The sequence below is a fragment of the Acanthochromis polyacanthus genome, chromosome 2 (assembly GCF_021347895.1).
Source record: "Acanthochromis polyacanthus isolate Apoly-LR-REF ecotype Palm Island chromosome 2, KAUST_Apoly_ChrSc, whole genome shotgun sequence".
Taxonomy (NCBI): domain Eukaryota; kingdom Metazoa; phylum Chordata; class Actinopteri; family Pomacentridae; genus Acanthochromis; species Acanthochromis polyacanthus.
This window is the reverse complement of record NC_067114.1, coordinates 5,696,363-5,984,720: the sequence shown is the minus strand read 5'-3', so window position 1 is coordinate 5,984,720 and position 288,358 is coordinate 5,696,363. Positions and strand designations below refer to the sequence as shown.

The 288,358-nt window shown below is 38.7% G+C and overlaps 1 protein-coding gene across 1 annotated transcript; it reads right to left on the bottom strand.

Moving 5' to 3' along the window:
- Nucleotides 1–74,506: 74,506 nt before the first annotated feature.
- LOC110966859 (protocadherin-9) lies at nucleotides 74,507–285,098 on the bottom strand. Its single transcript, XM_051944662.1, is given in 6 exon segments — nucleotides 74,507–76,642; nucleotides 137,659–137,796; nucleotides 137,799–137,859; nucleotides 228,887–228,988; nucleotides 280,498–283,645; nucleotides 284,244–285,098. Coding segments are annotated over 5 exon segments (3,708 nt in total). The 5' UTR covers nucleotides 283,534–283,645; nucleotides 284,244–285,098; the 3' UTR covers nucleotides 74,507–76,271.
- Nucleotides 285,099–288,358: the final 3,260 nt, after the last annotated feature.

Here is a 288,358-nt window from a genome sequence, read left to right as displayed (position 1 = left end):
GGAAATGCAGCACACTCCATTTCTCTATCAGCTCGTCTGCCCTGCTTGGGAAAACAGGTTTGAGTGTCTGTGATCTCAGGGACTGTCTGTGTAATGCTTGCTAATCTTAACCCCAAGCAAAAATGCATGCCATTTTTGAAATATATGGTTAAATGTGAATAAGTGCTCTGTCTGAAATGGAGCTTTGTGGTAGTTCAGACAGGCACACAGTCACACTACTGACAAGCCCCTTGTCTGTCCAACAAATGGAAGACTTCCATTCAGTCCACCCACTTAGTGCACTTTAACTGAGGCAGTGTTCATTCATTCTGCCTGCTCCGTGCTCACTACATTTCTCCTACACAAAGATCTGATAATCATCCCCCTACGTCCCCAGCCTCTTCCTTTAGAATTTCCATATCATACCCCTTTAACAAGTCAGTGTAATCTGACATATCCCCAGAATGTGTATTTCACCTCAAAATACTTCAGATTGTTCAGTCTACCATGGCAGTAATACCCCTGGTTGAGCTCTGTTCCAAAGGGGCTGTTTCAGTATCCGTAGCTTTATATCCAACTGAGCTGCCACTGCCCAAAGCTCTTTTCAGGAAGAGGGTCTCTCTGCCACTGACTGTTCAGTGAGTGGCAGATCTCAACAGGCTGCACACCTTAACAGCTCATTCAGAAACGCGCCTTCTAATCTATTTTGGAAGGAAAGATTATGGAAATGGTCGTTTGTCTAGTCACTCAGAAAGCTCAGAATCACATTCTAAAACAATGAAAAACTGGATTTTGTATCATGTGGCTCCTCTGAAGTTGGATTCTTTGTTTTCGCTGTTCATACTGTGTTCATTTAAATGTTGTGAATCTCAGGCTCTGCTGGGGGGTTTGTGATCTTAGGGACTGTCTGTGTCATGCTTGCTCGGATTTTTCCAGAGCATCACTTGAGCAGAGTCTCCACCAAACCCAAATGCATGCCATTCTCCAATAAATGGTTAATGGTTAGATTCCTTAGATGTGCATATGCGGTGCACTTTCCAGAAAGTCTGTTATTACTACTTGGCCATCAGTGTCAATGTAAAACTGCAAGAGGCTGTTAAAACATTCACTGCAACCTTATTCATAAGTTGTAGTACTTTCTGAAGGGTGATATAGATCTCGCTATTTATTCAAAATACATGTGTGCAATTTTAAAATGCACATCTTGTTATAAAGTGGTAGTCAGTGACAGTAAGTCCACTCTCCATGGCAACCAGGAACTAAGGTGCTGCAACAGGCATGGCATTTTGTCAAGCTTTCTTCATGCTTTGGTTGCAGCCTGTTTTTACATGCAACAAAATACAGGGTGACACAAAAAAACGGGAACTTTTTAACAATCCAATAAAACCAAAAGTGAAATATTTTATTCATAGTAATTGAAACCTTAAAACATGCCATTTAAGAAACAATGATGGAATTTTCATTTTTTAAAAATGACTTTCTGTAGATGGCGTCCTCCTGTACGAATGCATTCTTGAAATCTGCCTGGGGCTGTCTCAAGAGTAAAGTGTACACGACTTGACCAAGAACTCTGGATGAGTTAAAACAGAGAATTCAGGATGAAATTCACAGTATCCCAGCTGAGACGTTGCAGCAGTCAATGAGGAATCTCAACAGCAGATTTCAAGAATGCATTCGTACAGGAGGACGCCATCTACAGGAAGTCATTTTTAAAAAATGAAAATTCCATCATTGTTTCTTAAATGGCATGTTTTAAGGTTTCAATTACTACGAATAAAATATTTTTCTTCCATCACTCTTGGTTTTATTGGATTTTTAAGTTCCCGTTTTTTTGTGTGTCACCCTGTATTTCAGTCTCCTGAAGCTGTGTTCAATGTTCTTTCCTAAATTTCTGAACAACACTCACTTGTGCATGTGAATATATTAGTAACACCACATGTAAACTTTGTTATTTTAATACAGTCAATTTTATCAAAACTCATGCAGGTGTACTTCACTGGATTTGCATTGCCCCATATCTATGAAGATAAATTAAGCGTCTCTATGTATTCTAGGATATAATGAGGAGGGTGTGATGTTAGGCTGTAAGTAAACCTCATTTCGCAATATGCTCGTGTTATTTACGTTGAGTCCTTCCAAGACTGGTGGTTTTATTACTTGCTTTTGACTCAAAATAGGAAAATGAAAGTCAAGCAGCTTTATGTGTCCAGATATGGTCAACCGTTATCACAAGTCCCATTTTCACAAGAGGCATATAAAAGGTTTATATTCCAGTATTCTTACTTTTCATTGCAGTCAAAAATATCTGTTTGCTGTTTGCCCTGTATTGATTTAGCAGAGGCTGCCTTTACATCTTTGTAACCTTGTACTTACAGACTGTAAACATGGTTTGACTTGCATTGAAGGATTTATAAAACCTGACCGTCATTTTTGGTAGCAGTTTCGCACTGCTTCTGTTCTCCATGGCATAGGAGATGTTTGAACATAGGGAAATAAAGTACTTAATTTCCTTGTCTGCCTTTATTATCATCCCTCTGTAATGTGGTGTGTGAGGGTGTATTTGTGCAGTGAAATATAAATACCATTATAAAACCTACATGTAGTACTTACAGTGTCATAGCGTTCATGACTGTGTTTACACAGACCCATCCCTCCAGTTGAAATTTCCCTCTATCCATACGGGACTTTATGCACATCAAATATTAATGTTGTACCAACAGAAAATGGTCGCTCCAAAAAGGGATGACCTACTTCCCACATTTAGCCCCAAAGGAACTGTCTTTGGAAAAACATGAGAGAGGGATGTTTAGCCAACAGGGCTGCTCTTTTAAGCCTCAGCTGAACATGGTTTTTAATCGCACCCTGGTTCTGTCTCCATTTTTTCCTTAGCAATCCATCCCGACCGACAGAAGTTTCTGTCACTTTAAACACAACCATAACTATAGCCAGAACATGGAGCATCCAAAAACAAACAGGAAGAAAACAAAGCAAAAACAACTACCAAAACTCCTTTCATATTTGTTTTAGTAACCCTAACTGACCAAATTCCAAACATGGTGAGATGAAGAGTAGACATTTGACAATTTGTAAGAAACAGTAGATCTTTCAGTATTAAGGAATGTATGAAAGATGCACTGGTACAGTAAATAAATAAACTATGGAGGATAACAAAACGACAAAAGAGGCCATTTTGAAAATGCTTGTGAGGTTATCCCGCTATTCTGCAAGTGGAACCCATGCACAAGGCATTATGGGATTGGAATGTGACATTTAGCAGTAGTTGCTGTAAGCGCTATAATAAAGAAGGAAATCATAAGAAGAAGGAATTTATAATCCTTCCACATTATGTAGACTACACAGTGCAAAAAAGGGGAAGGCCTGAAATAAATAAATCAAGAGTCCAGAGCAATAATTAAAGTATTTTAAAAAAATACATAAGCATTCTGTTATATAAATTATGGAACCCATTTGTACAATGAAGGCATTAAGTTGCGAAACCACAAAGCAAACAAAGAATTACAAGGTACAGGATTAATCTTTTCATTGGTTAAGAATCATAACACTAAATGGCACGCCTGCATAGTGATTGCAGTCTGCAAAGGCTCTCTACAGTTTTCAGTCATTTATTCATTTCCATGCCAACTAAATCCTCAGTTTTTATGTGAAAACTGCTTTTATTAAATAGGTGTCACAATCAATAATATTTCAAATAACTTTTGACTCTTCGAGGTCCAAAAGAGGACTGCAAACATTGCAGATGTAAGCTACTAGCCTCTAAAAGGATAACTGGCAATGAGAATAGCCTACATTAATATTGCCGAGCACTCCATAATGTTCTCTATTTGTGGTAGTTTTCATTGAGATGCTGTGCAGAACTATGCAGTTTAACCCCTTTCAAAACACAAGACTCTGCTTCGGTCTCTTCAGCTCCACATTCAGCTCTTCTGCAATGTGAGCAAAGCTGAAATTCCACCTGAATTCCTGCAGGCTATGTGTCAGCGCTAAACTCGAGTCTCTGCTTTTGTACTTTTGGGCACTTAGCACTTCCTTCCCTGAGGCAAAGTGGTCATTTGGCCAAAAGAGCCATATCATCCGCAAACCAGTTTAAATTACGTCTGTGTCTTCCAGATCTTGCTCTTCCATTGCTGTCACATGGATGCATTGTGTAAAAAAAATGGACTTTGCCACCATTGGCTAACGATAATAACTTTGTTTAGTTGTTGTCTGACATGACTTGCCTGTGGTGGTTGTGTCATAGTCTGCAAAAATGTTAAGGTTGTTAGACATTAATACATGGTATGTTATAAAGTAAGTGCAGTGAAGATGGACAATATTAGGTTTGATGAGCAAACCTGGCTCAGTCTCAGTGAATTCTCAGGGTAACAATATTTCTCATTTATTCTGTTGTTGATTATCGTTCTATAGAACTGCAAGCATCTCATTTATATGGAATAACTTGATAGTAATGAGGCTCGTAGGAAGAATAATTCCTGTGCAAAAGTGCCTCAGAGTGGATACAGGGCCTCATGTGTTTGTGATCCCCACGTGCGAAAAGAAGCTCAGATGCCAACTGAACACACAGATGCGAATGTGTGAGCAGGCAGTCGTAAGTGTGTGCACACATAAAAAAAGGAACAGTAAACAAGAAGTAATCACCACGCAGTCATTAAAAGATTTTTGTCTGCTGCACATGACAGAAAAGGAATTCATTTGTTTTCCCAGTATCTGTTGTTCGTGCATCCTGTTTTGTATCTGATTGTCTCACCCAAATTACATCCCTATACAACTGAACTGCATTCTCATTTACATTTTGAAGGAAATGTATGCAACAGGAGACTGCAGTTAAGTCCCATATGGGAGCATAATTCTGAAACTTAGGTTTTCCCTCGTTGTTTGGTTTAGTTTAGGCAGCAAAACTACTATGTTAGGTTGAGAAAATATAATTTTAGTTAAAAGAAATACCTTTTTACTTCCTGTTGGAGGCTTCTCCTCCACTTTTTTATTTTAATTTTTTTGGTTTACGAAGGCGACAGGTCTTGCCTCATCTAATACAGAAATGTATGAGCGACAGCAAGGCATGAAAATGAATGGCAAAAACAGATTTTGTTATGTCACAAATAAATCTAATCTGGGAGAAAATATGTTTTCCCTCAAAATGTAATTACGAATGCAGTTCAGTTGTATTGGAATGTCATTTTTGGGAAATGGGGCTGGATTGAGTCATATCTTTGCTTGTTTCCTTCGAGGTCACAAGGTTCCGCGGTTTATCCAGTGAAACTAGATGCTACAGACTTTGCAGTTAACAAAATAACTCATTATCCACACTCACATTCATACCTATAATCGATTTTAAGTTTCCAGTCTTCCTGAGTTGCATGTGTATGGAACAAAACAGCAAAACAAACAGACCAACAGCTATACACACACTCCCACACCAGCCGAAAACACGAATCACAGAAAAGCCAGGGCCAGGAATCAAATGCAATCTCTTGGGCTGTGGGCCAGCAACATGAACACCAAGGCCCAGTGTTGTGCCACAACCAGGAAATTCATTACCCATTCATGACAGCACATAGAGATTACACTTATGGAGAACAGCTTCAATATCACTGTCAGATTTACTCATTCAGTGTGCTGAAGGAATACACATATTCATTTACAAAGCTAAAAAAAAAAGTGAATTCTTACATCAAAAAGAAATGCTGGATTTGGTGCCAACTATGAAAGCTTCTCACAAGGTGAATGATGGCATGCAGAACACGTGCTTAATATAATGCACGGATACAGCTGTGCACTTATGGATGTGCACGACTCTAAATCAACACCCTAATTCACTTAAGTGTGTTTGATGTGAATGCGTATGTGAGTGCTACTAAATTGAAAGCACAGCCTGCAGCAGGAAAATATTAAGGAAACTGTGATGAATGAGCTGACTGCAGTTTACAGCATGTAAACACGCACTGCCCACTTCCCATATCTCCAATCCATTAGCTATCATCTGACTCTGCGTTGAAGCTGTGTGTTTGTTTTGCTCCCCTCTCCCCCCATTTTGTGCCCCCAGTTGCCTGCAACCCTCCAAGAATCACTACCTTTTCCGTTTTCCAATTTCAGCCGCTTCCTCTGGAGCGAGGTTTGATGAATGTCGCTCACATTAGGGTGACCTCTGAGATAACCCCTCCTTTCTTTCCCAAGAAAATTCATCAGGCAGAGTCGGGCAGCCCCAGGGATGTGTGATTCAGCACTCAAGGTGAGTGTTTGTCACAGAGGCCTCAGATGGCCAGATATTGGTGAGGAGCGAGAAGGACAGCGATGTGCTGGCAGTCTCATGGCCTTACCAACTGAGCTGAGACATAAATGCCTTGTATACGTATTGTATACATCAACACGACCCCACAGAGCCGAGAAGCGCTAATCAATATTTTATATTAAAACTCCCCTCCAGTCAAAAACAACCTTTTAACATTGTTAACATGGCCGTATGGTGTTTTTTTTTTTTTTTTTTTTTTCCATATGCTGGAAGACACAACATGAACAAAATAAGCAGTCAAAGCCAGAGCTGAGCACCTCCACCCTGAAACTGCAGCATGCCGATGATCATATCGAAAACACAGATTCACATAGTCAGGATTTTATATGAAAACTCAAAGAAGTAATCCTATTCACTTGCAGGGTAGGGCTTTTTCATATCTGTGTTCTTTTTCTGAATTAATTTGCAGCTCAATAATCTGCACACGAAGTAGAGTTCCACAGACATAAATGGATTTTTTCAATCTAAATATGTAATTTTCATACATGAAAATGAGTTTTTAGTTATTTAATCAATGGGCAGAAAGGTTCCTTAACAATGGGGGAAAAAAGTGACAATATGTATTTTAAAGCGTGTTCTCTTATAGAAACACACCAACAGAGAATTGTCTTTTCTGACTGCAGTTTCCCACAGCTCTGCAGGGCATTGTATCATCTTAACTTCATGGTTTAGTTTTTCTCCTATTTCCACTGTTTTGGTTCAGTGTTGCAGCAGGCAGTTGTTTTCAACAGAAGAGATCTTTATATCCATTTTCATTTCTAACTTTTCAGAAAGTCAACTTTATGCAAACGAGCTGACATACTTGTGGATGGAGTAATTTCTTAATCAGATCCAGTATTTATGACACTTATGAACCTTTGAGAAAAGCGTCGGTTTGACTACATTCAGAGGATTTTTATTTTTTTTCACTCCCTACTGTTAGCACCGTAGGATTATTTTATCATTTGTTTCAGTGTTGCTGTTTGTGTGGGATGGTGTATATGAAGGTGTGAGAGCTGGTGATGATTTGTAGGTTAAATTATTATTCTTGTTTGTTAGCATTTTTACTTGCATGCAAACCTAAAAGAAACACAATTCAAATCCGTAGTCTCTGCTAGGCAGAGGATTTGAGATACGGACTTAAAATCATATTCTATATGTTACCAAAAAGAGCATTAAACCTCTTTTTTTGTTGTTGTTTTTACACGTCATGATGTTATGCATGTACTTGGTGTTTTTTGTAGTTGTTTTAAAGGGAACATAACATTTCAACTCCTTTGTTTTCTAAATTTAAATCCATCCAACTCTACCAAATCCCCCAGGATCTAAGCTTAAGAAGATCAGAAATGTCAGTTGCTTGATGTAATTTCAAAAGTCATAAAGAGCACACATAAGTGGGAACTCAGATCTCACCTCTACAACAGGGGGAATTTGGAATAGCAAAACAACAGGTAAGAGCAATGACAGCACTAACACAAGCACTGACCTGTACGACACACCAGCTATGGGATCAGCAAACCGCCTCAGCACCTTAGTAGGTCAGGCCCTTCCAAACTCCACTGAGTCCATTATTGAACCCAGGGAGCAATCCCACAACTCAACTGGGGTGTCTTTGTGGTGAACCTACAGTGAAAGTGGCCAAACCAGTGTGAAAAAGACAGAAAGGAAATAAGAATGTCTCCCTATAGAGAAATCTGCACCGAATTGAAAGAAACTCATTTCTGATACTTGATATAATTTATGATAATGGCCTCATATCCAACTAGAAATATTATTTAAAACAGACAGTTAACCAACTTTAAAGCAGAAACACACTGAAATATGAGTTTTATCTTGGAAAACAGCATGAGTGTCACATTTTCCTTTCTTGTTCTGTTTTGGTTTGGTAATTTATGGTCCTCCACATTTCCCTCTCATATCAAACACCTGGGCTCGAGTCTGATGTCCTGTGTCTGATGAAGAGGTTATGGAGAATGCAGTATGATTCCCTGCTAACATGACTGAAGCAGATGAATATCCTGGTGAGGAAACCGAATGCAGTACTGGTATGTGACCGTCGGCTGACCTGACTAGCTGTTACTTTTTGTATTATATTGAGTATTAGCTGATTGACACATACCTAGTCGGACACCAAAAACCAATCGGCAGTTCCGATCAGTTTGACTTAATATCTTATTAAATGGAGTAGCATGCTTTAATTGTGAACTCAACATAGAATTTGTTGAGAGGAACTTTGTGTATCTGTTATTTTGCTAGGAGAGAGTCTCCAGTGTGCATAGGACCCACCAAAATGCAAACTGTCTTAGTCCAGCTGATACAGCATCTGCCCAATGAAATTATCCAGATGTGAGATAGAGTAATGTTGCAAAAAATGTTCCTGGGTTGGAATACTAATAAAGCATCAAGGTTATTATCTTACTGCATCCTCAATATTACATTTCTTTACAGACCTCATCATATTTCCACCTGCTGTTTAAAAATAGTTTAAAAAAACAAACAAACAAACAAACATCAACCCTCCACTTAGGATTTTTTCATGCATCTTTTGTCGAGTTATCTTCTAAATATTTCTTTTACAGATAAAGGGCAAATTGTGGTGCACTAAAGATCTTTGAAAGAGCTAAGTGCGCTGCAGTGCATGGATGTTTGAAGCCCAAGAGTCTGCAGCCCTGCTAGTGGGCTGGTGAGGCGTTAGCTAAATGCTAGCATCAGGATACTGGAATGTTCATAATGGTGGTGCTATTTTTCAGATATTAAGAACATATAGGGTTTGCTGTGTTACTTATCATAGATATTCCGCCAAGAAACGTTGTATGTGACGATCGGCGTCTGTCTGTCTGTCTGTCTGTCTGTTTGCAACATTACTCAAAAATGGACTTACAGATTTCGATGACATTTTCAGGGAAGGTCAGAAATGACACAAGGACTAAGTGATTAGATTTTGGCAGTGATGCAGCTTATCTGTCTGAAATAATACAAGGAACAGCTGATTAAATTGTGGGGGCGTTTCCGAGTCCCACCAATTCCCGCTGCGATTGGGTATCCGTACATAATGCACACATGCCTAACACATGCCTGTGCTCAGTGCAATGTTATTTTGTTTTACAGCTGAGGCTGACATTGTTTATGTTCCTACACGTGCAGATATTTCATCATAACTGCAGAACTGGGCCTTGTTTCTACCGTTTTGTACTACTTTAAGTCAATGCATTTTCATAAATGTTTAACGCTGTGCAATTTTACAGGTCTCTCTTGAGAATGAGACCCCGTGTCTCTATGAGATCTCCCGTATAAATAAAGGTTAAATTAAGAAAAAACATATTTAAAAGTGCAACATCAGAGTTCTTTATACAGTAAATACGCTATCTTTACAACAATAAGCTATATCATTCCCAGACATACTTACACCTAGAAATACTATTTTTTTAAATGTATTTTAATATTTTATGTTTTCACATTTCTTGTTGTGGTTTTTCAAAAACACTGTCAGATTATTTAAATGCATTGAAAGGACTGCTGCCTAATTTGGTTGTGCACTGTGCAATGAAAATAAAGTAATTCCATTCCATTGAATTCCGAACAAAAGAATGGAGAATGTTAAAATTTTGTCTAGATGATAACGCCTACTTATAAGCTATTAAAACTCATCTGAATAAGGAATGTTTATACCAGATTTCATGCACATTCGTCTCACAATTGTTGGGACCATTTCTCAAAAACCTCCTTGTAGTGTTTCAGAAAAAAGTCTGCTGATTACCAAAGTTGTTGTAATTCATCCTCCTGACAACGTGGTTATCTGTAATGCATTTCACGAATATCTGTCCAGTTGCTTTTAAAATATTTTAGCCACAAACAAAGTGGATGAATCAACAAACCAAATGTCTGACATCATATGTAGACAACCAGATTTGTGGAGAAGTACCTGAGTGCTGGTATAGAGTGACGTGTGACCTTAAATCTTAATGGTCTTACACACATCTAGTGAACATTTAGTCTCTCTTGTGACTCTCTACTGTAAAATGTGTTGGAAAAAAGTCAAGATATTTACTGAACCTGCATTCTCATGACCTCCTTCTAATTAGAAGAGCTGGCTAAAACAAATAGCCCAAAGCAAAACTGAATGGATCTACTTTAAAATCATTAAATCCCATTTACCTCTTCACATTAAATGAGATACCATCCAAGTCTATTTTTTTACTATTAGTTAAACCCTCCAAAAATCTAGTTTTGTGCTTGTCACCACAGAAATCTTCTTTGTTCTACTGCTGCTTTTCCTCAGCCATAGATGCACACTGTCTTAAAAATTGAAAATAAAATGCTCCTCTTGCCCACACACACTCACACACACCTACAGTGCATGCACAGTTCATTCTTGTGTGTATCATGTAAGATTTGCTCAAAAGAACAGGCCACCTCACTGCACTTTCAGCTTCTCATTTCTGGCCGCAGGATGAGATTTTCCCAGGTGTGCGTCCAATAGTTACAGAGTGAGTTGTTAAATATATTTTTATATGAACTGCCAAGCTGCATTGGTAGGTGGTACTGTGGTAGATTTGAATGTGAAAACACTCATGCAATGGAAATGGGGGCAAAAAACAGTTAAATGAATTAAAGACTTCCTTTTTTCAATGTTTGTAAATTTTAAAGACTGGCATCTTTTCCAGATGACTTTGGACAATTCTATAATCCTGGTAGACACTTGTAGTCTGAGTAAAATTAATTCTAGCAGCATCATTTTTAGTGAAACATTGAGACAAACAAGTCATCTAATCTAAACAGCCATGTATATCATTTTGCTTTCCTCTCTAACGCCGCCTATGGGAAGGTACAAACAACAAGAGCTATACCACAGAAAAACCAAAAATATCACAGTTGAAAAATGGAATAACACTTTTATGATCTGACAATGCTAAGGGAAAGGTTTCGTTCGACTTAGCCACAGAATCCAACTTGGTCAAGTTCGGGAAAGATTCTGGTTTAGGTTAAAGTAATTATGTTACAATGACAAAAACAGTCAAGAAACAAGAATGGCTATCATTTTGAAATGGGACACAAACGGTTGCCCCCTTGCATGAAAATCAGAAGTTTTGTCAACCCATCCATCCACACCACCTATTCCTGCACTTTGTGGCTTTTAAAAACCTGACATCCTCCTTTGTGCCTGTCAGACTTACTACAGCCACTTCAGGATTTGTGACTTGATGGTACAGCACTGGCTTAAACAGCTGGAAGTATTGAAAGTGGAAGTTGCTTAACAAAAAAAAAAAAAAAAAAAAAAAAAAGAACTGTGACTGATAATCTGTTGCCCAAATTGTGTGTAGGGTGTTTTTTCATAAACTGTCTCATACAGATGCATTTAATTTTATAATTTCCCAGTGCAAAAGGAGTTGGACATAAAATGCACAATTTATTAAGAGGTTGCATTTTCTTGTTTTTTGTTTTTAGTACCAGTTTGGTTAATTTTTGTTGTTTTTTTAGTTGAAATATACAGTAAATGACAGTTAAACTCACTGATACTATTATTTAAAGTTTACTATCAACATTTTAAATGTGCTAATGACAGTTTTCTGAATTAATGTGGACAATGCAACAAAATAATGAGAATTGTAAGACTGGAAAAAAGGAAAAGCTCAACTTGTGCCACAAATATGATGAGGACATAGAAATTCAATATATAGAAGGACTAATATAATAGAGTCAAAAATTCTCTTGACTTGAAATATCCAGAATCATCCATTACTGTCAAATAACATCTTACAAGAGATGTTTTCTATTAAAACTCTGCTACAGTCAGGGTGGTTTATAATCACCTCTGTCCTTGTTTAACCTATGCACAGTATGCAACATGACTGAAATCAATTCCTCTAACGGATCTCTTGCACAGTAGTTCAGACTCTCAGACCCCGTTAATCTGTTACATTCATTTGCATTAAAAGTAGTGCAGAGCAACAGTCCTTTCGAATGTGTCAAATGTCAGAGATCTGTATTATAATTCTGTGGTTTACTGGGCTATTAATGCCTCTTCAAACAGCTGCACTGAATACTAAACTTAAATGTACGGTAAGAATTGGACAGCTTTCTTTATTTTATTTGCTAGGGGGCAAGATGCAGCAGTTACCAGTCCCCAAGGTAATAGAAGGGTTTGTGCTCTTATTCAGTGCCAGATTTTTACTTCATGCAGTATGAATGCCGTTTCAAAACTGTTTCTAATCATACAGATTTGATCCCGTGGTGCAGAATCAAGTAAGCCATTGTTATGCATGTGATAGTATGAATTTTAAAAAAGAAAGAGAAAACTTTCACCCACTCCCCATCAGCCGGTAGACACTGGGTCAGTCCAATTGAACATGAAAATTAATAGTCTAAAGCCTTGTTCACATTTAGCATTACCTCGGAACCAATGGTGATTTGTAATGATTGCGGAGAATGTCTGTGATCTGAATCCCATGTGAATGCGCCATGTCTATAATTTGTAAGGAAAAAATTCCACCGCAAATTACTGACTGTATTTTGCCAAACGCCAACATCCTGTGATAAAACTAGTCCCGTGTGAATCTGTATCTCAGTGATTGGGGTGCATGTTAGCTGTTGTTTTTTTTGTTTTTTTTATTGCATGCCTTTTTCTACCTCTTTCCTGGTTGAAATATGGGGGCTGCGGTGAAAATTATTGACAGCATTTTAGGTGCAACTGCATTAGTAATTCCTATGCACAACAGGCGAATGGACCATTCACAAAAACGGCAAAATCAGATCAACAAGAAGAGGGAAATTTTGGAGCTTTCACAAGTTTTCTACAAACCTAACCAAGTGGTTTTTGTGCCTAAACCTAATGAGACTCTAACAATAGCATTGTTCCAATATAGGCTTTCAACAGTGTTGTTTAGGCCTCAAGATTTTGGAAAGCACAAATTATGTTGTCCTGGCGAAACTGTAGGTTCCACATGTTGGACAGAGCAGGTATTCCACCATATTCTGTGGCCCACATGGACGTGACAACAGCGGATGTTGCAACATGCGTAGATTTGACATCATATCTGGGCTGTAATGTCAGTAAATTCAAGTAAAATACAGATATCGCTTATCCCATGCGAATGCAACAAACACAGATGTGTGTGTGTGTGTGGGGGGGGGTACTTCACAAATTACCAGAGATCCCCAGGTAATGATAATCCCGTGTGAATAGTACTGAAAAAGTCAAATCATTACAAAAAATAGCAAAGTCTTTTGTTCAGGACAGAAGCTAATAATAACTGGACTGAAACTTACAGATATGAGGATATGCAGCTGTTGATTATTAATGCGGAAAATATGCTTTGTTTTGTTTTTTTTTCCTCTAAAGGCCTCTGCACACTGTGCGATTTTAACAATCTCACAGGTTCACAGCTTGATACACTGTACGACATGAATCTAATAATCTTTGGGCATGACATGAAGTTTGCTCTGTGCAGATTAGACGATGAAAATGGCGTAGGTCGCAGCAGCAGTCACACTGAGATGATCACCCCAAATTCCTGACACTGTCAGAACTTTATCACAGCTTGTCTTCATTTGCAAGACCTAGACAACGGCCGTCCCTGAACCTGTCTCACAGTGCGATGTAGGGCCACCGATTTAGAGCCAAGAACAAAGATATCACCATGATTCTCACGAAAATCGCACAGTGTGTAGCGGCCTTAACACTTACTGTGTACACTCTTAACATACTTTTGCAAAGGATCCCACTGAGTATGATGATTGATCCACTGACTGATAGGTGTCTCCATTTTCTCCATGTCTGTATCTCACACATCTCTGAAGTTCAAGTTGGTTTATTTTTCCGCCTTGGCAAAGAAGACACCATCCTGCTTTGCATCATGACACTTTCCACCTCACACTCGTCCATCATCATCAGTGCAGATATTGCAGCCTGTCACACATTGCAAAAATAAGTCTAATATTACATTACATTTGATAAATCTAGTAGATTGTTCAACATAATTAACACCCTCCTCGTCTGTTTGGATGGCTTACCTGTGTTGTTTTATTTAGTTATTTACCTGAAAATACACAGGACACTTTGTCTCACCATCCTCTGTGGTGCATGGAGGCTTCGCTGAATTACTGAGCTTTGAAAGTGAATGAATTAACACCTGTTACTGCTGGGCGGACTGTGGGCTGTACTGTGTGGTAGGCGCTCTGCTGGGTCATTTCATTTAATCAGCTGCTTTCTTTATCAGCTCCATGCAATAGAGATGCAAAATGACAGTACACTGCACACCGTGCTCTTGGGTTTTTTGTACCAGTTGTAATACTGAAGAACCACAAAATTATACATTATAAAATATATGAAAATAAGGTAGCATGATTAAAATAAAAACCAAAGTTAAAAAAGCAAAAGCCTCCTTATTTCCCCAGTGCTCTCGTGCTCCTTTTCCCCACTAATAGTGATAGACATGCTACAGACAGAGATCTGCAAATGGAAACTGAAATGAAAAGCTTTCAGCTCATCATAGAAAGCACAAAAAAATTTACATAGCATATTTAATTTCACACAATGGTCTGTGATATTTTGTCTTCTTCTGATATGCTTTTTGAAAAACCAAGTTATTATTATTATTGCTTGTTGATATTATTATTACAGTGTTATATTTGAGAATTACCTAATAACATTGGAAAGATAAATGTGGGACTTGATTACATATAATTTTGTGATCACTTTTATTGGACACACACACACATTAAACAGTTTTTAGAGCCATATATCAAAGTTTACCCACATAAACCATCTTATAACTCCTTTTCAAATTCTGCTATCACACATTTTTTATGATATCCACCCCGACTTAATGTCTGTGCTCTTACTTGCCCCTGGATTATCCCATGTCAGGGGATGTTTTAAAAAGTGCGCATCAATTTCAGTAAGCTGTAGAAACACTATTGTGTGCATCTGACTTCCTGTCAGCACTTTTCATTTTTTTGTAAGTGCAGTGCAGTTAGAAAAAGCTTGTTTCGTGTGTCATTCATCCCGTCCGTGCTGTGCTGTGAATATGTGAAGTTAGCCCTTTTAAGAAAACATTGCTGCTAACAACGCTGAGAGAGAAAGTCTTGTTAGCATTTAGGAATACTCAGTCGCCTTAATATATGCAGTAGTACTGAGAAGGTACTTGATAAAAAGAAGGTCACTGTGGTGCAGTAGTAAGTGCTGTCTTACTGTGCTGTAAATGAGACTTGGAACTGATTGGAACAACTAATCAATAAGAAATCATGGTTTTGGTTGTGCATGCTGGGTTCAGAATGGCAACTACTGGTCAGTTGTCAGCCGGTATGTTGAATATGGGATTGGGACTGAATGTATGTATTTTCTAAACCACTGTTCTTATGGGCAGTACTCTCTCCTTCTGCTCTGAAATGTTTTGATGCAAATATAATGTAGTTATTAGTTATTTTGCAGATTCAGATTGAGTGCTTAGTATAGTATAAATCAAATGTACCTTGCTGTATTATTGTTGCTGTTGTAATATAAGTGATGGACACCTTAATGATGCAATCATTATAATCCGATAATATATTAGATTCTAAATTGTGCCTTTTTGGACAATGTGTACTGTTCCTTTTGGTCTTTTGATGTCAGTAGTTTTGCAGTTTTACTCAAGTAGAATCTTCATAGCAAGACTTGTAAAAAAAAAAATCTTTCCACTGTTCCATAGAGGAGTAGTGATCAGCACTTTCGCCTTGCAGCAAGAAGATCCCCGGTTCAAATCCCGGCCTGGGCCTGGGATCTTTCTGCATGGAGTTTGCATGTTCTCCCTGTGCATGCGTGGGTTTTCTCCGGGTACTCCGGCTTCCTCCCACAGTCCAAAAATATGCTGAGGTTAATTGGTTACTCTAACTTGCCTGGAGGTGTGAATGTGAGTGTGATTGTTTGTCTGTATATGTAGCCCTGCGACAGACTGGCGACCTGTCCAGGGTGTCCCCTGTCTTCACCAGAGTCAGCTGGGATAGGCTCCAGCACCCCCCGCGACCCTAGTGAGGATAAAGCGGTGTATAGAGAATGGATGGATGGATGTTGTATTGCTACTCGAGTGAATAATATTTTTCCGTCAACCGGCTACTTATCACTGTGGTCAAACTGTCAAGCTGTCTACTATAGGCTTGTTAACAAGCTAAGGGGCAACAAACAAATATAGCAGGGAAAAGGTTACTGTTTAAGTCACACTAGAAGGGCAGTTTTTTTCTCATTTGTTTCTTTTTTACTCAGATTAAAAATTATTTGTCTTACCTCCAAATCGAGCATAGCCTTACCAAAGAAGACCAATTGCAGAATTTTTAAAGGGTGCACAAAGGCTACAAGACATATTTTCCCATGAAAACAGCTCTATATACCCTCAGGTACTGAAGTGTCAGTTAACAGCACAGAGGTCAATTTTCACCTGGCCTCATCAAAGGTTAAAGCTGAAATGATAGCATCTTATCGCATAGGTCATGTTCTCGCTAAAAAGAGTAATTTTTTTCAAGGATGGTCAAGCTGTCAAAGAAGCATTTTTCAAAGGTGAAGATGCAGTCTTCTGTTAGTTTTCGGTTAAAATCTATGGTGTGGCTTTCTTTAAGGACGTGCAGTTATCCTGGAATGCCGTTACACAGTGATGTCGATGAGCCGCTGAACACATGATTGCTTTTCTCTCCAGTTGATGAGTCAACTGATATGCTGGATGTGATCTAGTTATGTGTTTTTTGTCAGAAATGTTTTTTTGGAGTGCAGAATGAGAGCTACTCAACATTTTACCATTTAAAGGACATATACAGATATTTCCCATGTTGCCATTGAGTTTGTCCATGAGAGCCAATTGCCCTTCTTTAAGCTCATCTCCATCGCAACTGATGGTGCTCCAGCATTGGTAGGCTGCACTTGTACTTTCAATACATTGTTCAAATGAGGTGAATCTTTATTGGACTTTCTTAATTATTGTTACATAACTCACCGGCAAGGGGTAAATGGAAAGATTTTAAACCTTTGAAAGAAAGGATTGTGTCTACACAATCTCTGTCCACACTCTCTACAGAGAAGGTTGTTCTGTGCTCAATTCGAGGACACAGATACAGTTAATACAGACCCACTGATGTACTGATATGTTAGATGACTAAGTAGAGGTACATTTTTGGTAAGTTGTTGCCTAAACTTGAAGATTTTCTAAAGCTTTCAAAACATGCAGAGTATGCACAGCTAGAGAACTACCAGTGGCTTTGGAGTTAAAGCTCCTGACGGATCTAACTGACCTGCTCAGTGATTTTAATTTAGAACTGCAGGGTAAGGATAAATATGTAATCAGCATGGTCAGTTCAGTGAGCACATTTAAAAGCAAGCTACAGCTTCTGTCGACCTGCGGAACTTTTCCTCGCATACGGGCAGAACTTTAACAGCATAGCAAAGACTTTGTCCGGCTTGATGGTAGCTGTCATGTTGGGTTAGTTCAGTCCGTCTTTTCAGAATTTAGGAAAGGTTTTACTGATTCTCCATGCATCGAGCATGTTGTCAGCTATTCATTCAGTGCAACAACTGCTGTACATGGAGAATTCTGTAGTCTACTGCTGGAACTAAAGTATCCCAACTTCAGGGGATGCACCTTTCCCTAGATTTCACCTTTGGATTTCACTTAAAATGACAAAATCAAACTACACATCCACAGTGATAGATGACCACAACCTGCTCCTAATTACCATGAGAAACTATCTGGTCTCACAGAAGCAGAAAAATACATTTATTTCTACTTTTTCTGCTTGACCTACTTTTTTAATCACTAATCTGTTTATCCTGTGTATTATATGTAGGCAGGATAGCAGTAATGACTACCACTTCCTTTTTGGACTGGTAGATTGTGGCAGACTGACAACTTTAAAATTATATCTTGGTTCAAGAAATTTTATTAGTTTCCCAGTATGTAATGCAAGACAGTAATGGGATAGAATTGTAACACAGTTGACATTTTTGCTGTTTTCATGCCTAAAATGAACATGGCTGCTTATAACCAAACACCACATGGCGTTTTTTTTTTTACAAATTCTTCTAAATATTCAGCCCGATCTCACGAGGATTCGTGAAACTGTCACGTAAATTTTTGTTTCGGCTTCGTGCGCACCAACACGATTTCGTTATGTTTTTCGTGCCGCTCACCACGAAATGCGCACCAATGTATTTTAAACGGCGGACTTTTCGTGCCACTCAGAACGTATTTCAAAAGAATGTGTATATTATATTTTTAATGTAAAACCGCGGCGAATCCAACGCTATATTTTGCATGACATTGTCCCTAAACATAACCCTAACCATAATCCTAACTATAACCTAACCATAACCTAACCATAAGCCGGTGGTACACTTACCAATTTGCATAGGAATTTCAAGAATGTCCGGCGGCCGGCGGCCGCAAACGCGATCACACAAGCAGTATACGCCGATGGACAGCTTAGATCGTCATGAATCCGCCGGTATAAACCACTTTCAGATGTGATTACCACAGCGAAAAACATTTCGTGGTGAGCGGCACGAAAAACATGACGAAATCGTGTTGGTGCGCACGAAACCGAAACTAAAACTTACGTGACAGTTTCACGAATCCCCGTGAGACCGGGTTGAAATATTATGTATACAATTGAGTAAAATTGTCTAAATCTAAACTTGAAATTGAAAATTATTTATAAAGATATTGTAGTAAACCTGTTGACATAAATCCACACTGGCTTTATATTAAATAACTCAGAAAGCCTTGGAGTCTGGCCAGTCTTTTCTTCAGGAGGAAATGACATCGTGTGGAGCAGGTCATGTGATCTGGAATTAACACACTTCCTTGAGAGGTGTTTTTGTAATGGGGAACTTAGCTGAAAGTGATTTAATTTGTTATTTTCCATATAAAATTTGATATATTGCCAAAAAAGAAGTATCTGCCATGATTATCTCAACTTAAAAAGAACACCATCAAGACAACTTTTGAATAAGCTCATTTTATTATTGTTTAGCTGATTAGGTGGTTGTTTTTACATTGTGACGGCTATTTAGTTGACATTTTAGTGATATTCAGTCATTTTTTTGTTAAGTGATTATGGCATTTGAAAAGACATGATCATAATGAACACAAAAAACCACACTTTTTTACTTTTAATAAAAATGTATGTAAGATATATCCCATGGACTAAAAAGTCCCTTAATTATACATTGACCCAAAGCACTTCCAAACTGTAGTGTTACCTAAACATTGAAAAACAGTTTGTTGTTGGCATTATGAGTTGGCCAAAGAGTAACGCAGAGATCGCTAACTGAAGAAAGATAAAGACCGCTTAGTGAAAAATGTACATTATACATGTAGGTTGTCCTGTCTTTTTTTTTGGTCTAATTTTGCAACACAAGAAAATTAACATTCATAAAATGCTTTTAGGAAGGGTGAGAATGATTCACTTGCTAAAACTACAATGACAGAAACCGGATTTTACGTCCATGTGAAGCACAACTCTCCATAAATTAGTAGTTTGCAAATTAATAACATATTTTTAAAACAAGAATGCGCTTCACTGAAAGTGCCATACAACTGAAATTAATCAAATTATCTTTTTTTTTTTCAATCGACAGAAAATTATTAAGCATAATGGCAAGTATTTGGTGAATCTACTTCTCTTGGTAAAATTTTGGTTTGGAATGTTGGCATTAGAACAAAACAAGCAATATGAAGATTTTATTTTGGCCTCAGATTATTTGGAATGTACTTTCTTGTAGTATTTCATTTTTATTCCTTACATAATTGATGATTACTCTTAAAAATTATCAACAAAGTAATCAGTTAGCTGTGACATTCTTCATACTTTCAAATCATGTTGTTTGCAAACATAATAATCATACATTTCAATATGCTAAAGCTGTGAAACATGCTTATGAAACCGTAGAGAGCAGGTGCACCTGAAAGCAAACCAAGAAACACAACTTTAATATCTCACTGGCATGTTCAGGAGCGACTTGGCACAAGATGAAAAAAAATTATCTCTGGATTTTTCTTGTCTACTTGGTGTGGAAGTGTACTCTGGAGTGTTACTACAGGGTGGCATCACTATTTGGTGTGAATTAGAGTGCAACAGAACACACCTCTAACTACAACTTTCCGTGAAACTGGGTGTAATTAGAGCAGAAGCACCCTGCTAAAGTGGCAAACACTTAAATAAAAGTCTATTAATTCCTACTCTCTCGTCAAATGAAGTAACACATCAACGACTGAGTCTGTGACCGACTGGTAAAATTATATGCAAGTTCTTGCATTTACAGCGGGGGTGTCAAACTCATCTACATTCAGCGCAATTTGAACTCAAGTGGGCCAGACTAGTAAAATCACAGTATAATAATCTGTAAATAATGATAACTCCAGAATTTTCCTTCGTTTTCGTGCCAAAGAGTATATTCTGAAAACTTTCACATTTGAGGAACGATCTTTTTTACAGAACTTTATGAACAACCTGAAATGTCTCTAAAAAAATCTGTTCAATTTCAACAACATTATGCCTCAGTTTATCATTTACACGTTACAACTTACAGATGATAGTGTATACAAAGGAAAAAAAACTTTTAGTCACCGGTATCTGGAACCGAATGATACAGTATTTTACTTTATGATCAAAACGGCAACAGTCAGCAAAAACAACAACAAAAACAAGACAACATATTGCAAAAATGAGACACAAAATGATAAAGCTAGAAACAAAATGACAAATGAGAAAAACGGCATGAAATAAAACAAAAAAGAGACAAAAACATTTGACAAAAAGTTACAAAGTGACAAAAACAAGACCAATAATTACACAAATGTCTCAAACGAGACAAAAATGGCAAAAATTACACACAAAACAACGAATAAAGCAAAACACAAAATGAGTAAAATAAGACAAAAGCACAAGCGAATTTAAAAGGAAGGACAAAAAAGAGAAACAAAATGACAAATACATGAGACAAACGACAAAAATTTGACAAAAAAGACAACAAACAACAAAAACAAGACAAAGTGTTACAAAAATGAGACACAAAATGGTAAAAGAACAATGAATAATCTTGTATTTTACTTCATGATCAAAACAATTTGTCATGGTCTACAAATTATTTTAAATTTAAAGTTGTACAAATTTACAATTTACAGTCAATGTCTTTTCAATGATTTTTACATTTTACAAGGATTGGACCCTCTGGCAAACCGGTTTTGGCATTGGTGCGCCCCCTTAAGGCAATTGGCGGGATTTTCAGAAAAGCTTCAATAGATAATTTTTTTTTTTTCAGTTATTTCCAAAATCTTGTACATAGTACAATACTGTATGAGACACAGACCACATTATAGCAGATCACCGTCTTTTCACCGAGTTCATGGGAAAAATAATGTGGCGATACTGACTGACATGGCATCCAGCAGCTAACGTGGCCGAAAACTGACAAACGTTTTCAACAAACGAAAGTCGTTGTGCATGTTTGTCTGTGTGCCAGCGCGTGTCAAGGATTGCGGGTGGGCGCACACATGCAGAGAAGTCATGCTTTCATCTACACGCTAGTGTGAATACATACACTATATTGTCTCCATCTGTGTATTGCTTCTGAAAAAAGGCTCATTAGGTCTCCATCTGGTGGAGCCAGTAAATGCTACAACCCAAGCTGCTGCAAGGCCAATTGAGCAGTAAAATTATGGAGGCTTTTTGGGAATTCGTTATCAACAGATTTTTCCAAAATCAGCTCCTCATTTCCTTTTATCGAGTTGCCTCATTCGCCCCACTTTCAGGCACAAGTGCAAACATATACAGAGAGCAACGGATATTGAAAATGCATGTAAAAGTATAACAAGTAAAATCTGCAAGACACTACTTCAGTGGGGCGTCTGCTCGTTCTTGTGAAAATAAATCCCTTTCATTCAGAACACCTTTGGTTTTCCTCCTTTCTTCCTTTCTTTTACGGGACAGCAGGCAGTCCTCTTATCTGTGGCGGTTTTAATTTACTCAGAGTGTTGTAAAGCAGAGAAGAAGACAGATTAGAGGAGACACAAAAGAGGTACCACTCACAGCTAGCCACTACACTCTCATCTCGTGTTACAGATTGCCATCCGCTGGATACAGTGAGGGCTGAAAAGGTGCAGCTTTCAATCCTCGACTATCATATAGTGCTTAAAATGAAACTGGTGATTCAAGATAGTGGAACATAAATACATTTAAGGGTATGGGTCATAGGCACTCAACACTCTTGTAACTGCGATTGAGCTCGGACATCCCTCACAATGATGCACACAGTTCCTCATTACACGGCTTTAGCGAAAGACCAGATGGGAGGGCAAAAGTTTAATCCATAGTTAACACTAAACAAAGGAAGGCTGTCTAGGGGACATTACTGCAGCTGAGGGTAAGTTTGATGCTAATGTAATGCTAATTTAAACAAGGCTTCATTACAGTATTATCAGTTGTTAAGTTTGGGATTTGAACTGCAAAGAGACACATGCATGTAAAATAAAGAAAAAAATGAATCAAGAAGCACTGAGTTTGCTTATGTTTAGTTCTTTTATCTTCTGCCCCAGATAGCTAAGAGCAACATGTGCACCATACACATGAATATTTTACTTGCATATCTAATAAATTGCACATTACATATAAAAATCCTTCTGACTGGATAGTGATGAGGTCACTGCCTGAATGTGATTTCCTTTTCTGTTCCTAGTCAAATTAGGGGACCATCATTAATTAGATGTATGGAGTTTGAGACTAAATGATTTTTTTTTAAAAATCACGAGCATTACACAGGTGCAAAAAGTATGCTCTATCTATATGCAAAATGTTAATATTATGCATTGATTTCTGTAGATAGCGGCGCAAACTAAGCAAGGTAGCCCAGGTGTTCCCCTCCCCAAACGACACCACCAACTTGTCTATGGAGATCACATTAGCACAGTTGGATAGGCAGCCTCTCCAGCGTTTTGAACCAGTCTGCTTCCTGCTGCATGTTCCCAGAAAATTCAGGTATCCCAGAGGCATCCTTAGATGTCCAAACCAGCTCAACTAGCTCCAGTCAAAGTGAAAAAGCAACTGCTCTACTTGCACTACTACTGCTTTCTGGATGTCTGACCACTTTATCTTCCCTCTGAGTGTAAGCCCAGTCAGCCTGCAAAGCAAACTCAAATGACCCGTTTGTATTTGCATTAACTTTCTCTCAGTTGCTAAACAAAGCTCACAGATATAGAAGAAAGCTTGAATGCAGAACAACCAGTAAATCTCAGTCTGGCACAACACCTACACTACTGCTGGTGCGCGGAAATCTGCCCGTTGATCTTATGTTCCATCTTGCCCTTACTCTTGAAATCTTGTACATACTTGAACTTTTCTACTTGAGGGGCCAACCTGAAGTGAGCGAACCACTGTTCCCCCAGAGTGGCATGGCCTCAGACCAAAAGTTTAACAAGTGACTGCACAGCCATTCATGTGATATGACACAATTCTCAAACTCATTGGCACATGCTCACACATCCAGTGTTGAGTATGTCAGTGGTGCATAGTTCCGGGTTATATTTGGTGAAAAGGCATCTCAAGTGTGTAGAGTGTCTTAGTGAGAAAATGCCAGCTTTTAAACCGACCTTATCAAATAGGATATGTCACATTCCACACTCACAATGAATTCTATCAAGAACCACAATATGAAATCCCACTGCCCCACCAGCAGACCTTAAAAAACACGGATAGTGGATATTTGAATTCTTTGATTTAGCATGAGATCCGACTTTTTAGAAGGTGTTGTAACAAATGGACCAACCAACAGTAACTCATGAGTGTTAAAATTTGGAAATGCAATTTTTATTTGGCCTCAATGCATCTGTGGAAACGTCTGTGTTTGCATTCATTGATTGATTTCTTTATTTTCGTGTCATGCACACAAGCATGCGCAACCCTCATGGGTTTACAAGGCACACATATACTCGCAGCATTGCAGCAATACATCCAAAACACACAATATTCTGCTGCTCGGTCCTTAAACAAAACATGTTGCCTTTTATGCCAGGCCTGCTAAGAAATTCTGCCGTAAAAAAGGTTCCTCTTCTAAAACAAAACTCAATTTTTTCATGGTCATCCAACCAAAAGAAATCAAAATAAACAGAGGACATCTTACTGAAAAGTGCCTCTCTTATATCTTCGTATACAGGACAGTAAAACATAAAATGAACCTCATTCTCAACTTCACGTATTCAGATTTTGAAAAACTCAAATGTAATGCATGCTACAAGTAGCTTGTCCCATTTTATGTTTTCTTTCTTTCTTTCTTTCTTTATTCTTTATTAAACAGGGAAAAATTAAAAACATAATCAAGCCTGACTCAGTTAACTAACTGATTTTCAGCAGGTCCCTGTTCTGCAGTAGACAAAGACATACATTCACTCAAACAACAGAAACAACATCATTATTAACAACAAACGATCAGTCATACAGGAGAGGGCACTCCAACGGTGGCCTTACTCGCTCTACCGATGGTTACAGCGGTAAGTATCAGCTAGATGTTTTGTTATACTCTTTTTAAAGTGACTTATCGAGCTTATTGTCCTTAAGTTCATTGGAAGGAGATTCCAGAACTCCGTAAGTTGATAGAAAAAGGATTGTTTCCCATAATTATTTTTGAATTGTGGTTTGCGAAGAAGTTCGTTTGTGACTGACCTGGTCCTTGGCCCCAAACCAAAGTTGAGCCTTGGAATCAGAGCAGACAGCGCGATTGAAGGACAGCTGTTCTGTAGAAGATGGTAGAACCTGAGTCCAAGGCTCTTAGTGTAGTTCTGAAATGTTAGAGCACCGGACAAAGACAGGGCAGTACAGTGGTGAGTCCAACCAGGGAGTCTGTGATGGATTTTGAAGGCCCTGTTATACAGTCTTGCCACCGGTTCGAGGATTTCTTGAGATGTTAAAGTCCAGATGGGCAGACAGTATGAGAGACTAGAGAGAACCACTGCGTGAAGATAGGTTCTAGAGACACACAAGGTTAAGTGTTTAAAATGTGTTTTCATTTCATTATATTTTGTCAAGAATACCTCCTGTATGCATGTTAGTATGCCAGACCTAGAGGGGACAGCCATTATCTGTTGTACCAAACAGATGTGCAGAAGACATGGATTCTTGATTCACTCCCAGCTGTGTATCAGCGGAGCAGAGCAGCAGAACTGCTGGGATTTTAAAATGTGAAAGATTGCCCAAGGAGTGCTAAATTAGTGATCAAAATAATTAGTCTATTCCCCTTGCAAACCGTGTGCATGTCTCTGTGTGTATTGCAGCCCGCTGTGTGACAGACTATAACAACACTGGTGGGGGTGACTGAGGAACACAAGTAAAAAGCCACTCAAGTTATTTTCACTTGAATGTGTTTCGTGAGCGTACTACTTAAACATCTGAACAACACTCAAAACAATGATTGTAAAGAGATTAAATATTTAAGATACATGCTTTGGGCTTTGCTAAATCTAAATTTGGGGTTCTTAAAGTTCGAATTGTTGCCAATTAAAAAATTCTGAACTGTTGCTCCTTTATTTCATCTTTTTAGATGTAAACACCACAAATGATCAATTGGTCAAAGAATGGTATTATGTGACTATCTTAACAAAATGCAATAATTTAACACGGAATTCTTGAATTAACCAAGTTGGAGTTTTAGAACCACAAAGGCTGCACAGGTATAAGCCTTCATTTTCAGGTTCCACATTCTTTTGTACACCTCACAGCTGGCTTAGAATTTAAGCCAATCATCAAACTCTGCTTCCTTTTTAAATTATCCTTTTTTTTCCTGGGATAACAGAGCAGTTATACTAAATTTAAATTTTTATGTGTCCATCCCTTGATCTCATCTTTATCAATGGCACCTACTGCTTGAGCTCTTTGGCATACCCCCTACAGTGAAAATCAAGTTTAGCTTGTTAACATGTCCGTATAGTGTTTTTTATACGTTAGAAGGCCAAAGACAGCGACGGTGATAGTCTCAGAAACACAGATTCAGACTTCTGAGGTTTCACATGTGGTAAACCGAAGGAAAAAATCCTGTGAACTTGATACACTGATGAGTAGTCAGGGGCTTAATCAATGACAGGAGGGTGATTTTAAGAGCTTTTTGCCAAAATATTGTAAGCTTAATTAACGGCTTTGTGACTGCAATGGAAACCATGATATCACTTTTTTTTTTAACATTTTGCTTTGTAGTACCCCATTTTCAATGCACAACAGTATCACATAATGTTGTCCTTTGCTCCCAATAGAATTTGGCCACTAGAGGGCTTTGCTACTTGAGTGTAAACTAATGATGTTTGAGACACAATCAGTAGAAGCTACCTGATAATAAAATGTAACCATTGTTCACGTTAAGCAGCTTTCACAAACACCAGTGGGGATGCGGGGTTTTTTTGTTTGTTTGTTTTTTATGAGAAAAAAATCTCCATTTTTTTATGTATTGCAGGAGAAAAAAAGCATGTGTTCAGATATACTATGCCTCAAAAAAAAAAATTACTATTCGTGAAACTCTACTGTCTGTAGAAAGACGCATGGAAATTTGCTGGTGTATTTATGCGTGCTGTTGGATTATTGCAACTCCCAGCATGGCTTTCCGCCTCTTTTATCCTTGTGTGGGTGGCCATGCACACTGGGAAGTTAATAGAGCCTTCTTATTGTACCCCAGGAAATGCACACCTTTTGATTGCCCTTCCAGTACCACTGTGAAAGCAGAAACCCCTCAGAAGTCAAACAAACCAGTGCATTGTGTCATGCGGTGAATTATGTTAACATCTATGAACTGATTGGGTTGCATAGATATTGACATATCTAGGTGTTAGCGTACGTGTGCAATGCTGAGTTCAGGAGTAACTCAAACAAGGCCGATGGGAGTGGAAATGAATACACAGCTGTGTTCAGGTTTTAACTAACATTAAATTTGGGGAGAGAACAATGTTATTTGTTCTCACCGACACTTCACTGCACAGACAAGGTACAATATTTGTTGGAAAGGCCAAGTTGAGGAACTTCCTGTGATATGCATCAGACCTCACGACGTTAAAAGCTTTGAGAGCAATTCAACCGAGAAGACAGGATGTGAATTTGGATGCAAAGTGCATCTGTTCACTTCTTTAAATGTAGCTTATAGAACACAGTGGGACTTGCAATTAAATCCCAATCAATCCTGTCTCTGTGTTGCAGATAATTTATCATGTACAGTTCTTTATGCCGAAGACGCATTATGAATTTGGATTCCATACATCCATCTGTCTGATTCACATGAACATGGTAGCCTCAACATTTTCATGGAATTTCTTTAAATGTTCACTTGGACTTGAACTGAAAAGATGTTTTCCCTCCAAGGTGAAATATCTCACATTCATCCATTTCTTGTGAACATGATAAATCAGGAAATCAGGAGTGAATTTTATCAGATTTGTATATAATCTTAATTAGGACTCAGACAATGAAATGATTTGATTTTGGTGGTCAGAGGTCACTGTGCCCACGCAAAATATGTTTAAATCTGCAACTCAAGAATTGATACATTAATTCTGAAAAAAATAAATACAAATGCTTAACTGTCTAATAGGATAAAATGACAGCGTGATAACAGTTTGCATCCAAAAGGTTACTGATAGATTTTAATGTTCTGAAAAAAATATTTTCTGTCAAAACTCCGGAACAGAGTGTGAGATCGTGGCCGTATTTCACATTTGTTCGGATACTGAATTGCTGACACTAATCTTTGGAGCCCACCTGTTAAATTCCTCTGATGTCTTCACTACATATATTATAAAAGCCTGCAGAGACATGGAGGTAAACTGAACCTTCACTGGTTAGTGGAGGTATATCACACGAGGTGGTAATTCCATTTATTTATTTTTTTGATCAATGAAGACTGTCCCTGTTGCATTAAAGAATAGAGGAAATGGAATGAATTAAAGTAAGAGAGCCCTCAGGGGAACAAATATTTTCTCTCACTGAGAATCCTCAGTAAAAAAACAAAACAAAAAAACCCCTAAAATGTTGACTGGCCACAAATTATGCACATGATGTGTTTCTTGGCTGATTTACATCTGCCAGACTGTCACCATCCTTCTCCTCCTCCATGTCTCCCTCCTCTCACATGGGTGCCATTGCCCAGTCAGCAGTGATGCAGAGCATGACCATCACAGTGATGAGTGCACAGAACTTTGATGGAAAGAAGTGAAGGCCTTAACTGGACTGTTATGTCACTGTCACCCCGTCCTTTTAATTTATCCTTATTTGTCAGTGTGCCCTTGAATCGAGTAAAAAAGATCTTTTTTTGCATCTATTTTCCCTGATAGCCTCTCTAATCTGGCAACAAAACCACAGTTTCTTTCTTTCTTTCTTTCTTTCTTTCTTTCTTGCTTTCTCCGCTTGCCTGTTTTGAGTTTCCATCAGCCATGCACCTCACTATCTGATTTCAAAGTGTGCGTACTCTTAACACTCACTTATTGCTCGGCTATTTCTAAATTGATAGCATATGCTGTGAATTCTCTCTGTATATAAGCAGAAAAAAATATATCATAAAGAAAAAAAAAAAAAAAAATATATATATATATATATATATATATATATATATATATATATATATATATAATTTATTATTGACAAAATATCATTATTTTTACAACAACAGTCATGCCTGTGTATTACATTAAGAAAATTGTTAGCAATAAACACTGTTTCTTAAGTCTTCAGAAAAAAGTTAGTTACAATTTATTATTACATTAAGGTATATATTAAGATATATACATATATATATTAAGATATAAGAAATATATATTATTTTACATGTGATATATTTGATATATTATACACTATCCATTAGCATGCATGCCTGCTTTTCTCTTTTTATCCCATCATTTCAAAATAAAAGAGGAAACTTACTTGATTTAAGGCATCCAGTCAGTAAGTTTAAAAACTTCACTCCTTGCTTGGAAATATTGGATTGTATTTGACTTTTTTCCCCAAGTTAGACACTCATACAACATATTCAATTTACTATCACTCTATGTATGATTAATTTTTCAGTGTTATGCATAAATGTCCCTGTATTTTAACAAACATACCCTTTTTTAAAAGCCTGTCCTTCACTTAAGTATTAGAAAACATACACAAAGTCTAATCAGTTTTAATATGATACTGTTAGAATGCAAAATCAGACTCAGAAATACCACATAAAATTGTTTTTTTTTAATCAACTCTGATCTGTATTCATACACTTCCATCTTCAGTTATACACTCACTTGTTTTAGCAGGCTATATAAAACCGCAACAGAGGAATGGCAGTGGCAGATTATGAGTAGGTCACTTTCAGATAAGACTTGCTAGACAGTGAAGAAATTAATGTTTCTCACTCCACTGTAATCTAAAGTTGAAAGAGAGGCATGCTCCACCTTATAAATCTGTTCAGGCCTAATTCTCTTTGGGGAAACTTCAGCTGACCCGTCTATGACCTTTAGGTTTGCAATTATTCTTTGGCTCATATCCGCCGTGCAGACACCTGGATATGTACATGAGCTGACCTTGGAACCTGAAGAAGAATGACTTTCAGTGTGGCTCCCTAATGATACTGCTCTCTGTATAACCATAAAATTGTAATCATCTTTAATGTATTCTTGAAGGGAAAATTATTTCATTGCTGATCATTTAAACAATATAAAGAAGAAAACGTGTCCTTCCCGAACGCAAATTTATGTTTGCCTCCTTTCTCTGACCTGACACACTTTCTCATACAGTCTGTCGCAGTTGTAATCAAAGTCACTTGGGGAAGCGTTAATATCAAAGTGCTCGTAGACGGCAGTCGCAGGACAAAGACGACAGCAGGTGCCGTGGAGAACTCCAAATTAGGGTCTTCTTTCCAATAAATGCTTCTAGATCAATATGTTCCTTGTCACCTTATAAATAGTGTTCACATTTTGCTGCGCAGACTCGCACATCTCATCCTCGAGTTGACAGCAGCTAATCTCAAAGCTTTGTTTTTCAGCGTGATCCACTGCTTATTTGAGGCGGGTGTGTATTGAATCTATCAACCTTTAAAAGTTAACAAGTTGTCTGGGGAAATGCCATTTGTACCAGTTCAATAGGAAATGTCAGACTCTGATAAAATGGTGAAGTCTTATACACATGTCAGTTGTACTTGAGGATTGAATTGGAAAGCTTTGTGCCTTTGTGGCATAGATAGTTCTCTTCTACATTCGCTGGGCTTTCAGTAACAAAAAAAATGGAAAAGGAATATAACAACCCCGGAAAAAAATACACTGGAAATAATCTCTTGTAGCTCCAAATATGTAATTCTAATGGTAACTTAAAGCTTTCCAACTGACTGTTGATGCTGTCTATAGTGGTACTATCGGTGCTAATGTGAAAGGCATTGTTGTGATTGTAGTATTTTGCTTTTTGTTTGGTCTTGTTCTTCAATGATTCGAGGCCCCGGATCCCATTTGTCATCTATAGTCAAAGTGAGCTGCGATAAAGAGCAGCCCGGCTTTCCTGCGAACGACGTGGGAACAGATACAAACACACACACATAAGCAAGCTGTGTATTATGGAGCTCCATTGTGGACTGTTGACAAAATTGTGTTGACAAGATTTTGACCAGAATTGTTCAGTATGAAGGAACAGCATGCACAAACACATCCAATGGCGTGCTGTGCTTTTTTGCTTTTGCAGTTATGGGCGCTACAAATCATTTTTCAGCCTATTGTTTGGATCCTAGGATACTATATTCATATAGAAGTTCAGCTGAGTTCACATCCCTCTTGAAACACTGTGACAGGGCATTATTGCGTTGTTCCGCATGCAGATTGGTAAAGTGATGTTAAGAGCAACAGTGCTGTGATTCTCCCTGTCAACCGGCTGACCTCAAAATAACTCTGGAGGTGTCATAGTGAACTGAAGATTCTGTTTGATTTTGCTTTTTCTTTTTTTTTTCTGTCAAATGAGACACACAGGATCATCTTATTTGTGAATGCTTAGCACCGTGTTTGTTTACAGTAATGATACAATAGATAGCTGAAAGATAACTAAAAGAATGAAGGTCATTGTTTTCTTTCCTGTTCGATGCACTGGTGGGAAGTATAGAAACATCATTATGCTAATGAGCACCTGTTGTAGTAGAATTACAATAACAAGTAAAATGCTGTGATGAAATATACCAGAGCAACCGAATGATGATGCTGTCTGTTTTAAGTTGCTAAACAGCTGTGATTTTAATGCGACTATATAATATCTGCACATATTCGAACTTTGCAAGCAACCATCCCAGGGGGACAGTGTGGGAAATCAAACTACTAAGAAGAAATTTAGCATACCCAAAATCCAAAAACACAGAGACGGGGCACAGTGATACTGGTGAAGGACTGGTGAGGGAGAAAGTTCTGAAAGTTCATTGTCTCGTGTGGCTAAACCGTTCCCTAACACTGACATAGCGCTGTGCAGAATAATCTAGCTACACTTCATTATTCTGCTGTAGGGGGAAAACACCAAACTGTCATTTGCTTGTTGGTTTATGATGTCATTGACCTACGGCATCCGTCGTCCCGTGGAACTAATTGGCGAGCAGAACAGACGAATACATCGTCACGCGGCGCCATAAGACGGCTCTATTTACATTCGCCGGTTGTACGCCACCTTGGATTATGCTACATTCTGTCACGGCCTCAGCCTAGCCACGTCCCCTTTCGGCCATCCTCCCCTCTGCCGGTTTGGCTTGCTCAGAGCGGCTGCTAGGTCCACATACCTGCAGCTCATCACAATTACCACTGCTATAAAGACCGGCGCCGTGTGCAGTACGGTGATTTCTCCTGTCGTTGGTCTCCACTACCGACACATGGTGTGACACCAGAACAGCCTGCCTTTCCCCTCCAGATGATCTTCCAGATAGAGGACCTGGACTCCCCCCATGGAAGCCTCCTGAGAGAGGCCGTGGAAGCCGTCCCCCAGATAGGGGACATGGACGCCCGACTGCTCCCGTAACCTGATCCCGCTTTCCGAGGAGGACTTGGCGTCTCCCCTACATACAATATTCTGTTATCTTCTTGTAAAGTGACTCATACATGCATGAAAGTCGTTGGTTTTCATGAATTTCCTGAAGAACTGATCCATATGGTGATGCACGTAACGGCTTTGTTTACATGTTTGCCGGAGTTCCAACTTATGGCGAAAATCAACTTACGTTGATCCATAGGAATGGAACTCCAACGTAAGTCAGACAGTTTTTTGTCAGTGCTTAGCCCAGGATGCAGCAGTGGTGTCCCCTCAAAATAACCTTGAGGGGAGTTTTTTTGGCAGAATATTTTCATTCAGGTCTTGAGATTTGCTAATTCACTGGAAACGAACAACAGGACTGCCTTACTGCAGGACCCAAGCCTTCTCCAAATGTTAAAATCTTCAGTGTGGTAGGTTGTTAGCCCAGAGGTTGTTTCCTGTGATGAAAGGGATTTGGAAAATGGTAACACATAGACAGCGGAAGTGAAGGAGTAAGCCACATGAAATGCACTGACAATGGATGGTTTATACATGCAGTCTTCTTTCGGTGAGTCAAACTGAACATTCAGAACAGATAGAGGACAAACAGGACACAAAAGGAAATGAGGAACCCAGCAAAAATACACACAACGGGCATCAAACTGATTACACAATGAAATCTTTACTGTCAACAGGCAGTCGATGCTCCATAGGAAATGGCGTGAGAGAACTGTGTTCATGCCAATGCTTTTTACTCACTACTATGAAGCATTTGTAAAACCAATGTATTGTGTGTTGGAGTCAGAAATCTCTCTCATATATACATGCAATACATCAACGGTTTTTGTTACAAATTCTATACAACTTTCGTTAATCTCAAAGTCTGAATCTCCCTGTTTCTATCTAAAAAGATGAAAAAAAAAGGGAATTACCTTCCAGTCTCTCTGTCTCTCACTCACCCACACACAAGCTCACTAACTGTCACACACACCGAGATACCGACCTACCTCCTATTTCCTTTCCTTGCACTCCTCGTCTTCTCTGTTAACCTTGATCCATTGACTCTCCAGGTCACCTAGCCCACAGGTCACCATGACAGAGTCCCAGATGAGCAGATTTGTTACCATTCTGCGGTCGGATCACTGTTGTCCAATGGGATCTGGTTTGGAAGTTGATATGCAACTGGGAGCATTGAGGATCTCTGGCTCCGTGCCACGTCCCTGACTGTCCTTTTCCTCCTCACGCACATGAGACTTTTGTTTTCCTCTCCTCTCTGATAAAGTTTCCTTTTGCGCTTTATTGCACCACCAAATGTTTTGTGATTTGTAATTTGTCATTGTGTGCTATATATAAAAATTAAAAAAAAATGAGCACACCACCACTGAAGCAATTTTTTTTGCTCTCCAGTAGAATCGTCTTAACAGAAACCCACAGAATTGTGAACAAAATTTCAGCACTTTTTTTTTTATGAAGCTGCTTTTCAATATTACAGATAAGCTCTGCAACTTTGGAGAATATTTGAAAACTGAAAAAAAGTTACAAAAGGCGAAATCCTTCAGCCTATAATACATCCATAAACCAAAAAGGACTAACACAAATGAAGAATGTCAGTCTCCATCCTCTGCAGGAGACACATATTCATTTACATAAGTTCATAAGAGGCTTATTTTGTGGGCTCTGGAGATTGTATTCGCTACATTAATTACGTCCCTGTTGTTCACTTTTCACTGAGATATGACTATCTTGATCATTTTTGCTGAAGTTGTGTTATAGCTTTTACAATGACAGCTCCTTGATGATTTATTCTGTAGGGTAAACATTTTTAAGCTCTGACAAACAGCTGATATAAATTACTGTTGGTTTCACCATCTGCCTCTGACATCTGATATTTACCTCTGACAGTCAGTTGAAAAAATATTTTAGTCTGCACTTGTCACTGCGAGACATAGCTTTTAAAAAATATTATAAGGCTCATTGACGTTTAGCTCTGATGTGAAAGCATTGCATTGTCAAACCTAAGATCCTTGTTCTAATGGCAGTAAGTCAGTTAAGCACGGCTACATTATCATGCATGCGGGAAGCCCTTTTTAAGAGACAGAATAAAGCCAGATTGGAGACTGTCACAAAGAAAGTAGGAGATGATAGGTCAAACCGTAAATTGGACCAGAAAATCACAGATTTAGTATTGTGTCACGTTATTATGCTATAGCATGCTACTGTAGTTTCTACAGTATCTCCTGCATAAAGGAACGGCTGCTCTACTAAGTCTCATTAATCACTTATAGCGTAACTTAATTGCGTAACCATATTTGGTCACAGAGATGAATGTTTAAATGACAAATTTCTTGTCTTTTTAAATTTTTATGAGAGCATTATATCTAGTGTTTAACTGCAAAGTACCATTTGATTGAATTTATCATAAAGAACTATATTTGAATCAGAGGAAGACAGCGCTGCCTTGGAAAATAAATTATCTTTAATTGACGAATTACATTGCCTCAATTAGTCTGCTGCTGAATTTGTCTTTATAATGTGTAGCTTTCTACATATAAATGTTCTTGCCTCGGCTATTTCCAGCCCTATCTCAGCTCCGTCTGAGAATATGAACATTTTAATATTCATGTGTTAATAGGAGGCATTACAACTCAAATGAATCATAGCAAGTCAAAATCGCTCAGATCAAATGAGATCAGACACTGCACTGTCAAGGAACTTGACAGTCTGAGTGCTTTACATTTCTCAGAGCCATTTAAGATATCATTCTTACTTGGCATTTTTCTACATTTTATGGTATGAATCAGTGTAAAGTTAATGTAATGAATATTTTCTGCAAGTATCAAAATTACTTATGTTCAGACCACACTTTATGGTTATATATCATGTAGCACTTAAATATATATATCAACAAATCCTGCCATGTGTGTATGGCAAATTTTATACTGATGCTAAAAATGTTTTCTTTATTTTCCTTCTCGAGCAGCACCAACAGGTCTTTTATTTTGCTCTTTGCCTTGTGTGGAGCCCCTCAATGACTCATGTGTCTGGTGCAGAAATAGGAAATCCCACAAGATCAATAACCGATGAAAAACCTAATCTTATGCACACACAAATTCTCACTGAGAGATTTCGTTTCAATCATAATGACACTATGCTCACATTCAAACATCAGTTACTTTGGAAACATGACTCAGTGAAGTGAAACTGCTAAATAACATAAACTCATAATTCTGCCCACAATATATATATATTTTAAAAATCTCCCATTTTCATTATTCTACTGGTCTCTTATGCCTTTATCTTGAGTGAATATGCTCACTTTTACAGAAGCCGAGGCAATCGAAGCCCTAATTAATAGATCAAACGGATACTGTCTGATCTCTGCACATCAGTCAAAGCTCTAAGTTCAGGTATGCTACGAGCTCTGCACATCTAGACGTAGTTGCCTCACAGCCAGAGACTTGACCTGGAGCTACAGCAAAAACAGACATCTAAGACTATAGCATTTGATTTTTCTTAGCATTGATTATTTTATTTTATTTATTTTGTTTTGTCAGAAACTACAACGTCTCCTGTTCCAGGATGGTGAAGGAGTCTGTTCAGGCCTAAACAAGCACAACTTGTATTTTTGTGATAGTAAGATGGAGCAGTATACATATTTTGAAAGCATTTCAGTTGCACAATCACCATTTTTTTTAAATTATGTTTATTATGTTTTAAATCTGGTGATTGTGTTTTTTTAGTATCACATATATGCTAGAATTCAAGATAAATTTCCTTCAGCACCTATAGAGCTTTAGTATTACTAACTGAAGAAAAGTGTTGCCCTTTAGAATATAATTGCCGGTACATCTTAAACAATTTATGGCCCCTAAATCTAGGTCAGGGGCTAAGGAACGGAAAAAGAAAGCTGGATAACAACAATAGAAGCCATAACAATCTCCACAACAAAGTTATGCAAATTTTTGTTCTCTAGCTAATGGACATAACAGACTTTTCAAAGCTTGGAGCTCACATTAAAGTAATGCTCGCTGATGATGCAAAGCTATTGGGTTAATGTTAGCTCATCCGGATGACAGGAGCAGAAGAATGAAGGGACAAAGCTTTGTTCTGTTGTAATATATGCTGATCAGCCACAACAACCAAAACACCTCTGATCTTTTGGGCCGTGGACCTGGGATCTATCGGGATTTTATGTGGTGTCTGGAACTTGGATGTCGGCAGCGAATCCTTTGGGTTCTGTTGGGTGAGGCCCCAAGGATCAGACTTCTTACTTACATCCTGCAAGTGCTAGATCAGATTAGGATTCTGAGAGTTTGAAGGCTGGGTCAAGACCTTGGGCTCCGTATTGTGTTCCTAAAGCCATTCCTGAATGGTGTTTTGAAGCATTGCTCAGTGCATTGTCCTGTCATTGGAGTGTGCCATTACAATGGGGCAGTGTGAAGGTCTGTAACACAGTGTGGGTGGTACACATAGCATCGACATGAATGGAAGGGCCCAAGGTTTCACAGCAGAACATTGCACTGTAACAAGATGATGAATGTCGTTGCCTTCACCTGTCAGTGGTTTTCATGTTGTGGCTGACTGGTGTGGCTGCAGAACACTGAATGTGACCAAATACTGTTACTATTACTACTATGTAATGATGCTGACTCAATTTGGTTATGTCATAAATTATGGCCAGTTTGACTTTCAGAAACTTTGTGCAATGCATTTCCTCTTATTTATTCTAGATAGCACCGTATAATTGCATCACCTACACTAATAGACACAATTATAACACATTTTTTAAAACTACCCTTTACTGGATTGCACATGTACCTCCATCCAGATCAATGGTTACATCAGCCAGTGTAGGTCATAGTTTGCAGCATTAGTCAGCACACCCTGATGAATGTCATGTGCTGAATTCCATCAGTTTTACTAACAAATCAATGTCCTCAGTGCAGCAAATGGGAGAGAGAATGTTCTTTCCCAGTGGTGAACACTGTCAGCCTTGGGTTGTGTTTCTCATTTCTCACACTAATGCAACTCTCCCCCAGAAACAAAAATGGAGGAATTGAAAAAGAACATCCAAAAGAGTATTCGTCTGGAAGCATAAAGTGTTAGGCTATATGATTTTTAAGAATGTATGGATTTATCAAAGAAATAAAACAGTTTGCTGTAAATATTGCACAAACCATTATAGTTTGGGTGTTTATTTCTGTAAAAGCAGAACTGCTTAGTATTGCACACACCTGCCCAACAGACACACACTGTACACATGCAGAATGAACATGAGCTCGCTCTTTAACCCGATAAAATACTCATATAAAGGTAAATGAGCCATTCCCATGTTAAGATTTAGAGCTATTGGGACCAGCAGATACATTCAAACTGCCTGTTATCCATATTTCTTCCAGTATTTTTGGCCACAGTGGAAAAATCTAATGCATCTGTCATCACAGTAAGCGAGAACAAATGTCATAATGATACTAAGGCAAACTTCTGGTGTTGGGAAAATCTCAAAGCTCACATTCTACAGCGAATCTTCTATTTATTCAGGAAACTATTGTTGGTAAAGCATATGGTGATGAGGTTTTTTTTAGGCAGCAGCTGCTTGTTTCTAAATAAATGTACACATATCTTGAAAAAAAAAGATTAACTGCAGAGAGTGTTTTGCTTTGACTTTGCACATGTTTAGAACAATTATACAATTAAGGTGTGAGCATTTGTAAAATAGCTGATTGAGCTTTTGTCTTTATGTTTGTGCTGTATTTTAGGTTCAGCGTTAACAGAACTGATTGAAGCTGTTGACAGCTGTTACACATTGTTCACTAATCTTCACAATATGCGATTCACAAACACATGTAGTTCCCTTCAGATGGAGGATAAAGTCCTGCATTCTTTTTAATTGTAGCCAGGTCGTATCTAGAAAGGGGAAGTGGGTAGAACTGTCCAAAGTTGTGCCCAAGAAAGTGGAAATTCAGAGGGCACCTAAGGAACGGTAGAAAATGTGTCAAATGGTGCATTTTGTCATTTAACCAGCTTCATAATACGAACGGAAATTTCAAGTAGAAAAGTATGTTTAACTGATCAAGTAGATCCAGGTAAAACCCAAGCCGAAGTGATAATCAGGACTTTCCAAATCATGGCCGTTAGGTTACAGTGAAACCTCTTGACTGTTTCAACTGTATTCTTTCCAAAGTGGCGCATCAGATCAAGGATGTTCACAGTTTGCTGCACATCAGCGGGGCTGAGCCGACTGTAAAAAAAAAAAGAAAAAAAAAGAGAGAGACAAAGATGGGCTTTCTATGCTAAGCTCAAGGCTGATTTTGCTACGTGATGTGATATTAAACTTTCATTGATATAAAATGGAAATGTATGGTGATTTTTAGCAGCCTTGACTGTAATGTGACACCATATCTGTGCATGCAACAGGAAAACAGAAAAGACTCAACATGATTTCAATTTATTTCTGGCTTATGATCACATAAGCATGAAGGCAAGAATCTCCATTTAAAATATTCAACATTTCATTGCAGTATATAATCTTCTAAAACTTTGGAGCACAGTATGTGTTTTTTTAGCGTGTAATTATGGAATCCTGTGTGGTGAGAAAGTTCCACCTCCTCCTGGCCCCCCTCTGTCTTTCATCTTTCAGAGTTTGTATTTTCAAGAGGCTTTCATCCACCAAAAGCATCACATTACACAGTAACAAAAGCCTTTTTTATGAAACTATAGAATATAATATATGTGTTTTAGGCTATGTACGGACTATTGACACGTTTTTATAAAAGCTTCCGTGGTGAGAGTACATGAATACTTCTGCATTACACAAACATTTCAGCGCATGTTTATCGTGTGGCGTCTGTCATATCAAAGAGCCCCTGTGGGATCTTGATCCCAAGGTTAGGAAAGCTTGAGCTGCAGTGTGGGTTTAGAGGAGAAATGAAGCGGTATAGCAGATTTCCAAAGGCAAACTAAGCAGTTCTGGTAGATATGTGTGCACCCTCTGTCTTCAGAATGTGAAAGGGGGAGTGCAGTCCGGCTTAGATTGGAAGATGGTACAATTGCCCACAGCAAGTAGCTGCATCAACTCTCCCTTCAAAACTTGAAAGGCCTGCTGGTCCTCTCTCATGTCTCCTGTCATCACAGTAGTCCACACTGGCAGGGGGTCCCCTCTACATCCATGTCATTAGCTCTGCCCTCAGCACGATGCTTTTCTACTCCTGACTCTCCTTTTTCCTTTCTCTCTGACCAGCAGAACAAAGAAAGACAGGGGAAGGGGGTTTGAAAGATGGTGGCTACTCTAGTGTGTGTGTGTGTGTTGTTTTTTTTTTACCTTAACTTTGAAAAGTCATGAATAAGCCAAAGCTATGTTAAACTACATTAAGGAGCTTTTGTTTGAAAGAAAAGCTTTATTGTCCATGAAACTGTTAAATTTTACTCATTTTCTCTCTTGAACAGGCCACATGGTCATTTGGAATTCTCTACGTTTTACTGCATGACTGAAAAATCTGACTGATGCCCGACTGTGTACCTTCATAGATGCGTCTCATTTTAGTTTAATTATGTCAAGAAATATGCTTCACATTTCTTGAAACCAAGAAACATGGTAAGAACAATTTGGTAGTAATCATGTTTAATCGTGTAACAACAAACCAAGTCAATATACAATTAAGGAACTCTTGAAGTCCATTGGATTTATCTTGCATACATTTTTATTAAAAGTAAACAAAAACTAATCATTTTTATGTTCATTATGATCATGTCTTTACAAATTCCATAATTATTTATTATGGAAGCAATGACTTATTCATAAAAATGACTGTATATCATTAAAATGTCAACTAAATAGTCATCCAAATTTAGTAACAACCACCTTCTAATTAGCTAAACAATAATAAAATGAGCTTATTCAAAAAATGTTTTGATTGTGTTCGTTTTATTCAGTTGAGATAATCGTGACAGATATTTCTTTTTTGGCAATATATCAAATTTTATATGAAAAATAACAAATTGAATGTCTGTCTGAGAAATCACTTTCAACTAAGTTACCTATTACAAAAACACCTCTCAAGGAATTGTGTTAATTCCAGATCACATGACCTGCTCCACATGATGTCATTTCCTCCTGAAGAAAAGACTGGCCAGACTCTAAGGCTTTCTGACTTATTTAATATAAAGTAGTATGTGAGTCAAGTGTCAACAGGTTTACTACAATATCTTTATAAATAACTTTCAATTTCATTTTTACTTAATTGTGTATATAATATTTTAGAAGAATCTTTGTGTGAAAATGCCATGCGGTGTTTGGTTATAGGCGGCTATGTTGATTTTAGGCCAGAAAACAGCAAAAAAAAAAAAAATGTTACAAAAAGTCCTGCAGTTATAAATTGACCTAAATAATGGTTCTCTTCACATTCATGAGGAGTGTTTATTGTATCTATTTCCTAATTTAGAATGTTTTGCTTGACTTTATGGAAGCTTATGTAGGAGTTATGTTGCAAAATCAAGTTCAAAAGTTGTCTCCTGGAACTTTGACTTTGGGACACCCTTACACAGTTAACATCACGTGCAACTACAAACACCAGAGCTGTCAAAACCAGAACATTTCCACCCTTTACAGAAGACAAAGGTGTCTGCTTGCTAAATAAATCTCAACCAAAGTAGATTTGAAGGTTTTTAGACAACCGAGTAATAATTTGTTACAATGAATATTGTGTTTGTTAACATTACATAAGTTAACTGCATGCACATACAACTGAACAATGAAAACAAACATAATGTTCACTGAGATGAGTTACTTAATCAAGTTTTAACTGTCTTTCATTGTTCACTGAATTGGAACCACTGGCTCCTTAAAAGTACATAATTTTTTATAAGCAATGTGATGAAGCAAAAATAAGTATGAAACTGTACTTAATTTAGCATATAACTTAGTGTAGTTCAGGTAAATGCAGTGACAGTGTCAGTATGTTTTTGAATCTCCGTCATGTCACTACAGTATTCAAGCAGCTTGACTTAGAAAACAAAAGAAGGTTCATACTTCTGACTATAGCACTAACCATTTAGGTCTATAAGAATTAATTATTTGATTTTAAAAAATGTTAGAATTGATAGTTAATTTCCGAACATTAATGACTTACACTAAAATTAAACCTTTAATTAAGTCTGCACTCAAAATAGAGTGCAGTCTACATTCAGCATAAATGTAGACACCAATATGTCTAACCAGTTCAGTTGTTACTGTAACACATCACAGCATTATCATGAGTCAATGCACTGATGTCATCACAAGACAACATCCAAAATGTCATTTATTTTGGTATCAGGGTAAATAGCTGTAATAAAAAAACACCTTTTGTGTTTACATCTCCTCTTCCTTTCAGATCTCATCCCCATTATCTTCTTACTTCTGTCAGTGCTCTTACAAGACAATCGCAGAGAAAGTCAAAGAGGTAAGAAGAGTTATATAATGTGGCGTTGCGCACGGATTTGTCTCAGATGACTGAGGACAAGACTCTCCGTTCCTTCTTTCAACATTAGCATAATCTCCTGTGATTCATCTGACCCAATGCAGTGCCCTCTCATCTATAGAACAGTTCTGAGAAACGACTGCGTGCTTTGACGCCTCAGATTATTGAGCGTGTCAATTGGTATTCTTCTCGCTTCAATTTGTGGCAGATGTGTTGTAAATTTGTTTTAAACCTGACAATAATGGAGACGTTCACACTGAGCCCGCCACAACCCCCTCCCTCCTCATCTTCCCCACCCCTCCGCTCTGTGATTGTGAAACAAAAATGTCAACATTTTGATAATATTTGACCTCATTTACATATGGTGTACCTTGATACCAGACACAGGCTGCCTTTCGAGCATTTAAATTTCTTAAGTGTACTGGGTGGCACCAGACCTCTGCAAGCTGCTTTGTCTTTCCCACCATATGGCATCTTGACAGTGTTTTCCTCACTAATTAGTCTTTAACACATATGCCAAGTCCAAATGACTGTAATGTCAGGCTGCACTGAGGATCCCTGTTGCATCAGAAATTAGTTACCATTTATTAACAAAGGAAAACATTTCAACTTTTTGTTTTTAGCTCAGGTACTTCACAAATATTTGCTTTTAGCCTTGTTTATCTGAATTAGTGTTTGCTCTGCTGAAGCTGTAATTCTAACTGAACCCATTTAAATGCAGTGATGGATGTAAGCCAGCACTCTCAATGAGGCACCCCACGAGTGGCGAAGATCTTTTAATAAAGATGGTGTTGTTTTGGCACACCCCATAACTCAGTCTCTATGTGGAGATACAGTGTTTTCTTGAGGTATTTTCTGTTATTCCAGGCATATACTGAATGTTAACTCATATTTTTTTGACTGCTATCAATGTACACAAAGCAAGCATGGAGGTAGACCAGGTTTTTTAGTAATTTTCCCACCTCCTTCTGTCCTCATATCCAAATCTCCAGTAAGATACTGAAATGTCCGTTCCATCTGTGTCTGAAATCATCCACTAACTCCCTGGTCACTATTCCCTATCTGGGTCAATATATAATTGCGGGACTTTTTGTAACATAGTTGACAGGTAACATAGTTGACATTTTTGCTGTTTTCAGTCCTAAAATAAACATGGCCGCCTATAACCAAACACCACATGGCATTTTTATACAAAGATTCCTCTAAGTATTATATATACAATTGAGTAAAATTGAAATTGAAGGTTTATTTCTTTATAAAGATATTGTAGTAAGCCTGTTGACATGCCATAAATCCACACTTCACTCACACACTACTTTATATTAAATAAGTCAGAAAGCCTTGGAGTCTTCCAGTCCTTTCTTCAGGAGGAAATGACATCATGTGGAGCAGGTCATGTGATCTGGAATCAACACACTTCCTTGAGAGGTGATTTAGTAATAGGTAACTTCGTTGAAAGTGATTTCCCAGACACAGACACAATTTGTTGTTTTCTACATAAAATTTGATATATTGCCAAAAAGAAATATCTGTCATGATTATCTCAACTTAATAAAAAGAACACAATAAAACGCTCAGTTACTTATCGTTTATCTAATCAGAAGGTGGTTGTTATTAATTTTGGACGGTTATTTAGTTGACATTTTAGTGATATCCAGTCATTTTTTTAATAATAGGTAATTGCTTCCATAATAAATAATTGTGGAATTTTTAAAGACATGATCATAGTGAACATAAAAAAACTTTTTTTTTTTTTTTTTACTTTTAATAAAAATGTATGCAAGATATATCCCATGGACATCAAGAGTCCCTTAATTATATATTGTCCCGTCTACGTAGTGACTATTGTGTAGTGAACTACGAACGGAGCATTTTGGCAAAAATATCATTTCAGACACTACTGGAGCTGTGATTTGTAGTGCAAACACATTAAAATCACACAGTTTATCACATGGCTAAAAAACAGGTAAAATCAGATTCAACAATATAACCTAAATGGGTAATTCTTTCCATTGGTATGACAAGTTTTCATGGCCTCACTTGTCTCCTTCACACAGTACATAATGGTACATATGGCTTGGTTAGTGACCATCCACTGTACACTACTTTTACCTGTGTATTGCGGGATATTTTGAATGCAGTAAATGGGGTGTAACAATTGTAACTTAATGTTCCGACAGCACTATAAAAAGGCGCTATGTAGGGTATAGGGAGTGATTTTGGACACAGCCCGGTTCAGCGCCCCGCACAGCAGCTTGTGTGTGAATGAGAAAACCAGAGACGAGTTGTACATCACTCTGTCTGCTCAGGTAAGAGTTTGAGAGAACCTTCCAAAATGCATTTTAAATGAGAGTTTAAATAATTTAAACATAAGATCTCCCACCACACCAGTTATAGTTTGACTGGACTGCCAGCTACTTGATTAGAGTTATGAATGCGGGCATGCTTTAATGAAACCAGCATTAACTACTGGTGGGAAATGGATTACAGTCTGGTGTATTGGTTGTATTCCTTGTGAGGGCCATCTCATGTAAAATAGTCACTATATTAAAGAATTTTGTCTTGTGGAAATTTCCTTCTAGTATTGGTGCATATTTTTTTTTCAAGTGTTGCTTTATTGTTATTATTCTATAAATACATTTTGGCTTTTAAGTAACTTAAAAGCAGAAAGCAATACATCAGTCCAGCACAGCGGTGCCTGAGTCTCGTATGATACTGTAAGAAATGCCTTCTTCCATATTGAAGTCATTTTATTGCTTTAATAATAACATTTGTGAATATATGTTTCATTTGTGGTGTTTAAACAGAGGGCACACTGTTCTCTTGGATATTTCATGGTCTCTCTGTTTCCTTTCCGTTTCTGGGAGTGAGAATAGGCCTGTGACAGACAAACACGCAGACATGAGAGGACTTTAAAAGAGGAAAAAAATAGACAGTTGAATGCTATCCTTGAGCGGGGTGCTAATGTGAGTTAAAAGCAATGGAAATTAGACACAAATTCGTCCTATTCGTCAAAAGATATTCACCAAACAGTGGTTAGATTGCTTCTCATTTCGAGTCCCATTTTCTCTGCACCACATTGTGCACCGTCGTCTTATTGTTCTCTGTGTTGCACTTTCCACTACTTGAAAATTGTCTGAGCACTCACATGCTCAGCAACAAATTGCTGAAATGGAGATCTTCCTCCTGTCAAAAACAGTCTTTTACACCAAATCCTCTGAATAAAATTAACATAATGGTCATGTTAGAGAAGACCACAGGCTTCCCAGAGTCATGTCACAGTTGGAAAATATCCAGTGTTAACTGATTGGTTGTTAAAGGTGTAGTTTTCTCAGCCTGAGATAAGTGGAGAGATGTCGCATGGTGACTGACCTGGATAAGACAGCTTTCAGTGTGATATCTCACTCTTCACACAGGCAAGAACCCACATTGAGATATTACTCGCTAACTAACAAGCCTATCATTTTGGCTTTTCGTACCATCAGTTATGTGCTATCAAATGACAAAATGAGGGTATTGCTATCTTTGTCGGATCTGTGCAGGAGCTATATCTAAAGCAAAGAATTAAAAATAAATGATAAAGATAGAGATTGGGAGATGCAGATTAAATTGAATTGTCATACCAAATAGTCCCATTTGAAAACAATGCAACCAATATGTTTATACAATGTTTAGCTGCAAAAATACATGTTAAATATAGTCATTATCACATTCACTACTGATTTAATTTGATTTGATTCATTACCAAGGTGGTAATTTCATTTTGCTTTCAGATGAATAGGCAGCGCACCTGAAGGTGTAAATGCATAAAAGTCTATTATTAACATGTCGCTGGGTATTTTCACTGCGTGTGTAAATTGATTCTTCCTGTAACTCCAAAAATAGATCCGATAGCAAATGTTAATATTAGTAAATTAAAAACAATAGTGATGCATTACTGTCACTCTTAATACTCTAAGTTGTGAGTGAAGAACAGACAAAGTTTCAGAGGAAAAAATATAGTGTGGACAGTCTTTACAAAGCTAAAAATACAGATTTAAAAGTAATGCTCTGAAGATCTGTATTTAATATATAAATGTATGTGATTATTTGCTGCTGTACAGTTATGGTTCCAGTTATAGTGTCTTAATATGCATTTTCATTTAGGTTAATCATTTCAACCTCGGGCCATTTTCACCTGTTATTCACTCACTTCACTTGCAGTTCTCCTCAAGCTCACGCCCTCCACTAGAATCCAGGCAGTTTGAGGCTTCCGCACGAAATCAGAGCTGTTCTTAGGAAGGACTGAAGCTCCTCTGAGCAGCAATCACAGATGTTAAAGCTGGAATCTGCTGGAGCTGCTCTTCCCAGTGTGGGGGTCACAACCTCTAATGCTCCTGTTACCACTGTGACTTCACCCTCCACATCTGTTCTAGTTGTTCTTTCAGTCTCTGAAGGTACAACTGGATGGTGCAGTGGTGTGCCGCTGCCTTTCAAACAAGGGGGGTAATCTATGTGTGTATTTTTATCGCTCTTTTTGGGGGTTTGCTGAGACACTCCTCTACCATCCCAACTAAAAGCAGCCTCCATCTTTGCAATTGGCTTGGGCTTGGGAAGTCGGCGTTTATCTTGAGCCCATTGTCTTATACGTTTTCCCTTCCTCCTCCGACTAATTTGCAAGTAATTGTTTTACACAACGTACGTCGAGTAAATTGATAAAACATATCTCAGCTGAGCAGGATGAGAAGTTTGTTTTTTTAAAATTCTGTGCACTGAAAATGTGATGATGTCGATGGCATTTAACTATTCGACGGAGAAGTTTATTTGTCTCCCTAAATGTGTTAAATGACTGGGAAGTAATAGCAGGTCTGTGTGATGCGCCTTCCTGCTGAACCTCCGCTGTAAAGCCTCATTATTGTTGGGCCACTGAGCAGATAAATTAGAAAAGGCAGGCTGCTTACACATGCAACATATCGCTCTGGAACAACAGATCTGTCTCCGGCGACTTGACTAAGTTAATTCTTTGTTCCTGACATACAACACAGCCTCGTGTGTGGTTTTTAGTTTTCAATTTGCATCAGGTAGCTGTAAGTGAACTGAACAAGCAAAGGCAAGAAGTAATTCTACATTAATCAGTGCTGATAATATAGTCAAGGCTTTTTAAGAAGGCAAAAGAAGCCTGTTCCCTTGTGTTTGACCAAGCACACTTATCACCTAGAACTAAAACGTGGTAAGAAGTGCACAATTAAACCAATGGAACCACCGGCTGCTGCTGTTTTGACCGCAACACTTGCCGATAGCAATGCCTGGAAGGACTTATGGACTTAAAACAAGAGAAAACAATCAAAAGAAAAAAGAATAGGAAAAAAAAACCCACATTGAAGAAACACATCCATGTCTGCCATCAGTACGGCTTTACTCATGATGCTTTACCTGTAACAACGCTTATGGCTCCCAGATTTGTACTTTGCAGTAATTTAAAATCTCACTTTGAAGAGAGGCAGGTGGAAGGTTAGGAAGGGAGTGGGAGACAGACATGAGAGTCGCCACCAAAAAGATCAGGAGGAGTCCAAGGGGGAAAATTGTTTTTTTTGACCATACAAGTGAAAAGACAATTTTATGCTTACTCTAAGGTCCACTCAACGATAGTTTAAAAAAAAGAAGAAGAAGAGAAACACTAGTTGCAGTGTTTTATGTGGCATAATGAACAAGACTTTTCTGATCTGTGTAGAGATTGTGATCACAGAAGCTTAATTGTCTTGTGCTGTGTCTAAACTGTGACTCATTTAAAAATGACCTTTATAGAAAGCTGTTGTTTAGTTGTGCCATAGGATTAATATATGCAGCTTTGAAGTTACTAAAAAAACTGGTGCCAGTGAAAAAATCACCTCTGTTTTGTGAATTACGGCTCGCGTGTGTTATGTTGCTCCACCAGAAACCATTTTATCACGTTCTCATTCATATCTGCCATTTATTGTGCTTTAGAAATATGTGTTTGACGATATTTATTAGCTCAAGGCATGAGCATGACGTTTCCAAAACCGTCATGGTTTTGACTCCACAAATATGGATGCTGCTGCCTTAACTACCCATTTTAGATTTCTCCTGAGTTAATACACTTGAGCTGTAGAAAAGTTTTGCTTTTACAAAATCAATTATGTGATTGTTTATATTAACCCGAACGTTAAATTAGCCTTTCTATTGCAACAAAAAGATTTGGACTGAATTTACTGATCAAAATCCTCAATCGAAACTGGGCTCGGATGCCTCTATCTCGCAGTATTTTTTTTTCGTGGTATATCCTGTCATACCTTTCATTTGTGTCACCAAGTATTTCATATTAAAAAGCATATTATATGTTTTGCAGCTACATATGGTTTCGAAAATATGACTAGCTGACTTGTGCATGATCAATATTTTTAGTCAAGGTGTGCTTGAAGATGGGACTTGATGACAGCTTAATGTTTTTTTTCTCTCACATTTCGACTCACCCAAACTCTGAGATGATTTCCTCTACTTGTCCAGTGTTGCTGATTCTGCTTCGATAACATGATCATGAATAACAGTGTACATTTCAAGCTTTTGTCTTTATTAGTTCCTGAGATATTTTCATTCAACCTTAGGCTCAGATTTTAATGTGAGGAAAAAATTTGCTTGCGATAAATGCAGAAGGTATTTGATATATCAAGCATTTTTTTAATATAGATCTTAAATCTTGGATTTTTTTTCATCTATATGTTTTTAATCTATATAATTACCAAATATCAAGATTATATTATTGAAAAGAAAATGAAAAACTATGCAAATCTGAGAAAACTCAGCAGAAATTGCGTTGAGCCTTCGGTGATTTGAGATGGAATGACCTAGTTTGCAATAATTTACCAACAGACATGCTCTCATAGATCTTATGTACACAATTCTATTGAGGTTCATAAGTCATATCTGCACATGTACCACCCACCTAAGCGTTGTTGAACACTATGTGCACTCTACAGTGGCACCAGCTGTCTGAAAGGGCAGTGTCTACCCCTAAACGCACCCATCGACACTTGCAAAAACTACTCAGAAAGACTCTAGGAACATGACAAAGAGCTCCAGGCACTGATCCGACCTCTAAACTCACCAGAGCCCAGTCTAGACCTTATCAAGCCAAACATTATACCTTCCAAGATCTTTGCAAAGATGTGTGTAAATGTATTTCAGGAAACAGCAGTCACAACAAATACTGAGTCAAATTAGATTTCTTTTGCTTGCTGCCCATTATATAAAGAGAGTTGGTAGTTTTAGTGCATAAGACTAACAGAGTTCAGTACCTTTGTAAATAACACTATGAGTAACTGACTGAAAACCGAAGATGATTTCAAACAGCCTCAATATTTAAAAAATAACCCAAAAAGGAGCAGTGTTTCAATTGATAGCCCAATACTGTACATAAGGATGAAGCCTTACATTTATTTGAGTTTAACCTTTAGGATATGGCCATCCTGAATCTGTAATTTGTCCCCTAACACTTCTGGCAAGGTTGCATCCATGTGGTCAGGTGTGCAGGGGCCTGACCGGTCGATGTTGAGCTTCCTTGCACACTAAGGAGTCTGGCACTCAGGTCACTGGTAATGGCCGCAGCCAGATGGTACCTATCCACTGGGGACGAAGGACACAAACATGCTGGTCGCAGTTTAACTTTGGAGGTTGCATATTCTAGCATTATTTAATGCTTGATTACATGCATCATTTATCACAATTATGTCTTGATAAAAGTTTGATGCAAAACACAGCAGAGGCATGCTGAATATTCAAACTTTGCCCTCTCCTGTCTAATCAACCCCAAAGAGGGGAGCGAGGGAAAGGAAGCAGAAAGACAGAAAGAGCAGAAAATTAAGATCAGCGCATAAGACTTTGATGAAATGATAAGGTTTTGTTTCTCGAAATAGAGCAAGATTAAGTACACAGTGAAAATGAGGGGGGAAAAAGCCACGAGGTGAAGAGTAGAAAGATTTAAAGAAAAGCATCTCAATGAAGCTCCTCAAACAGATTTTGTTGGTTATTTCTTTTGTGTTGTAGAATAATGTCATTGCTGTGCTCTAACTAGAACTGCATTACCAGTGGTAGTGATACGGTGAACACGGCTGCTTCCCCAAGCCCCATTGTTCCATTTACAGTAAAACGGCTTGTGGGGGATGTGATCTTGTTATTTTTTGACTGGACAGTTTTGACAGACTGACAACAAACATAGATGGAAGGAGGAGACGTCATGTGACAAAGGTCTCCAGCTGCAGTCAGACAAGAAGCACTGGGATTTTAATGGGATGCATCTGGTGTCACTGGTTCACAAGGTATCCCAGGGAATCTGTTTTAGACTGACAGCGAATTAAACATCTTGATACACAAGTGACAATTTAGGAGAAATAATACATAAGAGGTTAACACTGAGGTCCAGGTTTTTCTGAGCCTCCTGTGCCTCATTTTAGCGTGACAAATGCATGTTATTTCTCCTGCACACCGGCCCAGGAGATCACTTTGCCCGTCCTGTGTACTGTACTGTGTGTGCAATCAGTTAAGTGCTCTTTCTCATGTTTATTACACAGCAGGTGAAAATTAGCACCGGTGCATTAAAAGCTTGTGGATTTCAAGAGTCTCGGTGATAGCCAGAAAAAACGTGTGCACAACATGAGTGACTTCCAAAACTGTATAATACAGATTCGAATATAAGAAAAAAGGCAACGCTTACCCGAATATAATTAGACAAATAATGGGATTATTAAAACAAACTGAGAATATTTAATGAAATCAAGTACTCTGTAATTGATTGCCTTCTGTTGAGGAATCATTTACAGCTGTGCATTAGGCTGCACGTCTCTTGGGAGTTTCGTCAGCTGCAGTAGTACCTGCAGTAATGTAGTAAAACCTCATGCTGGGTTGCTTTATCTGCAGTGGTCATCACTTGTATCAGCTTTTTTTTTTACATGCAGATTGCAGCTTATTTTTTTACCAGGAGATAAGAAATTTATACTGGCCTCTTCTGTCTCTCAAATATGTCATTGTGTGCCGTTACGTCCTTATTTAGATTGTTAGAGTAATTTCAATATTGAGTCTTCACTTAAACTCCTGAGCGTCTCATAAAATTTTGTCACCGTCTGCATTTTTAAGCTCTCACCTGTAATGTGCGATTAGTAAGCAGCACCTGACGCTGACGCTTAAATTAGTCTAGCATTAGCATAGAATGTTAATTTGGATGCAAATTTTAACTCAAATTGTAAGAAACATGCAGTGCAAGCTCCACGGCACCTCTCACATACTGCAAGGGTAATATGTGCTTTAAGCATTGAACATTCCGAGTGACAGCAGCAGTTTTCGCTACACCTTGACCTCCCACTTAAAATAGGGCTAAATCTACTAAAAGGTAAACTGAAATCATGCTCGCCATTAGAAAAACCCTAGATTGAACATTCGTCTCGCCGCTTCTCCTTCAAATATGGTGTTGAGGGTGAGATAATAGGCCTAGTAGATGTCAAACTTTAAGAATACCAGATTTGGCTTTGCGAAGCACCAGGGGACTGATGTGTTTGAGGATGCGTTCACATTTTTGATTGGATTATGTAAAATAAAAATTGAATTCTAAAATCCATTTGACTGAGACTGTGTGAAGGCTATCCAGGGACGGAGACATCATTATGAATATTAATTGTTAATAATTATCCTTCTCCTCAGGGTAACTCGTTTTCAGGACAGTAGAAGTTGATTTAGAGAGCGGGGGAAAAAGAGTGATGGAGGTGGAGAGAGCAGGAGAAATGAGCGAGAGGGGAGAAGTGCATCGGTATCTTCACTGACGCCTGCAGATTTCCGTTAACTTGTCATGAAACTCTCTGTTGTATACGTTGCTTAGTGACTTGAGGCATTAACATGAAATCCAGATTAGCGTCAGACCATCTGCTTTTGAATATTTGTATCCACTCTGAGGATTTCATTTAATACCAACACTATAGAGAAGTGCCACATTCTGTGAGCGCTGCTGTCTATACTGAAAGTCTTTAAAAAAAATTCTTCATTTCTTCGTATAATTCAGTTTGTTTTGCAAGGCTGCTGATCATATCCTCATTTGATAGTCTGCGACTATTGTCTTACTGTGCAGAAGCAACATTTGTCTGCATTAATGAAATGCTTCATTTATAAACTGCATCAAAATTAACAGCAGAGACGGAAAATTTGCTTAAAGACTCTCATCAGTAGTTAGTTTTAGGCCACAAAAGTTTGGAGATAATTTAAGATAAGTAGACAAATAAATAATACAATTGAATAAATACAAAAAATGCATTGTATACATTTCATATTAACATAAGTGTGACATCTCAAATTTGCAAATGAACTACAGTTTGTCATTATGTTATAGAAAACATGATCCATCTGGCATCATGTTTCATTCAAAAACATAGACTATTTGCATTTGTGAATTAGCTGCCAGTTTATCAGTAGCCAATACAAATAAATTATGTGTCAATTATTGTTCTGTGCCCTTAAAATATCACATAATGTCACCGTTTAATTCAACATTATTTCATGATATGAAATAAAGCAATACAAAACCTGTTACCATCGCTGGAACTGCAGTCTCAACAGCTCACAATAGTTTGCATTCCTCAGTTTGAATTTCATGTAATCACCCTCACAATTGAGTCATGATGTTCCAGTAGTGAGAAACTTGAACAATCAACCTCATTTCCTGTTGAACATCGCTGCTAAAGACTCAATAATTCCAAACAGGCAATCCTAACAAGACTGCGGTCTTCTACAAGTCAAATGATCTCACTTGACTGTTTCTAGGAAATTGTCCCCCGCATCGTCTTCAATCACCAGTGAGCAGGGGCAGATGAACATATCGAGGCTCGCGCTGACAGGCAATAGCGGCTCGCTGAGATCTCACTGCGGACTATAAAACAGGCTCAGTAAATTATCTGAGCAGCACTTTTCGGTCAGAGTTGCTGGGATTATGTCAAACACTTCATGATTTCCTCTTTTGGATGTTTTTTTTTTTTTTTTTTGCGTTACTATTTCCTGACATTAACTTAATTATGTGTCATACATTTACCCACACTAATCAAAATGTGTTTTTGTGCCCTTCATCCAGCATATTCTTAATAATGAGCCTGTCAACTCGAGATTATTCTGTCACATTAAAACAGATGTTACATACCTTCAGTACTATTGAGTTAAAGGTTTAAAAATGCAACAATAAATAGAAAAGGATGCTAAATAAACTGACAAAAATATACAAAACAGCCTTCCTTCAGGCGTACGGATAAATACAATGTGCATCCTTGCAGAGAATCTTGGCTCCTATTGGTGAGACAAACTTGCTTTATCTTGCTTCAGAATAAAGTACACAATTGACCTTGCCAAGTTTTCTTTCTTGCACTCTGCACAAATTGACCAAAGCGCTTGATAAGATGTAAATTTTGCAGTGCAGCTCAGTGAAAGAAAGCCTATAGAGTCTGTTAAAGGTCAGGGCAAAACGCAGCCACGGTTTGACTAATCAAAATTCCACACATAATCAGAGACACTTGATTCACCCATAAATATACGTGATAACATAAAGTCTGAGAGCAGGCTGATAAATAAACAAAGAGAATGATAAATATGCAACGTTCTAAATCCAACTGCAGAACAAAGTCTCCTAAAGATATTAAAAGTGTGGAATCTTAGATATGGAAATAAAAAAAAAAAAGGACAAGTGCCAATTTTAAAGGTTAAAATTAATGGAGGGTGGCTAAAGACACAAAGGAGAACACAGCTAAACCATGTCCACTTTGGAGAGAATTTATTATCTTGTAAAGGAGCATTTTAACCTTTAGCAGGTGCTTAATTATTCATAAAAGCTATATAATAGGAACACTATAACAAACTGTCAGCCAGATAGCACCACCTACATAATGTAAATGCCCTTTGTTGCCAAACACCAAAACAGCAAACATATTAGCTGCTGAACAGTATGGCCGTCATGGTGTGTGGGCAAGGAAGAGGTCAGCCGGTCCAGTGGGTATTTGTTCACTTCAGCCTCTAACACAGTTTTACACGAAAAGAACCTGCCATGCTCAAACAATGCAGGATAAAGACTTCTTGTGGCTTTTGAAATGTACTTGCTGCTATCGGAACAACAAAACAGTAAATACATAAATAGAAGTTAATTGGGAATTATTATAGGGCAGAGTGGGTTGCAGTGTGGTGGGCTTTGATAGCAGGGTTTGAGCTCCACCTCCTGCCTACAACTGATTTCTTGCAGCATGATGGTAATGTTCCTTGAATCTTAAATGAGAAATTGCATTTGTGTGGACAAAACCATATTCTAAATGCAGTGACAGGACATTAAGAGGATATTCATTGTGATCCTTTTGAAACATTTATATGGGAATGGAAGACACACATTGTATTTCACATGAGGACTTGTTGATCTTTACACTACATCATCTGCATTTGTCATTTTAGATCTTCAGTCATCCAGGTCATACGAAGTGCTGGAGTTCAACTCAACTGCATTTAGTTCAGTACTTTTTTATTTACACAGCATATACTCACAACATCCATCATCTCTACTGTGCAATATTCTTCTTTTTTTAATCACTGCAATAATCAGTTCATTCAAACCAAGATTCACAATAGTGCACAGCACACTTTACGATCCCTGCTGTTGTCTGTTTGATTCAGTTATGCTTATTTATTACTCTGCCAAGGAACAGAGTGGAGTAAAGTGACGGCCGACGTGTGTTTGTCTGTGCACAACATTACTCAAAAATGAAATGACGGATTTGGATGAAATTTTCAGGAAAGGTCAGAAATGACACAAGGACCAAGTGATTAGAGTTTGGCAGTGATGTGGCTTATAGTCTGGATCCACAAATTTGTTAACAAATGCGAGATAGCGGCACAGCTTCACTGTTACTATGACAACAAGTGATCACTACGACAGCTGCCTTCTGATAATGGCATGATTGCGATCCTGCTTTCACCACGGTGGACTTATCAGAACTTATCCATCAGAAATGATACAAGGAACAATTGATTAAATTATGGGGGTGTTTCCGAGTCTCATCAATTCCCGCCGCCCGCTACATATTTGAATGACGTGATTCGGTATCCGTACATAACATACACATGCAAAACACACGCCTGTGCTCAGTGCAAGGTCATTCTGTTTGTGGGTACATCTGTATTAAATGGACACATTCTATATTGCCGTGCAACTTTTTTCAAGATTTCTGCCGTGATACAACAACTGAGCAGCCTTGGCGTTTACTGTGCCATCTGAATGCTTTTCTTGTTTATGAAGATAACAAATATACGGCCACATTCTATGTTGCCATGATTTCTGATCATCAGTAACTAAAAAAAAAAAAAAGCTGTATTTCTGACAATGTTGTATGGGGAATGAACAGCCTTGGAGGAGTATTGCGCTCTCCGAGTTCTTTTCTTGTTTAGAACAGTTTTTTCTTAGATTGTGTCTATTTGTGTACGGATGATCAGCAAGAATTGTGTTGTGCAGTGTAGCCGACTGGTTTTCTGTGCATATGGAAATAAACATCTTAAATCTTGAATTGAATCCCACTACACTTTAGGGTCAAGACCTCATTATATTATGTTATAGAGAGATATCAAATGAATCTTGCATCTACCTTTGAGCAAGTATTTGAGGTAAAACTCCATTTTAACAGGGAGAAACCTCAGACAGAACCAGACATAGAGACAGCAGCCATCTGCCTTGACCGGATGGGGTAAGAGGGGCGGCAACAACTGCCAACAAAAGTGTGAGTTCTGGGTGACAAAACACAAAATAAGATGACAAACATTCCATTTGTGTGATGTATAACTGTACAAGCCATAAAACACCCCAAAAAACACAGCCTATTTTAAATCAGCTCAGATAAAAGAAATTGTAAAATCGTTAATCTATATGAAAAAAAATACTGTCCAGATACATATGCCTACAAGGTGCAATCTGATTTTTTCATGATCACTTTCATGACATTTGAATTTGCTTCTTTGCTGACGACACATAACCAAAGTAGGATTTCTAGAACAGAGACGGTGCATTTGGGGTTTAAAAATATTTCGATGGACACATGACCCAGACCAAGAAATGCAGATTCTGAGCAAACCATTCACAAGTAAAGGCAAACCCACAATCCTTAGTGTGCACACTGAATAGTCCAAGTGTGAATTGGAACACCTCAAACATGCATATCCACATAAAACCTGCCTGAAATGGGCCACTAGAAATTTCATCATATTCCCCACTGCCTTTTGACAGCTCTTTTTCAACGCCTTCCAGGGACTCCCTCCACAGCCAAGAGATTTCAGTCTCCACCACAGGGGACGGGATGCTTTCCCCCAATAGCAAATTATTAGACCACAACCTCCATCATGGTGTGTGAAGTGGTTGAATGGATAGAAAGTGACTATTTCTGATCAAAGCGCATCTTACTGAAGCCGGCTCTCGATGTTCCCTTGTCTCAGGCCTTTTTCTCTCTCTGAGTAATTTGTTTGTTTGTTTTTCTTTGTGTGTTTTTCAGAGCTGATTCCATGATTAATCCAGAGTGGCATGAGAGCCAGAGCCTCATGCCACACTGGCGTATGAATTATTCATATTATTATCAACTTAGCCATTTCACAATATTTGGAGCCTGTCTTTCATAAAACATGGAGTGAAATTTTTGGTTTTGACATCCCAAAGGATTTTTTACCAAAGTGCAAGATGAGCCTGGAGCAAGTTACAGGTGAGCACAAACAGAGGCTTAAGTGCTGCATTCATTTAGAGAACTGTCCCCAGATATTAGGAGAAAAGAGTGTTTAATTTGAAAAGACCACACTCAGAAGTATCATCTAGTTAGAGACTGTGGATTCCTCACACTAACTGCAACCACAATTAAAATAAAGCTGCATCACAATCCGCTGAATATGTCATGTATTTAATTGGCTGCTTTTCTTTCACATTGTCTCCAAAACAAGAAAACAATGTGGAAAATCACAATCAGAAAAGAATCTCTCCTGCCACAAATATGTGACTTAACCATCACATAGTGAGAGTTTCAACAACTTATACAAAGAGTTTTGCACTTCATCATCTGAATCTATGTCAAATGAGTGGGGCACACAAAAAAAAAAACAGGAGCTGGAGAGAATTATAGACCACAGTAATTAGACTGTGTTGTATCATTTGGAGGATCTTCCACCACCCATGCATCTTCACCTCTACAGCATTTCAGTTCTGACCTTGAACTAGAAACTGTCTGTGTAACAGAAGCTTCCCGAGAAATGGGATTTTGAATCAATACATTTAAACTTTCAACCACTTTACCTAATTATCTTTTTTTAACTGTTTCTCCATCTTTTCAAGCTGTGTATCTTGTCTTTCTCAGCTCTTTCTCAGTATTCTGTGTGTTGTTTATTTACTACAGCGTCGGTCATGACTTAAAGAGCACAAGTTTATATAAAAGTTTTATATAAACTACTACTTTGTCGTATGTATTAACTCAGACAGTTTGCTTATATAAAATTTAGACTGTAGCAAGAATAGAATTATAGGACGGCTTTGGACACTTACTCAAAAACTACTTATGAAATGTCATCATTTGTCATGTAGCTGAGGCTGCGGGCTCATTCCTTTCACCTGAAACTGAAAAAATAATACTACTAATAACTGGCTTGTACGTTGAAATGCTTTTAATCTGTCACTACATAGCATGTACATGGGCCATCAATAATGTAGGATAAACCATTTATTCTTTTATTTATGCTACAAGGGATTCTGAATTGGTTCCAAGGATCAAATCTGTCCACAAATGGTGCAAAACTTGACAAATCTCTAATACTGCTTCATGTCATGACTATTATTTGTTTTTTGCTTCTGATCATAAAAGCTGTTGAGAGTGCAGTATACAAATTTCACATCTGAAAAAATGCAGCTTCCACACCAAAAGCTGCTTCTGTCAACGGATGTCCGATACTGGCTTCTTCTTTTTTTATTTTTTGCCAAAAACCAATATGCCGATATTGTCCAACTTTTAATTTCTGATACCGATATATGTGTGCTGTTGAACTAAATTTAGGTAACATCACACATTAACACATCATGCCTCGTTTTATTGTGAAGCCTCATTGGATGCATTCTCAAATACAACAAGTCTTTCAAAATGTAAACATTGTCTGTGCCAAATAAGAATTGCTTCAACTTAAGTTATTTTAAAAAATGCCATATTTATGTTTTTTTAATTGTCTCAAACAACAGTTCACATTCTCCCTCTCTCTCTCCTTCCCTCCCTCTTTGAGCCAATAAATGCCGGCGAACTCCAGGCATTATTTTATCGGTTCTCATAAAAGGCAAAAAAAAAACCTGATAATGATATTGGCAGATATTACATTTTTATGTCAGTATCGGGCCAGTAATATCGGTGGACCAATATTATCGGACATCCCTACTTCTGTCATATCACTCGTCGCCATGACTACAGCAGTTTCAACGCTGATAATGCCCATCTTTCTATTTAAATGCATGGCCACCACAGTTCAGTCTGCCTTAATCATCTGCTTCACACTGATGTAAACACACTATTTTGCTTCAAGACAATGCTCTGAAATTGAACCATGACCTCTAATACTGTATCACTGCTGCCTAAACTTCACTGAAACTGCCTCCCATCCTCTCACCTCTTCTACCTCCAGTCCACTAGCCCACATAGCCTGACCTTTGAATCATTTAAGCAGATCTTCTCGTTTGAATATGTCCTTCATATAGCCCCTCTGCTCAAACCTACACCCACAACCGGGACTATGTTATGTTCATTTGGCCTCATTTATTTTCATGTATTTCTTTGTTGCTTCTTGTGGCTGGTTTTCTTCCCTTATTATGCATTGCTGTAGCTCTTTCATTTGTCATTCATTGGTATGCTCCCTCCGTGTTTCTCTCTCTCTTTTTTTTTTTTCTCGGCACCTTAATCTTTTAATAGCCATTGGTGTGCTCAGTGGGAAAATCTTGAAATGAACTCAACCTCGACACAAACAAATGTCAGCTGAAATCTTAAACATATGTAAAAAACAAAACAAATAAATAAATAAAAATCCAACTTAAATCAGTTGAGCATAGAGAAGCAGACGTATGTGGAGTTTTGATAAAAAGCTTTTATTCGCTACATGACCCGTTCGTGATAGTTACACAAAAAGACACCCCTAGGATAGACTCTCTGAACTCAAATATGAAATACTGGAGGCACATAACAGCAATTATTGTTTATTAGGAATTGAGGGTTTGGAGCAGCTGGTCCCATTTATTTTGAATGGAAACTGTTTGTGCACACTCCTCCAGAAAGCCAGAGAGAAACTTTTTGTGCATCTCAAGGAAGTAATTTCTGAATTATAGTCATTATCTCCCACCTGTTGCCTCAATTAACCAATTAAGACAGACCCCTGAAAGGATATATGACACCCTGATTAAGACTTCAAAGCAGGTCGAAAGTAGCCTCTTTTTTTAAATGATCATAAACGAGCCATGTGACGAAAAAAAATGGTTTATATCAAAGCCCCTGATACTCATGTTCCTCTGTGTAAGTGCCTGAAGTTTGCTCTTTTTCACATTTGAAAATTAATACCTTGCCATTCGCAGCATAACAAATATCTCCATAGTAACCAAAGGGATTCTTGCTGAGCAGATACAATGCTACTGATATATCTAAAACTTAACGTTGTCTCAGGAATGCATGCAAAAACCGTTCTGACAGGGGATTACCCTTGGGTAGTGAGGCTAATAGAAGTGTCTGAACCAACTGCTCGTTAACATTCTCAGGAGTAGTGTAAACAGCAACTTAAATAGGATTTTAAAATGCTAATTGCATGGATTCATCTAGCAATGAGCTGATACGTTGCTTGATGCTTTACCAGTGTAAATAGCACCTAAGGCTAGACAGTTTGCGCATTTTTCATCAGCACTTGTGGTAGAAAGATATAGAAGGCTGGGTTTAATTATTTCATTTTCTGTGCCTCAAGTTGCCACCTGATAGTATAATAAATCAATAGCATTTCCATGAATACTAATTGTGGTTGCAGGGATGGTTGATGTAGCCGGTAGGTTCGGGAATTTGATCAGGTCTGCACAACCAGTCGGCCGAGGCCTCTGCCTTCCCTGCCATGCCCCACAGAGGCTCGCTGCTATCCCTTTGAAGTTGAGGTGCAAAATCAATTGAACACGTCTGGGAGTAAATGAACTTGTTTGCAGCTTAATTTCCAACAGCTGAAGGCTTTCTACCACGATATTTATGAGTGCAGGTGGACCCTTCTCTTCTTCTTTTAGGGATATGCGTTTCTCGGCTGGGCCTTGGATGAATCGCTTGACGTCCGTCAAATCATGAAATGCTATCATAAATAAGTAATAGTGTGTGTTTGTTTTTTCTTTACTTTAGGCCACATCTTCTGCACTTTGACAAGGATTCAACCAATGTAATGAGAATAGAAAACAGTATTCTAAAGAACAGGCAACTCCTTCGTTGGTAGAACAAGTTTGATATATACATTTTTTTATATAATTTTGTTTTGACTGCTCTCTTAAACACTTAAATACTGAATAATATGTTCTTCTAGTAATGATTGCAATGTCTTAATTTGACATATTATTAGTGTACCTGCTTTTCAGTTTCTATTTATAGTAGGAAAACAGCTTTTAACAATCTTTGGCAGGTTACTAGTCAATTAAGCAAACTACAGATTTATTCTGAAATGATTTAAAACATAAAGTACATATTTGTGTCTCAGAACAAATTTAAAATTGCTTGGAAAAGGCTTAGTTTTCAACAAGCCATCATCTGTGCTTGTTATGTCATTTGTGCTGGTTTTAGTCCTGCTGTGGTTTTTGATCAAAGCAAAATGTCTGCTGGACTGCTGCCCGTTGGACACTCGCAGTGAATTCTCTTTTTAAACATTGATGTGAAAGTACAAAGTAACCTTAACCTTCTTCTTTTTTTCTTAAAAACATTTTTTTAGACACTAAGTGCAATTCTCTGACCAGAAGAAAAATGCACTTGTTGGGCTTTAGAATGCAATAAAAAAAAAAAAAACAAATAAGTACCAGTTAGTCAAAATTAAGATATAATGACACCTTACTTTACTTTTATTATTTATCCCTTCCCGGAGATCTATTACACTGTTTGCCTCAACGCTTATTTCTGCGTTTTTAGATTTCTTTAACATGCCAAGAATTGGGCAGAATTAGGCCATAATTGCTTCCATGCCTCTGGACTTGCTTCTGTTGTGTTCGACCATCTACATTTTTCTCCCATAAAGTCAAAAGAGTTGATAATGGACCATTGCTCTGTTACTAGAAAAAGGCAAAGGAAACAGCAGCCCGAGAAAAGAGAAATAAAAAAGTAACTTGATTAGGGGAAAAGGGAATCAGTAAGACGGAAGAAAGTCTAAGCTCTTTAACTGGTCCTCCTTTGCATATAAATGAGAGATTAGGCAGAAACTATATCTTACTGCCTGTTAGAATACATATGCCTAATTACAATATATTCATAAAGTGAGAGTGTAATTTCCACAAAGGAGATTACAAACGAAGCACAAGGTCAGGAAAAGCCCTTTCTGTTCCCTGCATATCATTAGGATGATGATGCTGATGCTGCACAGAAAATGACTCATGCTCATTGGTTCTCCTGAGAGATTATGTTTTTTAAGACGAAGTATAAAGATGGGATAAATGGAAGAGGAGTAAGTACTAATGAGTTATACGTTAATAATGTTAATGGAAACACCAAAGTAATGACATAGTTCATTTGAACTTTGCAAACCCGCTCCTGTTTCAGCACCCACTGACGGCTAACCTTGACTTTTCAGAATTTTAATGATGCACTCATGCAACTTCCAAAAAAAAAATCAACATTTATGCTAATCTGATTTTGATTCCTCCACTTCTCGAAAAAAAAAAAAACAAAGTATATCCATCTTTAATTCCTTTTAATTCATTCTCTTTTGTCACAGTATGCACAGAAAAATCTCAAGCGTCCTCTGAGAACTTCGAAAAAAAGTAAATGAAGCCAGTGGCTGCAGATGCATGTCTCTGGTGCGTGCATTCTTACATGGATGGTCAGGCACCTAATGAAGCACCACTGAGTTCCACCTTCGCACTGTGTGGCGTATGAAAGGCTGAATGCAGAAAATTTGCAGGAAATTTACAGTCTACAGCACCAGCTTCAGACTGTAAATCTGCGGGTTGTGACCCACCTATGAGTTTAGGGAGACGCTGAATGGGTCACTTAACGGTCACCAATAAAGTCACTGTCAACTTTAGAACATCTATCAGAAAAATAGCTTCTCTGCATTCCTCTCCCTCACTGCCCCTAAATTTAAGTGCTGTTTGCAAAAGGAAGAATCATCTTAATTCTTCAAGCTTTAGTAATCCACACTAAAATATACGCAAAATCAAACATCTATAAAGGTTGCGTCTCTGCAGTCATTCATTTTTTAAGCATAAAGCTATGGAGAAAAGGAATCTTGCACCGATACTGTTCAGAGTGGAGTTGCAAGTCCAGCAGTGTATTTGCTATTCACATGGCTCTTATATTAATTCATATGTAGCACACTTATTAAACATTGGGTCACAGGGGCAGATCTTTACTGATCTGATGCTGTTCACGGAGACAAATCGATAGCTTTGCCTGCGTGGTCAGTGAAATGTAGCAGTGAGATCTCAATGCTCGTCTCAGATCCAACTGATATTTCTCATATTTCACCATTAACTCTTTCCTGCCTCGAATGACTGGATTTTACCAACAAGACGATGCCCCTTACCACACAGCAAGGTCAGTTAAAGCCAGGATGGAGAACCAGAACACTGGAACATGCCTTGGCCTGCTCAATCACCAGATCTAAATCCAATTGAAAACCTGTGGAAAATCATCACACGCAAAATGTAGGACCACAAGCCCAAAAACAAAGCAAATTAGTTTGAATTCGTGCAACAGGATCATTTGACAGCAGAACAATGTCAGAAGCTGATAGCATGCCAAGACGCATGGCTGCAGTCATCAGAAACAATAGCTATGCAATCAGGTACTAACTAAGGGAAAGCAAATTACAATGTATGATGGCACAAGCCATCAAATTCAAACAAGAGCTAATCATAGAGGCACTCAAAAGAAATGTTAAAATCATAAACTTCTAGAGGAAAATATACATAACTTTTCAGATTCATATTCTTACTTTCAAATCAGATAAAACCGCTTTACCGGATCAAAAATATTACAAAACAAATAAAAAAATATCACACAGGACCGAGTTGGTTAATCGACACAAATGTTAGGACCAACACAACAAGCAATTATCATGTATCATGTGACTAAAACAGAAAAGAAAAGATGGAATGCCTAAAAGCTGTTTTCGGCAGTACAATGCCATGGCTATTGGTGGAAGAACTTAAGTGATGTTGGTTATTATCAAGAAAACCATAGAAAGTGGCTAGTTATCAGCTCTTAAATTAAACTCTTATGAGATATTTTAGTTGGTATCATTATATTTGTCCAAAAAATGTACCTTTAGTGTACCAGGCATTAAAATGAACAAGAAATCGAAGAAAACAAGAGTGGTTTTATTAGTTTTTCCATGACTGTAGCTGTGAATTCAGATCCAAGTTCTGAACATTAACAGTGAGACAGCTCTTCTAGCTTTATATGCAAGAAAAAGAGCTGATGTTAGTGGAACTTAGTGTTGTAAATTCCAAATGAGAAGAAGCTGAGCACTTTGTGAGGCATCACTGCAAAGAAGAAACGAATTATATGCTGAAGAACTGGGAAGAAAAACAGTCAAACAAATTTTAAAAAGCAAAAAGTTTCAGTCTATCTTAAGAGATAAATTCTTGTAAGTGAAAAAATAAATGGTTCTGTTTTACAAATAATGAAGCGTGCAATGAGATGTGCACCAATACGAAATAATAATCACATTAATACTTGTCAGCTGAAAAGGAAGACGCATTTTTCCGTTCATTTAACCTTAATGGACCTTTTTCTTAACTGTGCCCTTGAGTTGCATTAGTTAAAAGTAAATGAAAAATATTGTATAACGAATAGATTTGTGTTTAATTCACTTACACATATGCATAAAGTGCCCGCACTAAATACAGCATTGCAATGATGTGCACATATTGATAAATCGAAGGAATATTTTTCAGTAATCAATCCCAAGGTTCAACGCTGTGGCTTCCGCATGTGTTGCATCTTAATTTATCAATCTTTTCCAAATCAAACGTCACAGAGGAAATCGCTGAAAATTCCTTGTCCAATTATTAGCAAGTGAATGACTAAAAGCTCTTATTTCTGGTAATGCTCAACTGCAGTCTTTTCATTACAATTTTAATGGAAATCGCTTATCTCGCTCCTGTCTTTCAGGTGTTCAAAAGACCTTACATTAAGTAAAGTAATCCCCAAAGCCAGCACAATTACAGCTAATTCCATTTTAATTCAGCCAAAAGGTGATGTGACAGGGAGCATTTCAAATGTCGGTAGGTGGTTAAAAAAAAAAGAGGAAAAAAAAGGAAATTTTGGTTTCAATTATGGGCACTGTGTGTGGAAATCTTAATAGGAGCTCTAAAGAACTGCAAGCCATCGTACATATGCAGGAAAATTGTTGACAAATTTCCCCAAAACGTACAGAGAACTATCTGTCTGTATATAAATTATTATGGGGTTGCTATTATTGTACTTTCAAGTTTAGCAAGAAGCAAAGCAAGCTCTCTCTGTACCACTGCAATACATGCAAAATTATGTAACTTTTATGAATGTGTTATGACTACCTTCACTTTCCATCCTTAAAATTTCACCATTCAATTGTAAAGCTAGTTAAGTTTAATGACTCTTTCATCCACATTTAAAAGACTAAATTTGACAATGAAATGTTGGAGCAGCTGTAAGAACAAAACATTTAAAAGAAACAAAACTACTGCTAGAAAGAACAAACTTTGTGAGGCAAGCCTATATAATTATTACTGCGTGAGAAGAAGGGGACATCTGTTATTTATGCTGTCTGTTTCCAAACTTTATTTGTTTAAAGGGTCATTGTAACAGCTGCACCAGGGACATAAGATGAAAATAATCTTTTTTAGCTACATTTGGTCCATTATAATTGAAAATAAATCACAGTTACAGTTTACCCTGCATCTGTGTGATTAGAATTAATCAGTTAAAACTGAAGAAATTTATAGATGGAGGGCAGTTGGCGTGCTGACAAAATTAGCAGACAAAAAAAATAAGAAACAAAATTCTCATTGTGTTACTTTTATTTGGTTGAAACTTTATCAAACAAACGAGCACTGTCAGCAATCAGTTTCCAAATCATCACAACACATAGATTCATGGACTTAAAATGAACATATGATTAACAACAGAACATATGCATTTCTATATCTGGAGGGAGAGGGAGGGATATGAACATATGCCCCTGTGAGCGTACATGCACGTTAAACAGTCCAATAATTTATTCCTTTACTTTCTTTTTATTTATGTTAGTTCAAGGTACAAGCAAAATCACCCATCATATACGTAATTTAGTATATCATACATCACGATCATAATAAAGACCCGCTATCTTGTGCTGCTGCCTTATTAACTTTTTTAGTCAAAATCCCATATTTTTTTTATTTACTGGCTTTAGCTCTTACAAATTAAACTGTTAACAGCAAAACCAAACTGGTCAAATCCAGTTAAGTTTTTAAATAACTACAGGACATTAATTAATTGGGCATAAACAATCTATATTTTTAGTTCAGAACAAGGTTAGCTGTTAGCTTCCTTCCAGTGACATAACGCTGATCAAACCAACAGACAGCTCTTCACTTCATTGTGCTGAGAGTAGGCTCTTGGTCATTACAAGGTACCACAGAAAAGGCAATAACAGGTGAGAAGCAAACTGGTCTACCACCTATTCCAACACACCGTATTTAAAGACAGCTCGTGTTGAATCCTTTTCAGATTGCTCCGGTGGACATGCATGAGTCCCAAGCTTGGCTCTCTCCTTTTCTTGTGTACAGACTTACCAGCAACTACAGAGGTCAATCAACAGTCTCTCTCTGCTTTCTCTCTTTCATCTCGGCCCTCTGTTGAGAGCTCAGGCCTCATCTGGAGAGAATATTGGCAGAGAGTTTGTTCCTTGATTGGCTTTGCGGGAGCAATCCATACAGATGTGTCTGGTGTGCCCATGTGGATCAGATTTCTGGAAGGGCCAAGACAGACTGAAGCCATCAGGTCTCTAGATCCTGGGTCCAGGGAATGGCTCTTCTATAAAGTAGAGTGCCATTGATCCTCACTAAAGCATTAACTCTTAATGAAACAGTCGGTTTCTATCAGGTGGTTCACAAGAAGACTTTTTTAATGTTTTTTTTTCTCTTTCCAGATGATCTTAACAGTGACAGTTGCTCGAAGAGAAGGTAGTAAATCACATTTAGAATGCTGTCCAGATACATAATTTACATTACTAATATTAATATTACGTCAGTATTTTTTTGCAGAAGCAGCATCATATGCAAAAAATAAATAAGTAAACAAAAATCCCACAAAGAAAAAAACAAGAAATATCTGCATGATCAAAAGCCAGAAAGGTTCACTTTACAATAACAACAGTAAAACCAAAGCACATTTAGCCTTTAGCCTGACTCTGGTGTGTAATGACCAAAGGATTTTTTAATGTTTGTGACCCAAGACTCCTGGCAGTCTTTAAGGCGCACAGTAATTCGAAAATACAGTATAGTCTGGATCATGACCGCAGCAATTTGTACACCGTTTGAATAACTTAATCAGTGTTAGAGAGTATACAGAGGCCAATGTCACAGTAGCAGGAAACATATATTTGTTTTTATGAGCAGCATTTTGGACAAACTGGAACTGGGCCACCGAAACTTGGCTGACACAAGTAGACAGAATGTTGCAGTAGTCCAGGTGTAGCAACACGGGGGTGTGAATAATTTTGTCTGTGCCTTGAAATGACAGGGCAGACTTCATTTTGTTCCTCAGATGACAAGAAAAGGAGATGCCAGATCATTACAATCCATAAGCAAACTAATGGCCTAATCAGTCATTTTTGACCAAATCAAACCCAATGCAGATGGTCCGATGATGGGATTAAAGCGGCCACAGACAGGTTTTCAACTTTCTCCCCCTTGTGTTCTTACGTGGCATTACTGTTGGTTTTTGCTTACCACTTTTATCAGAGCCTCTTAACTTCCAGCGACACAGGACAAAACACGATAGACACAATTTACGAGCTCGGACAGAAGAAAGAAGCTCCTGATTTGTCTCTAGTCTCCAAATTACTGTAAAAATCCTAATCTGAAATACAAACCTGAACATCAGTGCTGTTGTAAAGGCAGAGTGAATCAATTGTATTAGTGAGTAACTTAGACAGGTTTTGTTACTTACTGATCTTGTAGAACTTGTACCAAGATTATCGGTTTTGAACCTTCCAAAGTCCTGAAACTTTCTCGACTGAGCGAATGCCTATCTGTGTTTCACTCTTGTCTACCTCTGGTTCTATAGCTTTCCCTCTTTGCCTTCTTTGCATCCAGCTACAACAGAGTTGATATTCGTTTGCCATATCTTGTTTCCACTGTTTTTGGTGCTCTAAAATGAGCTTTTATTTTGTGGTGGACAGATTACTTTCTGGTGACAGACGGAACTGAGTCATGCAATCATAACACGGGTGGTGGCATTTTTGAATTTTGAAATAAGCTCATTTTATTATTGTTTAGCTAATTAGAAGGTTGGTGTTATTAAATTCGGACGGTTATTTAGTTGACATTTTAGTGATATCCACATATTTTTTTCCCCTAAATGATTGGTTCTGTTCTGTCGTGATCATAATAAACATAAAAAAAACTTCTTTTTTTAACTTTTAATAAAAATGTATGCAAGCTATATCCCATGGACTTCAAAAGTCCCTCAATTACATATTGACCCATGTAGTAAAAACAAATAACTGAAATTAAGGAGTGTACATTCCTGAGATAAATACCTTAGTAATTTAAAAGGAAAAGTTAGAAGTAAAATAAGGCAATTAAAAGTTGAGGAAGCCGAGAGAGTCCGAGGCAAAGTAAGAAGGGGATGTCCAGCGCTGCACATGTCTTGCATCCTCTTAGTGGGCGATTTGTCACTGGTCCTTCTCTCCGTTTGTCAGAAGGGCCAAAAATACATAAAAAGAAAAAGGAACATGCAGACTCCAGACAAGCAACATTGCTGACCACTGAGCCACAGTGGTGACCTTATGTAGATTTACAGGCAGCAAGCGAGAGAAGAGAGAATGTTTTCCTGGTGTTCCCAGCCCTGTTACAACTTTTGGAAGTCTTGTCAAATAGCAGCATTTTGAATAAATACATCATAAAAATTGCTTAATGACAGCAAACACTGGTGACTCCCTCATTATCGTGTTACCAGGCAGCTTTTTCTCCGGTGGATCATAGATTCCTGATGGCAACATATTTGTCAGATCATGAATGAACGCCTCCAACATGTGTTCAGGCTAAATGTTATTTTCCTTGTATATGGTTCCCCTTTGGTCACCCTGTACACAAACATGGTGTTGCTTTTCATTGTTACTGAGCTTTATCTCCCCATTTCTTAGCTGCACCTCTCATGTGTCCAGTCTGTTTAAATGTTGAGCAAATGTGAAAAATTGGATGTCCACACATTTTCTTTAGCTAATCTCTGAAAGGGCCTTAGAAAACAGCAACTTAAAGGCAGGAAAAAACAGCACATTAGTTCATTTTCAGCATCAGCAAACTTGCTACCAATTTGCTTTTGAAGGCATTGAAAGATTTTATCGATTACTTTTAAGACTCTTTATAGCGAAGCTCCACATTATATTTTAGAGTTTCTCTCTTCCAAACGGTGCACAGCAGGAAATCGTCAGACAAGAACCTGCTGGTAGCTCCTGTGTGGAGATTTAAGACTTGAGGGCTTTGTGCCTTTGCTGTCAGGGCACCTATAAGCTCAGCAATGATCTGTGTGAGGAGCTCAGGCTGACCAAATCATCATGTTCTTTTCAACCAGCCCATTTTTATCATTTAGCCTTTGAATACGTTAATCATGATCCCATGTCTCTGTGTCCATGGGGCCAAGCAGGAGAGGGCAATGGAAAGTAGCTTGTTTAGTGCATGAGGAGCTTTCAATCAGAACAACTGAAGAGCTTTATAAGAGAAAGGTTGGTAATGGAAACATTTTACTTGCCATCCTAACATGTTAAAATGCAGCAGTACATAAAGAGAGACTATTGCACAGAAGTCTAGAGACTGACCTCCCAGGATGACCTCCCTTTTGACTTCCTTTTTGTGACTGAAAGTCAGTTGTGGCTTCTATGTGATCAAAAGAAACAGAATCAACTTGCTTTTAACCTAAACCTTGATCCTTACATATATCCATCCAACCATTTTGGAACAGTGCCAGTTTTGGAAGACACCCTCAGATGATGTGGTGTAGAAAAATAGGGCCTTTAGATCAGAAAATGATAATGTCCATTACAAATAGCATTCTTTGTTTAATTTATAGTACTCTAACATGACAGTGGACTGGACCTGCTCATACATAATTTCTGATTTGGAAGTAAATAAGCTTTTTGTATTTTGCTTTTTAATCAAAGGGCCTAATTATTTTTTGTTTTCATTTTTGTAAATATAATGAATTTATTGTGCAATTACTATAGCAACAGCCAAACATGGCAAAGCTAACACCGTGCTAATAACTCTGGGAGTGTGTATACAGCCACAGTGATGCTTTGAGCTGGATAATAATAATGTCAACATAATAACATGTTCACAATAAAAATGCTAACATGCTGATGTTTATCTGGTCTGGTGATTGAAACTATTATGAATGAAGAGATCCATCCACTTCATTCCCAGTGAATGGCTTTTTAATCAGACAGTTCATGTAAGGAGACCACAGACTGTGTTTGTGTTGGTTATTTACTTAACATTTAGGATGGCATGCTCATCATTTTGGGGGGAAAAAATGCAGAATTATTGGGGACATTTACTGAACACATGCAGATATTGATCTTTTCAAAAACTGAATAGTCTGTAGCATTTGGTCCCACCCGAAATATTTTAGTTACTAGATGGATTGTTGTGAAATTTTGTACAGATGTACCTTCTCTCGTCTTTTGACATCCTTTGTTTCAGGCCGGGAAGAACATCTTCGTAATCTGTAAGAAAATTATACTGTTGGCAATAATGTCTGCTGTTCTGTTCACTGCCTTGATAATCACACCAATCCTGATGTTAACACATAAATATCAAACATGTTTGATATTAATCGCTGTGCATTCGATGAGCCTGCAAGCTGTTCAGGAAACTGGATCTGTAAACCCCTTGCAATACCAAATAATCGTTGGTTTAGACTGAATTTCCAGACCAGATTTCTCCTCCGTTTGTCAGTGGGAGTGAAAAGTGACGTAAAGCCGCACAAAACACTAAACTAATGCAAGCTTGGCCTTAGTTAACATTATTGGCATTTTATTAAATATCTCCCCAAATATCAGATGGAGGACTTTTCTGTTTGTGCTTAGTTCAAAGCAGCAAATGTTAGCTTGATAACACGTCATTTGGCCCACCATGTGTGATCATAATGATTTTAGCACTTAGCTCAAAGCACCACTGAGCCTATAAGTAAAAGCGTTAGCCTTGAAAGCAGACTTCTCGGCACAGTATCAGCATTTCAAAGCCCGGCAACTTTTTTTTTTTTAATGTCTTACTTCACCATTATGGTATCAGAGAGAGGGTCTGATCTCTTTGAATAAAATATTTTCTTATCAATCTGCCATGCCATTTAAACACAGACCTCTGAACCCTGCTTAAAACTAATCAGCATCTTCATAATGGAGGCTTAAACGTGACATGATAGCAACAATAAAAGCATAACCAGCGAAATATTTCATCTTGGTCTCATATTTGTCCACACAAAGGCAACATGGATGGTTTGTCCAGCCTGTTCCTGACTATATCAAATGCTTCAAACCACGAATCATTTCTGCACAGTTGCTTCGTAGTGATTTGGCACTTCAGGAAGCATTCATTTCCGCCATCCCCACTTATTAGCACAGCCCCATGGCTGGATGGGCTCTTGTTTACTCTCTTTTCTGATACAAATGGTAGGAGTCCAAGCTTTTTTTAAGAAACCCTTAGTATTCTGCTTTGACCTACAATATTTTACAGTGACCTCTGGGAAAGTAATAACTCAAATGATTCAGATTTGTGGTATAAGGTCAGAGTAAGAGGAGTCTGCCAAGGTACAATTTCTCCTGACAGACTCCTAATCTGTCATATTTATTGCGGTGGCTATTGCATGGCAGTTCATGTTCTCTCATTATCTTCTTCACTGACCTTCATGTTTCATTTGGTCAGTCACCTCTTTTTCTGGGTATATAAAATTAATATACTGTCCCACTGTTTATTTAAATGGAGACTGTTAAGGTTAGAGTTTCAGACAAGATGCATAAGTCCTGTCTTTTGGAAGGCTCTCGCACATCTCTGAAGGTTGTGCTGTCAGGCCTGCACAAGACAGCATACCCATGGCTAAAGAACTGTTCTGCAAATCTCATTTCTTTCCCCATGGTACTGAGCATTCGTCTGGTGTTAAAGGCTAGAACAAACCATTCTTGTCTCTTTTTGTTTTTTTCCTCATGAAGCAGCGAAAAACATGCAAAGTTAGTTTATCCAGTACAGGCATAGAAATATGTGCAACTCAGAAAAACGTCACTCTGCTGATCTTTTCCAGCTCCATATGTTTTTTTTTTTTTATCTTTATGAATTTTATGAATTTATAAATGGAATACACTTTTGCACAAATAAGTCCAAGTGTGGTGTACTGTGCATGAATACTTCATCTAAAAGAGTGTTATGAAAGTAGACAAATTCTCAAGGCTTGGCACGAAATTCAAGGCATTAAATATCTAGCTAGTTTTGTAAAAGTCAAGTAAGATTATTGTTACTATTTTGCACAAAAAACTATTACTAAATCCCTTCAAAATGACTAGAATAACTTCAAATCACTACACAATGCTGCATAATTTAAAGCCATGCATAGTGCAGTGAAAGAAGGCAGACAGCGACTGTGTGATGAGGGGACAAAACTATATGGTCAAGGAAGACAGCTTTGGTTCCACAGCTTCAGGACTGCTCAAATCTTACCTTCATTTGACTGCAATCTACAGAGAAACTTGGTCCTTTTAAAGCTCCACTGTAACCAGTTTTAGATCTTGGCCTCCTACAGAGCTCCTCTTCCACTCAATCAAACAGGAATCCCCCCTGGCTCAAGATATTTAGGCTCACAAGGCCACGGGATCTGTTTGACTGGTCGCGATCCAGACTGAATTTTTTCGCAGTCATCAGATGCAATGCAAGTAAGTGAAGTGTGGCAGCAGACTAATATTAATTTGGACTCTTATTATCTTCAAATGCAGCTTCTCATAATGTGTAGATGGTGCTGTTTCTTTCCACTGTATCTTTGTGGAGAGTCCTCTTCTTCTGTCTGATGTGCATGCCTTCTCTGTGACTGATTCCCTGCTGAACATTCACTCTGTTCCACTTTGTGCACAGAGGCTTCCATGTCTGGGAAATATTCTCAAAGCCATATAAAAAGCAAATGCGATTGGGAACCCTTTTTCTTGGTTGTGGCGTGACACTAATTTACTTCCCCTCACACTTCCAAGGCAATTACCTTTGAAGCTTCTCAGAAACTATTCTTGCACCAGTCGATAGCTAGCATAGCAAGTAAGAATTTAAGCAAGTCCATTGGGCGACAGCTGATAAATATATCAAATGAGGTTACAGTGAGAAAGAGAAACCTAAAAGAATAAAGGAAATATAATTACTTCACCAGTCATACTGGGTGCCTGGCCCTTCATTACTGCCCAGTGGAGGCATGCATATTTATGTCTGGTTCCCTGTGCCTTGATGAGCTCGACGCTGCAGCGTTATCCAAACATTTGTGGGAAATGATGCAGAAAACGTTGGGGAACTTTGCATATGAAACCATGTGATGATATATTCACTTTGCTATGTAAAGTACATTTTTGATGCACATGGAGATGACCTTAGCAAAGAATTTCAGTTGCAGAACAAATCAGAAATGGATGCATTTCAGGGCCCTGGGAGCTTATTATAGTAATTAAGTTCTTAATATGACTGATGGGGGTTTCTAAATCAACACAGCAATCAGGATTTACCATGTCTAAATTATGTGATGATAGTAGGTTGTCATTGGGTCGCTGTAAGACGAATGTGTTGAAATCACCAGAGTTTTGAGGTTCATTATGGGTCATAAATGTATAAAGTTACAGGAAGGTCCAACCAGGAATCACTCCATTTCACTGTCCAAACTCTGAGTGACATTTATCCATTATCAAATGCCCTTAAAAATTCTCACAGTAGAATAAAAATAGTGCTTGTACTCACTCCCAACAATCCCCAGAGGGATTTGTATGATTTTTCCACATCTCAGTAATAAAGCAAAATAATGACTCACAAGTGTCTAATTTCGAATTGCTCACCACAAACTGCTACATGTGTGCCATGTAAGATGCAGTGAATGAGTGATCAACGGAGAGGTTTCAGACACAGTTTAGGGGCTTTAAGGAGGAGGATGTTGGTGTAACTACCTCTCCTAAAAAGTTCCTCCAGAGTTATCTACAATAAAAGAGTTATTTTGAAACTTCCCCCCAGGATACCCAGGGTATTGCAGTCTCCACTCAACCAGAGGAGCAGCAGTGGCAGCAGCAGCAGCTCGCCTTCCAGGTCCTGATCTCTGGGCGCCTCATCTTCCACACAGTAAAACTTCATACAGGGATTCTGTTGATTAAACTAAGATTTTGTCATTAACTTCATATAAATACATATGATTAATTTTGCACAAATTAAATGTGATGAGCATATTTACATCAGCATGGTAAGAGACTTTAGACTGCTGATAAAAGAGCAGTATTGAATCGAGTCCTTACCCAGGTAAATGTTTAACATGTCAAGGTTATGCGAGCAAATGATGCCTGCAAGTTGGTCCTACAGCATTGCATCAAATGCAGAGCTGACTCTGAACTGTGTACATAAATGGACGACATATGATTTCTGTCATTTTTGGCACTGTGATGAAACAGTTTTGTCTAAAATTAATATCTAAAACTGATTTAACTTTGTTGATCATGCATTTTCAAAAATCCTGTCCAAATTTTGAACTAATTAAGGAAGCTAAATCAAAACATTTTTAAAGTTGCAATTGAAATATTCTGAACCAAAAATAAGTTCTGAACCAATAAACCGAGTTTTCCTCGGATGGTTTGACTCTTTGCATTTCCATGGCAACCCCCTTGCAGAGATTCCACCTTCCTAAAATTGCCTCCCTCAGGATTTGTTATTGTAGTGGAGGGTTTTTATGCCACAGTGACCCTGACAGGAATGTTTTTAGGGAATGTTGTGTTTTTGGTAAGTGCACAAAATGCTCGGGAAAAAAAAACCCAAACAGCATCTGGAAGAATTTTAACTCAAGAGGACACACATCCTGGTTCACATACTGTACATTTGTTTTGTACTCATCCTCAAGGTAAAAATGTTGAGTGGCGTGAATACGGTCAGATTAAAGAAATCATCTGAAAATTAGTAAAGTCTCAGTGGTATCCCATGAATACACTAAGCTATTAGAATAAATTAGTGTGGTATGTTATGATTTTGTACCAGATTGTTTCGGAAAATTCGCTGATGCTGGCACAGCGTTACCCAAAACAAACGCAGATATCCTGAGGCGATCCATGCTGTACACAAATTAAGCATACACATAATTAAAACATTTATTGCAGTAGCTGTATACCTGTAGAGTAGTAACAAGGATTAACTGTTTCAGTATCTGTGATGTCAAACACCCTCACAACTGACAAACATACTGCGATAAGCAAATCACTCCATCCCACTTAACTTCTTTATATTGTGACATAAATATGAAAGTGCTTTACAAACCGAATGTCTCCTTAAATCACAAATCAACTCTATATTCCAACCAAAAGAAAAGAAATCAAAATGACACAAAAATGATCAAGTTAATTTTAAAAGCTATATCTTTTTAGCATGCGGTTCCATTGTGTAATTTGCCTTCCATGCTGTGGAATAAAACAAACCTTTTCAGACAGTGGAATGACAGGTGATCTTTCATGGTTGACCCATTATCTGCACATGCCTTTGTGTGTGTTTTTTTTCTCCAGTATCGACGACTTGATTTTGTACTTTAACATTTGTGTGATTATGTCTCTAAATTTGGCAAACATTCAATGCATAAGGCGTTTGATTATCAGACTGGATGTTCTTTGTAGCCAACATGTTTTCGTCATTTAAATAAGCACTATTCAGTGTTTGAAGAAACATCATGAAGGCACAGTGATTAAAGTGTTACCTTAACCTGTATTTTCTTATGTATGGAAAATAATAGTCTGCGTGGAAATAATATATATATACTGTATATACATAGGTCAATAAATTGCAGGTACTACTGAGGGATTGCACTCAGTTCAATCACAATTTTGAATAAAATCTATACAGTAATAAGATCAACGTTAGATAAAACATTTAACCATTTACAAATATATTGCTATTTAATTGTACTGAACACTTTCAAAATCGGTTTATAGAGGAGAGCTTTCAGAGCTTTTCATTTTTATAATGCACATATTCAGCACTGACATCCTTCATACAAAATGTTCTTTTTAAAAAAAAAAAGTTTGCCTGTGGTTTTGTAGTACTTGGAGAAAAAAAATATCATTTTATATTACTGGAACATGGGCAACACTGAGTATATTACGGAATGGAAATCTGTTTCAAAATCAACTGTAGGGTTTTTAAAGAATTGGGTAAATGTTTTGTTGTTGTACATAATACCGTATTACAGAGCTTTGTCCAGTTGAAATCCCAAATCCAAGCCATTACGATGACAACAGTCGAGAACTGTCCTATTCACTGTGGATATTACAGATACATGATAGTGGTTAATAAGTCTTATTTACAAACACACAGACAATGACAGAATAAACAAGTGTCCACAAACAGTGTTATTAGAACAACACTTTCTGAAATGTAATTCCATATTCTTTGATTGTGTTGATTAATATAGTCCTGAACAACTCAATAACAACCACACCACAAATAGTTTTATATATTGGTCAGCCATGGTAGTGTTTTTTTCTTTTTTTTTTCTCGGAATTTATTTTCATTTTCTCCATTTTTATGAATGTCCTTCCTCCGCTTGTCCAATTCGCACATGAAGTGGACAGAAAATGTTACAGAAAAAAAAATCCATGGAGGAGCAGAAAAAGTTTCCTCTAGAACCATAGCAAAGTTGAATCGTAGAGAACACAGCAGAAGCGCTATTTTATGGCCTACATAGTACATGTGGCTATTATACTGCAGAAGCATCAACTCAAGTGGGAAGAGATGAAAACAAGAATGGGGGGAAAAAATGCAATAAAACAGGAGAGAAGTTCAGATTAGATGCTCCGCCTGTTTACTGTGTCCAGATGTATGTGCGTCTCACAGCACAGAAGCAAAGTCCCTCTTATAGCTGCTGGTCCTTCGGGCTGTCTGGGCAGGAGGCTGGCTGGCAGGACTTCAGACTCACCAATGGAATATCAGCCATGCCACTGCTGGTGAAGTGTCCCTCTCCGCTCCCAAACTGCTTCCTGTCACCAAAATGCTCTGACCGCCCGCTCTCATTTTTCCAGGTTCTGGTCAGAGTGTGTCCATTGAGGAGTTTGTCCTTGGGACCCCACTCTCTCTGAGACCCAAAGCTGGACACGGGAGACTTAGGCTGCTGGTATGATCCCAATGTTGGGGGCATCCAACAGTTGTCTGAATGTCCTAGGACAAGGCACTCCTGTGTGCACATCTCTGTGGCTTCCACTAGGCCTCGCGGTCCCAGAGGGCCATCTGAAAAAGAAGAAGAAAAAATACAAGACAATCAGGTCAAAACTCAAAATATATTCGTACCAACAATAACAACAACATTATTGCCTATTCCCGTTCACCAGAATACCTTACAATGGTAGCACAAATAATCCATAAAAAGTAATCATTATGTTAGATTATGCCATAATCTATTGTCTGTATTGTGTTGTTATATTATAACCTTGTAGCAGCTGAACAATTTTACTGTTACCTAATGTTAAGTTTTAACATAAATGACAACAATATAACCTTTCACCAGAATACCATATAATGGCAGAGTAAACATAAGCAATAAATAAAAAGTAAATAAATGATCGGTGCAGTGGTCAGATTGCATAGTTGAACACCCACTGTTCTTGTATAGTTATTCTGTTGTACAAAATAAAGTAGCAGTGAATTCAGTAGAATGTAAATAAAGAGGTTTGTTTTATGACAATTACAATAAAATGCTAAATCAAAATAATTAATAAATCTAGCATTTTTTTCCCCCCACAAGTGACACATGCTTTTCTGCACTCAAGAAAAGCTTTTATCCAGTACGCATGAGGTCCAGGTTATGTGAGATGGGAGAAGAGGACTCAGCTGACAAGCCAACAGTGTGTTTGAAACATGACTTTTTTGGAAGCTGGAAAGATGGAGGTTAAAGATCTGGAGAATAATGACAGCGTGTAGGAGTTCTCTTTGTACACTGTCATGAGAGTCCACAGAGAAATTAACACTATGCCTAAAAAATACACTGTAAATAAACAACACAGTAATTAAGTGTGGGCACTACACTATGTTGACACTGCCTAATATTCACCCAGTAACTAAGCATCCCAAACAAACTGTCTCTCTCTTTCTTGTTCTTTCTGCTTCTATCGATGAGCTTCTTTCATTTAAATAGTTAGGATTGTTTGACACAACGGTTATTGTTAGCATTAAAGCCTCACAGATATCAGGTGATTTTCATGTTTTTGACCAAGCTGATGTCGAAATCTGGTCCTGTGTTCAGAAATTGGGAGTCGAGGATTTCTTCAGTATGAATCAAGTTACTGTCTTCGGTAGAAACGGTTTGAAAAAGACTAATCCCCTTCACCAAAACTAATGAAAAAAGAGAATAATGTTGAAGGTCAATTTGCTACACAACACTCATCTTTCCTCTGTAGCTCGCTGCTACCATCTGGCTACTCCTCTGATGAACGTGCATCACGATTCAGACATTAAAAATCAAACAGGCAGTGTTTCAGGTGGTATTTGTTTAAATCTCATTTGATACAAAAACATGCATAATGCATGAAACGTACTGCAGCTCTGCCATTTGAAGAAATCTTCTCCTTTGAGTGTGTTTCATTTTTTCTTCCCTTTTTAAAAGAAGAAACCAGTTGTCTCTGTTTTTTGTATATCAAGCTTCAATAGGTAATGAATTCATCTGTTTTTGTCCTAAAAGAGAAAATGATAACTATTTGTCCTAATTTGTCCCGCTGCTTCACAAACAGTTAATTGGCTGGTGCGTATGTTCTGCAATATTTCAAAGGGTTCTTTTTTTCTTTTTTTAAAACTTCTGCGTGGACCTGTTTTTCTTCTCATTCTTTTAAACGTGAGAGTAAAGTTGCTTATTATAGAGCAACAATACTGAAGAAATCAGGTGGTTTATATGATCTTTCCAATGGGTGTTGCACTGTAAGTTGAGTCGGTTCAGACTTCAGTGAATATTTAAACAATGACCTCAATAAAAGGTGTAATGTGAATGGCAATGTTAACTACATTTTTTCTTTTTTGACACTTAATCAAGAGACTTACAGTGATGTTAAAGGCTTGTTAGTGCAGATCCCACTGAGGATCAATAAACAACTCTGCACCTTTCAACTGCATCAGCTGATTGTTTTAGTTTGATGACCTTTATGGCTGACTCCAAAATGTTCAATCTGCTCCTTTCTGGACCAAAACTGGTTGATAAAGGTTTGAAAGTTCAGCCATAGACCTTGCTTTGAATGATAATAGGGTATATTATTTACTGTTGGGATGGAAGTTTGGACATTTGAACTGACTAACAACATATCCCAACAAATCAGGAATTTTTATAGCAACCCCACTGACTGTGCTATTTTTACTGTTTTTGTTACACTTGACTGCAATTTCTTCATTTGTTGACTCTGTTGTAATATGCAAACGAGGGTTGATTGAGTTGTTATTACTGGAATTGATAGTTTCTGCATTTCTGTCAAACAGGGGTCCCTCAAGGTTCACTTTTGGGTCCTGTCCTGTTCATAATCTCTATCAGCAATATCACATTTAAGATAACAACTGTAATGCACATCTGTACACAAATTATGCACTATTGCTTTTCTAATACTACACAGTCAGCCACTGAATTCCTGCAACAAGCATTCGACAAACTGTAAGATGCACTTTTTAAGTTGGAGTTAGTCCAGAATGCAAACAAGACCAAAATGTGTGCTCGTCTCCAGAGCCAGAAATATTGTAGACGACAGCTTGGATAGCACCACTCTGAGTTCACGGGGTTGAGTGGTGTCGAGAGGGTCTTTCAGTACAAATATCTTGATATCTGGTTAGATCAAACCCTTAGAATTAAATTTCATATTGACAAACTTGTCGGCAGTCTACAGCAACAAATGGTTCATTTGAGCAGAAATGAAGCTAATTCCCCCATATTCAGCTGAAAGGGAATATCTAAAGCCGTCCACTTGTCGTTACTCTATTCTCCTCTGGCGGTCCATCGAAAAAACGTAGTTGTGTCAGCCTCTCTTAATACTCTCGTCTTAAAATATCGTGAGTCTGGCATTCCCACTTAACCTACTTTGCCTTTGCTGAGTTGCTTGATTAGCTGGGGAATAGCATGCATTGTGTGATTGTCTTGTCACCTCGATTTAGCAAATGCAGAGCCGCCAAATGCTTTGCAATTACAGAATTGGACTCATTACAGTGAAGTAGACTAAGTAAACCCTGAAAATAACCAGGAAACTGGAAAAGAGATCACTGTCACTGCGGCTGCAATTAATTTATGTAGTTTTGTATTTCTACTGTTGACACTTGTGCATGGGAGATAATGTTTTACACAACTCTTCTGTGAAGAATGCAGAAGGGATGCTGTAGTAATATTGCATGAACAGGGACTCTTGATTTTTCCTCTGTGACAACAAACACAACACATGGACTTTGAGTGACTCTTATGCTTATTGAGGCACGTTACAGCTGACAAAATTAACTTTGCAACCACGTATCGCAACACTTTACCATGACTGCAGCAATATGCCAGTCCTTCTCTAGTACACTGGAGGAGACTCATTTCCCACAACGAAGCCACTGGTATACATTATTTGCTTCCTTAAAGGGGATGTGGATTCACGCTGTGCATGTGCTCGTCTTACAAAAAGCTCGTCTTACAAAAAAAAATAGTAACTGTTTGTTTCATAGACAGAGACGGACTGTGGCGGATGAAGTTCATACATCCTTCACTGCAGTTAATATACTACTACCACACTGTAAGAGATCTGCATTGAAATTATATTATTATTTGTCTTGCATTTATGTAAAAGCAGAATTTTAATGTTGCAGCAACCCTAAGCAAATGCCCCTCAAAGAACGAGACATGTAAATGATTTAGAACCAGAACTGAGAAGCAGAAGCAGAGGCAGAAATGTTAAAATACCCAATTAAGATACCCAAACCCAGTGCAAACTATAACCTGACCTCAAAATATTTAATGAAGTTTAGTCAACATGCCTCTGATACAGTCTCAACAGAACATAAACAATACAATCACAGAATTTGTATATGTGTCAGGGCTGCATTACATTTATTTGTTATATTGTGGGACCCCCTTACATTTAAAATCTGCAAGCCAAACAGTTCATGTCACTGGGACGATGCAGCTATTATTTATAGATTTTGTTTGTTTGTTAGCATCAATACTTGGTTCATAAGCCTTTGCATGAGCCAAACTGTTCTGATGAGGAGCAAAGGCAAAAGAAAAAAAGAAAAAAAAAGACTTCTTTGCGCTGTTTTTATGACATCGTCTTTGTGGGTCATTCATGTGCAAGACGGTATGAGCTGATGTAAATATAGTTTAATAAGAACATGCTCGTATACTCCACTAAGCCTCACTGCCTGAACACTGGGTTCTGGATTTGAAAGCACAGCCTGATATATGATGTGAAAAAAAGCTGCAACCCGAGGAGGGGAGTCAGTCACACTTCAGCATGAATGTAGAGTCCATCACAATAACAGGCTCCCATAATTGGCATGTGAGGAGTCTAACCAAGACACACATTATCATAGTTGCATGAAGAACCACAGAGCGCAATAATACATGGTGCCTGGGAGACAACAAGATGAATTCCTCAAATGAGATTGTAGACGACTGAGTAGATATCTGGGGAGCTGTTAAGGAAGAGAGATGGCAGAAAAGGGAAAGGACCGTACATGGTGTGCAGTGTAGAGCACAGGAACTGGTTACAGCCTTGCCATTTATGTGACATTTTGCTTCTTTTTTTTTGCATTGTTAGATAAATGATTATATTGAAGGCATGATGATCTCAATGCCACTGATGGCATTTCTTTCAACTTTTGTGATCACAGGTTTCTTGAGAAATAACATAAATATAAGAAACCTTAAGTGCTTAGGGGATCACAATGTACCATATATGCATTCGTCATACAGTTTGTGTATTGATTATAACAGAATTAGATGTCTATAATGTCTGTATTTCATTTTTTTTCTTTAACAAAAGCAGAGCCAGTCATTAATCAAGGACACTTTGTGCTTTGCTATCCCCCTGGTGTAATAAGCATGACCATTTGCATGTAGATTGGTACAATCAGTGGTCCCAGTGGGCAGTATGAGGATAATTTGAATCAGCCATGTTCCCTGCTAATCTGTGCATACCTGCTGTTTGAGGAAAAAGCAGAGACAAAGCCTGATTGAAAGACCACTTGAGAGATTGAGCTGATAGGTTACGGACCTTATACGCATGCAGCGGTGACATAATATTGTCCAGTAAAATCCCAAGCAGGGGTCACAAATGAGCACTGAGATTGGAATACCGTGGATGGCTCAATATAAAGAAATGTCATCCCAAGTAGCAGTAAACTTGACCAAACCTTTCAAACTAAAGCCATCCAAAAAACAATCTATTTTTAAGGGATATCAAAAATAAAACTAATTCCTCATTGGTGCACTGTTTACAATAATACAATATCTTTACACTTTAGCAGCATCTCCACAATCCCTCTGCTTCTTCACCAGAAAAGCAACACACAGGTTTTTTCCTCCCTCTAATAACAGCCCAGAAGCCCAACTCCACACTTAAAAAATACCTTGCGTATTCAGAACTCAGACTCAGCAGATCAAATATTTCCAGCAGAACCGAAATACCACACATTACTCAATCTCCTTTTACTGGCTGCCTATTGATGCACATGTAAATGGAGTGTTACTCTTAAGTGTGCAGAAATGTGTTAGTCCATTTAATTGAAAGGACACTGCAAGAGGTAATGTCATCTCCCAATGGTCCTGGTCCCATTTGAAACGGACTTTTTTTGACATTGCGCAAAAATGAGTCTAGATTCATAATCCATTTATTATGCACAGTCTGCAATCTATCTAAACTTATTATCTGCTGGGTTCTCTCTGTACACTTTTTTTTGCAGTTTGTCATTTTAGTAATCCTCTTGTGGCCTTACCTGCTATTGTCCAGTGTTTTCATAGCCGATACACACAAAGAGACAAATCATTTTTTATCTTCATACGATGCTTCCTTCTTCATGCTAATCTTGCCCAGTAACACAGCTCTGCGATTAAACCGACAAACACTGACCACTGAAACCACCTTCTACTGATCTTCTCATAACCAAGAATAAGCTTGTTTGCCTCATTACGCTGCGACTTCCCACTCCGTAATCAGATTGACATCTCATGTCATGTATCACCATTTTGAATAGGCTGGTGATTGAGCATATTGTCAGTGACACCGAGTTTCATATTTTGATTAGAAACTCCATTCACTCCCTGTGTTATGGGCAGCATTGCAGCTGCACATGCAAATAACGTAATCAAGAATGTGTCACTGCTGAAACCGTTGCGACTTGGAAAAGCCCGGAGGATGTCAAGTGACATCCTGCTACTCCTGCTGAAACCTTAAGGAGCTGTGGACAGATGATAAGCACCAACACACCATGACACTACAGCTGTAGATAAGAGGCCGTTGGGCATGTGCTCCATTGTGCTCCCGTTCGACAAACAAACTCGTAAATCTGAAACGCATTCTGTCTAGCTCAGTGAAATATAGATATTGAAGTGGTTTTTGGGACCTGTGATGTGATTTTAAGAACAAATATCTGAATTTCAGACAGGTCACACCATAGCATTTGGGAGATTTAGATATAATTTTAAATATTATAGATAAGCACTAAAATATTGCTTTGAGCTAATATTTTTAAATAATTTAGTAATGCCTTTAAACAAAGAAACACTGTGTTTATGCATTTATGATGTCCTGAAAGAAAAGACTGACATTTTCTCAATCATGTCATTCTTGATTAATTTAAGAATCCTCTTCTAATACAGTTCTCTTAATGTGAAAGTGAGACATACAGCACTGTTTGAAATACTACCCACTGTCAATGAATCTGCGTACTTCAGTGTAGCAACAACAGCATGCACATTCAGCTGGTTTCACACAGCCCCAGATCTTTGATAAAGAAATGCATGTAAGATCATGTTCTATTCATTCATACAAAATGGTTTCCTCATTGTTTAGTGCTACTTCTTCTGTGCATAGCTCGTTGCTCTTGGTTACTCTATTGGAGAAGTCAAGTTCCTCCATACACACACAAACCACACACAAGCGCACACACCACACACAAGCAAATAGCCGGTGGCTGGTGTTTGGAGCAGAGCCCCTGAGTGCTTTAAATAACATTGAGGCACAGGTGTTGAGGAATGCAAGGGATTCGGAACTGTGTCAGATGGTACTGACTTTTGCTTACAGCACTGTGCAAATGTTGCAGATGTCCACAAAGACAGATACCTTAAAGAGGAAGAAACCATTAGATTGCCTCCTGTCACAGTGTCATTAGGATATGCTGGAGCCTGGCCTGTTTAATTCTGCAGAAGCAGCGGAATGAATGTGAACCACGAGGAATAGCTGTTTAACGATGGACACTTTGACCAAGCAGCATTTACACGCTTCTCTTTCTGTCCTCCTACTCAGCATCAACAGATCACAGAGGTTACAGAGGAGGAGAGAATCATCCTCATTTTTGACCAGAGGTTGTTTGCAACTAGAAGGGAGTATTCTTGTTTTAGTCTTCTGGCTATTACTAATGAGATAACGTTTGGCTAATTAATTGGATGCACACTATCAGCGCTGATGTGCCAGTCCCACACCAACAACATGCAGCCTTCAGAATTGCAAGAGGGAACGAGTGGAGAGGGAGTGAAAGTGATTGAGTGCGGGGGATTTAGTGTCCATAGGGCTTGTTTATTTATCCATGCTGTTAAGCATGCCCAGATGTTGTTATTTGGGGATGAATGAGGCTTTGTTTTGGTCCAGCATGGAGGCTTAAAGTTCCATACCGCTGTCTCCAGCTGCTGCTCAGAAAGCCTCAAGATACATCTGGCAGATTAATTTTGTGTGCTTTAAATCTGCTGGAGGTTTTCTTTCTGACCCTCTCATCCTCCAATTCCAAAACATACATACATATACCCCCTATCTGTCAATGTATACACCAAGGCACATAATAGTATACAGTATTACAAACATAACCTATATTCACAAAGATCGGCCTCACAGCAAATGTATTGTAAATAGCTCGGGGAAATGTGAGAATGGTATGGTGGTCGGTGTCCAACAAGGCATAGAATTACAACGTCCATACAGCTTTGCAGCAAATTCGAAAACAGGCCCTGTGATCTACAGTAAAGGCTATCTAGGGTTGGATAGATATAATAGTGATCGGAGCAGAACAGAGCAACACGCTGGATGCATTCTCCTGAGAGTACCAGTCTGGCTGATGGATCCTTTCTAGTGCTTCCTTTGAGGCCAGCCAGCAGCTTCTCATAAGAAGAGATGAAGGGCAGAAGGGAGTCAAAATAGAAAAAGAAGACAAAGCTTGAGAATGGAAGTGAAGGGTGGTCAGAGAGACAGAGAAGCGGAGTGAGCAAGATGGAAGAAAAGAAAAGGGAAGTGGAAGTGAGGAACGGTAAGAAAAACCTAAAAACTCAAAGCCTGTCAAAAACTGACTGTCATTTACATAATTTTCATGATCACTGATAAATATTATTGGCTTCGACCTCACTTGAAACCATTCTCAGATCAATTTGTAATTCAAATATTGAACTAAAGGCACTCTGTAATGGACTCACACATTTTTAGTGTTAAAAGTACAGTATGGTGTGTGAGAAAGTATGTGTGCGATTGATGTTTGTGGGTTTCTTGGAAATGAAGCTCAAGAAATGTGATTAGCATTTTTCCATCTCTTTCATTTATCAAAAAAGTAAGTACTTTGATTCCTTCAATGCAATGGGAAATTAGCATACTGGTCCTGTTTATTTTCCTAATATTCGGCCTATACTAATAGCTTTCAGGAACAGCGTCATTATTGTACAATAGCATGGCCAGGAGTCTAAATAGCCTAGAGCACTTTAAAATTGCATGTATGCTGACAACTGATGCTATCCTTTGACATTTTTTTTAAATCTTTTGATCAAAACATGTCTTGTCGTTCAATAAATTGTTTTCGTATAAGATGCACTTCGGCTCTATAAAAGTTTTTAGAGATTCAAATTTGTTTCCTCACTGAAGTTCAATTCTGATGAGTATTTCACTTAGGAAAAACAAAACAACATAAAACAGAACAACAACGGATCGAAAATATTTACTGCCTTTTCCCCAAAGCTCTCCTCAGTGTTTTCCTCAAGACTTCACTGTACCACTCCAGGGATCGACTTCACATCCACTGTATGTGGAATATCCCATCAAAGTTGTTGGATTTTAATAAAGTAACATTAAAAATTAAGCATCTGTTTTAGGAATCAGGATATTACTTATTAAATCTAAACTTGAGGTTTCATCTATACAGACTACTAATGATTATTCATTTAGTTTTGGTTGTAGTATATGCATCATTTACATCAAGGCTGATTTCTTCAAAACATCATATTTATATTATAAACTAAACTTCTATACTGCATTTTAATGTAGATGCTAGTAAATAGTTCCTTCAATAGCCTAATAATTGAGTACATACTATGTTTTTGCAGTATGCCATTTGCCTCTATCTGCCCCCACAAATTCCGTCTGTATCTCTGCCACCTCTGAAAAACTTGCCAGTGAATATCATCTGGCCTCTCCTGCTCGGGAATAAGCTTAGGGTTGTAAGAGTAGCAGCACAGGGGCACTCCAAAAGACTCTGACCTTTCCTGCTCATCCACTGTACACCACAAATTTCATTTTCAGTGCTGGGTCGTGCCACCTCCTGACACTCGTAGGTGAGGCCTGCCTTTTAAACTGCAGCAGTGAGGAGGAGTTGAGGACACTGGTGGAGAGTTTTGACAGTTGGAACAAGTAAAACCATTACCTCTATGGGTGAAAGACAAAAGAGCTTCTAATACCAGAGGCACTACTGATGCTTTCTAGATCAGTGTCCTTCACTGTAATGTTTCATATTTGGCTTGATGAAGCTAAAATGGCATTTCTTTAATAAGTGTATACATTTTCTCTACATAATCCTCCTGTCTATCATGTACATGTCCTATTTTTAGACTGAAATGAAAATTACGCCTGAGATAACATTGCATACGTGGACAGTGTTTTTGCAACTTTCTTTTGAAGATCTCAAAATATATTTTGTATAACGTCCTGTTTTATAGAATGTATTACAGATCTGAAGTAGAAGAAAGCCTCTGAACTTGCTCCCACTTGACCACGTTAAACACAAACGCTTAAATGAAGCAGCTTTATACAAGTGTGGAGCACCTAGCAAATGTTACTGAAGTGGAGCACTGCATCACAATGGCATGTTCAACTTACTGAAACTGCAACACATTAAGAAGTGGTCAAGTGTTTCAACTGAGCTCAGCTGTGAGATTTTAACGTCTGGGGGAATGGAAGCAAACAAATAAAAGATCCTAAATTGATCAGATATCACATTAACAATCCACTAAGAATGTTTAGATCAATGTCAATCTCAGTCCCAAGAATACTGGCATACCGTCCTTGTCCTTTCTTTTAATTACTTTTTTTTTTTTGCTTACTGAGGAACAAGCAACCCACACTGGAAATGTGGTGAAGCAGCTGGATTTCCACATTAAAAACAAACTGTGCTGTGCTGATAACATGGAGGAGAGGGGGCAAAGAGGGGCAAATTAGATTGTTGTCATGGAGCTCTCAACCTATAGTGCATGGAACAGAGCACATATTCCCTCACACTGTTCTTTGTGCCGGGGAGCTTGAGATAAAAGGTGCAGAAAGTACGTTCAATTAACAAACTGCTGAAAAACTGCTGTCTGCCCTGGAGGTGCCAGTAAAGGGGCTGATGAGGACTAAATCAAACTCCATTGTGGAAAACACCTTCAACCCCATCTAGGATGAAATACAAAACAACTTCAGTTTTTGCCTCGGTGTCTACACTTGTGCCTACAGCCATTAGACTGTGCAATATTTTGTGACCAGGCAACTGCGATCTGAGCCAAGTAAGAGTGAAGTGGGTATGCGTACTGTTGTGCAGAAGCTAAGCAAACCACCATGGACTCCTTGCTACATTTATATGTACCACAGTCCAAAACATTTTTTCTGTAATATTGTCTTCCCGACAGGTCTCTGCATATCTGTGCAGGATCTCTGCATGCGTCGGCACATACTACAGTTTCTACAGTACCTATCTTGTACACAGTTGGATATTACAGTGGTACTGTGAATAGAATCTTTTTTTCTACAGATAGTAACTCTGTGCTGGAGCACTGAAACAGGGCCTCATGTGGACTTGAACTTTTTATTTGTGTAACAAAATAGAAGCTTTTCAGTTTTAAACATGGATGCTGAAGAGAATGATTGTAGTTGACAGCACCGCCGTCTCTAATACAAGTAACACATCTGACACCCAGACTTTCAGTTTGATATGTATCTATGCTGCCATCCATCCATCCATCCATCCATCCATCCATCCATCCATCCATCCATCCATCCATCCATCCATCCATCCATCCATCCATCGGATTTAACCATCCAAACCAGACACAGCTAAGTGACTCCATAGTGTAGTTTATGTTTAAAGTGCATTGGAGGGTTGCTGTGTAACGATGGTTTCATTTTTCAAACTGTAATTACTGAACATTTCTGCAAAGGAATCATGTGTGTGAATACCCACAACAGCTAAATTAAATCACTGCTGTAACAGATTCTATGTCTGAAAGGGCTATTAGAGTACGCACTGAGGGAAGAATACCACAAATACCTTTACTTGCTGATTCTTTCTTAATTTTCCTTGAATTGGATCAATGGCCCAGTTAGGAGCAAAACTTATTAATCAAAAATAATGTCAAAAATAGAATATTCCAATTATTTTAAATTTTTTGTCAGTAATTACCATTTGTTTGTCTGTTTGGTGTTTGTTATTTGCTGTATGGCAGAGCAAAGATGGAAAGACAGCTTTTCAAACACACATTTAGATGCTATTTGACATGGCTCAGTGCAAGTGTTCAGTCCCCATGACAACAATAGCAATGTAAAAAGAAAAAAAAACAATAATTTCAACTCCCTCTCTAATCTTCTACTACATTAGACTCCACCACTGACCTTGTAATCTCATTTGTGATTTAAGTCAGCAGTGGATCAAATGCGTTTATGCATTATTTTGTCTCTCTCGCGCTCTCTTTTTGTTTTTAGATTATTACAAGAAAATGTGAGAGCAGATTCAGTTTTCACAGTTGCCCCGTTCATCCTCATGGGACGGTCTGCGCTTACGGCAAATTTCATTATAAAGCCTGGCCAAAATGCTGCCCTGACAAGCCATGTCACTAATGTTGCTGAAAATAAATAACTAGTCTACCATCCTTCGCTTAGAACCCACATTCACACACAGTTCAACAGCGCCCAGAGGACAGTCTCTCACAGTCTGTGTTGACATTTTAGATATGACAAATAGATTTAAAATTTAATACAAGGACATAATCTTTTAATTAGTGTGAGCTTGCTGTGGTTGTAATGGTGTAAGTAATGTAACAGATACAGATAATGATCATGTTGACCTCATAAAACAGTAACACTGCACCACCACCGTAGTTCTCTTTTCCCTATGTATACAAGACACCGGGAAATCCAAGCATCTAAATGAGAGAAAATAATGACTGCATCAGTGTTGCTCGGTGGTTGAGTCCAATTGCTTCACGCTGAGCCATTTTACACTGTGTCTTCATGTTTTTATTCGTGATGTGGCTGTTCGGGTTTTGTAGCAAGTATCGATTTTAATCTGGAAGGGATAAGTAGATAAGAAATTGTCACTGGTGCTTTGCTATTAAAGTGCCATGATGAGCATGTATTACATTTCATTGCTGTGAGCAAAAGAATTATTCTCTGCATGGTAACAATGTGGACAACTGGTTGTTAAAGTGGGTTTAAAAAAATAACCAGCATCTTGAATTGTGCGTAGCAAATAAATGTAACATTTAATATATATATATATAATTTAGAATTTCAGTTGAGTTATTTTAAACTGAATTACTGCACTAAATTCCTTTTAATTATCAAACTAAGAGACATATCCGTGCAGTATATTGTGTCATGATGTCATATTTGCACACACAATATTCACATTTTCTTTGCACAAAGTGATGGTATAAGGAAATTTCCTCCCACCTCTTTGTTTAGCATTGTGATAAAATTACTAGTCTGAAGCCATGCTTTTATCTGACACTATCATTATACCCTTTTAGGAATCTTTGTTAAATATAGCCCATAAATGTTATGATATATGGTGATAAACGGTATGGTGTCAACTGCCATCTTCATTCTTGACATTTTTGTTCCATGCAATTTCTTCTGCATTAGCAAAGTACATTTGGAGAGAATGTAGTATATGTTTATAACTATATATGGCAAAAATGGCAGTTCTGAACATATTTTCGAAAAACCTTTGTAAGAATGTATTTGACTACAAGGTTAGCATTGTATCTATATATGTATGTACAGTATGACAAACAACTCAACCTTTAAATGTAGAATAGCACTTTGTCTACCCACCTCTGCAACTTTTACAGTCTTTGTTTACCAAGTGGCACACAGTGTGCTCTCAGTTCTTTCTGTACTAAATGTTCCCTGTAAAAATGACAAAAAATCTCTAAATGAGCAGCATATGAACATAATTTGTTGGTGACAGTTTTGACCCTTGTGGTTTACCACAGCATGCAGCTGCATATATTACAGATTACAGTTGCTTTTTATGGCACAAAAATTGGATTCCAACAGCACTAACCTCCCTTTGTACGACAAAAGCATAAAACATTTTCCAACGTACTGCAAAAAAGAAAAGAATCCTACTTCCAATCATAAATGACTGTCATACTCTGGCTTTTAGCATCAAAAATAAATTATATTTTAACAGACAAATGGCTGTTCTCAAGCAATTACCACTTAAATGAATCCACTATAAAAAATAATAAATTTGAAAAGAATATCTAAATAAAATAAAAATTCAGATTTTTTTTATCCTACATGTAATTTATAGTGTAAGTTTTTTGTCTAAATTGATTCTATAATGTAGGTACAGTGGAAGAAAACTTAGAGATAATAGAGAATGTACACTTTAGTGGAGAAGAGAAAAGAATTCTACTCTTTTTTAATACTAGTTATTTATAGGGTACAGAACTGAGAAGTTTGTGTTAAACACCTCATCCTTCCTCTGTAATTAAAGAGTAAAAAAGACAAGGAGAACAGTTGACAAGTATATTATAGTCCGCATACCTTATACTTACTGTGTAATAAAAAGTATAGGCCTAAATCTTAACTTTTGCTTCATATGTTACCCAACTTGTCATGTGTCCAGATGTTAAAGTGAAGTGAAAGACGTATTAATTAATCCCTCAAGCATGCATGTAGCTTGCTAAGTCTAAAATTTGATCAGCACTCTTTTATATACACTGCATTAACGTCCATTACTAAGAATAAGGTATGTGGGCTGTTAAAGCTGTTAGATTGGTTTTTATCCCCATATCTTATGTTTGTTTGCAGTACTTTACCCCAGAGTTACATGGTATTTGCAAAATTATTTACAGTGTAATTTATTTCTTCCTTCATTTTAAAATGTTGTTACTCTCTTTTTTGGTATTCTATTTTGTTCTTCTTCTGTACCTCCACCTTTCCCCTGTACCTGGATATAAACTGCAAGCTATTATTGATTAGGGGCACCATCACTGCATCATGGGCTCTGCACTGCCCAAAACAGTAGAGATTAGTTAAAAAAGAAAATACAAACATGCCAGAAGGATCTTAGCAGAATGATAATTGTTGTAGTCAGACCAAGTAACATTCAGGACTGATAATTATTTGATTAATGTGGGAAAATTAGATTGTAAATACCTGACTGTATCATAGCATGATATGAGTTATCTCTTTCATAACACAACAGCCTGTAATTAGCTGTTTGTCTATGTCTTTCAATTGATTTTGATCTTTTTCAGAATTACTTAACTGGTGCTTTTGATATGGTTTCATATATAGTTAACATTTTTTGCGCTCTTCTTCCTGAGTCTCTACACAACTCAACAAAAACTCAAGGACGAATAAAAGGCCTGCAGTGAAGAGCAACAACGGCGTTAGAGATGTGGCGCCACGATTTCATAAAATCATTTCCAAACACTTTCTCGGCATGTGCTCTTCTGGTAGAGCCCACACGCTCAGTCATAAGCATAATGTGTTAGCATAAAGAGGAAGGGGACACAGCAGGTACAGTACCTGCTTGCTTGCAGAGGTACAGCAAAAGGGTAATTGGAAGAAAAAATAATAAAATAAAGAGTGAGAAGTGAGAGAGGAAACTGGTGGAAAAAATGAGGCGAAGATAGGCTGTACAGTGAAGTAGTGACTGAAAGACATGTAATTCTCTGTGTTGATCATTACCTTGAGCCTGAAGGAATTTGATAATAAAACAGAACCTTGTTAATCCCCCGAGAGCTCTGTAATTGCAATATTGAGGTACATCTCCTCTCTGTTAATAATTGTAATTTCAGACCACGCGCTGCCTACATATACATTTATTCATAATTACCTCAGGGAAAGGATAGGGCCATACTGTCTATTAAAAGTGCACTGAATTAAATGGATATCAGGTATGCTGAAAAATTAGGGCCAGTAATCTACTGATTTGATACAAAACTTCAGTTTGAAAACAACAGACGAGGGGAGTTCTCATTTTTTTCTTAATTTTTTCTAGATCATTAATATACTTAATGGATTACGCATATCATATTGAATATTATGTTCTTTACATAATGTTTAATGCTAGTCTTGTTTTCTTGAAATGGACTGCAATCTAGTTGCACTCATGCTATTAACAGTTTACTGGTGCTCGTTGGTTAGCCTGCAGCACAGCGTCATTGTGTCATGCAGCTCGCGATGATGTCTTCCCCGTTTAATAAGCGAATGTGTCAAAAATTACAAGTTGTTCAGGCATTAAATTGGCAGAGATGAAGAAGTTACCACCTCCTCTTCAACTGTGAGAACCGTCTGCCTCGGCTGCAGTAGTGTTAAGGTGTTAACAGAAAACGACAGTTACATATTTAAGGCCACATGCAGAGACGTTGTATTCAGCACAGGGGAGACAATGTACAGATCAGAACTGTATAAATTATGCAACATGTAATGGACAAACTGTAAAATTGATGGCTTTAATGCACAATCTACACACCAGTTGTATGAAAATTGAAAAATCTTGCTTGAAAACGTTCAGTTTCCCCTATTTTGATTGATATAGATTTAGTGAGGTACATGAGTAAAGGTTAATGCTTTACACAGTCAGTCACATATTCTACCTTTACTACATGTGTTGGTTTTGAGAGGGGAAAAAACTCACAGAGCAAGAAGAAAACAGGAAATAAAAAGCGGATAATGATAACATGAAATGTGAGTGATAGCCATATGCATAAATCTGCTTTGTGAGCTGGTGGGTGCACGGGGAGGAAGTGGAGGTCAGGGCCTGGCAGAGACCCCTGTTGGGTGCAGGTGGCAAATAACTTCTGTCAGCCAAGTAATTAAGTGTCCATCACAACTTTGCAGGAGGGCTGTGCAACCCAGAAGCCTCTTCCAATCTCCATCTGTGAGAAGGACTGGAGCTACAATATGGCCCTACATATGATCAGTATATCTATACCGGCACATGAGGGCGTGTGTTGATCAAAACACATAGAAAATAATCAGGTATAAATAATAATTTGTATTATTTAATAATGACTCTATAGTCACATTATTCACTATTGCAGAGGAACAACATTTACCCAAGGTTTCCAGTTGTATTTGAACTACGGACTATATGAACTTGTGGTTTAATAATCAATGTCACGAACGCAGTGTTTTCTTCATTCTTCTTATTAAACTTTGACCAGACTGTGTGACTCACAAAGCTGTTTTCATGGAATAGGAACAACATAATCCGCTGATCATTACTTTGTACATGTTCAGAAAATTGCTGTTCCTGATTGTTTTTTCTTTTCTCTTAGATGTGCAAATAGAAAGTGAAAAAGACTGAAAGAAGTGCATTTATAAGGAGCTAGAGGCACTAAGGCATACTCATGTGTTGAACAACCTTCCTACTGTTGCTTTTTGAAGAGATAAATTAATCAAAAGTAATGATTAAGTGTGATCATCACAAACGTGGATTTAATTGACATAGTTTCTGACCTTTGACGGCGTGCCTGAAGGCAAAATGTCAAAAGAAAAACATACTATTACGTGAGGGTGGTTTATTACAATTCAAACAGTAGCCCACCGGCTCTGCAGCCCAAAGCCCATGTAGGCTGTAAAATCTGCATCCCATTGCATTAGAAGCAGATCTCATTTTCGGCTTAAACCACTTTTCCTGTGATTGCTTTGTAGCAGTGAGGAACCCGTGTGACACCCAGCCGTGATGTAGTACAACATTTTTTTGACAGGGTGGATGTTTTTATGTGTGGTTACTCAATCTTAATGTCAGAACATGTGTGAAACTAATTTGTTGTTTTTGAAGATGGCAGCAATTAATCTCTCAAATGACCTGGCTAGATTAAATCAGAAGAAAGAGAGGATGCTAGGAAAATAAATGCCAGCATTAGGGAAGAAATTACAAGATGACCTTACTGAACAATGATTTATGGATTCCCTAGTCAAGCAATTACAGCAGGTGATACCTTTGAAATTTCAAACCATGGAAATTAAATTTGCTCCTTTGCAAACTGTGCACTTGTCAAGGACATTTAAACTGTTACCTACATTGGGAGGCTTCACTGCAGTCACATCCCTCTCCCTTTAGCAAATCACTCAGCTTTTAGAGCAGTAGAGCATATACAAGCACGGACAAATAATGAAAACCTCTAACAACACATGAATATCAAATACATAAAGAGCAACAGAGCTCATAGGTGTATATTTGCAGATGCGCTGGAGACTAAAGAATGGAAAAATGCAATTGCAACTGGTTGATAAACCAACCTTTCAAACATTATTTGAACAAATGACAATGCTTTGCCTTTAGCGAGCACAGCAAGCAAACTGGAGGTATTTTCCCTGATGATTGCCGGAGAAGAAACAGATACGGTGGGTTGTAGTCACTGGTTAGATAGAATGAAACCATCTGGATAAAGTAGAAGATGAAATATTCATCAGAACTCCCACTCATCAAAATTTTTTTGATTTATTTATTTTTTTCATTTCTCAGTAATTTCATGCATCTTACACCGGGTTCTGGATCTTTGTCAGCCAATGAGAAAACTGTCACAAGTGCTATCTTTTGTTATTTTTTGTTTAAGGTTCTTGTGGCAATAAGCAGAGGGCCTGGTAAATGTACATTTGTCTTTTTTTATTACTTAAGCTTTGATATTGAGCAGTACTAAAATACAAGCTTTTGCTTATTTGTCATTGATAAATTCGACTAGAATTGTAATCGTGGAAATTAGCACCCATTTCAAAATGTAAGCCTTATTTTTCCTCTCAATTCTATCATTTGTGTTCTAAAAGCACTCATACAACAACAGTGGGACAGACTATGATTGTGCTTTCAGTGGATGCTCCTTCTTTCATTTCACTTGTTTCGATAAAGAAGATCATAATAACCTTGCTTTCTGAATCCTGTTTGGAAGAAACAAATCAATCAAGCTAATCTTAAGGATTATGCTCCCTCATTGGCTCTCTGAGGGAGTGTTGATAAGAGAATACTTTTATTATGCTGCCTTGTGTAAATGCTAAGCACTGAGGTGCTCGCAAATCCTTACATCTGCGCCTACCATCATGACTCTCCTCTGCTGCTCCTGCTCTAACACCTCTTTCCACCATGCAACTGCAGAACATGAGGCGGGAGGATGAAAGACGAGTTGCACACCACTGAGGCGCATTCTGGAGCACGTCTCAGCCCCACCATATGCCACCGAAACGCGAAATTACAAGACAGATGAATATAATGAGCTTTCATTATTAATGTAGACCCGGATATTGAACCGATATGGGTTAAATTAACCCAATGATGAAGTTTTTACTTTTTAAAATGTTTTTTTTGTTATATCACGTCATATTTCGAAGTTGTATTTTGAAATGAATTTAATTTCTGCCGACTTTCTTCACAATATCTTGTAGCCAAGAGAGAGAGAGAGAGAGAGAGAGAGAAGCAGATATTATGAAGGCAGCTGTTTTGCACCATCAGGTGGGTAATTGTGACAAATGTGCTACTGTACAAACATCCCACATCATAATGTATTCCAACTTCTCCAACATTTTCTGCTTGATTGTATGATTTTGACAGTAAGGTAGCTGGAAGTCCTGTTTACACTGATTTTATTTTGTTTTTCTAATCTTGATATTGTTACTCATGCACCATTTCTACATGTTACACAGCATAGCATAGTTAGAACATTTAGTGAGGAGTCTGTCTGTGTTTCTACCTATGAGGTGTTCAGGTACTGTACCATAGGTCACAATGAATGTATTTAGATTCAAAAAATCTCCAATAGTACCCCTAATAATTATGAAATGCTGTGCTTGTGCGTGTGTGTTGTCAAATTGACGAAGATGTTAATTTGCTTGTGCTTTGTCAATTTACATGTGTTTTCTTAAGTTGCAGTGCATTGAGCTCCCTCGGCCACCCTAAGCTTGTTTACTTGTTTAGTAATTGCTTTTTGATTAAAAAGGGGTGAGGAAAACAGATTGTTTAAGGTGCACCTTAAAAAAAACTGTTAAAAAATATATATGTTTCAACACTGTTATTCTGGCAAAGTAAATGACAGCAAGAACACCTTCAACGCCTGAAGTAGCGAGGAATAGCTAGTAAATTGTAAGCGGCATTCTGTCAAAACCCATTCCTCCTACAGTCCTCTCAGTCATTGGACATTTGATGAGTAGCTTTGTCTGTTACCCTCTCAATGTCAAAAAATCAGCAGGCACTCTGACTCTCTGATGGGGTCACAGACCTCTGCCGCTGTGAGAGGGTGACCATGTTGAGTCGAGGACACGGTCTGTCATCACACACAGACATACAGGCACACATTTCCTGAGACACAATTGAAACAGTGCAAGCCGGCGACTAGCAGATTAAAAAATAAAATAAATGCAATGTACACGGGACAGTAAAATTTCGCTAGCAGCCAGACGTGTGGTGTCATCGCTGCGAACGTCTGCAGTTGTTATTTTTATCCTACATTTGAGTCCTGTGACAGATTAAATAATGCAAATCTGAATTCACTGACAAAGGAGTGGATATGAAAGGAGAGACATGTATGGGGCATGAGCAGAAATGGTGCCAGCGGCCTCATCATTTCATTTCCTTTAGCCCATCTATAAATGGCATGCATTTTAATCCTTTTAATTATGGATCCTCACTACAATTACCTCAAATTAAATTACTTTGCAAACCTCTGAAGGATACATAGCTAACTGAGAAGAAGAGGATCATTCTGCCAGGGATTTAACCTCAGTTTCTCTGTGACACATTGAGCTATCACCCCCACCTCATAAATCCAACTCCATATGGAACTGAAATATTGAGAATGCCTAAAAGCCCATACTGTACCCATTCTAGAACCCAATCAGCCCTCAAACTCCTCCAAATCCCTTCTTTCCCGGTCCTACTCTATTCATGGGGCTATAGAGATTACAGAGAGGAACCCTGCCTGGCAGGCATGCCACACTTAAATAATCTCTGGGTGAAATCCCAGTGTTAATGTGGGGTTTCTGGATCATGGCACTGCAGTGTGTTGCGGCGCTCTGTGGCACGCTGGTCGCAGATGACGGCGTGCACCAGGAGGTAGAGGATGTACAGAGAGATGGCAAGACAATTAGGATGAAAGGATAGAGATGAAGAAGAGTGATGAGAAGAGAGAAGGGGGCTGGGTAAGGGAGGTGTAGAAAAGGAACAGAGTGAAGAAAGAGAATACAACAATGTGGCATGCAGCATTGGAGCAGATGAAAAGAAGAGGCAGGGGAGACATAGAGGGAATAGAGAGGATGAGAGAGATAGCACTGTGGAGGCGAGATAGTCCCCTGAGTGGGACACGAGAAGCTTGCCAAGGTCTAAATGACATTACTCTGCATGTTATATTCTTCATGGCCTTGGGTGGGTGTCCCATGTGCCAAGAGATGCATAAAAGCCTGACTGCTATTCTTACCCTTCTCTACAGCTGACCCATAAACACACTCATCTCACACTTGAAGCGTGGCATCAAACCAAGTATGCTCAACGCAGAAAATGAATTAATTACTTGATGTTTCAATTGCAGCGCAATAATTGCTTTAGTCCACGGGATAACCAAGAAAGTGAGAAGATAACATATGCTAGCGAAGACGACAGCATAATGACGGGATTAGTGTAGGTCTTTAAGACTTCATCTTTCACTGATGCACATGGACGGGGAGGAGGGAGGGGGAGAGGCCGAAGACAGAGTGAAATTTCTCTGAAGGAATACTTGTCTTTAACAACAGCACACTGGCGAATAATTGTAGTTGCAGGAGGGCTCTTTTTTGCAAAACACCCCTACATCATTCTGAATCCTGAAACATTAATATCATAATCAAAAGAACAACCCACAAAAGCCCTTCAGCTCTGCGCTCTGCCTCTTCCAACGATTCTCCGTTCTTGTTGGCAACCTTGTCATTACTTCATCACCTGGCCTTGATTCTTCCCTCTCCTGCCTCTCCAGTGGAATGAACTTCCCACTCAAGTCAGGACAGCAGAGTTACTCATCAAGAGCAGAAGCTTCTCTGTTCAAAAGATGCTCTACACATATGCATATCCTCCTCCTCAACCTGCCTACAGGTGCTCTCAAAACCTTAAAGCAGAAATAATTTAATAAAACGGCGTCTCCCTCTGTAACACATCTGCATTGTAGTGGCAGATGAATATGCCTATTCAAAGTATCGTGGCTGTGACATATCCACAGCTAGATGGTGCTTTAAATGTTTATGATTCAGGAGTAAAAAGGGTGTTCTCTCTGCTTGAAACATAAATGAGAAACTAAAGTATTAGGACGCTCCCTACCTGCCTGCATGCAAGCCTTTAGTGTAGAAAGGTGGACATAAATCACACACTATTTAGATTTCTCTTTTTCTGTTCACCTGTTTAATTCTACAAACCCAGTGGCAACAGACAGATTTGTTCTTCCTCTTAAAGTTGGGATTATTTGTCTGAATAAATCACACAGCTTATTAAAAGGACATTGAGACCGAAAAGTTGTGACCTGTAAGAGTTTGTGCTTAGAGAGAAGCCATTTTGTGTTGAATCTTAAAGGGAAGGCCTCAAAGGCAGCTCTTTCATGTGTTACCTGAGGTCTCCAGTTGGATTGGACAAGAGGTGAGTGATGAAATTCAAAGTAATGGAGGCAAAAACAAGAGGAAGCAGAGGTTTTTTGTTCACTTTAGATGTTTAGTATTGACTATAAATTGAGGGAACGTGGCTGGAAGAAGCAGCACAGCTTAGCACTGTTCTAACTGATATTGCTTAAGTACAAAGTGTTGGAAGCAATTATTTGAAAGTTTTCCCTGATCTTCGTTATTTTCCATTTTGGAGACTGCTGTTTGTTTGGACACTGCCAATGAATGGCTTCCTTGTTCTTCATATGTAGCACCATGCCTGTTACCTCCACCTCTCCTTGCATTATGAAGTTTCTCTCTAAATATAGAACAAAACAATCTTTTTCTTCAACTGAATGATTCTCCGTCTTAAATTGTTTTTTACTATTGTGGATGACGGGTCAAAGGTAGAACAGTTTGAGTCAGGATAAAATGTATCATGGCCTAGATGTCCTGACCAGTTTAAAAGCAAGTAATTAAGAGCAAATAGTGTAACATCAGGTTGTGTTGTGGCCTTTGACACGTCTAATTGTATTTATTTAACGACTTGACCTCTGGGTCCCGGGAAAATTCATTAGAAGGTGAAGCAGCCCGAATATCCAACAATGAATGTCAAGAGTTTGTAAAGAACACAAGGTTTATCGTGCGGTTGCAAAGGGTGCAGGGGCTGCCGTGGACTGTAGTGTTTGGGGAGGCAGTGGGGTGAGGGGAACAATCTGTACCAGTTAATTAGCACACACAAGGGGGCATCGAGAGAGCCCTGTCTAAATCCTCCCCTTCATCTCATGCCACCACAACAAGGCCTGCTAGATTAACCTGCGCGTATCATCGTCTCAGCCAATGGGACCATCAATACACGACTGTGCGGGACAGATTCTCTTGAAGCAGGACAATGCGCATCTAAGGAAGGATTATTAACCTCTGACAACAGCAGGGCAGCTTGATATTTTATATTTCCATATTCAATTCTCACTGGAAGATATACTACATGCAATGGCCTTGACAAATGACATTGGTTCCCTGAGAAAAAAAAATACAGAGCTCGTTTCATTAAATGACACTGACTGGGTAAGAAGAAAAAGCAAAAACTTCAAATTCAGTGAAGAAAAAGTGAAGTTGGATTAAAAGTAGACATCAGATCAAGGTTGTCTCTGCAGATCATGTGAGGAGTGTAAAAGACAGCACAATATGACAATTTTTAATTTACTGCACAGCCAGTTCTTTTTATTTATTTTTAACTTGTGGTTATTATATCCTGAAAAGCGTATTTATAGTAGGTCTAGTCCAAGCCACATGACTCATGAACTCACAGCAGATCTTGATCTTAATGGTTTGCTATTATGAGCCCGTCTACATTATCTCAAAATACATTTTCACACTGTGATTTGCCTAATTACTGTTTTGCGTGCAGTAATTTTTTTCACACCTTTTAATGCTTTAAAGCCACAGTGGTTTCCTAGCATCGGTTTCAAAGACGTGTGGATGTAAAGAACACACGACATATATTCCAAGATGTATACATGAGCTGAATCTATTTCCTCCCTTCGTCTACTTTGACCCTGGACTCTTTCCGCGCTTCTTCATGTAAATCGGCCCAAACACTGCTGCCATTCCATCCCTTTAATTTCAGCTTCAAGACAGTGGACATGGTTTGTTGCCACCATTGCAATAACCTGCTTTCATATCTCAACTGCTTTGCCAGTTTCAAAATCACGCCAGTGTTGTGGAAAAAAAGAAATGTAATTGTGTAAAACCTTCCCATCTCTGCACAGGGGACACATAAATATTCAGTGTTAAGAATGAAAGAGATTTGTCACAGAAAACAAAGACATTTTCTAGGTTTTCCTCCATTTCAACAGCAACAGTTATAGTAGGCTGTGATTTCTGTCCAATTTTCAAGAAAGTATATGATCTGAAATCTATTATACATACAGTAAACAAAGTAGGGATGAAGAAGTACTATTATGTCTTACTGTCCTAATGGGATGTTTCATTTTTCAGGGACATGCAGACAAAATTTCACTCATTTCCATGTCATGACCAAACTATGAGATACATTTAATTAACTTCTCCACAATTTATGCAGCACAACAAATTAATTAATGTGATAATTACCCTAATACCTTGCAATTAAAATGGGCCACTCTACCATATTAGCCCTGGGGGAGGAATCACATCTTCGCTGTTTGTACGTTTCATTAGAGCAACTGCACTGATTTTAACAGGGACCTTTTCATATCTACCTCTTTATTTAGCCTTTGAGCTGAAAACTAAAAATATACTCCTCAGATAATGTAATTTAGGATTCTTTTCACCGTCTTAATGCCCAAATACTGGAGGTAACCACAGCTTGAAGTATGACATACATCAGACACTAAATGCACGATCAAAGTCGCTTCCTTTCATGATATTCCCAGCCCTCTTCTCTACCTCCTTTGCTCAAAGTACTTCTCTTTAAAAGCATACATCATCATGCTGGAGAACGACTCCACTTTTTTTCAATGAAAGATAAAGACCATCTTATTACCTTCCCATTAAGAACATAACATTTTGTTAAATGGACTCCTATTTAAAACACTCCTTCCAGCTCTGAGCCAGATTCAATGAATCTCAGCTGCACTTTAATCAACTCCGGCTCTGCTGTTTCCACATAGCCTTTTCATGATTAAGAAGAATAAAAATTCATAGTATTTGATTATTCCGAGTCCTAATTCAAAGGAGAGTAGAAGTCCCCAAAGGGTAATCTTACATATATCTACATCCACAGTGTGAAATATCAATATAATTTCTATTCTAGGGTAAGTGGAAGTGACACAGGTATCAGATTTAAAATAGCTCTCTCTTTATTCTCGCCTTCTCTCTCAGACTGGCGCACACGTGTACACATGCAATACTAGCCAGGGTGCAGAGAACCAGTCACATGCATTGAGTAACAAAGCACACTGAGTGATGAGGAACAAATTCACTGCACATACACGCACCCACATAGGGTGTAAAAGGGGCTTCGAAGACTGTAAATAATTTACAAGTCACTGTAAGATGCTACATCAATTTGACACCAAGTAGACCCCATTTGTGTAAACTAATAAACCGATTTGTGAACTTTTTACATTCAAGACAAAAACTCAAATTCCTCATGAACGTGCCGCGACAAGTGCCGAGTTAAAATGCTGATACTGGAGGTTATTTGGACCTAAATGTCTGCCACACTTAGCCCATCAGCCCTGATCATGAAGACTGTGAATAACAGGGCTTTTGGCAGAAAAGGTTATGAGCACTGAAGACGCTGTGCAAATAGCAAAGTGCTACAGTACAAACAGCTGCATCAGCTGTTCTCTCCCAGACAGCTTTGTACCCAAGGGAAAGGTCACAGTGGCCCATTTTTAAGAGCCTTAGCTCCGAGTGAGTCATATCAGGGCCCATCATAACTGATCATGTGACACCTGAGGCACTAACTGGCAGTTGTCAACATTAGTGAATGCCTGTCATTTTCTCAATTTCAAGCCCGCTCTATGTGTCTCCTCTTAGCCTGGATCAACAAAATGTCTTTATGCGATAGCTTGGGCTCTAATGCTCCAACGACTTCAATTAGACCGCTGTGATCTTAGAACAGTAAAAAGAGCAGTCACGTTAATGCATTAAAGGCAATAAAGGATACATCTAAGGTACTAATTCAAAGTGTTCCCACCTTAAAACCTTCCTATATAATTTATAGTTTCACTCTCAAACTGACTTGCAGATAAAAATGTGAGAATGACGCACACTTTGTTCCAATCATTCAGCAATATGCTTGGATTTTTTTCATTCATGATTTTTTTGACGGAATGAAATTTGTCATAAAAACTGGTTTTACGACGCAATATGTTGGCTGCTTTGCACCAAGCTGTATTACTTCTTCCACTTTATAGTTTCCGTTGCTGTTGTTTTAAAGTGTAGCAATCTTAAAGCAAACATCTGCCACATTTACGCACCAAGAGTTGGGATGCTATCCAAGGCACATATGGCCCCCCTGATAGGGTAGGTTTACTCTTTGTCTCTTCTGTAAACCCATCTGCTGCTGTTGTTGTTACATCATGCTTTTCTGTACACTTAGACTTCGTTTCTTCCCCAAGCAGCCATTTTGTTACAGCAAAGATTCAGTGTTTTGTGTGGAGAATATTTCTAGCAAAGAATGAGCTGGAGAGTTGCATCTGGACTTAAAGGACAGCTGTTAAAGTTTTAGAATAACACACTTGCATGTTTGTATGAAAAGATGCTACTGGATGCCGAAAACGCACAATATCCACAACAGACGCCAGCAACGACAGACGAGCACACAGAGGAGCACAAAGAGAAGAGAAAAGACATTCCGTTAAGCACTTTTATATGCCAATTTACCGAGCAATTTCTGTGGAGTCTAAATCTGACCCATGTATCATTTAGCATGCATTGCACACATCATCCTCTGCAGCAAATAATAGCAGGCATCAAAAGGGATAGTGCTTCATGTGCCTCCATTCATTATATGATATTTGCATATTGCGTGACACTACATTACTTTCAAATTAGTTTCAAAATTAAAATATGCAAATTAGCAACCACATCATGTCTGACGCCATCACAACCGGCAACGGTCATTAGTGCTGCAGCGCTGCAGCACCTGCGATATGTTTCACTTTAGCATCAGGGATGCTCGCTTGAAAGTAAACATAGAGTTATAACACCTCATACATATGTAGCCGTCCTGTCATTCAGAGCTGTGTGTGCTTTAGAGCTAGTAAATTTGTCAGTTACAGCATTAAAACTGCATGTTTGCACTTTTCTGAAAGGTGTTTGTAATTTTTAATTTTTCAGACTTTCAATCATTCTCATACCATCATCGTCATTTTATATGTGAATGAGAATCCGTGCAATTTGACCAAAATGCTTTAAATCATGGGAAATGTTTTAGTATCTTTGGGTGTACCATGGATGCTTGTTCTTTTAGGTTGTCAGTCATGACTCCAACACTACATTTCTATTTTATTTCTCATCCATTTTCCAGTATAAGGCTTCATCTTGTCCCAAAGAAGATGAGTAAATTACTTGGAATAGATGAGACAGCTGATTAGCTTATGATTGCAGAAATATATTCTGCATCACGGTTTTCTTATATTTTTGCTTGTGTCATATTTTATATACCACCGTTACTCTATTTTATAATAGAAAGAGATGAATAGTGTTAGTGTGGATGTGTAGTGGCAAGATTTAGACACACTTTCTTCACCATTAAAATAAAAAAATACTAAAGTTCAAATGCAATTGTCAACCAACAGCAGCACTTTAGAGGCATGAAATAGAGGCAAACTAACCATATTTTTCTTTCTTGCATTGCTCGCAGACATATCATTAACTGAAACTGCTGGATGCTGTGTGCTCTGTGGTTCACTCGCTCTCAATCCTGTGCATTAGGAGACGCTCCAGTGTTTTAGCTGAGCTCAATTGCAGTTTTTTGACAGCTGTAGGACCCCGAGCAAACAAACAAAAGATTGGAAATGGATCAGGATTTATAGAGCTGATTCAATCCATGAAAAATAATCAGCCGCCAAACATCAGTTGAAGGAAAATATTCCGTCTGAGTTTGACTGCACATATTTAATTGATACCTGAATTAGTCTGCAGTGGATGGCTGAGCACAGTGTGAGACGAAAACAAAAAGAAGGTCTGAGATGTGTAATAGCAGAATAATCATCCTGTTTCTACACACTTTGGCTGGTAATAGATCGGTTTGTGACCCTGACATTACTGCTATGCCGCTCATTGACAGTTATTGAAGATGGCTGATGTGGACACCCTTGTGCACGTGTTTGTAGAAGGATGAATGTGATAATGATCAGGTTGGCCTTCATGCACGGCTGCTGGTTTTTACTGAATCCTCTAAGTGTGAACATTCTGTTTATTTTCAACTTTGCTATTAATATTTCATTTCTCCATGTTGTGTTGCATTAATTGTTGTTATAATGGACGCACTGCGGAGCCCTTTGAGCTCTGGATGTTTGTGTAGCCCTCAGCTGTGATTAAGGACTATCCAAACAAGCCCTTTACTTTGTATGGGTGTGTGGGTGTATGCCAGCTAGTGAGTGACATAGGAAGTTGTTTTGAGTAAACACTGAGTGTTTGGCTGTTGTTCTGTGGCTTTACTGTTGTATACTCACTCCATGTCCTGCATTTGCTTTATTTGAGCACTACTGGGTTGTGAGGTAAGAATTTTTACTATGACTGAGCTTACGGTCTCTGTGTTTTTAAAGGGTTTTATGTTTTTTAATTTTGCCAACACCTGAGTCCACAGCAACTATACAGTGTCTTGCTGAAATACTGAAAGGTCATATCTTTTTTTTTCTTTATTCTGTCTTTCCTTTCCTGTCCTTACTTGGCCTTTTTGTTCCTATCCTAACTGACAATAAATTGCGCACAATAATGCATAGTACTGAAAATATATTGTTTTTCTTCTTCGTCTCAATATTTTCAATATTGTTATTATTAGCAGTACTAGAGGTATATGTAATGATGCTGGTAGTAGTAGAGATGGTTATAATATAAACATATGTGATGGTAATACCGAGAACAATATGAATAACTGAATAATAAATGCCATTTTAAACGGGTAGTGGCTAATGCATGCCCTTTTCTGGCTACTGGCTGCAGGGGAAGCAAACAAACAAAACAGAAGAGGGAAAAAAGAGTGGGCTGGTTGGATAAGAAAAACATACAAACACATCCAATAGAGCACCAAGTCTTTCCAAAGGGTCTGGGAGCAGCCCAGGGTGGGAGGTTTACTATTGGATTGGCCCTTGATGGATGTATTGCAGCATCTCACACAAAATGCCCCAGTCCTTTTTGGTGAAAACACCAAAATAATGTTGTTTTTTTTTCTAGATTATGATTCCTCTTCTGGGGCAGACCCAGCTGTCCTTCCCCCTGCTGCCTTCCCCTGAGCCTGCCCTCTGGTGCACCCCCGCCTCTCTGCCCCTAGATTAGCTGGCCAAGGCCTTGGCTGGACACTCTGAAAAAGCTTCCTCCGAAGCATGAAGGATAGAGTAAAAAAAATATATATTTTTGCCTTTTTAAAGGTAAGGTCAAACCAAAATTCCGCCATTCAATTCAGAGAGGACGGAGATGAGACTTCCTGTATTGGCTTCTGGTCACAAACTAATTGGAATTGAATTCAATTTCACTGAACTTCAACCTGTGAGATCTTGGGGCACTTTAATGTCTACCTAATTTAAGAAAGGAAGAGAACTGACTCTTGCCAAGCTAATAGTGATCTGACTGCACCATTAGACCAACTGCTATCAGCATTCTCCCCTCTGTACCTGGCCTCAGTGTTTGCTTTGGTTTGGTTATAGCTTAGTGTTCGTCTCCACAGGGGTTACTCGTTTATACATCCCCGATACCACTGATGTTGCATGGAAATATACCAAAACGCATAGACCTGCCTTTGACTAGTTTCATGGCATAGGTTGTGGCACTATGCACAGTTGCTGGTCTCTAAATACTACATAGCAACATAAAATCCTGAACTAAAATTAGCACATGTGTAGTAGTCATGTTGTGCATCTTCAGAAATAATGCAGTAAAATGCAAAAGTTTTAGGCACTTCAGAATTTTAGACTCTTATCAATCATGCAGCACCATCAGGGAGGCATCTGGCTGGTCTCAAATTGAGTCTCTGGCATGACAACAATCCTAAACATACAGACAGATTTTCAAAACAACTATCTTCAGCAACAAGAAGTACAAGGACAAGTACAGATGTTATGCCATCTGCAGAGCCCAAATCGTACCATCACTGAGTCAGTCTAGGATTACATGAAGAGAGAGAGGAGACAGAACAAACTCAGAACTGTGGCAAGTTCTCTAGGATGCTCAGAACAACCTTTTTAAAAAATAGGGTAAATTTCAGTATGAGAAGGTGAATGAGCTGCATGGCTTGAGATAAGGTAAGATACCTTCACTAAAGTGTCTTCTCTACTCACAGGAAAACACAGCTGCATATCAATTGACAATTAATACCATGCATCAGGTTATGCCCTTGAACTGGAGGAGTAACCTCTGTGTAATCCCTTTCAGCACAGACTGGTTTTTAACTACAATGTGCTTCCGTACATGGCACATCCATCTGAAACGCAGCATTGTGGACATTAATTTGCAGTTGCATGCATGTTTAAAACGCAAATTCACACATTTGTTCTCACGTGCGTTACGTAGGCTCAAGGGACTAAACACATTTTGATGTGTGATTTCTTTAAATCATCTTATATCCAGGGTAAATCTATAATAATGTGACATCGCGAGCAGGAGGAAATGAATTTCACTAAAGGTTTGACGGAAGATCTTAGGAAGGTTTTCTCATCTCATCAGGTGCAAACATATCATATTCAGTATCTGTCACACTTGTTTCTATTTCTATCGTACTCAAAGCCCTGCTTTACTATTCTTTTTTTCACACTTTTTAATCAAAACGCTTCAAAATGTAAACCAATCTCTAAGTGTTCATAAAATGGAAACAATGAGGGAGGAAAGCATAATATAATAGGATGGACCTCAAATGTGCCCTCAACAGCAAGTAATGAGAAAAGTACATTAGCAGAGTTCCAGTGTGCGCATAACCATGAAGTTGTTTTTATTGGACATTGGTATTAATCTTTTTCTGTGTGGTGTGTGCAGCAATTCTGTTATAGGTGCTTAAAATGTGGTCTTTATTTAGCATGTACACCTTTAGTTTATTCACTTGAGAGAAACTTGAAGCACAAGCCACTTCATTCGTGAAACCATGAAATTTGCATTTCATCACTTTGAGCTCTGTGCCAGAGTGGGAACAAACACAGTGCAAACAAATATCGTTATGCAGCTAAGCACACATTTGGTGCAGCCACCATTGTGATCTCAAGTCAGGCTCCATGCCTACTCAGTGTTATCCCCACACTGTTACTTTTCCTGACACACTCCGATTTTGAAAATCTATACACATAAGTGCAAACAAAGAAAAGCGTCCTGCACAAAGATCTGACATCCTGCTCACATTATACTATAAAATAAGGGGAAAAAACACAATACACATTCACAGCTAAAAATGTAGCCATAGACAGATGTATTTTTGGAAGATTCAGCACTACATCTGTGCATGCGAGGACTCTGCGACATACCAACCAACAACACTGTCATTTTATCTTTTTTGGATTTGCTCCCTCTCTCCCAGCAGGTTAACTGTCCCCAGACAATGAGCCTCGACTCTGCTTCAGGGTCTACAGAGTAGGGACAGCAGACAGACAGACAGGCCTTGTATTCAGGCAGAGCCGATAGGCCTGGCAAGTGTGTCCTGTTTGGCATTTAAAACACCTCCGCTCACTCCTATGTCGTGGGAGAAGTGACGGACCTGACAGGCTCAGTCTCTTGGGAGCCACCGGGCCTCTTTCCAATCTCCCTGGGTCAGTGCGGGGGTGAGACGCCAGTGAGGAGCTCCTGGCTAGAAACACTAATTATCATGGCTGCCTTGCATTTAGTAGCACTGTGTTCAGCACTAGGTAGCGTGCACCTCCTGGTCACGCTGTCAGATACCTCACAGGACTGGCTCTAATTGTGGAGATTGTAAAGCTATGGGTGTTTAGGTTCAGGCTGCCAAAGGCAACTCTCTGCATCACTGACTTATGTAAATAAATGAGTAAACAAACAAGTGTTTAATGCTCCTCCCCCAATTTAATGCCGCTGTTGATATTGTTTGTATGTGGTGTCATTATCGGTCCTCTTCTTAATTTGTGTGGAATCGTTTGATTGGTGTATCAGGGAGCGGTCGTGTCACAGATCGTGCACACAGTAACACAGCACTGCTGTGCTCTCACTAACACACACAGTAATGCCTCTGCCCAAACTCATGATAATTTAATAAATGCCTGAAGGCAGAGTTTGAGGCAGTGGACAAATATAAATATTAATTAACACACTGGGGACCCAAGTAATGTGTGAAAACTTCTCTGCCTATTGGCTGCTGCCATATTAAAGGAAACTCGGGTCAGATTTTTAATGTGGTTTAGAATATGCATTAGAACTTCAAACATTAACTTCTAAAGTTAACATCTTCTCACTGATATTGAAGGTTTAAGTTGGAAATTAATCTAACTTGCTGTGAGTTCACCACACTACAAAAAGTCTGATGCATCTCTTTGAGAAAGCCATAGGTTTTCTGACAAACAACAGGAGGTATGACTCATTGGCAGCTTCATAAAAAAGTACTTATAAGACTGATTTAATTTAATTATGTCTGAACAGGGTTACTTGTAAAAGTCTCAAATCTCTGATTATAGCATCTGATCAATGCAAACAGAATCATGCAGTCACTCAGAAAGCATCAATTGAAATGTTAAGGACATTATGTGAACTAATCACTGGATCTGCTTTTCTTTCCTCTGCCACACAATACACTGTTCTTCTTACCAAAGACTCTCAGTGTTGAGATGCTGAGCATCAATAATGTGCCTGTGTGACAGGTTTGAGGACCTCTTGGATCTCTGAACTCCCACACCGTCTGACTTCCTAGTAAAACTGAGTGTGGGCAAGTGGGCAGTGCATGACAGCTGCTGTTGAAATAGGTGGGCTGAGTCTTGACATTGCCCATTTCCTGCCTCGACAGCAGCCTGCAGTAGCCAACTAAACAACTGTCACTCCCTCAGTGTTATTGCTTACAAAGGTGTCAGAGTTAGTAATAATGCCGCATGTTGCTTAGCATGTAGCGCTAAACTTAGCGGCTTTTGGTAAATATTGAAACGGGGGCATTCAGTGGATCACGTCAGAGAAACACCAATTCAGATTAACCTGTACAAAGTTACTGAGCACAGTCAAGTTAAATGACACACAAACTGTCAAATTTATATTTTAAGACCTTGAAAGTTTTCGTCTCTCTCTCTCTCTCTCTCTCTCTCTGCCTCATACGCACCATATATACACTAACAACAAACTGTAAGCCCTGACAAAACTGCTCATGGGGATCAAGTTTCAATCCCATATTACAACACGATGTAGTCTTGTCAGTGGAAAGCCGAAGATGTACATTATAGGAATTTCTCTAGTGATTGAGGCAGCACTGGACCGGTGTACTGGTGTACATGTTCAGCTTAGCTCTTCCATGTGAGAATTACAAAGTCAGACACGTACAATAAGCTCTTTGATCTCTGGTAAGGAGAGGGCTGAGGTGCCAGGTAGAGGGAAGACAGATGGGTTTGAGTTTTTCCTGCCAGCTGCTTATAATGCCTCGCTCTGTGCCATTGCAGTTTGGCACAGACAGAGAACAAGGTTCATGTTTTTTAAAGGAATGTCTTATACAGTGAAAGTTATGGCTACAGGTTGGCACAGGGCACTCATGGTGTAAATTGTCTGGTCAGCACCCCGACTCGCGCAAATCTGTGCTGTAGTGACTGACTGATGGGTCTAAGTCATGAAAAAATGATGGAGGGGGGATAAATTTTAGGGAATGAATGTCACACTTGTGTAGTAATCACTAAAAATAAAGGACAACATAACTGAGAAGGTAGTGGCTTTAAAAGAAAACTACACATTTGTAATTGATTCATAATCATGGCGCTCCAGTTTTATGGCTTTGACCTGCACACAACTGTAAAGCATGGAGTGTCATCTTTGGAACAATTAATTACGAATAGATAATAAAGAAAATTAAAGAAAAGGTCAGTTAGTTCTACAGTTAAAGTCAGACACTTACATATAGGTTTATAACCACGGCAGAGATTTTGTTGCGCGTGGCTTAGAACACTATGCCAGTACTTTCCACCTGTTATTTACGAGCAGATTATTTAACCTTCAACTGACTTTGTCAAAATCCCACTGGGCAGAAACGTACACTGGACTAAAAAGAATAGAAAAACACTTACACTAAAAAGAAAAAGAAAAAAGAAGACATGTCAGGTTTCATCTTTGGGAGTTTTTCCAGACGCCTGAAGGCACCACATTCATGTGTGCAAATGAGTCCTATATACCAGCATACTGTAGATCTTAGATACACTGCATTGTGTCTCCCTTGGTAACAATGTCTATCTATTTTGATTTTCCTTTTTCTTTCTTACTTCCCTCTTTATTCAGGCTTAGTCAGTGGATACGACACTGTTTGTTTATGGGTGGGATTGGAGTGTACAGTGGTTCCTTGTTGTTCGACAGAAGACACTAATTACCATTCTCGCGTTTTCTGTTTCACTCACTGCAAGGGATGATGTTAAATTGAAATTTACAACTGAGTGGTCCACATCTGTAGCTACTTTGACACCTCCGACATTAGAGAAAAATTAACAGATCAGCTCAGAGCTAACTCAAATCTCCTGGTTTAAAATGAGCTTAAATGCACATTATATAACATTTTAGTATTTAAAATTTAAAAAAGGTATCAAAAAACTTGTTAGTGTTTTTTTTTAGTGTCCTAGTGGAATGCTGACTTTTTTTTAAGTAAAAAAGTTTGAGTTCAGCCCCTTAAGGATTGCCCTCTGTAAATCGTGGTGTAAACTCTATTAAACACTTTATCTGAGTAATACTGTCTACCATGCAAAATTGCAGCTTGTAATGGTGGATAGATTAAATGGAATCACTCTCACCTAGTGGCAAATTCCACACCAGTAAGCAACAAATGGCTTGCCAAGCTCTGGGTGACATTTCTGGGGATTAGCTCATGATGTTAGGGGTTGAGGCAGGACCCAGTAGGAGGGACAGTAGCTGAGTATCATAACACCCTCCACTCCCCCGGACACACACAAACACTCACACACACTGTATCTTATTTATTTATATAACACCCACATCTTTCTTGCCAGAGAACACTGACCAAAACTGAGAAAAACAAATGGTTTTAATTGATTAATCTATCACACAAAACAGAAAAACACTGAATTTCAGGCCTTTTTAAAGGAAAAAGTAGGATTCTTATACATGCACAGAACCTGATATACAGTGAGGTTGACTGTAAAGCCGCCGTCAGATGCATAAATGAACAGATGTGAATGTCAAAACAGTGCTTTTTCAGATGATGTGTGCTACTTTAGATGACTTAGAGCGGATGTCTGTATGCTGACGTTATTTTTAGTCACTTACTGGTTGTCTTGTACGTGCATCTCCAAATAAGTACAATTGTACATCAGGACTCGCCTCTTGTTTTGCTCTGTTTTTGTAAGGGCAAGAAAGATAAGGGCAGATATGACATTGCATTTGTTTATTTAAGCTCTCTATTTTCTTTTCTGCCTCCTTCAATCAAGCTGTGCCTCGCTCTTGATTGGAATCTAATTCGACTTTGTTCTGATGTTGATCTCTTGCCTGAAGGTAAACAGTATGAAGAGGGAAGAGACGGGAAAACAAATGAAAACTATACAAAGCCGTAACTTAGATTACAGCGCAAAACATTCTGCAAATGGAATCACAGAAACATCGTGTGGGTCAATATATTATTGCCGAACTTTTTGTAAAACAGTTGACATTTTTGCTGTTTTCAGACCTAGAATCATCATGGCCGCCTATAACCAAACACCACATGGCATTTTTAGAGAAGATTCTTCTAAATACTACATATACAATTGAGTAAAATTGAAAATGGAAGTTCTTTATAAATATTTTGTAAGAAACCTGTTGAAATGCGATAAATCCACATTTGACTGAAACACTGCTAAATAACTAAGACAGCCTTGGAGTCTTTCCTTCAGGAGGAAATGACATCATGTGGAGCAGGTCATGCGATTTGAAATTAACACACTTCCTTGAGAGTTGTTTTTGTAATGGGTAACTTAGTTGAAAATGTTTTCAATACAGATACAATTTGTTGTTTTCCATATAAAATTTGATATATTGCCAAAAAGAAATATGTCTTGCTTATCTCAACTAAATAAAAGAAGCACAATCAAAATGATTTTTGAAGAAACTCAGTTTGTTATTGTTTAGCTAATAAGAAGGTGGTTGAAAAATAAATTTGGACAGTTATTTAATTGACATTTTAATGATATCCAGTCATTTTTTTTATTAATAAGTGATTGTTTCCATAATAAATAATTGTGGAATGTGTATGGACATGATCATAATGAACATAAAAAACACTATTTATTTCTTTTTACTTTCGATAAAAATGTAGGCAAGACATATGCTGCTTAGGCTGAAGATTGTGCAATTATTTTTAATTTTTTATAGCGTATGTTTGTGTCATGTGTGACCTTCGGGACATGTGCAATACTGTTTTATGTGCAAGACTGTTTTTTTATGTGTTTTATGTGCAGTACTGCCTTTATGTGTTTATGCGCAATATTGTTTTTTTATGTGTCTTGTGTGCAATGTTGTTTTTATGTGTTTTTTGCGCAATACTGGTAGCACAGCTCTGAGTCCAAGACAAATTTCCCCAAGTGGGACAATAAAGTATATTGAATTGAATTGAATTGAATTGAATTGAATTGAATATCCCATGGACTTCAAAAGTCCCTCAATTACATATTGACCCATGTAATAACATTGTAATTACAACATTTTTGGATTGATGGGACCACACATATCTTTAAACTCTCAACTTTTGTGACAGAATCTTGCAAGTTTGTGATGCTACATAGACTCACACACAGACAGTGTCACAAAGGTGAAAACAATACCAGCCACGGTGTCGCAACTGGTAAGCAAGTAGGGGGAAAAAAAAACAACAGTTGCTGATGGAGATGCAGTCTGAGGGGTGAAGCATGGGAAGCAGTGAGTGGCTACATGATGCAAAGAGGACAGCAGGAAAGTGTGATGAGGATAAAAATGATCGGAAGCAGTTGATATGCAACAGAGAGGAAGACCTATAGGAAGGATGTTGCAGCTCATCTACAAAACGCTTTAGCTTGGAGCGTAGGCGTAATGACCGTGGCATCGGCTGAGTCAGAATGCTGTCAATCAACTGTCTGCCCGCTAGAACTGAGTGAGGATGAATGACATTTAAATGTTCAGCTTGGGAAGTACAAAATCCTTTTCTGCACCTCAAATGTGTGGAGCTCAGTGTGTGTCTGTAATTAAAGGTTGTCATAATTGGATCTATGACAAGAAAACCTTGATCCTGACATTTATTTAGCTCTGTGAGGCCTATAACCAAAGTGCTCTGGTGTTCATTGAAGTTTAACCCCTGAGAATATTTGCATTGTGAGTGTATGCACCTACCTCCACAATTTTCCTATCCCCGCATGCCTTGCATTTAAAGTGCAGCAGAAGCATCAATAAAGCCGTTTAAAGCGTAGTTTAGGTGACCTTTTTTTCCAGGGTTTATGAAATAATAAAAAATCTTTTTAATAAAAGTATTTCCTGTCACTTTGACTGTATTGTTAGTCCAAATATCAAAACTATATGTCTAAATAATACATTTGCACTCCTTTCTTTTTTCTTTGAAATTAAATTTTTTATGATACATGCTGCAGTCGATGGCTGAGATAGAAATTTCAAGCAATAAAAAGCCATTATATTTTGGTGTAGTGAAGCCAGTCATAGTCCTGATAGAAAATCCATGGGTGTTTCTTTGACCTTACTTTAAAGCTTTCCTTCAGTGTAGGTAAAGACAAGCAATTAAATGGATAATCCACAACAGGCACAAATACATAAAAATCATGAGACTTACCCTCACACCACTAACAGCCACTATCAAACTGTCAGCCTGTGGGGAACTCTGTCCTTCCGCTGTACTGCTGTCCTGGCAGGGGAGCTTTGCCGCCTTTTTTCTCGTCTCGAACTTGCCTTATTTTCTCTATGACCTTTTCCCTTCTATCACTCACAGGATCAGTATGCATTCTACTCTCAGAGTGATTACTTCTCACCCTGTCAGCTCACCTTGACTCCACCTGTCATCCCTCCATCTATTTTCAATGTGATATTTTCTCTTATTAGTTGTGCCCATCTGAAGTCTCTGTTGAGTTCCTGCCTTTCTGTCTCCTTTTCAGTCACAGACACACACACACACTTTGACAGTTCACGACTTCACTCTTACTTCAAAGTTATGACCCAAATAATTATTAAAAAAATATTTTTATACTATTTGTGTTTCATTTTTCCGAATGAAAACCATTCAGTTAATTCCGATTTCCTATACAAGTATGACAGATTCACAGGGATAGAAAATGCATTCAGGTAAGGAAGTGCAATTTGATCTTGTTGATATGGCCCCATTGTTACTGTTTAGTCTCTTAACACCATATAAGAACTTTATTAAAGAACGGCTTGTGTTCATAAAGAATTCTTGCCTTAATGTTTCATATTAAAAGTGAGGAACTGAGTGAAGATAGTGGCTTTAATTGTGAAACAACCACAGGAAATGCACATGAAAAACTACATGATTGTGGAACATGAAACCATCCATCCATCCATCCATCCATCCATCCATCATCTTTACACCTGTCCAGCTGTAACCCTGGACAGGACGCCAATCTATCACAGGGCTACATATAGAGACAAACAATCACACTCACATTCACACCTACGGACAATTTAGATTCATCAGTTAACCTCAGCATGTTTTTGGACTGTGGGAGGAAGCCGGTGTAACCAGAGAAAACCCACGCATGCACAGGGTGAGCATGCAAACGCCACACAGTATGATCCCAGGCCTGGGCCAAGACATGAACAGGGGATGTTTGAGCAGTGAGGTGACGGTGCTAACCACAAATCCACTGTGAATCCAACATGAAATTATATAATTGCAATGTTTTTCATTTGACTTCTTCACTGCACTATAAACTGTGCACTGGTTTTTAAGTTGTTTTATTTCTGACAATACAGCGACTTGATGAATGTTTTCTCTAGCATTAACTGACACTTCCTGTTACCACATGATCGCGTAGCACTTTTCTTTTCTTTCACTTTTTTCTCCAATTGTAGAAATTGCAGAATTTTCCCTTGTGGATTAATAAAGTCTTATTAAAACAGTATTTATTGTATTGTATTCTATTTAGCTGAACTAACTAAAATTCTAATGTGATAAACAACAGTTGACATACAAGCAATGGTCCAACAACTTTATTTTATTTCTTCTAGGATATGTCATCCAGCATATAAAAAATAAAAAAGACTACAATTACATGCTTGAAAAACCACTGATTTTCACTGAGGGGGTGTTTAATTTTGTTGCTGACAACAGTATGCCACAACAGTTAACAGTATTAACAGTTTACTGTGAGAATATTACACCTATTTTTTTTTTCAAAAGTTTGAAAACAGACTAAAAATGTTGCGACAGCCCCGTCCGCGAAACAACAACTGCTAACGTGTTGTCCTCTGTGACTGCTGAAGTCCCTGTCAGCCTGTCACTAACAAATATGTCACCTTTGTTGACCCTTAATGGCTGATCTGCCTTCAGCTATTCAGTGTCATTGCAGATACTTGAATGCAGCAGTGAGATGCATCATTCTATCAAGCTGTGTCAAAATCAGATTGACTGTCTCTGAAATATTACGTATGACACACAGATGAGCAAACAAATAATTTTGTGCCTGTCTTGTGTTTTCTTGTGTTGTCAAGCCTTTAGTACTTGGTGTGGAACTGCAGGAGCTGATGACTGTGTTTATTATCTTAATATATATTATGCTACTGTGATTTTTAGCTTGTTCATTATGTTCCCAGATGAACGTTTGGTTAAAGCTTAAGCAAAATACGTTTCAGCGTGTGTACATCTAAAGTCAGGGTCTACAGTATAAATGATAAAGTCCTTTCAGACATGGATCTGTAACATTGCTAGATTTTGTCATTCCACATAGGATTAGACAATCCACCAAGTGGTGCATAAAGCACAATAATGCAATAAATCTAAACTCAGAGGTAGCTTATCAAACTGTCAAAATAACTAAAAGCGTAGTTTATTTGTGACTATCTAAACACTAAAGGTTCTGTCCATTTGTGATTATAATCTAACTCCTGCTTTACCAAAAATTAAAATCCAAATATCCCAACAGCTGGCTCAATATATAACTGAGGGACTTTTGAAATCCATGGGATAAATCCTGCATACATTTGTACTAAAAGTAAATACAGAAACTAATGTTTTTTGTGTTCATTATGATCATGTCTTTACAAATTTCATAATTGTTTATTATGGAAACAATCACCTATTAATAAAAAATGACTGGAGATTACTAAAATGTCAACTAAATAACCGTCTGAATGTAATAGCAACCACCTTCTAATTGGCTAAACAATAATAAAATGAGATTATTCACAATTTTTTCTTTTTATTAAGTTGAGATAATCATGACATATATTTCTTTTTTGGCAGAATATCAGATTTTTTTATGGAAAACAACAAATTGTATATGTGTCCGAGAAATCACTTTCAACTAAGTTACCCATTAAAAAAACACCATTCATTCCAGATCACATGACCTGCTCCACATGATGTCATTTCCTCCTGAAGAAAAGACTGGAAGACTCCAAGGCTTTCTGAGTTATTTAATATGAAGTAGTGTGTGGGTCGTGTGGATTTATCACCTCAACAAGTTTACTACAATATCTTTATAAATAACTTTCAATTTCAATTTTACTCAATTGTATATGTAATATTTTATAAGAATTTTTCTGTAAAAATGCCATTCGGTGTTTGATTATAGGCGGCCATGTTGATTTTACGCCTGAAAACAGCAAAAATGTCAACTATGCTACAAAAAGTCCTTCAATTACATATTAATCTGGCAGTGATCACTGTGACTAAACCTGCTATATGAAACATTTTTTTACTTAACTGCAACTTATAAACTGTGATACTATGTTTGACAGCTCACCTGTCCAATGTGAAAAAAATTACACAGTGTGACTTGCTGTTGGATCCTGACCAATTCACTCACCTTGTCTAAGGTAATACGGGTTGGCCAAAAGTAGGCTAACACTTAGCAACCGCCAAACCTGTGCTTTCAAGCTTATTTCTTATGCCATGAATTGTGTGGTGTTAAAGGCTCCTTGCCATGATGTGCGCACCTGCTCGACATTATCTCACTTCCAATACTGCGTTAATATCCACTTTCTATTGACTTAATTCATTTGTCATTGCTCACAATCCCTGAAATGTAAAAAAATATATATATATAAAAATGGAAACCAAAATTGGAAGAAATAGCTTGACATTTCCAAAACTTGAATAAGTGATATGAAATACTGGTTTGGAATTATGGTTTGGATAAATTAGATCTAAAACATGAAAGAAATAGTGAAACACCTGTAAGCCTACTTTTGGCAAACCCTGTATATAAATTCAATCAATTATTTTTAAGTTACTGCTGTTGTTCTATACATAAATGTGTACAACTCGCTTGGTCGACACCCATATGGATACTGATGCTGCCACGGTTTAATAAATGTGGCTGTAAACAACAAATTCAACTGTAATCCTGTGTGTGACAGCTCATGTTTCTGATGTGAAAATAGAAATGTCTTTGTCTTGTCTTATAATTATGACTTTTTAACTCTGTTTTGCTTCGCTGCTGTCTGATGCAGTACGTATTTATTAAACTGAGAGGAAAAACTCCTTCAAGCAACTTCAGCTTCCATCAATGTCTTGTGGGGGGAAAAAAAACATAGATTACATTCAAAAGGTATGAGTATCATTGATCTGAGGGGCTCGTGTCTGTCTTTGTGGTAGAAAAGTTTTACCTTTATGGACAGTTCAGTTTGCAGTTGAATTGTAGGGCAAAAGTAAAGGAGAATTGTGTGTTGTGATTCTGTTTCAAGCACTCTGTGATGTTTTTGGATGAATATTGGTGTTGAAATGTGGAAAAAAGCCTTCCTGAAATTGCCTCTCACAACTTTAAATACTGTTGCTTGTGTGTATCTGTTGGTATGACTGGGTGCAGTTCAGACTTGTGCCATGTTGAAAGTGACATGGAAATGTCACGACATCCAAAGATTGCCAGCATCGCTTTTACAGAGCAAGCTGCGAATTCAGACATGCAGCCTTCATGTTTAGCTGCCATCAGATGAATGGAACACAGTGCATGTGTGAAAGAGGGAAATATCTAATATTGTATGTTTTAAACCAGAAGGCAAGGCTATATAAAAAGATCTGGACAGATGTCTATGAGTACCATGTGGGCCAATTAAAAGTTCAACCTAAAAACCTTCAAAATGGCATGGATACTGACCAGAGAAGATCAGTCTACACAAATAATTCTTTTGTCTCCATGTAAGCAATCCAATCTGTGTTTTATCCACATGTTAACACCATAGTCTGGTACGCACCTGCGCTGCACAAATTGTTTTTATTTAACTGAGACCTTCCAAACATCTGCTGGAGTTCTCAGTGTCACACTCTGAATTCTAAATTGGTAAATTTCTGCAATTAACCAGGAGGCATCAGCTTGGTTCCTGGTGGATTTTTCCACAAGCTAAACGCCATATGCTTCACTCAGAAATTCACTGTATACACACACACACACACACACACACACACACACACACACACACACACACACACACACACACACACACACACACACACACACACACACACACACACACACACACAACACTGCCTCCTCCCGCACACATGCGCATTAAGATTCCATCCCATTTCGAGACGATGTCTGAAAGGATTCATCACGGTGACAGCACCACTTCAACACATTTTTCAGTTTGTCAGAAGTCTCTTTCTTAGCACTTGTTCCTCACTTCTCCTTGGTTTCCTCTGGTGTATTGCTCTGAGTCCCGCTCAAAGCACACAGCAGGGGATTAGTCCCTATCACAGCGCTCACTACCCCCAGATCAGTTCACCAGGGTTAAGGTGCAGCTTTCTCTGAAGATACCGTTTTCTTTGTGAGAACTCTCACGGTGACATGTTAAAGGAGCCCAGTCAGAATGGAACTTTAATGCCATGATAACCCATTTAAGTTGCTGTCTCAGTATAAATACTCCCTCTCTTGCACACTCTTTGTCTCTGTGTGTCTCTTTGAGTTTCAGGGCCTGCAGGTTTAGTTTACTGCTTGACACTGCACCAGATAATGACAATATGTGGGATATGGAGTAAACAGTAATGAAATGGTCGAAAAAAAAGACGTGAATTAAAGCGGAAAGGAAAATTCAAGCGGCCAACACCTTTTATGCATTTTGAAAAGGGAGATAGTTGAAAATTTTGTGAATCTCGACAAGGTTAGCCTAGCATGGCATATAACAGAACCGATGAGAGATTGCTTGCCTCTTCAAAACACATTTACTGACACCTCTAAATCTTATTTTATATCTATCTATATTATTACATACTCACTCAGAGCTGTTTGATTCATGGTTTATGGCGGTGTGGAGGAATATACGCTCTATGGTTTATTTTGTGCTTCACCTTTTTTCTCTTGTTGCTTCTCAGCAAGACAATGTGTTTAGTGAAGTGTGCATAAAGCTCAAGTTACACATCAACATATGTTTCCATGTTGCCCACCTACTGTATATGTAGGAATTTTTCGAATGTGGCAAAATGAGCTTTGGTGGTGTATATTATTGTACATTTGCAGAATAGATCTTTGCATCTAATTTCAAAACTTCTGGACAACTTCTGGGCAAAAATCCACGTTTTCTGGACTGAGAATTAATGTCAAGGGTCTCACAAGACTGAAAAAACACTAAATCGTAGGAGTTCCACTTGCCTGGACAAAGATTCTGATCCCCTCAACAACACTGTCTGGTGTTAAAAACCTGTGTTGACCATCCTGCATACAAATAGATTTACCTTTAGGCAGTGGGCACTACAAGAGAACAAAGGTGCTACTGGCAACCCATATCCACACCCATGCTAGCAGACATGCTAGGTGTTGAGGACTGGGTGTCAAAACACACATTTCATCCTAAAGTGACAGCAGAAGTGACACAATCATTGTTCGCAACTTTCATTTTCTTTCTCTACATCATATAATAACAGCATTGAGCAGATTATCAAGTTTCTCTTCATGAAATTCTCTGCATTATTGAAGTTGCTGACCTTATCTTGTCAACTTTAGTATATATAAAGATCGTGTAGAAGTTCCAAGTTTTCTCTTAAAGGTCACTGCATTTGTAATGTTGTGGTCAGTCTGTGCAGTTGAACTTAATCATGAGTTTTAATTCACTATGTAAATTGTATGTGTTTTAAAACATTTTATTGGTACACTGATGGTAAAAGCCCCATTTTTCAAAATATTAGAAGTGCAAATCATGTGACAAATTTACCTCAATGGACAGACATAAAAATGATTTTCATTTTACATATTTTCATCTTTCACTATATGTAACTTTTCATCTGTATCTTTATACAACAACAAATGACTTCATATTCAAACCTATATCCACTACTGCCAAAACAGAAGAAACAATTTTATCACATTTTATCACACCTTGACTACTGAGAGCTTCTCTTACCCTATCTTAAATATTAAAAACCATTTCTGTTGCCATGTCACAGCAGTATCACAGCAAATTATAATATGTCCCCGCAACTGAGATTTTTGATCAACTTTTTCATTTATTGCCATACAAGTAGCATTAATAATTAAAATGTTTTACCCTGTCAAATACAAAATGTACACTCACATGACGCATGATGTCAATCCAGTGATTAATGATAAGGTTACCACTTTAGGTGTAGAAAAAACAGCTCATTTGAAATGCATGATGCACAGAAATAAATAAAAAAAAATTAACATAAATTAAAAAATACTCAAAAACTGCAGTTGTGCAAACTGATGATTACTGGTCCGATAGTTTGGGTAAAATAAACTTTTCTATGTGGGACTATTGTTTTCATTATGAAGAAGAAGAAGAAGATTTAAAACAACATTTGATGGTATTTTCCTATGTACCCTCTTGTGTCTCCTTCAATATCCCATAAATGCAATCATACATACACTTTTTTCATGTGATCCTGTGATCTACCTCTTGCCCAATTCATGCTGAGATAATGATTTAAGTTCCAGCACTTGTGGTTCAAAATAGGGATCATTAAGCATGAAAGTGAATAAAATGGAAACATTTTCTCACCTACCAATAATTACCGACAACAAACTCTTCAACTGTGCACAAGGTAATACATTTGATTTTTAATAACAATAAAATAAGTACAGGAAGCCAAAGCTTTTATTTTGTGTTTTTTGTCAGCATTTACTTTTTCAGTATTTAACTAAGACCACAATGTTTCCCTAAAAGCTCTTCTTTGTCTAAAAGCAAACATAAAATTAGTCATGAACATTATGGAGCTAAATATAAACCACTTATTGCAACATAAGTGGATTTCTGTGTAACCATCTGATGCTAATAGAGAGAAAACAAAACAAATCTAAACAAAAATAAACACAATCTGGTCAGTTATATATTACCTACTGAACTATTCCATCCAGTTTGTGTGGCTGTGCAGTTATCTGGGTAAAGTTTTTGTTTGTTTTTCATATGCTATCGAGTGTGCAGACGTTATACTTCCATCCAGACTCATAAACGTTTGGCATTGCGTGGGTTATAACTGTAAGTTGCTGTAATTAGCCACTTTACTTGTAGCACAAATAATTCTCATTCCCAGAAGTATAATCCAACAGTCCTCAGATTTTCTCCTCCCTTTTGTGACTAATCATCAGCATAGAAGATGCTCTTCATCAGCCCACCCGTCTGCTCACCCTAGCTGTTGGCACCGACTGCCACGATAATGACTGAGGCTACTCTGAGACGATGTTTACTAGCTGACAGCAGCACCCTGCTCTCTCTGTATGCTCCAGCAAGCATTTCCATTTAGCTCACTTCTGAAGCTCCTGCCTAATTTCTCTTTGGAGACAGAAATCCTTTAAACCCCATTGTATCCTGGGGCAACATATTTACTGAGGGCTGGCTTTCCAATACCTGAGAGAGATTAACACTGCTCCCTGATTTATGAATCCATGCCACCCACCCACAGGCTTGGTCAGGGGCCCCAGCTACTCTACCCTGCTACTTCCTCTTCACACAATGGGATTTAGGTATCAGAAGGAACACACAAACATAAACACGCACTTCCTCACATACGGCAGAACCGGGTTTAAAGGGTGTTTAAACTGTGAATATGCATAGATCATCCCTCTGAATTTCTCTTGAGAAAAGAGAGGAGAGAATTGGCAAGAGGGGGGAGAACCTGACCGTCTCATGACACTGTTAGCAAGTGAATGTAACTCAAAGCTAAACTTTACGAGGTATCACCTGCACAGAATCAAACTGTGTGGCTTAAGAAACTCCACGCTGATACATCACTTTGATATACAGTTAAACGATATGCAAACGGGCACGCTGGGTCCGTCGCTGCAGCGTGGAGCGGTAGTCAGAAGATCTGTGACAGCCATCTACTGTTTTGGCATCCCACCATCTCAATGGCATCACTGGCTGTCTGTGACTGAGGTGGTCGGATGGCTGCCAGACTGAGTGACAGCCTGGTATTTGTTTATCCTGGATAGTCAATTGCTGGGCATCTGTACTACAGAAACAACAAAGCTGCTGGCACAGAGTTCAGTGTTTCAGTAGACTTGTCTGTTATTCTTTATCAATTGAGCGAATGCTTTTAAACTGTCCTAATTTCTGCAATAAAGCGTCCATGAAAGGCGGCATGTCATGTATTTATGTGGATAAATATGCAATAATAAAATCAGACAGTTATAGGGCTGGCAATATAAAATGCAACATACGCCTTATGGTTACAATCAAAACACAGGCCTCGGGCTGATTTAAAGATGTTCTGTGTGGAGGGTCTCATCAGCAGCACCACCGCTGCCAATAAATATGTTTGTGTGTCTTAAATTTTTTTTGGTATTTATTACTTTTTTCATCAATTTTTGAAAATGGATAAATATCTTCTTTTTAATAGACTTCTATTGTTCTGGAGTCATCTATTACATTTCCAGGCAGCTATGCATAAATGAAAGCACATGTGAAATATACAATGCCTAATTGACTGCCTGCCCCCTAATTAGCTGGTTAACAATGGCAGGTTACACTGTTTTTTGTCTGTGTCTGCTCCCATAGTCTGCAGTTATTGTCTGCTAGTAAGTGGCTGCGCTGACACACGCAAACGTATACAATACTGGATTGTTGAAAATGCATTAACACTGAGATAAATTTATTCATGCATCTTTTGTTCCTCCCTGTCTGTTGCAGAAAATATCAAATTTAAACATAGAGTTGTATTGTTTTCAGGCTGAGGCGGTATTCATTTAGTCTTCCCAAAGTTTTGATGTTTTATTACAGATAGATTAGCCTACTCTTCATAGTCCCAACTGCATCTTACAATGACTTAACAGTGGATACATATTAGACCTGAGCCTTATTTGTTATAGGCATCCAGAAAACTGCTCTCAAATTTGCTGCAAAAGCATCACATCATGACCATGACAATGTCTGGACTATTCTGAATGCTGTTGGCACTGATGCGGAAGTGCTTTGGTCTTTGAGAGTGCTGCAATCTGCTTCTTGTCCAATCAAAGCGCCTACATTCCAACAATAGAATAGAATAGATTAGAATAGCTTTATTGTCACCATACATGGGGGCATGACGAAAATATAAATAGCTGCCACTGGACGGTGCATTGATAACAAACTAAGTGAAATAACAACAATAAATAACATCCAACAAGACTATATTAAGAATTACAACATATGCAAAAGAGGAAAGACATATGCAATACAGTGTGGGAGGTGAATTAAATTAAATCAAATAAAACCCAATAAAATAGAATAAATATGGACAGGAGATTGAAGGGAAGCAACATTAGAACTATTGAAAGTGACACTGCGTTACTGTTTTGAGTTCAGAAGTCTGATGAACCATGGGAAAAAGCTGTTTCTCAGCCCCTTTGTCCTGCATTTTAAGGATATGAGTTTCAACTGATCATATACATCATCGAATTGCTGCACCAATTATCGACTATTTTACCAAAGTGAAAATGTACATCCATCCAGCACATAGTCCAAACCCACTGACCACAAGTCATGAACAAGTCATCATGCCTCTAAGGAGGAAGAATGATTATACTGATCATTCTCTGTATATTAAATAAAATCTGTGCTCATTATTTGCCATATATTTTACCAAATATTGACTGTATAAGCTGCTAAGTACACAAAAGCAAATCAGTGTATAAAAGACAAACTGAAGTGGGGTATTTAGTCATATTTTGGCAACAGTATAACTGGAACAAACTGAGCAAACAAACAGCAGAGTGGTGGATTGAGAAGCTCCTTGGATACCTTTTACTTCCACCATGAAGGCTTGGACACTGGAGTTTACTAATATTCACAGCTGACCATCTTCCAACCCTACAAACTTTAAACAGATGCATTTCACACCTGCAAAGGATGAGAATATGACACAAATAATTGGGGATTTTGCCTGCGGGGCTTATGAACGTTGTGTTTACATTAAGTATTAGGTGCTCTGTGTTCGTCAAGTCTTGAATACATGCTTAACTTTCATAAATTCATCCATTGCAACATATAGCATGTTACTGCCACCTGTAGATCAGTCACATAATGTGAAACCACTGACCCAAATTTGTATTGCATCATCCACAGAGGCACATGTGCACTGGTGTGAGAGAAAAACAAAACAGGGACTTATTTACAGAAAAACCACTCCACAGCTGCAGAGGTCAAAAACTCCACAGGGAACCTTGGAGTAAATGATCTATTTATATCTCCCACCACTGATGAAATTAGGCTAAAATGGTACAAAAAAGCCAAACACAGTTGGACACTTTGGCCATAGCAATAGGTTTCTGTGCTCAGCCCTGAAGGAAATGAAAGATTAGATCATGCTGCGTACAGTTTCTGTTTTTCACGTGCTTAATCTTTAACTGGAGGAACTTTTTGAGACAGCCATGTTGAGACATCAGGAAGACTGAGTTCTCCTGCTCCCCTGACATTTACTGTAGAGCTCACAATGAATAAAGTAAAAGTCACATAAAATATACACGTCAGCGCAGAGGTGCAGTCATACAACAGTTTTAACTCTTTCTGGACTTAGCTTGGTAGATTCTGAGTCTACAGAGGTATGTTGTGATTCCAGTAAATCAGTCTCCCAACCATGAGTGCTCCAACTTTCATGAGTTTTCTGCACATTGCCAAACTATTTTTCCACTGCTGTAATAAAGTTGTAGAGCAAGCTTTAAGTTGCAAAGGAAGTCCATTCTGGTTTCGAGTAGAGCTCCAATTCAACATTTTCTATGACAACAAGCCTGGTGGCACTAAGGTAGAATGCAGTGAAGAAGCTGCCAGTCTTTTCTGCCATGGGAAATATAGCACCAGAAATTTGGCACGAAGAATGATAAAAACATGGCACTGTGACCATTTTCTTGCCTGCAGCATATTTTCACAATATTGCAATGAAATAACTTGCCAGCATGCAAAATATGTTGACGGCATGAAAAAAAAAAGAGAAATAAAATATATATAGTCCTAATGGCCAGACATGTGTTAGTGATTAACACCAGTGTAATTGTGATATTTCACACATTTAATGAAATATTTCCTGGCCAATTGACAGTCAAATTTAGGAGCAATTTGTGTTTTTTTTTATATGAATACTTGGCAAAGTTGGGATGTTGCTTTGATGTTGAGACAAAGCGGTGTAGAATGGAATGGAGCGGAATACCTCAACAAGGGAGTTATCCATCATCTCCTGTCCATCAATGATTAATGGCTAAAGTGGTTCCATTTTCATGGTAGAGGACATAACAATCTTGCATTTGAACATTCTGTCCCTCTCCACCTAGCCCCCTTTAACAGCTGCCCCTCTCCCAGTCACATTGTGCTATTTCAACAAGCACCTTACCCACTCACACATTCTCCCCCCTTCGTGCTTCTTCCTCAGTTCCTGTCAGTCGATTGTGTTCCTATGCATATATCGTGCAACCAACTATTTTGGCGAAGCATGTTCCTGTTAACATCACTCATCTTCAACCTGGTAACATATACGCTTCGACTAGTGTCTAAAGCCCTACAGCAGCACAGTGGATGTAAATCCTCAAGATGAAATAATAGGAAGAAAAAAAAAACAATAACAACTTAGCAATTTCCTTCTTGTAGCCGAGGTGCAGTGTGTTGACTCACTCCTGATGCGACTGAAATGTGATTTAATTATAAATGAGTAGGAGGTTAGTTTGCCCCAGTAGGTAAAGCATCTAGTATTATGTGTTTGCTGTAATCCCCAGCATATTAACATAAGCAGTAATTGCTGACACTGGTTTCTCAGATTCATAGCTTTTATTAATCTAAGACAACTAATGCTGTTCGGTATGTGTTCTTATTGCTATCTGACCCCACCACATCCCTAGAAACCTTATTTTATTTGACAGTAAAATAGTCTACACTTTCCTTCAGCAAAGAAAACAATTTAAAAATAATTTTATACATGGCTCAGTTTATTGCCGGTGTTAATTTCCCTTTTTAAATCTGAAATGCTAAAAGTTTTCTTACCTAAATGTGAAGAGTTCATTTGGAAAAACAGGTAACTCCGTTTTCAGAAAACTATTTTTATTGCTTACTTGAGCTAATAATAATAACACTAATAATTTATTTTTTCTCTATTTTGTCATGTATTTTTCTACTGAGTCAAATCCACATAAATGTGACGAAAACCATCTTTTTTTAAAAAATGATGAATTAATCAAAGAATTTCTGAACACCAAAATGGAGTTTGACTAAACTTGTGGAATGCTTTGTGTGTTGAATAAAACTCAATAACTGAACTGATGCAGTGAAATTTCTGATATTTGAGTATATGGCATGCTGTTATGACAGTAAAAAATTTATGGTACTTTTCGTGAAGTGCTTGTTCTTGTCTCCTGAGAAGAGAAGTGAATGCAATAGATCACTGCAAAGCTCTAATAATTCCTGCTTCACTATGAGTTGTTTTGTTGTTTGTTTCTTTGTTTTTCGAACCCTCTGTGTCTGTACGTGTTTCTGCTCTTTGGCTGCATGTCGGTTAAATCCTTTGCTTCCCTTCTTTCTTCTCCTCTAGACCTTGTTATGCTTTTCTCCTTTTAAATATAATTTGGAATACTGAGAATAATGGATTGTGCCACTCTCACTGTGCTTTTCCTGGTTATTTCTTGTGGGGTCCATTCAAATGCTATTCCATCACACATTTCCATAATAGCAATTTATATTACCAGTCATTGGCATTTTCTACTACTTGCTTTGGGTTTTCACAAGATCAGGTCAACTGAATTCAGGTAATGTCATTAATGACAGCAGTCATTTACTAAAGTTCATAAATTAGCTGCTATGAATATGTCAGTTAAGAAACAAAATAAATACATAAATAAAATACCGTCGTGTAAACCCCAGGTATGGACAACCAGCTGTGCCAATCACTGTACTCACATCACAAAGTATTTTAGTTCATCTTCTCCGCTTTTCATACTTGCACAAAGACTAATTCTGGGATTACAGCCAGAAACAGTGCACAACTTGTAAAAAATGTTTTGTAAACTTGATGTCAACTGTTCAATGAACACTTCTAGTTCAATATGCCATTTAGCTTGATTCGTTTTGTTTTGCCGTGTTTCTTACTCTACATCACTCTGTGTGTTCATATCAGTATCAAAATCAACAATGATGCACATTTATATGGCTTTTGAATCCCACATATTGCAATTTGCTAACCTTTTCAAAAGGAGTTTTGATAGTTTTTTGCTGCTGAAAAAGCAGATTTCTCCTCCCCCTTCATTTATATCATCAGTGTTGGTGATAATTACTCCATCACAGCTCATGAAATTCAACAATAGCTGTTTAGATGTTTGGAGTACGTCGCTGATAAAAAGGCACCACTTATTCAAAAGCAAAATTAATTAGAGGGCATTAGTCTCATTTTTCAGTCCTAACAAAAAGATAATTCACAAAACAAAAGCATATAATGGGTGTGGGAAAAAAACAAGCATCTTGAAAAAATGTTATTTCCCAAAGGACTGAAATTAATTGAAAGTTTTAAGAATTGACCACAAAAAATTGGATGTGAATCTCTAAAAGGTTAGAGCTGCAAACACTGACTTGATGACTTGCTCATTTTAACTGTTTTTGCAGTTTCAATTTCTGCATTCAAGTCGTAAGTGCATGGAAAATGCCATGTGAAAGTGGTCAGTTTTAAAAATCTCAAATATTCAGGTGAAAGGAAACGGTTTCTCTGATTTAAATTACCCAGCACCACTAGTCATAATCGAGCACCTCTTGCATGGATTACTGCTCCTGCACATATATTAGCATTTAGTATTAGTCAGTACACGGATAGAGACCATTTAAAATTCAAACAAACTTCTGGTATCTTGCAGTTTATGATGTACACAGGGAAACTGTATATAATCTGATATAACATACAGTGTATGCATGTTAAATGTGTTTTTACAGGTGTTTTTATATGAAGTAATCATGTATGCAAGCACAATTTTCAGCAAAAACAAGGAAATAAGATTTGACTCTCTCAAAGATTTAGAAATTGATCCAATAAAAGCTGTTGGAGAAAAATATTCACAACTGAGCATCAGGCAAATGTAGCTCAGTGGGTGCAGCAAGTGTTCTCATCATTCATTCTGTTGGCTCTCCTTACTCTCTAACATTGTCCTTGGACAGTTCAGAAATCACTTTAAGATTCTGCCGTTGTTTATATGGCTGATTTATTGTATACGTATTAGTTTTGATTTGACCTGTAAAACTCATAAGTCACCAGACATGAGGCTCTTAGTTGTTTCACAGACTACACTTGAAGCTTAAGGGTTGTTGCCCGACAACAGCAACCTTTCTCATTATGTCTTTTCGACATCCTCCAACGGCTCATTCAAATTACATCTCACAGTCAATTTCTATTGGCCTTTGACTTTCCGTGTGTGTGTGTGTGTGTGTGTGTGTGTGTGTGTGTGTGTGTGTGTGTGTGTGTGTGTGTGTGTGTGTGTGTGTGTGTGTGTGTGTGTGTGTGTGTGTGTGTGTGTGTGTGTGTGTGTGTGTGTGTGTGTGTGTGTGTGTGTGTGTGTGTGTTCGTTCATTTGTCTATTCGTGATTGTGCAAGTGATCTTACTTACTGTGATTCTTGTCCCCAATGTTATCTTTTCAATAATTAATATGGTGCTTTAGTTGATAATGGTTGTTTTAAAGCTACCTCAACCCACTCTCCTCTCTGTTTCTTCTGGGCCCCTTCCTGTCATGTATTATTTCACCTCCTTTGTAGTTGAGGGACTCTCTCCTTCGCGGATCCAATCAAAGACCACATAACATATTAATAAACTGTGATATTCTTTTCTATAGATATGCAACTGAATGACAGAATTATGCTTTGTCTCAAAGATATTAAAAAAAAAATTAAGTTGTCATTTACTTGCTCTAAATTCATTCTGCAGAAACTGCGGCAAATTACTTCACACTATAATTGCAGGGGGACATTCAGTAGTCCGAGAAGATATTCTCAGTGTGTGACTATTACTTCCCACCTTATGGTTCATTTAATCTATTTCCAGTAATTTTATTCTACTCTGTAAGGCACAAGCTGAAGTAAAGTAGAAAAAACCCACAATGGAACATAAACATTAGAGATGCTTGTTGTCTTTGTTACCTTAAAGCACCCTAAGGATAACTTGATCCTTCACATGTCTTGGGGTTTTCGAAAAGCATCGCAATTAAAGACACTTTTTCGACACCCTTTTATTAGCGCCTCACAGAAAGTGTCTTAATGTAGAAGGATCACCAACTGCAATGCAATAACTTGTAAAGTCTTTGGACTTCGCAGCACAGGGTGCAGAACACAGTGTCAAACTGGTATTTCCCTGGAGTGCAATGAGATTATTTCCTCAGCTGCAACAGATTGGTATCTTGGTGACTCTCCATGCGGCACAGTGGGTCACAGTGGGAGGAATGGCGCAGCGGAGGGTGTGGCGATGCCGATCCAGCAGTGCGTTGCAATCTCAGAGCAAAGAATGAGTGCATCTTGTACGGCCCACCACCTGCTTAAAGCAGAGTGCAGTGTACTCGTCTTCTATGGTGCTTTGCTCACTGTATTTGCTGAGGGCACACTGACACAAGGCTCTGAAATTACACCAACCCTCTAGCATATTTTTGTGCATTTTCAACTTTCATGTTGCATTTTTCAACTAGAAAAATAGTTGAGATGTGAGAAAAAGATTAATTGTTGTATTAATTCCAGCCATATTAATGATATTAATTTGGGTTTCTAACTCCACAATCAGTTAGAGATTCAAGTCTGTATTTTTTCCTTTATTTTTACAACCATCTGAAGGCAGCTGGTATTTGTACCATCTACAGTAACTGGGTCAATATATAATTGCGGGACTTTTTGTAACATAGTTGACAGGTACCATAGTTGACATTTTTGCTGTTTTTAGGCCTAAAATCAGCATGGCTGCCTAGAACCAAACACCACATGGTATTTTTACAGAAAGATTCTTCTAAAATATTATATATACAATTGAGTGAAATTGAAAGTTATTTATAAAGATATTGTAGTAAACCTGTTGACATGCCATAAATCCACACTGCTTTATATTAAATAAGTCAGAAAGCCTTGGAGTCTTGCCAGTCTTTTCTTCAGTAGGAAATGACATCATGTGGAGCAGGTCATGTGATCTGGAATTAACACACTTCCTTGAGAGGTGTTTTTGTAATGGGTAATTTAGTTGAAAGTGATTTCTCGAGCATGGATACAATTTGTTATTTTCTGTATAAATTATGATATATTGGCAAAAGGAAATATGTCATGATTATCTCAACTTTAAAAAAGTACACAAATTTTGTAATAAGCTCATTTTACTATTGTTTAGCTAGTTAGAAGTTGGTTGTTATTAAATTTGGACAGTTATTTAGTTGACCCTGTATTGATATTCAGTCATTTTTTAATAAGTGATTGTTTGCATAATAAGTATTTATGGAATTTATAAAGACATGATCATAATGAACATAAAAACATTATTTTTATTTATTTATTTATTTTATTGCTTTTAATAAATATGTATGCAAGATATATCCCATGGACTTCAAAGGTCCCTCAGTTATACACTGACCCAGCCAATACAACCAAGCAAAGTCATCAAAACAAAATGCAGTCATTTTACAACTAGGGGCACCTGAAACAAGCAAAAGATTAATTTTACCTAGTGACCTGTGAAGTTTTGGTCTTTTAAGTGGTTGTTCCAGAGATTTGCAGCTTCTTGAGTTTACTTGGTACAAACTCATGCATTTAATCAAAAAACATGTTTTAGTGGCCATTAACTTGATCAGATTTTCACTAAATTTGGCTCACAATAAGCACAAACAAATGACTCATAAGTGTTAATGTGCTTTTTCCCAACAAAACTGAGTATGGTGTCTGGTCATACATTTGGAGATCCCAGAGATGAGACGTGCTATCAGTGTTTACAGTCTCACTTTTAATATGATGGGATCAAGTTGCCAGACTGACTGAGCCCTGCTGAACTGCTCGTCTCCTCATCGCTGGTTGCAGTTATGTTGCCGGCTGGTTATTTTTATCATGGATTGATTTGGGGACATAATGGCTTAATGTGTGCTTAAGGGCAATGTTGAGCAGGCAAATCGATCAAAGTAGACTTCTTAAAGTTTACTCTGAAATTTACTTCCACTCGATAATACACAAAATGCCAAACGCTGAAGGCTGTCACTGCAGACTATAAAGAAGGCTGCTTTATTTCATTATGTATGCAGACTGATGATTCCAAGCCCATTAGCTGTGTCTTCTGTGTCAATTTGTGTCATGTATGCTTCAAATTATTTTTAATATTTAAGATGGTTTATGGAGGATTCCATGTAACGAGGCTCTCCTCGGTACCACTGCATGTACACTTGCTTGTAATTGCTGTTTATAGAAACAGTGTAAACTTTTGTCAAAATGTTCTTAGAAAAACCTCCTAACCTTTAAAATGAATCATTACAGGGATACGGGGCCCTGGAAGGTCTCTTGTCTCTCAGCAGCTGAATTTGCCCATATATTTCTTTCTCATATATTGCTGTCAACTTTCTTCCTCTTTTCAAAAAAAAACATCATAATGTTGACTGACACTGCTGTGTCCCCGATTACAATCCATTTCTTACTGTTACTTGTCTGACTTTCAGGTTCGACTGATTTTTTTTGTTTGTTTTGTTTTATTTGCAATGCTCTTTTTTTATTGTGGTAAAGCTTTAGGGATATGTTCATGTGACAAATAAATATACATCAGCTCTTTATGCTCTCCTCCACTATAAAAGAAGACAGACATCAGACTTTCACAGCTCCCACGCTGTATATGTTCCCTTAATTAAGAAGAAAACCTCAACCTACGCAAAGTCTCACCGCTTTCCTGTATTACATAAGGATAAAAGTAGGTTCCACTTTTTATTTAACAAAAGAGAGGCCAAGCTTCAAGGGTTATTTGGTCAGTTTTGGTAAGTTAAGTATGACAAATGCATCCTTTGTTTGAATAGCAGTGGAAATCACAAGGTGAATGTAGTCTTATTATCACTTTACATTTCCACACAGTATAGTTTTAGCCTTAATTTTATATTGGAATTCCTGTTAAGGTGTTCCTAAATGCTGACTGTCTCAGTTTCATAAGTTAAACAACAGTTTCTTTGTTAGGGATACGCACTGATCACACTCATTTCAAGGCATCTTTAATCTCTCTCAGCTGCTGCTTGAACTCAAAGAAAATGAATAACCTTAAATTAAATACTTTTTCTTCATATCTGTGCACAAAAATAAAGACTGTAGACTTGTAATAATTTAATAAATCATGTTGTTTTGTCATTTTGATTCTGTAAGGTCTTTAGTATTTCTGGGGGAAAAAGACAAAAATAATATTATTGTCAAATCTTGAACAAAGAGTAATGGAAAGACCACCCACTGTCAAGGTCCTTTCTAAAATGTTGTGCCAAATAAGGTTATTTTCAATAATGTTAGAAGATACTTTAAATCTCAACTTAGAACATAAAAGTGTCAAATATCTTTCAGATACAGTTGGCTTTTGTCAGCAAACTGACTCATAGGAAAACAGTGTGGGGCTTTTTAAGTATGACAGAGGCTTCCTAAAAACTAGTTAACCTGGAACCACTGAGTTCACATATTTGAGAGTACCACAGCAGGTATCACATCCCTCATAGACAGGACATAAAATCATTATCCTGCCAAGCAGCAGGTCAATGATCAAAGACCACTGCTGTCACTGTTAATAGTTTGCTGACAGGCAAACAACACTAGCAAAACAAAATGTCATTTGATTAAGAACAAAACCGATGCCTTATGTTGGAAAATGACAGCCAAACCAGTGCTAAGGATGATGTTTGTTAGACTTGCTTGAAATGATCCATGGGCTATGCAACGAGCTGTTTTGGATTTGGCTTTACATTTCATACAGCTATCTGTCTCTGTGAAACACATAAAGGTTACATACTGATAGGTTTATTTGCATTTAGAGAGACGAGTCAGGGAGACCATCCAGAACATGTATGCACGTCATATTTCATTAATTCCTATCAAGGTTAAATTGCAGTTTAGCATATAGTATGAATGTCTAGCATGCCATAGAATGTACTGTGTACATCAACTGCACTGGCAATTAGTTACAAATACACCTGATATATACATATTTGATCCATCCATTCTCTATACACCACTTTATCCTCACTAGGGTCGCGGAGGTGCTGGAGTCTATCCCAGCTGACTCAGGCGAAGGCAGGGGACACCCTGGACAGGTCACCAGTCTGTCACAGGGCTACATATACAGACACACAATCACACTCACATTCACACCTATGGGCAATTTAGAGTTATCAATTAACCTCAGCATGTTTTTGGACTGTGGGAGGAAGCCGGAGTGCCCGGAGAAAACCCACACATGCACAGGGAGAACATGCAAACTCCATGCAGAAAGATCCCATTCCCACCCCGGGATTTGAACCGGGGATCTTCTTGCTGCAAGGCGAAAGTGCTAACCACTATTCCACTGTGCAGCCTATATACATTTTAATTATAGTTATTATATATTGAAATATTATTGATTCTTGTTGGCTTTAGTTACCTGTCTGTACTCTTTTGAAATTACAATGAATTCATCAACTGTGTCCACTAAAGATTTGTCATTAAAGAATTTCTTTGCATTGGTTGGCATGATTTGCAGGAAATGTAACCCTAGTAGAGGCACTGAATATATTGTCTAGAACAGGGTTGTCAAACATACGGCCCGTGGGCCAACACTGGCCCTCCAGAGGGTCCAATCCGGCCCACGGGATGACTTTGCATCGTGTAAAAATTATAGAGGCGACATTAACTGCAATTTTTCAATAAAAGTAACTGCTATTTTAAATTTGTCCATTGTACTGCCACAACTTTTGTGTATTTTTTATGTTATACATTTACAAGGCAGGGGGACAACTTAATCTTCTTTCTTTGTAGTTCCCACTTTAGTTTGTGTGGTGTGGTGCTCAGGATTACTACACAGATGTGTAAATGGATGTATATTTAAAATAAGTTTGAGATATTGCCACGTTGTTTTGATAATAAAGTAAAATACTAGATTGTTCAGATTCAGATTCCTGTGACTAAATGTTTTGTGCCTTTTGTAGATACACTGTTATCCAAAAGTTGCAAAGCGTAAATGATAAACTGGAGCATAATATTGAAATTGCACTTATTTTTCTTAAGAAATTTCAGTTTGTTCGTAATGTTTTGGAAAAACAAAGTTCATTAAATGTGAACATTTTCAGAATTTACTTTTTTGCAAAGGGAAATATTTGGAGTTGTGGATATTTATAGGTTATTATTTTATGATTTTGCTGGTCTGCCCCCCTTGAGATCAAATTGGGCCATATGTGGCTCCTGAACTATGATGACTTTGACACACCTGGTCTAGACTGTGTCCCCATAGATTATGACATTATTGAATTGCTTGCATGGTTCGTTTGATTTGCAGGAAGTATAACTCCATCAAATGTTTTTTTATAAAACAGATTGCATATATTGTCTAAATGCTTACTGTTTGTTTAAATGGATCCCATTTATGGCATCTGTAAAACATTCACTGGCAGTGTGTTACAATTAGTTTTCTTTACAAGAAGTGCAGTTGGCAAATAAAATTGGTTTTCCGGTTCAGGTCAGGTAACCAAACCACGTGGTCACAGTTGCTAAAGATCCTGGTCTGGTTAAATAATCATAAATTTGTAGCTGACTCAAAGCATGGAAAGAACCTCAGTCTCCATTGTCAAATATACGTGCCACCAAAAACCCCCACGACTTTTTACTAAAATATTGAAAGCCATTTTTGTGTGTGAAATATTTGATGATACATTTATTAAATATTTCCCAGCAAAACCGCTAGCCGCTGCACTCACTACAAATACACATTTTTGGGCCGTGTACAGCTCTATTTATTTGTCAATACAGTGAGTCAGTGGGCCTACACAGCGCTCGCGGAATACATCTGCCAACTGCGAGTACATCTGCTAAGATAGTGTCTGTATGAAGTCATACGCACACACAGTTTACTCACAGCACTCTTATTTATGTGGTGCCGACTGCTCCACCCTCAGCAGGCAAGCTGGCATCGACCTTGGGGCAATGCGCTTGATCTTTGCGCACGCCTCACCTCTTAATGATAAAATGAGAAAACTGGGTCGGAGCTGTACATTCCCACCAGAAATAGTGGGAAGTTAACATCTTCAGCTGAGCACCAAGACTTCCAACTGGGAAATCATCTCTAAATAAATCAAATGAGTTTCACAAATAGGTGAGGAGCCTATGGGAGACCCAGGTTTGCTCCTGGGAGGAATGAACAAGTCTGGATGATTAACTGAGAAATGAATGACCTGCTCGTGTATCCACTAGAAACCTACTTGAGCAATCAAATGACTCTAAATTAAATGGTATTTGGTATGTTGAGTCCTTTATAGAGACAGATGTTGTTTTTCATGACTATTTATTATTTCTTTTGAGGAGCTTCTAGTTGTTCCTTGAAGTGCTTTGTGTTTTTCAGTCTGTACTTTAAGACAAAGAATAGTCAAATTTCGTTGCTCTGCATACAATCATTGAAAAAAACATCACTTTGTATTTGGCCATAACAAAGCACACAATGCCCATCAAATTGAACCAAAGTGGACATTTAAAGGGTCAGTATATAATTGCGGGACTTTTTGTAACATTGTTGACAGGTATCATAGTTGACATTTTTGCTGTTTTCAACATAGCCGCCTATAACCAAACACCACATGGCATTTTTAGAGAAAGATTCCTCTAAAATAGTATATATACAACTGAGTAAAATTGAAATTGAAAATTATTTATAAAGATATTGTGGTAAATCTGCTGAATCCACACTTGTCTCACACACTACTTTATATTAAATAACTCAGAAAGCCTTGGAGTCTTGCCAGTCTTTTCTTCAGCAGGAAATGACATCATGTGGAGCAGGTCATGTGATCTGGAATTAACACACTTCCTTGAGAGGTGTTTTTTTGTAATCTGTAACTCAGTTGAAAGTGATTTCTTGGACAGATACGATTTGTTATTTTCCATCTAAAATTTGATATATCGCCATAAAGAAATATGTGTCATGATTATTTCAATTTGATTAAAAGAACACAATCTAAACTATTTTTGAATAAGGTCTTTTTTTATTATTGTTTAGCTAATTAGAAGATAGCTGTTATTAAATTCGGACAGTTATTTAGTCGACATTTTAGTGATATCCAGTGATTATTTTTTTTATTGATAAGTGGTTGTTTCCATAATAAATAATTATAGAATTTGTAAAGACATGATCACAATGAACATAATTTTTTTTTTGTACTTGTAATGAAAATGTATGCAAGATTTATCCCATGGACTTCAAAAGTCCCTCCATTATATTATGACCCTAAATTGTCAACAACCGTGCATTAAACTCACACAGTTTGCAAAAGAGAGAATGAGAAGGAGAGCGAGGCAAAGAAAGAAGGAAACTAACCATGCGTGTCTACTAAAAAGAAATGGCAGTTTTGGGATTTATTACAACTCACCAGAGTTGGGATCGGAGTTGCCGTCAGCTTCAGTCCTCTTATCAGGGGAGGCCTGCTCGTAGAAGTCGTCCTGCGCCTGCACCAGAGGGAGAGGTTGTGTGAGGAGGGAGCCACTGCCTACAGGCTCGTGGTCCCCAGACCGCTGTCACTGCAGCTCTCCTGAGAGCCATCCGGCAGGTGAAACGTGACGCGCCGCTGTGACTAGAACCAAGAGCACAAAACAGAGCCTCTGATGTTAGTGCTCTGCTCTGCCCCCTCAAATTTTTTTCTTTTCACAGTGTTATTTTACACTGAGCTGAACAAGCTCATGCATGCTGCTTTACACACTGATCAGGACCGCAGTGTGAAATAATTTTTGCCTGAATGATGTAAAATCTAATATACATCATTGTCGCCGACGGAGAATGATCGTTGAACAAAAGGTCCACTTTGACTGGAGCCGAGTTATTGATGGGGAAGGAGTTTACACATTGTAAATAAGGTCACGTTTCACTGCACAATGACAACCAATAACAGCATGCAAATAAACATCATGCACTGCAACGGAAATTCATCAAGGTGAAAAGTGGAAAATTTGTGACTCTTTCATAAACACACAGCATAATTAATGCATGACATAATTAATGAAGCCCATGAAATATCTAAATATTGGTGGCATAATATTATTACATTTGTCAGGACTGCTGCAGGGATATTTACAGCCAGATTGTTTAGTTTGTGTTGTCTATTTGTTTGGGTGTTGGCAAAGTCGAAATGGCCTGTGGAGTTAGCATAAGTCACCCCCAGGGTGTCCTCCTTCCACATTCTGTACTCTCACTGAGGAAGAATTTCTTAATGCACAAGTGTTCTTGGTACACGTCTTATAGCCCTTCTATTGAAGATACGCATGCAAACACACATCCACAGGCGCACACACGGATCTACACGTGCACGCCATTCTTAAAGCCATCCTGATTGAATTTCCAATTGTTAATTCCGAGTGTCTTTTCCCCTTGCTCTAATGACATTTTCCTCAGGCTTTTTCATAAGTCCAGACACAAGCCTCCAGCTAACCTTTCGTGAGCACAGAGAGGTCCCTGCCACATCCTTGGTGATGACAGACAGAGACGGGTTTTACAGTAATTATTGGCAAAAGCAAAGGTCACCCAATCTGCAGTCTAATGCAAATGACCTCATTATATATTTTAGAACTGCTCCAAAAGCATGCAACATTCAATTAAACAAAAAGGAGAATAAAGAAAGGGGGAAAAGAAGAATGGCGAGGAAGATGGGGCACTGAAGACCCAGGAAGAAACCAAATTCTGGCCTCAGATTTAGATAAATGGTGGTAAACTTTCATGATGGATGGATGGATGGTACTGTTTGCAATTGCTTCATCTATAAGAAGTTGCAACAGATTTACATGTTTGCTTAGCTTTTTAGGTCCTTTTCAACATTTTTCTTTGTCAAAAAATAGTAATTCAACAACCAAAATAAAACTAATAAATAAATACCCATCCATCTTATCTTACAGTCCAATAGGCTTTTTTTTTCTTTTTCAGGAAGATAAGATGTATAGATAGTGGATTTCAACATTAGTTGTACACTTGTAGCTTCCTATAACAACTAAAAGCGTAGAATCATTTACAATTAAATGTACAGGTCTTGTAAAACATAAGGAATCCAGATAAATGTCACCGGTGCAAATTATAAGGAAGCAGATGATCAGATGTAGCATTTGGAATGAAGATGACATAACGATGCAGACGAAAGCCCTCTCTGAAGGGGTTCCCTCTTTTGTTTCGTTTGTGTGACAGCTAACGTATACTCATCAGGTTATACTATCAGTTTCACATGAGGTGACGCGCTGCTCCGTGTGTGCACTTTGAAACCGTCTGCAGAGAAAATGAGCCCCGGTGAAACTGGACGGGTGAGGGAGAAACCTTAAAGATGACATGTTTAGTGTATCTGCACTTAATTAACTGTGGCTGCATATGTTTTTCTGCCTGCTGATGCCAAAGAAGCTGGCCTCAGGGAAGGTAGCCATCTATTTGTTGGCTGCCCCAAAAATGTCAAGCTAGCGATACTCATACTGGCAGCTTTTGTAGCACGTCTTGTCAGAGTTAAGGAAACAACTGTATATTTGACAGCCAAGTCAATGAGGGCAGAATTCACCCTTGGTACACGCATTTGATAATTACAGCAGTGTATTCATTATTATAGTATTAGGATATGAATGGGAAAACTGCACAGGCTGAGTGAAAAGAAATGTACGCACAGTGTGTTTCTGAAAAATAACTGCTGTTGCTTGAAGTCTGGTGAAGAGAACAGAAATCTTAGTTCTCGATGAATCGCAATATATGATGTGACAAATGCAGAATTGTCCCGATATATGGCAAGTGCAAGAAATTATTTAAAGAAATGATGCTTCTAACAGCGAAAAAATGACATTTTATTGATTGGGTTAATGGTTTTATTGTGTGCTGTCAAACCCTGCCTGGCTTTTGGGACCTTGAAAAGAAATCTTGTTCAGCGCTCTGAAAGATTTCATTTTTGGCTCCATTTGGACAAAGCATGAGGAGTTCAATGCAAGAATAAAACACAAAGTTATGAAATTATTTCTTTACCCCCAAAAAACATGACAAGACAACCTTGAGTTTCTAGCAAATAAATGTATAATTCATCATGTGCAATTTCACAACTTTACTAGCCGCAAAGTTACCGTTTTAAATTACATGCACAGTCTGTGTCTGTGGGTGTTGTGAATGTGTTTATTAGTGGGTTTAAGCATGTTTGAAGATATTTGTATTTCTCTGTTGCTGACAGTCACTTGTAGAAATATTAGCATAAGACCGGCTTAAACTATCCCTGCTGCCAGTTTACAAGATATTATGGCTTATCACGCCTGCTAACCCTTATTATCCGCTTGTTTTTATAATTTGCCTGACCAAACACACTCACTTTAACAAACACAAAGCAAATAGCAGCAGTCTGCTGCTGCAAGCTTGAAAAATATCAGGAATAGTGTTCACCCTTAGGTCTTCTTAGAAAGTGCAATATTAGGAAAACTAGAATACAATCTGACAGGAGAGAATAAACATCAGAGACTGACATCAGTTGCAACTTTATTCATGTTTCTAGAAAGTATGAAATTGGGAGTTTGTGTACCAGATGATAAATCGTATGCATGCAATGTTTTCAGTGGAGTTCAGAATTGGTCAGCACTTGTAAATAAGCAGTAAAATCAGCTTCAGGACGGTTCAGCTACACCACTGCAGCAGTGCTGTCGCTGTAATGCTGCTATTTGTAGCCATATCTTTCTATACTGACTTTACTTTTATGACTAGTTATTAATAATAAAATGTTTGATCCCATTTCACTATAAATTAAATGTAGGTTTAGCTTAGTTTACCCTTGCACCCTTGTTCACCTGTTGACATAATTATAGTCTACACTGAGTTTCTTTTCTGACTATTTAATACACATTTGGCTTCCACTTTCTCCTTTAATAACATGCAGTTTCTACAAATAATATTTATATATTTTCATGTCTGTGACGTACAGATATCTGCTCTAAGTTTACACTACATACCATGTAACCTTCTATATTCTCTGATGGCTAATTTGTACATTCCCGCAAAATATTTCCTGAAAAATTATATTTTTTATTATAAACCCTTGATGAAACTTACTACTAATTTGACTTATAACACTACTTCTTATTTTTCTCGTTATACTCAACACAGATGACTGGTAGCACTTTTTAATCTATATGGTACTGTTTACTGCTACGCACTAAAACACCAAGTCAAATTCTTTGTATATCAAAACCTGACTGCCAATAAAACCTTTCTGATTCTAAGCTGTTAACAGAAATGAAAACCAAGAGGTTCCTCGATGTCACATACAGGTGACGGATAAAGTCTAGACTTAAGCTTGCATTTTTATTTATCTAATAAATAAACTAAGGACTTAAGACTGAAAGTGAGATTTAGTTATGACATCTTTGTGTAAAATCTGCAATCACAGTTTGTTCACTGGGTGGGAAAAGCTGCATACAACATAATCTGTCACCCATAAAATAACATACACAGCACTCGATATTACATTTTTTGACATGTGACAAGTTGTCCTCCATGTTAAAATCAAAATCAGAATCACTGTAGAGTAAAGACTGAATCCCACAGAACACAGAACCGATATCACTTTGGTTTTATATGACAGAAAACAAATAGGAATAGGGCTTATGACTCGGAGCACGAGCTTTCTGTCTGCTTCCCTGTCTTTCTCCTCCTGAGTGTGACCATATGGAGCACAGTGTGCAAGTCAAAAACAACTTCTGTGTTGTACTGTGTTCCAAATGAACACAATATAGCACTACGTTTCTATCAGGCAGACATTTAATGAGAAGAAGCACACACCGAGAATTGGTGCATGCACACACACACACACACACACACACACAAGCGTGCACACACAAAATAATGCAACCTCCTCACCACCACAAATAATCTTATCTAACAGCAGTCTGACACCTGCGGTGAGAGAACACTTCCCACGAGTCCGTTCTCACAATCAGACCACTGAGGGAGATCAGTCAACCAGGAAAACAAAACTCAGGAAAAGATCTCTTTCTCTCTCTGCCCTGCTCTCTTACTCTTGCTCCAGCCTCAGAGACCAAAAGGTGCTCTGCCATCTGCTGGTCACCTTGAATAATACATTTTTCTACATCAATAAATGGCCACAAATGTGATTGTCTTCTATGTTCCCCTGGTAGTGCTAATTGATTTCTTTTCTTTTTCTCTCATCCTTTCTCTATTGTACACTTTTGCACTCTTATTGCCGAAACAAAAAAATCACACAGCTGAGTTTTATTCGATACTATTAACTCCTAAATAGAATGTATGCCTTTTTTAAAAATTGTTTTGTTGCATCTTTTTAAGAAAACATATTCGAGTATCATACTCTGTTCTCCACGGTTTTCATCCACAACCCCCGACAAGCTGTAACATCTCATAAAACATCAAATCAAGTGGCACATTAGCAGCTGATAGACATTGCCTCCTGTCAACATAACATTCGGATTTCCTTTGGGCTCATCCATAAAATGCATCACAGTCTCAGTCAGGCGAGGCTCTATTTTGATGACATAAACACAGTCAAAAACATGCTTTTCAAACTGCTTAAAAAAGATGAAAGACGCGAAGATAAAAAGAGTTCCCAAACATGTTTCTGTAAGTAACACTCAAATAAAAAGTGACAAATAAATCACAATCTTCCCCGTCTTTGATTCTGACTCTAATATTGACGTAGTCTGCTCCTGCTGCCTCTCCAGAGTCTTAGTCTGCTGCCTTCTGCTTTTCATCATTAAATCATAGCGAGGCAGTTCTGAGAAACATCTGCATTCTGCCACATCCACAATGGAGCCTGATCCGTCACTCCCTCACTCTTTGGTTCACCACAAATGCACGCTCATGCAGGCGCACAAAGACAAACACCAAGATACATAAATCTAAGTCACATCTGACCCATTTCCAAAATTGCAAGCTCGGAAGAGTGGCCATGTAGTGTTTGTACGAGGATGTGTGCTGTAGCGGGTTTTGTATGAGTCATTTACAGAACACTGACTTACCATGTGATTATTAGCACAGTCCATCATTTTGACTCTTTCTGGGCTAAATGATCTTATGTAGATTTATGGATGCATGTTTGTTTATTTGTTCATTTACTGCCTAACGCGCATAAGAGACTTTTTTTTTTTCTCACTGAAAAGCATAAATCCATGTACAGTCACACAGTATGTTTGTCACCAGACTCACACTTTCACCTGTCATCTTTCACAGATGACGGGTGCTGTGACAAGCTCCTTCTTGCTTCTGGCCTCCAAGTCCAATTTGTTTTCTTTTCATCTGTCTGCACCTTGCTAATAAACTGCTCCATCCCGCTTCCCCTGCATTCGCACACAGACACTCCTCCCTCTTGTTATGCGCTTGTTAAAACAATACTCATGCTTTAGCCTAATTTGTGGCAGCCATGCTAAAGATGTCGCATTTAAATGACAAAAGATGTGAAACAACAAAGTAACAGTCAAAACTTTTAATAAAGGCGATAAACTAATAATATCATTGAAAGGTACTGTTTATATTATATTGGTAATTTATAAAAACACCAAGACTCAAATTGCATGTTATTAAATTGTAATAATATGTGTATTGTGGCCACATGGGGTCAGCGTGATTTGCACTAGCTTTGCACTGAGTAACCTAAAAATTGATAAGGTTATATGATACTAGTCACAGATCAATAACTTAAATTTACTTCTGAGTTTCTAACCACCTGGCAAATCTAAGGCCAACTTTCATGCTTCTTTTAACTTTTATTTTTGTCTCCACATGCTACGTTATGCTAACCAGCTGGTCGCTAACTTAGTTCAAGGACCATTTGGTGTTTCACAGGTTCCGATAATATAAACGTATTGATTAGTGTGGTCACTTCTGGTTATTTTGTCCATATCTGTGACTACTAGCATTAACAGTAAGTGTATCTTAATTATCGTGGTCAAGAATTCTGTTTAAACTGAAACCACTCGGGGGCAGCAAATTGTTTTCAACGACTACTCTGTATGAAAAAGAAAAAGAGTAACTTCTGTTTTGAACACATCTGATTAAACTGCAATTCGTCATGTTGTTTTGGGGAAGGAAATAAATAAGATACCTGATATGATCTCACAAAAGTTGCACGCATTGTTGTTTGTGTGGCTAGTGCTTTAAACTAATACAAATTCCAATTCAACTTGATTATTGTTAACAATATCGTTACACTGTGTACTGGATACAAGGTCACTGAAATCCAAAGGACATGTTGAGACTCTATGAAGTGACTCACTATCTAATATACCACAGCCATGTTAAAGCCACTACATGACTTGACTTTGGAACACTGACATAAATTGACTCAAACAAACTCATATATTGCACCATGTTTTTATTAAGATGATTTCATATTTCACACAGCTAAAAGCAGATTAGATACTGCCATAAGATAGAGAATTCATACTGAGGGACTGTAAAATCTTTTACTCTTTTTCGTTTAAACATGCATTCTCTGTTATAGGCCACAAAACTGAAGAAACAACCCTTCAGTGATTATCTAATCTTCAGAATAGCTCTGTAAATTTAGACTTAAGCTGCACTTAACAGACACAAGGGTGGTTGAGTTAACTAAGGCTGACACGACAAGCTGCCTACAGCTGAAAACATGAAATGAATACATTGCCTAACCATGCATGTCTAACTTTTACATTCAGTAGTTCCATCTAGCTAGCTTTCAGATGGGCAAATCTCCCCAGTCCCCATGGTTGGTTTGCTCTCCATCAGTGATGGCGTATGGGGTTTTGCATTTTGCATTTTAGTCTATAAAAACAGAAGAAAAATCCGCAAACTGAACAGAGTTTACCTGAACAGGCTCCTTTAGGATGGTGAAATTCCATTCATAATTAATCTGACACCACCTGGGGCTAGATACGGACATCTTAAGACTTATCTTCTCTTTTTTTTCCCCCCTCCCTCTCCCTCCTGCAGTGACCTCCTACCTTTTTCTGATAGAAGTTCCATTGCTCTCTCCTCCTATAGCTTGTGCTCTCGCTTCATCCTTACTTTGGTGTGCTGTTAAATAACCTGACTTGGCTGAGTGAGAACCACGAGACAGTTGTAGTTCAACCAGCCTCCCTCTGTGCCTTAAGCAGAGCTGAAGAAACCTGTGCAACTGCCACAGAGCATTAGCTACAAAGTTAACCACTACTGACTCACTCATCGGTTCTACCCTCTGCCGACATCCACAGCCATAAAATGAGAGACACAGCAATTCTTCTCTATGTGTGTCTCCTGCATCAGGATGAAGGATTTGACACTCAGAGACAGTTAACTACAGAGCGGAGCAGGCTAGGCCCTGAGCAGTGAATGGGGAAGCTTGATGTGTTTATGAGTTACAGTCCGTGTGATCTTGGTGCTGCACTCAGCTGTGGACACTCAAGTCACTGTTCTGTGGAACCATTGAGGGCCTTAGCTTTTTATTTACTCCACCGCAACTGCATCTGATACATACCTTTGTGTCGCTAATAAAATAAATTAGAAATATTAAAAGCTTATCAAAAATAAATCAAACGTATTCATGTTGCGTTAAAAGACTACCCATTTACTTGCATACATGCAAAAATAATCACAGGGTACTCCATGATTCGTAATAACCTGCAACCCTATTAGCTGTCATGAAATCCTATTTGCGATTCCATTACATCAAATAGGTACAGAAGCACACATTTGTTTAGTTGGATCTCTGTTTATCCTGTGGAAATAATGGCTATTTACACAGCCATGATTATCCAGCTTTGAGAGATCAAATGTAAATCAATGCATCAGGGAGGTCTGGTTGACACTGGCAACTGGTGATCTAAATTTCCCTCCCTCTCCTTTTTTTTGGCATTCGTGCAAATCTAAAATCGTTGTGCATTGTCTTTGTTAGCTCTCAGAACCACATACAAACAAATATATATCAGACTTTTCTTTATTTATCTGTGCTTATCACATTAATTAGAACAGCTGTAAGATAACTCAACTCGACTCAGCACGTCCTGTCTTTTTACTGAATGTAACGCACAAAAAACCAAGCTACAGTCCTGCTGTTAAGTGTCAAATGGGAGTTTGGAAGAACAACAATCTGAAGATTAAATGTCTGCTTCCTCTACTATAGATAATTAGCACTCAAATAAATCCAAATGCAGACATTCTGTGACTTATTATATCCATGCTGTCACATCTATGTAGGCAGAAAGCAATGTGAAAAGTGAATTTTCAGGTCCACCAAAATCAAACCATCTTTCTTTGCTGTGGACTTTCTCCTTTGTCTTGGATTCTCTAAACTAACAATGCATTTGATTGCGTATTTTTGTCTGTTCATGGAACTAGGGTATTATGAGATTGTTAATCTAATAAAACTTTGGTCGGATATATGAAACTAATCCACACATTAAATTCACAAGCTTCTACATGGTCGCAATCTCTCATTTAAAAGCTGAATCTAACTGACTGGAAAATTACTGAAGTGCCACAAAGTGCTAAAACGTAATGACATGGACATCAACTGATTAGTCTGATGCTGATGCTTAAATAGAATCTGCACGCATAGTGGCTGTTTAAAGAGAATGAAACAATAAAAGGCAATATCTCTCATTGTTGTAACCAGTGTTTTTAAGTCACGCTCCGAAATTAAAAGGCCTTCGCTGAATTTTGAACTGCACTAAGAGCTTTCCGCTACTCGGGGAGAAGTGCGGCGTGAAGGACAAGATTTTGTAATCTCTGTTTGTGTTAAAACGCTTGACGAGCCAACTCGCTTCCAAAAGCAGCAGATGTTCCTGCCACTTGATAATGGGAAGGAAGTGATAACGGAAGTGATGTTTGACGCTGAAGCGCCATGGCAAGGTGTTGACAGTGCCACCAAATATCACTATCGACGCCCTGCACTCGCGGTACGTGCCAGTCGCTACGGTGTTACATGGGGCTACACAGCAGACATACTAGAGAATGTGTCTACCAAGGTGCAAAATGTCCATTAATGAGCCTTAAAACATCTGCAAAAAGTTACATTTAGTAAAATTTCATGAGGTTTCAACATGTTGCATGGAAATATATTTGACATTTTTCAGGTATGCAGTGTGCTGTACATCATCATCATGCATTCACATAACTGTATTCCAACAGTAGCAGGTAAACACATCCTCATTCAACCCTCCTGTGTCTTTAATGTCTATTATGCATGATTTGTATGCAGACCAATACACTGTGAGAAGTGAGATAATCTATTCAACATATAGCTAATTAGTTTTACATCCATATTTATAAATGCAAACATGTGGAAAATCTGAATGCCACTATATGTGTGAATGGTGCGTTTGTATGGTCATAATAATAGTGGGTAAGATGACATTTATAATTGAATAGGTCTGTTTAAATTATTGGAATTTTTGGCAACTACAAGAGCTTCTAGAGCAGTTTCAACACAATTTGATGCTGCTTAGATGAAACATGTCAAGACTATTCTGGAAAAAGAGTTCACACCTGAGTGCACAGCAAAACCCCCACCCTAAAATCATAGTGGATGTGTATGCACAAAGTGTAGACTGTGCTTAGAAAGCATATAACTTCTACAGAAACAGCCACATATGACCACAGACAGATTTATAGCTAGAAATAAATACATATACAACAGTCACGGCATTGTTTTTCAGTGCTTTATGGTATCTCATATCATTTCGGAGCCCATACTGCATTTCACAGAATCATTTTCTGTTCCCAAACTGCCTCATGCTAATCTTCAGTGGAGCACACTATTTTGGATTTATACAACATTAGGTATACACACCTGCCAGGAAATTAGAAAGTGACTTTTTTCTGAGAGGACAGTCACAGTAAGGGGAAATACAATTAAGCTCAAGCCTTAATAATTAATTTTATGGTCAATGATCTTACCAGCAATAATTCTGATGCAACTAATCATCTGGAAAATAAGAATCACCCGGACCTTTTTCCATTTGTTTTGTTGCCAAGCAGCCAGCAATTTCCCTCCAACCGTTCCCAGTGAAAGCCAGGCGCCAGCATAATGCATGGTGGTGGATAGTGTGTCGCAGTGCATAATTTGTTTTTGTTTGTATGTGATAGCCTGCCCGTTTGCATTTTGGGAGACTGTGACAGGAAACGACCAGTTCTCTGTCTCTCTCCTCATTGTGGTTTTTTTTTTTTTCCTTTTTTCATGGCAAACCATTCAGGAAAAATGTAGACCGAAGTAGCATTATGCACTTATTTAGACTGTTAAAATATCTACAAATGAGTTTTATGATTGCCTTTTATTGTGAACATGCAGAGCAGACAACAGGAGTGACATAGAGATTGAAAAGGAATAAATATCAATTGACTAGAAGACATTTTTCATGATGTTTTATGTATTATATGTGTTGTGAGGTACATAAGACAAACACTGAAGATGTTTTGTTATACTTTGTTTAGGTTTACAAATGAAGACCAACGTCACACAGCACCGATGCTGTTTTCTCTATAATTTCTGATTCAAATTGCACTTCAGTAACCGAGCTTTAACTTGTAGACAGATAAGGCTGCATTTCATAAGGTATATCTGTGATCGTATGATAAAGAAACTAACCAGTGCTTCTGTTAGGCATCAGACGCAGTCGCAGCCCAGTAAAGTCCAGTTAGGTTGACCTGCCAGCGAAGCATTACCATGGCTACACCTCTGACTTATTTCTCACAAACACATATTCACTGAAATATGCTGTATGCTGTTTTATTTACAAGAAATGTTGTTTTCTCTGATTTGACCTCACCTGTTACCAGAAAAAAAAAGCCTAGCCAGAAAAAGGAAAGAGAAAGAAAAGAACTGAAGAGCACTCAAAATGGAAATACACACAGCAAAGTGATAAACATAGTGACAGAAACAGTGACATGCTGGTCAGAAGATCCCCTTTTTGCCTTGGTACAATGTTTATAAAACTATGACGTTTAGGCCACAAAATCCACATGCTACCTTAGGGTGTGAATAAATACAGGAGAAGAAGGATACGGCACGAAAAGCAATATATTGAAATCAGAATCGGAATATAGTGAGGTTTTCTCACAGCTTATCCCATGAATAGAAAACATTACTTACTGTAAAGATATGCGTTTCAATGTCTGTTGTATACAGAGATGTTTGTTTAAGGCATTTTCTAAAATTATTATTACATTTGTCTTTAATAATGGATATATTTATATTTAAACATTGACCTGCAGTTCCAACTACAGGCAATGAGTTAAAATTGCTGCACATGCAGCGACTGTTCCTGAAAAATTGGCTAATACATGGTAATATGAATACAGGAATGAGTCAATATATTTACCTGAAAATATAGCGAGCAACCAACGTTTTTTGTTATTTTTTAAAAATTTTCTCATGGTTGAAGACAAAACTAGGTCAGATGGAATCAAAAAACTGCAGTTATCTCCCATCTGCTTATGTCCAAAACTCCTTCAAAGACAAGTTCACCCTTGTCTGTTGCCTGAACTACTAAAATATCGTCCTCTTTTTCTAACCCCCTATGCGCGGTGCTTCATATTCACAGCTGAGGAAGCATCTTGGTTTGAAATGACCGGTGTAATCAGTAAACTATGTTGCTTCCAGGTGTGACAGTTGGCTTTAAATAGAAAACATTTTCCATACCGCTAAGTTCTCCACCAAACAACTGTAATGCTTTTTTTTTCAAGATCCCCTGTAGAGAACCAGTCTCTATCATCAGTTCAACTTAGTGCTCCTACCTGATCAGGCCCAGTTGCACAGGAGGGTCCCGCTAAATAATGTACAGCAGGAACAATGCTGACTTCCTCTTATGTTCCAGTAGAAAAAAGGGCAAGTCTCAAAACAAAGCCATAGCAAGACAGGTTTGTACCTTGAGTGTCTCAATAAGTTAACTAACAGTGTGCCGGTGTTACCTTCCTTTGCACAACAAAGCCCTTGTCATTGTTGTTAGTCAGTATTGACTGTGACTGTGTGAAATGGATAAAACATGCAGTACATTCTATCAGCATCAAGCTCACTTTGTTCTTTCTGCTCGTGTTCCATCATTTCATTTCACCTTTCTTTTTCTCTATGTGCGTTTTTGTGACCTGCTCAGTTGCAGCTTCTGTAGTCTAAGTACTTACACCAACAGCCTGAGGCAGGATGCCCTGATTTCCCACAGCGGGAGAAAGGTTTGCCTGTGATGGCCATGCCTTTCATACAGGTGTTGGGGTTGTGAAGGAAGAGTGATGTACTTAACAGCAGATCTTCTTTAGCCACCATCCCCACTCTGCAGCCTTTTCTAGTGTTAGCTTATCCTCTTTTAGAACTCCTCTTTACATAATTTCATTAAATTACTCGTATACATGTTTTTTTAGACATTGTAATGCAGCCCAAGCAGCAGCATGTTTCTGTATAAATCTTCGGCAGGAGGCGGCTTTGATCGCGGCTTTAAGTCATATCTGGTATTTACATCACACAGTAAAGGTGGCACAAGCCAGCAGGGACGAAGGCAGAATTGCAGTAATATGCTGTGTCAGTGAAGCTTTATAAGTGAGGATGACAGATCATCTGTGTGCAGCCTTGCTCCATCTCTGTAGGCATCAACAGCCCACAGGGCATTTCTGCCTAGCGTTCAACAGATCAGCTGGATAGGCAAAGTAAGCTTGTCTGTCCCCCTTGGTGTGTGCAAATTACAGATAATAAACAACTTAGATAGACTTCTTTATTTTAGCAAAGTCAAATTAACCTTTTTGATTTCTACATTATAGTTTTAATATGCCAAATTCTTATCTGTGAGACGAATTCTAAACACAGCAATGAGATTTCCAATCTCCCTTATGATTACTAAACATTCTGAAAAATTGAGGAAGTTGCATGCAATTATGAAATGATAGTATGTAAAATGGCTTTATTATTAGACAACAGATTGTTTTATTTATTTCTGTTTTCACAGCGTTGACGAGGCTATCCAAAGTGTCGCATTCAGTGTAACGTGTTCAAAAAACAGTGAAAACCTCGCACTGTATCAAAACCGTGGACTTTCCCAGGGCCAAAACTCTTAAAATAGCATGATTTCCCCCATCGCAGCTGAAACAGCTGACTGAATCAATTTAGAGAACCACAGTTTCAGAAAGGTGTAATGGAACTCTATGGAGGAATAAAAGCACTTCTAAGGCGAGGCTGCTTCTAGCACTTATCCCACAGTTAAAATCAGTGATGGGACTGCTTGCATGGCAGGAAAAAAATAAATAACATTTTAGTATGACAGATTGACCAATTCTCAAATAGTCATCCGTTTTGCTGTATTACAAAGTAAAGGAGCCCATTTAAATCCTGCCTCTTAATGCTAGTAAATCCCACAATCAGTTAAAGACAGATGCAGCATTCCCAGTTAAAGCTGCAGACTTGTCACACACCCCCAGAATACGAAGGTGCCATTCCTTCCTCGGTAATATTTTCAGTTTGGCACAAAGATATGTTTATTTCCAATTCATGGCTATATGCTCAAAATAATGTTTGCTGTTGAAGAATATCCCAGAGCAATAACTTATTACACATCGAGTAATAAAATCCCTGGAGAGAGAAAAACAAGGATGTCTGCAAGTTACATAAGCTGTAACACAAACTCAGCTGTTTTGGTAAAGATGAGTACCTCCATTCCCTATCCATATAAAAGAAAACTAAATGGCACAGGCTCAGAACAACCAGTATATAAGTGTTTGTAAATTTGCATGTGCTCACTTGGGATTCTCTTACAACCTGCCAAATAATATTCCAACTGGGACACAGCACTGCCGTCATATAACAATGGGATGTATATTGTTTTGGTTTTTTCCCCTCTCACCATCCCTTGTTACCAATTTATGACAGAACAGCAAAGGCAGAAAGACAATATTGGTGTGAAGAAAACGGGGATGACAGACAGGACCAAGAGAAAAAATAAAAATTGTGGGGTGAGAGTCACAATATTAGTTTAAAGAGACAGCTGCAATATTCAAACAATCATTCACGAGAGCTGACTCCAATGGCTCACTGGCAGCGTGTAAACAAACTTAATGTCTACAGCCTGTATCGCCATGAATCTCATAACCCGTCTTGCCCCCGAAGCCTTTTCTCAGCCTCCCCCACAAGTCCAGTGGCTTATCACATAAACGATTATTGACTGCTTTGCAAGTCATCAATACCATCAGTGCAGTTTTACATATGGTAAGCCTTGCAGCTTCATCATAGTAAGCCAGTACAGACAGAGCAGAGAGGCTATAAAACCACACCGGGTTCCACGACGAGAATAAAAGGGTTCAGGAGTGGCATTTTCTGCAGAACTGTGCCTTCTTTTAAAGTGCTGGATTTCTTCAAAATGAGAATATTCTCTTGAAAGAAAGGGTATGGATTTAACTCATTGTGCCTTTCCTAGACGTATTTGCTAAGACACTTTGAAGGTAAAAGAAAGGGCAGCGTTCTCGTGTGAACAGTGAGCCGCACCAAAACAAAGCTCACGTAACATGGCTGTGTGACGGTGCAATGTATTGGTATATAAAATGGTGCCTCAGGTCTTGCAGCTGAGCCAAAACAACTTAATGGATTAATTGGGAACCAACAGAGATAATTAGGCCTTTGGGGTTGTATGATTCCACCCCTCGTCGACTGTTGCCTCAGAACTGTGATGTAGTACGTTCCTGCTGTGTAATCGAGATAATTAGCAAGAATGTTGTGTCACTGTCCAAAGATTAGCAAAAGGGAAAGGCCAAACAAGGCTCATTAAAATGTGGTTCCAACCTAGAGAGGCTTGATATGATTTATTTAATGACAGAGGTTGTGTCTTGTTTTCATTTACCGTTATTTGTGTCCTTAGAGAAGTGAGAGATGTGAAGATGAAATGTTTTTATTTTTTCATCTAATGACAAGCATTGTTCTCTACGTGAATAGACGCTGCAGCAAAGAGGAAGTGGTCCAGCCTTCAACTTGGCACCCATTAACCAGTCTCCACATAAAACACTGCAATGCATTGATTTCTTTCGCTCATATGAGAACAATGCACACTACTGTCTTATATTTGTTTCCCCTGAGGAGAAATTACTATGGATAGCTAGCTGTTAGCTGAGACTAACTGAGCCAGGGCTTCAGTTGTTTACTGTGCTCCTATTATTGGATGCCAAGGTGTCCTTCTGTGAGGCTGACAGGCACTGAGTAGTAGGCCAAATTGATTGGTCTGCTCTTGCCCACCAAAAGGACCTGAACTCAATTTGCTTGTGATGGCTTCAATTTCCTGGCTGGACAAAATCCCCCCCACCCCTCTCTCCCTTGCACTCTCTCTCTCAGCATCCCTTCCTCGCTCAAGAGCTGTCATTTAATTTCATTACTCAACAGGGGGGGGGGTTCATGCCCCGTCACAGTTTCTGTCTCTCGTCCCTCGTTCTGTTCACGTGAACCTCCCCGACAGTTACAGAAAAGAAAGGCTATTTTTTTTATTTTTAACGCAGCGGTTGCTTTTCCTACAATAACGTCATTTGCAATTTTTGCCTGGCAACATCCTAACTGAAATTTAATAAGCTGTGATTTCATTTAAAACATAGTTGAAGGCTTGGTAATCATCCTGTCCTGTAAATGCGAAAGAAGCAAGGAAGAATTATTTTTTCAAGATAAGTTTCTTTTCTTTGAGTGGTGACAAAAGAGGAAAGCAAAGATGCAATCCAGGAGGTAAAGCCTACATCAGTCTGGATCCATTTGGGTGTGGCTTGTTAAATAAGTGAGATACTGTTTTGGACAGGAGTTTTTAAGATCGGTTTTGATGCCATTATTCATGCCAGTAGTCGGCTGGTTATTCAAGAGAAAGTCATCAAAGGTTGGACTAATTTAGGTCTTGCTTTACAAAGCTTATTTTCTTCCACAACATTTCTCAGGAGCAAAGACCCAATTTGCTTCCCCCAACATACTGTAGCAACGTTTTTCGTCAACTAATTTCAGATGCACGTAATGCCCACTCGGTCAACGGCTGATTAGAAAGAAAACAGGATCTAACGCTGGAGTCAAACATAGAGGTCTTTGAAGTGATTACCTTACATGTTTTGGCCCTGCTTTTGTTGCTTTAAGATAAACATGTGGAGCCACTCAGCATATGCCAGCTTATGTCAAGATGAAAGATTTTACAAGCCATTATCAGAGACCTGCAGATTGTTCTGAGGGTATTAGCTGGCCTCAGAAATGTGCTAGAACTGCAAAGATCTTGCTCTGATTTCAGACACTGCATATGGGGGGGTCAGCCTCTCAGCACTTTCAGATGATCTAGATGACTGGCAGGAGATTAAGGGCTGGTGAAATGTGAGGTCCTAAAGATAGTTAACTGCATACTGTACTATATAACATAAAAAAGCCTCCTAAAATCCCCTTGCATGCACACGCAAACACGTGGAACACTGTATCAGGAATAAATCAATTAAAAAAGCTGAGAGGAATGTGCACAACATCCTCCTTCCCCCAATCTCTCTACCATATTCTTTTGCTTTTACTCCTCTTTATCTCAGAGGATATGCTCTCTTCTGGGTGTATGTACCAGCGGTCTTACAAGCTTTTACCTCCAGGAAACAAGCGGCTGATCTGGCTCATATTTTACAATGATTCATCTTGCTCAGCATCAACCATGAGGCATAAATGCGATACAACCAAATTAAGGCCGCTCAGCCAGACAAACAAGCTGGGGAATTTCAAACCTATGCCTTATTTTTTTTTCATTTAGCTTTGTGAGCCACTTCAATTTATTGCTATATTAGGACCTGTTTCTTAAAGCTGTTTTTCATGTTGTAGCTGTTGTTTACCTTTGCCTCATTTTTATTTCAAAGGAAGCACAGTAAAAAGAATATATATATATATATATATATATATATATATATGTATATTACCACACATAAACACATTGACTGCACACTTGTAGTCTATCAGAGCAATTCCTGAGCCCAAGTGTGCCTCTAGTGTTTTTTGTGTAATCAAATCAAAATTACATTTCAAACTAAGAGGAAATATCTTTCATACTTACAGAGCGTCAATAAAAAGGGCTGCCTCTAAAACATCAACACTTATCATTGTAGTCTTCATCCGAGCACAGTGACTGATCAATTTATTGAACTCATATTGCATTTGTTGGCAGAGTTATATCCTCCGAGTTGTTTGATCAGTTAAAGCAAGGATGACTTCTGCAGAGACTGTGTTTAGTTTGCGCAGACATGCTATGCCCTGCCGTCGCTTGAGGTGTCTGTTCTGGCTCTCTTCAAGTGAATCAAAAAGCCCCAGAGGGACAAAGCCAGAAGCTTATCCATTGTGCATGTGGAACAAAGGAGAAAGCACCCTGTGAGTGCAATGAAGGGGGAAAGCAAGCTGGACACTGATGGGTCTACTTAGCTCCGAGGAAATTACATGGATGCATACTAAGAAATTGTAGACAGTGAAAGATCTCCTTTTCTTCTCTCATATCCATCTGTTCCTCGTGGGGAAATGGTAATTTCCATTATCTTATCGATCCAATCTTCGGTCTGAGACAAAGATACTCTGAGATTATGTAGGGGATAAGAGTAATTTCATGTTGTAGTAATAATGGTTCATTATTAGCTATTTTGAAGCAATTTAGTAAATCCAACCATTAAAAACTAATAGAATTTAACAGTGCGGCAATTTAGGTAGATTGCAAAGGGTGAAAAAAGTGGGGTAAAATGTAATTAAATTAGCATCAATAACAATACTTTGTATTAATATTTATGTGCTGAAATAAAGTCTACTATATGCACCACTTTAATGAAATGTACTTTTCAGAATAAAATGAGGAACATTGTTTAATAAGTTGTAATTCCAAGTTTACTCCTGCAAAAAAAATCTTGTATGTACCTCGTCACAAATCAACAATAACACATAATAACTAGAACAACTGACAGTAATATAGATATTGCTTTTGTTTTGTCTTTTGCTCAAATCACACTATGGAAAATATTCTGCAGGGAAATAACAGTCATCCTGTACCAATAAATAAATATTAAACCTCAGATTTATTATTTACAGACTTAGGGTAATTTATTAATTCAGGTGAATATACAGTCAAAATTTAATAATTGTATGCTAACTGGTGATTTTACTATAGTATCTGACCATGTTAAGCACTAAGCTAAATTGCTGACTGTCCACTGTTTGTAGCATGACCACAATTTCACAGTTAGTCCATATATTTTTAGTTGTATAGCTCATTGGATGTAAGATTTTGAAGTGCTCAGTAACATCGCATTTGCCATAAACCAAACTTTAAAAGAGTTTTTACAACATCACTGTAAAACTCAATATTCCCATGTCTTGCTGTCCTGTCTGAACTTGTCTCAAATGTGAGCAAAAAAAGGCAAATTGTTCCAACAACTCTCATTTTGTCTGGTAAATAAGCTACCAAAAATGTACCAGTTGACTGCACTGTGGTCAGTCAATCAATATGTTTTCGTTTCCAGATTTTTCACATTTGAAGTTTATTCTTCTTCCTCCTTTTAGCAGAAATGTTGTCCTCAAAGTCTTCGCGTCCAATTTTTCCCAGAATTGTTACATCAAATCAATAATTACAATTAGATGACTGAACTGCATATTCCATTTCGCCACAGTGGAAAATCTCCATATTATTAATGATTCATTATGTGACTTGAAATATCCCCAAAAAGCCATTCACAGTGGCCATTTGCTAACCACCATCTAGACATATGATTAATTATTAAGCATGAAAAAAATAGTCATGGCTGATGCAAAGCTGACAATGACTGGCAGATCTTTTTAGCAAAACAGGCATTCCACTATGGAAACCAGGTACTTTGCTACAAGTGACTGTGAGAAAAGAACCAAAAAAGAAAGAAATCGTTGTTCAGATGACTTTCTCCTGAGACAGAATAGGATAGTGTGAAGCTCTGTCTCTCTCCGGCAACAAGCCTGTTTCCTGCTCCTGTCTCTATTTGAAGGGTAGTGATGTGTATAATACTTCTCGCCTTGGAAGGTTCAATGGTAGATAGAAATGACTGAAGTAAAGGAAAATACAAAGTAAATCTGGTAAGGCTGCACGGTAGTTGAAGGAATGGAGTTCACTTCAGAAAGATGGCCTGACCTTGAAAAGCAACGGCCAAGGGTCAGTATGTGCAGGTCAGAGAGTAAATGGAAAGAGGCCTCCCAAAAGACAAAAGGCAGGTAATGCACCATCCCCAAAGAAAACAACCAATATTCTCTCTTTCTCTTTCTCTCTCTCTCTCTCTCTCTCTCTCTCTCTCTCTCTCTCTCTCTCTCTCTCTCTCTCTCTCTCTCTCTCTCTATATATATATATATATATATATATATATACACACGTGTATATATGCTATATACGTATATGCTGTGTAGTATTGACTTTCTGTCAGAGAGCTGTTGTGATGCAGCCAGTTAAATTGCATTCTAAAACAAGATAGATTGTACTGCGCACACAGCTGTGCCAAGCAGATAAATCAATTAAAGTGACCTGATCTGACAAGTAGCCTCGTCCTCAGACAGGCTTAATATGAGAACACACATCCATGAGACATATGCCTATCTGTGTCTCACCACAGAACGCTTCTTTCTCAGAAACTCTGATTACTAGACGGGTTGACAATGGTTCACGAGGACAAACTGACCTTTAATTACTGTTGGGCAAACAGAAGATGATAAAATCTCTTTTTTTTTCTTCTTTTGTCTTAAGCACACAAGGATTTTTAATCCGAATTTTCACCAAACATCCAGATTCCTGGCCTGCAAGTCATTTTAATAGGGTTGACAAACAAATTAACAGGGTAAATTATTCAATTAAGGATTTTATTCCTTTTAGTCTAAAAGTGAATGACAGCTACACATCATATTTTGGACACTTAGTCAGCTAAATATGGAGAAAACAATATGAATATTGATTCTGACCACCGGAGGAACAACTAAATCATTACCAGCTGAGCAGTCTGACATTATGGTTAGTTAATGTGAAATGTTAGCCACATACAGCACAAAGAAAGGCCACTTTCTTTGGAAAAAAAAAAAAGATTGCATTCACAAAAAGGCAATCCACCTTCTACAGTGTAAAATGGGCCTCACTTCTTGTTCATGTGTGTGAAATAGGATTCTTACATTTTCAAAACAATGAATATAGAAGATCCACATGATACCTCCACAATATATGTGTCTTCTTCTTTTCCACTGTTTTCTGTATGTATACAATGTATACAGGCCTGGTATGTAAGCATGTGCTATGTGATATAAATATACAGCATAAAATATTGTAAAATTCCACATATCAGTCGTGACTTAATGTAGACATAATGAGTTGGAAGAAAATCTATATATTAAAACCAACAATCAAAGATTCAGGATTGACCTCCAAGCAAACGTTTTTAGGGCTGAGGACAAAGTCGTTCCTTTGCACCATGGAGGACAGCTCTGGGGATTTTTATCCTTAACTCATCAGTAGCTTTCATCTTAAGGGTCAGTTTCTAAGTATCAATCATCTGAGTGCTCCAGCTTCCAAAAAGTCTTGGTAATCATAAAATCTGCTGCAAACACATCAAAGAGATTTTTAGAAAAGCTGTCTTCAAGGCATGGTGGTTTCAAACTGTATTACCACTGAAGATACAAATGGATTTACATTGCACCTTAACGTGACAAGAGCACACTGAAAACTCACTCAAGGTGATCGCTATTCAAGGCAAAAGTGATTTGGCTAATTAATGGACATCCAGAGAGGTCTTGGTCTTTAATCATCTCAAGTATACACTCTCTTTTATCAAACCACAGAGGGGGGGGGGATTGTGAGGCTCCTAAAATGCTATTTGTCTCAAGTACATCAAAAAAAAAAAAAGGAATGTTTAATTTTTAATCATTTGTCTTGGGAAATAAAGTTGTACTTAATTCAAACAGTACAGCAATGAACTGTGATCTCTCAAACATTAGTTTGATGGTCTGTTTCCGAATATCCAGTCGCATAATCACTTTGAGAATTGAGCAAACAAAGACGGATATTCAAGGAGAGAAAGGAAACGAGGAAAAACAGAGGCATAGAGACGGAGAGAGGGATAAAGAGAAGGTAAGAAAGGAGGGGAAAAAAACAGAAAAACAATGGGAATCCATATGTGCTTTGAGAATATGTTCAAAACACAGCAGCATAAGAATAACATCCTTGAATAACAACCACGACTGGTTTGCTATCATGATAACCTTTCACTACAACTGTCAGCTGGTGACGCTGAGCATGCAGAGAGAGACGGAGAGAGGGAAAGATGCAACACACTCACTCTATCAGTCTATCAATATCCTCCTGTCTCTCTGTCTCTGTCTCTTTCTATCTCTGTCTCTCTCAATTCTGTTCACTTTGAATCTGCTTCACCAGCATGACAGGGAAATAATCCATTGTGCACTGTGGGGAACATACAAAGGATCCAAACAAATCATTGAACAAGACATTTATGAATGATGGATACTAAATAAATAATTAAGAACATTCAATATCAATATCAATGATAGCATATGAATGCAAAGTGCTTAAATCAGTTCAATATACTCAATAGGATTTAAGTCAGTGTATTAGAGTAAAGGACAATGGATGGGGTGGGTGGAGCTGCAGCACACAATTTCTGCAATTACTTGTAATTTGTAGAATATCTGAAGACATTTTAGAACACACTTTGCACAAGTGTGAACCACTCTGTCTTCTTCCACCCAGTAACACCTTAAGTCTTAATAACGCTTTGAGTTCTCAGTCGGCAGGTGTAATGTTGAGATGTTAGCCATTCTGACACATACGTGCCACACCTCTGACTTACATGCGCTTTTTACGAGATAGCAAGAGGAATGTGTGTCTTTTTTTTTTTTTTTTACGTCGTCCCTGTGGCAAAAGGAGTAGAATCTGTTTCTCGGTCAGGAGTGTCTCTCTGTACTATTACCTTGCAAGTCCACGCCGAGTCCATCTCTCTTTGTCTCTCCCTCTCAGTCTGCCTCTCTCACTCACACTCTCAACAAGCCTCACGGCCTTTTATAACAAATTAGCATCCTTGTTAGTCGCGTTTGATGCGAACTTGACAGGCTCTGTTCAGTCTGAGAACTGAGAAAAGAATGTTTGGGCCCTAGCTTCACTGGACTGGCACACAGTGAAAGTGCTCTGCCTGCAATTGTAGTTTATTTAAGGGTTGAATTCCACAATTCAGTCAGACATTTGATAGCAGTCGAACCCCCAAATCATCAAATATTACTGCTTTACCAAGATCCCTTTGGCACCATATTTGAAGTGGAATGTCATTTATGGAGACATATGGTCGCCTAATTAGACCTACAAAAATCTGTGAGCATCAAAAGTAGATGCCACAAGTCCTCAGACAAATGTTGCCTGCTGGTGGCATCACTATTCCTATATTTAAGCTAATGAGAAACTTGCCTAGCAACTTCTGGTTAATGTTGTAAAAATGAGTATTTTGTTTTGTTTTGTTTTTTCTCCCCCAAACTTTACCCAAATAGAGTTGGTGCAAACTTAACCAAACAGCAAAACGACAAGAGCTTAGTCACCAAATAAATCTAAAATAAGGGTAAAAAAATGAAAAATTTTCTAACACAGGACACAAACTTCAAGGTTTCTGTTTGAAATGGCATTGGCAGCACAGAACACCTCGAGCATTTCTCACAGACGCAAGCTGCTTTGACAAAACTACAGTATTAGATGCCTTGGGGGAAAAAGAATGGATTGGAAATTTAGTCATACCTCCTACAAAATCTGATCTGTCTTAGCAAATACAGGACATTTTGGAGGATTAAAATAGCTGCTTGGATTATGTTTTATTTACTAATTTAGGAGGAGTGACAACATCCTTTTACCACACAGAACTCATAATTAGCAGGTCAGTGTAGAAAGTGCATGGACACAAGGCACAATACTCTTAACACTGGAGAGTAAGCTTCTAATGCCGTATCCCAAACGTCTGTGAGTGGTTCTGCTACTTAAAGCAGCAAAGGCTCACTTGTAATAATTAATCTATAGAGGATTCTCACCTGAATCTGTGGCTTCTCTCATCTTTTCTGTTCATTGTTTAGCTGTCTGGTCTACAACTTCACATTAACCAGCCTCACTGCTTTGATTTTTGCTCCAGGCAGCTAAAGAGCCAGATATTAGTGGCTGGATTTTATTGAAAATACAATACCCCTTAGGATGCAGCATCTGATTTTCAAGGTGCTTCAAATAACACACATACAAACACATGCAAACACATTGCAGACAGCTCACTCACCCTCTTCCACCCACACCATCAGACCTCAGCCAGAGTACAAGAAAAACAGTGATGGAAAGTCAGAAAGTCTATTAATTACATTAGCCTTAAAAGAAAAAACTAAAGCAGTTCAGTTTTTGATTCTGAAATTATCTTCTAGATTTTGTCTGCAACCAATAAGACTATTTGTGCATGAGGCAGTGGTGAGGTCTGTGCAGAGACCTCAAAACAAATTGACATAGAGAATTAAAAACAATAAAGGCACATGTCAGATGTGCTTTGATAGATAATGTTGGCATAGTCAACATTAAAAAACACAGATATAACTCCATTTTTACTTCACGGTCAATTCAAAGTCAAAGATATTTGAACATATCAACTTTCTCAGGGTGACCATCTGCCCCGACCAGTTGGGCACCAGGTAGGTAGGTTAAAGTTAGTAGGAATTTGTAGTTTTGGTTAAATATTTAAGAAGTGAGCACATCTGGTTTCTGAAGAAAGGACAGTTTTTTTCTAAATTTTACCAAAGATTGCATCCCTTCCTGTAATCTAAGTACCGGTATTTGGAATTAGATAACTATAACAACATCAGTCATAGTAGGCCAACTAATTTAATACAACGGAAATGAAGTTTTCTTAGGAGATGTTCTAACTGTGTAGACTTCCCAGATATGTTCAATACAAACCCTTCTTCATTATGCCAATAAAATATATTGTAGCTGGTCTTAATTTTTTTGTGTTTGCCAGTGTAGTTGCAACTTATGTATACACAGTCTGAACTAGTATCGTTTTTGTCCTCCGCTGTCCCTTCTTCAGCCATTGGTTAAAAGTGGTGATATGTTGACAAGAAAGAAAAAAAATCTGTTGTATTCCATGACTGAGATGCTTCAAGTCAATAGAGGATGCTTTTCCGGTCGAGATGCTAAAGGAGTGATCCAAAAAGTTGATTGTGACATCCCTATTCAAGAGTGAAATCACTATTATAAAAATATCCATTGAAATCCTGGCTATTCTCCACAAGTTGTGAAATCATACAAGCTGTAATGTTTACCTGGATGATTCCTCTGTGCCTTTGTTAATTCCATTTTAGGTGATATATTTTATTTTTTAAAATGTATACTTGCAAAACAGACAGTTCTGCTTTTTCATATACTTGCTACATTTTCCATTTCAATGTTTTTTTTCCCTTCTCTGCTTTTTGATCAACAGCCGCACTCTTGGTAACAATGGAGAATAGATGTCATGTTCCCCACTCAGAAATTCACAAACCTATTTTATTACATCAGAGCTGAATGAGAACAAAAATAAATAATGTTGCTGACTTATACCGGCTTCAAAAACAAAGCAAAACTGAAAAAATACCATACATCTCCTTCACTCTTTGGCACAGGAGCACAGAACCTGTCCCTCTTGAAAACTATTAAAGCAATTTTAAAGGATTTATTTGAACACACGTGTCACTTCAGACAAGAATTGATCTGTTTGCTCGAGAAAACTACAGCAAGTTGACAAACTGAGGGAAAAACCAACATAAAGCCTTGTAGTAAAGTGTTGGGCCACTACGTGCCAACGGTCTACAATGCTCCTTATCAGTCTCTGGACCTCCACTGGAGGGACGGAAACACCAGTCCTCCAAAAGATATCCCCCTGTTTGTATTTTGATGGTGGGCGAAACCAATATCAAGCACTTCAGTCCAAGAGGAGGGCTGAGGTCTGGTGACTGTGAAAGTCAAAGCATATGATTCACATCATTTTCATACCCATCAAACCTCGGCCCTGTGCATGGGGCCACTGTCATCAGACATCTTTCCCTATGGGGTAAAGGTGACCACTTAGTGCAACTTTGTATTGATTTAGAATGACCCTACCCTCTAAAGGGATAAAAAGATCCAAATAACGCCAGCAAACTGCCCTCCACAGCACAGCAGCCCTCGCTTCAGGGGTCAAGCATTAAGGCCTATACTGTTCTCTTTGTGTATGTCGCACAGACACTTGCCCACTTGTCAAAAACATGGTGAAGGATGGGACTTTTTTTACATGTCGCTGTAGACCAGTGCCTATGGATATTTCTTCCCTGTACTCTTATATGTGCATCCATCTTTGTAATGATGGGTTTATGCATCGCAGCCCTACTACAGTATCCCTCACTATGTGATTGCTGATAGGTTGCTCCTCTGATTTTTCTTCATATCGCACTAATGCATGAGCATTATGGTCACTATACACTAGCTAACTTGCAAAGTGCTTGCCTGATACAATCCACGTCACCATGAGGTAAATGACACTCGCATTCAAAACAATCATTAATGCAACCTCATTTATATCAGATCCTTCCTTAGATATGATCAGAAAAACAAAGGAAGAGGACTTTCTACTATCTGATCACAGTCATTTCATTTCGTTGGGCTTGGACTGTCTGTTACTCTCTTTGTTGCTAAACCTTTTACTCACATCTAAATCCATTTAACTCCGAGACGTGGCAATCTCATCACCAAAATATCTTGATCTGTAAATCTCGATAACCTAATTAAAATATCCCCTGTAAACGTCTCCTTTTCTTTTCCAACCCCGCTGATAATACTGCTTATCCGAACGCATCTATTGTTATTAATGGAATTAACTGATTTCTTGATTTTAAGAACTGTAAGGAGCTTGCATGGATTTTGTAGGTGCGTTTGCAAGTTCAAAAGCTCAAGAAAGTTTATTTGGCCTAATATTGAAACTCCTGATGAAAGCAATTTAATTACTAGTCAGTACTCATTTAGATGTGATTGTAAAAGTAAAGGAGGAGGAAGATCAATGCGAGCGAAGACCCGTTTTCACTCAAAACCTCATCACTGCATAGAAAAAAATGATTATACTGTTTAGTTTATCTGCCGGAGTGAACACTCACCTCACTCATTGGCCTCAATCCTCTGCATTTGTTGCGCTTCTCCGCTCCTGTATTCAGATTTTCCTTGAATTAATTCTATATGATTACCAACAGCAGTTAAACAATGAGAAACACAATGAAAACAGCGCCATTCATCTTTGGGAGGTATGATGGGGTAAATGTTCTCAATGACACTCACACAGTGGGCATTTAACTAGCTCTTAACCCCACACAGGTCTCAAGAGGTTCCATCCCCTTTCTCTCTCTGAACAGCTATAAAACATTGGTTTTGGGTCATGTTACTACCTTTGCTCTGACCTCCGAAGGCATCCCACCAACCTTTGGGGCAATCTGTCTCTGTGTTTCTGGCTCCATCTTCATCTGTCTGTCTCTTGATCTGTCTCTGTTCTCGCCTTCTCTCTCCTGTCCACACGCACATACACAGGCACACACAAAAAAACTCTCAAGCACTTACCCTCATGATCCGGTAATGCGAGTCTAGCACTTGTACTCCAATTATTCTCCTGTACTTGTTCTTGAAAGGGTTCTTGCCTCTCTCTTAGCTAAAGAATGTCATGCCCCCTGTGATTTCTGCTGGACCCTCAGAGGCCTTCCAGTGTTCATCTCTTCAAGCTCATCCATTTTCAAATGCACATTTCTATGCTATTTGACCTGAAATTGATTCAACACAGAGTTTAGGATTGAGTAGACATTCCAGTCTCAATAGGCGACTTCTAATCAAATAGAGTAACTGCTGAATGCTGGTGCATCACTTAGAAAGGAAATCAGCAGTATAAAGCTTTTTTTTTGTCTGCATGTGATAGTCTTGTGATTGTATTCTTTATATATTAGTTTTTACTTTTAGTCGGTGTTGGAAAATGAACATTCAAAAGACTGTATTTACAGCAATAATAATGGCAGACTGTGTTTTCTAAATGGGCCAAAGTAAGAGCTATGATGTTTCAGCTTATCATCTATTCTGCTCAGACAAGTGTCCCACTCTCTTCCTACACTGTAAACAAACATCACACACAACAATTCTCTGTCAGTGGTGTTAGTGGTCAGCCTCCACTTGATCTCACTGTAGTATTTTTCCAGGAGGAATGACACTTTTGTGCCATCCATAATAAGCAGATTTTCTCTGACCTAAAAAAAGAATTAATCCCGACATGAGGTCATTAAAGAGCATATGTTCATAAGACTACAGTCCCTCTGTATCTTTATTGTTAGACTAAATACGGCTTGTGTTGATGTTAGCGGAATTAGCACTGCAGTTGTTTTGTTATGTAAGTCCTTTCAGAAAGCTCACAGAAAAGTGCCACGTTCTGATATCATGAATAAACTAAAGCTTTCAGCCGCATGCAGCTGAACATTAGGCTGCCAGTGAAAACCGAGCGCATCGCTACTAAGTTACAGCAGTGTGCAGATATCTGCACGGAGATAATCTGCCCCATCTCTCTTTCACATTTGAGGAATAATCTCCATCTTTCATGGTAAAGTGTCATCAAGAACTTAAAACCCAGTAGAGTAATGGTGGAGACAGGCAGTGTCATCAAGGCATCGTAGAAATGACAGCCGCATACAGTATGAGCTCTCAGGGCAGTGCAGCATTAATGGCATCTATACAGCCACAGGGTAGCCATATGCTGGGACATTTGGTGAAGATACATGCATGCGCACACACTTTATACCAGCGACCGTTAACAGCCAAGTGACACAAGGTTCAGCTTTGAAACGTCTCCCTTCCGTCTGTTTGTCACTTCAATCCGCGGAGACAGACAGCTTGAAATATTATTATGGATGCAATTCAACATTTTATTGGCACAATGGCTCCATATTTTGGCTATGCATTTTTAACTTCAGCATTCATATCAAACCAATTCAACCATATGTATACTTTCAATGGCATAGTGCTGCGCAATAAGTGTAGAGATGCCACGGTTCAATACTCAGTGCCCTACTATCTCCTGCAATTGCTTCTGTCCGTCTCTCTTCATCACTCTGTCAGTCTGTCTTCTCTTTCACTCGTGCCCTCTAAAAAGAAGTGGTCAGCATTAATGGCCTGACCTCCATTGTTCTGCAGAAGCAAGAAGATCCAGAGGATGTAAAAGAGAAATCTGTCCGGATATGACAGAGATGTGGGCTTTTCAATGGTCACTTAAGCTAAAGAATAATCTCATTACTCAGTGGAGACAACATACTGTACCACTAGAAAGCATGGACTGGCAGAGATAGTCACTAAAGTGAAATTCAGAAAGCCATTTTATCTTTTGCTGTAAAACATCCACCAGTGATGACTGATAAGATTTACCAATTTGCTCAACTGGCAGATGAGAAAAAATTGAGTTCAGTTCATTTCTTTTACGTTTTTGACAGTAAATGCAAAGTTCGCATAGCTGGAAGTTTTAATTCATGACATAATTTATGTCTGAACATATTATTTGGGAAATGGCAAACTGTTATGGGATGATATATGATCATTTTTATCAACCCTCACTTGGATACTGTCCTTCTAGAAGCTTTAAAATGACTCAGTCAGTGTTAAATCTGTAGCATATAGGGTCAGGAATGAGACTTATTCTAACAGAAAGCTCCCGGTTGGTGTGACTCACACCTGTTTGCTGTTTTCTTTTATGCTAATTCGATCTGTTTGTATTTTGTATGACAAAGAATTACGAGGAAGAGACAGAGAAAAGGAGGGAGGAAGAGACAGGAGAGAGAGAGAGATAGAGTCGGGCAGCTGGGAAGACAAACAGACAGAGAGATCAAAATTGAACACTGGGCTTAATTTCCATGTCCTCTTTATTCCCTGGGGGGAACACAGTCTCTGCACTCAGCAAACTCCAACCCCTATTTCCTCAGATGCTCTGCTTGGGTTTTAAAGACACACTACAAAGACATCCTACCTGCTTTCCAGCACCACAAGGGGGAAACATTGTCCATCAACTCTATATACACACAGACACACACACAGACACACACACAGACACACACACACACACACACACACACACACACACACACACACACACACACACACACACACACACACACACACACACTCTACAGATGGAATTTCTTTTTCCCCCTCATCTTTTTTATTTCTTGTAATTTCTGTGATTGTGTGTTTGCCTTTCATTCCCCCCCCCCCCCTTCCCCTCTCCTACCCATCTGTCTCTCAGTAACATAATCAATACATTCCATCCCTGTCAATCTCAAACTTAAAACTCACTTACATCAAAGACCAGCATCCATCATACATCTCAAGGTCACGGATGGACCGAGGATGAAGGGCCGAGATAAATGTGTGTGTGTGTTTTCCTGCAAGTGTATGTGTGTGTGGTGAGAGAGACAGACTGAATATCTAGTGAGTGTGTTAGAGGGAGACTCGTCCAGACACAGGAACAGTGACAGAGACAAAGGCAGAGACAGTGGTGGGGGGCGACTAATGGAGGAGTTGTACAGTGCTCAGCAGCACCCTAAGAGCCTCTGTAAGCCAGACTGAGTCGTGGTCTGAAATTAGCTGATTTTTCACTGTGAGCACTGCACATTATCTGGGTGGGGAATGGGGAGAGAGGAGCAGAGCAGAGGAGAAAGGAGGTGGGGGTCGGCGTTTAACTTAACAAGATTAATATGTTTGCCTCATCTCTCTGGGTTTTATTTCCTTCTCCTTGCAGGGCCCTTGTCAAATCTCTTTGGACAGGCTCTCACACATGACGCTGGAAGGAGACCTGAAGGACACTCTGCAGAGTATCAAGAAAAAAGGAAGAGGCTCCATTTTGCCACTTTGTCATTAACATGGGTGCGAATGTACGTCAAAGCATGACAAACCCCCTCTAGTTGATTTTCATTGACTTTCTGCACTTGTCACTGGCCGTGGAAAACCATCATTTTAGAAACATAAATTAATCTTTCATGATAAAAAAGGACAGTCAGCCATATTTTCAATGCATTTTGAGGCATTTGTGTGTTTGTGGGTGGTGTCTGTGGATGCCTGCACAGATGTTTGGTGGTTAGCCAGATTAGCAAGCAATAATGAAATCAAATCTCAGGCCCAAAAGAAAAATGAAACGTGCTCATTTAGACTATATATCCATAATGATTACGTGAAGAATAACCATGTATGCAGACAGAGTATTTCTCTGAGGAGATTAAAGAATAGGTATGATGAGATTAAGGAGAGGGATGAAGCGATTAAGACTGACTACTTTAAAATGATTATGAAAGGCTTAGAAGGGTAGGTCGCACACGGCATATTAGAGAGACACAGAGAGAGGCAGGACACAGAGCAATCTGGAGTTTTTGATCCATGGAAACAACAAAGCAGAGCTAGCTGTGCTTGTTATAGTCTTATGTCAATGGCATTTTTAACAGTGTTGCTTGATAGTACTGGGGAGAAAGGAAGAACAGAAGAGGGAAAACAAAAAGAATAAAAACAAGGCGTATGCACTCCCACATGACCTAGGAGAAACAATGACAATCAAATGGCCTGCAGCAGACTTTCCCCTCCCTCCCTCTGTCTCTCCCTCGCTGTCTCTCTCTCTCCTTTTCTGTGTACTTTGATGTACAAAATAGCCTCAATCCATAAACAGCGCCATTACTTTCACTACCTACCTACAGTGCTCTCGTTCTTTCTCTTCCTCTCCTTCTTCTCTTTCTTTTCCCATCAACTCATCCTCTCTGTCTCTTTCTCTCTCTCACACACACACACACACTTTCCATTCGCTCCAAAGCTACTTTCAAGGTATATTCTGCCAGAGGCTTTTTCTTTCTTTTTCGTGTGTGTGGTCATGGGTAATATGGAAGGGGGTAGAAAATTGTGGGCCGTCCGTAGTATCAATGCTCGCAATCAGACACTACAGGTTGAAAAATTACGTATGACTGACAGTGACATATAGCAATTTTTCACACCTCTCCCATTGCATCAGCCTACCTCTCTTTATTGTTCTATCACTGTCAAACCTTTCACACCGCAGAAGAAAGCAGTACAGATATGAAATTCTGACCAAGCCACAGAGGGCGAACAATGGTTCATTCGTTATAATACATCTTTCTGTGAATGAAAATGCTCACCCATGGGGAAATGTCCGTGCTATTTACCTTATTCTGTTATATTTATCATGCCTTCTTTTCCCTGTCACTGTGTTCCCATAATGGATGGGTAGTTGACCTTTGCAGCAGCAGGAGCTAATGACCTATGTTTGCATTCAGTACACAGCAGAAAATACTGAGACACATAGCTCAAGCCAAAAGTTATGGTGTTGTGGATGGATGGAGGGGATACAGAAAGTCAGATTTTGACACAGGAGAATAGGATTTACCAGTAGTTTCCTATGAACAGCCAAGAGTGGTTTGTCAGCCCAACCCTTATGATTTATCACATGCTATAACGCACGACACATTTTAAGTGTTTCTTAGTGTATTTGTCAGCAACCACAACTCCTAGCTGTTGTGGCTAAATCAAGTTATTCTTTAAATGTGGGAAGAAACATCAGAGAATACACGTGTTTTGGATTTAGTTGGTTTCAGAACAAGATTTCCCCTAAAAAGCGATGTTTGTGCATCAACAGAAACTTCTGATTTGACTTTACTTGCAGAGGAAGGCAATGTTAAACCCCTGCACAAACCGTTGCACCTTCAACAAAAGTAATATTAAAAACTAAATTAAAAAAAAAAACCTGCAATATAAACTCATTCCACAAGAGCGCTTCCAAACAAATTGAGTAAATCAAGACCAAAAAAAAATACCCCAAAACAACTCTATCTTATATAATGGAAAGCAAAACTCACAGCGCTTCAGAGAGTCCAATTAAAATGCATCCGTGGTCGAGGCACACTGAGCTATATGTACAAGCATCACATCACAATAAGAAAGTCCACTGCTTGTGACTGCACTTGTGTCAAGATATGCTTTCAGGAGTAAAATGTGTTTCTTTGTGCTGTCTCTCTTGTAGGAATCTTCCCTGGCAACCAGCTATTTTCACATCGCACAAAAGGGCATCAAGTGGCAAAACTCAGGTCACACATTCAGGTATGTGGGCACCCATCTGACATTTCATTAGTGGCAATTGTCGGTGAATAGAGCTTTTGTGATGAGTGGCATGTTAAGGAGAACTGTGTAATATTCAGTAGTAACTGTCGCTTGAGCTTGTCACGTGTAACTGTCGCTGAAAGCTGTCTGAGCAGCGTGGCAGCTGTGGTAGCTTACAGGAAATTCACTGTGTGGAAGGATATCAGGTAGTATTTTGTAGGGCAGGTGCCATGAATTAGTAGCACAACAATAAATGATTTGTTCTATTGTTTGGTCAAAATTACTCAATTATATTGAAATATCAAAACAAAACTGAAAACAGAAAGTACTGCAATGTATTTCTGATTACTCTTATTTGATGTTGAATTCTGATCCTATTGAAGTAGAACGTGTATTTACTCTAATATGATCTTGAAAGTTGTTAGCAGTCTTCACACTATGAGAATGAGTCATCCTTTTTGCTTTCCGAAGACAACGTGGCCTTTTGTCTACACGCCGATTCCAGTCTCAGATGTACACTTTTTGTCCTGAGCACTAACCATGGCAACATGTTCACATTGAATCGTCAGCGTATTGTCCAAGTCCAATGCTCAATAGTGGCCTGAAGGCAACAGTGAATGATAAACATGGGAGAAATATGAAAGAGGTAATGACCATGAGCAGACTGAAAGAACCGGAGTACAGATTTTTTTTTTTTTTGACAGCGAAAACAGAACACAACAAAATCGCAAGGAAGGAGTCACCTGTGGGTTTCATTTAGCTGAATGGCCTTCATGTCACATATCTAAGGACATTGGTGCTGGCTAGGCAAAATGATATGGATGAGTAATGGGATGCCGCCCACATCCGGACACTCTGGGAAGGTGAGGGGCTGCTGCCAAGCCCCAGTCCCTGTTGACCTCTCCTTCTTGTGCACTCAGCAAATTTGCCAATGACACCCCATGGGCCACTCTCACCGGCAGTGACATATGTCAGCCATTTTTGTTCTTTTGTAATTCTGTTATGGGACTGCATGCTATGAATAGAATGCTACAATGTGAGCCGTGACCACATACAATCTGTAAAAATAAAAACAAAATTCCCACCAGTTGGCCATTCATTCAGTTACATTGAATGAATAGATGAACAAGCACAAACTGAGAAAACCAAGTGTGTCACCTCGCAGCACTCACATGCCAACTTATGTTCTTTTGCTTTTTTCCCCCTCTTTTTTTCTCTTTTTTGATGAGCAGGATTTGGATCTCACTCTGGGGCAGGCAGACACAAAAAGACCTCCTAGCACACTGCTGATTCAAGGTTTTAGCCGAGCAAATCTTAGGCAGGGAGCTGAGAGCAAAGAGCTGGCCATTTTGCAGTTTGCTCTCATCTGCCAATTTCTTCCTGGGGCTTTCAGAGTCAATCAAAGAGCTACCAGAATGCTCACACCAGTCTTTTAATTATTCATGGTAATTCTATGCCACTACACACTCTCGCTGCAGCCCCTGTCGCCTCCCCCAAGCGAGGTGTGCTCTGATGTGTTTATGTGTACTGAATGTATAAAGAAAAAAATCTTCCATCCATTACAAAACAGACTCTTTGCTTTGCCCTGTGCTACGCTGGCAGCTTTTTCAGGGTCATCTGGCTTCCACTTCTGTGGGAAGCTGAGCTGATAAATGTTTGGTCCCATGAAACCAAAATTTTCTTTTGCCCTTTTAATCTTTTTTGCTGGACATGTTGCACACTTAACATCCAGCTTTTCCAATCTTGGGCATTTGTTATATTTTTTTTCCCTTCAAATATCTAACATTCCATTACAATTTCATACATCTTTTGGGGCAAGTAGCCGACCTCCTGATACCATCTGTGTTTATTATGCCCATTCAGACAGCTTCAGGTCCTGATAATAGTCTTGCCTAGAAGGCCAGACTAGTATAAAAAGGCCTGTCTATCATCATGTCTGCAGGGGGATTGGAATTTTTTTGATAAGCGCTAGCCTTGCTGAAATTGCATTCATTTCCCTCTATGAGCTAATTAGCTAGAGAGGGGGAAACTCTGCCATTCTTGGCTGTCCGTCAACCTGCCAACCGCCACTGACATCACAAGGTAGATGTCAAGTTCAGCCTTTTGTGTCTGAGACAAGCCTATTACCAGGAAGTGTGAGCAGAAGGTTTTAAGTGAGTAGAAGGTAGCAGTTTGATGTTATCAACATCTCTTTGAGGAAAAAAAAGAGCTAAATTACAATAAAATTTCACTCCAACTCCCAAAAGGAAAGTATAAAAACTATCAAAGAGAGAAGGGAAACGGGGGGAAATTTGAACATTAGACGAGTAAAATAAGATGCTGACTGCAAGCTAGCAGCTTGAGTTTGCAGTAAAGTATACAGTATGCTATTGATGTCCCTTCACAACTTCCGTTTCTGGAGTCTCAAAGAAGGTGCTGCTGCTTTTGGGGCCTTTGAGGGAAAGGTGATCTCTCCAGTGCAGGGAAGCTGTTATATTTTGTTGGTTGGCGGTTGGAGAAAAATGGCACACCTCCTCTCTCTGACTTGTCTTCACAAGCCTTGTCAAGCTAAAAAAAAAAAAAGGGGAAATGTTTCATGTCTCCTGTCTTTTCCTGCCAAAAGCAAAAAGGAGGGCAAAAGAAAGCTGGGATAGATACAGTGACATACCAAGAGAGGATGTGGCTGGGATGAAAGCGTGTCATTTTGTAAGGGATGATCATGAAACTGCCCCCCTTTTTTCCCCTTTTTGAAACAGACTATGTCAGAATTTGAAGGATATATTGTTTCTGTTTTGCCGTATTGCTCGAAACAGGAATGAGACTTTGAAATGGGGTGTTTACAAGCCAGTCAGATGGGTCCTTTTGATAAAAGTGACAAAAAGTTGAAGACTGAAAGGTCTGCAATCAGTTCCTACTGACAGCGCAATATTTATTGTAATTTTAACCCAAAGAGGAATCACTAATTGATCCTTTCAGAAAGTCAGACCACTCATCTTGATGAAGCTGCAACCAGCAGCAACTACAAATCAATATATCAATGCTTTTATTTTCATGCACTGAATTTTCTATGTTTTGGGATTTAAAATGATTTTTGATTGTCAGAGCTCAGAGATTTGTGGGACATTAGCTGATAACAGAATGTGGATTTCGTTCTCTGAAGGGGAAGCATTTGCCATAACAGCTCTCATTCACTGCAGTACCCTCTTCATCTTCAGATCATGGCAACAGATGCTCTTTTAAACTCGTTATCTGCAATGGCGCACATGTGAGCAGTTTGTACCTCTTTGTTTTGGCTGCATCTTTCTGTAATAATTCCATGTTCTAAAGCATCAATTTTTGTCACCACCGCCACAAAACGCTGAGATAATGCGACTCCAACTCGTACAGCAACAGACGCTGTGAAAAAAGGTTTCAGAAGAAAACTATATTTTGAAAAGATTTGCAATTACGGGGCTATTCTTTAAAGCAAGACATCATAGCCTTTTTTCTTTGTCTAGGACTGAGTCTTATGTTTTAAGGATGTGGGAAAAGGAGGAGAAAAAAGACAAACAATTCAGCTCATCTACGGGGCATTTCAAAGTACAATAATAGACAAAAAAAGAATACAAAACAATCTTTGGTTGCTAGATGCCATTGCTGAGACTAATATAATGAGTAATGAATGTATCTCATGAATAAATATACCAGAAACTAATATGGCGTTTTAAAAGAATGCAGTTTCTCACTCATTTAATTTAGTTACTAATCTGGAGAATCAACGTACAGTGAAATATTAAAAATATAAGAAGCAATAATCATAATACCCTTTCTCTGACCCATAAAAACATGAATGCTTGTTTGTAAACATCCCATTTACTAAGTAATCCTGGTCAGCCTGCAGGGGAGGAATTCCAATTCAAAGTCCTCTAAATAATAGCGGAAGACACACTTGGCCTCAAGCGTAATGTTTATCACTGGCAACATCAAGAGACCAGCATCCCATAATACCACTCTGCATTCACAGCATGTTTCCTCCATGCCCACTGCGGTGGTGATAAATGGCTAACACTGGAGCAGTGCTCACCTCTGAGAACCCTGGCCTTACCCTTGTGAGAGTCCTGTAAAGCATTCCGTCTGATTACAAACAGCAGCGGCGGTTCACACGGGTGCCACAAAACACACAGCCGACCAGGAGATTATGTTTTTACACAGCTATGAATTGTGTTGATTTTACTCATTCATTTCTGTCACAAGTCATATGATAGTGTAAGAAAAGCAAATAAAAAATAGCACGAATTTTATGTGGAGATTATTCAAATGGCATTCTCAGACAGGGTAGAACGACGGGTTTGGGCTGAGGTTTTACCGCGCTGGCTTCCAGAAAAGAAATGGGACAAAAGCCATTGGAAGGGCCAGTGAGAAACGTGGGAAGATGGTGAGCATGACCGGAGCTTAGCGGGCGAGTCTGCAGGAGGAGATCAATGATGCATAACATAATGTAAAAGCATGTAGCTGCATCTCATAGACGAACCGGGTGGCCGAGACCATCGCTCTTCCATTTTCAAGTTGCTCCTTTCTGTCTTTACTCTGTGTCCCTTTTGGTCTTTTTGATTTCTTCTCTGACTACTTCTTCTTGATTGAGTGGTTAAATGCCATTAGAACAAGTGCTAATGCTCTTCCTAAAACATGCTCCACACTAATCACAATGGGGCATGCGCACACGCCGTATTTACTTTCTAATGCTTTAGCATGGGGCACGGTGCTGACAAATGCTTCTACTGAAGTGCCATTTCCAAAAATGCTCAATTTGTCTTGCATTTAGTGAGAACTGCGTAGGCGGAGAAGAGAATAAACACTGAGAAGCATCAAGTAATCCCTGAATGGATATTTTATATTGAAAATAACAACAAAGTGTGTCTGGTGTGTTTGGGGGTCATACTGAGCCTTCAGAGGATAACAACAGAGGGAGCACAGGCAGCAAGGGAAATAAAGTGAATTCTGTGATGTCTGTAGGATCCCTGATTTCCGCTGCTCAGTGGAAAAAAAAAAATAAAAAAATCGCTGCGCTGCCAAGTATTGGCTTCAAAATTTTGACTCACTGTGATGTAGCTGTCATCCTTTCAAAGGAAGTGGATAGCAAGGGGGAATGGGTGCATGTACCATGTCTTTCACTGAGCTTTTCTGAAGTCCAGGGGAAGATGCAGGACTTCTATTTCAATCTGCATGGAAAGAATGCTGAGCTGGGTGTTAATTCAACATGTCATTTCACGGGCTTTTTTTTCCCAAGTTGTTTGAATGGCAGTGGTAGATTTTCAATTGCAGATGGTACCTTGGAAAGAGGCAAAGAAACTCACATGCTGTAAACAAGCAGATACTGACATACATCAAGACATTAAAACATTGATTTAGCGGTTGGTATCATGGTATCACAGGCCAAAGGAAATATAATTTTCTTGCTGTCCACCTGTTTAATTGGCTTCAGTGAGGGTTTCAATGTAGATTGAAATGTGACATCTTAAGAAAGATGAAAGGTCAATACAGAGTAATGTGCTGGTCAAGGTAGAATATATGATATTTTTTTCACTTTCCAGTCTGTTTATACCTTATAATTCTTGCTTGCAAATTGCTCGAAATTTGATTTGATCTAACTAAATAAAGCGCTATGCCTATCTGAATACTTTACGCCAGGATGAAAAAGATGGAATGTGTGCTATTTGAAAACAGTTTCCTTCCACAAAGACTGAAAACCTTGTACTTCCATCCTTTCATATACGGTACAGTACAGTATAGGAAATATGATTACTGCAGTTTAAGCTGTTAAGAGTCGGGTCTTCTCTGAACATTTTAGATGCATCCATCACACACCCATCACAGTCTTGAGGAATCCAGAATGAGCAGCAATTGCACCATCAGTAACTGAGCATGTGCTGACAACCTGTCCGCCTGAAAGGCTTTTTATTGCCACAGTTTGCCTCCGGGCAGAACATCACCATATTCAGCACACTCTGCACAGGCTGAGGGCAGGGTACTTCCAGGCCTCCAGACTTTTACATTATCCATTTAGTATTGAAAACACACATTGTGGCAAAAAGACACTACAAAGAAGTACAATACTTCCCAGAGCTCCAGTCCCTCCACTCTGATCGTCTGTGCTGCACATCCATGTGCGTTTAGCAGATTAATAACAGTGCTTTGCTCTAAAATGCTTTTATTTGTGAGAAATAACCGCATGAATCGCCCTAGTGAGCTTCTCGTCACTGTTGCAAGTTTCATGGAATTTGCTGTTATGTAATGTCAGTTGTGATTTCTGTTTTTTTCTGTTCGTCCTTCCTTTTAGCTTTATTCACTAACCAGGAAGTCTCCTTGTGGAGCGTATTGTTGCAAATTCCTGCAAATTAAAGAATTCCTTGGAGTATGTGTTTTTCTTCGCCTATTATTAATCTTAGCAAATTAGAAAATAGAGCAATGAACCATTTTAATGACTCTGAATACAGGTTGTCTGTGTGCTTGACACGATTAGAGCCCTAGCCCACGTCTCATCATTCACAATTTACTCTGAGAGTTTATTGCTCGTGAACATTGAAAGTATGCGTATTTTATGTTTTTATTTCTTGACCTAAAATGGCATTAAATTGTACATGTTTTTCCTAAATTCATCCTTTTTTTGCCAAATCATGCAAATTTGTATTGATTATTCTTCTTGCAAACAGCAAAAACAACATATGAAAGCCAAGGCCTACAATATCGGTCATCTTAAACTGCAAAACTGTCTGGCCGCTAACTCCCTTTAAAAGGCTTACCAATGTGATTTACACAAACAAAAGGGAGAAAGAAAATGATCGAACCCGCTGCATTACACTTTCTTCCATCTCCCGCACTAATGTGTGTCTCAGGTGTAAAATGCAATAACAGATTTTGAACTCAGACTCCGTGTAAGGTACAGCCGAAGGTTATGTCGAAGCCATTACAATTGAATGTGCTTCTTTTAATACACACAAAGCCTTCTCATATTAAATATACTTACAGGGCCATCCCGAAAACTTGATTTGTGAAAATCAATGGGATGTTTTTAAATGTACTATGTGATCATACACACCTTTTCCACTATCTCTCGTTCGTTCTGTCTGTCTTTCCAATCCAATATACCGTCTCTACAGTCTCCTCATATCTATAGATCAGGAGTAGTGATCTCCTCTGTATGACTGAAAGCCTTTGAACTGCTCTCCATACAACTGATTTTTCTTCTTCTTTTTTTATTCTATTCCTTTCTCAAGTCCTCGGTTATTTATTTCTTTATTTCTCCGGCAGTGAGCAGGATTAGTCAGTAGCAGCAGCCCCACTATCAGCCCAAGATGTGCTCTTCCATCCTGCTGCTCTGCTCTGATAAAGGAACTGCTCGATGAGTGACTCAGGTGCACGGAGAGCCTTGTAGAAAACAACATTTCTCTCACTGAAGCATAGTCCTGCATGTCAATGACTGCCAATGAGCACTGGGAGAATCTTGCTCATGGTACATGCAACATGCTACTCGGCATACACAAACATGGATAGTGTGTGTGTGTAAACCTGCATAAACTTTTGCTACAGGAGCACAGTATATGACTTTTCCACAAACTGACATTGCAGTCTGCCCTTTCCCTTGCACTGAATTAAACAAAAGTTTTTAAATTGCAGATGGTAAATAGAGCTGATAAGCAAAACATGTTGCACACTGCTATAGTCCAGATTTACTGTATCGTGCAAAAAAAAATGGAAAACCCGCTATATACAGAAGAATACTTTAAAAAAGCCCAGTAACCCCTCAACTCTGACATATAAGTGTGCATTTAAAATGGGAACTAGTTTGTAAACTCCAAAATATATCAATTGTGGCTTTACAGCATTTTTTCTAGCTTCTAAACATCCATTTATGCACTTTTCTGCTTCTAAAACCAGCTCCCATCCACTGCAATTGTTCTGTAGAAGGCTGGAGCCTTGCTTGCTTTATTGCTGTGTGTTACAATATGTAGCAGAATAAACTCCCGCAATTCAAGTGACTGAATACAAGGTGACAGAACAGACTGCTGACCTGAATTTACCCCCTGATGAATACCTATTGTGATATGGAAAAAATGACTCCACTTCTTGCACAAGTTTTATTCCAGAGTCTATTTCAGTAAATTTGTGTTATTGAGGTTTCTCATTCTGCTCCCTGAAAAGACATTTGTCTTCTCTCTGGCCGGCCCTGTTTCCTAAAAAAAAAATGCATTTCTATACAAATAAACTGCATTCTCAATTATATTTTTGAGAGAAACGTATTTTCTCCTGGATCATGTTTGTTTGTGGTGTTTCACGAATACATTTGCAATCAGCAGATCTTTGCTATTGTTCCTTTTTAGCTTACCAATAATGTATTCGATGGGATGGAATTCTTTACCCTGGTGACCCAGAAACTGGAGGAAAAGCTTCAAACATATTGTGAAAGGGTTGCACATTTTCTAAACCCTAGCCATCTGGCTTGGTGCCTAAATGTAACCAAACAGTGAATGATAGCAACAACTTAAATCAAAGAATAATGGTCAACATGAGAGACGAACTGCAGGCTCCTGGGCTGCTCCCGACTGAGATTTCATGAATCTTGTTTGCTGCTACATCACAGTTTGTCGATACCAAGACGTTTTATTAAATAATGTACCTATGATATCCTAAGTTAAAACCTCACTACACAGTGCAGATCTTGAATCTACACATTTGATTGAAAGATAAGCACAACGCCAGCAGATTTAGCTGATCTATGCAACATAAGTCATTATTTGATGCTGTCATTTAAAGGGCACATCATCGTCCAAACCGGTTACTACTCCGCCATCAGACAGGCCGGTTCAGTCAGCAGATCTGTACATGCAGGCTGAGAAGGCGGCTGGCCAAATGGTGCAGAAATAATATGTGTAAAGTACGCTTACTTTCAGGGAGGGCTGAATTCCCCGTCTTACTGTCTTACCGAGTCTAATTTCTGATAAGTTCAGGCACCGGCTACATAGTCCTGAAGCCTCTGAAGTGCTCTGAATTACAAATGAGTCGCAAGGACTTTTACGGTGATCTCCCCTGACTTGCGAAAGGGGTGGGAACACCTTCTTACAAGAACAGCAAAAAACACAGACGTGAGCATCTTTAGCAAAAAAGTAGGGATAAGATGAGTCAAAGCATGTGTGATTATACACAACGCACCTTCCTCGTACTTTCCCTCCACAGGCCTTTTGTTCTATGCCTGTTTAAATCTGCACAACATGCACCCAGGAAGCCCTCTCCTCTATTCCCTCCCCCGCCACCACCACAAGCCGACTCGCTCTCTTTCTTCCCCTCTGTCTCTTTCTGTTTCTCTCAAACTCCAAAAAAGTGGAAGCAATGCAAAAATGCACCCACATACCTTAAGTTCACAAAAAGAAACTCCACATGCCTTGAGAGGCACAAAGCCACACAGACAAGATGGATGTGTCCATAGAAGATGTGCAGAAGTATTCTGGTATAAAGCACACACACACACAGATGCATGTGATTAAACTATATTCACTGAGTTCAAAACTGATCTACGCACAGTCCAAATCATACTTCTTGTTGTACCCTTAAACCATACTGACCTAACCCACACACAAACATTTGGAAGGGACCAGCTTTTCATCTTCTAAAATGTAAATCAAACAGATTTGTGTTTTCACACTGTAATGAACACCAGATACTCCCACAAACTTCCGCACCAATTCTCTGAATCTATTAACACTGTGAACACTTGTAATACACTCTGATATAGAAATGCACATCAGTAGCCATTCAGTCAGCTTGCTTGGATTTAGGCTGGCCTTAATTCAATGAGGAATGTTTGCATTTCAAACTAAAATGAACAAATTAAGACTTTTAAAAAAAATGTTATCAGCACCTTTAAACAGTGTCAGGCTTTATTTGATCATAAGAACTAAAAATACTACAAGACATCCACACACACACACACACACACTCAGATTTTTCAGCTGAATAAAAGCTTTTAAAGAACTGTCAACATCTCATGCAAAGCCCGGATGTGTCTCTTAGTCAGTGGTGCCCGAAAATGTCACATGCCGTATATCTGAGGTGAATCATTTTTAAATAATGAAAAAAGCAAAAGGGGGAAGAGATGTCCAACTGAGAGGATTCAAAACTAAACACGCGAAATGAGGGAAATAGGAAATGACACAGGGATGGTAAACAGTCCATCTGTGTTTTCCCAAGGGACGTCTTCCATACTTTGAAATCCACTTAAAGAGGAAGTAAAGCAATTCAATATCAATCTAAGAGCATTCTAATGGCATTGCAGCTTTGCTGATTTGGCCCTGAAAAAAAAGCTCCATGAGAGGACATATAGAGCTGGAAATGACAAAAGGACTAATGGATTATTGTTACATCCAGGATCCTTCCTATGCTTTTTATCAAGTTCAAAAGGTGAAGTATTTCCAGCCATTGAACTCATACATGACAGCAAATGACAATGACAATTATCTTTATGTCATTTTGCAATTTACTACTATAGGAAAATGTACAACGGTATCATTTTGAATGCCATGTAGCTAAAAATGACATTTTAACGTTATCAGAATGCAGAATTGGTTTTTCCATTATTCAAAACCGTTTGTCTGTAGACAAAGATCATCTAAAGATTGAGCAGTTAATTTTCAGCATTTAATACTGTTTGTCACAATCCATTTATCATTTCACATTTTCAGATGGACTGAACTGTGCTTTCATTTGAATCATAAACAATTACCTGGTTGGATTCCTCACACCGGCATTAGAGAGTAAACAAGCCAATTCTCCCTGCATTTCTGATCTCTCTTGTTTCTCTCTGTCTTCAGTTGTGTTTCCATCCACATTGATCAACATGCTGTTGGACATTTTCAGATGCAAATTTTGTGTCAGTGCTGTAGCCAACATTTTTAAAAACTGGATGGCACAACTGAATTTAAGGGTGGACATTTACGCTATAGTTTTTATTTCATAACATAGCTCCATAACTCATGACAGGGACAAGGTGTATTGCAAACCTGCAGTGGTCTGTGTCTGAAAACACCTTTTCACATTATTATTAATAGGTTATCACTTGCCTATTGTGTCAACTATTAGAAATTCATTATTAAAAGTTGTCAGGCACCACTGTGAGGGATATGGAATAAAAATATCTAATGAAATGGTTTTGCATAAATGCTTTTACAGCTTAAAAATAAATTATCTGAACTGCTGAGAAAACCAGCTTGAACTACTGTAAAGTGACTGCCACCCATGTGCGCAGCTCTGTGCATTCTCCTCTACCATTAAACTGCATTGTCAATAATGTTTTGAGGGAAATGTATTTTCTCTTGGATGGCATTTGTTTGTGACGTATCATGAATACATTTCCAATCAACATATCCTTGCCAATTATTTTATTGAGTTACTATCGCTGCTTTTCAGCAAAGCAGTTCTATATTACATGAGGTGGGACTCGTCACCGTGGTAACCCAGATGATGGAGGAGAAGCTCGAAACATGTTGCCATGCTGGATCACATTTTTACCCAGCTAATTTAATGAAGTAGTTTTGGTGCCTGAACCCAACCAAACAGCCAGTGAAAACAGAACTTGACTCGAACAATAAATGGTCCCACATGGGATGCAAAGCCCACTCTCTTGGGTAAATGTCTCGCTGTGGACTTAAGCTTCCACCTTCTTTCCATCCTGCTAACATGGATTATGTGGCTCTTTTGTTTGAGAAAATACTTTTTGTTCAAAAAGTAAATGAGAGTGCAGTTTAGTTGTGTGGGATTTTTGTGACACAGGATTGGTGTGTAAGAGTTTATGCAAAGCCAGTGCCAGATAATCCTCATAGTGCAATTTAACTAATAAACCTTAAGTTAAACCTTGTTAGTTTAGCTGAATATAACACAATATGGTGGTGCGTTAATTCAGCTACTTAAAAGCTACCTGTAGTAGCTTTGGATATTTAGTTTTGTTAGTTTATGTTCATTATGGAACAGACTTATTTTATATTAAAAATTAATGTTTGAATCATTGGTTGAGTTGTGCACATTTAGGACCAGTATCATCATTCATACTGTTCTACATTACACAACAATAGGGTCGATATATAACTGAGGGACTTCTGAAGTCCATGACCACTGCGCTGATTTTTGAAGTTGACCGAACAAGTATTGAATATTAGCAGTAAAACGTTTTCCTGAACAGTAGTAAAGTGGGGTCAGTCGTTGTAATGTTAAACACTGTGTGTCAACTGAATAAAAAAAAAATACAATAAAAATTAACTGAATTTAGTTCAGTCAGACAGATAAAACCATTGCAGGAGTGGTGTGGGACTAAGTTGAACTAAAATTATTTATGTAGGGGAAATAAATTTGCTGATGCTACTCACTTGCCAGAATCATTTGCTCTTTTCAGTCAAATTTAGCTTGGCTTTTTCTCATTGTCCCCAAATATGGTTAATCCTGTTAAAATGTTAATAATGTTGTGTGTGGAAGCAAAATTTGAGAACCTACAAAGACTTTGAGATATGGCTGGGCCTGGGTTCAGAATAAATAAATGCTATTGGTTTAGACTTTGACGCTATTTACTAAATACATTTGTTTTGTCTGACAGAGAGATAATAAAGATATATGCACCAGTTATCTTTTCCCAACCCTGAGCAGAGGATGTGTAAGTATAAGATGAAATAATCAAAGGAGCTTATGTGACAAAAAATGAAATCTGACTTGATTCCCAAAAAAAGGAAAATGCTCCAAAGCCAAAAACGGCCTGCTGTGAACTGTCACATTTCAAACCACGATAGTGATTTTGATGCAATGCCTTTTCATCCTATCAAAATCAGTTATTGTGACAATATAACGGCAAATGCTTCAACACTTGATGTACAACAATGTGCCTGTATGTGACAAGGAATCAGCAGCAGGGGGTATATCAGAGAGGGAACCAATCATTACTTATCGAGAGACACTCAAAGTAATTAATGACTTGTGCAAACTGTTGCAAGTGGAAAACATTAATGAATAATTTTCGATACATAATCAAGTAATTAGGAAATGAACTCAAGAGTAAATCCAGGAACCACGATAATGAATACTGGTGATTATCAATTTGAAGCCATCTCCCTTATGGCCTCAAGGGACCTGTGCTAGTTTTAGAGGAAGAGAAAGGGGGAGGTAGGATTTCTGTTCTGACACCACGATAATGTGCCAGTGCCACTCAAAGATCCAGAGTGACACACAGCTGTGGAGAGACTGAATTTCCTCAGTATTCCAGTTTTTCTGTCTAAAGCTCTGTCATGTCTGCTCCAGTTCACTCCATTATATCAAGTGGAGTCATCTTTATGTCTACTAATCTGCAGCCTTGTATGCCAGGCTTTCTCCATTTCTAATGACAAACATGTTGAAAACTGCACTAATTATTTATACCGGGTCCTCATTCTGTCAGCAATTCAAGGATAGTTTCAAGTGTCTCATGAAGATGTCTGATTTTTATGACATACCATGACTGGGTTGAGCCATGCCTGCCTAAACCACCAATTTATTTCCCATGAATAGCCCCTTTTCTTGTTTGTAAGTGACTTAATAGATCCCTTTTGACTTCAGAGGCGGTCTGTATCATTACTGCATTTGTGACTCTTTCTTTAAATAGGTGCCATAATTCAAATGTGTGCTTCATCTTCAGTGAAGCGAAGTCTAGACTAAAGTCTCAAACTTAAACAATCATGAAACAGAAAGTCTTTTTTCTAAAATGTCAGGACTAAGCCTCAGAGCAAAGCTTGTGTCCTATGACTTGGAAAGTCCCTCCTATCTTTATTATCAGGGTAGCTGTAGGAAAAAGGACACCTGGGTTTTCGAAACACGCAGCACATGAGTGGTCTGTATCTGTAATTCCCTCCAGATGGAGTAGATGTAAATCTTATCTACCTCAGCATATTAATTAAGAGTCTCATCTGATGGTAATTTATAGTTTCCTCAGAAAACCTGGTCTTCTAGTGACATTTAAAAATATTATAAGGCAGGAAGTCGTGTTTGACAGATTGACTGCAGTGTTTAGCTCTTCACATTAATGCTCTAATACTCTCAAATTTTCATGGCCATCACTTTTCATACTGATCATTTAAATGACATACACATCTACTATAACACTGAGTCGTCATCGCTGGACACTGCTTGGTGTGAGCGTACACTACTGGTCTGCATAAGTGCAATAAATATTACACAGAGGGCATCAAAAATAGTTGATTCTGACACTAGAGACAGGTATTTATGTTTTTTTTTTTTTTTAGCAATTTCTATCTATAATTACAAATAAAAAAATTAAAAAAAAGTTGTCACTGAAATGTTAATGTGGGTCATTTTAAAATCTACTAACAAATGGCCTATTTTGCTGCTCAGGTGCCTTGAGGCAAAATCATTATTTACAGTGGCTCCAGCTATTAACAAAGGATGATAAGTGCTGGAGTAAAAATAGACACAAGTAGCTTTTGCCTCCAGAGGGTCATACTTTAGCAGATAAACAAACTGTGTAAACAAACTCCCCTGTGTAAAAGTTGCTTCTTTGACCTCGAAACCTCACATCAGCTAAACTTTGTGTCAGCTTCTTATTAGACAGGTAATTTTAGGATTATTGACTTGTAATGGTGAGAGCAATGAACCCTCACAGAAGATATCTAGGAGGGGAAAAAAAGACCACAGATGCTCTTCAAAATATTTCATTTGAAGCCTTTATCTGAAACTCACAGGAGGAAATCGAAATTAATCAGACAATAAGCTAAGCAAGAGTGCTCATCGCGAACAGTGTTAGGGACCACGCTCTGCTCCGAGAGTGACATGCACTAAGTAAGTAATTATTGCTCCTGTTGGTCTTTGTCATAGTGTTACTCTGGCCTACTAACACCTTTGAAAAATAACAAACGTGTTGCTGGACAGAAAACAAAGACCGTCGCAGTGTTAACATGCTCAGCTTGTACACACTCTGGCCTTTGGTCAGAAGCAGAAACTGGACAAAAGGATGATAAAAAAGTGCTTTCTGCTCTCTGGTACATCAAACAAAATTTAGCATAAAAATAAAGCTTGGTATAAAGGAAACACGACTTCAGTACATTCTAGTTAATTCCCTGTGCTTGCATTGGCTTTGCAACTTTACTGCTCTCACTACTCAACATTACGGTCACAAATTATAATTATCCCTGTCTATAATCATTGAGCTGACCTCAGAGTGATTGAAATTGTTTATATATCGACGCCCATAATGATGTTTGTGCCATCATATGTCCAGCCGTATATATATTCTAGGATCAATTCCCTCATTTCATTGTTTTTGTTTTCCTCTGTTTTACATCTCTATGGATTTTCTATTTAATTTGGGTCAGCATTGTGAAGGAAGACAGGGTATTGATTTCTGTCTAAGGGGGCTTATGGGAACCATGTTAAGCTTGTCTTCCTGAGGCTTCGCAGCAGGTTGTGACAACACGCAGAATATACCCTTAAATCTCAATGCAAATCTAATGCCAAAGCAGGCTAAACTCCAAATCACCTGATGCCTCCCACCTCGGCTCAGGTGGGCAGTCACGTACACACTTGTCCCTGAAGAGAAAGCATGGCAATGGAAAATATCTCATTGTTAAGCAAAAGTATGGCATTCAGGGCTGACTGAGCATGGGAGCCGTAGGAGGATCTTGTCTAGTGATGCTGTGATGCAGGATCCCAGAAACACGCAGGTCAGGATGCTGACGAGCTGAAGTTGTTTGTTGATTCAAAAGTGGTGATAATTGTCCACTGCCGAACATCTTGAAAATGGCCTCTGCGGTCAGCGTAGCTCTTCAATCCCTAACTCAGGAATACATATTCACTTAGACAAGAGAAGAACAAGTGGGAGAGAACACAAGTGGAAGCCAAATTTATGAGAAAGATGAGAACATTGACATATTATGCAAAACAGCTAAACTTTTAACAAGTGCTTCAGGTGGAGATGCAAAACAGTGTTATAGTAGTCGGTGACCGGGGGCAAGTGAATGTGCCTCAGCTGTTCTTTTGGAAACAGCTAATCTCAACATGATGTGGATAAAGATCTGCGCACTCTTAACTAATGCTCCTCTTAATACCATTTTGATTCAGATATATCTTGCTGTGCAGTGATGACTAACATCATTATCTGACCTGACCTAAATATGGTTTGAACAACTAATAAGAGTTGTTATCCAAATTGGACTGAGGACTCAATGCTTACCCATTCTGGAAGCAAGTAAGTGCAGATGATTCAAAATAAAGGGTTAGGGTTAATGTAAAAGGTTATTTTTGTTTTATATCCACACTTTCATGAGCTCGAAAGGATGATGTTAAATTGCTATTATCTGGATGTCCCAAAAACAGCCTCCAGTTGATCCAAAATGCTACAGAGAGAGTACTGACAGGAACCAGAAAGAGAGATCACATTTCTCCCAAATTGGCTTCTCCTCATTGGCTCCTTGCAAAATCAAGTACAGCTTTTAAGATCATTCTTTCTACATACAAACCTGTTAATGATCAAGCTTCGTCAAATCATAAAGACCTCAAAGAACCACATCATCCCAATAGAGCACTTTGCTCTCAAACTGCAGGCTTACATGGTTCCTAGAGCTCCCATAGGTAGAATGGGAGGCCAAGCCTTTTGCTATTAGGCTTCTCTCCTGTGGAAACCGCTCTCAGTTTGGGTTCAGGTGGCAGGCGCCCTTTCTGCTTTTCAGATAGGCTTAAAACTTTCCTTTTTTGATCAAACTTATAGTTAGGGCTTGCTCAAGTGACCCTGAACCTTCTCTTAGTTATGCTGCTACAGCCCTAAGCTGCTGGGAGACCTCCCATGATGCACCGAGCACCTGTCCTCTACTCTCCTCCACACTCCATGCCACTACTGCATGTCATTAACTTTGTCTGCGGCTCTGGAGGTTTCTTCTTGTTAAAAGACAGTTTTTTCTTCCCATGGCTGTGCTTGCTTAAGGGGGATTTGTTGGGGTTCTCTTTATGATATTGTAAGGTCTTGACCCTTCTATGTAAAGCACCCTGACATGTCATAATTTGATGCTATATAGGCAAAACTGAATGGAACTGAATGTCAGTGTGCAAGAACAGCACTTTAGCTGTTTTTGTGTGTTTTCTGTAAGATAATGCAGTGGTGTTTTTTTAATTTCCATTTAAGAATAGCTTAAAATTAGAGGAAATGTCTGTTTTAGGTTATATAACAAAAGTAAACTATTCCATGCTGTACCTAATGAATTTTATGTTTCCACAGCCAAAACATAGGTGTGCCGTTATGGTAATTCCAGATGCACATCAACACGGTGGAAAGTGTTAGTATTTGTACTAAAATGCAAAATAGGCAAAGAGAAACAGCATATGGGAAATGACAGATAAAAACATTACCATAAGTGGTTTGTTGGAGTTAGAGAGCAACAGAAGCATATTTGATGGTATCCGTGCCTGGCTGATTGGGTCAACCATCCCTGCATGGCAGAAAGGATTGAAAGGGGCACGAGTTTATGAAAGACAGGCAGTTGGGGCTGCAGGTCATTTGACTGGTTGAAGGGAGGATAAAATGAAAGCAAATTGTGAAACAAGCAAGCACATGGAGCCACATTCCCTAATCTGGAAGCTGTGCAGAAACATCAGAAAATGCAGGGAAAATCTCTTTGAGAATGTACTTTTCATTTTTTAGATGCTATAGGTGACCAAGGGATAATTGAAATTGGGCACTGCCTGGGTGATCCTGATTTCATTCCTATTGATGAAACCACTACCAAAGACACACACACACACACACATAAACACACACACATTACATGCATACAAAAAAGATTCAAAGGGATAATAGAAAAGCACAGACAGACTCTGTATCAAAATAAGGCCTACAGGGTCTCTATTTTCCTATTTTTTGGGCCAGTTCTCACAGACATACACCTTCTCTATATATCACTGTTTGGGTACAAGCTAACATAATAGCTGTATTATTTATTTCAGCATAATCAATAAACCATGGCATCCTCTGTGGACATATTTTTCTTCTGGAAGAGAGACTGCCAGGATTTATTTTTCAGAAGATACTGTGAAGCAAATATTCTTCTGTCCAGATATAAACGCTAGTGACACATCACTCTGTGTGCTTGGCAATCAAAAATTCTTTGTGTACATCCCAAGAATTATAGCACAAATTTATGCCAACCGCTCTAACCTTGCCAAAAAAGAAAGAAAGATAATGAGTCTCACTGTGGCTCCTATTGACCCCGTATTTCCTTTATGTGAGGTTTCACCTATGGCTGCACAATAATGGCCAAAATGATAGTCAAGTTTACTTTTATCAGTACAGAGATCACAATTATTCTAATTATTCACCGATTTTAGGCACAAAGCTTTTTCTGCACGTTGTATTTGAGAACTGCTTCCACTTCCATGCTGTGCTACATTTCTGCTAATCTACAAATCTTCTCATCAAAATAAGACTCGGCCTTATTCATGTTGTATCATCTGGCAGCAAAATGCATACGAAGTTGTACTTTTTTAACAAAATTAAATCAACAGAACATGACTTTCACATTGTACGACCTGATTACAATGAAATGGATAGAGCTGAAGCTGAAGTGGGTAACCTTATGCTACATGTCCACTAGATGCGTTTTTCCCACATGTAAACGTGCTTTATCTGAAAACCGTGTGTACTTGAGGCCCACATCTAATTTGCATAAAGCAGAAGTTGAATCTACTGTATGCAAAGGAGCTGCGGTGCACTTTGGGGAGACGCACCAGATCGCAGCTCGAAATGCACCACAATGGGACCACCATACAACACGGTGCATTTCACATAAAATTGACGTATCTACTGGACATGTACCTTTAGCGACATTGTTCTTCTTGGCCTTCATGCATTCATCGTAGTGCAGTTTTTTCAGGTGGCTGAACAAGTTACTCGCATTGCTTTGCAGCACAGACACAAGCCTCATAGGGTCATTACATATGATTTGTTCCTGCTTAGCATCATGTGCTCCACATCCAAAATGCTTCTAAACAACAGATGATGATGATCCATTTTGAAGGACGAGCTCTTCATATTCTGCTCCAGACATTTTGATTTTGCCCATCTGCTCTCTGTTGTATATCACTCTTTTACTTGGGACTCCAGCTGCAACATCTAAGAGATTTTCACACAGACTGCTGCATGGGTGGGTACACAAGGTCAAGATAACTCCTGAAAAGTGAAGCCAAAACTGGCAGGCTGTTAGTTTAGGAGGCACTTGACTTGAAATGCAGCAGAGTGTCTGTGAGCAGAGACCGTGTTTTCAACATTAATATTGTAGTTGAACATTTTCATTTCATTGCAGGAAGTCCAAGCTGTTATCATTTGGGATAAATTTTCAGTTTCTCCCTAAACAAGCATTTGCCCTTTCTGTCATATTTTTCCTCATTTGAAGAATAATTTACTGCACATAGCAAAAAAAATAATCTCCATAGCCCTCAAGGTGTCAGAGTCAGGGTCCTTTGTCACTCCCTGAGACTGATATTGTGCTACATATCCATTGACATGTGCCATTAATTTTTCAGGCAAGGTCAAACTGTGTGTCTGATGTTTGCACTTGTCCTGTATCAGCAACAGCTTTGATACAAATAGCACCATTTTACAAGCCAGCTGTGCAAGAACAAGTTTTTTTTTCCTTTTTGTGCCTGTGCCATTCTCTACTTTCGTGCCCTGATCACCTTCTGCAATCATTCATCGTACAGCTGTTTTTAACTTCCTGCCCGCTCTCTCTCTGTATGTACTGCTCTCTGCTTGTGTCTTTTACCCAACACTTTGTGTTATTGATCCACACTGTGGCACCCTTCTCTTAGTGTCAGCACTGAACACGGGATCATCAGCCTCTCAGGTTTCTCTCTAGTGTTTACAAACACACCTACTGCTTTTGTTGGAAACACACATGCACGCACACACACAAACACACACAAATGTTCATCTCAGCCGCTGTCCTGCTAGAGGTTTAACTTTTATTGGCGTCTTTGCCTTTTCTACTCTGGGGAACAAGGTCGGGCCTCATCAAATATAACCTCAACGCTGGCGTCAGATTAAAGGTCACGACTTCATCCTTCACATCTTTCTTGACCTCTGATATTACCATGCCATAATACATCAGGATTAATGCCTTACCTTACCTCTGGACTTTCTTATACCACGCGAGCCCTATTTCATTTATAGGATCCCCATTCCATGTTCCACTCTTTACTGTGTGTGTGCGGAGTGTCCTGTATTCCTTGAATCAACCCTGCGCTTTGGCGGGCAGCTCAATCTCAATATCATGTTATCGGACTCAGGGGCCAAGGATATAAATACCACGCACCATAACTCTCTCCTGTTCAATAACCATTATATGCTCTACTTTATACATTAGAAGCACCTGATGGGGCAGTAAATTCACAGCTGCAGCTCGACCATCTCGGAGTGCATCCAGAAGAAAAAAAAAATATGGATCCTTAAGCCAAAGAAAAGGTAAAATGGAAAGTGGAAATTGAAGAAGAAAAATGGAGAAACAATGCAAAAGAGGCAAGAAATTTCAGGGGAAAAAAAGCATGAAACGCAGAAGGTGAGCTAGTGATCAGTGGCTGCAAGAAATTGAGGGAAACGGAGTAAAGAGCTGAAAGGGGAGAAAATGGAGAAAGACAGCTAGTTTTTATTGGCTCGGCTTTCTCACTGTTACAATTATCTATTGTATTTCTGTAATAAGTTTTGTACACCCAATGAATCATGCATTGCACTTCCTAAAGCCATTCTTAGTCCTCCCTAGCTCTTCAGTGTGAGATCTATCTGCTCATACAAAAGGTTCATGTTCCTCATGCTGAGACTATTCCAACACCACCGCCAGCATCTGTTCACTTTCCTGGGACAGCAATCAATAGAAACATATTTCCATCCAACTGTACAGATAAAGGAAAGCCCACACTGAAGAGAGCATGGCAATGGCAATAAATGTCCATCCTGAAAGCTGAAAACACATTACACACAAGCACACACACACACACACACACACACACACACACACACACACACACACACACACACACACACACACACACACACACACACACACACACACACACACACACACACACACTCCATTGTTTACCACATAAGCATGACTGGATGCAGCATAGAGTTCATGCTTCAATGCACTTTTTCATTTGGAAAGCTAGGGTGGTTACCCACCGAGCGAGAGCTGATTAAGAAAACAGTCCCATTTAATTCCTTTCTCCTCAACGGCCAGCAAGAGAAATGTAATTAAAGCCACTAAATCTCCCATGGGCCCTGCTACCTGCTACACGACCAACATGACACGTCGTGTAATTCGCCCGACCTACAAAGGCGACAGCAGTTTTTTCTTTTTTTCTTTTTTTTGCTATGGTTGCAGGGAGAGTACAGGCCTTTGAAAGAGAGAGAGAGAGAGAGAGAGAGAGAGAGAGAGAGAGAGAGAGAGAGAGAGAGAGAGAGAGAGAGAGAGAGAGAGAGAGAGAGAGAGAGAGAGAGAGAGAGAGAGAGAGAGAGAGAGAGAGAGAGAGAGAGAGAGAGAGAGAGAGAGAGAGAGAGAGAGAGAGAGAGAGAGAGAGAGAGAGAATAGTGACCTGTGGTAACTAACCTCTGTTGGCGGTCCAAGGACACTGGACAGCCTTCATATAAATAAAGGCATATTGAACATAATACAGCTACAAATACTCCCACACACAGGTTAAACTGGCCAAGAACAAGCCTGCTGACTGCATGGCTAAATGATCATAGGATCTATGGATTTGTAAAGCAAAATCAAAGAAGTATATCAATCGTCATTTGAATGGAAAACAGAAACTTTTTGACACTTTTTATGATAGTAAACAGCACAGAGAGTTTTACGATGTGTCCAATGACTTCTTACAATATAATTAGATCGGAAGAGCATTGAATAGGACATTGTTTGTCAGCATTTTCTCACTTATCCATTTGTGTGTCTCAAAGGGCATATTAACTGTCTTATTGACTTTGCAGAAACTACTTGAGTATATGAACTCACATTGTTGTCCCCATGTATGCCTTTATAAATATATATATATGTGTGTGTGTGTGTGTGTGTGTGTGTGTGTGTATACACACACACACACACACACACACACACACACACACACACACACACACACACACACACACGCACAGCACCAATCAAAAGAATCGAGAGATGCCAAGAATGTGCAAAGCAGTAATCAAAGTAAAGGGTGGCTATTTTTTAATCTAAAACTTATTTAACACTTCCTTTGTTTACTACATAATCTCATGCATGTTCATTCATAGTTTTGAATCCTTCAGTGACAATAGTGTAAACAGTCATGAAAATAAATACATATACAAATAAATCCATGGAGTCCTCGATTTAACTTGTCAGAGTGACATAAGACGGTTTTTGAAAATTGAAACTCCAGTGATAATGTAAACAAAGCCGTCTTATGGCACCGTGTGATGACTGTACATACAGCATTCATCTGCTCCGCTCGCCATGTGACTACATACTTATCCGCTCCGCTCAGTGTGTGACGATGTATTCGTCTGTTTCACTTGCCAACTAGTTCCACTGAATCAATGCCGACGTATGACGAAACGCCGTACGTTCAACCAAGGACAAGTCTTTAATCAGTTCCAATGTAATGGCGAACCGACGTAAGTCGAGGACGTCGTAAACCGAGGACCTCCTGTACATATAGATATATTTATGTGTGTGTGTGTGTGTTGGTTTTTCTTCCACTTCATTCCGTAGTCCAAAGACATGCCTGATATATTAAGTGGTTTAAGTGTGAGCATGCACAGTTGTTTGTCTCTTTGTCGTGCAATGTACTCGCGACCTGCTTAGAGTGCACCTTGCCTCTCGTTCAATGTCAGCTGGATACGCTCCAGCCCCCTTGACTGTGTATAGAGCCTAACGGTATAGCTAATGAATGGATAGATTCCCAGCATCCACCTTATTGCACCTGACAGAAATGTGGTGCAGGCATTAATTATTCAGATTAATCCACATTTCTTTCAGTCACAACTGGACACTGTAAGGGCTATTCAGCACACTGTGTGATATATTTTATTACTTTTCTTTTTACTTTAATTCAGATAAAAATAATAGTCATGTGAAGGTCATGATGGAGTGTTGATGGCCATAGAGAAGCATTTGCCTCAAACAACAGTCTTGACCCATACAATAATATCAATCAGCACTGAAATATTAATGTTTTAACTATGAACACAATCTTTTACAGGTTTTACACATTGTTACTCCAACTGCCTAGCATCAGCCATGATTAAGTTGCAAGGTTATTGCAAAAAATCCGCCTGTCTCTGTTAGCAAAACAGCTAGTGTTATATCATTTCCAGATTTCAACATAATTCGCTTGACTAAAAATCAGCTTGCACTAAGTTTCAATGTTACTCTGCATTGACAAAAGGTTACTTTTACATTTTGAATTTCACAAAACGTAAAAATATATTAATTACATTGCATACGTTTTTGCAGTGACTAAGTTGTTGTGTAAGTTATTTTGTTTTCTTTTTTTCAATTGTCAATGAATGATGTGAGGACTTTAATATTTAATCTCCTTCAGGCATATAAACATACAAATGCTTTTAATGGTGATGTTGTTTTACTGAGCCAAACAACAGGAGGCATCATGTAATATGCAGAAACAAAATAAAGGACACGCATGGTGGAATAAAACCTCCAATACTGACATGAGGATGTCAACCAAAAGCAGGAGATACTTTCTGGCAGCAGGTAACACAAACACTTGCCAAAAACCCAATTTCTTCTTCAAAGTTTTGTCGCAGTGTGTCTTAGAGGTAGCTGCTGTGCTCCATGGGAGTCAATATTCTCGGAAAACAAGACAACTGGCATTCATACTAGCGAGCGAAAGAAGACATGCCTTATTTCTTTCAGAAGCAAGCTACGTTGGCTAAATAAATATAAAATGAATGAGACCTCACTGAACTCTCATGCAGTTTAAATCTACAGCATATTTCTGAAGGGTGCAGCAAAATTTCGCCAGGCCATGATTTTTTACACTGTGAAGCTCAGGATGCCAGAGACTTCTCTACGTCCAATATAACCCCTGTCTAAAAAATCAAAAGAACCAAACACTTGTGCATTTTATCTAGAGTTATTGCCAAAGTTAAATAGAAAAGGTATTTTTGCTGTGCGTGATTATCTGACTTTTACTCCTACACTGCTCAGCAGTGCTGCCCGACCTTTGCCCTGGCACTTCTAATTATCATGTTTGTTGACAGCATAAAGTATGAAGTAATCTACTTAGCAGTATCGCATAACAAAACGGTTACAAAAACAATGCATTTGCGCTTCCTCAGCCATTTAGAAAAACAGCAGCATACAGGCCTGCTATGTGACAATCTCTTGTTGCACAGTGGCAAATTTGTGAAGGCAGCATGAAATATCTGTGGCAAGCGCTGCTTTGTTTGCTGGTTTCATTAATTCTTCAGGAGGGTATATCTCAAAAGTGCCAACAAATACAGTGGAGAAACATGTGCTCTGGCACCAATCCATGCTTCTAATTGGGAACCTTGGGCTTCAGGAGTGCAGGATGCACCTTCGCTCTGAAAGTCTCCTCCATTATTCATAGAAATGTAAGAATTATAGAACAAGAAGTAGCAGCCCTTCTGACTAAGCTGGTAGAAAAAGATGAGGGCTGCACATAGATAAAATGCTTAATAATCTATTTTACTTCAATAGCATGAACTTAAAATTTTTATAACCCCACCTGCATACATATTCTAAATGAATCAACATACTTTAGAAATGATGCTATTAAAGACAGTAACATCTTATCAGTCTCAGATGTTCAGACAGGGTATTTAAAAGACATTGAAAAGGCTGTTAAGAACATACATCTATACCTATTTGTCTATCGCTGTCTCTCTCTCTCTCTCTCTCTCTCTCTCTCTCTCTCTCTCTCTCTCTCTCTCTCTCTCTCTCTCTCTCTCTCTCTCTCTCTCTCTCTCTCTGTATACAGAGATATAGATATACACTACCAGACAAAAGTTTGGACATGTCTTGTCACTCAAGGGTTTTTATTTATTTGTATTATTTTCTACAGTGTAGATTAATACTGAATATTGACATCTTTTTATGTCAACATAATTCCATATGCATTCTTTTATAATTTTGATGTCTTCAGTATTCCTTTTCATTCTACAAGCAAACAGCTGAGCTGCTGCACAGATCCACAGTTTCTCGTGAAATCACTGTGGACAAAGCAGTTGTATTCAGGGTGAATCCAGCGCATTAGAGCTGTCGATATATTTTTGTTTTCAGCAAATACTGTGTCTTCTGGGCAAAAATCTGTTTGGCATATCAAGTGGATTTAAAGAGGGTTTTTTTTAAGTTTTGCTGCCTAAATGCAATAATAGTTGAAAGAATGACATTACTGCATGGACAAGATGATCTAATAATTGAAGTAAATAAAAAGTAAATAAGGCAACAAACACATTGATAATGAAAACAGGATTTATTGCACTCAGCCTATGTGTTTACTCTAGATACATGATTACTGCAAATAAATATATATATTCTTTTCATGAATGTCAGAAATGTCAGTGTTTCCTAAACCAGACACTAAACGCAAATATCAATGATAATAGTAATAATAATGTTCTGCCAGTGCAGTATATTTGAAGCCAGATCTTTATGTTTAGATTGTTGTATTATTGACTTTTGGGACCTCAAAGTGCCCTCTCGAGATAAACTTTTTGTTTTTCTTCAAATTCATTTAACACAATGCATCATCCAAATTACCACATAAAATAAACTCAAAATGAGAATGGCACTGATTCTTCCTACTGGCTATTTAGATAAATAGATTTTATTTGAGACAACTTACTGCAATGCCACCAATGCAGTGGAGATGAATGGAATTTAGTTTGCACAACAGAGCCTTATTACTCTGGACAATCCACATGGACAGAACATATTGTGCAGCTTTCACTAGAACTCCTCTCTGCTTATGAATCAATCCCTTATTTCGACTGTCTGTGGTCTGTGAGCCCCAAACTAACTGGGTAAAGGCTCGCCTTCTTCATGAATCCCAATTTAACCCATCTGAGACCTAATGACATATGGCTATTACCAAGACAAAGTGACCAAAACCAGATTCCTCTTGATCTCTGGTTACAAAGGAATAGCATGTAAAAGACAGAATCAGCCTTGTACTGAACTGTAGATGTATTCTGTTCAATAGTCAACAGCAGTGAAGGCCAGACAGATAAGAGAAAATGTAATTTCTTCTGTATAAACTAACAATATACCACCATTGTTTCATTTCTTTGATAATAAACTCTATGACCACCAAAAACACCATCCTCTAAAGCTGTAAACAGGTGTCCAGCATAAAGGGATATATGTCTCTCTACAGAAATATACAAAAAGTAACACTCTCAGATGTGCTTGACGAACATTTGGACTCACAATGAAACATTTTTATCATTTATATTTCACAATGCCGATCCATGTGTCATTCACTCAAGAAATGCCATTAATGGAGCTTCAACGCCGTTGGAAACTCACAGCGTTACAATCGAAAGTTGCCATATGCTTGGCTTCTCCCACTCACAGCTATTTTCATGGTTGACCTACAGATCAGTACACACTAAAAAGACACAGATTTTCTATAAATGTTGCAGATAAACACACAAACCAATGTGTTAAGCATTTATAGCTACAAGCAGTGTCGCCCCTGTTGATATATTAAAACAAATGCTTTGAGGCCGTTTTTATCAGAACTGAACGCCACAGTCTTACAAGTGATCACATGAAAACTCTAAGCAGAAAGAGAGTGAAACTAACCTATATATATATTCTCAAATACCCAGTGTTAAAACTATAGTAAAGTGGAAACCAATGCATCTTAGGTAACTGGGACCTTGTCTATGTTTAAAGCTGGGATAGGCAGCAAATTTTGAAGCGCCATTGGGTAAATATATGATAATAATAATCTTTTGGTATGTTTTTTTCCATGGTCTAAGAGGAAAGTGGACTTCTGCACCTCCACTGGGCTCAATTTTTGGATTTTTATAAACCTAGCCTGAGATGGAAGACTTTAGTTATCTTTTGACACAGAGCAGATAAGGTTGTGTAAAGAATAACAAAGTCCACAGTGAGAGTGGGATGTTGTGTTGTAATGGCTTAGATGGAAAGCTTTTGCTCAGGAAAGTGGGGTTTGAATCCTAAGAGAAAGAGAGCAAAGTGAAAGTTGTATCCTGTGTGCTATATTTGTGTATTCTGTGTTTGTTGCCTTTTCCAGATTTCTAGATTTCTGCCTACCCCAGCTTTAATAGCTTCTATTAAATCCACACACGCATCTGTTTTATGGCAAAACACTAACTCTGAAGCACTTCAAGTCTTGCGACCTCTTCAAGCAATACAAGGGCAATTCTAAGTGACTTTTATCCCTGCATACCTGCTCCTCTCCTGTGAGAATGTTGGGAAATGCAAAATCTGAGAATACTTTATTGTATTTGATCCTTCATTCATCTCTCTTGTGGTAGGCCTAACCAGCTCCCAGAGGTAGATGTGAGTCAAGAAGAAAAGAGGAAGCTGTGACCATCCTTCAATTGTTATTAGGGATGCAGCCATCAATGTGAATGAGTTAAGTAGACAGCACAAGTAAGCGAGAATAGGGGAGAGGAACAAAGGGAGGAGACGGAAGGAAGTAGAGATTGGGAATAGAAAGGGAACATAAGAGAGATGAAGACAATAAACGTAGTATAAAAAGAGCTCCACTATAAATGGGTATGACGAGAAAAGAAGGAAATATGTTTTAAGATGTACATGCTGGAGTTTGGAGTGTGATGCTCAGGTGTATCTATAGAAATGAATTAATTATGGGCATCAAAGGTCACAGAAGCTGTTTGGATTCAGGTTCATTTCAGCATCTGAGAAACACAGGATTGAAGTTAACTATAGTTTCATTTTAGATTATCAAGTTTTGGTCAGATTTTGCAAAAACCGTACCCTCTAAAGACATATAAAACATAACAGCAAGCTTTTTATTAAGAGCAAAACCACAAACAGTGTCTTTAGCAGCAGCAGCACCTGTAGCTACATTACTAACACCAGGCGACACATACAGTATGTCTGCTGTAGGAGAACAGCAAAGCAGCAACAGTATAATACAAAATATCAAGATAATAATAGGAAAAACATTCAAAATAAAAGTCTGTCTTAAGCCATGAATAAAAATGAGTCACATGGGATTCTTCCATGACAAGAACATGATAAAAAAAGAACAATGAGCAAAGACATAGAGCATGAGTGAAATTGAGTTGGGTCACAAGAGGCCACACCCTTAATAAAGCCTAACTTTAAGCCTTGATGCGATTCAAATGGGTGAGTAGTATAAAAATTCCTCTTCCATACAGTTGTCCTCAAAGCGGAAATTACCTACAGAGACCATAACTACTTTTTGTACCGGCCTACATGTATGTTTATCGCTGCAGTAACATTGGACATTTTAACACGTGACTGTATTGTTGATTAGTCTCACAGAACCAAAGCATTCTGCAGCGCAAAATACTCTACCGCACTTGAAATGTTCAGTGTGATAGGTTGCGAGGCTAGATAGAGGGTTGTTGTTGTTGTTGTTTCCCACAGTGAATTAGACGTAAAAACTATAATATGTAGGTAGTGAAGGGGAGGAGAAAGCTGTGTGAGATGTGCAGCCAATGGCAGGTTTATACCCACAATCTACAGCAGGTGAGTCAGACTCATGGGAATTGACTCACTTCTGGAGTGGCTCATGTGTTTGATGCGTGTTTGTTGTGTGTCGTGAAATGATATACGTTTTTACAGCAACTTAATTGTCAGTTGGTTAAGGTGAGATGATGGTTACTGGAACATGTGTGCGTCAGCGGGCTCTTTTTTTTTGGGGGGGGGGGGGAGTTTGATCAAGGCGCATGTTCTCTTTTGGAGATTTGTTACAAAATCACATTATACAAACAAAAAACGTCCGAGAGCGTCAACCATAGGTTACTAATCAGAAGGTCGGGGGTTCAAACCCCAGCAACACCAAGCTGTAACTGTTGGACCCTTAAGCCTACCTGCTCAAGGTACACCTTATCATTTCTGACCCCGCAAAAAGAGAATTTCGCAGTGCTGTAATGCATTTGTGACAATAGATTCTTCTTCTCATAAACATTCCTGCAATGGGCAGTGCTGCTATTTTTGGTAGTCTGTTGTTTTGCAACATGGGACTGCAGAGGAGACATAATGGCCCCTCTGCATTAAGAAAATGCTTTTTTGGCCAAAATGCCACAACATTGCATTATTTATAGCTTCTTCTCTGATGATCTTTTCGCATCAAGCCATCACAATTACCTCTCTAGCTTAGCCTCGTCATTTGCAGTTCACTTACTCTACAATGAGAGAGTTTTGTTGGGGTAGGTTGCCATTAAAAACTAAACTGATGCCTTTCCCTGCACGAGTTTTAAAGTTTTGTACAACAGTAGCGATGCCTCCACACAGCAGTCCTGCTCCAGTGCTTACAACTCATCATGCTCTGCAGGACCTCCGCTCTTTAGCAAGTTAACTAGCTAACTATCTCACAGTTGGAAAATGTTGCACAGAGGGCAGACCACAGAGGCAGATTTCCCATTCCAGTAGTGTTTGTGCCTGTGTGTATGTGGGTAGCTCATTGACACAAGGGGTAATAAAGTGGTGTTTTCTGTTACGGGCTGCAGAAAGTAAGCATGGATGCCATTTCAAAAGTTTATGTGTAACATTTTGGACACGTAAAACAATTTTTTTTGTTATTTGTATTTCAAAGTAGGCCCAAATTAGAGTCCTCATAATCCTTTATTATGGTTAATATTTGTCTTGTATTACTCGAAAGTTGAGAGAAGGCATTCTATAAACAGCACAAGTAAAGCCAATTGTAAGAAAAGTATGAGACAAAATTCTTCAAGAGTCTGAAGGTATAATTATTCACTAATGACTGAAGACAAACAACAACAGATTGATTTACTGTCCACATGACACATAGAGTGGTTTAGATTATTTTTTATTCATTTTATTTATTTATTAGTGACCGCAAAAAAATGCATTTGTGTTTAAGCTTCACAAATTGATTTCTTACCCCCTGGGTGGTATGTAATGAGAGTTACTGGGCATGAAAGAAAAGCAATCTTTCAGCACTTAAAAAAAGTTACATGAGGTAAGTACTTCAATTTGTTTTTCCCTTTCACTTGTTTGGCCAATACCTGAATCTACTTTCCTCAAGGTTCAAAAGATGAACAAGTCGATATGAGCTGGGATGGCTTCGATTCCAGCATTACTGAAATCAAGGCCTCATTGATAGCATTCTTGATAAAAGTCTGTAATAAATATGATGGTAAAATAACTGGTATTAATATACTCATTTGGTACTTGTTTTCAGCAATAAAATGTGAATTTCAAAGCTATGCATAAAACAGTATCACCATTATCTGCTGAAATGTGTTATAATGACCCCTTTTTGTAGATGATACAACAGACTGAAAGCAGAGATTTTTCAAGCATGACTGCCTTTGGAGCAATCACTTTTCTCATCCATTTTGTCTACATGTTGGTCATAATTACAATAATAATAGGAAAAGGCAAAATAAAACCATGAGTCCGTGAAAAATGGCAGCAGAGACCCAGCAGGTAAAATAGACATACATGGACCAGAATGAAACGGACATGGTGGAACAAAAAAGTAGAGGAGAGCAGTAAAACAGCAGTAGAGACTCTCACACTGAGTCGAAATGAAACAAGTGCATGTAAATGAGGGAAATAACTTCAGTAAAATACTCTACTTTGGTTTCAAATTCGTTGTTTTTTTTGGGAGGGCACTGGTTGGAATGCTCTCGTTTTATAATGCAGAGTTCGAGGTCACTCTCATTATCTGTCAATCTGTTTATAAAGCAGGAAGGACCAACTGTTTCAAAGGGAAGGTCTCCAGAGCTAGACCAGCTACAAAAACACACAAGAGAAAAGATGGAATTACAACACATGCAGAAGAGACATCATGTCTCCACTGCATGTTTTCACAGCTGATAATGTCATAATAACATCCAAAATCTTATAAATAGAACCTCTAACATTTGCTGTCAATCTTGTTTTGACGCCATCCACCAGTTTGTTCTCTGTGTTTGCTGACACAAACTTTTAAATTCCAACTGTTGTAATAGACGAACTTCAATAGTGACACCATAATGGTAAGTTAGACACATATGGCTAATGAACATTCTGATTGCATACTATAATATGTATTATTGTTGTCAAAGCTAGAAGAAGTAATAGCCCTAAGGCTCATCAGTGGGGAAAGACAAAAAAAGATGATCTATTTCTGTAACAGAGAACCCTGCCCGAGGGTCTGAAGCCATAGACTGAGTCACTGGAGGCTAAAAAGTCTGTAATTTGTAGTAGCTGTAGGGAACATCCAACCACGTTTCAGAGGGGATCAATAAAATCTTTTAAAAGACAATCAGGTGTCCAGCACAGAGAGGATAATGAATGGGAAGGTGAAATGATGGCAGAATTAAGATGAATACTCAACAAGTTTCCATTGTAAATGTAAAGTTTACCCCCCTATAAATGAGCTTGATGTGTTTTTTTTTTTTTTTTTACCAACCTAAAAGTTTCTTTTTACAAGCGTTTAAATAACAATATTGTTTACAGGCAGTCTTCTTTTTGCCTACCTTCTTTTTTCCTTCCTAATGCACTGGTGCCTTTTATGGCACATTACTGCCACCAAACTACAGCTAAATGGAAAAATGTACCTTGGTGCTTGTACTAAGAAAAGAAAATGTGATAGCTCTGCAGTGGCACTTTTGGTCAAAAAGCTTCAGAGAGTCCTTCAATATTTTCATATTAATTATTGATCATATTACTCTCTGTAATTTGAAGGGAGTTGCCTGCAGTGACAGCCCCTCAGAGAACCAACTCTGCAATACTCCTCTCAGCTCTGCACAGTGTTTTGTATATTTTTGACTCACTGTATGGGTTTACCAGCCTGCAAAATTTGCTGTCCTAACTTTTCGAGGTATGTGTGCATGAAGATAGCGATATGATCTACTCCGCCACCTCTCTTTTGTCTTATTAGTTGTTTGTATTGAATAACCACAAGCTGCCACAGCCTGTCATATTCACTTGATGTAAAATTGGAGAGGATACATTATATTATGTTAAAAGCCTTTTGTTCTTGGTTTGTATGTTTTAATGAAAACTGTTGCCCTATTTAGCTAAAATAACAGAAGCACTGACAATTGCTATCTACAGTTCCACAGACGGAGAGACGAGATCACATTTATCTCTTAACGACACATGCACCCCACCAACAATAAGCCCAAATGAATAAAATATAGCTCCAGTAAATGAGACAAATGCTGGAATCTAATTGCTGTATTGAGGCACTGTAAGGTTGCAGACAGTGATGCAACTCGTCTGAAATGGATGAGACTCATATTCTCGCTTAACCATCTTATTAATAAAAAGTCTGGACTGTTTTGGCTTGATTAGTAGATAGGTGTCATCAGTGTAGATCGTTATGTTTGGTTAAATATGTGCATGTACTGTAAAGCCAAGCATAACTGCGCTCAATATAAGAAATTGATGACTGAGATTAAGGTGACATTTTCACTTTTATGAAAAATGTAATGGTGCTAAATGGACATCTGATATTATTCATTTCATTTTAGAAGCCTCGTTATAGTCTTTTTATACTTCAGTTTGACACATCATTAAGCACTACAAAAGATTTTTTATGAATGTATGAAATACAACCTGAAAGACAAAATCCACTTTAGCGAGATATGATGTTCATCCAGGGCAAAAAAATAATTGATTATGTTCATGTTTTCATTATTATTTTTTGTAATATCACAAGTTTGGTCGGCCTTGGTATTTTTAATTGATGACATCAGTAAAAACTTGTCCTTCGCTATTCTGCCAATTAAAAAGAAACAGTCAGGTTAGTAAACCGAATATAAATGATAGCATCCTCTTGCAGCCGGTTTCTTTAAAACACAAATGACTCGTAAAAGTTGGGATGGTGTCAGAGCACCTAGATGGTTATATCCAACTAGCATGGGACATGCTGTGAGCAAAGAAACAATATACACACGTGGACAAAATTGTTGGTACCCCTCAGTTAAAGAAGGAAAAACCCACAATTCTCACTGAAATCACTTGAAACTCACAAAAGTAACAATAAATAAAAATTATTGAAAATTAAATAATCAAAAACAGCCATTACTTTTGAATTGTTGATTAACATAATTATTTAAAAAAACAAACTAATGAAACAGGCCTGGACAAAAATGATGGTACCTCTATAAAAGATTGAAAACTATTTGACCAGAGTGACATGATTAACTCAGGTGTGTCATTTAATTGACATCACAGGTGTTTCCAAACTCATAATCAGTCAGTCTGCCTATTTAAAGGGAGACAAGTAGTCACCCTGCTGTTTGGTGAAAAGGTGTGTACCACACTGAACATGGACAACAGAAAGCGAAGGAGAGAATTGTCCCAGGACATCCGAAAAAAAATGATAGACAAACATCTTAAAGGTAAAGGCTATAAGACCATCTCTAAACAGCTTGAAGTTCCTGTGACAACAGTGGCTCATATTATTCAGAAGTTCAAGACCCACGGGACAGTAGCCAACCTCCCTGGACGTGGCCGCAAGAGGAAAATTGATGACAAATTGAAGAGACGGATCGTTCGAATTGTATCCAAAGAGCCCAGAGCAACCTCCAAAGAAATTAAAGGTGAACTCCAAGGCCAAGGTACATCAGTGTCAGATCGCACCATTCGTCGTTGTTTGAGCCAAAGTGGACTTCATGGGAGACGACCAAGGAGGACACCACTGCTGAAAAAAACTCATAAAAAAGCGAGACTGGAATTTGCAAAAATGCATGTTGACAAGCCACAAAGCTTCTGGGAGAATGTCCTTTGGACAGATGAGACCAAACTGGAGCTTTTTGGTAAGGCACATCAACTCTATGTTCATAGACTCAAAAACCAAGCATACGAAGAAAAGAACACTGTCCCTACGGTGAAACATGGAGGAGGCTCAGTAATGTTTTGGGGCTGCTTTGCTGCATCTGGCACAGGGTGTCTTGAAAGTGTGCAAGGTACGATGAAATCTGAAAACTATCAAGGCATTCTGGAGAGAAATGTGCTGCCTAGTGTCAGAAAGCTTGGTCTCAGTCGCAGGTCATGGGTCTTCCAACAGGACAACGATCCAAAACACACAGCCAAAAACACCCAAGAATGGCTGAGAGAAAAGCGTTGGACTATTCTAAAGTGACCTTCTATGAGCCCAGATCTGAATCCCATTGAACATATGTGGAAGGAGCTGAAACATGCCATTTGGAGAAGACACCCATCAAACCTGAGACAACTGGAGCTGTTTGCTCATGAGGAGTGGGCCAAAATACCTGTTGACAGCTGCAGAACGCTCATTGACAAATACAGAAATCGTTTAATTGCAGTGATTGCCTCAAAAGGTTGTGCAACAAAATATTAAGTTATGGGTACCATCATTTTTGTCCAGCCCTATTTCATTAGTTTGTTTTTTTTAAATAATTATGTTAATCAACAATTCAAAAGTGATGGCTGATTTTGATTATTTAATTTTCAATAAATTTTTATTTATTGTTACTTTTGTGAGTTTCAAGTGATTTCAGTGAGAATTGTGGGTTTTTCCTTCTTTAACTGAGGGGTACCAACAATTTTGTCCACGTGTGTATGGACATCCAGTAGCCAGTCGCTGTTTTCAATAGACTGCCATGGCTCAGAGAAGTAAATGATTGGGGGTGTTGCACCACCTTATGTGCATGTAAATAATGTATTTAAGTACAGATGTGAAGCACTGATAGTTGACTTGGATATTTTAAATTCATAGTACTTGAAAATGTAGCTTTTACTAATTGTTTTGGATTAAATGCTGTGGTTTCCAACATTTTTTTTTTTTTTTTGCAATATTCTGCAAGAAAACTCTACTTCAACAAGGCTCTTGTCAAGTTCTAACAAACATGTTGTCTTTAGTTTGATGCTGGAGGAACTCTCAATATTTGAATTTTAAAAAGCAAAGATTAGAGAAAGGTCTGAAACTTTTCTCCAAACTTGTCTGGCCAAAACTTTTTTCTTTTTCTCTCTTACCCCGTTAATCATCTCAGAGACTTTATTTGCCTGGTCATTGTGTTGGAAATGACTAGATTAACAAGATATTAAGTAGAATTAATAGGATATTAGGGACACAATTAGCTTCATTCTAATCAGCTACCACAATAACATGATGCTTATGCATCAATGCGTCAGTATTTGTATAATTTATTATAATAAATCTCTCATAATGTCCATTTTTCTGCAAAACAAGCAGTCTTATCTTAAGCCCTTTAAGTGATTTTACCTGCTAGTATTTCTGTATTTATACTTAAGTTGGATTTTAGATGCATTTTTAATAGGAATGGAGTAGGGTTATATTTAGTACCTTCTTATGGTCTACTCGCTGTTCACACTGTCAGCACTGAAAAGAAATAGTGTTTTTATACGCAAAGCTGGCACTCCAAATACAAAACAAAAGAACTGGCTCAGACACTTTTCCAGCACGTCCTGCACATGTTTATGCTTCTGCACAGGACAAGGGGGAAGCAAGGGAAAGGGAAGATGATGGAGAAAAGGGACAGTAAACACAAACGGATGGTAAATTTGACACAAATCAAAATATAGTAAAGAGCAGAATATCAGCAATCTTTCTTAACATTCACACTCCTTCTTTAAGTAAAGAAGTTGTGGATTTCTTCCACCACTTGTTTTGGAAAAAGAGCAACGGAATGACTAAGCCTGCAGCTGAAAGCTCAGTCTCAATCAAAGAAAACAGCTTGAGACTCTTCTCTGGACTTGGCTTTCATTAAAAAAAAAAAAATCATAATAAATTTAGGACTCTAACTGGTGCTAGGAATGTACATGGCAGCCCTGAATAGGGAAACTGACAAACAACATAATTAACATCATTAAGATTTGTCCAGATATTCAATGTGCTATGAGCAAAATCATATCAATAATGTATTTCAACATGGGCAAAGGTATCCTTCAGTCAGCAGGGAGAATATAGATGTATGGTTTTCAAAGATCTCATAGTGTACTTATCAGTATTAGTTAATTAAAGTCAGATAATTAGCCAATCCTGCCACAAAAAATGTTGCATGGCTGTGGTGTAAAAAAGTAGCTGCCAAACAGAGACGCAGTATATTTCAACTGGCTCGTCTACTTTCAAGCCCCCTGCAGATCTCACCATGAGTTTCCGAGGCTTTTTATTCATCTATCATATCATATACTGACTTTTTCTCCTCTTCCTTTTCTAATTTTAAACACCACAAACAAGGTTACACCAGACAATTTTTACATTGTGCTCAGCTGCAGTGTCTCAGAACATAAAGCTCAACTTATGCCAGAACTGAGTACATTCTGAGCGACTCTTGTAAATAATGTACTATTATTGTACTCATCATTCATATCATTTCATTGCTGCTGACCCCCGGAACTTGTTCTGTTCTCTGTATCTGTAGCTACAGTGTTTTGCTTGAATATAAGATGGCAGTCTTTTATACAACTTTCTCTTTCTTGTACTCGTTTTATAATGCGTACAATCTAACTACACTGCTTGCTATAATAGTTTTTGTTTTCAAATATGCTTCTCATGTTGCGTGCCTTCAAAAGGTTAAGAGGCATTAACTCAATTCAATTCCGTATTCTGTTTTTAATAGAGAATGTGCTTTAATTTGAACAAATTAAGATAAGTATTCAGCATCAAGGACTCGTGATGTGATTGCATTTACAGTTGCTACATTAATAGTCATTTTGCCACTGTATAATTTAAAAACACATTAAAATAGTATTTCTACACTCCAAGGTTTGCATCAATTTGTTTTGGGGAAGAAAATGACTGATTTTAATGCTGTAATTAAATTAATTTCTATATTTATTTTTTAAGGTTTAGTTGCTCCCAGCGCAGGTCACTTGTAAATCCTTTAATCTAGTAGCATATATAGACATTAATACCATGCAAACTAGAAGGGCACTTGCAGAGCATATCCTCCGCCAAGGCCAATTTCCTCCCTCACAGTTTTAACAAAATTGATCCAGATCCGCACCAAAAATTGAGTGGGTTCTTCATGTGCCCATTCTCCACTCCGCCACCACATTCCTTGAAATTGAATTTATCAATTTCTGCGTAATCTTCCGGGGAAAAAAAAAACTACAGACAGACAAACAGCACTGATCACATACCTCCACCTCGGCTTTAACCTTGGCGGCAGAATAATAGCAGTAAATTTCATCCCAACACAATGCTGAATGATGACGAACTAGCCGAGAGACCTTGTGCACAAACCAGGGTCACTTTACACGCAGCCAGATGAAACTATTCAATATACAGAAGCAAAAAAAAACAAAACTGTGAAACCATGCCTAGTTTTTCCTCCGAAATAAAGAACGGGGAATAATGGTGCCAATGCCAAATAAAGTAAAAAGGCACATGTTAATGGCTTTAACACACTGACTATTGTCATATCTGTTTGTTTTTTTACTACATGGTCTCTTGTTCCTGTCAGAATCGTCTCTTGGGTTTCTCTGCTCAAACACCATATTAATAATGGAAAATCTGTGAAACGTGTGAATGGATGTACTTTAATAGTCGTCACAGTCCAGTTGTTGTTTCCCATTTATCATTTCTTCCACCCACCAAAGGTCCTCAGCCTTTCAGTCTGCACCCAGTCACCTGTCTGTCACGCCCACTTTACCTGCTCCCAATTTCCCAGTGAGCTCCAACACCTGTTTTTTTTTGTTTTTTTTAAACTTATTCTTGCTGTTCAGTGCACCCGCCAAGACCTCAAGCCATCTTTTGTATTTTTTGGTTTGTTTGTTTCCTCCAACCCACTTGAAAATCTTTGCCTGCTTGACCACAATCTCCACCTCATCCTCTGGTTTTGTTTGCCTGCCAAGCTTCCTTTTGACTTTTAAGCTCCTGTTTATGACTACCCAGTCTGATGGCAAATGGGTCTTCCTCCCTGCTTTCCTACCACCAACCATGTCACAGTTGTAAAAGTAAAAGACTTTATCACCAGTGGCTATTTAAATTAAGCCACACATGGGTCAATATATAATTGCGAGACTTTTTGTAGCATAGTTGACCGGTATAATAGTTGACATTTTTGCTGTTTTCAGGCCTAAAATCAGCACATGGCATAATATCACATGGCATTTTTATGGATGAATTCTTCTAAATATTATATACACAACTGAGTAAAAGTGAAACTGAAAGTTAATTATAAAGATATTGTAGTAAACCTGTTGACATGCGATAAAGCCACACTAATAACTCAGAAAGCCTTGTAGTCTTGCCAGTCTTTTCTTCAAGAGGAAATGACATCATGTGGAGCAGGTCATGTGATCTGGAATGAATGGTGTTTTTTTTAATGGGTAACCTCGTTCAAAGTGATTTCTCGGACACAGATACAATTTGTTATTTTCCATATAAAATTTGAAATATTGTCAAAAAAGAAATATCTGTCATGATTATCTCAACTTACTAATAAAAAGAACACACTCAAAATATTTTTCGAATAAACTCATTTTACTATTGTTTAGCTAATTAGAAGGTGGTTGTTTTTAAATTCAGATATTTATTCATTTTCAGTTTGTTTTTATGGACCAAGGACTACAGATGGAAATTAGCATGATGCTAAATCTGGTGCAGCCATCTTTTTAATGTAACTGCACGCTGTCCTTTTTCAAATAAACAGAAAAAAAATTGACATTTTAGTGATAGCCAGTCAATTTTATCAATAAGTGATTGTTTCCATAATAAATAATTATGGAATTTGTAAAGATATGATCATAATGGACATAAAAAAACATTAGTTTATTTTTTTACTTCTACTAAAAATGTATGCAAGATAAATCCCATGGACTTCAAAAGTCTCTCAATTATATATTGACCCATATTTCCACTTACAGCCTTCCTACAAAGAAGGAGATACTAACTGAGCTGTCAGATGGCTACCATACCTTCATGTCAGAAACCCCTTGAAACAGGAATGTACTTTTGTCTTTAGAATTTTGAGTGTTTTGAAGGATGGAACATCTCTATGGAGCTTGACTGGCATAAGTCAACAGCTTTAGATGAAGTCATTAGAATTGGTATCTTGTGGAAATCTTAGCTTTGTAGTTAGACAGCTCAACTTTGCCTTGGATCAAACAGCAAGCTCCGGTTGCATATTTTACACCCTGTGGCAGTACTAATTCATAAACTTTAAGTGGATTCACACAGTCATGAGATGTTCCACTTTCTGCCATCAAAGTTAATAGCGGTAACAAAACAGTTTGCATCTTTTCTTCCCTCATAGTGACTGCAGCAGTGTTGTGTTGTGGTGTTGTGGGTTTTCTGTTTTTTCTCCCTCTCTGACTGCCAAGAGTGGACGATAAAATGAAATGGCACTGTAATTGCATTTCAGTATTTTGAATAACATTGACTGGACAATCTTTACAAGATTTTTCAGCTACATTGGTCTCACTAAATCCACTTAAACTGGATTAAATTTGAATTGCTGTCTCAAAAGTTGATCCAATCAACTCATCAAGCATATGTTCTTTGTTCTTACATTTACAAAGAATGCTGCAAAATAATGGTACCAGATATGTATTTGTTTTCAACAGCTGGTATTTTGCACTAAAACAATGAGAAAGGACCATAGGTTCAGTGCTGTTGCATTCAAAAAGACAGCTTGGAAATATCTAAATATAACAAATCAAACCCTTTTCATTATTTCAAATCCATCAAAAGCAAAGCCATGAATTACTGCCAGAGACAAGGATTTCAAGCCCTAATAGCTGCCATATCGAAGATCAAAACACTTATTTTAGTGAACTTTTCAGAGCTGAGTGGTGGAGAACAGCGGCAGGTGTCAAAATTATACTGCAGAAAACCCTAATCAAAGGTAAAAAAGCGTGGATTGTCTCGTGGAGTCTGCAGAACGGCAGCAGAATCACATCTATCAGTCATCAACAATGCACACTCTAACGCACAATGTCTGCCAAGATGCAAAGACACAGACACACCTACACACAGTATGTCCACACACACACACTACGCTGATACTCAGACTCACCCACACTGTCATTTACAATAGGGAGTATTCATTCGCCCTGTGAATGGCCATGTAATGAAGCCCATGTCATTTTTGAAAATACGTCAGTCTACTGTAAAGATCACTGGAAAACTATGGTTCTGCCTCAATCCTGCAGCAAATGATTTCACTCAGCTCATTCTGAAATAACTTTTGCAGCCTTTTCAGCAAACCAGATACTGAAGAACTTTAGGAAATAAATTCTGAAACTAAATCTCTGTTATATATTTTTTTGTTTTAGAAATCAACAGCTTTACTTTAGGTTTAAATTTGCACAACAGCCCAGAAAGACTCTATATAGTTACTTACTATAATGTTTAAACTGATCTAGGAAAGGGAGTTTGAAAGGGACTGAGTGTGTCCTGGTCTCTTATCTTGCTTTTCTGTGATAAAGTTGGCTTTACAGCTGTCATTTAAACTTCATTACCATTCAATGTAAATCCAATACTACCCACTAATGTTAATGTCATACCAGTAAACACTGTGCATGTAGTAAAAGACATCAAATGCTACATACACAGTGCATTCAGGGAGTTTCACTACTGCAGATTCTACTCTAATGCTTACTGAGCCATCAGACACAACATCAGGAGTGATGGCCCCACCATAACAGTTTTTTTGTTCCTGGAAATGTTGCTATTGCGAAAAGGGCTATTAAGAGAAGTCATGCGGGGAAGTTAGCTTTTTGTGTAACAAATAGGGTTATTGTTAGCTGTTGGATCAGTGCTCCATTAATATTGTTTGCCCCGAGTATCATCGCTATCTGCCGGCAAGTATTAGCATCCAGCTATTATTGCATTTACTTTGCCTCACAAGCATACCTACTGCTTGCAGTTCCATGCATGTGTTTAGATTATGCAGATAATCTAATCAGAATACAATCTGCAAGGATTTATCTGTTTTGACGGCTCAAGGTTAGAGCTGCAGACTATTCAAGGGTGGTAAGAGGAAAATTACATTTTAAAAGTTCAGCCTCCTCCCCCGAGAATGGTACTTGAACCAAACACACTCAAAGAGATTACTTCAAAGACAGTATTCCTTTAGGAAAAAACAGCATTAACATATTGGAAACAATAAGCCCTCCACTATTTGAGTAAACGAAAACAATGTGCAACCACACAAAGACCCCATTGTCATGGAAATTATTCAGGGAAATTAAGGTGTTGCCGCCATAGCATAGACAATCTAACTCCCCTGAAGCATGTGGGCTACTATTCACACTGTGGCTTAATACACTTGATCATCTGTAAGTGTTTCTTCTTCTTGACATTGAGGGTTTGAGTGCTTATTCACATGAAAACTTCTATTTTATAACGAGTAAAACTCTCTTTAACATACTCCATAGCCCCGATGGCATGGCTTAGAGGACTGTTTCAAAACAAAACATTTTTCCCCCTTAAAATAGGTCATCGAAGCTGAAAGGGTTCCTATATTACATTCAAGGATTACCAAGTAAAGGGTATTCACCAAATTTCAGTACTGAACTAGGTCATGACAACATACACTGGGATTAGGAAAATCCATATGAAATACAAATGATTGTGTATTCAGATTTTCATCTGTATTGAAATAATCATCTTTATTGTAAGGTATTTATACTTCCAATTTACTGCACCAGAAAAACAAAAATGGTTGTTGTGTGCACAGGCTTTGAGACTGTACAACATTTCTCAGCCCTCCAGGCATCCTTTTGTTATCACATGACCTGAAATCTTGTGTACATTTCTGTAAAAGATTGTCAATACTATAAACACAAGTCTTGTGAGGATTCAATCTCTGAAATCCCTCTACTAGTACAGTACTTACAGTGTAGCTTTTTCCCCCTTTCCCTGAAACACTCATCAAAACCAATTCAAATGAGCCATCTGTCAAGTTTTTTTTTATATACTAATTAACTAAATATCATTGTTTTAGCAGAAGAATAAATAAATACATTAATAATATTGTGAACGCAAACTCTTTCCACCCACACAAGCATATAGCCTGAAGGACAAAAAAACGGCATGAATCAAAATCCCTGATGTATAATCCTTCAAATAGAAAATCCACTTCAAAGTCTTATTTCATCCATCCAAGACTCATATGCTCATGTCTGCACCACTACAGTCAGGCCCCTCAGGTACTAGTTTTAGGGTCAATGTGCTGATAAAACCAGCTAATGATGCCTTCAAAGACCACTAGGTCTATGGAGGCTGACCACAGGAGATTCAACTTTTTTTTCTTTTTTTTATTTCAATATTTATAAATATATATGAGACCATTTATTTATTAATTTAACCCCCACACCTTAGCTTAATTCTTTACCCTTTTCATTTAATATTCATCACTGAACTCTGCTCAGATTGCGAGCTGATTTTGTTCGGCAGGTCTCAGGAGCCTCTGATCAGCTCAGGATTGCTGACAGATATGAGCTTGTTTGTGTATATAAACTATTAATGTGTAGATGGGAAACGACGCTGAGCAAATTATTGAAATGGCAGTCTCCAAATACAAAAAATAAAATAAAAAACATATTTCCAGTTCCTCTTTATTGGCTCAAATACCTTTCTGCCCCCTCGGGTAAACCACTGATCAAAATCTCCACTGCTCTTTGACTCCACTTATTAAGAGGCGCCTCGATAAAACACGCTCCCTATTCTATAATTCCTAAACAACAAACCAACAATAGCACAAGCAACGTCCGGGGAATTCCTGACAGTTTTTATCAATGCATACCATAATCTCTGCAGTGTAGGGGAAAATATCTAAATCCTTAGTCAGATGTTGTTCAGGGGCATATTTGACAATCTAAATTACCTGCTTTTATGAATTAATTTATAGTGACTGGCAGCAGGGGAATAAAAGGTATGATAAATTCCAACGAATAGCTGGGGCTGGAAGGAGAAAAAGGCAAAATCTGCAAACCACTGACAGGACAAAAGAATCTTTGGTTGCATTTTTGGCTTTGTTTTGGATTCGCTTCTGTTATCATATGCTCTGCTGTATGAATTGCAGAACATTATGAGATGTGAGTTTCTGCATAAATAAGATAAAAAAAAAATCCATGAAGAAATGCCAAAAATAAAATTTTTTGGCACAGATTTTAATTTGTTTGGTCTTTGTCTCTTAGAAGTAAATCTGTCATAGTTTCAGTACAGTTTTAGTCAAGATTTCCATACTCTCAGTTTTGTCACACATTCTTATATTTAATTTTTCTGTAAACCTTGTGAATCTGCAGATTTTTCATTGTGTTTAGTTCCCATGGTAAAGAGTCTCAATGGAGTCGATTGCAAGGTTAGTGGGAAACTTGTTTTCAAACACGTCTGAGTCTCCTCCTGTTGGCATTTTCACTCTCTAGCTGTTTGAACACAACCATTGTTTCTGTCATTTCTGCTCACCTAATAAAATGCAAAGCAGTGAACAATTCAGAAGCTGACTGATAAGGAGTTGCCTTACAGCACGAGATTCCAGGACGTTGAACATACTTTGTCCTACAATAATTACTTCATGTTTTTTCTTCATCCCTCCAGTTATTCGTCCGTCTTTCACTTTATCATATAGTTTGTATTTACTGATTAAAAATGAAATGCATTAAATCACACTTCAACTTTTCAAACACTGGTTTTTGTGATGAACAGCAGGTGGCCAATTAATATTTTTGACCCAAATTAACACAAATTATAGAAGAAAATCTTTTTTTGCACAGACTGACATCTCAGTTTACAGTGCAGATGCAAAGAGGCATTCGGTTTTTTTCTCTCTTTCTTTTATTCCTTAGAATTGATGCAACTCTACTCGGCTATAAAGTGAAATTGGTGATCTCAGTGATACATGTTTAGACTCATAATACCACAGCTTTTTCCTTTGTCTTATAAGGACAAATTAATTCTACTAATAGCATTTCTGTGTTCGTATATTCAAATAAATAAAATGTACAATCAATTAATTAGGGAATACATGTGTGGCAAGTCTCATATTCCATCCTAAACATGCTTCTAAACAGCTGATAGCTACAATACAAGGTCAAATTTTATTACCAATTATTTCACTGATAGCATGCCATTTCACTAGCTAATATGTTTTTGTTTTTTTTCTGAAGTGAAAGATTGTGCCAGAATTACAGGGTTTAGCAATAATTTGTACACCTCATGCAGATAGGGCTTTATAACTCACAGCTTTCTAAAAGTGTTCACTACAAAGTGCTGTGCTAAGCTAATGTGTTGGCGTGCCACACTTTGTCATCTTGCAGGAACACTATCCAGTAACAAATTATCTAAAACATTTAAACACATCTTTTACTGTCTTTAACTTACAGCTTCCAGAGTTATGGGGTAGACTCAGTGTGGGGTTTAGTCACAGCGAGCCACTGAATAATGGTTGACCTAGATGAGGTCCACTTTTGCTGATTGCCCCTGCAAACCTGCACAGTAACCGCTCCATAAACAACAACAGAACAAAAGAAAACCTACAAAGATGAGCGCTGAATGGTAAAGGAATCTTTATGCTACTGTGGTTGAATTCTGAATGGAAACGCTGCTTTAATACATTCCGTGCAAGATCATCAAATGCTTTGATTGATATTGAAAGTGCAACAGCTGATGTTCCAGCGTCTCACAAACTCACAAATGGTGTTGGTCCAGTTTTATAGGTCAAACATCTGAAAATCCTCCAACACACTCTGGATGAATTCCAACGTGTCAACTGCACTGCTGGCCTCATGTGGGTATGTTGTGCATATCAAGAAAATTTGTTAGTATCCAGACTTGAACCGCATAGGTTCTCAGCACTGGGCAGCACATCAAAAGCTTTCCGCCGTATCTCCTGCCTACAAGGCTGAATTTTGTCACACCGACATCATACAAAAAAGATGAGCTAATCTAACTATCTGGTGCAGAGGATGTGGATGGAATGTGAATGCTACTTTCAGTCACCTATCTTTCCATTGCTATCAGGAGAAATTAGTAAATTCTGGGATTAATGAGGGTAGTCCATCTAAATCTTCCTCTAGGTGTTCACTAAAGAAATGTTATCGAACAATTTAGCTTCTCCTTTCAAGCAAAACACAGACAGGGAGCAGGATTTCAGTAAACAAGCAGAATGAGTCCAGCCTCTGAATTACTTGCAAACCTAAAGTTTCTAAAGGCTCGCTTTGCACCAGGACAGTTCAGTTTGTGTTTGCAGTGGTCCAAGTTCACCTAATTTAAACTTTGACTGCTGCACGCTGTAATAAACACTCTTGTGGCCAATAGTATGAAGGCTTTCAGCCAGGCATGTCTGAATTTGCTGTATTATATGACACATTTTTTGAATTCTAATAGGACCTTGGGAGAAAAACACAATTTTTCTGTTGTATCTTTTCATTTCCATCCAAATGAGCACGCCAGGTGTGTTGTAACATCTTTATACACAGTCAGTGGTTTTAAAACTATGTAGCAGGGAGGCAACATATGCAAACATAGCTTAGGTTTGTAATGTGCCCCCCTCAATAGCTCGACTGATCTACTGAAGATTCTTAACTAAGGTAGTGAGGGAAAGAGGTAGAATTTTCATACAAAGTAGTTTGTTGATTTTGTGCACATTTTTTTTAAAACTCTAGTCAGCAATGATTGCTGCTTTGTGTCTGAAAGGGCCTTTAATCCACTATCTTCGAAACAAATGAGAACAAAACATGAAACCATGGTGACTGTGAACAACAAAGATGGCAAGAGAAGACATAAAAATTAAAAATGCAGAAAAAAGAAAACCATTTGACTAAAACTCATCCATTTTTTTTATTAAACAAAAAAACAATATCAAAACCAGGTGCCAAAATTAACAATGTTTACCGAGCAGCGCTATGTGCAAGCTGACTATGTGTTTCTCTGAACCAGATCCACAGCACGAAATAAATAAAAAAAAGAAATTGTTGTCTGGCTGTCGGTGTTACAACACTCAACCGCTCAACAATAATAAGAATGACTGCATCAGTGAGAACGGGATGTTCCTCCAATTCTGTTGTTTCATAAGTTGATGCTTTTGTTATGCTTAGTTTGTGTATTTTTGATGATGATTTCCCATGATAAACTACTTCTACTGTATTTCCCAAGGTGCACAGCATGTGGCTGCTGTGGAGTGACAGGGAGTTTAAAGCTGTTAATGTGGCTGACAGTGGAAAATCGTTTAAACATTGGAGGGGATGGCATGCCCCTGAGAAGAGTCTATCTATCTATCTATCTGTCTGTCTGTCTGTCTGTCTGTCTGTCTGTCTGTCTGTCTGTCTGTCTGTCTGGCTGTCTGTCTGTCTGTCTGTCTGTCTGTCTGTCTGTCTGTCTGTCTGTCTGTCTGTCTGTCTGTCTGTCTGTCTGTCTGTCTGTCTGTCTGTCTGTCTGTCTGTCTGTCTGTCTGTCTGTCTGTCTGTCTGTCTGTCTGTCTAGCCGATCCGACGATCCAGGTGTTAGCCGGGTCCGAGGCAGCAGCAGTTAATGAGGTGATGCAGGTGTTAGCCTTTTTAATCAAAGGCTGTCACATCTGGAATGCATTACCAAACAAAATTAATATGTTAATTATATTAATATGCAAATTTCTATAACCTGGCAATAGCCAGATTAATAATTGTGTAGTACTTGATAGTACTCCACGATATCAATCTGGGACCGCTCCATGTAAATCCGTTTGGAGGAAAGAGGGACGGATTGGACAATGCAACAGTATGTCCCGCCTCTGACAGGTTTGTTTTTAGCCAATCGCGGCAAACTTTAATATGTCGTCATCGGGTTGCGCGCAGGTGCTATGGTGTGGTCAAAGTAAAACTGACTTAATAGCAGCATCTACACGATCGCAGTGTTTCCCCTCCTATATGACCGACGAGGCGGGCCGCCTCGCTGGTATAGGCCACCGCCACACTACAATTTTGCCGAAATTGCCGCCTCACTGCTCCGCGCCCAAAAAAAAAACAAACGGAAAGCACCAAGCCACCGGAGCTGTCATTTTTAACTGTGCGGGTCCGCTGGCTGCTCTCCCCCGGTCTCCCCCGCTAGCTGGTCGGCTAAGACCTGCCGCCGCTTGTCTGCCCAGGCCAAACCACGCATGCACGCCCCCCCGCCCCGTTGGCCCTTGCCTACACCCCACCGCCTCACAGCCATTTCAACCCAAAGGAAACACTGCGATCGTTGTCCTCCGTTGCCATGTTTGTTTTGATCTACTTGGCGCTTGGTGTTGTCGTCACACCCGAATATCCCGCACATTATCCCGCCCCACACACGAATACTGCTGCGTGATTGGCCCGAACCAACTTGGTGCTGTACGAAAAGTGAAGGTGGGAGCGGAGCAAGATGGTTTCTTGAGAGATTTGTGAACTCACAAATATCGCGAGAAACCAACTTGCTGGCAAGGTTAAGATTTCTAAACTTTTACAGCAAAAGCCAAGTATTGGCTGAAAGAAAAACAAGAATGTACCTACCTATGACATCTATAAGGTCTGACTGACTGTGGATTGTGTCATTATGTGTGTGTGTAACATAGTTTACAATGCTGTCTGTCTGTCTGTCTGTCTGTCTGTCTATCTATCTATCTAATTTGTGTTTTCCCCTTTGGGACATCAATTGAAATTCCAGTTTGCTTAATAGTGTAAATAAATGTCCAGAAAATATAAACTCATGAAGAAAACATCTGAAGAAAGAGGCATCACAACACTGGACACATTCATTGCTAAGTGCTTTCTCAAAGTGCAGTTCACAAACACAAAAGTGCAGACAATTACAGCAACTTAACAATGAAATGCTATAAATTACTGTATACTGGAGATGAAGCTGCAGTTAAGTTCAGCTTCCGCTCTGCCACCGACCTCATTAAGCAGCGCCGGCATCAAACAATCCATATATACCGTTTTCTGTTCATGTCCAGTGGCAAGTTAAAGTGCACAAAACTGCTGCTGCTTAAAAAAACTGCACCCCCTGCATTTCTTTCACAATAGCTGCATTTCACAGTGAAAGCAGAAGCACGAACATTACCATTACTTAACTTCGTAAAGCTTGCACAGTGGGGTACAGGCACGAATGGATGAGAAATGGTGCTTGGACGAAGTAAATTTTATTACACGTGTGACCTAGTTAAAACCTCATAATAGCTTACACATATCAGTTCCACTGAGAAATATTTTTTAAATTAATTTCATTGTCAGAAAAGGAGAATTGTGGAATCAGTGCATTCCTACTTTAAACCGTCTAAATTACTAGATTCATAGAATTCACTGTCTCAAAACTATTGAAACAGCACACTGAGGCCTTTTTATATATTTTTACTATATATACTAAATGAAACAAACACCTTGCTGCATGCATTCTGTTTGTTATTCATACTGTACTAGTCTGCTGGGCATTTTGTTGTGACAACAAACTGATGTCCTCTCTGCAATTAGACAGTTAAAAAACAATGACTAAAGGTAGAAAATTAGGTTGAACACACATATTTCCCATGAGAGTACCCTGCAATTCTCCATTTCTTGTTTCCACAGCTCCAATTAACAGGCTTTGGTACCAATTAGTAAAATCAAGTTTTCCCTGACAGAAACCCATGGGGCTATATGTGTCAAGAAGCAGTGCTTGAGCTGAAAAAATAAGTTAGCAAAATAAGCACAGATCTCAGTCAGGAATAATTGGGGCAATGGGGTTAAATATCTTTGTTCTGCGTGTTTTTATTTTCTTCGGTTGTTATTTTATATGTACACTGAGTCATGGCAAAACCAAATAATTTTCTGGCATATTTCAGTCTTTTTTTGAGGAGGGAGGGCATTTTGACACCACTTTTGTTTTTTTTGCAAACATGGTTTCCAATGCATTTTAAACTATTTCATATAAATTAAATGTTAAAAACACTATATGTGCTGCAGTTATCCTTCTCTTGCGTTTTGTCTTCCACTGTCTCTCCCAGATTTATCTCCTCTTAAGCATCCTCTTAGGATAATGAGGTGTATAGCTGTAGATATGGCAGGAGTATCAATCTGAACTGCACAGACAACCTGCAGGCCTTGCCCAAAGCCAACATGTTTATTAGTATGCCAAGGATAACAAATGACTTAACATGCTTCTCTCTTTAATAACCTTGTACACCTACAAGACAACAATAACAGAGATGCCACACTGAGTGCTCCTTAATTCAATTAAAAAAGCATGGACGATGAGCATGCCGTGTAAAAAGAAATCCTTGAGGCAGTGATAAACTTCGCAGCTCTGCATTTCTGTGAAAGACGCCAGATGGGCATTTTACGTGCATCTTGCAAACAGAGGTGAGGCTGATTCAGGACCGGTGACGTTGCCTTTCGATAACATTCTTTGTTTTTCTATTGTAAATAATGCATTGGTGCATTTTATACATGGATATATGTGGAGAATGTGTAGCTATATGCCTCAGCTAGTTCCATTCTTTTCTTGGCACATAGTTGAATGTCGGTTTTCTGAGAATGGAGTCATTCAGAGGGTCTGGTTCAGACATGTGTCTTTGCTGTAAAGTGGGCTACATAACTTTATTATTTCAAAACCTGTGTTTGTAAAGCACTGATTTCTACACAGAGTCATTATTTTCAAACATAATGCGAGCCTAGCCACGCTAGACCCATGTTTCTGAAGGCACAAGGGTCTAGGGCCGCTCGACAGGGAGGGAGGCGGGCTAAAAGGTTGTCTTTCAAATCACTCTGCAGCAATTGGGTAGGTATACAACCAATCAGCGCAACGAATAGGCTGACGTAGTTCCTAGAGCGCCGGCGGATTGTGGCTAAGTCCCATTAGCTTCCCAACCAGCGGAGCCGCGGAGCCAACTGGTATATTAAGGATTTGCCATATCCCGTCGGCGTAAATCCAAATACGTCTTTCTTCTCAATGAAACACTTCAGTGCCGTCCTTTGTTTATCTTTCAAGTTGAATTTTAGCTTCAAATCTTTAAGGGCTGTGGCCAAAGCCGAGTCGAGAGATAACTGTTTATTGTGCGCCGGTTGTTTCTGTCAGAATCGTCGCGCCTCTGTCATCACTTCGTTACGCCCGCCTTCTGACTCTACACTTCATGGTGATTCGTCCGGCCAGTTTTAGGAGAATCCAGCCTCGAGCCTTATGGAGGGTAACTAGACCCACCCTGGCAGAGAATTAAATTCGTTGCCGTGGGTTGTCTAGCGCGGCTAGGCTAACATAATGCATCACTTCAATCAGTTGTGGACAAAGAGTTATCGGGTACATCCTTGATCATTATGCTGGTGTCCTCAGAGATTCATATTGAAACAGTGCTACAGTGCATTTTTGTGCTCTTACACAGATTGATATAACCATGTGTGACTCATTTCTATTCATAAACTGGCTATGTAATATGGAGAATGTCCAGAAGTTCACTGAGTGCCTTCAATGTGGTTTCATAAGGACAGTATGTAAGCATAGAGCCGAGATTATGAATGCACATATTTCCAACAACAACTAGATAGATAGATAGATAGATTTCAGTAGAACTGCCAGCTACAAAGCATACACCTTATGCTGCTTAGGTTGTTTGGTGAAATGTATTTGTTTGATTACTGCACCTTCTTTGTGTGCGTATGCTGTTTCGAGAGCTATATTGGCTGGATTTGGATTAAATCTGTAAAAATAGTTTTTAAACTTTGCTATATGACCCAAAGGGAGGCCTAGAGTTTTAAGGAAGCAGGGTAGACTTTTTTTTGCTATTCCTCATTATTTATATGCAATCTTAAGGGCAATTGAAGTGGAGTTTTTTTTGTTTTTGTTTTTTTGGATCTGCATGGCAGCAAGCGTTTGGAAGGATTTGCATGATATACATAGAGTTGGTCAGCTGTCCAATGAGGGTATGTGCAGACCCCTGTGTGGATCTCCACATGCACCCCCAAATTTTAGACTGCACAGGCTGGCCACGCTGCAAGTGCCATTTGTGTATTTGCCAAAAAAGTAAGCTAGACATCTGAGTATATGTTCTGTATTCCCTATTCTCGATCGTGTTCCCTTTAAATGGTTGCACACACTGTTTTTTCTTTAAAATTTAACACATTTCATGTTCAAATAAATACAATAAACACAGGAGCTGGAAGAACATTATTGTTGTAGATGTTTTGAGATGCATGAACTGACACTTGCCAGTTGAGAATAGGCTACATGTTCCTGAATGAATTGGATAGAGAGGCACAGAGGGCAAAACAAGTCTGGAACTGTTGTGAAGTAAAGGTCACAGATAATTAGGACACTAATTAATATGTGACCCTGCAGTCTGACTCACCGGCCGTCTACCATGGTTATAGTGCACTATGTTATCTAATAATTTCAATGTAACCAAAGTATTCTCTCCTCATTTCTCCCTCTGACACATACATGTGAACACAAAAGAGACTCGCAAGCATGAGTGACGGAGTTATAAAAAGGCTATTCACAACAGTGGAAGTTATTATATATCTCCTATAAAGACCGCCATAATTGAATTTCTGGATTTTCTCAGCCTGTCCACACATATGCACTCTGCGTTCGTCCTACTTTCTCCATGTTGTATTAAGAGAAGTGTATACGAACCCAAGAACCTGGCGCTCTCGCTAATGTTCCTCCTTGTCAGAGACAAAGGGGTTTTAAGACTGGAGGATTTGGCAGCCTCTGCCACTTGCAGGCAATATTTCAACCCATCCATCTAGCTAGGATAATAGAGTGTCCTTGCCTTTCAACGCCTAGAGGAGTGACCAGTTATCACAAGCCACCAGCTCTGTTGTTAATAAAACAGGGGATGGGAGGATCGAGTTGAGGAAGAGGATAAAAAGAAAAGAAGGATGAACGGACAAGGGTAGAGGAAAAATGGGTGCATGTTGTTTTGACAGACGCTTCGCAGAAGGTGAAGCTGATCACGATCAGCGGTTACCAAGCTGGAAAAAGTTCTCTTTTAACATCTTAGCTTTGGTTTTCTGTGAAGATAAAATTTGCCCCATCGCATTTCTCCTCAGAGAGGAGTGGAGAAGTGAGGCGAGGGGAGATGAGAAGAATTGGAGTGGAGAGGTGGGGCAGGCAGTGTTAGGCTGATCTAGCTAATGGCCAAACTGACCTTCACAGAAAGTCAAATGGTAAGAAGAGTAAGTAGTGTGTCATACAAAGCCACTGCAGTTTAATCAAGGCTGTTTCCATTATGCCTGACCTCACTAGTGCCTTATGATTTTAGGCAAGTAGTTAAAATTTCATTGATTGCTCAGTATGTGTTACACAACTGGGATCATTCATCTAATATAAGAAACAGCATAGATGATAAGGTGAGGACAAAAGGAAAGTGTGTGTGCAGCGCTCCTCTATTTTTGTACTGATACACAGAGAAAAACAGCTTGTATTATTCAGTAATTGCCAAATGTAAACAAATTAAGCTTTCCCAAGGCAAAACGTCTTGGCATAATTTCACTTCTTTTAGCTAGCTTGTGCCGTGCCATAACATGAAATTACTATAGTGTTTTCCCATCATGAATAGGGCATCAGCGCTCAAGTGGCAGAAAGGCTGACTAAAGCATAATAACATATAGAGGCAATATCATTTGGAATTTTAGAATAGAGCAGAACTGGTTTCATATAAAGTAAAATCGCCCCAGGCCTTCTCGATTCTATCTGTTTTTATCACATCTTTCCACTCTGCAGTCCGTGGAGCATTTCTCTGCTGTACCTGATTGAGACATAGTCTCAGGCAAACGCTCACAATGACAACTGCACCTCTCTTAGGATCACTGTTGAATCTCACCTTAAAGTCTTCCTGTCAACAGAGCCTGTAAAACATGCGGCAGTTTCCAAATCTGAATAGAAAAGCTTTGTTGTGGAAAATAACATTTCTGTACAAAGGCTACTGTGGTCTAGAATGGCGATTTTCTTTTGCTTGATTCACACAAGGCCATTCACAGTGTTGAGGCTTGTTGCATACTATGCTGCAATGCACTATTCAGAGTTACGGCTCAGGGAAAGTTATTGTGACTAGTTTTTTTTTTTAAATTAATAAATAAATAAAAAAATCGAGGAAAATGTTTTCTAAAAGATCCACAGTGAAGTACAGAAATGGCACGTAATGGAGTCTGTTTTCTTCCATTTCAAATGGGGCCACTTTACTGCATCAAAATGATCAGTTCATAATTTTCTAAGCAATAGCAGCAACAAAAGAAAGTACAACAAAAACAAAATTGATGAAGATACAAAGCTCATATCTATTAAGGAGTATGAATAGCAAGTAATCATGTCAGAAAACTGTGGTTATCACAGACACGTACACTAACAAGATGCATCACACATCTTAGGACAGCGACAAACAGAAGAGTAAAGAAGCTGATATGACATTTCGAAATTATTTTAAACACTAGAAAACAATTCCATGACATCTTGTTCAAACACTGATACCATCATGTCGGTGTCTGAGGTCACACATTTTTTGGTTTAAAATAGTTTATCTATAAGGATAGTGCACAGTACATCTGGCCAACATGTTTACCGTTTTTTTTTTTTTTTTTGTCAAAAACAGAACAATGGAAAAAGACCTTTCACAGTCTGAAAACTGATTTTAGATGAAGATTAGCAAGACGTCCAGCTCACTCACTGCTGTGCATTTTACAAATCGTATTTTAGGAATCTCAGTGTGGTATTACTCTAGCATTATTGGCTATTGTATTTCCAACCCCCCTCAAGTCTCTTTTCTCATCTCAGTTCGTACCCAGATATGATTTAACACTCAATCACAGTCTCTTTCAAAAGTCTAAATACTGTCAGCATTAATAGCTACGAGTATCTGCAGCATTTTGGTAATGTGATTTTCCAGCTTGGTCAATAGGCACATTATAGAGAGTAATACATTTAACTTTTGTGTAAACCTTGTAACCGTATTCGACGTTGGCTCATTTTCAGTCACCGCAGTGACACCTATAAGGATTGTTTTTGACAACATGCAGAATGTCACCTTGGTATAACAGGAGCTCACAAAGCTGCAATGGTGTGTGAGTACTGGAAGCTCCCAGGGCAGGCAATAAAACTCATGGTAATCAGTGCAGAAAACATATCTGGTGAAGTTTCCATTACATTATATCCAAAACATGTGGTTTCAGCAAACTGTCTAATTCTCATTTTAAATTTCCACTTAAATATCTATAATCTATATGAACCCCGGGCTATCTTCAGGGTAATTTCGCAACCTTTACTTTATAAGCTCTTATCTTGGCCATTATAATGTCTGGTCACACATGCTGAATGTTGTTTTCATCAGTGAATTCTAGACTATAGTCAGATTTTCATTATTTGATAGCATAGTATTTCCTTATTTTTATATGAGCATTTATATCAAGGGGAAAAATCGTTATGAAATGTTTTCACATGTATCTCACTGTAAAATGCTGGCAGTAGAGGTGTTTTTTCATAATTATGTAGGCGAGATTGTCTCCAATCTTAGAACCATTATGGTGGGATTCTCTATGACTTAAAATGTTCAAATGAAAAAATACATGCCTAACAGAAATAAATGTCATTGTATTATTAACTGAATTGTTGATATATTGCAGCCTACTTGCAGAGGTGCATCATCGATGTTGTTCGCCTCTACTTTATTTTCATTGTGGGCTTAGATTATACAACTGCATTTCTAGACTCATATTATGGAAATTATTAGCTTCGTTTGGATCTTTCTTCAAACTCATACACCTGCTTTGCAATCCTGCAGATTCACAGTTCTTGTTAAAATTAATTTGCAGTTTATGCTGTGATAATTAAACAGAAACTTGGCAGCAAAAGTTAATTCTGATTGAACATGATGTGTGTTAAGTTGAAACTAAGTTAAGTGAATACAATTTACGCATCGAAAATTACCAAACAGAAGACTGCTGATGCTATTGTGCTGACCTGAAATTCACTAGAATTCAACTTGGGTCTCTTTTTTTTTTTTAATTGTTAGTTATACCTATTATTGTTAGTTACTGATTAAAACATTAAGGGATGGGAAGGTGTGAGCCTTTTTTCAGCTTCTGAAAAAGGGCTTGTCAGAAAAAAATCAAGAACTGGTGCCGTAAAGACAGAATAGACAAAGCACATCACGTCACTTCTTACTCATGACGTTTGTCTCACTTTTTCAGTGTTAGAGAAGAGGGAGTTGAAGCTAAAGTAATATCTGTCTTGTAATGTAGTGTTATTTGATATTATGAATAAAAAATGGACAATATGCATCTTAATTCATTTTATCCTTAAGCCCATACACAGTGAATGATTTGGTTCCCCCTCACACCAATATTTGAATACATTTGGAAACTCCAGTGGTCCAGACACTGGTAATGGATATACATGGCAGTAAATATATTGATCCATATGAGTCCAGGGACCACAGAGTGAAAAAAACTCCCAATAAATCAATGGGACATATGCAGTCTATGAGGTGACTTTCCCAGTTTGTTAATGCATTTGTCCTGCCACAAAAACAACCACTCAGGAGGCTGCAATTTGTTGTGTGTTGTGACTAGTTTACAAGATAAACGCAAGTCTCCATTCCTGTTCACATGATGTTTGAATAAACCATAAATGAAGAAAAGCCTGTGTGGTCAAGGATTGCTCAACAACCAGCCCAAGGACTTACCAACCATGGGAGGGAGCCAGCTGTGCCTTTTCACGTTAGCTCTTGCCACTCTCCCAACCCCTCCCGCCCCACGCAACAACTCCCTGATGCACTCCGAATGACAGAGGAAAGGAAATTATCGAACACCAATACAATAAAGCTGTCTGGTAACTTAATAGGGCTGCTGAGCAGGGGCACTGTGGCCATCTTGCTTTGAGGCGATAATGAGAGTCATCATTCCCTCTTGGGCTGGAAGAAAAGGGGCCTCCTCAGCGGCGGTGGTGTGTGAGTGTACATGTTTGAGTGTGTGTGCGCATGCGTGTGCTAGTCTTTGAGCTGCTTTTAGTCCGGTGAGGCCCAATAAGCAAACAGCACAGTGCTTTAACAAAGCCAGAGAGATATCCCACTGAATACAGCTCCGGAAAGATCTGTGAGAAATTCTGTTCATTAAATCAGGCTAAAGTCCAGATATTGACTTTGTGGGCTTTGGGGAGACACAAAACATACACTGTCCCATATATCATATTACAGGTCCCTCAACCATTTATATGTTTGGGGAATATGTCTCAGGTTAATAAAAGCTGTCTTTCAGCAAAGATAAAAGTGGCGTTTGTTAGTAGAACTCAACATGAATTGTTGTCTAATGAGAGAAGCGGCACTGATGTATTTGCACAAGCAACAGCGTACTGTGTTACCAATGGACTAGTACTCAGGAGAATCATTTATCAAGCTTTAAACAAAGGGCTCTTTTCCTGTTTATTTAAATTACCAGTGGGGTTTCCATTTAATGAAATCATACAAATTGAGGAACATTGTCTACGAGCAGTTTTGTGGACATTAAAGGAGATCCTAAGGGATGCCGTTTTAGATATTTACATGTTGAGAGACTGCTTCTGTAGTCCTTTAATAAGCATCGTGACATATTGCATGGGACATCAGTTTCTCAACACTACAGTGTGGATAGGGGCTGACGGTGGACACTTATGGTACGACTGCTCGGTTCTTGCTTTCACTCTCAGTTTAGTACACTGTAAGTTGAACATAGTTAAACATGGCCTGAGGACAGGACTGTGTGGAGGGGCAGGAGAAGGTGGCAGGCAGAAGTCAAAAGGCATTTTGTGCTCGCAGCCATGGATGTATTAAGCAAAGGATGAGGTGGCAAACATGGCAGGCCATTCATTTCAAAGAGAACTGCTCAAACATTTGCATACAAAGAAAAGAAGTTTCTAGGTTCCATAATGCATGCACATTGCAATCTTTAACTCCCCTCTGCATCAGCTGCCCACACAGAAATGACACAGAAATAACTCTTGGTGACATTTGCAACGATTCCAAGAGTTCCAGTGTCATGCCAAGGGACTGTTTGACCTGCCGACTGTGCTGACCCCAGCTACAGTGTAAAATCGGTGCACAACGCAGCAGTGTACCTGAGGACTTGATCTCCGCCCAATGGGAGTTTGGGTAATAGGGACTACGCTGTGTTTATACTCCTGCCTTGGTAGCTTTTCCCATTTGCTGATGGCGAACCCAAGGGTGCACAGCAAGCAATTAAAATTTAATGCAGAGAAAACAAAGAGCACAACTTTTTTGAACATTACTACATGAATAAAAGCCTTTTCTCCCCTTTTGGCATTTATTTAAAAATGCAAATATATGAAGCTACCAATGCCCTCGCAACATGTGGGGCAAAGTAAAATGCATGAATCAAAAATTTAAGGAGCAACTGATATGCTTTTTTTGGTTTGTTTTTTTAGGGTAACTAGACATATCTTTGTGAAATCCCCCAGTAAGTCAGTCTTTTCTCTTGCAAAACTAAAAAGTAGAGTTTGAAAAGATGCCTGGTAAAGCAAAGTTGTACCATTTGAAACTGCAGCAAAGAAAAAAGCATTCAAATCAATAACCCCTTATAGATTCACTAATGTCTGAGCAAAGTCCTTGATCTCAAGGTTCGAGCTTTTGATGGAATATTGCATGTGCACAACACAGATATCACGATGAAAAGATGCGTACAGATATAGATGGACAGAAAAAGATACAGTAGACAGAGCAGCTGCTACAGAAAACTCCTCTACTACCACTGTGTGGAGAATAATACACAGTGATGAGTAAGGAATGTACAGATAGCAAATTATTTCTGCATCATGAAAGGGCAAAAATAAATAAACTTGGCACTGCGGTTTGCAATGGAGGCAGAATATGGTTAGAGTCCAAGTTTACATAAACCCCCCGCCCCATGTTGATATACTGTAGTTGATAACAGAGAGTAAGAAAAACTGACATCATTAAGATTCACCAGTGTGCAAGCAAAGCAGCACAAGCAAACCTCCTCCAACCCCCAGATGACTATCAAGCACTGTGTTTTCCAAGCATGGAGGTAATGAGACAAATACTTATTACTCAAGTAAAAATGGCATGAATATTAGCATCGCATTAGGCCCTGAATTTAATGATGTTGTAAGTACAATATGTCACTGTTACTCAGAGGCAAAACATACAGTATTTAAACATCGTACAGAGAAAAAGGAGAAAATATGAAGAAAGCACAGCCTATTCCAGTGCAGCGTCTCACACAGAAGCATGCCTAAGCAAAAGATGGAGGCATGGATGAGAAAATGGGACTGAATCTGACAAATCATAACTGAGCTTAACATGCCACTGCATGGAGTGCTGAAGTAAAATGGTGTACAGCGACTTGTATTAGGTGAATCGAGGGTGATCGCTTAGTTAGAAATGGGACCATCGGTACTCACTAAAGGGGTGCAAGGTGTCCAATATTCAGGGTTCAGCTCAGCTCGCGGACGAAGGTCCAGATATTCAGGGTTCAGTTCAGTTCGGGCACGAGTTAATGTTCCCTTCACGGAAGATTGAAAAAGAAGTCTGTTAGAGTTGCTTGTTTATCTATGGCCTGGATGTCATTTATACAGATAGTCTAAAGAAGATTTAACAGTTTTAAGAGCCCACAAACCCCAACATGGGGACATTAAACACAATAGCAAAGTATAATACATATCACACACTAATCATTTTTAATAAGCCTATTTAACTGTCCTCAAATGAACTTGACTCTGTACTGTCTTTATTTAATGGCATTAAGATACATCAAACAATTTATAGTAAAGCAACAAAATCAACATTTCATAATGAATTTTCAACAGTAATTTCTCCAAAATGAAGAGCAAAAGAGGTTAGAATCCACTTCTCCATTCCTGAGGCCCTGTGCCCTAAATGACAGGCCAGTGGAATGGACTGAATCTGCTGGGCCCCATGAGGTCTATGATGTATACTGTAATTATCTGCTGATTCTCAAAATGGCTGTGTGTAATGAGGCTATGCTGCATGAAACCCCAGGCATAAATCACTGTCTTTAACTGACTTCCAGATGACCAACAACAACACACAGAGCAGAAGCAGAGAGAAAAGAGGAAATGGGTTATCTGGGCAGCAGTGCTATATTACACCCAACTTGTGCTTCTTATCAGTGAAGGCCATATTGTTAGCCAAAGTTGCTTCCTTAAGACAGTTTCCTAAAAATAGTCGACTCACTTGCACTTATTCTGAGTTATTTCTCTGTTTATAGCTTTGCTAACAGTGTACTAGCTCCTCACAGCTTTATTTAGCTATGCAACACAGGTGGAGACTATTTTGTTCATGCTGTATTAGGCTCAACTATGTTGAATGGCAACACGCCAGTCAGCCTGTCTGACTGTCTGCTGTCACTGGCATGAAACTGCCTCCATCGCCTGACTCATACACACAGTCATAAACAGCTACCACCCCCACCACAGCACACGCACATACTCACACATTTTGAACATGAACCCAGCAAATTGTTCCTATGTACATGCAATCATTTAAAAGTATATTCCGGACAGGATACACAGAATTGAGTGAATGCCAGGCATGTGCAGTTCAATCAGATACAGCATGATCATTTCTTGGGAGATGTGCCTCCGAAGAAAATTAATATGATACACGATGAGGCTATTTTTTTCTTTTGGTTGGAGCATTGTCATCAGAGAACACCGTTGCAGGTGCTGCATCAATTATTTTTGATTACCACTACGTATTTAACTTGGAAAACAATGCAAAAGACACTTGAAAGTTGTAAATGGGATTTATTGTACAGTTCAGAGTGAGAAATACAAACAACGAGCAATTACCTTTTTGTGGATCTCCTGCAAAATCATTCTGTGTACAAATTCACAATATCAGTTTGAAAATTAACCAGTGAAACAACAAAAACAAAAGTCATTAGGGTGGTTAAAAGATACAAAGCATCAAGGTAAAACTAATAATACTTCTGACTGAATAAAATTAGGTTTCGTTAGAGGTGGAGGGCGTCCTCATTACATTACCATCACTGTCTTTGTGATTTGAGACTCCCACAAGCCTGTTCACTTGTTGCTGCCTGTATTAAAAACAAACGAGAGAGTTCATTTAATTAGCAGCATAGTTCTTGAATATGAACATGATTAATTGATTGGCCAACAAGCATCGATAGAGAGTGCCATTAAAAAAACATGTGCACACTTTAAATCTGCAGTGTGCACTTTAAGATAGCTGAGCATTTTGCTGTGCCATTGCTTACCTTGCTAATAGAGTCCAAACAAGTACTGAATATTTTAGCTCTCACTGCAGTGAAATTATTGCAGAGACATCTTGGATTGTATAACATCACACAGATGTTTCTCTGCTTGTTACTTTGTGCAGAATTTATGGTTCCTGTATTACTAACATTGCTGTAATAGCAATTTAACAATTGATAATCTTACTTAAAGACATTATCTACATACAGGAAATCTCCAAAATATTGACAGGGGCATTTTACAGAACAGTTGCATCTGTCTTTGGTTAATTTGTGAGAGTACTTCTGCTATGAGGTTGCAGTTGCTGCACAGACAATATGTATATTTACCCATCATGCATTGGTAAATAGTAAAGGCACAAACCTAGCCTTATGGTTTCTGATTCTTTTGTTCAGACATTAGGTGAATAGATAGATGTTAAATACCTTGCTTGCATAATATCAACAAGAAAACATGATGAACGTTTTTGAGCAAACCTAGCCTTTATGAAATTAATATGCATTCCTTTAACCCAAACAACATTGTTAATGAACTCTACTTTGGAAACTTACACAACAAAAGCTACACTGACATAAGAACTGTCCGTTTAACATTGCATCCTCCATGATTCACACGTTTTGGGCTTGCATTAGCTCATAGCTTAAGATAAATTAACACCACTTTAGCCAAAACTAACATTAGTCATATGTGGTGAAAGTTTGAAAAGCAAACATTAATTTATGCAATTTTCTTTAGAAATATTTAGCTCATTTTGAATCTCTCACAAGATAATATTTTAACACATTAATTCAGTAACTGCCATAAAAGCTTGGAGCATTAAGCTAATAGACATATTGATGTTAAATTAAAATTTGCTTACCATGATCCCTGAGCAGACATCAGTGAGCTCTGCTGGCTCTGCTTCTGTTCTGTCCGATGTACGGTGGAGAAAATAGTGCTGTGCTTTGAATAGTTAGGGCTTGTCCATTTAAACCAGCAACTGGAGGCGCACAAAATATTTGAGGGGACATTTTTGAACACTTTGTCTACATAAACTGATACAGTTTTCTTATCCCTGCAGCCAGTGCAACGCCCAATGGTGTGTTATTTAGACAGTGGTTCTGTGTTGTTTTTTTTGTTTTTTTACCATGGCAAGCATGGTAAATCCAAGCTGTGTGTAAAGCTTGCTATTATTCTGATAAATGAAGATGTGTAGGCTTCTGTTATTTTTACCACTGGGATCAAATTCATTCTATTAAAATGTGCCAGATCACTTAACGAGAAACTTTTCACGCAACCCTTCGCAAATTCCTCCAATTATTGGATAAAGACAAGGGAAATGGGTGAAAAGAGGTTGAGCAATACTCTATCTCATTATGCATCATCTTAATGTATTCTACTTGTCTGTCAATCTAATTAATGGCAGTCCTCCGTAAACCGCCCAGAATGTGAGATTATTTATTAGTACCAGGGCATTTATCACCAGTGTGATAAGTGACAGAGAGAGGGGAAGTGAGAGCTGGCAACATTATAATTGATCATTTTTCACTCCACATAGTCAGAGTGATTGTGGTAAATCCTTGGTTACAGTCTGCGATACTGTTAACGCTGACAACAAAAATATGGTACATGAATAAAGCAGGTTATTGAGATTGATTGAGTGCCAGCAGTGACGTGAGACGTTGATACACTTTCCATTACCTGAAATGGGAAAAAAAGTGGAACATTTTAGGTCCAAATGTTGCAGATCATTAAAGTTATAGTATTAAGGAGTCTACTTTTGCATATAATTTTTTTTGTTCTTCTCTAATGCTTTCTCTATATTTAACTGAAAATAGCATTAAAATTAATATTTGGATTTCCTAATTCTTAAAATCTGGTGACTAAACATATAAAGACAAACAAAAATAAACAAAATGTTCTATCCAAAAATGACTGATAAATGGAAACTAGTGGTGTAGATGATTGTTAGGAGTAAAACTGATTTGGGTTCCTCTTACGTGAATAAAGGGTGAGGCTGAAGAAACTGAGGTTTGAATGACTGTGAGGGAGTCCCACGTTAAAAACACTCCATCAGTTTACACGGTTGCAGAAAAAAACAAAAATTAAACTATTAAAGCTTTTTAGAAACAGCCTGATTTTTGGTCATTTTGGGACTAGAGGTGCTCAACTATGCTGCAGTTCAGTATCAGTTGAAGATGCATCTTCATGTGGTGATAAAATGATCTCCTCGTGTCAGAGAAGCGGCAATAATCACAAGTGAATGAACAAGAGCATCTCATGTTACTGTGGTAGGATACACAGTGCCTCCTTTGTTTACTGTGTGGTTCATGACGAAGAGAAATCATTACTCAATTTAACAACAAGTTCCTGTAAATGATAGATTAGACAAGGAGCTACTTTTGACCTTCGTTGGACAGCAGGAGTAGTTTCACAATCAGGGGCATGAACCAGCCACTTCAGGGGGTATTTACACTTCCACATGAAAAATCTTTGCTGGATATGAATCATTCTCCCCACAAAAATATTTATGCATACAATTATGAATTGCTAGACGGATTGCCTGACAACGCCAAAAAGGTAATTCCACATTTTTTGAATAGGATCTTTCAGAATAAGTGATTGGTTGAACAATATCTGGGTCAATATAAAATTGTGGGACTTTTTCTAACATAGTTGACAGGTATCATAGTTGACATTTTTGCTGTTCTCAGGCCTAAAATCAACATGGCTGCCTATAACCAAACACCACCTGGCATTTTTACAGAGAGATTCTTCCAAATAGTATATATACAATTGAGTAAAATCGAAATTGAAAGTTATTTATGAAGATATTGTAGTAAACTTGTTGTCATGTGATAGATCCACACTTGACTCACACACTACTTCATATTAAATAAGTCAGAAAGCCTTGGAGTCTTCCAGTCTTTTCTTCAGGAGGAAATGGCATCATGTGGAGCAGGTCATGTGTTCTGGAATTAACGCACTTCCTTGGTGTTTTTGTAATGGGTAACTTAGTTAAAAGGGATTTCTCAGACACAGATAAAATTTGTTGTTTTCCACATAGAAATTTGATATATATTAGCTAATTAAAGGGTGCTTGTTATTAAATTAGGATGGTTATTTAGTTGACATTTTAGTGATGTCCAGTCATTTTTTATTCATAACTGAATGTTTCCATAATAAATAATTATGGAATTTGTAAAGACATGATCATAATGAACATAAAAACATTTTTTTTTAACTTTTAATAAAAATGTATACAAGATATATCCCTTCAAAAGTCCCTCAATGATAGATTGACCCATCTGCTGAAATCCATCAGACCCTTACATGTAAATGTTTATACCTTCTTAGTTTGTGTAGGATTGTTGGCGGTTTGGAGTCTGGATCCCAGCATGCACTTGACAGGGGGCAAAATGTTTCAAACATCAGCAGATAATATTATTCATATCTAATTTCAATTTAAACTTAGCATTTCACCAAAACTACAAGTCATATAACTGTGAGAAGAAAGTGGAGCACACTATTCAACGTACTGCAACGAGCTTTTAAATTCTCAATCAGCACAAATAGACACAACAGAGAGCTATACCACAGGCCATTAAGAAGTTGGAAACCTTGATCTTTTGCACCACAGAGTATGATGTATAAGCATTATAGTCACGCAGTCATGCAACCTGCTAGTTTGAGAGAAATACACTTCACACAGTTTTAGAGATTTAGCTCTTGCTCTTTTGGAAGCTGGCCGTACTTATTTACTTGTTACATTGGACAAAAGCATTGCAAAGCCAAAATTAAAGTACATGTAAACTTAAATTAGTGTAGAAAACTCCATCTGAAGTAGAAGTAAAGTCCTTTGTGTTCTTTGAAACAGCTAAAATAAAAGCAGCAAAGGATCTGAGGGGCCTTTATGGTTCATAGATTAAAGACTAATGTTGCTACACTGTTGAACCTGAAGAAAATGAACTTTGATGACCAACATGTAAAAGTAAGAATAACAACATACACCTGAAAGCCTCAGAGGAACTATAAAGCTACTCTGCAGAACTTGTCTCGATACCGTGGGCTGAGAAGATGAGTTTCATTAGGGGAATAAAATACACTTTAATTAGCTTTACCATTAGTCTAGCCCTGCCAAGCCTTCCGAGTCACAGCAGACCTTTAATTCTGTTTAATTACCTTAGAGATACCAGTGTATGCACTCTTCCTTGACATCACAAGACAACATTCATTTCTCAACAAGTGCTGTGTGTGTGTTTGCTGCTCGGAGAAGAACATGATGTTTATCTTGTGACTGGTGGCAGGAATCATGAGGGAGTAACGACACTTTACTTATTACAGTTTGTGGACGACTTATTCGAGCAGTTTTTCAATGATTACTTATTTATTTAGCCATTCATGTGTTTATTTATTAACTAATTTCATCAATACATCAACGCAATTACGATGTTGCATAAACAAATAAGGCGATTTGATGAAAATAAACATGATAAATTGGAGGACTTTTCCAAAACTGGCGGCCGAAAAGCAAAACGTAGATCGGTCGGAACAACTAAAATACGACATCGAGCACATTCCACTCCTAGTAGTGTTAATATTAACACTCACAGCACAGTAAAATCAATCACAGCATCATCTGACTTGTCTCTGGAAATTGCCCACTATCGGTTAATATATTACGGCCATAATCACCCTGCGCTGGCATGGCTGTCTCCTTCTCAGCAGCCTGCTGACTTACAGTCAGAGCTCTGGTAATGTAAATGAGCCCATAAAGTGGCCCTGTGTGGGGAATTTCCCTCTGGACATCAGACTCAGATCAGCTGAGTAGTGCTGCTGCTTATTCCACAATGCAATCCTTTCTTCATACAAAATAATTAGAATTAGCTGGGGTTATTTTTCTTGCTTATTTGCTTCATCTTCTTCTTCTTTCTTTCTTTTTTTTTTAACAGTTTGCCTGGTCTTCATCATTGGAAAACTAAATAGCAAGAAAAAAAAGAGAAAGACTATACAACGGATGGAAGAGTCAGTGCGCAGTGCAAAGGAAAATAGAATGAATGGGTGGAAATTGGTGATGATTAGGAAATGAGAACGCGCAAGAGGGTGCTCCTAACTTATTTATATTAAGCTGTTGAGATGGCTAGGCGAGAAAATCTGTGATTATTATTCTTTGATTTGCAAAGCTACGCCGTGATTGGCCCTTCCTTTGGTGGCGGCATTAAACTTTATGTTTATGGGTCCCAGTGTTAAGCCCATTTCCACGCTCCCCATTCCACACACTAAGTATTGACATTCCATTTAGGTTGACGACAGAGAAGAGGGTATTTTATGACAGAAATGTAATGGAAATGCACGCGGCGAGTATTGCAGTAAAAAATATCACCCAATTACAAGGACATCTTTGCATAGTTGCAGAGTAAAGAAGATATGCATGATGCACCTCTGCTTTGTTCAGAAAGAACAAAGGGAAAGGGATTCATCTCAGCCCTCCGCCCTTCCGCTCTCTTTGTTGTATAAAAACACATACAAAGAGAATATTCTCTAATGAAAAGATACATCGTGAATGTGTGCGCGCCGACAGAAATTAATGTCAAGATTATATTTCAATATGATAATTAATTACACAAGTTTTAAAGTGCCCCTGCCAAATGTAAATTAACACAGATGCAACATCTAAAGTGTGTTCAGGGGAGGGGGGTGAATAAATGTAATACTCTGCATTGTTAACATGGTTATTCAATGAAGGTGCTTTGTGAGTGAATGGAAAACAAATTAGGTTAAAGTCTTGTGACAAGATAAATAAAACCATGATCAATTAAGTGGTTGAAAAAGAGGGCAGTCCAGCACTCAATGGGAGCAGTCTTGCTGTTACAGTTTAATTCTTGAGCCACAGAGAAGCATTGATTCCTCCTGGCACCCTGTCCTTGTCATTACAGTCGATGCTGAGGCCAGCCCAAACCATTCTCAACAACCGCTAATGGGCTCCAGGAATTCAGCCGGACTTGTGGCAGAATTCTAATAAGCAGATTTTATGAATTTGGAGTGCAGGGACTAGAAGGCAGAATGTTGCACGGCGTCCAGAGAACACAGCGAATGCATTACCAAAACAATTCTCTCCCATTACTGCACAGTCGGAATTACCTCTGTTCTAAGATGCTGAAATGAGATCAAGGTGATGGGGGGGGGGGGGGGGGGGGTCAGCTTTTTCTGATGAAACAGGTTGCAAGAGGAACTTCACTGAACAAACATTTCAGTCGTGTAAAAAGATGTTTCCTTAACTATCTAACTAGCAAAACTAATATACGACATTCAAGTTCAGCAACAAAAGCTTTTTTTTTTTTAAGCCCTTTATTTTTCTCCTTCTGCCCTTCATCTATTGTGTAAAAGCATCTTTCATCTCTCAAGTGTAGGACTTCATCGCGCTTGGGGTCTGTCTCTGGTTCTGGCCTCAGAATTGTGTTATCCAGGGTGTTCTCCCGGAGGACCGATGTACAAAAGGAGAAGAAAGTTGTTGCAGAGCAGCACTTTTCTCTGAGATCAGATGGTGGTCACTCTGTTGTGTTCTTCCCTGCCATTCATTTTCTTTGCACTGCGTGGTTTTTGCTCACTGCTCTTGAGCTTCTTGAAGCCTAAACTGTGCTATAGCTACAGATATATGTTGCTTGACTTGGCATTCATTTTCTAACACTTGTTAAGACATCAAATCCACCACAACATACAGATTAAACATCATCCTTGTATGTAGATTGTATAGCCAGAATTGTAATTTGTGTTAAAATGGTGCACTTGAAATATAGCCGTGGCTCTTGTGTCATACATGTTGTGCTTCAATGCTGTGCTGTGCTGAAATGTCACCAAAACAAAGGTCTGATTTGCTGTTTCGGTTGTGAGGATCAGACCAAAACCTGTTCTTCTATTCAAATCCAGATCTTATGCATCATTGAAAACCAATTTGTTCAAGTTTAACATAAACAAGAATAGAAGACCGGTGATCTTGTGGAATCTGCCGAGAGACGGATTGATAGAAACATAACCGTCTGTTGTGTTATCAGAGCAGCAAGAGACAGATTTTTCATGCAGCTCCACAGCCATTCTTACAAAACGTAGACGCTGTCTGTCTCTCTGCTGTATGTTTCTATCAATCTGCCTCAGTCTTTGTTTCTCCATCTAGTCAAAAGTTCTTTGTTCACTTTGGAACTAGTGCTCTGCTTCAAAAGAGCTCTGTGAATTGAAGAAGCTGTTACAGTAAAAGTGCTGCATTTAAGTCAACTGAGCATTCCCCCTCGAGGCCAGGCAATGTTTTCACTCATATAAGTCCAATATACCGACTTTCAGTGCCGCTCCACCCCACCCTATTAAACTCTAACTCTGGACAATGAAGGGTAGAAGAGTTGTAAGAATTTAAAGAAGCCTAAATCCACAGAACCCCCATACTGTGTGAGTCACAAAGGAGAAAAAAAAAGGCTATTACCTGCTATAGAGTATGAGCTGTATAGAATAAGAGACATTATTCTCTAACCTCCAAGCTCTCCAAGAGTCCATTACATTGCTTCATTTCTGATGGGAATTCTTATGTTCGTGAAAATACAGACTCACAAATTTGAATCCTGTACAGCCAGGTAGGACACAGTGTACGTACGAGCTGAGTGGCACCTTCTCTTATTCTGTGCCAACTCTTGTACATTTTTAGCAACACTAGGAAGAGTGCAAGGCTCCAAGGATGGCATTGTCAGTTTGAGGAAAGGTGCTGCAGCTAACAGGCTTTTAAAAGCTAGCACTAAACAAATGAGACAACTAACCTGATAGCATAGCATAACATGAAAGACTCCAAACTTGTGAGGCCCCAAAACCTGCCAGCATGTTTGAAAGGTTTGAAAGGTTGTAGTCTCAAATTCATAAAAATGACACCATTTGTCAGAGCCAGAAACTGCAAAACCAAAAAAGAATTGACAGATTGTTAACTTTTAGATGGTCCTTGAGTGATTCATGATGGGCCATTCCTTTGGAAAAACTGACTAAATGTGAGCTAAAAATTGTGATATCTCTTAAAAATCATTTCATTCTACATATCTCATTTAAAATTTCCAAATTCAATCAAATACTTGAGTAATAAAGGCTCAAAAACAATAAGAAGAAGAGAAAGGTGGGTGGTAGGTTAAGATACATACAGCATGGCGAAATGTCTTTTTTAGAGTTGATGTACAGAGCAGTGTGAAAACACCTGTTTGCAGAAATGCAAAGAGTTAAGTATCTATTGCATGTGGTGCCCTCTGTAGTTGTTTTCCCCCAATTAGTTACACCATGGACACTGTGTGTGTTGTAAAACAGATTCCAAGGTTTTTTTTCCAATTTTCTTTTGATTTATGACAACATTACTATGCTATAGGGAACAACGATATTTTTGAGTTCTCTCAACTCACTACATTGGTGTGGAAAAAATGAGCCCACAGTGAGTAAAAATGTAACAAGAGCAAAAACAAAAGTGTCCAGAAACTGTGTGGTGTCGAGAGACATAACTGCATGCAATTTACATTTGGTAAAAATGCCAAAAAGCATGTGCACTTTCATGTACTACTTTACAAAGCAAGCGGAAATGTTGCTGCTACTGCTTCACAAGTGATTGGCGACTCACAGGATGGTATTTGCAATTGGTTTGACTAATGCACACACGAAAATGTAAAATACCAGTAAGAAAACAATACAAGTTGTGAAATGTGAAATTAAAACGTAATAAATAAAAAAGCAAAAATGCAAATAATAACTAAGAGAAACAATTATTTAATCAAACTCCCCACAGAAAAATAATAATTGAATAATACAACCAAAAAAAAGTTTTATTGCAATGACAAAATAGAATAAAAATAATACATCGAGCATAAAAACAATGAGTACAACAATACCATTTAAGTGTTGCAGAATTCTAAATATTTTAATACACTACAAAGTCTTAAAAGATCAGTCTGTGTTCAAAAATATCAGTATTTTCAGTTTTTATGAAATCCTCTAGAAATCCTCAGCGGCTTGAAGGTTAATAACTGCAAACAGCATCACGGGATGTTTACCCCTGTAATTTTTGGAGCAGCAAAAAAGAGAAGAACTGGAGGAACCGAGGGGCCGTCATGCTTCATAAATTAAAAGCATTTATCATCGATACTCTGGTGCAACCCATGACCATGTAGTGCCTTATAAAATATTAAATGAATTTTAAAATCAATGAGAAAGCCAACAGGCGACCCGTATGAAGACTTTAAAACTGGTGTATTGTGTACTCTCCTCCTGGACTTAGTCAGCACTCGTGAAGCACAATTCTGGATTAATTTTAACTGATTGATTGTTTTCTGCAGCAGACCAGAAAAAAGAGCATTACAGTAGTTTAGCCTCCTAGTTGTAAAAGCCTGCATTAGTCTCTTTGTGTTGCTTGGAGAGAGAAATGGCCTCACTTTGGAAGTGTTCTTCAATAGATAAAAAGCTGTTTTTGTGGCACCCCGCGCACAGGCCTTGAAATTAAGATCAGAGTCTAAAATCACTCCAAGGTTTCTTGCTCCTTGGCTCGGGGTGAATCCCAGTGTTTTTAGGAGGCCAGTTTCTCTCTCTGAGCCTTTGAACCAATGATCAGTATGTCTTTTTTATCCTGGATATGCAGTAATAAAAAGGCATTTATATCTAAAATACAGATAAAAAGTGAGACTAGTATTTGTGGCAAGCTGTGCCTACACTTGTGGCTGTAGCATGCTACAATGTGTGTATTACTGGTTCCACGTGTCCTTTACAAGCATTGAGCCTTATTAAACAGATATCATTACAGAATCAACTGTTGTGATGTTTTTGGAATGCACATGCTGTACAAATGGTGGACACATAGCAGCTTAAAGTTAAAATCTCTTTGGGTTAACGGCCAATTATTGTATTGTACTTTGCAGATGTGTTTAAATATTCAAAAAACAATGAAATCTCTCAGTCATGTGTGCACCCAGTTGACTTTCGGCAAAAATGTACCACTCCTGTTAATGCTCCTCTCTGCCTCCCTCTCAAAAATCATGAAATAGTAATAATATCACTGTAAAATTTGCTATTGGAAGCAGTTATTTTAGTCTGTGGTTTTCTCTTATCAGACACTAGTCACAGCTGGGTTTCGAATGTAAGGCACATACCGACATGATAAGACACAAAGTCTAACCATCAGACACTGATAGTCAATTAAAATTTCATCAGCCAGTTGAAGAGATTCCTGGAGTTGTCGCTGTCAGCATGTTGAACGCTGTTTGAGAATGTTTATGTTGATGTTCCACGGCATTACAGCTGACGGTGTGAAAAAATATCTCTATTTTTCAGCACTTTTCAACAGTTGTGGTATGTTGGGTGGTCAAGACTTAAGCCTTCATTTCTTTTTTGGTGCAGAGATTAAGAATAGAATTGCAAAGAAGTCATGGTGCTCACATGTTTTTCAGTTCTTCTCTAGTAAAAAGATTATTAATATTGGCCATTTTGCTTTATTAAGCTCCTCTGATATACATTTCTGTACTTAAAAAAGTAGGTGCACAAGTCTAGTGCAGTTCTGTTCACATTTTCCTGACGAAAACACAGTCAGTACTGTTTTTAGCATTATTTATCTGTCTATTTTGTGTCATAATCCCCAAGAAAAGAGTTTTTTCGATGTCATTCATACGTTCAAGGCTTTAGTTGTCTCTATTGAGTGAACAGACCCTAAGTACAAAATGATTACAGCAAGTTGACAGTTGTAATGTAAATCCGTTAATGATTTACTTGTCTGTCAGCCATAAAATATCCCATTAACCTGTCAAAATACTTCTGAATCACTGCCACAAAACTCTGGTGTATTCTTCTTTTGGTGAGATTATTTTAGTCTATGGGGAGGGCTGTATTTTATTTACTATGCAGGTAAGAAACTTAACCCTGTGTCAAAAAAAAATAAAAAAAAGTTCTTCACCCTGTTTCCCATTCAGCTTTGAAAAATAGGACGCATTGTAACTTATAACTCTGTCTGTATGGTTATTTGAAAATATATCCTCCAGCACTAGGTTTACTAGTGAGATGCAAAATCAGACGCTTTGAGAAACTTTAGTCAAAAGAGAAGTAATCCAGATTGGAAACATTACTGTCGTTTTGGGTTTGCATATGCAATACGCTCCCCTGTGCTGACATCAAGGTAAAGTTAGAGGAAGGTGTTCTTCCAAACTTCAGCTTTTGAATTGCAGACTGAACGGATTTATGTCGCTCTCAATGGTCTTTCTGTTCTGTTTTGAGTACGGAGCATCTCTAAACAAGGTCAGCAACTAAAAAAGCATTCTTATAGGTGGAGATGGGCAGCATTGTGTATTCAAATGGGACACTCAGGGGGTTCATTATCCTTGTTGATTTAACAGTTTCTCTAAAGACTTGCACCTGTATCTCCACATAAGGTATTCTGATTATGGTGAAGCATTTGTGTTCTTTAGTTATGTCAACAACCACTGTGACTCAAAGTGGTGCACAAATATCTACCAAAAAAACTCAACAGTACCTAACGTCACTTAATTCCTTTGGATGGCTACAGCTGGATTTTTCTGTTCATTTGTTTATGTGAATCCATTTAGTTGCATTTAACAAAAATGTTTTAACTGTGTTGAATTTGAGTTGGTTGTATTTGTTAATGTGAACTTGAAATGCAATGATATTTTCATTCATACTATTTCAGTTTTATTCCAGGGACACATTCCTAGAACACACTACTAGCAGCACTCTGTGTATAGTTAACTAAATACAGTGTGTATTTAACTACGTGCACTATTGCTCATTTTCATGCAGAATACAGTACGGTGGCATTAAAAATATATCACTAGAACGGGAAGCGCTGTAGCTGAAATTAAACAGTGAATATGCAGAAGATGATATAAGGTGGAACTAGTATCTGATGCAAAGTCATTTTCTAACCTTTGAAGCTACGTTACGATATTGAAGGTTGAAATTGAGTGCTCGTTATTTTTATATATTACAGATAAGTATCTTGTTAACCAGCCTCCAAGGTTTGAATGTCAGAAATACCTAATTTACCGTAATTAAAACACTTTCTTGTATCAAAGGAGCATCTGTCAGCCTCATCTGTGGGCTGCAGTGAACCCTTTCCTAATGAATATGTAAATCAACAGTGGACCTGAAAGAATCAACCTAAAGCCGCGGGCCAAAACCAGCCAGTGATAAATCACAAAGCGATAAGAAACGATATTAGAGTGGATTCAAATGAGTCAACAGTAGGGCCACATAAGGTAATCCACAATTAATAACACAATGACATCAGATGTTATCTGCTCTGGTCAATCCCTAATGTCAGGGAATTAGATGAATTCAAGTGTGGCGGGGAAGCTAATGGTCCAGATAGATTATCTCCAGGCTGATGTAGCTCAAAGGCAGGCTAAAGTAAACTAATGTAATGGTTCCAGTCAGTGCCAAAATATTCTACGGCTACTGTAAACCAGCTGGATTTTGAGGATCTGAGGCTGTACAGAGAGAAATGAAAGTGAGAGAAAAGATTTAGTAGGTCAGCAGTGCTGCAGAGAAAGCACAGTATTGTCACTGTCAGGAGAACAGGTTCAGGCATAGCGAGACTAATTCCAATACAGGGTGAGACCAGAGCTTCAGAAACAGACTTATTGTCCTGAGATTTTAAACATATTTGCTACTAATTTTGCACCACAGTTCAAATCTAAATGATGTCTACAGCATCCTTGGAAAACGTGATCTCTTTTCACCTCCCCACATTGATCATCCAGACTTAGCTGGTCAGGAAAAATACAGCTAGATGTTTAACAGGGGTTCACTTGATATTGCGGTATTGATTCTACTCCACACTTCAGACAAATTTCTTATGCCCTTAAGGTAACAAGAGAAAATAAAAGTGAAAGAAATCACAGATCCAAGTTTTTGAGGCCTTTGGGAAGAAATTAAGTTCAGTTGGACTTTAAAGGGCCTGTTAGAAGGAATGTTGGATGTGATTTTGCCATCAACCTTTCACTTGTTTCACCATCTGCTATTACAATAAATTCTAAAAGCTGCAGGTCTCCTGCTCTCCCTCTGTTCTGTGCCATAAAGCAGTTTTCTTTGTGAGATCCGGCATATTATCCATGAAATCCAAGCCTGGAGTGCAAAGATGTGAAATGCAGCATAGAAAGCTGCGCAGGCTGCCAATCTTCTAATTGTGCTACCAACTCATATTTTTTTGCAGCATGTCAGTATTGTGAATCAGTACATGCAGTATTTTTGAACAATCAGACTTGATTGTTTGACATAACAGTGGAAAAGTGAATAGTAGACACAATATATGAGCATTCTGGAAGTCATTAAATCTTAAAAATGGCACTTAACAGAGACGTTACTCCTGAAGAGAAAAAAAAAAGAAACACAACACAGACATGAAACTGAAAAAAACGCCACAACTAAACCTCACAGTGCTGAGTTTGATTTGCTTTAATTCTGCATATGGCACTTGTATCTGCTACTTTATCCTGCTTTGAACCAGTTGGGAAATTGTCCGATTAAAAATGAATTGGCACTTAGCAGTTATAAAATCCATTGTGACGTTAGTCAAGGAGCAATTCCAGTTTGTCACTTGTAGTATGTTGTTACTATGCACGGCAGCAACATGCACAACCAGAGTACAAGACCCTACGTGAAATTCACTGGGGGTTATCCAACTCAACAGCATGTCTGCCTCTTGGCCAAAATTCCAAATTGCTGAAGAACATTCAGCATTACAGCTTCATTGTGCTTCATTGTGTTGTGGGACTGATTTTAACAAGAATAGTTACAATCTGTGCACCACAGGCTTATATATCCTGACTTTTAGTCCATACAATGGATAAAGCTCCAACGGGACTGAATAGTGCATCCCCATAATGAAAGTAGATTGCATCTTTTGTTAGACCCTCTCTGCCTTGTGAACACCTGCACCTCCCAAAACTAGACATACTAAGCTTGTAACAAAGAGATTTTGTTGAGATGTCTTCAAAAAAAGCTGCAGTAACCCTGATAACATTAATATGACATCATGTGGGTTGTTTTCTCGATCTTCAGAAAGGTTCCTTAAGAGCTACCAGACAACACAGAAAAGGACTCCTCGAGACAAGTAGAATATTTTTTATGTAAAATCAGCAGAGTGCTTCTTTAATTTCCTGACTTAAGATACAGCATGTGTTTCTAACATTATTACCCTTTTTTTTAGGTCCTCTTTAAAATCTTAAATGTCCAACAGTTGAACCTAACCTGATAATCAGGCCGAGCCAGGGTTCTGGCTGTTTTGGCTCCCAGTTTCTGGGGAGTTTGAATCTGCCCACAGGCCTCTGATTTAGTCTTTTTCGTGTCTTATCATATTGAAGAATCAAACACAGCAAATGGAAGGCTTTTTCCACCGGGATATTACTTTAGCAGCAATACAAACAGACACCACTTGCAGCCTCGAACTACAATTAAACTTTTAAGATAACTTGTCAGACGTGATTACTGTTTGTATCACAGCTCTATCCTTCACCGTTTAGAAATCTCTCCACCTATGTATAGCTCCCTGTGAACCTTTTATGCAGTCGAAAATCCGAGTGGTTACACTTCCTTTTGTGTTTTTGTTCAGGCAAGAAATACATTGACTTCCGAGGCAGTTGTTGTTGACTGGCTGAGCCAAAGAAGAACGGACCATCAGCATACTCTGTATGTTGCATACGCACAGTCGAACAAATACTTCCAAACCTTAGAATAATGAGTAGATCTGCTGTGGTGATCACTGTTTCCCTTCTCAGAGATACTTAATGCCTAAATCTCTTTCTAACTGGCAGGGAATCACATAATTGGCTGTGGTCCATTTGCTCACCCGCGTGTGTGTCCTCTCACTAACAGCAGATTTTAATGAATCAGTTTTACAGTGATTAGAGCTCCTGGCTATGTGGAGGTCAGGGAGGGAGTGAACGAGTCTGACCGCTGAGAGACGGCCAAGCATAGATGTCTGCAGTCTGCACGGTCTGAGCACAGTGTGATGGGCTTAATCAAAACGCTGCAGCTTCCTTTCTCCCTTGATAACTCTTTGTCTGCTGTGTCACTGCAACTCACTATCTCTTTCTAAGAATGTACATTACTACCGCACTCGGTGTATTAGCTCTCTCTCACACACGCAAAACTCTCTCTACTTTTCCACCCTCTGTCTCTGCGGTGTAGCTCTATTTCCTTCTTCCTATAATGCTGTCAGTCTCTTCACACAGTATCCATGGTACCCAAAACGTATCTCGAGGGGGCTGAACTACAGGTGACTGAAGCAATTTAGATTCACTTACACTTAGGTCTGTTTCTTGTCATAGTTGATAGAAGTCTCAAAAACACAAGCTACTCGTGGATAGTGAACCATACATTGACAATGTGATTGAAAATTTCACTTTAACATGTATCATCGCACACAACTGCAGCCACACTTACCTAAACTCAAAACTAGCACAAACCAGATAGACCTTCAGGCTCCCCAGACTGTGTTGTTGTTTTCTGGCTCACAAACCATCTCTCTGTCTGGTCTAGTTCTTCATGTCTGGTCACGTATAGCAATCACATGTAGGTATAAATACATCCTGTTTTCTTCAGTTTTTTTCTCAGTTTGGAAGCTGCTCTGATCCATGCTGAAGTGTGACTTTATATTAGCTCTCAAACTCTTCTTAAATACCAGTCAACATTAAAACCACCTGCTAAAAATGGTGTAGGTCCCCCTCATGCAGCAAAAATAATCTCTGACCTGTTGAAGCTTGGATTCCACAAACCTCTGAAGGTGTCCTGTGGTATCAGGTAATGAGACTTCAGCACATCCTTTAAGTCTTTGAAGTTGTGAGGTGCGCACATCCTCCAGCACATCCTCCAGATGCAATAGTTTAGATTGAAATTCAGGGAAATTTGCAGGCCATGGTGACATCTCCAATTCTTCTTCCTCAAACCATTCCTGAGCATTTTTTTACAGTGCAGGGCACAGTACTCTGCACAAAGAGACAACTGCCATCATGAGCTACCGCTGCCATGAAGGGGCGTACGTGATCTGTTTAGGTAGGTGGTATGTGTCAAAGTAGCGTCCATGTGAATGGCAGGACCCAAGGTTTCCCAGCAGTGCATTGCCATGACACTGTCTCTTCCACTGTTTGCCTTTTTCTCATAGTCCATCCTGCTGTCATCTAGTCCAGCCCAGATGATCTCATGCCCATTTTAGACACTCTTGGCAGTGGACATGGGTCAACATGGGCACTCTGACCAGTCTGATGATTCCGCTGCCCATTTTTCCTGCTTCCAACACATCAACTTCAAAACTTGACTGTTCACTTGCTGCCTGCTATGTCACACTCTTTAAGAGGCGCCACTATAACAAAATAATCTGCTATTCACTTCATCTGGTTTTGGTTTTAAAGTTGTGGCAATCAGAGTATGTGTTATTTAAAGCGCTTGTAGTCTTACACTACAATGCTATTTTATGCTACTTTTTTCTTCCACTCCTCTAATGCCACTATATTATCAGTTGTAGTTACTACTTTGAATATTAAGGATTTACATGTACACTGTGTGAATGGTTAACTAAATTAACTGTGCAATTAGATACAAAAATATCAAACAAACACTAAGGTACTTAAAATCGGTTCTATATCAACCAGCTATGACGTGAAGTGCTGTGTAGACTACACAAAAATGCATCTTAAATAGTAATCCATTGCTATATTAGCATACTGATGGCAGGATTTTACTGCCAATTAAGCTTTGATAATACATGAAGTACATTTTGTTGCTAATACTTCTGTATTTCTACTTAAGTAAGGTTTTAGAAGCAGGATGTTTCATTTGCTGAGTAAACGTACAAATTAAAGATCTGAAGAATTATTCTTCCACTAATGCACACAGCTGCAATGACTATACCTGACAACTATGTCCTTTGTATCCAGGCGATTTTTTTGCATTAAAATCAAAATTCAAAAAATACATTAAAAATGCTACGATGTTCGAAGAAAATTCTTAAAATTTGCTTTGCTATTGCTGTTGATTCATAATCTTCTGCCCAGTACTTGCTTCTGATCTTTGAGAACGCAAAACAGGACACACTTTAAACACTAAAAAGGAAAAAAAACATAAATGTGCACACATACAAATACCTTCGCTGGCATCTGCTGGTTGATAAGCACGATTCATAGCCTGCAGCCCATCCTCTGCAGTGATACAAAGCATGGCTCACAGCAGAGCACTGCAGCGCCAAGTCCACTGATTTACCATGTCAACTTCTCTAATTCACCATGTTCTCCATGTTGGCCAGACAATCCATGTAGACAGCCTCAAACCAACCACACTGACAGGAAAGGCAGCGGCAGTTGGGGGTCTGCCCAGTGCGTCTCTGGCTATGACACACCTGTCAATCAAACGGAAATACCACAATATGCAAGCCAGAGAGCTGTTGTGCTGGTGCGCCTGCCAAAAGGAGCCATGGATATAATTTCTTTGTCAGCATTGCAACCTACATCCCAAATTACGGATACAACCAGCTTGTACTTTCCACTGTTGTCTAATATTTTGTCATTATTATTCAAAGGAATCAACATTTACAGGTCAGATTATTCCTATAAATATGGGGAAAAAAGAATTCTAGTTGCAGTTATTTAAAGTTTCATGTTTTATACTAAGAACCTTCATATATTACTTACTTAAATTACTTTGTTTTGTTTTTGATAAGTTTTAGTCAAAATCACTTGCATGCACATGGAGCAAACATGAAGATGAAAATGAACGGAAATCTATTTCTGTCTTATCATTTGAGAAAAAAATGCATTTTTAAGAATAATTTTATGTAAAAATGGTATATCACTGCTTGTTCTACATCACATTTACTTCAGTAAATCATGTGTCCGTACAAATTCCGCTTCCATACACATTTAGTCACGCACAACATTGTTTCTGCCAGCTTAATCCCATTTATTTCCTCCATCTTTATTTGTTTTGGACACTATTATAAAGCCTTTGGGTTATGCCTTTCAAGAAATTAGTTCAGCAGAAACCCAAATGTGCCACATGTCGTAGTTTGAAAAGCAAACTGTCTCACCTTTTTCCACTTACAAACGCATTATTCCCAGGTTCGTGAACTCATTACTTTCATCCAGTCATTGCTCGTTTTATCTCGAGCATATTTGCAAGCATGTCGATGAAATATATAAATGGGAAACGGAGTCGACTTCATATGCTCCATTGTTATAAAATAATCTCCTTAACTTTGGGCAAAATCAATTTACCTTCTTTGTAGTAAAAGCGAAGGATTCAAACCCTCTTGGATATGAATGATAAAGTCTCTTTAAGATGTAAAAGATTATTTTAATTTGCCTGGCTGATCCTTTCTATCATATGGTACTACGTAGAGATAAAAGCACCATGAAGTCCAGCAGAGGCATGTGATGGATGTAATGCCCAGTATGTGCACATAGAAAAAACATCCGGTATCACATGGGAATAGACTCGAGTAGACAACTGGAGAGCATTTGACAAAATAATCAGTGATTAGTGCTCGTATTTCAAACTTATTCCTACATTATCTTTTACCTGAAAGTGCAGCTAATTACAAATACAATCTATTTCTGTCACTTACATTCTCGAAAATAACTCATTACCAATTAGTTTTGACATATGATTTCTGGTTGCAGACAGTGATGGCCTATCACCGCCACATATTACGCTATAATCATCAGTTTTCCTTTAAACCCTCAAGCTATCAAAGGTAGCTTTTTCTCCTGGTCTTACAACTGCAGTGAAATGTATGGTAATGAGATGGATGGAAAGCACCTCATGTCCTTAAATTAGATCAGTGGTTGTCTTTGTATTTTTTCTTTAACTGTCAATAACACATGCAAATGTTGCAAAATGACAAACAGGATAAATGTATATACAACTGTGAAACAAAATTGTGTTTTTAATCTGAGTAGAGTGGCCATGGAAGGCTACATCATGCTGGATCCATTTGTGCATGCACAGTCTGGATATAACACAAAAAACATATAAAAAGCTTTGACATCCAATCCCCAAAGTACAATATTTGTTTAAAATCTAACTACACTTATTTTGTATTGACCACATATAGTTTATGTTGTGCATGGTTCAGAGATATTACCCATAAACAGTGTCAAAATGATTCAAAATTGCACTTCTAGGTTGAAAAATTGGTCACTTGCTTGTATTTTAAATAAAATACACTTCTGAGATTGAAATCTAAGATTTCTTGAGTATTTTGTATAGCTACCTTTATTTTTGATTATTGACTCAATCCTCCTCTTCATGCAGGATACCAGTACTGCACAAATATCTGGGGAGATGTTCTGCCGTACATCTGAGACTTTTTTCTTTTCTTTTTTTTTTCAGCTGGTCTTTGCTGGAGGGGTTGTGTTGCTCTGCCTTTCTCTTTAAAATACCCCAAAGTTGTTCTGTTGGATTCAGGTCAGACAACATACTTGGCCAGGTCATAGGTGTTACTTTTTTCTTTTTTTTTAGAAACTCTTGTGTGATTTTGGCAGTGTGCTTTGGATTGTTATCGTGCTGGAATATTCCTCTTCTGTCAAGCTACTGCAGATTCAGAGTCATCTTGTCAGCCAGTATTTCAGGATATCCACGGGCTTCCATGGCATCATCTATAACCCCAACACCTTCTGCACTCATGCAGGCCCCACATCATCGCTCCCCCTTCTCCATGTTTTATTGTCATTACCTCACAGTCACTGTGGTGGTCCTGGCCAGGTTCACGTCAAACATGCTGGACTCCATCTGAGACAAAGAATTTTATCATCCAACCAAAGAATGTGTTTTTAATATCCATCCGGTTTCTTTCTGTGCATTTTAGCAAAGTTTCATTTTTCAGTTTTTTCTGCCCAAGAGCACACGAGTGTTTTACTCTTGGACACCATTCATAGAGGTTGATGTTGGTGTGTTGATGCTGAAGTACTGTCTGAGCTGTCAGACAAACGATTTCCACTGATAGCCTCTTTGCCAAGTCTGAAACATTTGCCCATCTGTTTTTTTTTTTTTTTTCAGAGCTGGATTGTGCAAGCACAGCACACTAGGAGGAAATAGGAGGAATAGGAGGAAAAGCTCTGCTTGTCAATTTAGAAGTAATGCAATTATTGAGAGGTGATATAATGTTAAGTCGTTTGACATTCAAGAGATATTGCACAGGGGTGTAGTCACGTCTGCTGTACGTTGCTGCTGTACACCGCTGACATTGGGGGAAAGGACATGGATGTGGTTAGCTGGATGAAAGCAAGTTCAATTATTGCGATATTTATTATTCATTTCCTACCCCACATTATTCTTTTTCTGCTTCTTTTGCAAACAAAACCAGTGAAACGAAATTGTCAATGTATGTTTGTGTGTTTTTTTTAATCTGGCAGGCCTTGCCAGTCAAGGATAAAAGGCTTTGTTAAATGCACTCCACTGACTTTTTGAGAGATTAACTTGTTGGTCAACCTACCGTTACATGATGACAAAACAAAAATTACCCATGTGTCTCTGGCAGATTGCTTGCTCCGGTGCACATGCTCACACTCACAGCCCGCACTGGTGTTGACTATGTGTAGCTGACTGAGGGGCTGAATGGACTATGACTATTTATACCTACTATAAAAGTGTAATGTGCATCTGGAAATGCTATACGGACAATGAGCAAACTGATCGTGTCCTTGCATTTACACATTGCACTTGATGTCTGCATCTGTCGGCTTAGTAATTGGATCTTGTTTTTTATGAGCGCTTTGCAAAATAAGGACGGCGCAGGAAAGGTGAAGCGGTGCCAAGTGTGTGCACTGTCACACACTGTACATGGACAGGTGCAGAGGAGGATGCAGAGCCAAGACTTATTTTTTGTTTTTGCAGCAGGACGTGTCCTCTGTGACTCTCATTGTAAGAAGACATAGTATTAATGTTTCTCTTCTGTCAGTGGATACTTTCTCACAAATGCAAACACATGGTGCAGATTGCATTTCCACTTGGCTGACTCGCTGGCTGAGATCCGATGAGAATGTGAGCCAAACCACCTACAGAGGTCCTCGGCCCTCATGTGGGTCTCTAATGAAAGAAGAAACTACGTCACACTGTTTAGTAATGTGGGAGTTTGCTAATCTCATTATCATTATGCATGCGTTGTGTAGTTTATCGTTCTTTTAATGCTGCTTATTTAAACCCAACATCTGGTGTCACAAAAGACAAAGTATCTTCTTTTGTTAAAAGACAACTCCAGTATAAAACCATGGCTGTGTCACTTCTAAATTGTTCGGGTCAGCCGGTCATCATCCATCATCCACGAAGCAGTTCCTATTTCAAGAGGGCTGTTGTGTTTCTTAGTCCTGCATCTTCTTCTACCAGAACGTACTCTAAGTGGAGTGAGTGGCTCAGATCGATCTTAAAGGTTGACAGTTTACTGAAATAAAAACTGCTTCTCAAATCGTAGGAATAGCCACTTTCCTAGGATGATACATTGACAAAACTCTGAGGCTCTCTCAGTGAGAATGCATTATCTGTAAAAACACAATTTAGAGTACATATAAATACACTTTTAACATATACTTGGTATTTCACAAGATATATTTCTTCAGTATTTTGATGAGAAGACCACATCCATTCTAGGCACATACTTTAGGTTCATTATAAAATTATTCCAGTGAGAAGTAATCAGTATATCACAGTCTGATGTCATAAATCCTGTTTTTGGCTCCTTCTACATGGAGCTATCTGAATGAGGGCTTCACATTAAGGCCAATGACATTAAAGATAATGCAAGAACGTTACTCTGACAGTGTGCAAGAAAATAACCACCATGACAGTTTAGCAGGAAAAGGTCAGGATGAAAATGACTGTTCACTCATTATCAAGCTCCCAAGGCTACTTTTAACTGTCACTTGGTAATAAGTTTCCAGGCAGTAACTGAAATCGACTGTTGCTTTTGACTGGTGTGGGAGTGTACTTCTCTCAACTGCTTTTATGCAAGGTGAGAAATATTAGATTGGAAGTTATTGTACTAAAAGGTCCAGTGTGTAGGATTTCGAGGCATCGGGCAGTGAGGTTGCAGATTGCAACCAGCTGAATGCTCCTCACCTCACACTTTCCTTCCTAGTGTGTAGGAGAACCTGCAGCTACCGCTAAAAATGGGAAAGACCAACTCTAGAGCTGGTGTTTATCCATTCTGAGCTATTGCATGGAAACGTGGCAGCGCAACATGGTGCATTAGATGATCTGCTTCCTTTGTAGATCACAAATACAAGATTGTTATCTTGGGGTGATAATGAAACATACTTTTGAATATTATACTCCATTTCTACCAATAAATACCCCTAAATCCTCCACATTGGACCTTTAAATATCCTTCTAGATCCTTATTATTTTTAATTCCATACTCTGTGTTCGTTTTTAAAATATATACAGTACTGTGAGAATTCGCTAGACACTTTGGATGTTTAGATTCATAATTTATCATGCAGTACTATTAGGCAGGCATTTGTTTAGTTCCAGATTTATTCTGCAGCATGACAACAAACCCAAAAATACAGCCAGAGTCATAAAGAACTATCTTCAGTGAGACAGAGTACAAGGATTCTTGCAACAGATGGTATGGCCCCCATAGAGCCTTGATGTCAGCACCTTAGAGTCAATGTGGGATTACATGAAGAGACAGAGGCAATTTGACTAGTTCTCAGAGACGCTTGGATCAACCCACCAGCCAAGTACTTTGAAAAATGCTGTAAAAAAAACTGAGAGAACTCATGGTGTTTTAAAGGCATCGGGTAGTCACAGCAAATACTGATTTAAATGATGTTTCTGTTTACCTGTTTCATGGCATGATCCCTGGAAATATCTTCACTATACCTTTTTGCAATATGAAACACAGTGTGTTATGCTACTATTACCAGATAGAATTAGTTCAGTTGCTATTTAACTAAGCTTGTAATATATATAATATTTATTAGGAAGAGTTGAGAAGCTTAGAATGCACAGAAAAGCTTTTGAGAGATACTGGAGCCAGGTATTTACTGGAGCTGCATGGCGAAGTTAACCAGACTTGCAGATGGTAATAAAAAGAGTTAAGTAGCTTTTAGGATCTGCTAATACTTTCTAATCATGTGTTTGTTTCACCATGTCCAAGATTGCTCCCTTTGATTAGCTCACAGCTAAATTTAACTGTAAGACGCCTTCTACAGACTATAAAAATGAAAGCATGACAGCTCGAAATGTTGAAATGTACAACTTTTACACCTTCTCTGTCTAGATCAGCAGTGTCAGCTCCAAACCTTCTGTGTCAGTTGTTGGATCAAAACAGACCAAAAACCACCTGCTGATTTCACAAATGAGTTATAATTAACAAAAAGTGCTCTAAACACATCCAAATTCAACAAACAGAGCTGTTTTTGACTATAGACTTGAATGTGAAACTTTGATTTAACCCTGCTGAAGCTTAAAAAAATAAACATTTTCAGAGCTGTATTCTTCTCATTAAGGTTTGCAAGATGACATATTAGCAACAAATTACTATGAAGAAAATGAACAAAATACTAACAACCATGTGTATCAATTTCCATTTTTGCAGAACAACAACTAAGCAGTGAGTACCTGCTGTGTCGGACATATGTGCAACTTAAACTTGATCCAAATGCAAACACTGATACATTCAAAGCAGTTGAGTGCATAACATTGTGTGGCTGCTCTTGCTCTTCATCAAATTAGTATTTAAATATACGAAAGCAAAATCTTAAAGCTCTGCTGCAAATCTGTAGCATCTGTTGTATCACAAACCTGATCACTTTTTTCTTTTTGTCACCTCTGCCTCTCCCCACCTCTCCTTTTTTTCCTGTGCACACACTCAATCCTCCATGTTGACTGGCCAAGATAAGACATCAGCTGCGAGTCATCAGGCACAAAAATGGCCTGCGGCACGCAGCTTTGCCTCGTCTTGACTCGCCTCACAGCGAGGGACACATCTCTCCATCCCTGCAGCAATCGATGACACCCTGGTCACCTCTTGTCCCGGCTCCCCCTCCTTCTCGCAGATCTCTTCCGCTAACGTGTGTTCCCTTTGTATGTGTCTTCCAACTCATGACTCACTCGTGTCCATACTTGGCTGTGCATGTACTGAGACAAAATGGATTAACAAAAGTGCAAACATGGAGTTGCACACACACTCATATGCGCATGCCAAAGACAGTCAATTAAATGTTTCCTTGGGAAACTAATAAATTTTACAGCCTCCTGGGTTTTAATGTTTACATTTGTGATGTTGCCATATCAGTTGAACATATCCACAGAGATTCTTTGGCAAGATACTCGCGGTGTTGAAAAATACAAGAAAAAATTATATCTACCAGTATTTATATTAATAATATGAATATGAATATTAATATGAAAATGTTAAAAGCCAAAAATACATACTGTACGAAGAGTTCTAGTGACAAGCAATCAAATGAGTAGTTTGACATTTTGAGAAGAACATTTTATTTTGCTAAGAGTAAGATGAGAAAACCTATAGTTGGTGCAAAGAAGGGGAAAATCCTAGCCTGAAACCATATAATTAACAAGTTTTAAACTCACTCACTTGGTCCATCTAAAACTAAATGACAGCTTGTAGCTTCAGGTGGTATGTGTTGGATTAGACCAGCTACAGTTCCTTCTTATTGTTGGTGAAAGCATTATGTTTACACTTACTCTATTCTCCTAGTCAAACTCTCAGCAAGAAAGGGACAGAAATATTGATGTATTATTCTTAATACAAAAACCCTGCAAAATTACAGTATCTGCAGTTTGAAAGTCAAATTAATTTGATTAATTAGCTTTTATTCGCACTTAACTATGATCCAGTTACCCCAAGGGTCGATTTAAAAAACTGATATTGGAAAAATGGAGAGAAAATGTTCCCTTCAAATTCCACTTTTTCTTTTTTAACTTTCGCTGGGATTGGATCATCTTCCATCAAATCGCAGTAGACGGGCTTGCTTGTAAAAAAAAAAAAATCACAACAACTAGCTACCTTAATATGCTGCTAATAAAATGTGTGTGATGAGAAGCGGGAAAGGTTGCTTTGAAAAGTACAAGCTCAGAGGATGAGCTGCTGTGTGAATAATAGGACTTGTCAAACTCTTACAATGCGCCAAAAGGATCACAGGCACTCTGAGCTAAAAATAAGAACCACAGTGGTAATGAAATTAAAAAGGACTCTACCCTCTGATTTGAACCAAACAGACTGTTACAAATAGCAATTGAAAAACTTCCTACATGAGAGACCATTTCGGTTCAAATAATGCACGGGGTGTATCAGTGTGTTTATGTGTGTGTGTGTGTGTGTATTAGCATGAGTTGGGTATATGAATAAGAAAACATCACCGTGTCACTTAGAAATGAAGCATTAGTACAACTTGCTGTTTTTTTTGAGACTGTATATTGAGGCTTGCGTCTGGAGTCCTGCATTTGATGAGATTTAGGCAACTAAATTCTGGTTAAGGTCAGAGGAAGATGGTGGTTTTGGATGTGTTTCTACTGAGTCACTGTTGAATTTTATATGTTTAATGCTCTTTCTAAAACTGTAACCAAGTTCTGTTAGTAGCAAATGTGCCCATTAGAATGTTTTTATCTTGGTTTAGTTGTAGCAAGCATCGCAGGATCGGACAGTGTCAAATACAAATGAAATATGCTGTCAGTAAACTCTGTTGGAGATACGAAAAACAGCGTTTAGGTTGTTAGAAGTTGCTATGTTGTCGATACATTACCTCAATAAGAGATAAAGCAAGAATATGCCAAAGAAGGCAAACTTGCAACAGCCTTTATTTAGTACATGAAAGCATTCTATCTTAAATAAAGATCCATCCATCCACTATCTATACATCGCTGAATCCTCATTAGGGTCGCGGGGGGGCTGGAACCTATCCCAGCTTACTTAGAGTGAAGGCAGGAGACACCGTGGACTGTTTGCCAGTCTATCACAGGGCTCTAAATAAAGACATATTTTGTAGTTCTTTATACTTTAAATGTCTTATAAAGGAAAAATATTAAAATGTTGTATCTTCTGAAAGCAGAACGCCCCCTCATTTTAATCCCCAGCTACAGTGTTTTAGATGTTAGACTCCTTGCCATGAAACTGTTTTCAACATTGACATTACATTTTACTGTATCAATATGTTTTTTGTGAAGCTTAGCCACACTTGTAAGTTGGAGTTCCAATACTGCAAACACTGTGCATGTGTACTGACTTAAGCAGAACTGGTAACACAGACTGAAGCAGACCGAGGCAGAAGTTTGCTTTTTAAAAAAAAAAAAAAAAAAGAATAACCCCTCCAAAAAAATAAATTTGGATTTGGTTTCAATTCAAAACCGGCTTCATTCCTAACTCTTTCGCAGACAACACCAGAGTTTTGGAGCAAACATACTGTACGTATACAACAGCGAGTACAAGCCTGTGACAGGGAGCAAGCAGATCAGTCTGATCCAACGGAGGTGGCTCATGGACAGGATATGAGTGAATGTTCAAGCTTGAATAAAGGAGAATAACAAATTCGGAATGTCAGCCTGACTGTCAGTGCTGTGATTGGACTAATACTCTGTGGTTTTCCAAAGATGCCTCTGTCTGTGCACATCGGCTGCAGCACGTCAAACCCTATCAGAAATACCACTCTATGCAGCAAAGCACAGCTCAGCACAATACAGCGCCACAGCACAAACAACAAAGATCAAGAGCCACGCTATCGCAGTATGACACTCCTAAAGACTGTCGAAACGCCCATCCTCCCTCTCTCTCTCTCTCTGTCTTTCTCACTCTCTCTCACACACACACACACACACAGTCATCTCCAACTCATGCGTGAACAGATGCGAACTCATAAACACCCACTCGCATACATATGTACACCATACGTACATGTGTATGGATGTATTCAGGTCTTGTTAAAATCACAAACTCTTGAGGATCTGACTTGCAAATGAACAAAGTCTTTATCTCTCTCCCATCCTCCATCAACTCAAAGTGAGGGTGTCAGTCGTATTTCCAAAGGTGCTCTGTAATAAACAATGCTGCCTCCAGCACAATAAGAGGGCACTCCCTGTTGTCAACATAGTAGCACACACCTGCTCCTGTTTGGTGCAACTGGGTAGTCGGATCACTTCGTTTGTTTTTATGGCACAATTGTGTGCCACAGTGCACAGCTCCCGAGAGTGTAGGTAATGGTGGGGAGATGCCACCCTCTCTCCAAAGCAAGACATGTTTACTCTTATGCAGAATGACAAGCACATGCAGGGAAACTGACAATGTGCAAGTGTAAATTAGGTCCCCAGTCTGCTCCACATTAATTATGAATTAAGTATAATTGCGGTGGGATTTTCTGAAGTCAATTCATTTGGACTGACTGTAATATGAATATATTCCTAACAAACATGCCATAAGTTTTTAAAGGGCTTTAAAAAGAACAACTCAGGCAGAGGTTATTTGTTTTTTGGTGTTTCTTTTTTTTTCTGGCAAAAACAGAAAAAGGTCCATGATAATTTGAAGAAAGGTCTGAAAAGTGTTCAAAACATTTGGTAATTTACTGCAATTTGGTCAGCACAATAGTGATTAGTGAAAATAATATGGTGTCTCCTTAGGAAAACCTTTTCTTTAATCATTGAATTTGTATTTAATGTTCAGTACATCTTCTTGCTTCAAAGTTTTTTACAATAAGAAAGCCTAATCTAAATTGCTTGCACAGAGTCTTTGCCAATGTGAAAGTGGCATATGCCCAATACGATGTGAAACGGCAAACAAGTAAAGTTCATTCAGGCATCCTTTAATTCTCTTTGTCTCAGTGGCTGTCCTGAATGTCCTGACCAAACCAATAAAGGTTTCTAGAATTTGTGTAAGGGAGAGAGAGAGGACTCCTAATTGCAACTATCTGTCAACAACTGTCTAATAAGCAAACTTTGGCTTGCACTTATTTGCCTGCAATAAAAGCAATGTAGCAAAACAAACTGCAGTGTATAGTAAGTGTGAGTTATTTACAGATATAGAAATGGCACACAGAAAAGCACAAGCACAAAAAAAAATAAATGCAAACCTGCAAAGACAAAGTCAACCAAAGAAAAGGGCTCTGTGTTTTGGCAGCGCTTGTTGAATCTATGGTTTCTATTTTTGTGGCAGTGGAAAGAAAAGTGAAACCTGAATTAAGTTAGTACATACTGGTGTGTTTCTGACCTTGAAATGCATTGAGGACACATCATTTATCACCAACACTTCTTCAATTTACATCCCACAATCCTACAAAGTTGTGTGTGCTGTGCTAAAACAGCTAGCAGAATTCCACCGCCTTACTGCTTTGCACTGATCATTGTAACTGCGCCATGAAAGCAAAGACTTTGTATGTATTGTGAAAAAGCACACACGGGTCAACATATAATTGAGGGACTTTTGAAGTCCATGGGATATATCTTACATACATTTTTATTAAAAGTAAAAAAAAAAAGAAAAAAACATGTTTTTTTCTGTTCATTATGATCACATCTTTACAAATTCCATAATTATTTACTATGGAAACAATCACTTAATAAAAAATGACCGGACATCATTAAAATGTCAACTAAATAACCATCCGAATTTAATAACAACCACCTTCTCATTAGCTAAACAATAATAAAATGAGCTGATTCAAAAATTGTTTTGATTGTGTTTGTTTTATTAAGTTGAGATAATCATGACAGATTATTTATTTTTTTGGAATATATCAAATTTTATATGGAAAATAACAAATTGTATCTGTGTCCGAGAAATCACTTTAAACTAAGTTCCCCATTACAAAAACACCTCTTAAGGAAGTGTGTTGATTCCAGATCACATGACCTGCTCCACATGATGTCATTTCCTCCTGAAGAAAAGACTGGCAAGACTCCAAGGCTTTCTGAGTTATTTAATATAAAGTAGTGTGTGAGTCAAGTGTGGATTTATCGCATGTCTACAGGTTTACTTCAATATCTTTATAAATTCTATTTTAATTTTACTCAGTGGTGTATATACTATTTAGAAAAATCCTTCTTTAAAAATGCCATGTGCTGTTTGGTTATAGGCAGCGGTGTTGATTTTAGGCCAGAAAACAGCAAAAATGTCAACTATGATACCTGTCAACTATTACAAAAAAATCCCGCAATTATATATTGACTCGCATAGTGTTGGACCCAATGGGATGCAAGATGTAATAACTGAAGCAGCAAAAAAAAACAAGCATGTTTTTTGATACAAAATGTCAAAAAGTAATGATAAGCTACAAGGTAACTTTTATTGCTGTGTTGCTAATTTGTAGTTTTTGCAAACTGCAATTAAAGACAAAAGCAATTCAAATTTTTTGATCCAAACAAATCCCTTAAAAAGCTTCGATTGCACCACTTGCATGCAATCTTTTCGAAACATCTGTTTCCTAAAATGGCCGATGCTCAGTCACATCCGAATCCCCTGTACTCCATGTCTGTTCATTTGTTTCTGCTATTTCTGAACTTTTGGGAATTTTTCACAACCTATTTTATGAGACGAGCCACTTTTTCAAAAAAAAGAAAAACATCACGGCAGATGAATTAAATGGAGAAATACAATTCATAGTAAAAAGGGGTCTTGGGAACCAACTTCCCGCCGCACTCCGGCTCCAAGGGGAGCTATAATTCACCGCAGTTGTTGGAAGCAGCTGTGTGGTTACATATGGAGCAAATGGCACAGGTGCTATTGTCGGGGACAGGTCACAGGTGTGCAGTGAACAATCGAAAGAACAGTTTACAAGTCCGTTCAGCATCAAGTAACCTTTGCAGAAGGACAGCAAGAAACAAGCCGTAAATAATAATGCAAGTAGTTTGCAACGATGAAATGACTGACAATGTACTTTTAATGCAGAATAAACCAGGAAATAAAAAAAATGAAGAATGAGTTGTTGATACTTTACAGTATATACAAGTATATAAAGTATGTCCTGAGGGAAGAAAAAGTAAACTGCCACATCTTTGTGACTGTCTGCCTGTATGTTACTGGAACATATCTTGCCTCCAGTCAGTCTGAAATTGAACTTTTTCCTCGTTCCACGTCATGGCCAACGACTAACTCTCAGTCATGAGGCAGGTCGAAATTCTTCCACAATATGTCAAAACATTTACAGTCGAAAAGCATAAATTATTCGTTTTGAGGTACTTATTTTGCAGGAGCTTATTTTCTCGGATTTGCATTGCATTATTTTACAGGATTCCAGTGTTCTGATTATGAAAATAATTAAACACTCAGTACTGAGCAATAGTCTGTTCTTAAGTGGGATTTTTGGACAGAAAATTATTCAGTGTTCACACAATAATTAGTCAGAATAATGAGAGTGATTTAGAATGAGTGTGGCTGTGGAACATTATAGTCATATATTTTGTTTTTGTCCACGAGTGTGCATATATATAGATAGATAGACAGACAGACAGATGTGAATACAGACATATATATGAACATTCACCAGCTAAAAGTAACCTATAGAGCCTCAAACATCCTCCCCGCTCACGGAGTCTGTTAGTCTATTATCGTGGCGACAGATATGTATGACTGTCCAGTGCAGATGAGGCCAGTGCTCTATTGAAAGAGAGGGGCTAATTTTCACTCAGTGGGGTTATAATGAGCCTTTCATCCTCTTATCCTGCCTGGTTACCATTAGAAACCATACCAGCTCTGACATGAGCAGCAAAGCACAGCAGAGCTACCACAGTATTTATAATAAGGCAGGGTAAATATGTATAATTCCAACATCCAGATATTGTATTGTGTGCTTACCAGGAGGGTAATAATGTGTCTCATCTTTATGTGAAAATCAGCATGACAAATTACCGCTGGTCTTTTAAATGCGTTACTTTCCTTTATTTATATATAAAAAGCAAAGTATTCCTCTTGTACAAAGACTATGGCATAAATATGGGGGAGAAATGGTTTCCCGAATAATACAACTGCATGCTGTGTGGTTTGTTTTTCAAGGCAAACTTGAATGTGTGCCACTTCTGTGAAGCTACATTGAGAATATAAGAAACTGTACGCAAAATGTATTCTTTGTGATATGACTATCTTGATATTTGCTTCATGTCACTGTCTTATGTAGTGCCTTGGATTTTTTATAACACTGAAAGATTTTCATATATTATTTTAAAATATCTTGTGGTACTGAAGAAAAAAAAAGCTGTGCAGTAAGTCTGCAAAGATAAATTCACGTTGAAGCGCTAATTAGAACCAGTGTGATGTTGATAAAAAGATCCAGATTATGGAATATATCTCTGTGTGCTTGGTGCACAATAAAGTGGTTTCCTACTGGGTCATATGCAATCAAAATAACAGGCACAAATCATTCCTTTCATCAGTGCAAAGGTATAAGTAAGGGTCACCCCACTAAATCTTTCCATGCAGCAGGGCTACTGGTTATCAGCGCACAATTAAACACTTCTATAAAGGCATCCTCCTACTGAAGCAAAGAAACCACTTGCACAATTGTGAGCTCTCTTGGAAGGTTTTATTGTTCCAGACTTAATCGTTAGCGCAGTCTTACACCTCAAGGATCTGTGAAAGCCTTGAGCTTGTAAAGAAGTCCTGCAGCATTTCTGATAAAGCACTGAATCACCAAGGCGATGCAGATAATACAAGAGATAGCACGAAATACACTCGGTGACACATGGACATGAAGTAGCTCAGTTGAGATGGCCTGAATACGACGAGGTTAGCCAAACAAACAGATTGCACATGAATGACAATGAGGCAGAAAATTGGTGAGAGCAGCAACAGACATCAGCAGAAGACTCAGAAGCAATATTGCATGAGGGTTTTAAAATATGCAGGTAGGTTGGGAAGTCGGTTTTTAGCGGGCAGCTTTGTTGCTGCTGCTGCCACCCTGCAAGAACAACTCACATATTCTCCATATTCTCCATGCTCTGTCTTTCTCTCTGCCCCTTGCTCTCACCTCACTCATAAAACAACAGAAATAAAGAGAGAGGACGGACAGAATGACAGTCTGAGCATTAGAGGTTAAGGGATGAATTTCCCAGCATCTTTTGCCTCCGCCTCTGACCATCTGCCTCTCTGGCAATAGCCTTTCTCTCCTGAGGTTAAACTCTAAATTGGCAGTCAGCTAAGCAGCCACTTAGAGAGGGAAGGTTCAGGTGGGTAAAATCAAATAGTTATATACTGTGTTGTACACTTTGGGTAAGTGCATATTGAAAACAACAGAAGAAAATGCGGAAAACCGCCAAATTGGACCACCCGAAATGTTGCCTTCCAACAACACGGGGATGGAGAGAAAGGGGTGAGGTGAAAGGAAATTGACAGGCAGATGGTGAATGATGAAAATTGAGAAATAAATTAGAGAGCAAAATGAGAAATGCATAGGAAGGAATGAAATGCAGGCATAAAGGACGGAAGATTGAGGAACACAGATGGAGAATGGACTGAGTGGAGCAGCGGGAAAGAAATGGAGAAGAAAATACTGGCTTGAAAATTAGAAATCAAGAAATAGAGAGATGAAGAGACAGACAGGACACAAGGTCAAGAAGAAAAATCTGAAATGAAATAATGGTAAATGCGCTTAGTCTTTGTGTGCGGAGGGCAAAGAATGAATACATATATGTAAAGAAAAGCTTGTCTCTGAGGTAGCCTGTGGTCTCGTCCCTGCACTCAAGCAGAGACAGAAAATGAATACTGACAGAGAGAGGAGAACAAGGGAAGAAAGGAAAAAAACAAAAACAAATGTCAGGCTAGTATTAAGTCAGAATCTTAAGCCAGCCCTCTCATCTCACACCACACCGACAGGCGCTCTGCAGAAATGGAATAACTAGGATAAGAGGTCCACAATAGGACCTCCTATCCTAGTTAATTAGATTTCTCAGTGCTGATTTTTCATATGCTAAACAGTGAGGTAACACTAAGAAGCGATGACATTTCTAGGGTGGTGTTTAGTTTCATTAGTTTCAATGTGTGGCAACAACAGCCAGATTTACAACTCAGCTGCCACCTAAGGATTGGGCAGCGGGCCCACAATCTCATGGTTACCCCACATTCGGCCTGGCATCCCAAAATGCCAACCTCTCGTTTGCTCTCCCTGTCTCGCTTGCACAAACACGTGCAGCCTCACACACCAAATAATAAGCATTACGGGCAATCTTGTATTTGTTGCACGACACAAAAGACTTAAATCATCTGTGTTAATAGCCCCCCAAAAAATATCTTGTTCAAATGCATGCTATTGACTGGAAAACGATTGATTTAATGCAAAATGAATCCCATGTAGTCTCTTCTGTGTGTAAGTGGGAGCACATATTTGCATGTATGCGTGTGCTCGTTGGCCTGGCAGCAGTTCCTCAGAAAGTAGGACTGAGAGCCTGTTACAGCAGTCCCAGTGTGTGGCCTCCCTTGGCACACAAACACAAATTAGCTGAGGGATGACTGCTGTGGCAGAAAGCTTCTCTGCAGACAAAACCTCTTAATATTCCTTCCAAGTCCATTAAGGCCTCAAGAGATTGGCCGGAATTGATTGTTTGTACTTGATATTACCAGGGGCTTCAAGGCCAGATACTCGTCGAAAATTAGAGATGGCATTTGGTAAAGCCTAAGGAATTGAAAAACTAAATACAAACCTGTGCGTTGTTATCATCCCCACAATGAGGAATGATGGAGGAAGCCTTCATCTAATTAGCAAATGCTTGTTGCCATTTCTTTTTAGCTTTAGGGTTCATTGACAATTGGACTGTTTTTCCAAGTCAGTGACTTTCATTTTTTATTTATTTTTTTTATATGTCACTGTGTTTTCTGGCAAAATAGAGTTTTTCCCGTCAATTATTGAATTAAGGCAGTGACCTCTCCACACCCCCTACACACACACACACACATGCACACACACACACACACACACACACACACACACACACACACACACACACAAGAAGAAGAAAGGATTCCTTCTTGTGAAGCCCTGATGCAGACACCCAGGTGCAGAATAGAAAGCGCTGACATCAAATCATGCTTTATAGTTTTCCCTTTAAAAACGACAGATTCTAAAGGATTCAAATATCACTTGATATGAAAGCAAAATAGTTCATTACCATAATGTAAGAAATATATTCCATTCAAATCATCCTATTTAAGAAATAACACTAAAAGCGATTAAAATCTAAGAGAGCTCGAAGAACTAAAGAAGTCCTTTGTGGTGATCAGAAACAAATTGGTTGCTCTTACATCAAATTGGATGATAATTGGCTGAGCATTGAAATTTTCACTTTTCAGAGGTAAAAGTAACCGTTTTCTTTGACAAACAAGAATCTGAAGCCATAATAACAGCTGTGCACAGCTGTACTTAGGCAGACATCCTCACATAATGACATAGCTAACGTGCTGATGTTTGGCGGATATAACACTTCCCTGGTTGACAATCTCAGTATAAGGTATTACTATATTAACATTTGGTAGCAAAAAAAAAAAACACGCAAAGTACAACTGGGGCTGATAGCAGTTTTGCAGATAATTGGTCATAAACCAAAGGATATGCTTCTGTTGTATCTACTCTCAGATGTACGTCACTCTGGGCAAAGCATCTGCTAAATGAAATTGTACAATTGTAGAATTGCATGGACAAATTATAATTTCAACCTGATGATGGTGTAGATGCGGACAGGGGAATCACACAAGCGATTACAATTCATTCCAAGGGGAACACGAACGCATATAGAAATTCCTGTCAGCAACACTTGTTACGGCATTTTACTTCCAACCACAAATTATTATTAAATGTCAACCTCATGGTGCTGCTAGCAGAGGAATCAGGGGTTCACCAAAGTCATTAGGATACATCGCCTGGGAACCAAGTACCAAAAACCTGATAATACTTCACCTGATTATAGCACAAAAATCCTGGTGGCGCTTGAGAAAATAATTGGGATTCATCCTTTGGGCACCGAGGATTCTGGACCAGCAACCAGGCAAATGTGTTGGAGGTATTTAACTAAAAGCCAAAAAATGTCAAAATGCTAGTGCAAGTTGAAAAGTCAACAGACAATTACAATCCGTAGGATTTATTTTCTGGAGAGCCTAATTGGCAACTTAAGATATCATAGCAAACCATTAAAAATCATGTGAATTGCATTAATATTTGATATTGCCAAAACAAATTTCACACATGAAGTAAGTAAGTAAATAACTTACTTACTTACACACATGAAAAGCACCTTAATATGTCCACGTGGCTGCATTGTGCGATTTGATCATGTTTGATAGTAGGAGGGTGGCCAAGTTAGGACAGTAAGATGCATTAATAATACAATGTCTGTGTGTGTATGTGTCCACTCATGCAAAAAACTGCAAGTGACAAACTGACCCTCGGTTGCACCTGACAACTCATTTTGTCTCACACTGACAAATCAACACTCTGCCTTTTGTGCCTATAGGGTATTCCATTAAAACAAAAAACAGTTTTGCCAATAAGGTGAATTCATTTCCGGTATCGTCAAAGGACTGATGTTAGTATCACTATCCTCAAGATACAACCCAAGCAGAGGAGTGGTTTACTTGCAATATTTTTGTTTTAAATCTTGAAAGTAGAGTTATTTTATATGTAAAATACAGACTTATGCACACGTGATTTGGCTTGTTTTGAGAAAATTGCTTTATAGGTCTCAATAATTCTCATTTTTGTAGATTTATTTGAGAATTAAGCATCATCATTTAGCATCATCATGACAAAATAATAGCTGTTTTACATATTAGACGACTATTACTGATTAGTCATGTCCTTTCTGCACAACAATAATGGCTCCGAACTGTATATCACAAAGTAAACACAACATCAGAGCACATGCTCTTCTAAGATATTAATCAGTCCAATCTGCCCAGTGTGTTGCATTAAATCCCCTCTGCCCTGCTCTGGTTATGAATATCATCCCAGAGGCTGGGCTATTAATAAGTGGACACACTCATTCACACAGTTCCTACTGTGCAGATACGGTCCAGAACAAGGCAGCCACTGATCTCTATGGGTGAAGTGCTGAGAGCGGTGTCGAATAAGTGTTGGGGGAATAAAGTCTCATCATCAGCGCAACAAAACACACACTCTCAAACACACATGTGCACCATTCATGAGGGATTCCATGTGATGTATGGCCTGGGGCAACCACAGTCCAGAGTCTGTGGTGATGAAGGAACTTCATTGTTCCCCGGACAGAGGCTGCGCTGGTTTCTGGGACACTGAAACGCCCAAGCAAGCATGTAGCAGGGGTCACATGTCACATGACAGACAGAGTCACAGCTTTCTGAAGATTAGAGGGGAAAGGGGAAATAAGGGCAAACAAAGGGGCTGTGGTGTTACATCAAGTCAAGTCACTCACTGTACTGTCTCACATAAACCGGACTGTCTCCATTTTCATTTGGGTTTGTTGTGTAAATAAATTACTCGTCTTCATTCATGGCAGCCTTAATAAATCTAACGAAGTATACTCCTTCAACAGAGAGAGACTGTGATAAAATTTTATTCTGTGCCATATATTACTTTCATGCAATGATGCTAAGTGAGATACAGACTCTGTGGGCAGACAAAGTAACAGAGTGGAAAAGGTTTCCCTTATGTTTGGATCTAAACTTGAATTAGAGACTTCTTATATATGTTACAGTAAAAGTTGCAGCTCTCAAAACAGCATCCTCCTCTATTTTTTGCATGGCAAATGTTCCCTCTCTATTCGCTGGGACTGGAGCTCAGCCTTTTCTGAATGTCACAGCTGAAAGCAACCATAAAGCTCATACATTAAAAAAAAGTTTCTTGGAAAAGCAGTTGTGGCAGGAAATAGAAAATAAATCTGGGTGCATATATCCATTATCAGGGCACGTTATCGTCAGAGGAGAGTCTGTGGAGAGAGAGGCAACCAGGCTGGGTCTCTATGTGCGCCGTAAGATAGGGGAAACCAATTTTCACCTCCTCCCTCCCGTCCCCAACCCACTACTTGATTCAGCCCTCGCTAACTCTGCACAACCAGGACTAAATCATTTCATCTAAATAAGCTAGTCAAATGTTTTACACCTATGCACATTACTGAGTGGCGATAAGGTGCTGGTTCACCATTCTGCGCAAAGCATCTCTTCTTTCTACATATTTTGTCCGCTCCACGGCCCTAACAAAGACGAGCGGTACAGTAAGCTCCGGTGCATGCGAGGGCTGCAAAGATAGAAAAGCGCAAAAAATAAGAAGGTGAGAGTATTTTAAAACCCTGCCATTTCTTATACCCTCGGCGATAAAACAACAGACAAGCCATATTTTATGTTTGTGTTAAATATTCCCATGTGCGGCACCTCTATGACAGCTTATTCTCAGGCAGATTTATCACAACCCTTATCTGCTCAACTCAACAGACAAAGGCGAGGCACACGGCTTACAGTGTAGCGTGCTGATGCCTGAGGCACAAGACAAAGCATACAATCAATACAAATCTCCAGTCTATACATTGAGCAGGAGTGGGTTGACACACATCTTTCCAGCCGCCATACATCACAACTTCTTATCTAATTAGCTCCCTGAAGAGTATTACATGTCTGCTAATTCACTCATTGTATTCTGCCCGCAAAAAAAATAATATGCTATCTACTCTAAGTGTCGCTGCGCTTTGTTGTTGTGATGAAGGGAATCTATTAATGATGCAGTACAGATTCAAGGAAATATATAATTAGACTTTACACCGATTAATCAATGTTCTTCACCATGGGAAAATGATTCTGACTTAATTCTGTGATCTGCTACAGTTCAATGATAAGATCAAACCTCTTCAAGGCTTATACTTTGGTAACCATTTCTCTCATATGGTACCCAAGAGATACCTACTGGAGTTTTATAGCATTAAATCCTTTTTTGCACAGAGCTGGTTTTATTTTGCAGTTTGAGAAGAAATGTGGAGAAGTTCCACGGGGTCACAAACCTTGATTTACTCTTTAAGGTTCTATTTCTGGAAACGAGCTGCTCAGGCTCATAAAGAAAGCAAAAGTGTTGCATGTTGCAATGCCTCTGTTGTTTCTTTGCTGTTCATTATCCTTTGCTTTAACAAAAATCGAAATATACACACACTTATTCTTGGCCCAGTGTTCTTCCTCGAAGAATCCATGTGCAGGAAACTACCGAGTCTGAAGATAGCTTTATCTAAATATCATATTTATCTGCTTTAAGTGCTCAAAGGTGGCAGTTAAATTTCAGTCCAAGTTGTAAGATCAGAGAGAACAGAAGCAAAAAGATCAATGCATGTATCTTTGTCTGAATTTTTTTTTTTTTTTAGTCCAGGATGGATTCACAGAATACAAATAGCCTTTTCCAGGAATATCCTGCACCACACTCACACAGGTTCATACGTCTACACTTGGAAGTTGCTCTCGTACAAAAACAGTCGAACAAAAGTCTTATCCACTGAGCAGCCATACTGGAACAAGTGATTTTAAATGTGTTCCATAAGCAGAATTCAGCAGTGGTTTATCTTCCCCGGTCCAATGTAAAACCCAAGAACTGACCCAGCGACCCTTCCAGTCAAAGGTTCAGTTCTCTAACCTTTAGGCCACCTTAGCTTTCTTTGTGTGCTTTACACTTGTATGTATATGTCAGTCTGTCTGCAGTAACAGAGAGGAAAGAGAAAAATAACATTTGCCTCAGGCTCCCAGTAGTGTGACCACAGCACCTTCCTTCAATAAAGATCTTATACATGCATTACAGTGGACGGGCTTTCCTCTCTCTCTGCGACATCACTGCATAACTCACTGCTGTCCTGATGGATTCTGAGCTGTTAAGAGTGAAAATGAAAATAGTTTTTCTCTTTGTCTAGAGTCAAACACATTTGGGGATTCAGTCTGAGAAATGCACTCACCTTTCTTCATTTTTCCCCAAAAGGGAAAATATGAGCGACTAGATTCTGGTTAAGGAAAGATTACCCTCGGGGAAAATGTCAGCAGGACTAGACTACACTGTTACTGGAGGGAAACATGACAGCGTGTGCATCATCAGCAGAAATAATGAAAAAAAAACAAGACCCAAACTCTTGGGCCTTCTTTGAGTGGCTGACTGATCCTGATTTTAATTCAGTGCAATGGCATCAGGCAGATGACTAATTTAGTGAAGCTCCCAGCCAACGCATGTTCAAAAAGCATCTGTCAATTCATGGAGAGCTATGAGAATGTAGCAGATGTAGGCACATTCAGTGAAGTCAATATGTTTTTGCTAAAAACTTGAATCAGCTATTGAGCCTGCTTTAACATAAATATCAGGCTTGACAAATTAGACTCCTTATCTCCTTTTGTTCTGGTTAATCCTGCATTTATCTCTCAGTTGTTCAATACACCTCGTCTGGCTTCAAAGTTAGGAAATCACTCACTATTGTTCTCTTTTAAGATTTTTTATATGCACTTTATCATGATTTGTCTTTTTGCTGACTTTCTTACATTTATACACTCATGGCTGTACTCAGTTCTGACTATATGACATTACATATGGTCAATTTCATATGTGCCAAAACCTGCTAATGAATTTCGCTTCACAGTACATGCTTACATCATACAATGCCTTGTAACTTCACTGACAATGTACTAAATTCATAAAGGATTATGATAAAGCTGCAGCAAATCTTGACTTTAAACCTCTTAACTCACAGTCCACTTCACAAACATATACCCACACTTATAAAATGCTGTCCCTACTGTATAAACGCAGACTTTTATGAGAAGAGTTCAATGCAGCAAAGAGAAGGGAAACCTCTGAGAGAGTCTTTTTTTATTTGAAGCCTTAATCTTTTCAGCACATTTGAGGTCCCTTCAATGTAGAGCGGATTTTAATATTGTTTATAGATGTATGCAGTTACAGAATTTACTCTAGACTGAATAAATAGTCATAGCCTACATAATCTTCCCCAAATTGAACAGCGTAATAGATAAACTGTCAAGTGAACAGCAGTAAGCAATGCACCAAAGCAGTATAATCAAAAAACACCCGCATGGGACTTTTTTTCTGCACATAATGAATACTGCTTCTTTTGATACTTGTGTACACTTTGGCAATACTGTACAGTATGAAGGCAGAACTTGTGCTTGTTGTAGTTTCACACTGCTGTGTTGCTACATTTGCACCAGAATCCGAATCCTTCTTCAACAACGGCAAATGAGTCATATGTTTGGCCACCTACAACTCATTAAACAATCACCTTTATTGACCTACATACTAATGTGTAGTGGCTATGCACATAATGAAATGAGTGCTGCTTTGAGGACATTTGCTGATGAAAGACCAATAACAGAATTAGTCTGGTTTTCATCCAAACAAAGTTAAAAAGGCATGTGACATCATCCCTGCGTGGATAATTGTTCAAGTGGATGTTGTGCTCTGTCATGTGCACTCAATTTCATGATTACAAAGTTGTATAACAGAACAATGTGAACACTGGGATTATAAATCTGTTGCAAAAGGCTGTGAGCGCCTATTGCGGTGCATACACAGGCTTTCTGTGAAACATCTACACAGAATTTAATGCATTTCGTTGCTGGAGTGGCTCACTTTCAATCTTGCGTGAGACAAGACTTTTGTCTTGTATGCAGTCTGTTAATTGCTGCCTCATTGGCAAAACGTAGATGTTACATCTTGCCATTGGCATATTAATTGAAGAAAAGCTCTGTCGAGAGAAAAGACTGACTATTCACATTCTTTCATTAACCAGACTATGCATATAGAGGTCACATCTGAGACCATCTACCACATTTTCTGCCTGCAAATATAGTCTGTTCAAAAAAAACCTGTTTTCCAAACTCAGTGATGCATTTTCAAAGATCCATCTAATCTACAGTCTTCCCATCATGCACGGATTCGACTAAATTTGGAAATCTGGCCACACGACCAGGAAACACTGACAACATATTTTGATAAAGTGTTCAGAGATGCAATTCCAGCATTGCTTTTCCTCCGATTTTTTTGGAGAGTACAAGCAATATGATTTTGCTTTGGGTCAGAAGTCAGGTTTCAAATTCCAGTCAGTAAGTGCACACAGCTTTTTTAAAGTGACCGTATAGATGAGGTCAAACTTTAAAGCCTATATTTATTTATTTATCCTCTTTTTTTTTTTTCTCCCCCCCACCCCTCGTCCTCACTCAAATGCAGACTAAGCTCTGCTTCTGGCTTTCAAACGGAGTGGACAGATTAAGCTGAGTTAGGCCTACTTTCCATAGATGTGTTGGCGTGGCACTTTCAAATCCACACTTCCTCCGCTCGCTTTCTGCAGAAACCAGTTAAGAGGTGACACATCTATACTTCTTAAACTGGAAGGTAGCTGGAGATTAACAAATGAAAATGTCAGTACAAAAAAAAGTCAACAGTTGCAAAAAAAAAAAATGTGGGAAAAAGAAACATTGATACAACAGTGTTTCCTTTCTTTAATATTTCATAGATACCCACAATATACAAAGCATTTTGACTGTGATACTGGTTATTGTGATGGTGGTGATGATGATGAAGATGAAGATGGTGTAGGTTAGGAAAATCCTGTGGCAAGCTTTACTTTTGTTATTACTGTAGACACAAGGTTGATATTCAAAATTTATGGTGCAGGTTTTTGCTGTCCATTTAGCTCTACATCTATTCCTAATGTAAAACAAATAATATTGCAGCTGCTTCTACTGGTCAGAATGGAGTCCTAGTACAAAGAGGAGTGAAGACAACAAAAACTGGGCACTATTGGACTCTGTTTTTAAAATTCTGTGCAGCCTTAGTACTTAAGAGTCACACAAACTCATGAAAGACTTTATGTTCTTTGAAGTTTTGTTAGACTATTATCCACATTTAGCTCACAGCCATTTCAGATGAGTATAAATATATGCACACTGTATTTCAAAAGTAGTTTTAAGCCCACACTGTGGAAGGATTTTGTGAGTAATTGCGAAAACATACTGTAATGATTCCTTCCGTCCACACTGGTTGTGAGGAGGTCATTTCTCAGCGCAATTCCAAAGTGAGAGATGGAGGACAAAAAAGGGAGTTTCATAATTGAAAGACCAACTTTGGAAGGTGCTCACGTGGACGTCTGACTGGGAAAGGTTAAGTCCTACTTGCATTGGAGGAATTTTAGGATGCATTTTTGCACAAAACAAAAAGTAGGGATGTTTTCTCCCATATTGCCCGTTAAGAAATTATCTTTTCGTGACTAGTCTGTACAGGAGGAACCATGACAGCAAGACTAAAGCTATTTCTTGAAGCTAACAAGTACAATGCATAAAACCTTCAGCATCAGATGCTAACTTGATCCCATTTGCATTCATTTATTTATTACAATTAGCATAATCTCAACAATCAGTATTCCAAAACTCTTTCAGATAGAAAATGGTAAAATTCTCCAAAACAAAACCAAAGCAGCTCTTTCCTCTTCTAAGTGACTAATAAGGTTGGCTGTGTGTCAGTGACTTTGTGTGCCTTGTTCAAAATAACACATCAGTCAAACCTGAGAATCTGTGTGCTACTTAAAATACACAACTTGGCAATATAATCAGCTGAAGCACTTGTTTACGGGTAAATGCTGATTGGGACTGGTTCACACATGGCAGCTTCACTGAAACATACCCCAGTTTGTACAGAATGTCTCATCAGCACATCACAAAAGAAGAACAAACGGACGAATTCAAAACAAGAAAGGAATGATCTCTTTGAAACATTTATTATGAAATTATAAAGGTAGAATAGCACTGTTGAAATAAAGCTTTTAGAAACAGAATAGGGGGTTGCAGTGGACTGAAGAACTGGAAGAGTTTATTTCAGATGTAATTAAAGTATACCCAGCAATGGAGAAAAAAAAAGGAGAAAGCAGGGCAAATAAATAATACAAAAGAAAAAACAAAACAAGTCCATTATTGTTTAACACAGCACATTAGGCAAGATTACCAGGAGTTCAATTTACATGAAACATCTCATATATACAAGAGAGATTTACATCGATGAGGGTTACAGAGTCTTTGTGAGCTATGGGGCCCAGTGGCAAAGCAGTCAATGGCAGTCACATTTCAAGTCAAGTGTGGCTCGTTGCTTGAGGGGGGTTTTGGCTGGCAATGCCATTATCACAACTATTAGTCTAGACAGTGGCACACGCTAGTGGCAGAGTGGCGGCCTGTGTGTTACTTGACACAACAACCCAATGACAAGGACATGTCTCCCTCTGGGTTTGTCATGTCAGGATATACAGCACCGCTTTGCCAATCTTTTTTTTCCCTTTTTTCTTTTTTCTGTTTTTTGTTTTTCCCCACACACCCCTTTCGCTCTAATGATAAACGGAGAGTGGATGATAACGGGGAGGAAAGTTGGGCGACGCGCTGAGCACAGAGCACCCTCATCTGTCACAAATGATCAGAACACAAAAGGTGAACACACCCTTGGTGATTTTACATTGCATGTAACGGCATTGACCCCGATTAAAAACAAGGGTGAGAGGTTAGGAGCGGGAGAGACGAAGGGAGGGTGGGAGAGGAGGGGAGATAAGGAGTGGGTGGAGGGAGGCAAAGTGAGGAGTGGAGAGGAGAGATGGGGTGGGGGGAGGGGGCATTCAAACAATGAAGTAGCATCATAACTTCATCTTTTTAGATATTTTTTTCTTTTTTAAGACAAGCAAGCAGTCAAGAAACATTTTCTTCCACCCTCTACTCTTATTCTTAAAGACAATTTCAGAGAATTTCAGATGAGGTGTTGAAACCTGAAGTGTTTTGAGCTGCAGTTTGTCTCTTTTTTTTCCTTTTTTTCTTCTTCTCATCATGCAGTGTTCGGAAAAAAATATGAAGCTAGTATGTCAACTTGATTGATTGCCTTAGAAAAATGGGAAATGTGTTTTGTGGATTAGTGAAAACATGGAGATGAATTAAATAATGACAGTCCCACAAAAGCCGCAATGACTTTTGTGCATTAACTTCACAAAGCAAACCCCCTGAAGATTGATCATCAATCAATTTGCTTTGAGAATTTGCAGAAATGGATGATAAATTTGAGATGAATGGGTTGCCAGCCAAAAGTAATGGACAAACAACAAACCAGAAAAAAACAAAATAAATCATACACACACGTACACACACAAACACATAAGACCTTTTGATACGAGACAACATTTGTCATTATCAAAATTTGCGTTGTATATGTATCACAGAATAAAACGGTGTAATGAGGAAAGGTTTTTCAACACGTTATGAAAATGTTAAAACTGAAAATGAAAATTAATTAAATGTGTTTACAAAAAAAATCAAATGTAATTCCTGGTAATTTGCCATCATCTGTGTTTTTGGCAATCCTGCCCCTGGCAGTTATAGACAACAAAGAAAAAACAAAAGGCTATAAATATATTAAAAATCAGTAGCACTTCATTTTTCTCAACAGGGGAAAATAAAAACATATAAATGAACTCCACAGTTCAGCCAGTGTACCAACAGGGAGCTTTGATTTATTTTGTTGTTTTGTGCAGACAAAACTGGATCCCCCTTGGGGCAATAATCTACTCCAATAGTACTCACACCCACTACCTTAGTATAGCCCGCAATCCATTTAATTTCCTTTTACCCACCTAGACATAAAGGACATGACAAGTTTTTTAAAGAAATACAATGTTCTCTGCGGTAAAGAGCCTTGCAAATCCTCCACTGATGATTTAAAGCTTTGATAGAAACTTCACTCACATACTTATTGGCTTACTATCTCCAGTTAGCTACATTTGTTTTGAGGATCTGCTACGTTTTACTCAATAGGAGCATCCAGAAGAATTCTTGCATCTACCTGTGGTTGTCTTAATTATTAAACTGATGTTGGCAACAGATCCAAACGTAGATAACGTTGAGTTTGTTCCCGGATTCGGTCCATTAATGTCTTTATAGTTATGCATCCACTTTAACTTTTTGTTCATATCGACAGAAACAAACACATTTTACAAGTTAGAGTCCTTATTTTCAAGAAAATTTGAAACCCAGTGGAGGATTATTAGTTAGAAGTATCAAGGACCTGTGCACAGGATCCTGATTAACTGACAGGATAGCTGGGAAGAAGGATGTATGATCACAGTCGGCAACAATCACTGGCCTCTCTCCATCTTCGTCTTTCATAGCGCCAAACTCTGTGTCAGCACAACCCAGAAGATATTGCAACAGACTTTTCCCCTCAGGTGCAACATTGTCATAGTTCATTAATCTTCTCAAACTTCTCCTGCTGCCATCAGCCCCCGTACATACTACTAATCCCCTTATTAATGTGGCAAATGAACCTGCACAAGAAGGACGACTCCCCCAAGGCTCCATAATTACAATGGTCTGTACAAACTCCTGTTTGCATAGAATGTCCATTCATTAAATGTACTGACAAGACAACTCCAGGAGTACTCCGCTAAGGATTCACGGTTTTTCCTCACAGGTCTTTTCACATATCCTGGATTTTAATTTGAATACTCCATCTACTGTAATATTTAATAGTCTGCACACGGTTCTGTGACTGATACTGTAACATAAGTCTATTTTTACACTGTAGTGGTCACAACAGGGAGGAAGGTGATACGAGTGAGATCTAGACAGAAAGATTGAACAAAACTGTAAACAACATAAATTTCAGTAGTACTCTGATGAAGTGAACCCATCCACGTGTTGGTATTTGTTCAATATGTGCTGAAACTACAATGAAACTGCAAAAAAAGGGATCAGTTATACGTCCCCAAAACTAGGGCATGATTTGTGGTGTAGAAGAGCACATCAGAGCAGTGTGCGATGAGATAATTGTAGTCACACACTTCTTTTCAGTGTTTGCATGTCATCTGCAGTGTAAGAAAGGAAGAAAAAAAACAACTAATAACCCACAGCAATTAAGACGTCTTCCACATGAGGTGTTCTAGCTTCGGCACAAATGAAAGTCTACATAAGGCGCGTAATTGTGCATTCTAACATATAATGTATATTAACACAGCCAAAATGAAGGGACAGAGGGAACATTTTGTGCATCTGCAAGAGTGTGCATATGAATCTCTGTATGCTGGCTAACTCAACTTAGAATTAAAACCCTTATTTTCACATTCACCATGGTTTTATTAAGGTTAACGGTGAAGAGTGAGAACTTAAAATCGATTATGCACGACGCTTCATGCACTGTCTCGATGACTACTTTCAATCCCCCCGGTAAATCCATGCTAACATGTTAATAAGATGAGCCTTGGGATCTGATGCACAGTACATAGCTAATGCGTCGCCACTGGGCTCATGTTATGTTAGTGAATCACATCTATGTCTGAGACTACTGACAGAAGGAGAGTAAGACTGATGGTGATGAGCATGCTTGGTTTCTTAGATGCTTGTGTTGCCTTGTGAAACTAGGACAGTGTTTTGCTTTTTTCCTCAGTGTTGTTTACACTAATGTAGGTCCCTAGAGGGTAAATAATAAGTGAGAGGGAAAAAAAATAAGAAAGGAAAGGCAAGGATTGCTCCTATTGCTGGTTTGGGGGTCTCTGTAACGCTGATTCCACTAGGCATTCGTCTGTGATGACATTACTGTAGATCTGCTGTTTCTATTCTCCATATGCTCTACATTCTGACAGGAAGACACCACGAAAAACCCTCACTGTTCTTCCCACATCTTTATCTCGGCCTACTTCTTTATCAATTTCCTTTCAGTTTCCTTAGAAGTATTTATTGGTTGCTGCTGATGTTGCATAGAAGTGACTCTTGAGAACCGGGAGAAAATGGCTTTTCAATTCTTAGAGAGAAGGTCAATTTTAAAAGCTATTCCCTTCAGCTTCACACGAGTCTTCCTCTTGAACCTCCTCTTTCACTTAATTGCTTATTTCTTGTCAGTTTCAGGCAACAATGGGTGATTGGTGTTGGTTTGCTGCTCATAAGGCAGCAATGTAAATGCTAACATTCATCATCCTATAATATACCTTTGCAGTACTTTATGACGCGCAACAATTCGGCACCCAGCTGGTTACAATTTCAACATATGACATGGAATCGCGTTTTATGAACAAAAAAACAGATAACTTTAAATGATATTGACTCTTATCTATGTATATATAAGAAATCTTTTAATAAAGCAGTTCCTGTCTTTTTCCAAAGCGTTCCTGCTCTGCAGGGAATATGATATGATAATCCACTGATATTACCTTTCGGATATACTGTATGTTTAAAGATTCACTGAAAAGTAATTGGTATTTTTTGGCTTTTGCTTTTTTTTAAAAATTAGAGCTAATCTCCTGTCTGTTTTTTTAATTTATTTATTCAATACAGTCAGAAACCCAAAAGGAAAAGAACATACTGGATGGGCATCTATTTGTCAATTCCTATGAAATGGAGATGACATGAACATGTCAATACAAATGGTTGCATCATGCAAAACAATCAAAATATAGATGGAACAATGACATTGATAACATACCCCGCTTTATCCAGTAAGACATGTCAGTGCAGCCAGTGCAGTCTAATCATTTTACCACAATCAATAACTGCCATTTAACCTCAGATCTGAGCTGCAATCTTTATCAGTAAGATGTTTTGGGGTAGTTCTGACTGAGAACCACACGGACACTGTATGGGTCTTCATTACAAATCTCCAAAGACAGACATTAGCTAATAATGGAAAGGTAGAGAATTACTTTGTGTGCTAATATTAAAGGAGTGGAGATAAGAAAGTGTTTGCAGTCAAGATATGTTGGTGCATATTTATTTGGGTAGGTATTGCAAATGAAAGGACATATATCTAAGTACTACTGTTTAATCAATACATTAATAAATAATAATTTGATTAAGATTTGGTGAATTCTATGACATGACTATAAGACACGTTTCATGCTCCAGCTCTAAAAACAGGCGTTATTATTGACTGAAGATGGCTAGATTGAACAGACCAAACTGCTTTATTCCATTAGGTAGTGAATCGAACGTAGAATTAGAGCGAGGCACAACTTGAGATCAGTTTCAACCCTCATTTTTTTTCAGCTATATACACAAGTACAAAGAAAGACATCTATCAAACTGTACAGAACATCTGAGAGGACCATGCGTGAACAAAGGTGCCTGTAACAGTGCATTATTCATATTATCTGTGGCACTATAGAACACACTGGCTCTGTTTGGGAGCTTCTTTGAATCATTTGTCAGGATTATTGATTCCAATAAATCTTGCGTGGAATTGTGGGATGACTGAGCGAATCAATGAAGTTGTGCTTACAGTAGAGTGTCATATCTCATGTTTCCTCCTCTGGGGTTGAATAGCCCCCCACCCTCTCTCCCTCCACTCCACCTGCTCCCGCCACCACCATCACCATCACCCATTTCATCGCCTCAACTCATCTCCCCTCTCTCTCACACACTCTCTCTCTCTCACACATCACCAACCACACACACCAACAGCGCCTGGCAAATGACGCCACACTGAATGCCTCTTTTGACTGCTACCTCTCACACAGAAAGACATTAAATGCAACCCCAGATGCAATGACCCGGAGGTATGCATCGACAGGAGTCGCACAGTGTCACCCCTGTAATTCCACTCTCTCTTCCGGATAGATCTTATCACTCACGTCTCTAACTGCCATTATCAATCTTCCCTGTGCAGCCTCTGCATCATTAGGCGAGAGTATTTCACTAAGAACACTAACATAGGTTTCACTCCTTTCTTCTCCTCCCTTGCATTTATAAGTCCACTGCAGGTTGGCATCGTGCCAGGCTGTGCCATGCAGCGCAACACTGCCACCTAAAGGTTCAGTACCACCACCCATCAAGCCTGACCCACTGACAACAGTCTCTCTGCCTCCCTTCCTCAATCTGCCCTCTCTCTCTCTCTCTCTCTCTCTCTCCCCTCTTTTTCTGCTGTTCCCTGTATTTGTCCACGTGTGTTCTATTAGATTAGAACTGTGTGTTGTGTAGTGGTGCTTTATTAGCAGAAAAATTAATAAGGCTTTGATAAAAAGCAGCATGGATTACGTTGAAATTTGAGGCTCATTATTGGCTAATCCTTTTTGAATTGGATGTGTATCAAGTTCCAGACAAGCTTCACTCAGTTCGCTAGTGTGCTTTGAGAGGAGGCATTTAATTCAAGCCTAGATGATGTGGCAAAGCCTACAGTGACATTCACAATACCACTGCAGCAGACTAATTATTGACTGTTGTTATTGCTGCAGGTGTTGAAAAGGTTACCAAGTCTTTTGTGATATTACAATACACACCAAAACAAAGAAACAAACAAAAAAAACATGAATACACTCAAGAGTTACATGAGGAGAGAGGTGAAAAGTCTGCTATTTTTTGAGGGGGGGGGATGTGTGCAGCATTTCTCTATGATGATAACAGTAATCTGAGTAGATAGGCAAGAAAAAAATGTTTCTTTCACAAAGAACATTGAGTCACAATTAATGTTATGTTGGTACATTTTACCAGTGATCTAACCTGGGTGCTGAAGAGACAAATAAGGCAAGGCAATCACTTACCCACTTGCATTTTCTTAAATATGAATTAAATATATATTAAAGACAAAACATCAGTCTATAATTATCACCCCATAAAGTATGCATGTGATTCCATGTGAGTCCATAATCAACCCTATCAATTAGCAGTTGTTCAAGTTACTTTTTCTCTCTTTTTTCACTTTTAAGTTGAGAAACAGTGGAACTTGCTGAAGCAGAATATCTCCTGTACTCTTTTCTGTTGCTTCACAGTACCGTAGAGTGAGTCCCTAATCTAGACTGGCACTTTAGCACTGTGGAACAGGGCAGTTATAGGCAGTACTTATAGACCAGTAAAAGTGCTCTTTTACCTGCTGTCTGGTGTGCATGGGCCCCTTCGTCTTGAACCCTCCTTGGGAGCTGCACTCTGAGGCACTGAAGTGGTCGGAGCTCGTGGAGGATCTCTTGGAAAGGGTGTCACAGCCCCCAACAAATGTGTTATCCAATGGGAGCTCCTGAATCACGTGATGCTTCTTCACTGAGACCGGTGTGTCGGCCTTCAGGTGGAAGGCCGACTGCGGTGAGGCGGACTTGTAGTGCCGTGCCAGGTCTGGGCTGCTCGGTTTGAAGGTTGTGGTAGGTGTGGCATTCCAATCAAAGCGTCCAATCCCTTGCTCCTCCAGCTCGGTGGGCAGACTGATGGTTCCATTGATTGGCTCGTGGGCAGGATCGTCAGGTTTGTTCCCCTCAATGGTGACAAAGTTGAGCAGGGAGCTTTTGGGGGACTTTCTTTTCTTGCGCTTTTTCTTCTTGTTCTGCTTGTTTTCTGTGTTGGGTGACATCCACTCAGCCCCTTGTTTTTTCCTCTGCGCAGCTTTGAACCTGGAAGCGTGGCGGCAACGCAGCAGCACAGTGACAAAGATGACAATAATCACCACTAAGGCGCCAGTAACAAAGGCTATCATTATGGTTAAATAGTCACCACTTTGATAAGTTTCGCTGCTTTCCCCGATGTTTCGGTCTATCGGGGTCTCCATGGTGCGTCGGATGAGATCATAGATAAGCGTCGAGTTTCCCACAGTGTCATTGACATACAGGAATACCAGCACCAGAGTATGGAGAGATTTAGGATATCCAAGGTCACTGATGTTGACCACTAATCTGTGTAAGCCTATGTCAGTTACAGCTGGTTTTTCCTCCAGAGTAATATTCCCCGTGACAGGGTCAATTCTGAACAGACCCTTGTTGTTCCCGCTCACAATAGTGTATTTGAGTTCTGCATTCATCCCTGTATCACCATCTACTGCAAACACTTCAGCGACCACAGATCCTGGGATAGAGGAGAGAGGGACAAGCTTAAAAGACGTGTTGGAGGGGGGGTAGATGACGATGGGGGTGTTGTCATTCACATCGATGACATTGATGGTCACCTTTGCGGCTGAGGAGCAGGGTGGCCTGCCACTGTCCACAGCCCTAACATCAAAAGTGTAGGAGCTCTGCTGCTCCCTATCAAATGACACATTAGATTTTATCACCCCAGAGTACGGATCTAGTATAAAGTTCTCATTGTCATTCAGTATCGAAAGAGAAACAGCAGCATTTTCTCCAGCATCTGAATCTGTCACAGTTATCACCCCCACAGTGCTGTATTTAGGAAGATTCTCAGACACAAAGAACTGAAAGTGGTTATGTGTGAACTTGGGGTTGTTATCATTTTCATCAAGCACAGTTACAATGACGGCTGCCTGCGTTTGCAGAGGGGGCGTCCCGTTATCTCTTGCCGTTACAGTGAAGAGGAACCTATCCTGATCCTCTCGGTCAAAAACCCTGGATGCAGTCAGGACCCCCGTTTTGCGGTCGAGATCAAAAAATGAAGCATTTGGTCCCAGCTGATACACTATCTCTGCATTTTTCCCGCTGTCCTCGTCTGTGGCACTGAGAGTAGTGAGGAACAGGTCGCGTTTGTTGTTTTCCATAACAGCCAGCTCAATAACTGGCTGAGTAAAAATAGGCGGATTGTCATTCTCATCCTCCAGCCTCACTCTCACCAAGGCAGTCTGATTCAAGCTCGGTTTTCCAGAGTCAGAAGCCACAATTTTAAAGTTGTATTCCTTCGTCCCTTCATAGTCGAGCAGTGCAGATGTCTCTAACAGGTATTGGTTGTCATACACAGCTTTGAGATGGAAGGGCACATCCTTCTCTATGAAACAAATGACCTTGCCGTTGATGTCAGTGTCTTTGTCCGACACTGTGATGAGAGCTATCTTGGTATTGATGGGATCCTTCTCCGAGAGGAAAACAGTGCCATTAATGGGACTGATTATGTACCTCAGGTCTATATTAGGTGGATTGTCATTAACATCAGTCACATTTATCGTAACAGTAGCTTTGGCTGGACTTGAGCTGCCATCACTAGCTAAAACAGAGAGCTTATGAATAGCAGTCTCCTCTCTGTCCAGGGGCCTCTGCACTGTAATCAGGCCAGATGTTGTATTTAATGCAAACAGTCTTTTTGTAGCAGGAGGCACCTGAGTACCAAATACATAATGTATCTCTGCATTTGCCCCTATGTCTGCATCTGTGGCCTGAAGCTGCACCACAGACGTGCCAATAGGGGAGTTCTCTGGTATATGCACCTCTATCTGACTCTCTTTAAAGACCGGTCTGTTGTCGTTGACATCTGTGACAGTAACCTGCAGAATGGCAGTGCTGGATTTCTGTGGATTCCCACCATCCTCTACTTTAATCTTCATCACATATGTATCCTTCTGCTCTCTGTCCAGATTCTGCTGCACAATGAGCTGGGGCCACTTCTCCCCCTCAGGCGTTTCTACTATGTCTAAGCCGAAGGCACTTTGCCCATTGATCAGCTCGTATTTATGGACACTGTTGGGGCCAGTGTCTGGGTCAGTGGCAGAAGGAATGGCAAAGCGGCTGTTAATGAGCGTGTTCTCCGGGATGGAGATGTTGATCACAGGGGACGGGAACATGGGGGCATTATCGTTTGTGTCTTTGACAATTATTTTGATCTTAATCAGCCTGAAATAATCATTAGGCAGGATGACCACTTCGATTTCAAAGGAGCACTCGCTGTCCTCAAACGAGGGGCCGGGGCATAACTTCTCCCTGTCGATCCGGTTTGATGTCGTGAATATCTCTCCAGTGCTGCTCAGAACACGGACCAGTGGGTTATCTCCTGCTTTGGAGACGAGCCGGTACACGAGATTAGCACTTGCTCCAGTGGCAGCATTTGTATGGGAAATGTTCAGGTCCTTTGGTATGTTTCCAATGAGGACGTTTTCTTGCAGCTCCTCTCGGATGGGGTAGATTAGCTCTTGGGCTATTGAAGGATCAAGCCATATGCAGGCAAGCAGGGCGCCCAACAGGTAATAGTCCTTTAGATCCATGACAGCGTTAGTGTGTTTCCAGTCTTCGCGGGCTGAAAGGTTTCTTTCTATGCAGCGTTGACACAAGCAGTGACTCCTTGCATGTGATGGCAGGAATCTTCCACGAGCAAACCTACGAATACATGACAGAGTTTCCCTTCAGTGCAGCAACTTCATCATGCACAACAATTAAACTTAATTAAGAAGTAGCCAAATCCCTTCTCACAGTCAGCTGATTTCACTTTACACACACACACACACACACACACACACACACACACACACACACACACACATATATACATATATATATATATAGATATATATATAGATATATATAGATATAGATAGATAGAGGTGTGTGTGTGTGTGTGTGTGCGTAGCCTATACATATACAATAAAATCTCCCTGAGCCTTTTAAAGATTCAAAGAAATCAACAAACACACTGCAGCAACCATTTAGCCAGCCATTCATGTCTGTTGCTCCCCTTTGAAAATCCTCCACATTTTATGAGAATATTTCAGCGCCTCAAATCCCGATTTGTGGCCACAAAACTTCACAACACACTGCACATTAATTTTACACTTAAATTGGCTTTTTTTTTTAAAGCAAGCTTAATCTGTGTGTGGGCTCCTTTCCTAAAGGAAAGGAATGAATGGAGCCCGACAAAGTAAGCTGAATCAGATTTTTGAAAATTCTTAGTGGACAACCTATTTCTCATCTTACATACCCAAATCCGTTGCAGCGCAGGAGAAGAGAGAGGGGGAAAAACTGGAGTGTGTCAGCTCATAGTCTTCTCATCCTCGTGTACCAGCGAGTTTAATTCTGGGAAAGATATCCTTCTCTGTCAGCTCTTGCGCCTTTGGGTCCAGGAAAAAGAGAAGCGAAGAGGAGGACAAAAATGATGATGACAATAATAATCGCCCCGCAAAAAAGAAAGGGGAAAAAAATGATCAGACTCAAGAACAGGTTTGGGATGAAATCAGCTGATCGGGGTAAATTGGAGGCTGCATATGTCGCAGTTCCTTTCCCCCATTTAACTTCGGGAAACGGTGTGGATTTAATTGCGCGACCTGCGGTGATTGCGGTGATCAGCGTCGCTCTCCGGCAGACGCAAGACAAGCAAAGGTGGTCAGCGGTCTGTGGTGCCTTCCATTAGGTCCCAAAAATCAATGCACGTCCCGAAAGAAGAAGAAAAAAGAATGAAATCAAGAAAGAAACCGGCGTTTTGGGTTTTCTCTTCTTCTTCTCCTCCTTCTTCCTCCCCCCTCCTCTCCACGGCTACCTGTGAAGGTGAAGGCGCCGACGAGGTGAACGCAGGGAGAGACACTCGTGTCCCGTCATGTTTCAAGTTCACGGAGCTCCATCGGTGATCGGCAGACACAAGGTTAAATTTAAGAAGGGGAGAAAAAAAAGAAAAAAGAGGAGATGTGAGTCGATCCCACTTGCTTCCGAAAAAAAATGCTTAAAAAATAAACGGGTTAAAGACTGCTGAAGTGTGCCACTGATGCACAAGCGTTTGTATGTGCCCCGTTTATCCTTGCACTTCTCACTCCCGGAGCAGAATATCTTGCTCTAACTCTGTGTAAACCCATAGGAGGGGTGGTGAAGTACACCACACCGACGTGCAGCCCCCACCTCCCTCCGTTACCCCGCCGACCCTCGTCATTGGACACCGCCCCTTCTCTTTCCGTGGCGTCGGCAACCCGAGCGGCAACAGGATTGGCCTGGAGTCACGTCACTTTTCATGGATGGCACCAAATGCAAAAAAAAAAAAAGGAAAAAAAACCGGAGGGGTTGTGTCCGCGGCGAGATGCTCCGTGAAGATGCTGCTGCTGCAGGCTGCGGAGACGCTTAACCAAAAAAAATGAAAGAAAAAAATCTCCCAAAAAGGCTGGATGGTGGTGATGGCGAGGAGGGTGGATGATGGTGATGGTGATGATGAAGCTGGCAGTGCTAATGTAGAAAGAAAAGAGACAAGAGAGAGAGAGACAGAACGTGGCTGTCCTTTAGCTTGTTTGTGATTATATAAAGGCAGATAACACTCATTGGCTCTAAAGGGACGCATCAACCTGTTAGGCTGTTGTCAGGTAGGCTGCAGTAATTGGGGTGGACAGACAAAGCCAACAGACTGAAGCACATCAAAAAAAAAAAAAAAAGATGCTACACTGTGTTTTTTTATTCCGTGGGATATCGACTTGCCCAGAATAAACACTGCCCATATACAATCCAAGCCTTGTGTGAGAGTCACTTATAATTGCGCTCCGGACAGCCAATCCGTTGTCTAAGCATGTTTGCCTGCATATTCACGCTCTGTCCGCCACACTTCCACACCGTGCAGCCGGTCGTCAGCATTTGTCCGTTAGAAATAACCTTGACAGTTATCCTCGTCATCAAAGCTCCACAGCGGTGAGAGCTCTCTCTGTGTCTTTGTGTGCGTAATGGAGGTGAATTGCATGTCTTTTGTTTTGAAGTTTACAGTTGTGGTGATCTGAGGAAGCTTTTTGATTTCTCCAAATGATCTTACTTAGCAAGTTTGAACAAGCAACAAGGCTGTGCAACGTAACTCCAGAAAGAAAGAAAAATATGACAATGTCACAAGTGAGACAAGGTAACTAGGAAGTAGGCCGATTTCATAAAATGGAAATCCAGATCCCAGCCATCATTTAACACCTACTGCCATCCAATCATTACTTAATTTCAATGCAGTAGATAACCCTCACTTTGAGCCATGGCTCTCTCTGGCTGTGCTGCTGCTGCTGAGAAACACAAGCTGTTGAGCTCTAAAGCCTGTCATGGTGAACACTGCCATCTTGAGGTGGACCTTCACAAATGCCTTTTTCCCCTTTAGAGCTTCACATCCTCAACCCTGAGTCTTAATTTATGACTTTTGATTCCTCGACGTACGCTGAGAGTGGACCACAGGAAAGATGGCACTCGGTGAGAAGCACCGGGCGAATGAAGAGGCAGCAGAAAAGTGAGAATGAGCCCCGGTTGCTTGGCAAATGGTGAGCCAAGTGATGGAAAGGACATGGGACCCACTGTTAAGGTGAGAACTAGCCTGCAAATGTCTCCTGAGAGGCTGGCTTATTGCCTGGTCAGCAGTCCATTAGCACAACCCAACCCGGTGGCCTGACCTTTTCTTTTTTTTTTTGCCTCTGGTTCCAGTCATCGGTGTCCTTAGCCTGGGAGGGAACAGCTAAAGGAGCAATCTGTCACTTCGGTTTAAAGTCTGACACTCTGATGTGCAGGAAAGAAAGTGACAACATAACTGTCTACAGCGCTGAAACACTTTCTTGCTCTACTGGCGAGCTGGAGTCATCAGGAACTCATCACCTGCTTTTACGTGCTCACTGGGAGTGCATGTGTCTGGTTCAGAAATCTGCTTCAGTTCAGGAGAATTTACAACATTCCCAGGTCTCTGAGGTGGTGTGATCACACTGTATTGGAAGCGGAGGACAGAGAAACCCAGAATCCCCACTTCTTGTCGGAGTAATTGTTCAGACCTTGGTATCGATCATGAGCTCCATCAGAACTCCACACACAGGTGATGCTGTCATGGGGTTTTCATAGGTCAGTGAAATCTTATTTATTTCGCCTTACGGATGAGGTCGGGTGTCACATGACCTTGAGTGGCACATCAGTGACGGCACAGCTCCTAATTCTAAATTTACCCCGTCTCTCAGGTTTGTTATCTTCTATTTAGTCTACTTTTGAACTGGCTGCAGCTAATGTTTCTGCCAGTCCAAGTTACTGACAACTGATGAATAATGTAGTATGCTAATATATGCCTCTAGGTCTTGCGGTGCACCTCCTACAATTTCACAATCGAAGAGAGAGCCTAAGGGAAGTGTCCAAACCTAAGGCCCTTATGATTCCCTATATACCAGCGCAGTCAAATCACACATTCACCTTGGTCTGATTCACACACTGACTTATGACTCGTTCATGCTGTTGAATTGGCTTCATGAATAATACAAGGAACAAATATGTTTATCTTTCGTGTCCATTAAAGTACAGGTCAAACAGGTAATTTATGTATTTTCCAACTTAAACAAGGTCTGAGGAGCTGCAGCTGGAAATGTAAACAGCTGGTGTCACAACTTCAATGTGGATCGAAAGTGAGAAGCAGAAGGAGCAGCAAACACGAGCAAAGACTGACACCGGTGGAGAAGGTTAAGGTGGGATTTTTCTGTAATTAAGGCGCTTTTTAATTACATTGAAAGTTCCCAGTTTCATACAAAGCAATCATTTCCTTGCACAAACACTAGAAATTGAGGTAACCTTTCAAAATGACAACTTAATAATATCATTCCTAGGAAGAACATTGTTCTAGCTTCACTGGGAATACAGTTTAACAGCTGTAATAGATTATTTTTAAGTACATTTTGTGCCACAATGCACTTTACCATAATTGAGGTGTGAGGCTGTGTTTCGGCCAGGTGAGAAAAACTCCGCAGTGTGAGAAACATTAATACAGGGGCATTTTTAGAGTGTGAAACCTCTTTCGGTGTTGTCTTTTCCAGTCTATGCATGGTCAGATTTATGCAAAATAATCTACCCAGAAGAAATCAAATTGTCCAATCCTTTTAAACATAGAAAATGAATGACAAGCATAGTGTACGTTATCTTAAAACACAATTACTGGACTGAATACTGATTTTTTTTGTTGTTGTTGTTACACCGCCTCAGTTCCTCTAATCAGCTGACTTGGAGAAAAACATCAGTGGAACTATTATCACATGAGTTAAGCCCTGCTGCTTGTGAGGCTTCACCACCTGCCAGCTAAGCAAATGTGTGCTAAAAAAAAAACTGGACATGTGAATAATCAAATATTTTGAGGTG